The 270,879-nt window shown below is 40.9% G+C and overlaps 1 protein-coding gene across 1 annotated transcript; it reads left to right on the top strand.

Annotated features, from left to right (window-relative positions):
* Positions 1–89,307: 89,307 nt before the first annotated feature.
* On the top strand, positions 89,308–188,153 carry ALDH1A2 (aldehyde dehydrogenase 1 family member A2). Its single transcript, XM_082618376.1, has 13 exons — positions 89,308–89,490; positions 125,900–126,004; positions 126,187–126,327; positions 129,179–129,308; positions 145,297–145,358; positions 147,353–147,481; positions 147,608–147,721; positions 173,903–174,005; positions 175,666–175,850; positions 178,023–178,187; positions 178,869–179,026; positions 179,339–179,413; positions 186,258–188,153. Exons 1-13 carry the CDS (start codon positions 89,374–89,376, stop codon positions 186,328–186,330), a joined length of 1,557 nt encoding a protein of 518 aa, XP_082474502.1. The 5' UTR covers positions 89,308–89,373; the 3' UTR covers positions 186,331–188,153.
* The last annotated feature ends 82,726 nt before the right edge of the window (positions 188,154–270,879 follow it).

Below are 270,879 nucleotides of genomic sequence, written 5' to 3'. Positions count from 1 at the left end.
TACGTGGACCTCTCACTGTTGTGGCCTCTCCCGTTGCGGAGCACAGGCTCCGGACGCGCAGGCTCAGTGGCCATGGCTCACGGGCCCAGCCACTCCACAGCATGTGGGATCCTCCCAGACCAGGGCACGAACCCGTGTCCCCTGCATTAGCAGGTGGACTCTCAACCACTGCGCCACCGGGGAAGCCCAAGAAAAAAAATTTTTTAAGTAAAAAAAAAAAAAAAAAAAGAACTCTGGGACAAATGGTAAAAGCAAAGCTGTACTGACAAAATCACACACAGAAGCATGCAGGTACACACTCACACAAAGAGAAAAAGGGAAAAATATATATATATCTTTGCTCCCAAAGTCCACCGCCTCAATTTGGGATGATTCATTGTCTATTCTGGTGTTCCACAGATGCAGGGTACATCTAGTTGATTGTGGAGATTTAAACCACTGCTCCTGAGGTTGCTGGGAGAAATTTCCCTTCTCTTCTTTGTTCACATATCTCCTGGGGTTCCGCTTTGGATTTGTTGCTGCGCCTCTGCATGTAGGTCACCTGAGGGCATCTGTTCTTTGCTCAGACAGGACGGGGTGAAAGGAGCAGCTGATTCGGGGGCTCTGGCTCATTCAGGCCGGGGGCAGAGAGGGATACGGAGTGTGGGGCGAGCCTGCAGCGGCAGAGGCCGGCATGACGTTGCAATAGCCTGAGGCACGCCGTGCGTTCTCCCCGGAAAGTTGTCGCTGGATCATGGGACCCTGGCAGTGGCAGGCTGCACAGGCTCCTGGGAGGGTAGGTGTGGATAGTGACCTGTGCTTGCAGACAGGCTTTTTGGCGGCTGCAGCAGCAGCCTTAGCGTCCCATGCCTGTCTCTGGAGCTCCTTTAAGCAGCGCTATTAATCTCTCCTCGCGCACCAGGAAACAAAGAGGGAAGAAAAAGTCTCTTGCCTCTTCGGCAGCTCCAGACTTTTTTCCGGACTTCCTCCTGGCTGGCTGTGGTGCACTAGCCCCTTCAGGCTGTGTTCACGCCGCCAGTCCTCTCCCTGGGATCAGACCAAAGCCCGAGCCTCAGCTCCCAGCCCAGCCCACCCTGGCGGGTGAGCAGACAAACCTCTCGGGCTGGTGAGTGCTGGTCGGCACTGATCCTCTGTGCGGGAGTCTCTCCACTTTGCCCCCCGCACCCCTGTTGCTGCGCTCTCCTCTGTGGCTCCGAAGCTTTCCCCCCTCCGCCACCCACAGTCTCTGCCTGTGAAGGGGCTTCCTAGTGTGTGGAAACCTTTCCTCCTTCACGGCTCCCTCCCACTGCTGCAGGTCCCATCCCTATTCTTTTGTCTCTGTTTTTTCTTTTTTCTTTTGCCCTACCCCGGTACGTGGGGAGTTTCTTGCCTTTTGGGAAGTCTGACGTCTTCTGCCAGCGTTCAGTAGGTGTTCTGTAGGAACTGTTCCACATGTAGATGTATTTCTGATGTATTTGGGGAGAGGAAGGTGATCTCCGCGTCTTACTCTTCCACCATCTTGAAGCTCCTCCTCTGTAATTTTAATTACTCTAGTCTTGCTATACTTTTTGATGTGTTTTTGGTAGTGTAGGGCCCTCCTAATTACTGTTTTCAAATGTTTATTATGTAGATGAACTTTAAAATCATTTTTAAACTTTCATATTCTCCCAATTCTAATTAATGAAAAAGCATTAACTTCATGGATAAAGTTATAATATTGAATTTTCCCTTCAAAAATATAATTCTTATCTCTCCATTTATTCAAGCCTTTTTTATGTTCTCAAGTAAGGTTACATTGTTTTCTCCACTGGGTCTTGCAAATTCTTAAATTTATTTCTAGGCATTTGATATTTAGTTGTCTTTATTTTTGGAGTTAGGATGGGATCCCTGTTTAATTCTGTTTTCTGACTGACCATTAATTATAAGCAAATTTCTGCATGTATATCTTTTATCTGCCCATCCTAATGAACTTTCTTATAGTTTTAAATAGGTTTCTAGTTGACATTGTAGTGAACAGCATTCGTTGCCTGCTTGGAATCTCTTAAGCCCCCTTTCTAATAGGACCAGATTTTTATTTGGATATCCACCTTTTTTTCTAGGCTACTATAGACTTTGGGTGGAACACTGAGTAAGGGTAAATACAGGTTTAAGGTTTAAGGGTAAAAACAGATTAGTCTAACCTATGAGAACCATTTTTCACCCTTGAAACAATGCCTGGTTCAGAAATAACAATGTGGTTTAATTTGGGCCAATGAAATTTGAGAAGAAACTTTCTGAGGCTTTAGAAAGGAATTCCTCAACTCTCTGAAAGCTATAAGATCCCAATTCTCTGTTATCCCCTGGACATGAACAAGGAAGCTTATAGCCCCAACTACTATAGACACCCATCCTATAGTTTTAAGGGAAACTAGCCTTTCAGTTAAGTTGACACAGGGACCAGGACATGAAGGCAGAATGCAGCTGAGTCCTTGATGATATCACTGAAGTACTGGATCAATCAACCCTGAGGCCCATGCCATTTCTGAGCTTTCAGTTATGTAAACCAATAACGTTTAATATTTTCAAAACCAGTTTGAACAGGATTTCTGTTAACTTCAATGTTAAAGAGCCCTAACTTGTTTGGTATCTTAAATTTTTAAGATAGAATATAATATGAACTATAAATAATCATCATTTACTCTCTTTTTTTTCTTCTTAATCCTTATATTTATTTCTTTTTCTTCCCTTATTTTATGGGCAGAAGTCGTTACAAAATACTAAATCATAATAATAAAAACAGGCATCCTTCTATTGTTCCTTAATTTACTGACAATGTCTTTAGTGGGCCATTCATTAAGTTTCATGTTTCCTGTTTCTCATGATAAGACTTTTTAAAAAAAATTTAAGCAATGTGATTTTAAAAACAAGAATGAGTTTGGATTTTATCAAATGTCTTGAATATTTAATGAGGATATTGCATTTCAAAAAATTCTTCTGTTTCTTGTTATGTTATTACTTAATTATACTATATTTTAAATGTTCTACTCTTGAGCTAGCATTGTATTCCTGAAAAGACCCCTATTTAGTCGTGATACACATATTCATATACTGCTAGATTTAATTTTCCAGTATTTAGTTTTTGATTTCTTTTTGGCTTGGAAATTATAAGTAGGTGATTTGTGTTTTATTTGTCAGACTTTGATATCAAACTAATACTATTCATGAACAAAAGAACTGGAAAGATTTCCATATTTCTCTAGCCTATGGAACAATTTAAATAACCCAAGAATGATCTGTTCCTTAAAAATAATGTGTTCCATTTATATACAAATATGAGCCAACCTCCTCTTTGGTTAGCAGATCTTGGAGAAGATTTTAATATCTACTATAGTTATTGTTGTTTATATGTCTTAAGTGATTTTTGATCAGTTATGCTTTTCTTGAAACTCTTTTATTTGATGTAGATTTTTAAAACTAGTAATACTGATGTAGCATACAATTTTAAAGCATCCTTCTTCATTTCAAAAATTATTTACTTATATTTTCCTCTCTTTTTTCCTTGGTCTCAGTTGCTAGAGGTGTATCTGTTTTCATAGTTATTTTTGAAGAACGATACCTTGATTTTTGTCAGTTAGTTTTGTTTTATTTAAAATCAACTAGTTTCTTATTTTTCTTAATACATTTCCCCTGATTTAGTTTAATTTCTTTCATTGTTCTTATTTATTTCTTTAAGTTTACTGATTTTAATTTATATTCTTCATTGTAGAAGTAATTCAGGTTTTGAGTTTTCCTCTGAGAACTGCTTTGGTTGTATAAATATATTTTGGTATATTGTGTTTAATTGTTGTTAATTCTTAGAAAAATCTGTCATTTCTGTTTGATTTCCCTTAGACCAAATAGTTATTTGTCAGTGTGATTTTTTAATATAGTATCCAAGAAAGTTTTATTAGTAGTATCTAACTTTATTGTAGAATATTCAGAGAATGTGTGCTAAGATTTCAAATTTGTTGGATATATTGTAAATGTCTTTGTGGCCTAATATACAATCAAAGTTTTTAACAGTCTGCAAGCTTTTGAAGAATATCTTTGCATTGCACAAAGCTATATATTTATATAATCAAGATGAATGCTTATTTAAATTTGTTACTTTATTATACTTATTATATTAGTTTTCTATTATTGCATAACAAATTACCACAAACCTAGCATCTTAATACAACACAAATTTATTATCTTACAGATTGTATGGGCCAAGATGGCATTGACGGTTCCTCTGCTCAAACCTCACAAGGCTAAAATCAAGCTGTTGGCCAGCCATCAGCCAGTGTCCTTATCTGGAAGCTCGACTAGAGAAAGCCATTGTAAGTACCTCAGGTTTTTGGTAGAATTCTTTTCCTTTTGCTTGAAAGAATGTTTCCATTGTGTTGCTAGTTGTTGGTTGGGAGCTGCTTTCAGACCCTAGGGTTGCTTTCAGGTCCTTGCCATATAACCCCCTCCATAAGCCCTCTCTGACTTCCAAATTTCTTAGTTTGGGAACAGCCTTGTCCATTTTAAGGGTTCCTCTAATTAGATCTAGCTCACCCAGGATAACCTCCCTTTTGTTTAACTCAAAGTCAACTGATTAGGGATATAAATTATAGTTGCAAAATCCCTTCAGCCATTAACATAATATAATCACAGGAGTGATATCCCATTGTATTCAAGCCTGGCCCATGCTCAAGGAGAGTGGACTATAGAGAGTGTATATACCAGTGGTGGGAAACTTGGGAACCACCTAAGAATTCTGTCTGCCACACTTATCCTGTCAAATCCTGAGGAAACTATGTTCAAATCTTCCGCCATGATGATGGTTTTAATAAATTCCTGTGTTATTGGAAGGTTTTACTTAATATATGTCTATATTATGCTTTGTTGTTTGTTGGGTAGCTTTGCACTGTGTCAGCATGGCTGGGCTCAATGCATCTCCCCAAATTCCCTTTTCTGTGTATTTCTGGTTGGGGTGGAGCCACCAGAGAGATTCTCACACAGGTTGTGGAGGACGGAATTAAAAGGGTAGGCATTTTGTAGCTCACACGTGTTGCTGCTTGTCTGCTGGTTCACCTTGTGGGTGGGATGCAGCAGCCAGATTGCACCCACTTCACCTCCCCTGGCTCCTTCTTCAGCTTCTCTGATTCCTGCACTAGGGGTGTGTGTATGTGTGTGTGATTCCACCATGTAGTGTCTCAGCTTCTGTAGGACATCCAAACCACCAAGGTCAGGAACAATAAGGGCTAAGAGTTTTCAGCAGTTGTCAGTCTATCCTTGTGGACTCCTGATTGTGCTGGTAGTTTCTGGCTTGTTCTTGTTCTCCCTCACTTTTCATCCATCTTCCCTTTCTGACTGCCTGCCCTACGGACCTCAAATATGCTCCCCTGTGCTAGTAACTGAACAAATGCAAATTAAAACCCCAATAAGATAACAATTTATGCCAATCAGATTGGCAAAAACAAAAAATGTTATAGTATCCAGGGTAAGCCAGGATTTAGATCCACTGCAACACAACACCAGTACATTGCTGGTAGCAGTATAAATTGATATAAAACATTATGAGACAATACCTAGTTTGGCATTTTCTAATAAATTTGAAGGTGTGGGTACCCAATGACCCAGCAATTCCACACCAAGAAATACACCCTGGGAAAATGATTGCATAAATGTACCTAGAGAAATGTACAAGATGGTTCCTAGCAGCACTATTTCTAATAGTAAAATAATTAGAAACAACCAGATGCTAAACAATAAATAGATAAATAAACTGAGTAAATTTTTATAATGGGATACCATAAAGCAGTTGAAATTAATGAATTACAGTTACAAAAAACAACATAAGTGAATCTCAGAAATAGAATGTTGACCCAAAAAAAGCATGTTGCAGAAGAATTCATAAAGAACAACTCTTTTTACATTAAGGAAAAAACATAGAAAATTGTCCAACAATTTTTAGGAACAAAGTCTACGTGGTAAATCTATGAAGAAATGCAAAGTGATGCTAAAAATAAAGCTCAGGATTATCAGGGATTATGTCTCAGGAGAGGGGGAGAAGAAGGGGATTTGAGGGTCCAGGCAGGGGACAGTAAGGTAATAGTCCTATTGCTCATCATAAGCTGGGAGATGGGCTCAGACGTGTTCATTGTATCATGAATTTTTATACCTTGCATTTGTTTTATTAATAAAGAGAAAAAGTAAAACATTGAAAAAATAACAGAAGAAATGAGCTCTCTGCTTCCCTCTGCTCACTGATTCACCCTGTATGTCTTTGAGAGAGAAGTCTTTTTTTTTTTTGGCTGCACTTCATGGCTTTCAGCATCTCAGTTTCTCCACCAGAGATTGAACCCAGGCCACGGCAGTGACAGCACTGAATCCTAACCACTAGGCCATCAGGGAACTCCAAGAGAAATCTTTTAAAAATATGATTTAGTTACAATTTTCCCTTTCCTATAGATCAGTGATTCCCCATTCTTTAAAGAGTGAAGTCCAAACTACCTAGACAGATATTCAAGGTCTTTCACAAATCTGGCTCCTCCAGACCTGCCCAAATATGTATGTCAGTATCCCCCCAAATTAAACACTCTGTTTCTTCTGGAAGGGCCCATAAGGGTCCCACAAAGTTCCTTGCTCATTTCTGCCCACAGGTTCTTCCTTGTGCTCTATCCATTCACCTCAAATGCCCTTCCTCTGCCTCTCTGCCTGTTCAAACCCTACTCACCTTATCTCCGTAAGGCCATGACTACTTGCTAACTCATTTATGAACCCTTTCCTCTCAATTCCACTGAATAGTGAAATCTCTCACAGTCAAATGCCTATCCCATTCATGGCATGAATCACTTATCCCTTAATTATATACAGCTTCTTACCTCTTCTTGTCTGTGTGTGTGTGTATGTATGTACACATGTGTTTTTTTATCCCCAAATAGATGACAAACTCTTCAAAAATAAGAATTATGCTTTATATTTCTTGGTATGACCTAAAGGGCTTAGCACAGTAAACATTTGTCTAGAAACATTGAAAGAAGCTTTCTCGGAGACCTTCAAGATGGCAGAGGAGTAAGACGTGGAGATCACCTTTCTCCCCACAAATACATCAGAAATACATCTACACGTGGAACAACTCCTACAGAACACCTACTGAACACTGGCAGAAGACCTCAGACTTCCCAAAAGGCAAGAAACTCCCTCCCTAACCCACCTGGGTAGGGCAAAAGAAAAAAGAAAAAACAGAAACAAAAGAATAGGGATGCGACTTGCACCTCTGGGAGTGAGCTGTGAAGGAGGAAAAGTTTCCACACACTAGGAAGGCCCTTCACTGGCGGAGACGGGGTTTGGCCAGTGTCGGGGGGGTAAGCTTCGGAGCCACGGAGGAGAGCACAACAACAGCGGTGCAGAGGGCAAAGCAGAGAGATTCCCACACAGGGGATCCGTGCCGACCAGCACTCACCAGCCCCAGAGGCTTATCTGCTCACCCGCCGGGGCGGGTGGGGGCTGGGAGGTGAGGCTCAGGCTTTGGTCGGATCCCAGGGAGAGGACTGGGGTTGGCTGCATGAACACAGCCAGAAGGGGGCTAGCTCGCCACAGCTAGCTGGGGGGGAGTCCAGAAAAAACTCTGGACCTGCCAAAGAGGCAAGAGACCATTGTTTCAGTGTGCGCGAGGAGAGGGGATTCAGAGCACCACCTAAACGAGCCGCAGAGACGGGCGCAAGCTGTGGCTATGAGCGCGGACCCAGAGACGGGCATGAAACGCTAAGGCTGCTGCTGCAGCCACCAAGAAGCCTGTGTGCAAGCACAGGTCACTATCCACACCTCCCCTCCCAGGAGCCCGTGCAGCCCGCCACTGCCAGGGTCCCGTGATGCAGGGACAACCTCCCTGGGAGAACATGGTGCACCTCATGCTGTAGCAATGTCTCATTGGCCTCTGCAGCCACAGGCTTGCCCCGCATTCCATACCCCTCCCTTTCCCCAGCCGAGTGAGCCAGAGCCCCCTAATCACCTGCTACTTCAACCATGTGCTGTCTGAGCAGGAACAGACGCCCTCAGGCGACCTACATGCAGAGGCGGGACCAAATCCAAAGCTGAAACCCAGGAGCTGTGCGAACAAAGAAGAGAAATGGAAATTTCTCCCAGCAGCCTCAGGAGCAGTGGATTAAATCCCCACAATCAACCTGATGTACCCTGCATCTCTGGAATATGTGAATAGACAACAAATCATCCCAAAATTGAGGCGGTGGACTTCGGGAGCAACTGTAGAGTTGGGGTTTGCTTTCTGCATCTAATTTGTTTCTGGTTTCATGTTTATCTTAATTTAGTATTTAGTTTATTATCATTGGTAGATTTGTTTATTGATTTGGTTGCCCTCTTCCTCCATTTCTTTTTTTTTATATATAGATAAATTTTCTTTTCCTTTTTCTCTTTTTGTGAGTGTGTATGTATGTGCTTCTTTGTGTATTTTGTCTGTATAGCTTTAGTTTTACCATTTATCCTAGGGTTCTGTCTGTCCGTTTTTTTTGTTTGTTTTTAAGTAGAGTTCTTAGCACTTGTTATCATTGGGGGATTTGTTTTTTGGTTTGGTTGCTATCTACTTTCCTTCTTTATTTTTTAATTACTTTTTAATTTTTTTATACTTAATAATTTATTTTTATTTTAATAACCTTATTTTACTTTATTTTTTTCTTTCTTTTTTTCTCCCTTTTCTTCTGAGCTGTGTGGCTGACAGGGTCTTGTTGCTCCAGCTAGGTGTCAGGCCTGAGCCTCTGAGGTGGGAGAGCCGAGTTCAGGACACTGGTCCACCAGAGACCTCCTGGCTCCACATAATATCAAATGGTGAAAGCTCTCCCAGAGGTCTCCCCTCAATGTTAAGACCTAGCTCCACTCAACAACCAGCAAGCTACAGCGCTGGACACCCTATGCCAAACAACTAACAAGACAAGAACACAACCCCATCGACTAGCAGAGAGGCTGCCTAAAATCATAAGGTCACAGGCACCCCAAAACACACCACCGGACGCGGTTCGGCCCAACAGAAAGACAAGATCCAGCCTCATTCACCAGAAAACAGGCACCAGTCCCATCCACCAGGAAGACTGCACAATTCACTGAAACAACCTTAGCCACTGGGGGCGGACACCAAAAACAACAAGAACTATGAACCTGCAGTCTGCGAAAAGGAGACCTTCCAAACACAGTAAGTTAAGGAAAATCAGAAGAGAGAGAAATACACAGCAAATGAAGGGAGCAAGGTAAAAACCCACCAGACCAAACAAATGAACAGGAAATAGGCAGTCTACCTTAAAAAGAATTCAGAGTAATGATAGTAAAGATGATCCAAAATCTTGGAAATAGAATGGAAAAAATACAAGAAACCTTTAACAAGGACCTACAAGAACTAAAGAGCAAACAATGATGAACAACACAGTAAAGGAAATTAAAAATTCTATAAAAGGGGGCTTCCCTGGTGGCGCAGTGGTTGAGAGTCCACCTGCCGATGCAGGGGACATGGGTTCATGCCCCGGTCTGGGAGGATCCCACATGCCGCGGAGCAGCTGGGCCCGTGAGCCATGGGCCTTGAGCCTGCACATCCGGAGCCTGTGCTTTGCAACAGGAGAGGCCACAACAGTGAGAGGCCCGCGTAACACACACACACACACACAAATTCTCTAAAAGGAATCAATAGCAGATTAACTGAGGCAGAAGAACAGATAAGTGACCTGGAAGATAAAATAGTGGAAATAACTACCACAGAGCAGAATAAAGAAAAAAGAATGAAAAGAATTGAGGACAGTCTCAGAGACCTCTGGGACATTAAGTGCACCAACATTTGAATTATAGGGGTCCCAGAAGAAGAAGAGAAGAAAGGGACTGAGAAAATAAGTGAAGCCATTATAGTTGAAAGCTTCCCTAATATGGGAAAGGAAATAGTCAATCAAGTCCAGGAAGCACAGAGAGTCCCATACAGGATAAATCCAAGGAGAAACATGCCAAGACACATGTTAATCAAACTATCAAAAATTAAATAAAAAGAAAAATATTAAAAGCAGCAAGGGAAAAACAACAAATAACATACAAGGGAATCCCATAAAGTTCACAGCTGATCTTTCAGCAGAAACCCTGCAAGCCAGAAGGGAGTGGCAGGACATATTTAAAGTGATGAAAAGGAAAAACCTCCAACCAGGATTACCCAGCAAGCATCTCATTCAGATTCGATGGATAAATTTTGCATTACAGACAAGCAAAAGCTAAGAAGATTCAGCACCACTAAACCAGCTTTACAACACATGCTAAAGGAACTTCTCTAGGCAGGAAGCACAAGAGAAGGAAAAGACCTACAATAACAAACCCAAAACAATTAAGAAAATGGTAATAGGAACATACATATCAATAATTACCTTAAATGTAAATGGATTAAATGCTCCAACCAAAAGACATAGACTGGCTGAATGGATACAAAAATAAGACCCATATACATATTGTCTACAAGAGACCCACTTCAGACCTAGGGACATATACAGGCTGAAAGTGAGGGGATGGAAAAAGATATTCCATGCAAATGGAAATCAAAAGAAAGCTGGAGTAGCAATACTCATATTAAACAAAACAGACTTTAAAATAAAGACTGTTACAAGAGACAGAGAAGGATACTACATGATGATCAAGGGGTCAATCCAAGAAGAAGATATAACAATTGTAAATGTTTATGCACCCAAATAGGAGCACCTCAATACATAAGGCAAATGCTAACAACCATAAAAGGGGAAGTCAACAATAACACAATCATAGTAGGGGACTTTAACACCTCACTTTCACCAATAGACAGATCATCCAAAATGAAAATAAATAGCACAAGCTTTAAACGATACATTAAACAAGATGGATTTAATTGATATTTATAGGACAGTCCATCCAAAAACAACAGAATGTCCTTTCTTCTCCAGTGCTCATAGAACATTCTCCAGGATAGATCATGTCTTGGGTCACAAATCAAGCCTTGGTAAATTTAAGAAAATTGAAATCATATTAAGTATCTTTTCATACCACAATGCTTTTAGACTAGATATCAATTGCAGGAAATAAATCTGTAAATATTACAAATACATGGAGGCTAAACAACACACAAGTAAATGACCAAGAGATCACTGAAGAAATCAAAGAGGAAATCAAAAAATACTTAGAAACAAATGACAATGAAAACATGATGACCCAAAACCTATGGGATGCAGTAAAAGCAGTTCTGCAAGGGAAGTTTATAGCAATACAGTCCTACTTCAAGAAACAAGAAACATCTCAAGTAAACAACCTAACCATACACCTAAAGCAATTAGAGAAAAATAACAAAAAAACCTCCAAGTTAGCAGAAGAAAAGAAATCATAGAGATCAGATCAGAAATAAATGAAAAAGAAATGAAGGAAACAGTAGCAAAGATCAGTAAAACTAAAAGCTGGTTCTTTGAGAAGATAAATTGATAAACCATTCGCCAGATTCATCAAGAAAAAAACAGAGAAGACTCAAATCAATAGAATTAGAAATACAAAAGGAGAAGTTACAACACACACCACAGAAATACAAAGCATCCTAAGAGACTACTACAAGCAACTCTATGCCAATAAAATGGACAACCTGGAAGAAGTGCACAAATTCTTAGAAAAGCACAACCTTCTGAGACTGAACCAGGAAGAAGTAGAAAATATAAACAGACCAATCACAAGCACTGAAATTGAGACTGTGATTAAAAATCTTCCAACAAACAAAAGCCCAGGACCAGATGGCTTCACAGGCGAATTCTATCAAACATTTAGAGAAGAGCTAACACCTATCCTTCTCAAACTCTTCCAAAATATAGCAGAGGGAGGAACACTCCCAAACTCATTCTATGAGGCCACCATCACCCTGATACCAAAACCAGACAAAGATGTCACAAAGAAAGAAAACTACAGGCCAATATCACTGATGAACACAGATGCACAACTCAACAAAATACTAGCAAAAAGAATCCAGCAGCACATGAAAAGGATCATACACCATAATCAAGTGGGGTTTATCCCAGGAATGCAAAGATTCTTCAGTATACGCAAATCAATCAATGTGATACACCATATTAACAAATTGAAGAATAAAAACCATATGATCATCTCAATAGATGCAGAAAAAGCTTTCGACAACATTCAGCATCCATTTATGATAAAAGCCCTCCAGAAAGTAGGCATAGAGGGAACTTTCCTCAACATAATAAAGGCCATATATGACAAACCCACAACCAACATCATTCTCAGTGATGAAAAACCAAAACCATTTCCTCTAAGAACAGGAACAAGACAAGGTTGTCCACTCTCACCACTATTATTCAACATAGTTTTGGAAATATTAGCCACAGCATTCAGAGAAGAAAAAGAAATAAAAGGAATCCAAATTGGAAAAGAAGAAGTAAAACTGTCACTGTTTGCAGGTGACATGATACTATACATAGAGAATCCTAAAGATGCTACCAGAAAACAACTAGATCTAATCAATGAATTTGGTAAAGTAGCAGAATACAAAATTAATGCACAGAAATCTCTTGCATTCCTATACACTAACAATGAAAGATCAGAAAGAGAATTAAGGAAACACTCCCATTTACCATTGCAACAAAAAGAGTAAAATACCTAGGAATAAACCTACCTAAGGTGACAAAAGACCAGAGTGCAGAAAACTATAAGACACTGATGAAAGAAATTAAAGATGATACAAACAGATGGAGAGATATACCATGTTCTTGGATTGAAAGAATCAACATTGTGAAAATGACTCTACTACCCAAAGCAATCTACACATTCAATGCAATCCCCATCAAACTACCAATGGCATTTTTCACAGAACTAGAAGAAAATATTTCACAATCCATATGGAAACACAAAAGACACCAAATAGCCAAAGCAATCTTGAGAAAGAAAAACAGAGCTGGAGGAATCAGGCTCCCTGACTTCAGACTATAATATAAAGCTACAATAATCAAGACAGTATGGTACTGGCACAAAAACAGAAATATAGATCAATGGAACAGAATAGAAAGCCCAGAGGTAAAGCCACACACATATTGTCACCTTATTTTTGATTAAGGAGGCAAGAATATACAGTGGAGAAAAGGCAGCCTCTTCAATAAGTGGTGCTGGGAAAACTGGACAGCTACATGTAAAAGAATGACATTAGAACATTCCCTAACACCATACACAAAAAGAAACTCAAAATGGATTAAAGACCTAAATGTAAGTCCAGACACTATCAAACTCTTAGAGGAAAACATAGGCAGAACAGTCTATGACATAAATCACAGCAAGATCCTTATTGACCCACCTCCTAGAGAAAGGGAAATAAAAACAAAAATAAACATATGGTACCCAATTAAACTGAAAAGCTTTTGTACAGCAAAGGAAACTATCAACAAGATGAAAACTGAAGCCCAAGACAAAGTAGCGACCTGTCCAAAACCATGCAGTTAGTGGGAGGGTGAGGATTCAAATTTGAACCTTTGGACTCTGGTTCCAGTTCACCTTCTACAATTGCTCAGAGACAGTGGAGAAATCCCATTTTGTCATAAAGTGAAAGGAGATTTTGGCTTATGGTAGATTTTTATTCAGCCTTTCCCAATTTCTTTATGAGTATGCTATTTCATAGAGTGAATACACTGTAATTGGGAAAAGATTCCTTTGGTAGAATTGCGGTTCTCTGTGAGTGAGGCCGAGGCCAAGGGATTGGTCCTGCTAGTGTCATTTGACCTGGACGACTCCACAGCCCCAGTCATGTGCATCTCCAAATTACGCACAGCTGATCACTCAGGCCAGGGGTTATCTTGTGCAAATCTATCTCCAGAACTGCAAAAAAAAAAAAAAAAAAAAAAAAGCATGTGCCCTGTAGATAGTACATTAGCAACAACATCTCTGTGTAGGGCAGCTAGTATTACAACTGTAACTTTAGTATTTCAAGAGCCTGAATAATTCATCAGGCCTGGGATCAGGGTGAGGGATCACAAGTTCCACAAAGAAGCCCACTGCCCTGGAAGTTCATGCATTCCCCCCACCAGGAAGATGCTGGACACAATATCTTGAGAAAGGCATTGAAGTTCCCCCCATATCTCTCAGCAATTAGGTTAGGGGTCCATTGCCTGCTTTTTGAGCTCTGCCAGTGGAGCTCCCCAAATGCCTACTAGTTCTATATAGTAGCCCAGCCTGCTCTCCATACAGTCCTGAGAATCTGGGAATTCCTTCTTATTCTAGCAAGTAACTATTGCTCTTTTGGTTGGTTATATTGTCAGCCATGTCTATAAAAGTGCTAGATCAGAAGGCCTTCCTTCCAGAAGTTCCTCCATGAATTACAATTCTAACTGCTCCATTAAGCACAGAGGGCACAAAAATCTGTTTTTAAAGTTCTTTCCAAGGTAGCTCTCTTCTCCTAATTTTGTATTTGTTGTAGCGCAATGGGAAGAATCAGCAATGGTTACTGATCCATTTCTCAGTAAAAGGCAAAGTAAAGGGTGAACTTTACCTTGTCCTTAGATAAGACATGGCATCCTAACCTAAAGAACATCCTGGAACTCTCCATATACTTCTAGGAGACTCCCATGAGAAACTGAGGCACACATGCAATGTAAGTTTCCTTCATTTCCCAAATCCACCAAGGTTGCTTTTTTATTTTTTTATTTTTATTTATTTATTTATTTATTTATTTTTGTGGTATGTGGGCCTCTCACTGTTGTGGCCTCTCCCGTTGCGAAGCACAGGCTCCAGACGCGCAGGCTCAGCGGCCATGGCTCACGGGCCCAGCCGCTCCACAGCATGTGGGATCCTCCCGGACCCGGGCACGAACCCGTGTCCCCCGCATCAGGAGACGGACTCTCAACCACTGCGCCACCAGGGAAGCACCCCAAGGTTGCTTTTTAAAAAATTATTATTATTACAGTGTTTGAAAATTTAATTTGTTAGCTGGTGAAAAATATATTACAGTGACCTCCAGAAATTTTAAAACAAAACCATATAGTTTCAAGTAGACCATTATCTAGGAATTCACTGCAGAATATACCACTGGCAGCAAAACATTTGTTATTGGTGGTGAGTTAGTGTGTTTTGAAATGCCATATTTCTCAATGGAAGTGTGCTCTCAAAACACCTCTAAACATCTGATTTAATACAAAGTATTTGGAGACTACAATAGTGGTTACTCATATGGACCTTTTGCAGATTAATCTCTGAATAATTGATCAAATCTCCACCTAGCTGAGGTGCTTTAATGGTTGAATTGATAAAAAGTAACCAGTCAATTAATGATCACCATAAGCAGTAGAGAAAAAATTTAAAGTCAACTCCATTTGATCTGAATTGAATGTAGTTGTAGCTAATGTGTGCTTGCCCAGGGAAATCTTTGATTCCATGACTGTCATGTCCTCTATGATCTAAGTTCATTGATCTTCTGGGTACAAAGATAAAGAACATCTGTTTACCCAAATATTTGCTCAGAGAGAATTTAAGGGGAAGTATGTTGACTAAATGAAGGAAGGTCACTTCTGTTTTTGTTGTTTCTGTGATATCAAAGGGTTTGACTGATGAAACTTGGTATGCTACTAAAGGATATGAAGGAGAACATTACAGTCGATTTGAAAATGGCAGTCAGTTATATTTATCAAATGAGCATTAAAATATTATATTTGGTACATGGAGAGAGGCAAAGCGATATTTGAAAGCAGCTTAATATACTGTCTGAAAACATGTTGGGCATGTTGTTTGTATTGTCTATAGTGTAGTATATTGTTCTTATCCACATTGATACAATTCAGTTCAACAAACATTTTTTGAATATATAAGTGCTTGAGACTGTGCTAGGTCCTGGGTACATGAAGATGAATGAAAAAGAACCTGGGCCTTCAAGATGATCTCAATCCAATTAAGAAACCACATAGATAGTTGGTAAATTTTGTAAATGTATAAATGGTTGAACTGAGTAAACTCCATGAAATTCCCAGAACTTTTTGCCCTTAAAAGGATGTCAAAGAGAGAGGCTGATTAACTCTTATGAAAGGAGATTGTCCTTGAATGGAATGAACTGAGACCCAGGATGTTGTCTTCAGCTTCACAGATCTAAAACTTAATTTCACAGTGTCACTCAAATATGACTAAGCCCTGGAGGACTGACTCAAGTCACCAAATTCACTAGAGGCTGACTAATGAATGAGATGTCTGTTTATTAATTTACAATGTGAAAAACAACCATGTTACTCCTTTTGGCTGATCAACACACGTCTTTTAGTAATAGTCTTCGCAGAAGCCAAATTGCTCTTGAAAGCTTGGAAAACATGGATCAGAACAGAGGGAATTGGCTGCCTCAACAACTGCTCCTTCCACCCACAGGCTGTTGCCCTTCAGGAAGGATTTGCTTCTCATTCCACACTCAGGGATTCTCTCTCTAGGCTGCAGATCCTCCTGATCCTCATCTTCTTGGCTCCTTTTCATATTCCCTTTTCATCAACCTTTTCAATTTTCACCTTTCAGTCCCTCTGCTCTGGGATTGATGTTTCCTTAGATGGTCCCAGGATCTCAACCTGACTTTCACTGCTCGCTTCTGTCCTTCAGATAACTCTTGGCACTGTCGCTGCTCACTCCCACGTCTAGCCCAGCAACCAGAATCCTTCTCCATCCAAAAGCCTAGCATCCCCATCCCCATCACTTTGTCCTGGAGGGGATTCAGAAAGTAACCTGATTGATGATGTACCTATTTCTACTACAGAAATCTATCCATGGAAGGAATGAGACCATTGTATCCATTGGTCATGACTCCATCAGCAATCCCGGAGACCATTTCTTCTCTTGAGAGAGAGCTCAGTGTGGGGTTGAACTCACAGGCCCCAGAGTCAGAGCTTTGGTTTCTATTTTTTCTTTACCACTTAATAGCTGTGGTGCCTTTGGCAAGTTATTAACTGCTTGGCACCTCAGTTTCCTCTTTTATAGAAAGGGGATTATAACAGTTCATATCTCAGAGGTTCTGAGGTGTAAATGAATTATTTTATATAACAATTCATATGGCACATAGTAAGCACAAAATACTGTTACTGCTCTTGGTCTATACTTTTTCTGGATTCTAAGTAGCCCCTTTATGAGAGCACAATGACCTCAGATGTTTGACAATGCAGTTGAGTGGGCTATAGTTTCAGAGTAACACCCTCTTGATGTGATGCAGGAGAGGATCAGATTAGATTAGATAGCATATTCATACTTGCTTACCATCTCCAGCGTACACAACTTAGCATCTGCCTCATCACAGTGACAACAGCCACCACTTATTTAGCACTTTTTAATGTGTCAGGCACCATGTGAATAGCTTTATGAATATTACCACATGTAATATTGGCAACACCCTTATAAAGGAAGGTATTGTTTTTGCAGTTCTAAAGATGAGGAAACTGGGCTTTCTGGCATTAGGACATTGTCTGGAATGTCTGGACAGCAACTGGAGGAGCTCTTACTTGAACCGAGGTCTTCCCAGGTCTAGAACCCAGGCTTTTCTCCTTCTCCATAATGCTCTATGGTCTCCCTCATAAAATTCAGAACAACCCTTTCTTTAAGTTGTCTGCATATTCTAGGGGCACCTTCTTATAGACTCCCAAAATAAGGACATGGACCTATTGTCCATAATCAGTTCAAGCCAGACGCCTGGAATTTCTTGGGACAGCCCTGATTGTACGTTTTGGCACAGCTGTCCTGCATTTTGTTTATTTGTTTTGCTCCAATTGTTGCTATTGTTGTTTTTATTTTGGTGCCAATTCAGGATTCCTTATTCCTAACAGGAACCAATTAACTGAACCTTTATGTCTGAATACCCTCTGACTGAAGACCAATTTACTAATCTTAGAGTTAATAAATTCTTGACCTAGAGTTCCTAAATTCCCCTCCTTTTAGGGACAGGATTGATCCTTGGCTAGACCCCAGGGTTGGAGTCAATCCATCATATTGATTAGAGGACTTGGTGGCTACAGGTCAAGGATACCATCCTCATACCCACCTCTATGGCTTCCATGTCCCTTCTCTGGCTCCCTTCAATTCCTGGCTGGGGAATCATTCCCCAAAGACTCTGTCCTTGGACGCTTGCTCAAGCCTGGCTTTGGAGTCTGGCTTCTGGGTTTTCAGCACAAAACCCACAAGTGCTACCCTTGGAGATCCAAAGTCCTGAGGTGAACTGGGAACTTTGATTTTGCCCCACAGGGCAGGCTCTTAACCCCCATCTTTTCCAGGCAAACGTTCTTGTCTTTCCACCTTCTCCATTTCTTGTTAACATACCTCTATCCTCTAGGTCTCCCAGGTTTGTAATCTTGGAGTCACCTTCGATGTGTCTCATATTTAGCCTTCTACCATAGTTATTTCTTACATTTGCCTTATCTTTTCCTATCTCACTGACAGCCCTAAACCTTTTTATTACGTATATGGATTACTAAAATAATCTGTGAACTCCAGAGTTTTTAACCTGGGGAACAAACACCCCCTGGAAGGTCCATAGATGAGCTTTAATAGGTCTGTAAAATGCCTGAAATTATTTTTTGAAATACTGGTGTGCTGGTATGCATACATGCATTTTTCTGTGTAAAATAATAGTTTTCATCAGTCTCTCAAGAGAGTTGTATCGATTTCCAATTACCATTGGAAATTACCAAAAATTTAGTGGCTTACACAAATTTATTCTCTTACAAGTCTGGAAGTCAGACTTCTGTAATCGAAGTGTTGCCAGGGCTGCATTCCTTCTGGAGGCTTCTATGTCCTTGCCTTTTTTAGTTTCTAGGGGCCACCTGCATTCTGTAGTTTGTGGTCCCTTCCCTGCATCACTCCAACATCTTGCCTCTGTTGTCGTATCTCCTACTATTCACTCTGATCTTCTGCGTCCCTCTTATAAGGACTCTGGTCATTACATTGGGCCCATTCTGGTAATCCAGGGTACTCTCCCCCTCTCAAGATTCTTAATTTAATCACATTTGAAAAGTCCCTTTTGCCATATAAGGTTACATTCACAGGTTCCAGGGATTAGAATATGGACATCTTTAAGGTATCGTTATTCAACCTACCATGGAGTTATTACCTCAAATATGCTGTCTTCACTGGCTTCTTTAGCAACCTAGACAATTATTTCTCAAACATCACTCTCACTTGCTATCTCCTGTATAAGTTTGTAATTACTTCCTCTTACCTATAGATCAATGTACACTCTGAATCCAGCATTCAAGGCCATTAGCCAGCAGGCCCCAATTCATCTTTCTAATCTCATTCCCAATGTTCCCCAGCTGGGACACTCTAAGTCATTCCCCTGAGAAAGCATTATTATTCCCAGCTCCACCCTGTTCACTGCCAAGAATAACCTCCTGACTCACTGCTTTCCACCACTGTAATTTCTTCCCTTTTTAGGAAAGACTTTCTTCCATGTCATTTATCATTCATGATGTTTTCCTTTATGAAGCCTTAGATTCATTGTTGACCAATACTATACTCTTGTTTTACTTTGACTCATCCTCTGGCTGAGGATGAGTAAATATTCTAAGAACAAGTTTCTTTCATGTTCCTCAAAATGCCTAGAGGAGCTTATGAATGAATAGTTCCTTTTCTCTCTTCCATCTTTTCCCAGAAAACAACTCTATACTCCACAGATACACTGTGTCTTTCATTTTGGTCCTTTCTCTACCATCCAATATTAGCTATTCTGAAATATTATCATCAAGTGACTTGCACAAAGAAAATGAAGTTTCATGGACAAGAATTTTAAAAAGTATTCAATTTTAAAAAAACTATCTTTATTTCAACCTCTGGTATTTAAAAGTCTAAGAGGTATTTTTCAGATTTTCCCCCATCAGGGATGGAGAAAAGGCACAATTTAGAAAAGCTTAGGGGCTTCCCTGGTGGCGCAGTGGTTAAGAATCTGTCTGCCAGTGCAGGGGACACGGGTTCAAGCCCTGGTCCAGGAAGATCCCAAATGCTGTGGAGCAACCAAGCCCATGTGCCACAACTACTGAGCCTGCGTGCCACAACTACTGAAGCCTGCATGTCTAGACCCCGTGCCCAGCAACAAGAGAAGCCACTGCAATGAGAAGCCCGCACACTGCAACAAAGAGTAGCCCCCCCACTCGCCACAACTAGAGAAAGCCCATGCACAGCAACGAAGAGCCAATGCATCCAAAAATAAATAAATAAAAAAAATTTTAATAGAAAAGCTTAAAGAGGGGGATTATTTTACCTATAGTACAATAGAATGTGTTGTTTATCTATAGTGAGTTGGAAATATCACAGTCTTTTTTTTTCCTCTTCCCATCCACTGGTGGCATGGGCTTGGCCAAAGCTCAAGGACAACTTCTTATAAAATTCTCTTTAGAACTCTGGGCAAAGCCCCTGATTGACAGTAGGACTCCTCCACTCCCACCTTCTCCATTTGCTTCTTCTCTTGGCTCTAACTACAAATTGTCTTTCCTCTAAGAACCCAGTTGCCTTTTTGACTCTATTTCCAATGGCTCATTCTTCTACATCCCCTTTCCTGCCTACATCTCTGAGACAAGGGAAAAAGACCAGCTTTCCTGACTCCTCACTATTTCCCCTACCTTATTCCTTTGACCTCCAAATTCTTGGGCCAAACTGTCTTCCACTGTCATCCTGGTTGGTTTGTTTTTTTTTAAGTGTGGTAAATATTTAAAATGTTTATTATGTAAAATTACTTTTATAGTTAGAAAACATGAAGAAATAATGACTTCATAGGCTTTCCTCTCTGTGTCTGGAAACTGCTGGCAGAGGTACTTGGGGAATGCCCATTGTCAGACTGAAATGTAAAGTGACATTACTAAAAACTTTTTTCTTTATAGTCCCCTCATGTCAAGAGAGTTGAACTCAGAAGGCCCCTCTCTTTCTTTCTTCCTTCTTTCCTTCCTTCTTTTCTTTAACTAAGAAGTGTTTTTACTCAAAGTTTCTATAGGTGTTGGGTGTGGTTATTTCTGCTAAGTTACATTCCAAATGGTTGAGATGGGGTCTAGACTATAAATAGGATCCTTAAATGATGTTCAAAAAAGAAAACATATGTATATGTAATCACATATTCTAAACCATATGTAGCCAACATTGGTTTGCTAACACAACAGCCATCTCCCTTTCCTTTTCTTTATCATAGTAGGGCCCCTATTTCACTCCAGAGGTGATTCCTTTCCCATGTGACTCAAGGATAAATCTTGACTGGTGTAAGCCAATCGTCAGACACAATTTCTCTTGCCAGTGATTGTTTTAAACATGGACATGTGATCTAGTCCTGGACAACATATAATAATGAGCAAACATCTACTGGGGAATGTTGGGAAGCATTCACTTCACTTTTTAATTTTACTTTATTTTTTTATACAGTAGGTTCTTATTAGTTATCTATTTTATACGTATTAGTGTATACATGTCAATCCCAATCTCCCAATTCATCACACCACCACCATCAGTACCACCCCCGCCACCTTCCCCCCTTGGTGTCCATACGTTTGTTCTCTACATCTGTACCTCTAGTTCTGCCTTGCAAACCAGTTCATCTATACCATTTTTCTATTTATTTGTTAATTTATTTTTGGCTGTGTTGGGTCTTCATGGCTGTGCACGGGCTTTCTCTAGTTGTGGCTAGTGGGGGCTACTCTTTGATGTGGTGCGCGGGCTTCTCATTGCAGTGGCTTCTCATTGTGGAGCACAGGCTCTAGGTGCACGGGCTTCAGTAGTTGTGGCATGCAGGCTTCAGTAGTTGTGGCACAAGGGCTCTAGAGAGCAGGTTCAGTGGTTGTGGCGCATGGGCTTAGTTGCTCTGAGGCATGTGGGATCTTCCTGGACCAGGGCTCGAACCTGTGTCCTGTGCATTGGCAGGTGGATTCTTAACTACTGCGCCACCGGGGAAGTCCTGTACCATTTTTCTAGATTCCACATATATGCGTTAATATATGATATTTGTTTTCCTCTTTCTGACTTACTTCACTCTGTATGACAGTCTCTAGATCCATCCACGTCTCTACAAATGACCCAATTTCCTTCCTTTTTATGGCTGAGTAATATTCCATTGTATACATATACCACATCTTCTTTATCCATTCATCTGTCAATAGGCATTTGGTTGCTTCCATGACCTGGGTATTGTAAGTAGTGCTGCAATGAACATTGGGGTGCATGATTCTTTTTGAATTATGGTTTTCTCTGGGTATATGCCCAGGAGTGGGATTGTGGGATCATATGGTAATTCTATTTTCAGTTTTTTAAGGAACCTCCATACTGTTCTCCATAGTGGCTGTATCAGTTTACATTCCCACCAACAGTGCAAGAGGGTTCTCTTTTCTCCACACCCTCTCCAGCATTTACTGTTTGTAGATTTTCTGATGATGCCCATTCTAAACAGTGTGAGGTGATACCTCATTGAGTTGTGATTTGCATTTCTCTAATAATTAGTGATGTTGAGCAGCTCTTCATGTGCCTCTTGGCCATCTGTATGTCTTCTTTGGAGAAATGTCTATTTAGGTCTTCTGCCCATTTTTTGATTGGGTTGTTTGTTTTTTTAATATTGAGCTGCATGAGCTATTTATATATTTTGGAGATTAATACTTTGTCCATTGATTTTTTTGCAAATATTTTCTCCCATTCTGAGGGTAGTCTTTTTGTCTTTATAGTTTCCTTGGCTGTACAAAAGCTTTTAAGTTTCATTAGGTCCCATTTTTTTATTTTTGTTTTTATTTCCATTACGCTAGGAGGTGGGTCAAGAAAGATCTTGATGTGATTTATGTCAAAGAGTGTTTTTCCTGTGTTTTCCTCTAAGAGTTCTATAGTGTCTGGTCTTATGTCCAGGTCTTTAATCCATTTTGAGTGTATTTTTGTGTATGGTGTTAGGGAGTGTTCTAATTTCATTCTTTTACATGTAGCTGTCCAGTTTTTCCATCACCACTTATTAAAGAGACTATCTTTTCTCCATTGTATATCCTTGCCTCCTTTGTCATAAATTAGTTGACCATAAGTGCGTGGGTTTATCTCTGGGCTTTCTATCCTGTTCCATTGACCTGTATTTCTGCTTTTGTGCCAGTACCATATTGTCTTGATTACTGTATGTTTGTAGTATAGTCTGAAGCCAGGGAGTCTGATTCTTCCAGCTCTGTTATTTTTCCCTCACTGTTGCTTTGGCTATTCGGAGTCTTTTGTGTCTCCATACAAATTTTAAGATTTTTTTGTTCTAGTTCTCCAAAAGATGTCATTGGTAATTTGATAGGGATTGCATTGAATCTGTAGATTGCTTCAGGTAGTATATTCATTTTCACAATATTGATTCTTCCAATCGAAGAACGTGGTATATCTCTCCATCTCTTTGTGTCATCTTTGATTTCTTTCATCAGTGTCTTGTAGTTTTCTGAGTACAGGCCTTTTACCTCCTTAAATAGGTTTGTTCCTAGGAATTTTAATCTTTTTGTTGCAGTGGTGTATGGGATTGTTTCCTTAATTTCTCTTTCTGATTTTTGTTGTTAGTGTATAGGAATGCAAGAGATTTCTGTGCATTAATTTTGTATCCTCCAACTTTACCAGATTCATTGATTAGATCTAGTAGTTTTCTGGTGGCATCTTTAGGATTCCCTATGTATAGTATCATATCATCTGCAAACAGTGACAGTATTACTTCTTTTCCAACTTGTATTCCTTTTATTTCTTTTTCTTCTCTGATTGCTGTGGTTAGGACTTACTTCCAAAACTATGCTGAATATTAGTGGCGAGAGTGGACATCCTTGTCTTGTTCCTGATCTTAGAGGAAATGCTTTCAGTTTTTCACCATTGAGAATGATGTTTGCTGTGGGTTTGTCAAATATGACCTTTATTATATTGAGGTAAATTACCTCTATGCCCACTTTTTGGAGAGTTTTTATCATAAATGGGTGTTGAATTTTCTCAAGAGCTTTTTCTGCATCTGTGATGATCATATGGTTTTTATTCTTCCATTTGTTAATACGGTGCATCACATTGATTGATTTCCATATATTGAAGAATCCTTGCACCCCTGGGGTAAATACCACTTGATATGTCATGGTGTATGATCCTTTTAATGTGTTGTTGGATTCTGTTTGCTAGTGTTTTGTGGAGGATTTTTGCATCTGTATTCATCAGTGATATTGGTATGTAATTTTCTTTTTTTGCAGTGTCTGTCTGGTTTTGGTATCAGGGTGATGATGGCCTCATAGAATGAGTTTGGGACTGTTCCTTCCTCTGCAATTTTTAGGAAGAGTTTGAGAAGGATGGGTATTAGCACTTCTCTAAATGTTTGATAGAATTCACCTGTGAAGCCATCTGGTACTGGACTTTTGTTTGTTGGGAGATTTTTAATCACAGTTTCAATTTCATTACTTGTGATTGGTTTGTTCATATTTTCTATTTTTTCCTGGTTCAGTCTTGGAAGGTTATACCTTTCTAAGAATTTGTCCATTTCTTCCAGGTTGTCCATTTTATTGGCATAGAGTTGCTTGTAGTAGTCTCTTATGATGCTCTGTATTTCTGTGGTTTCCATTTTAACTTCTCCTTTTTCATTTGTAATTTTATTGATTTGAGTCCTCTCCCTCCTTTTCATGATGAGTCTGGCTATAAGTTTATCAATTTTGTTTATCTTCTCAAAGAAGAAGCTTTTAGTCTTATTGATCTTTGTTACTGTTTTCTTTGTTTCTATTTCATTTATTTCTGCTCTGATCTTTATGATTTCTTTCCTTCTACTAACCTTGGGTTTTATTTGTTCTTCTTTCTCTAGTTCCTGTAGGTGTAAGGTTAGATTGTTTAGTTGAGATTTTTCTTGTTTCTTGAGGTAAGATTGTATGGCTATAAACTTCCCTCTTAGAACTGCTTTTGCTGCATCCCGTAGGTCTTGGATCATCTTGTTTTCATTGTCATTTGTCTCTAGGTATTTTTTTTATTTCCTTTTTGATTTCTTCAGTGATCTCTTGGTTATTTAGTAATGTATTGTTTCGCCTCCATATGTTTGTGTTTTTTACGTTTCTTTCCCTGTAATTTATTTCTAATCTCATAGTGTTGTGGTCAGAAAAGATGCTTGATATGATTTCAATTTTGTTGAATTTACCAAGGCTTGATTTGTGACCCAATATGTGAACTATCCTGGAGAATATTCAGTTTGCAATTGAAAAGAAAGTGTAATCTGCTGTTTTTGGGTGGAATACCCTATAAATATCAGTTAAATCTATCTGGTCTATTGTGTCATTTAAAGCTTGTGTTCCTTATTAATTTTCTGTCTGGATGATCTGTCCATTGGTGTAAGTGAGGTGTTAAAGTCCCCCACTATTATTGTGTTACTGTCGACTTCCTCTTTTATAGCTATTAGCATTTGCCTTATGTATTGAGGTGCCCCTATGTTGGGTGCATATATATTTATAATTATTATATCTTCTTCTTGGTTTGATCCCATGATCATTATGTAGTGTCCTTCCTTGTCTCTTGTAAGAGTCTTTATTTTAAAGTCTATTTTATCTGATATGAGTATTGCTACTCCAGCTTTCTTTTGATTTCCATTTGCGTGGAATATCTTTTTCCATCCCCTCACTTTCAGTTTGTATGTGTCCCTAGGTCTGAAGTGGGTCTCTTGTAGACAGCATATAGATGGGTCTTGTTTTTGTATCCATTCAGTGAGCCTGTGTCTTTTGGTTGGAGCATTTAATCCATTCACATTTAGGGTAATTATCAATATGTATGTTCCTATTACCATTTTCTTAATTGTTTTGGGTTTGTTTTTGTAGGTCCTTTTCTTCTCTTGTGTTTCCCACTTAGAGAAGTTCCTTTAGTATTTGTTGTAGAGCTGCTTTTGTGGTGCTGAATTCTCTTAGCCTTTGTCTGTAAAGCTTTTGATTTCTCTATTGAATCTCAATGAGATTCTTGCCGGGTAGAGTAATCTTGGTTGTAGGTTCTTCCCTTTCATCACTTTAAATATATCATGCCACTCCTTTCTGGCTTGTAGAGATTCTGCTGAGAAATTAGTTTTTAACCTTATGGGAGTTCTGTTGTATGTTATTTGTCATTTTTTCCTTGTTGCTTTTAATAATCTTCTTTGTCTTTAATTTTTGTCAATTTGATTACTGTGTGTCTCAGTGTTTTTCCTTGGGTTTATCCTGCCTGGGACTCTCTGTGCTTCCTGATCTTGGGTGGCTATTTCCTTTCCCATGTAAGGGGAGTTTTCGAAAATAATCTCTTCAAATATTTTCTCAGGTCCTTTCTCTCTCTCTTCTCCTTCTGGGACCCCTATAATGCGAATGTTGGTGCATTTAATGTTAGAGACCTCTGGGAGGTCTCTAAGGCTGTCTTCATTTCTTTTAATTCTTTTTTCTTTATTCTTTTCCATGGCAGTGATTTTCACCATTCTGTCTTTCGGGTCACATCTCTGTTCTTCTATCTCAGTTATTCTGCTATTGATTCCCTCTAGTGTGTTTTTCATTTCAGTTATTGTATTGTTCATCTCTGTTTGTTTGTTCTTTAATTCTTCTAGGTCTTTGTTAAACATATCTTGCATCTTCTTGATCTTTGCCTCCATTCTTTTTCCAAGGTCCTGGATCATTGTTACAATCATCATTCTGAATTCTTTTTTCTGGAAGGTTGCCTAGCTCCACTTTATTTAGTTGTTTTTCTGGGGTTTTATCTTGTTTTTTCATCTGGTACATAGTCCTCTGCCTTTTCATTTTGTCTATCTTTCCGTGAATGTGGTTTTCATTCCACAGGCTGCAGGATTGTAGTTCTTCTAGCTTCTGCTGTCTGCTCTCCGTTGGATGAGGCTATGTAGGAGGCTTGTGCAAGCTTCCTGATGGGAGGGACTGGTGTTGGGTAGAGCTGGGTGTTGCTCTGGTGGGCAGAGCTCAGTAAAACTTTAATCCGCTTGTCTGCTGATCGGTGGGCCTGGGTTCCTTCCCTGTTGTTTGTTTGGCCTGAGGCAACCCAGCACTGGAGCCTACAGGCTCTTTGGTGGGGCTAATGGTGGATTCCAGGAAGGCTCAAGCCAAGGAGTACTTCCCAGAACTTCTGCTGCCAGTGTTCTTGTACCTGTAGTGAGCCACAGCCACCCCGCCTCTGCAGGAGACCCTCCAACACTAGCAGGTAAGTCTGGTCTAGTCTCCTATGGGGTCACTGCTCCTTCCCCTGGGTCCTGATGTTCACACTACTTTGTGTGTGCCCTCCAAGACTGGAGTCTCTGTTTCCCCCAGTCCTGTCAAAGTCCTGCAGTTAAATCCTGCTAGCCTTCAATGTCTGATTCTCTGGTAATTCCTCCTCCTGTTGCAGGATCCCCAGGTTGGTAAGACTGATGATATGGGGCTCAGAACCTTCACTCCAGTGGGTGGACTTCTGTGGTATAACTGTTCTCCCGTTTGTGAATCACACACCCAGTGGTTATGGGATTTGATTTTATTGTGATTGCGCCCCTCGTACTGTCTCATTGTGGCTTCTCCTTCATCTTTGGATGTGGGGTATCTTTTTGGGTGAGTTCCAGTGTCATCCAGTTGATGATCATTCAGCAGTTAGTTGCGATTCCAGTGCTCTCGCAAGAGGGAGTGAGCACACGTCCTTCTACTCTGCCATCTTGAACGAATCTCCCCTTGTTTTTCTTTTCTTTTGTTTTGTTTAACACCTTTATTGGAGAATAATTGGTTTACAATGGTGTGTTAGTTTCTGCTTTATAACAAAGTGAATCAGCTCTACATATACATATATCCCCATATCTCTTCCCTCTTGAGTCTCCCTCCCTGCCACCCTCCCTATCTCACCCCTCTAGTTGTTCTCCCTATGCTATGTGGCTGCTTCCCACTAGCTATCTGTTTTACATTTGGTAGTGTATATATGTCCATGCCACTCTCTCACTTTGTCCCAGCTTACCCTTCCCCCACACTGTGTCTTCAAGATTCTCTAGTAGGTCTGCGTCTTTTTTTTTTTTTTTTTTTTTTTACCATTTATATTATTTTTTTTTTGCCTTATAACAAATTTAATCAGTTATACATATACATATGTTTCCATATCCCCTCCCTTTTGCATCTCCCTCCCACCCTCCCTATCCCACCCCTCCAGGCGGTCACAAAGCACCAAGCTGATCTCCCTGTGCTATGCGGCTGCTTCCCACTAGCTATCTACCTTACGTTTGGTAGTGTATATATGTCCATGCCGCTCTTTCACTTTGTCACAGCTTACCCTTCCCCCTCCCCATATCCTCAAGTCCATTCTCTAGTAGGTCTGTGTCTTTATTCCTGTCTTACCCCTATGTTCTTCATTACATTTTTTTTTCTTAAATTCCATATATATGTGTTAGCATACAGTATTTGTCTTTCTCTTTCTGACTTACTTCACTCTGTATGACAGACTCTAGGTCTATCCACCTCATTACAAATAGCTCAATTTCATTTCTTTTTATGGCTGAGTAATATTCCATTGTATATATGTGCCACATCTTCTTTATCCATTCATCTGATGATGGACACTTAGGTTGTTTCCATCTCCGGGCTATTGTAAATAGGGCTGCTATGAACATTTTGGTACATGTCTCTTTTTGAATTATGGTTTTCTCGGGGTATATGCCCAGTAGTGGGATTGCTGGGTCATATGGTAGTTCTATTTGTAGTTTTTTAAGGAACCTCCATACCGTTCTCCATAGCGGCTGTACCAATTCACATTCCCACCAGCAGTGCAAGAGTGTTCCCTTTTTTCCACACCCTCTCCAGCATTTATTGTTTCTAGATTTTTTGATGATGGCCATTCTGACTGGTGTGAGATGATATCTCATTGTAGTTTTGATTTGCATTTCTCTAATGAGTAAAGATGTTGAGCATCCTTTCATGTGTTTGTTGGCAGTCTGTATATCTTCTGTGGAGAAATGTCTGTTTAGGTCTTCTGCCCATTTTTGGATTGGGTTGTTTGTTTTTTTGTTATTGAGCTGCATGAGCTGCTTATAAATTTTGGAGATTAATCCTTTGTCAGTTGCTTCATTTGCAAATATTTTCTCCCATTCTGAGGGTTGTCTTTTGGTCTTGTTTATGGTTTCCTTTGCTGTGCAAAAGCTTTTAAGTTTCATTAGGTCCCATTTGTTTATTTTTGTCTTTATTTCCATTTCTCTAGGAGGTGGGTCAAAAAGGATCTTGCTGTGATTTATGTCATAGAGTGTTCTGCCTATGTTTTCCTCTAAGAGTTTGATAGTTTCTGGCCTTAAATTTAGGTCTTTAATCCATTTTGAGCTTATTTTTGTGTATGGTGTTAGGGAGTGATCTAATCTCATACTTTTACATGTCCCTATCCAGTTTTCCCAGCACCACTTATTGAAGAGACTGTCCTTTCTCCACTGTACATTCCTGCCTCCTTTATCAAAGATAAGGTGACCATATGTCCGTGGGTTTAACTCTGGGCTTTCTATCCTGTTCCATTGATCTATCTTTCTGTTTTTGTGCCAGTACCATACTGTCTTGATTACTGTAGCTTTGTAGTATAGTCTGAAGTCAGGGAGCCTAATTCCTCCAGCTCCATTTTTCGTTCTCAAGATTGCTTTGGCTATTCGGGGTCTTTTGTGTTTCCATACAAATTGTGAAATTTTTTGTTCTAGTTCTGTGAAAAATGCCAGTGGTAGTTTGATAGGGATTGCATTGAATCTGTAGATTGCTTTGGGTAGTAGAGTCATTTTCACAATGTTGATTCTTCCAATCCAAGAACATGGTACATCTCTCCATCTATTTGTATCATCTTTAATTTCTTTCATCAGTGTCTTATAATTTTCTGCATACAGGTCTTCTGTCTCCTTAGGTAGGTTTATTCCTAGATATTTTATTCTTTTTGTTGCAATGGTAAATGGGAGTGTTTCCTTGATTTCACTTTCAGATTTTTCATCATTAGTATATAGGAATGCCAGAGATTTCTGTGCATTAATTTTGTATCCTGCAACTTGACCAAATTCATTGATTAACTCTAGTAGTTTTCTGGTAGCATCTTTAGGATTCTCTATGTATAGTATCATGTCATCTGCAAACAGTGACAGCTTTACTTCTTCTTTTCCGATTTGGATTCCTTTTATTTCCTTTTCTTCTCTGATTGCTGTGGCTAAAACTTCCAAAACTAGGTTGAATAAGAGTGGTGAGAGTGGGCAACCTTGTCTAGTTCCTGATCTTAGTGGGAATGGTTTCAGTTTTTCACCATTGAGGACGATGCTGGCTGTGGGTTTGTCATATATGGCCTTTATGATGTTGAGGAAAGTTCCCTCTATGCCTACTTTCTGCAGGGTTTTTATCATAAATGGGTGTTGAATTTTGTCAAAAGCTTTCTCTGCATCTATTGAGATGATCATATGGTTTTTCTCCTTCAACTTGTTAATATGGTGTATCACATTGATTGATTTGCGTATATTGAAGAATCCTTGCATTCCTGGAATAAACCCCACTTGATCATGGTGTATGATCCTTTTAATGTGCTGTTGGATTCTGTTTGCTAGTATTTTGTTGAGGATTTTTGCATCTATGTTCATCAGTGATATTGGCCTGTAGTTTTCTTTCTTTGTGACATCCTTGCCTGGTTTTGGTATCAAGGTGATGGTGGCCTCGTAGAATGAGTTTGGGAGTGTTCCTCCCTCTGCTATATTTTGGAAGAGTTTCAGAAGGATAGGTGTTAGCTCTTCTCTAAATGCTTGATAGAATTCGCCTGTGAAGCCATCTGGTCCTGGGCTTTTGTTTGTTGGAAGATTTTTTATCACAGTTTCAATTTCAGTGCTTGTGATTGGTCTGTTCATATTTTCTATTTCTTCCTGATTCAGTCTTGGCAGGTTGTGCATTTCTAAGAATTTGTCCATTTCTTCCAGGTTGTCCATTTTATTGGCATAGAGTTGCTTATAGTAATCTCTCATGATCTTTTGTATTTCTGCAGTGTCAGTTGTTACTTCTCCTTTTTCATTTCTAATTCTATTGATTTCAGTCTTCTCCCTTTTTTTCTTGATGAGTCTGGCTAATGGTTTATCAATTTTGTTTATCTTCTCAAAGAACCAGCTTTTAGTTTTATTGATCTTTGCTATCGTTTCCTTCATTTCTTTTTCATTTATTTCTGATCTGATTTTTATGATTTCTTTCCTTCTGCTAACTTTGGGATGTTTTTGTTCTTCTTTCTCTAATTGCTTTAGGTGCAAGGTTAGGTTGTTTATTCGAGATGTTTCCTGTTTCTTAAGGTGGGATTGTATTGCTATAAACTTCCCTCTTAGAACTGCTTTTGCTGCATCCCATAGGTTTTGGGTCGTCGTGTCTCCATTGTCATTTGTTTCTAGGTAGTTTTTAATTTCCTCTTTGATTTCTTCAGTGATCACTTCGTTATTAAGTAGTGTATTGTTTAGCCTCCATGTGTTTGTATTTTTTACAGATCTTTTCCTGTAATTGATATCTAGTCTCATAGCATTGTGGTCGGAAAAGATACTTGATACAATTTCAATTTTCTTAAATTTACCAAGGCTTGATTTGTGACCCAAGATATGATCTATCCTGGAGAATGTTCCATGAGCACTTGAGAAAAATGTGTATTCTGTTGTTTTTGGATGGAATGTCCTATAAATATCAATTAAGTCCATCTTGTTTAATGTATCATTTAAAGCTTGTGTTTCCTTATTTATTTTCATTTTGGATGATCTGTCCATTGGTGAAAGTGGGGTGTTAAAGTCCCCTACTATGAGTGTGTTACTGTCGATTTCTCCTTTTATGGCTGTTAGTATTTGCCTTATGTATTGAGGTGCTCCTATGTTGGGTGCATAAATATTTACAATTGTTATATCTTCTTCTTGGATCGATCCCTTGATCATTATGTAGTGTCCTTCTTTGTCTCTTCTAGTAGTCTTTACTTTAAAGTCTATTTTGTCTGATATGAGAATTGCTACTCCAGCTTTCTTTTGGTTTCCATTTGCATGGAATATCTTTTTCCATCCCCTTACTTTCAGTCTGTATGTGTCTCTAGGTCTGAAGTGGGTCTCTTGTAGACAGCATATATATGGGTCTTGTTTTTGTATCCATTCAGCCACTCTGTGTCTTTTGGTGGGAGCATTTAGTCCATTTACATTTAAGGTAATTATTGATATGTATGTTCCTGTTCCCATTTTCTTAATTGTTTTGGGTTCGTTATTGTAGGTCTTTTACTTCTGTTGTGTTTCTTGCCTAGAGAAGATCCTTTAGCATTTGTTGTAAAGCTGGTTTGGTGGTGCTGAACTCTCTCAGCTTTTGCTTGTCTGTAAACGTTTTAATTTCTCCATCAAATCTGAATGAGATCCTTGCTGGGTAGAGTAATCTTGGTTGCAGGTTTTTCTCCTTCATCACTTTAATTATGTCCTGCCACTCCCTTCTGGCTTGTAGAGTTTCTGCTGAGAGATCAGCTGTTATCCTGATGGGGATTCCCTTGTGTGTTATTTGTTGTTTTTCCCTTGCTGCTTTTAATATGATTTCTTTGTGTTTAATTTTTGACAGTTTGATTAATATGTGTCTTGGCGTATTTCTCCTTGGATTTATTCTGTATGGGACTCTCTGTGCCTGCTGGACTTGATTAACTATTTCCTTTCCCATATTAGGGAAGTTTTCAACTATAATCTCTTCAAATATTTTCTCAGTCCCTTTCTTTTTCTCTTCTTCTTCTGGAACCCCTATAATTCGAATGTTGGTGCGTTTAATGTTGTCCCAGAGGTCTCTGAGACTGTCCTCTGTTCTTTTCATTCTTTTTTCTTTATTTTGCTCTGCAGCAGTGATTTCCACTATTTTATCTTCCACCTCACTTATCCGTTCTTCTGCCTCAGTTATTCTGCTATTGATCCCATCTAGAGTATTTTTTATTTCATGTATTGTGTTTTTAATCGATGCTTGATTCATCTTTAGTTCTTCTAGGTCCTTGTTAACTGTTTCTTGCATTTTGTCTATTCTATTTCCAAGATTTTGGATCTGGGAAATAGAATCTTGGATCATCTTTACCATCATTATTCTGAATTCTTTTTCAGGTAGAGTGCCTATTACCTCTTCATTTGTTAGATCTGGTGGGTTTTTATCTTGCTCCTTCTCCTGCTGTGTGTTTTTCTGTCTTCTCATTTTGCTTATGTTACTGTGTTTGGGGTCTCCTTTTTGCAGGCTGCAGGTTCGTAGTTCCTGTTGTTTTTGGTGTCTGTCCCCAGTGGCTAAGGTTGGTTTAGTGGGTTGTGTAGGCTTCCTGGTGGAGGGGACTAGTGCCTGTGTTCTGGTGGATGAGGCTGGATCTTGTCTTTCTGGTGGGCAGGTCCACGTCTGGTGGTGTGTTTTGGGGTGTCTGCAGACTTTTTATGAGTTTAGGCCACCTCTCTGCTAATGGGTGGCGTTGTGTTCCTGTCTTGCTAGTTGTTTGGCTTAGGGTGTCCAGCACTGTAGCTTGTTGGTCGTTGAGTGAAGCTGGGTGCTGGTGTTGAGATGGAGATCTCTGGAAGATTTTTGCCGTTTGATATTATGTGGAGCTGGGAGGTCTCTTGTGGACCAGTGTCCTGAAGTTGGCTCTCCCACCTCAGAGGCACAGCACTGACTCCGGGCTCCTCAATTTGGGATGATGTGTTGTCTATTCATGTATTCCACAGATGCAGGGTACATCAAGTTGATTGTGGAGCTTTAATCCGCTGCTTCTGAGGCTGCTGGGAGAGGTTTCCCTTTCTCTTCTTTGTTCTCACAGCTCCTGGGTCTCAGCTTTGGATTTGGCCCCGCCTCTGCGTGTAGGTCGCCGGAGGGCGTCTGTTCTTCGCTCAGGCAGGACAGGGTTAAAGGAGCAGCCTCTTTGGGGACTCTGGCTCACTCAGGCCGGGAGGGAGGGAGGGGCACGGAGTGCGGGGCGAGCCTGCAGCGGCAGAGGTCGGCGTGACGTTGCACCAGCCCGAGGCGCGCCGTGCGTTCTCCCAGGGAAGCCGCCCCTGGATCCCGGGACCCCGGCGGTGGCGGGCTGCACAGGCTCCCGGAAGGGCGGTGTGGGCAGTGACCTGCGCTCGCACACAGGCTTCTTGGCGGCGGCAGCAGCAGCCCCAGCGTCCCACACCCGTCTCTGGGCTCCGCGCTTTCAGTCGCGACTCGCGCCCGTCTCTGGAGCCCCTTTAAGCAGCGCTCTTAATCCCCTCTCCTCGCGCACCAGGAAACCAAGAGGGAAGAAAAAGTCTCTTGCCTCTTCGGCAGCTCCAGAGTTTTCCCGGACTCCCTCCCGGCTAGCTGTGGCACATTAGCCCCCTTCAGGCTGAGTTCTCGCCGCCAGCCCCAGTCCTCTCCCTGCGCTCTGACCGAAGCCCGAGCCTCAGCTTCCAGCGCTGCGCGCCCCGGCGGGCGAGCAGACAAGCCTCTCGGGCTGGTGAGTGCCGCTCGGCACTGATCCTCTGTGTGGGGATCTCTCCGCTTTGCCCTACCCAGGTATGTGGGGAGTTTCTTGCCTTTGGGGAGGTCTGGGGTCTTCTGCCAGCGTTCAGTAGGTGTTCTGTAGGAGTTGTTCCACGTGTAGCTGTATTTCTGGTGTATCCGTGGGGAGGAAGGTGATCTCCGCGTCTTCAGGTCTGCGTCTTTATTCCTGTCCTGTCCCTAGGTTCTTCATGACCTTTTTTTTTTTTTTAGATTCCATATATATGTGTTAGAATACGGTATTTGTTTTTCTCCTTCTGACTTACTTCACTCTGTATGACAGACTCTAGGTCCATCCACCTCACTACAAATAACGCAACTTCGTTTCTTTTTATGGCTGAATAATATTGCATTGTATATATGTGCCACATATTCTTTATCCATTCATCTGTCGGTGGACACATAGGTTTCATCCATGTTCTGGCTAGTGTAAATAGACTTGCAATGAACATTGTGGTACATGACTCTTTTTGAATTATGGTTTTCTCAGGGTATATGCCCAGTAGTGAGAATGCTGGGTCGTATGGTAGTTTTATTTTTAGTTTTTTAAGGAACCTCCATACTGTTCTCCATAGTGGCTGTATCAATTTCCATTCCCACCAACAGTGCACGAGGGTTCCCTTTTCTCCAAACCCTCTCCAGCATTTATTGTTTGTAGAATTTTTGATGATGGCCATTCTGACCGGTGTGAGATGATATCTCATTGTACTTTTAATTTGCATTTCCCTAATGATTAATGATGTTGAGCATTCTTTACTGTGTTTGTTGGCAACCTGCATATCTTCTTTGGAGAAATATCTATTTAGGTCTTCTGCCCATTTTTGGACTGGGTTTGTTTTTGGGTTTTTTTGATTTTGAGCTGCATGAGCTGCTTGTAAATTTTGGAGATTAATCCTTTGTCAGTTGCTTCATTTGCAAATATTTTCTCCCATTCTGAGGGTTGTCTTCTTGTCTTGTTTATGGTTTCCTTTGCTGTGCAGAAGCTTTTAACTTTCATTAGGTCCCATTTGCTTATTTTTGTTATTATTTCCCTTTCTCTAGGAAGTGGGTCAAAAAGGATCTTGCTGGTTTATGTCATAGAGTGTTCTGCCTGTGTTTTCCTCTAAGAGTTTTATACTGTCCGGTCTTACATTTAGGTCTGTAATCCGTTTTGAGTTTATTTTTGTGTATGGTGTTAGGGAGTGTTCTAATTTCATTCTTTTACCTGTAGCTGTCCAGTTTTCCCAGCACCACTTATTGAAGAGGCTGTCTTTTCTCCATTGTATATTATTGCCTTCTTTTTCAATGATAAGGTGACCATAAGTGCGTGGGTTTATCTTTGGGCTTTCTATCCTGTTCCATTGATCTATATTTCTTTTTTTGTGCCAGTACCATACTGTCTTGATTACTGTAGCTTTGTAGTATAGTCTGAAGACAGGGAGCCTGATTCCTCCAGTTCTGGCTTTCTTTCTCAAGATTGCTTTGGCTATTGGGGTCTTTTGTGTTTCCGTACAGATTGTGAAATATTTTGTTCTAGTTCTGTGAAAAATGCCAGTGGTAGTTTGATAGGGATTGCACTGAATCTGTAGATTGCTTTGGGTGGTGGAGTCGTTTTCACAATGTTGATTTTTTCAATCCAAGAACATGGTATATCTCTCCATCTTTTTGTATCATCTTTGATTTGTTTCATCAGTGTCTTATAGTTTTCTGCATACAGGTCTTTTCTCTCCTTAGGTGGTTTATTCCTAGGTATTTTATTCTTTTTGTTGCAATGGTTAATGGGAGTGTTTCCTTAATTTCACTTTAAGATTTTTCATCATTAGTGTATATGAATGCTAGAGATTTCTGTGCATTAATTTTGTATCCCGCTACTTTACAAAATTCATTGATTAGCTCTAGTAGTTTTCTGGTAGCATCTTTAGGATTCTCTACATATAGTATCATGTCATCTGCAAATAGTGACAGCTTTACTTCTTCTTTTCCAATTTGTATTCCTTTTATTTCTTTTTCTTCTCTGATTGCTGTGGCTAAAACTTCCAAAACAATGTTGAATAATAGTGGTGAGAGTGGGCAACCTTGTCTTGTTCCTGATCTTAGTGGAAATGGTTTCAGTTTTTCACCATTGAGGATGATGTTGGCTGTGGGTTTGTCATATATGGCCTTTATTATGTTGAGGTAAGTTCCCACTATGCCTACTTTCTGGAGGCTTTTTACCATAAATGGGTGTTGAATTCTGTTGAATGCTTTTTCTGCATCTATTGAGATGATCTATGGTTTTTATTCTTCAATTTGTTAATACGGTGTATCACGTTGATTGATTTGTGTATATTGAAGAATCGTTGCATTCCTGGGATAAACCCCACTTGATCATGGTGTATGATCCTTTTCATATGCTGCTGGATTCTGTTTGTCAGTATTTTGTTAAGGAGTTTTGCATCTATGTTCAAAAGTGATATTGACCTGTAGTTTTCTTTTTTTTTTCTTTTTTTTTTAAGCTGAAAAAATATTTTTTATTGAGGAGAAGTGGGAATACTGACACTAGCATGGGTTGCAGGTGGGAGTATAGGCTGGTCATCTGGAGAGCCATCTAGTACCATTTTTTAAAAATTTTTTTTATTAGTTTCTGCTTTATAACAAAGTGAATCAGTCATACATATACATCCGTTCCCACATCCCTTCCCTCATGCATCTCCCTCCCTCCCGCCCTCCCCATCCCACCCCTCCAGGCAGTCACAAAGCACTGAGCTGATCTCCCCGTGCTCTGCGGCAGCTTCCCACTATCTATCTACCTCACGTTTGGTAGTGTATACATGTCCATGCCTCTCTTTCGCTTTGTCACAGCTTACCCTTCCCCCTCCCCATATCCTCAAGTCCATTCTCAAGTAGGTCTGTGTCTTTATTCCCGTTTTACCCTTAGGTTCTTCATGACATTTTTTTTTAATTCCATATATATGTGTTAGCATACGGTATTTGTCTTTCTCTTTCTGACTTACTTCACTCTGTATGACAGACTCTAGGTCTATCCACCTCATTACAAATAGCTCAGTTTCGTTTCTTTTTATGGCTGAGTAATATTCCGTTGTATATATGTGCCACATCTTCTTTATCCATTCATCCGATGATGGACACTTAGGTTGTTTCCAGCTCCGGGCTATTGTGAATAGAGCTGCAATGAACATTTTGGTACATGTCTCTTTTTGAATTATGGTTTTCTCAGGGTATATGCCCAGTAGTGGGATTGCTGGGTCATATGGTAATTCTATTTGTAGTTTTTTAAGGAACCTCCATACTGTTCTCCATAGTGGCTGTACCAATTCACATTCCCACCAGCAGTGCAAGAGTGTTCCCTTTTCTCCACACCCTCTCCAGCATTTATTGTTTCTAGATTTCTTGATGATGGCCATTCTGACTGGTGTGAGATGATATCTCATTGTAGTTTTGATTTGCATTTCTCTAATGATTAATGATGTTGAGCATTCTTTCATGTGTTTGTTGGCAGTCTGTATATCTTCTTTGGAGAAATGCCTATTTAAGTCTTCTGCCCATTTTTGGATTGGGTTGTTTGTTTTTTTGTTATTGAGCTGCATGAGCTGCTTATAAATTTTGGAGATTAATCCTTTGTCAGTTGCTTCATTTGCAAATATTTTCTCCCATTCTGAGGGTTCTCTTTTGGTCTTGTTTATGGTTTCCTTTGCTGTGCAAAAGCTTTGAAGTTTCATTAGGTCCCATTTGTTTATCTTTGTTTTTATTTCCATTTCTCTAGGAGGTGGGTCCAAAAGGATCTTGCTGTGATTTATGTCATAGAGTGTTCTGCCTATGCTTTCCTCTAAGAGTTTGATAGTGTCTGGCCTTACATTTAGGTCTTTAATCCATTTTGAGCTTATTTTTGTGTATGGTGTTAGGGAGTGATCTAATCTCATACTTTTACATGGCCCTGTCCAGTTTTCCCAGCACCACTTATTGAAGAGGCTGTCCTTTCTCCACTGTACATTCCTGCCTCCTTTATCAAAGATAAGGTGACCATATTTGCGTGGGTTTATCTCTGGGCTTTCTATCCTGTTCCATTGATCTATCTTTCTGTTTTTATGCCAGTACCACGCTGTCTTGATTACTGTAGCTTTGTAGTATAGTCTGAAGTCAGGGAGCCTGATTCCTCCAGCTCCGTTTTTCGTTCTCAAGATTGCTTTGGCTATTTGGGGTCTTTTGTTTTTCCAAACAAATTTTGAAATTTTTTGTTCTAGTTCTGTGAAAAATGCCAGTGGTAGTTTGATAGGGATTGCATTGAATCTGTAGATTGCTTTGGGTAGTAGAGTCATTTTCACAATATTGATTCTTCCAATCCAGGAGCATGGTATATCTCTCCATCTATTTGTATCATCTTTAATTTCTTTCATCAGTGTCTTATAATTTTCTGCATACAGGTCTTTTGTCTCCTTAGGTAGGTTTATTCCTAGATATTTTATTCTTTTTGTTGCAATGGTAAATGGGAGTGTTTTCTTGATTTCATTTTCAGATTTTTTTTTTTTAAATATTAAGCCATGATTTTATTTTTTTTTTATTTTTTATTTTTTTTAAGTTTTATTTTATTTTATTTTTTTGCTTTATAACAAATTTAATCAGTTATACATATACATATGTTTCCATATCCCCTCCCTTTTGCGTCTCCCTCCCACCCTCCCTATCCCACCCCTCCAGGCGGTCACAAAGTACCGAGCTGATCTCCCTGTGCTATGCGGCTCCTTCCCACTAGCTATCTACCTCACGTTTGGTAGTGTATATATGTCCATGCCGCTCTTTCACTTTGTCACAGCTTACCCTTCCCCCTCCCCATATCCTCAAGTCCATTCTCTAGTAGGTCTGTGTCTTTATTCCTGTCTTACCCCTATGTTCTTCATGACTTTTTTTTTTTCTTCTTAAATTCCATATATATGTGTTAGCATACAGTATTTGTCTTTCTCTTTCTGACTTACTTCACTCTGTATGACAGACTCTAGGTCTATCCACCTCATTACAAATAGCTCAATTTCATTTCTTTTTATGGCTGAGTAATATTCCATTGTATATATGTGCCACATCTTCTTTATCCATTCATCCGATGATGGACACTTAGGTTGTTTCCATCTCCGGGCTATTGTAAATAAGGCTGCTATGAACATTTTGGTACATGTCTCTTTTTGAATTATGGTTTTCTCAGGGTATATGCCCAGTAGTGGGATTGCTGGGTCATATGGTAGGTCTATTTGTAGTTTTTTAAGGAACCTCCATACCGTTCTCCATAGCGGCTGTACCAATTCACATTCCCACCAGCAGTGCAAGAGTGTTCCCTTTTTTCCACACCCTCTCCAGCATTTATTGTTTCTAGATTTTTTGATGATGGCCATTCTGACTGGTGTGAGATGATATCTCATTGTAGTTTTGATTTGCATTTCTCTAATGAGTAAAGATGTTGAGCATCCTTTCATGTGTTTGTTGGCAGTCTGTATATCTTCTGTGGAGAAATGTCTATTTAGGTCTTCTGCCCATTTTTGGATTGGGTTGTTTGTTTTTTTGTTATTGAGCTGCATGAGCTGCTTATAAATTTTGGAGATTAATCCTTTGTCAGTTGCTTCATTTGCAAATATTTTCTCCCATTCTGAGGGTTGTCTTTTGGTCTTGTTTATGGTTTCCTTTGCTGTGCAAAAGCTTTTAAGTTTCATTAGGTCCCATTTGTTTATTTTTGTCTTTATTTCCATTTCTCTAGGAGGTGGGTCAAAAAGGATCTTGCTGTGATTTATGTCATAGAGTGTTCTGCCTATGTTTTCCTCTAAGAGTTTGATAGTGTCTGGCCTTACATTTAGGTCTTTAATCCATTTTGAGCTTATTTTTGTGTATGGTGTTAGGGAATGATCTAATCTCATACTTTTACATGTCCCTATCCAGTTTTCCCAGCACCACTTATTGAAGAGACTGTCCTTTCTCCACTGTACATTCCTGCCTCCTTTATCAAAGATAAGGTGACCATATGTCCGTGGGTTTAACTCTGGGCTTTCTATCCTGTTCCATTGATCTATCTTTCTGTTTTTGTGCCAGTACCATACTGTCTTGATTACTGTAGCTTTGTAGTATAGTCTGAAGTCAGGGAGCCTGATTCCTCCAGCTCCATTTTTCTTTCTCAAGATTGCTTTGGCTATTCGGGGTCTTTTGTGTTTCCATACAAATTGTGAAATTTTTTGTTCTAGTTCTGTGAAAAATGCCAGTGGTAGTTTGATAGGGATTGCATTGAACCTGTAGATTGCTTTGGGTAGTAGAGTCATTTTCACAATGTTGATTCTTCCAATCCAAGAACATGGTACATCTCTCCATCTATTTGTATCATCTTTAATTTCTTTCATCAGTGTCTTATAATTTTCTGCATACAGGTCTTTTGTCTCCTTAGGTAGGTTTATTCCTAGATATTTTATTCTTTTTGTTGCAATGGTAAATGGGAGTGTTTCCTTGATTTCACTTTCAGATTTTTCATCATCAGTATATAGGAATGCCAGAGATTTCTGTGCATTAATTTTGTATCCTGCAACTTTACCAAATTCATTGATTAACTCTAGTAGTTTTCTGGTAGCATCTTTAGGATTCTCTATGTATAGTATCATGTCATCTGCAAACAGTGACAGCTTTACTTCTTCTTTTCCAATTTGGATTCCTTTTATTTCCTTTTCTTCTCTGATTGCTGTGGCTAAAACTTCCAAAACTAGGTTGAATAAGAGTGGTGAAAGTGGGCAACCTTGTCTAGTTCCTGATCTTAGTGGGAATGGTTTCAGTTTTTCACCATTGAGGACGATGCTGGCTGTGGGTTTGTCATATATGGCCTTTATGATGTTGAGGAAAGTTCCCTCTATGCCTACTTTCTGCAGGGTTTTTATCATAAATGGGTGTTGAATTTTGTCGAAAGCTTTCTCTGCATCTATTGAGATGATCATATGGTTTTTCTCCTTCAGTTTGTTAATATGGTGTATCACGTTGATTGATTTGCGTATGTTGAAGAATCCTTGCATTCCTGGAATAAACCCCACTTGATCATGGTGTATGATCCTTTTAATGTGCTGTTGGATTCTGTTTGCTAGTATTTTGTTGAGGATTTTTGCATCTATGTTCATCAGTGATATTGGCCTGTAGTTTTCTTTCTTTGTGACATCCTTGCCTGGTTTTGGTATCAAGGTGATGGTGGCCTCGTAGAATGAGTTTGGGAGTGTTCCTCCCTCTGCTATATTTTGGAAGAGTTTCAGAAGGATAGGTGTTAGCTCTTCTCTAAATGCTTGATAGAATTCGCCTGTGAAGCCATCTGGTCCTGGGCTTTTGTTTGTTGGAAGATTTTTTATCACAGTTTCAATTTCAGTGCTTGTGATTGGTCTGTTCATATTTTCTATTTCTTCCTGATTCAGTCTTGGCAGGTTGTGCATTTCTAAGAATTTGTCCATTTCTTCCAGGTTGTCCATTTTATTGGCATAGAGTTGCTTATAGTAATCTCTCATGATCTTTTGTATTTCTGTAGTGTCAGTTGTTACTTCTCCTTTTTCATTTCTAATTCTATTGATTTCAGTCTTCTCCCTTTTTTTCTTGATGAGTCTGGCTAATGGTTTATCAATTTTGTTTATCTTCTCAAAGAACCAGCTTTTAGTTTTATTGATCTTTGCTATCGTTTCCTTCATTTCTTTTTCATTTATTTCTGATCTGATTTTTATGATTTCTTTCCTTCTGCTAACTTTGGGATGTTTTTGTTCTTCTTTCTCTAATTGCTTTAGGTGCAAGGTTAGGTTGTTTATTCGAGATGTTTCCTGTTTCTTAAGGTGGGATTGTATTGCTATAAACTTCCCTCTTAGAACTGCTTTTGCTGCATCCCATAGGTTTTGGGTCGTCGTGTCTCCATTGTCATTTGTTTCTAGGTAGTTTTTAATTTCCTCTTTGATTTCTTCAGTGATCACTTCGTTATTAAGTAGTGTATTGTTTAGCCTCCATGTGTTTGTATTTTTTACAGATCTTTTCCTGTAATTGATATCTAGTCTCATAGCATTGTGGTCGGAAAAGATACTTGATACAATTTCAATTTTCTTAAATTTACCAAGGCTTGATTTGTGACCCAAGATATGATCTATCCTGGAGAATGTTCCATGAGCACTTGAGAAAAATGTGTATTCTGTTGTTTTTGGATGGAATGTCCTATAAATATCAATTAAGTCCATCTTGTTTAATGTATCATTTAAAGCTTGTGTTTCCTTATTTATTTTCATTTTGGATGATCTGTCCATTGGTGAAAGTGGGGTGTTAAAGTCCCCTACTATGAGTGTGTTACTGTCGATTTCTCCTTTTATGGCTGTTAGTATTTGCCTTATGTATTGAGGTGCTCCTATGTTGGGTGCATAAATATTTACAATTGTTATATCTTCTTCTTGGATCGATCCCTTGATCATTATGTAGTGTCCTTATTTGTCTCTTCTAATAGTCTTTATTTTAAAGTCTATTTTGTCTGATATGAGAATTGCTACTCCAGCTTTCTTTTGGTTTCCATTTGCATGGAATATCTTTTTCCATCCCCTTACTTTCAGTCTGTATGTGTCTCTAGGTCTGAAGTGGGTCTCTTGTAGACAGCATATAGATGGGTCTTGTTTTTGTATCCATTCAGCCACTCTGTGTCTTTTGGTGGGAGCATTTAGTCCATTTACATTTAAGGTAATTATCGATATGTATGTTCCTATTCCCATTTTCTTAATTGTTTTGGGTTCATTATTGTAGGTCTTTTACTTCTGTTGTGTTTCTTGCCTAGAGAAGTTCCTTTATCATTTGTTGTAAAGCTGGTTTGGTGGTGCTGAACTCTCTCAGCTTTTGCTTGTCTGTAAACGTTTTAATTTCTCCATCAAATCTGAATGAGATCCTTGCTGGGTAGAGTAATCTTGGTTGCAGGTTTTTCTCCTTCATCACTTTAAGTATGTCCTGCCACTCCCTTCTGGCTTGTAGTGTTTCTGCTGAGAGATCAGCTGTTATCCTGATGGGGATTCCCTTGTGTGTTATTTGTTGTTTTTCCCTTGCTGCTTTTAATATGATTTCTTTGTGTTTAATTTTTGACAGTTTGATTAATATGTGTCTTGGTGTATTTCTCCTTGGATTTATTCTGTATGGGACTCTCTGTGCCTGCTGGACTTGATTAACTATTTCCTTTCCCATATTAGGGAAGTTTTCAACTATAATCTCTTCAAATATTTTCTCAGTCCCTTTCTTTTTCTCTTCTTCTTCTGGAACCCCTATAATTCGAATGTTGGTGCGTTTAATGTTGTCCCAGAGGTCTCTGAGACTGTCCTCTGTTCTTTTCATTCTTTTTTCTTTATTTTGCTCTGCAGCAGTGATTTCCACTATTTTATCTTCCACCTCACTTATCCGTTCTTCTGCCTCAGTTATTCTGCTATTGATCCCATCTAGAGTATTTTTTATTTCATGTATTGTGTTTTTAATCGATGCTTGATTCATCTTTAGTTCTTCTAGGTCCTTGTTAACTGTTTCTTGCATTTTGTCCATTCTATTTCCAAGATTTTGGATCTGGGAAATAGAATCTTGGATCATCTTTACCATCATTATTCTGAATTCTTTTTCAGGTAGAGTGCCTATTACCTCTTCATTTGTTAGGTCTGGTGGGTTTTTATCTTGCTCCTTCTCCTGCTGTGTGTTTTTCTGTCTTCTCATTTTGCTTATGTTACTGTGTTTGGGGTCTCCTTTTTGCAGGCTGCAGGTTCGTAGTTCCTGTTGTTTTTGGTGTCTGTCCCCAGTGGCTAAGGTTGGTTTAGTGGGTTGTGTAGGCTTCCTGGTGGAGGGGACTAGTGCCTGTGTTCTGGTGGATGAGGCTGGATCTTGTCTTTCTGGTGGGCAGGTCCACGTCTGGTGGTGTATTTTGGGGTGTCTGTGGACTTTTTATGATTTTAGGCCACCTCTCTGCTAATGGGTGGCGTTGTGTTCCTGTCTTGATAGTTGTTTGGCTTAGGGTGTCCAGCACTGTAGCCTGCTGGTCGTTGAGTGAAGCTGGGTGCTGGTGTTGAGATGGAGATCTCTGGAAGATTTTCGCCGTTTGATATTATGTGGAGCTGGGAGGTCTCTTGTGGACCAGTGTCCTGAAGTTGGCTCTCCCACCTCAGAGGCACAGCACTGACTCTGGGCTCCTCAATTTGGGATGATGTGTTGTCTATTCATGTATTCCACAGATGCAGGGTACATCAAGTTGATTGTGGAGCTTTAATCCGCTGCTTCTGAGGCTGCTGGGAGAGGTTTCCCTTTCTCTTCTTTGTTCTCACAGCTCCTAGGTCTCAGCTTTGGATTTGGCCCCGCCTCTGCGTGTAGGTCGCCGGAGGGCGTCTGTTCTTCGCTCAGATAGGACAGGGTTAAAGGAGCAGCCTCTTCGGGGACTCTGGCTCACTCAGGCCGGGAGGGAGGGAGGGGCACGGAGTGCGGGGCGAGCCTGCAGCGGCAGAGGTCGGCGTGACGTTGCACCAGCCCGAGGCGCGCCGTGCGTTCTCCCAGGGAAGCCGCCCCTGGATCCCGGGACCCCGGCAGTGGCGGGCTGCACAGGCTCCCGGAAGGGCGGTGTGGGCAGTGACCTGCGCTCGCACACAGGCTTTTTGGCGGCGGCAGCAGCAGCCCCAGCGTCCCACGCCTGTCACTGGGCTCCGCGCTTTCAGTCGCGACTCGCGCCCGTCAGTGGAGCCCCTTTAAGCAGCGCTCTTAATCCCCTCTCCTCGCGCACCAGGAAACCAAGAGGGAAGAAAAAGTCTCTTGCCTCTTCGGCAGCTCCAGAGTTTTCCCGGACTCCCTCCCGGCTAGCTGTGGCACATTAGCCCCCTTCAGGCTGAGTTCTCGCCACCAGCCCCAGTCCTCTCCGTGCACTCTGACCGAAGCCCGAGCCTCAGCTTCCAGCGCTGCGTGCCCCGGCGGGCGAGCAGACAAGCCTCTCGGGCTGGTGAGTGCCACTCGGCACCGATCCTCTGTGTGCGGATCTCTCCGCTTTGCCCTACCCAGGTATGTGGGGAGTTTCTTGCCTTTTGGGAGGTCTGGGGTCTTCTGCCAGCGTTCAGTAGGTGTTCTGTAGGAGTTGTTCCACGTGTAGCTGTATTTCTGGTGTATCCGTGGGGAGGAAGGTGATCTCCGCGTCTTACTCTTCCGCCATCTTACCCGCAAGCCCTCATTTTCAGATTTTTCATCATTAGTGTACAGGAATGCCAGAGATTTCTGTGCATTAATTTTGTATCCTGCTACTTTACCAAATTCATTGATTAGCTCTAGTAGTTTTCTGGTAGCATCTTTAGGATTCTCTATGTATAGTATCATGTCATCTGCAAACAGTGACAGCTTTACTTCTTCTTTTCCAATTTGGATTCCTTTTATTTCCTTTTCTTCTCTGATTGCTGTGGCTAGAACTTCCAAAAGTATGTTGAATAATAGTGGTGAGAGTGGGCAGCCTTGTCTTGTTCCTGATCTTAGTGGAAATGGTTTCAGTTTTTCACCATTGAGAACAATGTTGGCTGTGGGTTTGTCATATATGGCCTTTATTATGTTGAGGAAAGTTCCCTCTATGCCTACTTTCTGCAGGGTTTTTATCATAAATGGGTGTTGAATTTTGTCAAAAGCTTTCTCTGCATCTATTGAGATGATCATATGGTTTTTCTCCTTCAACTTGTTAATATGGTGTATCACATTGATTGATTTGCGTATATTGAAGAATCCTTGCATTCCTGGAATAAACCCCACTTGATCATGGTGTATGATCCTTTTAATGTGCTGTTGGATTCTGTTTGCTAGTATTTTGTTGAGAATTTTTGCATCTATGTTCATCAGTGATATTGGCCTGTAGTTTTCTTTCTTTGTGATATCCTTGCCTGGTTTTGGTATCAAGGTGATGGTGGCCTCGTAGAATGAGTTTGGGAGTGTTCCTCCCTCTGAAATTGTTTGGAAGAGTTTGAGAAGGATGGGTGTTAGCTTGTCTCTAAATGTTTGATAGAATTCGCCTGTGAAGCCATCTGGTCCTGGGCTTTTGTTTGTTGGAAGATTTTTAATCATAGTTTCAATTTCAGTGCTTGTGATTGGTCTATTCATATTTTCTATTTCTTCCTGATTCAGTCTTGGCAGGTTGTGCATTTCTAAGAATTTGTCCATTTCTTCCAGGTTGTCCATTTTATTGGCATAGAGTTGCTTGTAGTAATCTCTCAGGATCTTTTGTATTTCTGCAGTGTCAGTTGTTACTTCTCCTTTTTCATTTCTAATTCTATTGATTTGAGTATTCTCCCTTCTTTTCTTGATGAGTCTGGCTAATGGTTTGTCAATTTTGTTTATCTTCTCAAAGAACCAGCTTTTAGTTTGGTTGATCTTTGCTATCATTTCCTTCATTTCTTTTTCATTTATTTCTGATCTGATCTTTATGATTTCTTTCCTTCTGCTAACTTTGGGTTTTTTTTGTTCTTCTTTCTCTAATTGCTTTAGGTGCAGGGTCAGGTTGTTTACTCGAGATGTTTCCTGTTTCTTAAGGTGGGATTGTATTGCTATAAACTTCCCCCTTAGAACTGCTTTTGCTGCGTCCCATAGGTTTTGGATCATCGTGTCTCCATTGTCATTTGTTTCTAGGTATTTTAAAATTTCCTCTTTGATTTCTTCAGTGATCACTTCGTTATTGAGTAGTGTATTGTTTAGCCTCCATGTGTTTGTATTTTTTACAGATCTTTTCCTGTAATTGATGTCTAGTCTCATAGCATTGTGGTCAGAAAAGATACTTGATACAATTTCAATTTTCTTAAATTTACCAAGGCTTGATTTGTGACCCAAGATATGATCTATCCTGGAGAATGTTCCATGAGCACTTGAGAAAAATGTGTATTCTTTTGTTTTTGGATGGAATGTCCTATAAATATCAATTAAGTCCATCTTGTTTAATGTATCATTTAAAGCTTGTGTTTCCTTATTTATTTTCATTTTGGATGATCTGTCCATTGGTGAAAGTGGGCTGTTAAAGTCTCCTACTATGAGTGTGTTACTGTCGATTTCCCCTCTTATGGCTGTTAGTATTTGCCTTATGTATTGAGGTGCTCCTATGTTGGGTGCATAAATATTTACAATTGTTATATCTTCTTCTTGGATCGATCCCTTTATCGTTATGTAGTGTCCTTATTTGTCTCTTCTAATAGTCTTTATTTTAAAGTCTATTTTGTCTGATATAAGAATTGCTACTCCAGCTTTCTTTTGATTTCCATTTGCATGGAATATCTTTTTCCATCCCCTTACTTTCAATCTGTATGTGTCTCTAGGTCTGAAGTGTGTCTCTTGTAGACAGCATATATATGGCTCTTGTTTTTGTATCCATTCAGCCACTCTGTGTCTTTTGGTGGGAGCATTTAGTCCATTTACATTTAAGGTAATTATTGATATGTATGTTCCTATTCCCATTTCCTTAATTGCTTTGGGTTCGTTATTGTAGGTATATTCCTTCTGCTGTGTTTCTTGCCTAGAGAAGTTCCTTTATCATTTGTTGTAAAGCTGGTTTGGTGGTGCTGAACTCTCTCAGCTTTTGCTTGTCTGTAAAGGTTTTAATTTCTCCATCAAATCTGAATGAGATCCTTGCTGGGTAGAGTAATCTTGGTTGCAGGTTTTTCTCCTTCATCACTTTAATTATGTCCTGCCACTCCCTTCTGGCTTGTAGAGTTTCTGCTGAGGGATCAGCTGTTAACCTGATGGGGATTCCCTTGTGTGTTATTTGTTTTTTTTTCCCTTGCTGCTTTTAATATGATTTCTTTGTGTTTAATTTTTGACAGTTTGATTAATATGTGTCTTGGCGTATTTCTCCTTGGATTTATTCTGTATGGGACTCTCTGTGCCTCCTGGACTTGATTAACTATTTCCTTCCCCATATTAGGGAAGTTTTCAACTATAATCTCTTCAAATATTTTCTCAGTCCCTTTCTTTTTCTCTTCTTCTTCTGGAACCCCTATAATTCGAATGTTGGTGCGTTTAATGTTGTCCCAGAGGTCTCTGAGACTGTCCTCTGTTCTTTTCATTCTTTTTTCTTTATTTTGCTCTGCATCAGTTATTTCCACTATTTTATCTTCCACCTCACTTATCCGTTCTTCTGCCTCAGTTATTCTGCTATTGATCCCATCTAGAGTATTTTTCATTTCATTTATTGTGTTTTTAATCGATGCTTGATTCATCTTTAGTTCTTCTAGGTCCTTGTTAACTGTTTCTTGCATTTTGTCTATTCTATTTCCAAGATTATGAATCTTGGAAATAGAATCTTGGATCAGCTTTACTATCATTATTCTGAATTCTTTTTCAGGTAGAGTGCCTATTACCTCTTCATTTGTTAGGTCTGGTAGGTTTTTATCTTGCTCCTTCACCTGCTGTGTGTTTTTCTGCCTTCTCATTTTGCTTATGTTACCGTGTTTGGGGTCTCCTTTTTGCAGGCTGCAGATTCGTAGTTCCCGTTGTTTTTGGTGTCTGTCCCCAGTGGCTAAGGTTGTTTCAGTAGGTTGTGTAGGCTTCCTGGTGGGGGGGACTAATGCCTGTGTTCTGGTGGTTGAGGCTCGATCTTGTCTTTCTGGTGGACAGGTCCACGTCTGGTGGTGTGTTTTGGGGTGCCTGTGGCCTTATTATGTTTTTAGGTAGCCTCTCTGCTAATGGGTGGGGTTGTGTTCCTGCCTTGCTAGTTGCTTGGCATAGGGTGACCAGCACTGTAGCTTGCTGGTCGTTGACTGAAGCTGGGTGCTGGTGTTGAGATGGAGATCTCTGGGAGATTTTCGCTGCTTGATATTATGTGGAGCTGGGAGGTCTCTTGTGGACCCGTGTCCTGAAGTTGGCTCTCCCACTTCAGAGGCACAGCACTGGCTCCTGGCTGCAGCACCAAGAGCCTTTCATCCACCCGGCTCAGAATAACAGGAAGAAAAAGTAGAAAGAAAGAATTAGTAGAAGAAAGAAAGAGAGAGGGAAAGAAAGGAAGAAGGGAAGAAAGGAAGGAAGGAAGAAAGAAAGGAGGGAGGGAGGGAGGAAGGATGGAAAGAAAGAGAAAGGAGGGAGGGAGGGAGGAATGAAAGCAAAAGGAAGAGTGAATGGAAGAAGGGAGGGAGGGAGGAAGGAAAGAAAGAAAGAAAGACAGGAGGGAGGGAGGAAGGAAAGAAAAAGTGGAAAGAAGAAGGGTGGGAGGGAGGGAGGGAGGAAAGAAAAAGAAGGAAAGGAGGAGCGGAGGGAGGGAGGGAGGAAGGGAAGGTAGGAAAAAAAGAAAGAGCAGGTAAAGTAAAATAGAATAAAGTATGAAATATAGTAGCGTTATTAAAATTAAAAAGTAATTATTGAAAAAAAAAAACGAACAGATAGAACCCTGGGACATATATGGTGGAAGCAAAGCTATACAGAGAGAATCTTACACAGAAGATTACACATACACATTCACAAAAAGAGAGCAGAGGGAAAAATCAAAAATCTTGCTCTCCAAGTCCACCTCCTCAATTTGGGATAATTCGTTGTAAAAAGAGGAAAAGGGCGAGAAGTCTGAAATCTTACTCTCTAAGTCCACCTCCTTAATTTGGGATAATTCGTTGTAAAAAGAGGAAAAGGGGGGAAAGTCTTAAATCTCGTCCTCAAAGTCCACTTCCTCAATTTGGGATGATTCGCTGTCCATTTATGCACTCCACAGACGCAGGGCACATCAAATGGGCCGTGGAGCTTTTATCCGCTGCCTCCGAGGCTGCACAGAGAGATTTCCCTGTCTCTGCTCTCACAGCTCCCGGGTCTCAGCATTGGACCTGGCCCCGCCTCTGCGTGTAGGTCGCTGGAGGGCGTCAGTTCTTCGCTCAGACAGGACGGGTTTAAAGGAGCCGCTGATTCGGGGGCTCTGGCTCACTCAGGCAGAGGGGAGGGAGGGGCGCGCAGTGTGGGGCGGGCCTGCGGCGGCAGAGGCCGGCGTGACGTTGCAGCAGCCCGAGGCGCTCCGTGCGCTTTCCCGGGAAAGCCGTCCCCGGGTCCCGGGACCCCGGCAGTGGCGGGGTGCACAGGCCCCCCGGAAGGCGGGGCGGACAGTGACCCGCGCTCGCACACAGGCCCCGCGGCGGCGGCGGCAGCAGCAGCCCCAGCGTCCCACTCCCGTCTCCGAGGTCCGCGCCTGTCTCCGGCGCTTCCCCAAGCAGCCCTCTTAATGCCCTCTCCTTGCGCACCAGGAAACAAAAGGGAAAAAAGTCTCTTGCCTCTTCGGCAGCTCCAGACCCTTTCCCCGGACTCCCTCCTGGCTAGCCGTGGTGCACTAACCCCTTCAGGCTCTCTTCCTGCCGCCCGCCCCAGTCCTCTCCCTGCGCTCCGACTGAAAGCCGATACCCAAGCCTCAGCTCCCAGCCCCGCCCGCCCCGGCGGCCAAGCAGACAAGCCTCTCGGGCTGGTGTGTGCCTGAGGGCACCGATCCTCTGTGCTGGAATCTCTCCGCTTTGCCCTCCACACCCCTGTTGCTGTGTTCTCCTCCGCTACTCCGAAGCTTTCCCCCTCCGCCACCTGCAGTCTCCGCCCACGAAGGGGCTTCTAGTGTGTGGAAACCTTTCCTCCTTCACGGCTCCCTCCCACTGGTGCAGGTCCCGTCCCTATCCTATTGTCTCTGTTTCTTCTTTTTTTCTTTTGCCCTACCCAGGTATGTGGGGAGTTTCTTGCCTTTTGGGGGGTCTGAGGTCTTCTGTCAGCGTTCAGTAGGTGTTCTGTAGGAGTTGTTCCATGTGTAGATGAATTTCTGATGTATCTGTGGGGAGGAAGGTGATCTCCGCGTCTTACTCTTCCGCCATCTTCCTCCGGGGTCCTAACCTGTAGTTTTCTTTCTTTGTGACATCTTTGTCTGGTTTTGGTATCAGGGTGATGGTGGCCTCGTAGAATGAGTTTGGGAGTGTTCCTCCCTCTGCTATATTTTGGAAGAGTTTGAGAAGGATAGGTGTTAGCTCTTCTCTAAATGTTTGATAGAATTCACCTGTGAAGCCATGCGGTCCTGGGCTTTTGTTTGTTGGAAGATTTTTAACCACAGTCTCAATGTTAGTGCTTGTGATTTGTCTGTTTATATTTTCTATTTCTTCCTGTTTCAGTCTCAGAAGGTTGTGCTTTCTTAAGAATTTGTCTATTTCTTCCAGGTTGTCCATTTTATTGGCATAGAGTTGCTTGTAGTAATCTCTTATGATCCTTTGTATTTTTGCAGTGTCAGTTGTTACATCTCCATTTTCATTTCTAATTCTATTGATTTGAGTCTTCTCCCTTTTTTTCTTGATGAGTCTGGCTAATGATTTATCAATTTTGTTTATCTTCTCAAAGAACCAGCTTTTTGTTTTATTGATCTTTGCTATTTTTTCCTTCATTTCTTCTTCATTTATTTCTGATCTGATCTTTATGATTTCTCTCCTTCTGCTAACTTTGGGGTTTTTTTGTTCTCCTTTCTCTAAATGCTTTAGATGTAAGGTTAGGTTATTTACTTGAGATGTTTCTTGTTTCTTGAGGGAGGATTGTTTTGCTACAAAGTTCCCTCTTAGAACTGCTTTTGCTGCATCCCATATGTTTTGGGTCATCGTGTTTTCATTGTCATTTGTTTCTAGGTATTTTTTGATTTCCTCTTTGATTTCTTCAGTGATCTCTTGGTTATTTAGTAGTGTATTGTTTAGCCTCCATTTGTTTGTGTTTTTACAGATTTTTTCCTGTAATTGATATCTAGTCTCATTGCGTTGTGGTCGGAAAAGATACTTGATACGATTTCAATTTTCTTAAATTTACCAAGGCTTGATTTATTACTCAAGATATGATCTATCCTGGAGAATGTTCCATGAGCACTTGAGAAGAAAGTGTAATCTGTTTTTTTGGATGGAATGTCCTATAAATATCAATGAAGTCCTTCTTGTTTAATGTATCATTTAAAGCTTCTGTTATTTATTTTCATTTTGTATGATCTGTCCATTGGTGAAAGTGGGGTGTTAAATTCCCCTACTATGATTGTGTTACTGTTGTTTTCCCCTTTTATGGCTGTTAGTATTTGCCTTATGTATTGAGGTGTTCCTATGTTGGGTGCATAAATATTTACAATTGTTATATCTTGTTCTTGGATTGATCCCTTGATCATTATGAAGTGTCCTTCTTTGTCTCCTGTAATTGTCTTTGTTTTAACATCTATTTTGTCTGACATGAGAGTTGCTACTCCAGCTTTTTTTTGATTTGCATTTGCATGGAATATCTTTTTCCATTCCCTCACTTTCAGTCTGTATGTGACCCTAGATCTTAAGTGGGTGTCTGTAGACAGCATATATATGGGTCTTGTTTTTGTATCCATTCAGCCAGTCTATGTCTTTTGGTTGGAGCATTTAATCCATTTACATTTAAGGTAATTATCAATATGTATGTTCCTATTACCATTTTCTTAATTGTTTGGGGTTAGTTATTGTAGGTCTTTTCCTTCTCTTGTGTTTCCTGCCTAGAGAAGTTCCTTTAGCATGTGTTGTAAAGCTGGTTTGGTGGTGCTGAATTCTCTTAGCCTTTGCTTGTCTGTAAAGGTTTTGATTTCTCCATTGAATCTGAAAGAGATCCTTGCTGGGTAGATTAATCTTGGTTGTAGTTTTTTCTCTTTCATCACTTTAAATATGTCCTGCCACTCCCTTCTGGCTTACAGAGTTTCTGCTGAAAGATCAGAGCTGTTAACCTTATGGGGATTCATTTGTATGTTATTTGTTGTTTTTCCCTTGCTGCTTTTAATATTTTTTCTTTGTATTTAATTTTTGATAGTTTCATTAATATGTGTCTTGGTGTGTTTTTCCTTGAATTTATCCTGGAAGGGGCTCTCTCTGCTTTCTGAACTTGATTAACTATTTCCTTTCCCATATTAGGGAAATTTTCAACTATAATGTCTTCAAATATTTTCTCAGTCCGTTTCTTTTTCTCTTCTTCTTCTGGGACACTATAATTCGAATGTTGGTGCATTTAGTGTTGTCCCAGAAGTCTCTGAGACTGTCCTCAATTCTTTTCATTCTTTTTCTTTATTCTGCTCTGCAGTAGTTACTTTCACTGTTTTATCTTCTAGGTCACTTATCCATTCTTCTGCATCAGTTATTCTGCTATTGATTCCTTCTAGAGAATTTTTAATTTCCTTTATTATGTTGTTCATCATTGTTTGTTTGCTCTTTAGTTCTTCTAGGTCCTTTTTAAACATTTCTTGTATTTTCTCCTTTCTATTTCCAAGATTTTGGATCATCTTTACTATCATTATTCTGAATTCTTCTTCAGGTAGACTGCCTATTTCTTCCTCATTTTTTGGTCTTGTGGATTTTTACCTTGCTCCTTCATCTGCTCTGTGTTTCTCTGTGTTCTCCTTTTGCTTAACTTACTGTGTTTGGAGTCTCCTTTTTGCAGGCTGCAGGTTCATAGTTCCTGTTGTTTGTTTTTGTCTGCCCCCAGTGGCTAAGGGTGGTTCAGTGGGTTGTGTAGACTTTCTGGTGGAGGGGACTGGCACCTGTGTTCTGGTGGATGAGGCTGGATCTTGTCTTTCTGGTGGGCAGGTCTGCGTCTGGTGGTATGTTTTGGGGTGTCTTTGACCTTACTGTGATTTTAGGCAGCCTCTCTGCTAATGGGTGGGGTTGTGTTTCTCTCTTGCTAGTTGTTTGGCATAAGGTGTTCAGCACTGTAGCTTGCTGGTCGTTGAGTGGAGCTGGGTCTTGGCGTTGAGATGGAGATCTCTCGGAGATTTTTGCCATTTGATATTACGTGGAGCTGGGAGGTCTCTAGTGGACCAATGTCCTGAACTAGGCTCTGCCACCTCAGAGGCACAGCCCTGACGCCTGGCTGGAGCACAAAGAGCCTGTCATCCACACGGCTCAGAATAAAAGGGAGAAAAAAAGAAAGAAAGAAAGAAAGAGAAAAATAAAATAAAGTTATTAAAATAAAAATTAATTATTAAAAATAAAAAAAAATTTTAAGTAATAAAAAAAAAGAAAGAATAGAGCAACCAAACAAAAAAAACACAAATCCACCAATGATAACAAGTGCTAAAAACTATACTAAAGGGCTTCCCTGGTGGAGCAGTGGTTGAGAGTCCGCTTGCCGATGCAGGGGACAGGGGTTCATGACCTGGTCTGGGAAGATCCCACATGCCGCGGAGCAGCTGGGCCCGTGAGCCATGGCCGCTGAGCCTGTGCGTCTGGAGCCTGTGCTCCGCAACGGGAGAGGCCACAACAGTGAGAGGCCCGCGTACAGCAAAAAAAAAAAAAAACTATACTAAAAAAACAAAAAACAAAAAACGGACAGACAGAACCTTAGGACAAATGGTAAAAGCAAAGCTATACAGACGAAATCACACACAGAAGCATATACATACACACTGAAAAAGAGAAAAAGGGGACAAAATGTATATATATCGTCGCTCCCGAAGTCCACTGCCTCAATTTGGGATGATTCGTTGTCTATTCAGGTATTCCACAGATGCAGGGTACATCAAGTTGATTGTGGAGATTTAATCCACTGCTCCTGAGGCTGCTGGGAGAGATTTCCCTTTCTCTTCTTTGTTCGCACAGCTCCCGGGGTTCAGCTTTGGATTTGGCCCCTCCTCTGCATGAGGGTCACCTGAGGGCACCTCTGTTCCCGCTCAGACAGGACAGGGTTAAAGGAGCAGCTGATTCGGGGGCTCTGTCTCACTCAGGCCAGCGGGAGGGAGGGGTACGGATGCGGGGCGAGCCTGCGATGGCAGAAGCCTGTGACACCATGTGTTCTCCTGGGGAGTTTATTCCTGGATCACGGGACCTTGGCAGTGGCGGGTTGCACAGGCTCCCGGGAGGGGCGGTGTGGAGATTGACCTGTGCTTGCACACAGGCTTCTTGCTGGCTACAGAAGCAGGCTTAGTGTTTCATGCCATCTCTGGGGTCCACGCTGATAGCCGCGGCTTGCACCTATCTCTGGAGCTCGTTTAGGCGGCGCTCTTAATCCACTCTCCTCGTGCACCATGAAACAATGGTCTCTTGCCTCTTAATCAGGTCCAGACCTTTTCTCAGGCACACGCGCGGCTAGCTCCGACCCACTAGCCCCCTTCAGGCTGTGTTCACGCAGCCAACCCCAGTCCTCTCCCTGGGATCCAACCTCCTCTGAAGCCGGAGCCTCAACTCCCAGCCCCTGCCCGCCCCAGGGGCTGAGCAGACAAGCCTCTCGGGCTGGTCGGCACCGATCCTCTGTGTGGGAATCTCTCCACTTTGCCCTCCGCACCCTTGTGGCTGTGCTCTCCTCTGTGGCTCCGAAGCTCCCCCCTCTGCCACCCGCAATCTCCACCCAAGAAGGGGCTTCCTAGTGTGTGGAAACCTTTCCTCCTTGACAGCTCCCTCCTACTGGTGCAGGTCCTGTCCCTATTCTTTTGTCTCTGTTCTTCTTTTGCCCTACCCAGTTATGTGGGGAGTTTCTTGCCTTTTGGGAAGTCTGAGGTCTTCTGCCAGCATTCAGTGGGTGTTCTGTCGGGGTTGTTCCACATGTAGATGTATTTCTGATGTATTTGTGGGGAGGAAGGTGATCTCCGCGTCTTACTCTTCCACCGTCTTGAACCTTACCCCCCCTTGTTTTTTTATTTGTTTGTTTTTGTCATCCTTTGGTCATATCTGTACTTGCATGCCCCAAGAATGTGTGAGACTCTCCATGCCCCAAACTGAGTTCAGTCTCTTCCCTGTAAAGTCTTTTCTCCCTCCTGTGTCCCTATGTCTATGAATGGTATTACCATCTACCCAGTCACTTCATCCAGAAACATCCTTAAACTCTCTCTCTCCTGAAAATCCTATTTGTAATCCATCACCATATTCTCTGAATCCTATCTCTTTCATTCTTCTAGAATTTGTTCTCTTCTCTCCAGCCTCACTAACACAGATTTAATCCAGGCTGTCATACTTTCTTGTCTGGGTTACCCAAGAGTTTTCTAATGGATCCTGCTTTTCCTCTTGTCTTATTCTGCTCCAGCCCATCCTCCACATTGCTGGAAGAATGGCTTTCGAAAATGCAGACTGGGTCATATAATTCTCCTATTGTCAGCCTTCCACTGGTTGAATCAGGCTGTGTCTCAGTTGAGGGATTAGGCCAAGTAGGTTGGAATGGAATCTCTGGGTGACTTTTCTAGGAAATGTTTTCCAGCCCTTTCCAGGTGGAATGTATCACTTCCTCCACTATATGTCTTCTCACATATACCCTGTGTATTTTTGTGCCATAGCACCCATAGTCCTTGGCACATACAGTTTGTTCACATGCCTGTCTCTTCCTATGCAAAGAAACCCTCTTGAAAGCCAGGACTACAGAGCAGATGATGTTAATGCCTTGCTGCATGTCCCCTTTGCTGACTTTGAGCTCCCCTGCAGCTGCAGCTGACAGCTCTTGTGCATACTGTTACCTTCTTAGCTCACATGTTACGTCGATCTACTTTGCTACCTGAGAGCTTTCTTGTATGCCACAGGAATTTGCTCTGCATGGCTGCAAAGCAGCTCAAAAATGCCAAAGATGTAATGCTTCTGGGGCAAACTTCAACCAGTGAGGGACAGAAATCTGTGGATGAATGACCAAGCTTTGTGGCCCTTGATAGAACAGTTCTGACACATGTTCTACAGGGTTCCAAAGAGAATCCCCAGAAGGATTGGGCCCCAATTGTCCAGAGTTATGACTCACTCATTAATGCACACTTTACTGGCTTTTATCCCTTCCCTGTCATGCTTTCCCCATTCCTCCCCTTTAACTTCCTGGGATCACCCCCCAAGTTAACCAACTGCACCCTAGTCCTTGTCTCAGCATCTACATTAGGAGAGGATTTCAAACTAAGATAATTTCTTATTCATCTTTTGGGCACATTTTAAGTGCTTAACAATTTTAATATATGAACAAAGGAATAAATTAATAAGGGCTGTAATGATTCCAGTGGCCAGGTGGGAAGTTGTCCTAGAGTCAGGGCTGATGAGCAGGGATGGGGCAGTGGGAAGTGAGCAGAGTTATCCCAAATGGAATCAGTGATCAATAAAAAGGCTGGGGTCAGAGGGTGTGCAGAAGTCAGGGCAAAATCTGAAAAATGAACCCATAAACAAACTAGTTTGCTAGCCCGTGACTAAGAGGGACCACAGGGGCTTATTTATTTAGACCTGGAAGTGGTGGGTAAGAGTCAGGGGTGGGGATCAGAGTTGGAGTGATTTCTCTGAGCAACAAGGCAGAGCTGGGCATGCTGTGAGACAATTACACACAGCTTAATCCTCTCCCACAGCTTACAACTTCAGCCTTCATAAACAGCCATTTACTGTTCTAGGCTCAGATCTCATTATTTCCCCTGAGAACCATGCTCTCTATTTCTACACATCTGTAATTTAATATGTGGTACCCAACTACACCGTGTCACCACCAGCTTCCACACCTTTGCATGTACAATTTCCTTGATGTAGAACAGGTTCTCTGACTCCATCATCCTAGTTAACTTCCATTTGTCCTTCAAAGCTCAGTTCTAATGTTACCTCTTCAGAAGATTGTCCTTGATCTACTTCCCACTACTCCACAAAGCTAGGTGATTCTTCTTGCACACATGATGCGTGTGCACAGAGCCATCGGCACCACACATACTGGTTGTGTTGGCTCCTTTGTCTACTTCATTGAACTGTGAGCTCTTTGATAGTAGAAGCTGCAACTTACTCCTCTCGATTCCCACCCCTCTCTTGGGACCCTGGCACAAAATCTAGCATATTTAAAGTAGCTCTGGCAGCATAGCTTTTATCTCCCCAATTCACCCCATAAAAACAGAGTGACTAGATAGCAAAACCAAAAATCCATGATCAACGGTTATAACAGAAGTAAGTGACACAGTCTCACCATGACTTCCAAAATACAAACAGCTGAGAACAAACCACTGACAGCTGTAAAACCTGAGTTTTATAGGCTTCTGCAAAGGGAGAAGCAGAAAGAAGCAAGAAGATGCCTAACAGATCTGAGAACAGGAAAACCCTGAAACAGCCAATAAGTATTCAATCACTGGAAAGCACGGGGCAGGGGGAGGGGTGGGCAATGTGAAAACAGCTGCTAACACTGGGAGAGCTCTGGCTATCTCTAATAGCAAGTGAGTGCAAGGGGGGAGTGGTCCAGCCCAAAGGGACTAGAGGAGCGTAGCCCCTCATAAACTCTCCAAACCGACCCACCAGAGCTCCCTTTCTGTTCAAGGTCAGACTCCCAGGAGTGAAATCAAAATGGAGATGAAGGGAAGAGAAGGTACAGCTAAAAATGGGGGAGGGGGAAAGCAAATCTCCTTATCTTTTAACACCAACTGAAAACAACAGAAGAGGGAGCTCTGTGGAGTTTGAAGAGCTACTTGAACATCTGAATCAAGCTTCCTTCTAAAAATTCAGGAAAACAAGATTGGAAAACTGTATTCTCATATGAGAATTAGTAACAGAAAACTATCAAGGTCAAATTTTACACAAAATTACTATAAGAAAAAGAGATGCCTGTTTATTACAAAAGAGAAGACAGTAGCTCTGCAGTGGAGAAATCTACTTTGAATCAAGTGATTAAAGTTAACATAACCAGTAATAAGACATATCAACAGCACATATTCCCTGATATGATGCACTAAGAAGGACACAACATCACTTCTCTGATATTCTTACCAAAAATGCATAATCTTAGTTTAAGTTGAGAGAACATCAGGCTAACCCAAATTGAGGGAAAATACAAAATAGCTATCTCTTCAAAAGTGTCAAGGTCATGAAAAACATGAAAGAGTGAAAGAGGAGACAAAGGAGAGAAGAGAACTAAATGCAATGTGGGATCATGAACTGGATCTTGGACCGGAAAAAGGCATTAGAGAGAAAGCTAGCAGAATTTGAATAAGGTCTGAATTACTGGTTAATAATATTGCACTAGTGTCAATTTCCTGGTTTCTATAGTAATACTATGGTTTGTAAGATGTTAGCATCAGAGAAAGCTGAGTGAAGTGTATACAGGAACTCTGTACTACTCTTGTAACTTTTCTGCAAGTCTAAAATTGTTTCCCCAAAAAAGTTTTTAAAAATTGTATGTTATACCAGTGGAGAGAGGGAAAGGGGAAGGGGCAACACAGGTAGGGGATTAAAAGGTACGAACTATTATGTGTAAAATAAGCTACAAGGATATATTGTACAACAGAGGGAATATAACCAATATTTTATAATAACTATAAATGGCATATAACCTTTAAAATTGTGAATCACTATATTGTATACCTGTAACTTATATAATATTGTACATCAGCTATCCTTCAATTAAAAAATTGCATGTTACTTATGAGGGAAATAAAATGCAATTATCTCAGACTTTTTCAACGATGCTTAATGCCAGGAAGAAATGGAGTAACATTTAAGATACTGAAGGAAAGCAAATATGAACCAAGGATTTTATATCCTTAGTAAAACTCACCTTAAAATATAAAGAACACATGATAATATGCAAGAACTCAGGAAATATTGTTCCCATGAGCCCTTCTTAAGGAATGTACTCAAGAACAAACTTCAGACAACCAGAGTAATTATGGAGACATCAGCATAAGGACTGGTGGTAAGCATTAAATATATAGTTCTTATAGAACTAAGATTAAGAGGAAGAGATAATGGTATATAACAGATATATATTTCAGTGTACAATATATGTGTGTATATATATATATATATAAAACCATAAACATGGGGAAAGAATGGTGATAGCATATGCCCACCATGTTTTTGGTAACTATTTTCAGTAATCATAATTAGTAGTGGTAGTATCAGACTATAGCGTTGTAAATCAGGATAAAGCAAATAAGTGGTTATAGGATATTGTAATTTTAATTCTATCATCGCCTGTGTCCTTGAAAACCAAAATTCTCAGTGTGAAAGAAAGGGGATACAGATTAAATAGAAAGGAGTTAAGTAAAAATTCTGTAGTCCTGAATCTGAATTGGAAACACCAGTATGAATGTGTGTATGTGCATGTGTATATATATGTATACTCTCTACTCACTGAAAAGGCCTAGAAATAATGACCACTTCTTGGAGAAGTTCCAGATCTGGAACAGGAACTGTACCAGAGAAGCATAGAACATCTTGACACACCAAATAGCAAGGATGCTATCAAAGAGTTCTAGAATTTATCAGAAGGACTTAGGCCTAAACTTGAAAAGGTTCCCACCAGCAAAGATCGGAAAAGTTGAGCCTCAGCGAATATAAGAATTGTCATGGATTGAACTCTATCAAATATGTTTAAATCCATGCATGCAAAACAACTTAAAAAAAACTAATTTGCCATCTTCTGAATTTGTTCATTATCTTTAAACCTGGTTAAATAAAAGAAAAAAAATTCAAGAATTTATCCTTCTCACCAATGTGAACTACACCACAGGGTAGATAATATATGAGGTGAGTGTCTCCCTATAAGTTTAATCCAATTAGTACATGAAAACAAAGTGATAGAATTAGACTATTGCCACTCTGCAACCCCCAGTGAATTAATGGATCTAGGCATAGAGGAACAATGGCTGCTAACATGAAAAAAAAAAAGAGTAAAAACTAGACATTATGTGCCTCTTTATGAAGGAACACAATGTCACATGTAACTTTGCCAAAGAGATTCAACTTGGATCTGGTCCAGTTTCTGGATCCAGCAATTTGCAGAAAACACAGAGTACAGAAACAAGCTGAACTGCACTGTGAGGATGAGGTTAGCAAAACCCAGACTTTGCGAAACTGCAGGTTGAATGACCCAGGTTCTTTAAAAGATAAATTATAAGGAAAAGAAAGGCGTTAAGGGAGAAGTTGTAGATTAAAAGAGACCTAAAGTACATATCAAGTTTTAAAAATGAGCAAGATTACATGGTACTATCTAGGAACACACACTCAAGTCACAAAATCAAAAGCAACCACAAGGAAGAGATTACTTGTAAAAGTCAAGATAGAGAGAGGGACAGGTTGTCATCAGGATGGGCACCTGGAGGGTCTTCTAGGGTAGCTACAAAGGTTCTCTTTCTTGATCTGGGTAATGGTTTAAGAAGTGTTCCGCACTTTGTATGGTTTTGTGTTCTGTATCTGTGTGGGTTTTTTTAAATTGTTAAAAAAATAAATGTTTAACGTGTTCATTTCAGTGAGTAAGTGTAAGAATGCCTGCATGAATGAACAGATGAGAAGTCTAACAAGCTATGAGGCCTTAAGAATAGCTTTCATTTCTTTGAGCTTTGGTTCCCAGATTTGTGAAATGAACTGCTTAGACAATAAACTTGAGGCCCTTCCAGTTCTGTCACTCTAATAACTAATGCTTCTAATAGCAGACATCTGTTGATTACTTGCCAAGTGCTAACTGCCTTATATATGTTGTCACTGAATCTTCATTAAGAGCCAAGGCTTAGAGAGTATGTAACTTGCCCGAAGACGCACTGCTGGTAATTGGCTTGAATTCAGGGCCAGCAGATCCCCAAACTTACCTTGCCATGCTGAGATGCTGTGATAGTGGTAGTTGTTTCTGTAATAAGGTATTCTTCCTAGCTATCAAAGTGAAATGCTTAAGAGATCAGATTCTAGAGATTGATCTTGTGAGTTCAAATCCCATCTTCACCACTTAGCAATTGCACGACTTTGGGCAAATAATTTATACTTGCTATGCCTCAGTTTCTTTGTCTGTAAAATGGAGGTAATTATGGTATCTACCTCAGAGGGATGTTGTGATGATTAAGTAAAGTGCTTAGCATAATTCCTGGCACATAGTAAGCATTAACTGTTTACTATTTTCATTAAATAATCCATTCTTATTAACTGGGCTCATATGTAATTGCTGTTAAGTATGTCAAATTAGACCAGGGCTAAACTTTTCACTTTTAAAAATATCTAATAATTTTATTCTTTACCCAAGCTCACAGATACAAAGTTTTGAAGTAAGTTTTGTATTAGACAGGGTGACTTTAATAGCAACAAGATACTACTTTTGGTTCCACTAGCTGTTTCTCTATGGAAAAAATATTCAGCTGGACAGGTAAAGGCATAAATTGTCCTTTTGCCCCTCTGTTTAATTTTGAACCTTGTATTTTGTAATGCTACTTGGATAGTAAATATTAGCATGATTTACTTAGGCTTTGATCCATTTTGCCCAGCACCTAGATAAGACTTCTGATTGCTTTAGGAGTTTTTCAAAATTTTTTTAATTTTTAAATTTTAAATTTAAATTTTTAAACATTTTATTGAAGTATTGTTGATTTACAGTGTTGTGTTAATTTCTTCTATACAGCAAAGTGATTCAGTTATACATATATATATATTCTTTTTCATATTCTTTTCCATTATGGTTTGTCACAGGATATTGAATATAGTCCCCTGTGCTATACAGTAGGACCTTGTTGTTTATCCATCCTGTATATACTAGTCTGCTTCTGCTAATCCCAAACTCCCAATCCTTCCCTCCCCTGCCCCCCTCCCCCTTTGGCAACCACAAGTCTGTTCTCTATATCTGTGAGTCTGTTTTTGTTCTGTACATACGTTGATTTGTATCATATTTTAGATTCCACATATAAGTGGTATCATATGGTATTTGTCTTTCTCTTTCTGACTTACTTAGTATGATAATATCTAGGTCCATCCATGTTGCTGCAAATGACATTATTTCATTCTTTTTGATGGCTGAGTAATATGCCATTGTATATACATACCACATCAAGATTTTTTTTAAATGGAATCTACCGACTTATTAACTGTGGACCACTAATCAGTAAAAAGCAAATGAAACCAGTTTTCTAATTCAAAGAAGGAAATACAAAGCATTTAATTAGCAACACACAAAAAATTGTTCAACTACTAATCAAGAACCTAGTTTTATTAGCTTCTGCTTTATACTGAATATAAAAGACCTGTCTCCTTGTTGCTGCCACTGCTGTCAGTATAGACACTTCATGGGGACTCTGCTTCTCTGAGCTAGAGTAGGACTGTCCCCACCAAGCGATTACAACTCTTTTGACCAATTTTAGACAGTCAAACCTTTGAATGACCAGAGAGTTCACTGCTGTTTTACATGAGGAAAGCCAGAGTTTGGCCCCTGCTTTAATCCAGTACTATATAAACTATGATCAGGAGAAATTCTTCTTCAATAGCTAATATCTGAACATCACCCTTTACAAGTTTCTAGTGCTGAATCCGATTTATTTATTTATTTATTTATTTATTTATTTTATTATTATTTTTTTTTGCGGTACGCGGGCCTCTCACTGCCGTGGCCTCTCCCATTGCGGAGCACAGGCTCTGGACGTGCAGGCCCAGCAGCCATGGCTCACAGGCCCAGCCGCTACGTGGCATGCAGGATCTTCCTGGACCGGGTCATGAACCCGTGTCCCCTGCATCGGCAGGTGGACCCTCAACCACTGCGTCACCAGGGAAGCCCCAGATTTATTTTTTAATGTTTATATCCCGTTGATGATCCAGTCAGCATCTTACCAGGAGTTCATTTTTCTTATCTTCATATTACTTTTGCCCAGCATAAAGCCAGGCTCTTAGGCCTATAAATGTTGAATGAATAAATGAATGAGTGAATAAATGAATGAATGATGTCTATAAGTAAATTTGAGGTGCTAATAGGAAAAGAAGAAATGAAAATTATTGTGGGTACTCACTTTTCATTGTTTCTCATTGCTTCATGCCTGTTTTTGTGGAAATTCCACTCAATCTTAAAGGTGCAGGGAACTTCTAAGTTTCTCAAAAGGATAAATTACTAGATTGAAAATGGCACTTTGATGGAAATCCATAAAATACTCATTCAGCAGTGAGAGCTGTAGGTGAGGGTATATTAGGGATCAGCTTGAGAAACATAAGATAGTCTACCTTCTGCTACAAGGAAACATTGGGGGGGGGTAGGTGTCGGCACTTTTTCTTAACTTACCCTCCAAACAGAGGCCCTGGCCTGGTTAACTCCTGGCTGCCCTAGCAAAGCTTTCTTCTGCAGTGCATCAGGCACCAGGTCTCTTCCTCTCTTCCTCAGGCTGCTGTATATTTAGAGTAATAAAGAGAAACTATGAACATTTAAAATTCTTTATTCTTCCTTTATCTGGGCCTTGAACATTTGCTTGGAGGTCCTATACCAATCTCTGCCCAGCATATATCATCTTAATTGTTTGGACCAATATAGGCATCTTTAAAAATAAGTAAATAGAAAGCAATCAAAATAAAATCATCAGGCATATGAAAAGATTTTGCTTTTAAAAAATTAAAGGGCTTCCCTGGTGGCGCAGTGGTTGAGAGTCCGCCTGCCGATGCAGGGGACACGGGTTCATGCCCTGGTCCGGGAGGATCCCACATGCCGCGGAGCGGCTGGGCCTGTGAGCCATGGCCACTGAACCTGCGCGTCCGGAGCCTGTGCTCCGCAACGGGAGAGGCCACAACAGTGAGAGGCCCGCGTACCGCAAAAAAAAATAATAATAAATTAAAAACCTTTTTGTATAATAGGAACACATTTTTCTTATGAAAAAAATTTCCTTCTTCTTAAAAAGATAATTTTGGATAATTTCTTTTTTTTTAAAGCATCATGCTTTATTACCAATTCAGTTCTGCTTAAGACAGAATTTTTTTTCTCAATCAATATTTTAGAGCATATTTTTCACTGTAATGGAACATTTCCCCCACCTTATGCCACCATAATAATGGGGATTCTAGTCTTTTTAGAAATTCAGATAAATTGTCTCACCAAAGCTCAAGCACTTTGCACAGACTCATTTACTTATGCTTGGCTTTCATAGATAATGTTTTCTCTTATGTCTGACCTCTCCTTTCTGATGGTGACTGAAAAGCCCTTCTTGTGAGTAGGCAGGTCCTTATTACAGGATTTCAGGGGTATCTAAAAGTCTTTCTATCTCAAATATATAGTTTGCCTGCTCAGTGATGCCAAAATTCTTTTAAACAAAAAGGGGAAAACATCTTCCCACAGTTGTAATTAACATTGTGGGAGAATATAACACTGACAAGTCACAGTCACTACAGATTTGTTGGAGGAGGAGGTTTAAACAAAAGCCTGAGGAGTGGGGGTGAAGAAGAAGGATTATCAGGGGAAAGGAAAGGTACAGACATCCACTCAATACTGCCCTGGTCCTTAGGAGAAGGAGAAGTGAATCACCAGGTGTGACTGAGAAGGCGAAATGGCTACCTGACTGGACCATCTGTGTTTCCATTTCCTATTTTTCCTTCATTTGCAGCTTTCTACCAAAAAAAAAAAAAAAATCAGGTTTGGGCCTGGAAACCATGTTGTGGAAATTGACCATATTTTGGGATTTGCGCAAAAAAAAGAAATTCTAGGAAAAAAATGTTCTGAACCTGAGACTTTTGTAATTCAACATGGTATATACATTGGGTTGGCCAAAAAGTTTGTTCGTTTTTTTTTTTTTACATTAACTTTTTTTTTTTTTTTTTTTTTTTTTTTGCGGTACACGGGCCTCTCACTATTGTGGCCTCTCCCGTTGCGGAGCACAGGCTCTGGACGCGCAGGCTCAGCAGCCATGGCTCACGAGCCCAGCCGCTCCGCGGTATGTGGGATCTTCCCAGACCAGGGCACGAACCCGCGTCCCCTGCAGTGGCAGGTGGACTCTCAACCACTGCGCCACCAGGGAAGCCCTACATTAACTTTTATTGGAGTATGGTTGCTTTACAATGTTGTGTTAGTCTACACTGCACAACAAAGTGAATCAGCCATACACATACAGATATCCCCTCCATTTTGGACTTCCCTCCCATTTAGGTTACCACAGTGCATTAGGTAGAGTTCCCAATGCTATACAGTATGTTCCCATCAGTTGTGTATTTTATACATAGTATCAGTAATGTATATGTGTCAATCCCCATCTCCCAATTCCTCCCACCCCACCCCTTTCCCCTTGGTATCCATACATTTGTTCTCTACATCTGTGTCTATTTCTGCTTTGCAAATAAGATCATCTATACCATTTTTCTAGTTTCCACATATATGCATTATCATAAGATATTTGCTTTTCTCCTTCTGACTTATTTCACTCCGTATGACACTCTCTAGGTCTGTCCATGTCTCTACAAATGACCCAATTTCATTCCCTTTTATGGCTGAGTAATATTCTAGTGTATATATGTACCACATCTTCTTTATCCATTCCTCTGCTGACAGACATTTAGGTTGCTTCCATGTCCTGGCTATTGTAAATAGTGAGGCTATGAACATTGGGGTGCCTGTGTTGTTTTTGAATTATGATTCTCTCTGGGTTTATGCCCAGTAGTGGGATTTTTGGGTCATATGGTAGTTCTATTTTCAGTTTTTTTAAGGAACGTCCATACTGTTTTCCATAGTGGCAGTATCAATTTACATTCCCACCAACAGTGCAAAAGGGTTCCTTTTTCTCCACGCCCTCTCCAGCATGTATTATTTGTAGATTTTTTTGATGATGGCCATTCTGACTGGTGTGAGGTGATACTTCATTGTAGTTTTGATTTGCATTTCTCTAATAATTAGTGATGTTGAGCAGCTTTTCATGTGCCTCTTGGCCATCTGTTATGTCTTCTTTGGAGAAATGTCTATTTAGGTCTTCTGCCCATTTTTTTTTGCATTGTTTATTTTTTGATATTGAGCCACATGAGCTCTTTGTCAATTTTGGAGACTAATCCCTTGTCGATTGCATCATTTGTAAATATTTTCTCCCATTCTGTGGGTTATCTTTTTGTTTTCTTTATTGTTTCCTTTGCTGTGCAAAAGCTTTTGAGTTTAATTAGGTCTCATTTGTTTATTTTTGTTTTTATTTCCATTGCTCTAGGAGGTGGGTCACAAAAGATATTGCTGCAATTTATGTCAATAAGTGTTCTGCCTACATTTTCCTCTAAGAGTTTTATAGTGTCTGGCCTTACATTCAGGTCTTTAATCCATTTTGAGTTTATTTTTGTGCATGGTGTTAGGGAGTGTTCTAATTTCATTCTTTTACATGTAGCTGTCTAGTTTTCCCAGCACCATTTATTGAAGAGACTGTCTTTTCTCCACTGTATATTTTTGTCTCCTTTGTCATAGATTAGGTGACCATAGGTACATGGGTTTATCTCTGGACTTTCTATCCTGTTCCATTGATCTGTATTTCTGTTTTTGTGCCAGTACCATATTGTCTTGATTACTGTAGCTTTGTAGTATAGTCTGAAGCCAGGGAGCCTGATTCCTCCAGCTCCATTTTTCTTTCTCAAGATTGCTTTGACTGTTCGGGGTCTTTTGTGTTTCCATACAAATTTTAAGATTTTTTGCTCTAGTTCTGTAAAAAATGTCAATGGTAATTTGATAGGGATTGCATTGAATCTGTAGATTGCTTTGGGCAGTATAGTCATTTTCATAGTATTGATTCTTCCAATCCAAGAACATGGTATGTCTCTCCATCTGTTTGTGGCATCTTTGATTTCTTTCATCAGTGTCTTGTACTTTTCTGAGTACAGATCTTTTAACTCCTTAGATAGGTTTATTCCTAGGTATTTTATTCTTTTTGTTGCAATGGTGAATGGGATTGTTTCCTTAATTTCTCTTTCTGATCTTTTGTTATTAGTGTATAGGAATGCAAGAGATTTTGGTGCATTAATTTTGTATCCTGCAAATTTACCAGATTCATTGATTAGCTCTACTAGTTTCCTGGTGGCATCTTTAGGATTCTCTATGTACAGTGTCATGTCATCTGCAAACAGTGACAGTTTTACTTCTTCTTTTCCAATTTGTATTCCTTTTAGTTCTTTTTCTTTTCTGATTGCCGTGGCTAGGACTTCCAAAACTATGTTGAATAATAGTGGCGAGAATGGACATCCTTGTCTTGTTCCTGATCTTAGAGGAAATACTTTCAGTTTTTCACCAATGAGAATGATGTTTGCTGTAGGTCTGTCATATATGGCCCTTATTATTTTGAGGTAGGTTCCCTCTGTGCCCACGTATGATAATTTTTATCATAAATGGATGTTGAATTTTGTCAAAAGTGTTTTCTGCATCTATTGAGATGATCATATAGTTTTAATTCTTCAGCTTGTTAATATGGTGTATTACATTGATTGATTTGCATATATTGAAGAATCCTTGCATTCCCAGGATAAATCCCACTTGATCATGGTGTATGATCTTTTTAATGTGTTGTTGGATTCAGTTTGCTAGTGTTTGGTTGAGGATTTTTGCATCTATAGTTCATATTGCTATATTGGCCTGTAATTCTTTTTGTGTGTGGTATCCTTGTCTGGTTTTGGTATGAGGGTGATGGTGGCCTCATAGAATGTGTTTGGGAGTGTTCCTTCCTCTGTAGTTTTTGGAATAGTTTCAGAAGGATAGGTGTTAACTGTTCTCTAAATGTTTGATAGAATTCACCTCTGACGCCATCTGGTCTTGCACTTTTGTTTGTTGGAAGATTTAAAATTGCAGTTTCAATTTTATTACTTGTGATTGATCTGTTTATATTGTTTAATACTTCCTGGTTCAGTCTTGGAAAGTTGTACCTTTCTAAGAATTTGTCCATTTCTTCCACGTTGTCCATCTTATTGGCATATAGCTGCTTGTAGTAGTCTCTTATGATCTTTTGTATTTCTGTGGTGTCCATTGTAACTTCTCCTTTATCATTTCTAATTTTATTGATTTGAGCCCTCTCCCTCTTTTTCTTGATGAGTCAGGCTAAAGGTTTATCAATTTTGTTTATCTTCTCGAAGAACCTGCTTTTAGTTTTATTGATCTTTGCTATTGTTTTCTTTGTTTCTATTTCATTTATTTCTGTCCTGATCTTTATGATTTCTTTCCTTCTATTAACTTTAGGGTTTTTTTTGTTGTTGTTCTTCTTCTTCTTTCACTAATTCCTTTAGGTGTAAGGTTAGATTGTTTATTGGGGATTTTTCTTGTTTCTTGAGGTAGGATTGCATTGCTATAAACTTCCCTTTTAGAACTGCTTTTGCTGCATCCCATAGATTTTGGGTCGTCCTGTTTTCATTGTCATTTGTTTCCATGTATTTTTTTATTTCCTGTTTGATTTCTCTGGGTTACTTAGTAGCATATTGTTTAGCCTGCATGTGTTTGTGTTTTTTACATTTTTTTATACTGTAATTGATTCCTAATCTCATAGTGTCAGAAAAGTTGCTTGATATGATTTCAATTTTCTTGAATTTATTGAGGCTTGATTTGTGACCCAAGATATTATCTATCCTGGAGAATGTTCCGTGTGCACTTGAGAAGAAAGTGTATTCTGCTGCTTTAGGGTGGAATGTCCTATAAATACCAATTAAGTCTATCTGGTCTAATGTGTCATTTAAGGCTTGTGTTTCCTTACTAATTTTCTGTCTGGATGATCTATCCATTGGTTTAAGTGGAGTGTTAAAGTCCCCCACTATTATAGTGTTACTGTCGATTTCCTCTTTTATAGCTGTTAGCATTTGCTTTATGTATTGAGGTACTCCTATGCTGTGTTCATGAATATTTACAATTGTTATATCTTCTTCCTGGATTGATCCTTTGGTCATTATGTAGTGTCCTTCCTTGTCTCTTGTAACAGTCTTTATTTTAAAGTCTATTTTATCTGATATGAGTATTGCTACTCCAGCTTTCTTTTGATTTCCATTTGCATGGAATATCTTTTTCCATCCCCTCACTTTCAGTCTGTATGTGTCCCTAGGTCTGAAGTGGATCTCTTGTAGACAGCATATATATGGATCTTGTTTTTGTATCCATTCTGCCAGCTTGTGTCTTTTGGTTGGAGCATTTAATCCATATTACCATTTCCTTAGTTGTTTTGGGTTTGTTGTTGTAGGTCTTCTCCTTCTCTTGTGTTTCCTGCCTAGAGAAGTTCCTTTAGCATTTGTCGTAAAGCTGGTTTGGTGGTGCTGAATTCTGTTAACTTTTGCTTGTCTGTAAAGCTTTTGATTTCACTATCGAATCTGAATGAGATCCTTGCTGGGTAAGAGTAATCTTGGTTGTAGGTTTTTCCCTTCCATCATTTTAAAGGTATTCTGCCACTCCCTTCTGGCATGCAGAGCTTCTGTTGAAAAATCAAGTGACAACGTTATGGAGATTCCCTTGTATGTTATGTGTTGCTTTTCTCTTGCTGCTTTTAATATTTTTTCTTTGTATTTAATTTTAGTTAGTGTGATTAATATGTGTCTCTGTGTGTTTCTACCTCGGTTTATCCGGTATGGGATTCTCTGTGCTTCCTGGACTTGATTGACTATTTCCTTTCCCATGTTAGGGAAGTTTTTGACTATAATCTCTTCAAATATTTTCTCAGACCCTTTCTCTTTCTCTTCTTCTGGGACCCCTACAAACCAGATGTTGGTGCATTTAATGTTGTCCCAGGGGTCTCTGAAACTGTCCTCAATTCTTTTCATTCTTTTTTCTTTATTCTGCTCCATGGCAGTTATTTCCACCATTCTATCTTCTAGCTCAATTATCCATTCTTTTGCCTCAGTTATTCTGCTGTTGATTTCTTCTAGTATATTTTTAATTTCAGTTATTGTGTTGTTCATCATTGTTTGTTTGTTCTTTAGTTCTTCTAGGTCCTTGTTAAATGTTTCTTTTTTTTTTTTTTCTTTTTTTTTTTTTTTTTTCCTTTTCGGTACGCGGGCCTCTCACTGTTGTGGCCTCTCCCGTTGCGGAGCACAGGCTGCGGACGCGCAGGCCCAGCGGCCATGGCTCACGGGCCCAGCCGCTCCGCGGCATATGGGATCCTCCCAGACCGGGGCACGAACCCATATCCCCTGCATCGGCAGGCGGACTCTCAACCACTGCGCCACCAGGGAGGCCCGTTAAATGTTTCTTGTATAGTCTCCATTCTATTTCCAATATTTTGGATCATCTTTATTATCATTACTCTGAATTCTTTTTCAGGTAGATTGCCTATTTCCTCTTCATTTATTTGGTCTTGTGGGTTTTTACCTTGCTCCTACATCTGCAACATAGTTCTCTGTCTTCTCATTTTGTTTAACTTACTGTGTTTGGGGGTCTCCTTTCTGCAGGCTGCCGTGTCATAGTTCGTCTTGCTTCTGGTGTCTGCCCCCAGTGGGTGAGGTTGGTCCAATGGCTGTGTAACCTTCCTGGTGCGGGGGGACTAGTGCCTGCATTCTGGTGGGTAGAGCTGGATCTTGTCCCTCTGATGGGCAGGGCCACATCAGTTGGTGTGTTTTGGGATGTCTGTGAGCTTAGTATGACTTTAGGCAGCCTGTCTGCTAATGGGTGGGGTTGTGTTACTCTTGCTAGTTGTTTGGCATGAGGTGTCCAGCACTGGAGCTTGCTGGCCGTTGGGTGGAGCTGGGTCTTGGTGTTGAGAGGGAGACCTCTGGGAGAGCACTTGCTGATTAATATTCCCTGGGGCCAGGAGTTCTCTGCTGGTCCAGCATCCTGGACTTTGCTCTCCCACCTCAGAGTCTCAGGCCTGACCCCTGGTTAGAGAACCAAGACCATGCAAGCTGCATGGCATGGAATTTTTAAAAAAAAAAAAAAAAAAAAGGAAAACGAGCAGACAAACAAAACTCCCAAGACAAATGGTAACAGTAAAATCAAACAGAAAAACCCACAAAGAAACAAACACACACACAAACACAAAGAGAGAAAACGAAAGAGAAGAGAGCAACCAAACAAATAAATGAATCCAAAAACAAAAACAAACAATAAAAACGAAACTAACAAAAACAAAAAACAAATCGAAAGTGGAAAGCAAACTACAAAAAAAGGCAAAGAAAGCATAAAACACACACACAAAAGTGATCCAAAAAAAGATAAAAACAAAAGAAAGAAGAAAAAAGGAAAAAACACGAAACAGCAAAAAAGTAATGTAAAAATAGAAAAATAGAAAATTTAGTTTAAAAAACGATAAAAACAAAGCAAAACAAAAGAAAAAATAAGGAAGAAACACAATATAACAAATCAGTAAAGTAAAAATAGAAAAAAAATAAAATAAAAAATGTATTAAAAATAATAGCATAAAAAAATAACAGAAGAATAATAAAAAAAGAACAACAATGGAACAAAATGAAACAAAAAATTATAGTAGTAATAATATTTTCCTGGGGCCTCAAGTGTCAGTGTCCTTGCCCCCACAGTGAGCCACAGCCAATCCCCGCCTCCCCAGGGAGTCCTCCAGTACCTCTAGGTAGGTCTCTGGACTTGATGTTGGCACTGTGGGGCCAGCTCAGACTCTGACCTGGCCCAGTTGCCTCATGTACTTGCCCCCAATGTCTGCAGTTGTTAAGGCTAGACCAGCCTCAATTGTGGGAACACTCGTTGACTCTTCAGATATTCCACAGATGCAGGGTTTACCAAGCCAACTGCCGGGATTTAATTCTCTGCTCCTGCAGCTGCACAGAGAGATTTCCGTTCCTCTTCTTTTGTCACACCACCCCTGGGGCTCAGCTTTGGTTTTGACCCCACCTCTGCATGTGGGCCACCCTCAGGCATCTGTTCCCCACCCAGGAGAGAGGGGGCAAAAGCAGTGGCTGATTAGGGCTCACTTGCTCTCTCAGGCTGGGGAGAGGGATGGATATGGCAGCCACAAATGTGATGTGCAGGGAGTGCCTGCGGTGGCAGAGCTCAGCAGGAAGTTGCAACAGCCTGAGGTGCGCCATGCACTCTCCCGGGGTAGTTGGGCCCAGATCGTGGGACCCTCGGCAGTGGCGGGTTGCTCAGACTCCCAGGAATGTGTGGGCAGTTACCTGCACTTGCTCACAGGACCCTTGGTGGTAGTGGCGGCAGTGGTAGCGGTCTGCGCCCGCCTCTGGAGCTCGTGTAAACAGTGCCTGGTTGCCTGTGAACACACAGAGAAAGAAGCTCTTATAGTGGGCCCGCCCCTCACCTTGTGCACTCCCCAACAACTCTGTGGTATAAATATTTTCCATTTTGTGGGTTGCCCACCTGGTGTGTATGGGATTTGATTTTATCACAGTTGTGCCCCTCCTACCATCTTGTTGTGGCTTCTTCTTTGTCTTTGGGTGTAGGGTATCTTTTTGGTAGCTTCCAGCATTTTTTTTTGGTCGATGGTTGTTCAGCAATTAGTTATGATTTTAGTGTTTTTGTAAGAAGAAAGGAGTGAGTTCACATCCTTCTACTCTGCCATCCTGCTGACCAATCTCCTCCCTTCTTTTCTTTCTGTTCAGGTCCTCTATTGACTTCCTGGAAAAGGCCAAGTATAGCTATTTTCAAGTTTTAACTTTATTTTCAAGTTTATCAAAAACTTTTGAAGTTAACCCACAGAAAATGTTCTGATCAACATTAGCATTTTTCAGCAGATCCACTTTCTGGGTCCCACAGGGTTCTGTGTTGCAAATATGCATAGCAGCCCCTGGCAGGTTGATGACTGGTTGCACATGGGGCCCTCAGAGGTGGCTTTCGTCTCATGTATTTTTGTTTCGAACTCAGCAATCCAGCTGAAAGCCCAAGAGGATTTTACAGGCTACCATATTTCAACCACATGTCTATATATGTCTCCTATTACCTGGGACAATATCCTTGGGAAATTGTTGGGATTTACATAACTCTAGTGGGGGACCACAGCTCCTACCCAGTAGACATGTAAATATAATCTAAATAATCACATTAAGGGCTGAATGGTGTCCCCCACATATTAAAGTTTTAAACCTAACCCACTTCCCTCAGACTGTTGCCAATATTTGGAGATAAGGCCTTTAAAGGAGGTTATTAAGTCAAAACTGACACCTTGATCTTGAACTTCTAGCATCCAAAAGTGAGAAAAATAAATTTCTGTGTGTAAGCTCCTCAGTCTGTGATATTTTGCTATAGCAGCTCTAGCAAACTAATACAAGACAGCACTTATTTTGTTAAGTTATCATTATGATCAAAGAGAGAAAGAGATTTTTCAAGTACCAGACAATGGGAACCCTTAAATCTTGGTTGGAAAATTAGAAAAAAAAAAGCAGCTATACACATATCCCCACATACATATACACATAAATGTGTGTTGTTAAGCTGCCATACTGATTTCATAATTATTTATCGATTGCCTTTAGGTTCCTGGAATTGTGGTAATAATAATAACGATAGTGATAAAAATAATGGCTAATGCTTACATAGCATTTAGCATGTTTCAGGTAATGTTTTAAGTACTCTGTCTATATTCACTCATTTAATCCTAACAACAAACTCACAAGATAGACACTGTTATTATCTGTATTTCAAAGGTGAAGGAACTAATGCCCAGGGAGGAAGAATAATTGATCAAGATCACAGCACTCACAAGAGACCGAGTTAGGATCTGAATCCAAATAGTTTGCTCCAGAATCTGAGATTTTTAAGCACCATGACTGCCTGCCAGATTCTGACAATGTGATAGAGAATGATGGAGATGCCAGGGAAGATGTTCATACAAGGCTAGTGAAAACTTCTACGTATGAAAAGGCTTATTAGCAGCTAAGATTGGAGCATCCACCTACCCTTGTGAGTATCATCTGTCAGTTTGTCACTGTGTGGATAAAAAAAAGTTAATGGCTATAACCAACAAATGCAGTTTGCCTTCAGTTACTGCTGTTGTAAAGATATGGCCTGAGTCCTCCATACTTTCTGGCCCACAGTGAAAAGAATTCTGAATTTGAGCATTAGAATACTTAGCTTCAAGGTCCCACTTTATCACTGTGAGCTATTTAACCTTCAGCATGTCAAATCAGAAAAGTTTTCCTAACTGTAAAATAGAGGTAAAATACTACTTTGTGGATTTATATGAGGATTGAGTAAGACAATGAATATAAAAGATCCTGATAGAAACAAATGGCTCAATAAAGTAATTCTGAAAAAGCTGAGTCAAAAATCTTACCAAGGTGAATAAAAGTCCATGACAGTACATGTAAAGTATTATTGCCAACTCCTCCTAGATAATCTAGAGATGAACCTAATATTTAGCAGGAAGAATGAAGCAGAGATGACGTGAAGGAAGAATTTTAATTCACTTTATTTTTAGCTTACATTGCTTTCCTAAATATCTCTTAGACTTTTACATTCTACTATATATGCTAGACAATGGGTAACAGTTAATGAGTCTTGCTCTAAGTGGTGAATGATATTATGCACTTAACACTATACAATCAAACCATCTGTATTAATAAACATGTTGTTACTCCTTCAGTATTTACAATCATCTTTGGTGTCAAAATAGCATGAAGTCATATAAATCTCATGATTATTGTTATTTCACTTACCTATGTTAAAAAGGCCAGGATCTTCCTCCCCAACAGTTGAGATCATCTTTCCCTCAAACATCTCCTCCCACGCCCCCTGTAAGACCCTAAATACTGATGAGCTAGAGGCATAAGAAACTCTAGGTTATGAGACTGGCACCATGACCTTCATACTTTGAGAGAAGGCAAGGAGAAGACTCCAACTAGGAATGTACTGTTAGCCAGTGGACATCAATAGGGAAGGATGAGGGCACCATGAAAACTGACTCTAAAAGTCCAGGGTCTGGAGATAAGGGAGCAGAGGAAAAGGTTGTGGTAAGGGAGGGTGGGAAAGAATCAGCTCAAGAATTTTGCTGTTATTACTGCCTCTCTGGTTGAATTTTTATCCTCAACAGACTATGAGCAACTCAAAGAAAAGGACCAAGACTTGTTCTTTTCCTTTTGTTGTTCTTTTTTTTTTTTTTTCACATTTCCCTTGTTCTCTCCTGAATGCCAAATATTTAACACAGTGCTTAACACAAGGTCCTCGCTCATTAAATGTGACTTGAATGGCAGTACAAAACTTTAAGGCAAACTTTAGAAAATTGCCATTTCAAGGGCAAGGTGGCTCCCTTGAACTTCTATTGCAAATATTTTTTTCCATTTCTACTATTGCCTGAAATAGTTTACTTTTTTTTTCTCAATAACAAAATAGTTTATTCATGGGATCTTAAGAATTCCAATTGGGAAGACACAGATTTGGGAAACCCCAAAGGAGTGTTTGGGGGAAGAGAAAGAATTAGGGGCTTATAAGAGAAAAAGTCACAAGGTTGTTAAAAGTTGCCTAGTGATGAAATAGTTTACTTTTTTGAGCTTTACATTTATGAATGAGAGAGAGAGAGAGAGGAGGGGGAGGGAGAAAGCTGAGTAGAAAGTAGAGAATGCTGTTCAAGGCAATACACTGTCTCAGTCAAAGTGTGAATGAAGACAACAAAGCCATTTCTATGCATCTAGGGAAGAAAGAGTTTAGAACAAGAACACACTGGCAGGATGAAGGAGTGAGGACACCAACAAGGAGGGCAAGAAAGCAAAAAAGAAAGGCTGTGAACACAACAGCAAATTCTGCTTCACTCACAATTTTGCCCTCAAGCAAATCTTGCTCTTCTTCAGCTGTTTCTGGAGAACTAGAAGCTTGGGGCAAAAGTACCCCGTGTTCTGCCTGGTTCCTCAGCAGGAACATAGCCCAGGACTTCTCACCCTCTCTTGCCCTTCCACTGCCCCCTCCAGCCCTGCTGTTGTGCCCACAGGGCTGACGAGGGTGGGAGGGAGGCCCTTCCTGCATGATCACTTACTCCCAGGAGCCCCCAGGTGGCCCTTATATCTGGCTCTAGCATGAGATTGCCATGAGGTCTGCAGTCCCATTCACAGCTACCTTCCTTTCTGGTCCCTCCATTCTGGTCCTGGCCCTCATTTTCTGGGCTTCTGCAACCAATGTGTCTCTTTGGACTTAAGTTTCTTCATCAGGTCCCCAAACCACCTGAACACGATAATGCTCTGGGGAAGCCCAAGTTTTTAATCACACAGACTCTGGACCCTTCCTTGGGAGACAATCCAGCAAGCCTGGGAGGAAACTAGGAATCTCTTATATTTACAACTGATGAGAAGAGTTTAGGAAAGCCTGGACTAGATGACCGCCAATTCCCTTGTTGGGCTTGAATAAATGGTCTTCATCTAAATTATCTCTTCTGTAACACATGGTTATACGATTAACCCTCCGAAGTCACAGCTCTGATCAAGGAGTTTGGGCTTCATCCTGTAGGCATTGGGAAGTCATTATGAGAAGAGTAGCATGATCAGACTTAAGATGTTGAAAGGCCACTCTATGTAATGTAAAGGGTGTTACAAAAGGAGAAGCAGTAAGGACAAAATTATTACAATAGTCCAGAAATCCTCTTTTCCAATTAGTGGCTTGGAGCAATCCTGCTTCCCTTATACCACAGGAACTCATCTGGTATCACTTAATTTTAACTGAAATTCTTTGTTATCATGCACAGCTACATATGCTGTTCAAGAGATGGGGAGGACCAGGACCAAAGCAGCAGCACTAGAGGTGGAGAGAAGGGGCAGGACAGGGGAATGATAGTGAGATAGAAGATATAGAACTTGGTGAAGAAAGGATTAACACAGAGACCAGTCTGTGCCTTGTAAGGTATTGTAGCCAGTGGAGTGAGAGTGAGAGCTTACCTCTTTTTTAGTAGCACCTTCAGGCATCTCACCACTCTTTCTTTTTCATCATCTTGTTTCCTCCTGCAATGGCCCTAGGAATTTCTCCCATTCCTGGGAATCCTTTGATTCATGCATAGACCTTTTGGACCTTTTTCTGCTTTTTCCTGGCTATTTACAATGTTGAATAGCAATAACTTACATATCACGTTTCTCTAGGGCTTGCTACCACCTAACCCGTATAATATCCCACAGTAAAAAGGTGAGATAGAAAGCTGGTTTAGTCTAGCTCCCCATTCTACTAAATCAATTTCTTAGCTTATCATCTAGGCTATGTCCTAAGCCTTCCTTTACAGGCATGTTACACTTTTCTTTTCCATGATTTATTTCATTCTTCCTGCCACCATGCTAGTCTAGGTACAGCTCAAATGCCGTCCTTCTGATTCCCATGGAGACATAACCACTGTCTCTTCTGATATCTATAGCTCTGTACACCTGTTAGAGCATAATGCCTCAACTATGCTCCCTGCTGGCCTGAACACAGAGCTCCTTGTTGTGAGACACTGGTTTATGGACTTTTATAGTCCTCAGTTCCTAGGAGTTCTATGCTTGTTTTTGTTGGATTATGAAGATGTAATGACCACCTTTTACTGAAACCACAACTTGTTTAGCTCAACTGTGCCCTAGTTCTTTATTCCACAGTTGTGAGAATAGCTTTGTAACATAGATTAAAAATTGGAATTGTTTTCCTTTTGTAGTTAAAAAAATAACAATGCAGATCTCCTAATTCAAAGTTTGGCACTTTCCATGAGGATACAGTCACATTAGCATGGACATTTTCTATTGGAGGAAGTAGGGGACATTTCAGTGGCTCAACACAGTGAATAAGGGAACAATCAGGACTAGAATTTGGGTTTCCTGAATCCAGATTCAGTGCCTTTTCCATATTGAAATAAGGTAGCCAAACAAACTTATTACAGGATAGAGAAAACTCCAACAACCTCGACTCAACCTGTTAACAGTACATGAAAACCACTTTACAATGAACAGCCAATTAATGTATTGAGTTCAAATTAGAACAGTGTTTCTGGAAATAATTTGCATGCCTTTTTCAGAGAAAACTTTAAAAATATGCAGGAGGATTATCATAGCACAATGAACAACAAGAGAGTAGTGCAAACCAATCAAGTGTCTCTGGAAAGTCCCATTGAATCAGAACCAAAAGAAACAGTGATCTCATAAGCCCATAGAGAAAAGCAGCTTCCTGTATCTGGACCCACCCCTAACATTTGTGGGGTCCAGATAAAGAAGAGAAATGAAGACCCAACCACCGTACATTTAAATATTTTACAATTTTTAACTAGACTTATAAATCCTTAAATATAAGGTTTTCTTCTGCTTTAACCAATAGACCTTCATGATGGCAAAATGTTTAAATATGTAAAGTTATACTTTTTATTTGACTGAAAGTCAGCAAAATATCAAGACTACTGAATTTCATTATTATTGGGTATGTCTTAGTGTTCTGTTGATGTGCCAGCAGTGTTTGGGTAAGTAATACAATAAAGACATACATGACTCATAATTATATATTTATTCCACAAAAATGCACCTTTTGCCTTTATTTCATCAAAATCACTATATTGTTATAACCAAGATTTTCACGTAATTTGGTGATGTTGGCAGAAATAATTTAAAAGTTTCTTTTAAAAAATAATTTGAAGTCTACACATTTGAATATATTTCATCAAAAATGTTAATTAAATGAAAGTAGAATCATTAAAGTATTTCTTACATTTTCAAAAAAGTTATTTTTCTAAAATATTTAAAATTTTTAATTAAAATTAAAAGGCAAAATAGAAATTAAAATTAATGAGTATCAAACAGTAAAATTATTGTTTTAAAATATATAATTGGGCCTCCCTGGTGGCGCAGTGGTTGAGAGTCCGCCTGCCGATGCAGGGGATACGGGTTCGTGCCCCGGTCTGGGAGGATCCCATATGCCGCGGAGCGGCTGGGCCCGTGAGCCATGGCCGCTGGGCCTGCGCGTCCGGAGCCTGTGCTCCGCAACGGGGGAGGCCACAACAGTGAGAGGCCCGCATACCGCAAAAAAAAAAAAAATAAATAAATAAAATATATAATTATATCTCATAAAATATTTTTATAAAAATAAAACTATTAGAAATTCTAGAGTCTAATGTCCATCTAGTTGCCAAGTTAAAGCAGCACTATCATACTTAATGCATGTTATGTCTAGACCTACATATTATACAAATTTTAGAGTATTATAAATTATTTAACGTTGCAAAATATTCCTCAGTTCATAGAACTGTTAAGAATACCTACCGTGTTCATTTGTGACAACCTTAAAAACCATCAATTGGAACACAAAGAGAAGCAAGAAAACGGACACTTGGCACTCTTGGGAAACAATACTTCCACTTTCGAAGAATCTACTGCATTCATGCTCTCTGAGAGAAAGGATCTGGTAAGTGAATTCATTTGTCTCTGTGCTTGCATTGATCAAATCTGCCTGCACTCTAATGATGACAGCCACTTAACACACTAATCTTCCAGCATGCGAATGCTGTCTTTTGTAAGAGATGAGGAAGAACATTTCCTCGGGACCTGAATGGTGTTAGTTGTGATTGTGGGTGTTGAGGTTTATGAACACTGAGAGTCAGATCCTGAATGACAGAGGTGCTTGTGTATTCTTTATTGAATTTGTTTTTTGTGTATTTGTAACTGCGGCCCCTCTACAGCATGAGTACCAGGGCAGACATTCCTCTTACTCAGGTATTGCTTATATGGTCTCCTCTCAGTCCCCCTGAGCACACGAGGTGAACTTTTCCACCCTTCTGTCTTTTTTTTGTGCTCCTTACGTCTACTGAGAACAGTGTAGGGAAGAGTTACTCACATTGGCACTGTTTTTCAGATACTGAAAAGTGTTAACTGCCCTTGAAACACATTAAATCTTGTGGACCTAAGTACATTTGTTGTCAGTTATGAAGATTTTCCTTACAAGGATCAAGTTGTGAATTTCTTGAGGTGTGACCTTATAGTTTTCTTTTTCATACTGCCAGGGAGTCTTGCCAGTGCTAGGTACATAAGAGGCCATCAATATTAGACATGCGAATATTGCAGTGACTCATTTTTAGAATATTTGATTAGTGTGCACTTGATACTCTAACAAGGATATCGGGACTTTGCATTTGTATAATTGAAGGTAAGAAATATGGTCTTTTAATAGTCCAGGTGTCAGTTTGAATATAAGGAATAAAATGGAAGGAAAAAAAAAAGACTTTTAAGGCTCCAGTAGAGTAGCACACACATGTCTTGAAATACTCTTACCTGCAGACATAGGTCCAGAGTCACTTGTTTAATTCTTGCTTTGACATAGAAGATGTCACATGCTTTAGAAGTGATTTCTGATTATTTTCCTCACATTCTTGCCACCTCTAATTCAAGTGAATTCTAGCTCTCACCCACCTTTCCTGAAACTCACGGTTTTTTTTCATAATTACTAAAAATGCCTATTCCTGCATAGCCAGAGAAATAAAAACCCAGAATTTTAATAACTGGAAATATTGTGGAAATTCATTTTAGATTTCTGAATTATCTAGAATCCAAATATAACTGACAGGGACTTCCCTTGCGGTCCAGTGGTTAAGACTTCGCTTTCCAATGCGGGGGATGTGAGTCCAATCCCTGGTCAGGGAGCTAAGATCCCACATGCCTTGCAGCAAAAAAACCAAAACATAAAAAAAAAAAAAGAAGCAATATCGTAACAAATTCAATAAAGACTTAAAAAAAAAAGGTCCACATCAAAAGCAACAATTACAACAACAAATATAACTGACTATTGGAACATCTAGTTCCCAAAATAATGTCTGGCCATATCTTTAAATATATAAAATCACATGAATTTGGGATGATCCTAAAGTATAGTAAATTAAAGGCTTTGTTTAATTTGCAATATTAATTTTCTCATTGAGTTCATTATCTTAGGCATTTTTAATGAAAAACTCAGGTTAGAAAAATTTAATAATTTGAGATTACAATCTAGACATGTAATTTTCGTATTGAAAAGTATCTTTGGATATGTATTTCTTTTGCAATTCTGATTTCCATATTTCTCTGGAAAGGCGGCCATCTCTGGACAACATATTGCTTTTGCTATGTTAGCAGGCCCATAAAACTCCTTAAGAGCATTATAGTATGCAGAAATGTTAAAACTGAAAGCTCAAGCTGTTTTAGTTATATAACAGACACTTTTCTTTTTTCATAGTAGAAAAGTTTGCGTCTTTTCAACTGGCAAGCAGATGTTACCCTGGTGCTGCCTCCAGATTCATTAGCCTGTAATGAATCTATTAATTGAATATGTAAGTTTGGCTAATTAGATGTAAGACATTTCTTCAGATTTAAAGGGTAGTAATAAAAAATTTAAACTGCAACACCAGATCAAGCATTTAAGGGTTGATAAATGTGAACTGGAAAGTGCACCGTTCCAATATAAATTAGTTAATTGCCTCTGTTAATTTAGGTGAATTACATTAGCAGAAAGGTCAATCCATTTGAGGCTTGATGTGTTTTTCAAATAGTAAATTAAAAATAGCAAATCAAAGAGCACTACGAAGTGAGAAGCATGGAGTCCACTTTTCCAATCCAGGGGCTGCAGAGTGGACTCAAGTAACCCCACAGAGTTAACATTCTGTGGGTTAACCAGTGGTTCTCTAGCTGGGCTGTGTCTTATAGACACCAGAAAGCTTTGTTAAAGATATCAATGCCTTGGGCCCCACCTTAGACTAATTGAAATCTCTGGAGGTTGGACTGGGCATTCATATTTTTAAAAGCTCCCTAAATTTTTATAATTGGAAACTGGGCTGAAAACCATTGGACTATTCCATGAATGTAATAGCGGGAGTAAAGTGGCAGGTCGATGGCAGGTACGTAAGCATTAGTAGTGTCAAACTTAATGCTGTCTTTTGTTCTTAAGTGGGGAAAAAAATAAACTGCCCTTAGTCCCTACTGTGTTTTCTCTTCTGGCTAGGCCTGTGCCAGTCTATTACTTGAGAACATTTAACTAGGATTTGGGAAGTGGGAGGCAATCCAGGTATTTGCTTTTGGGAGTTCCAGTTCTACAAGTAGTTAACTTACTGGATAACATTAGTTATCTTTACACTAAAAAATGTCAAAGGAGTTCTTTGTTGGGCCATGTTTTGGAAAATGTTACCTTTATGACTTGTGTCTTATGTCCCTCATAGCACCTGGAAGAGTATTAGGCCTATGGAAAGCCCCAACAAAAGTATTTGTAATAGGTTGTCTCCTTTCTGATACCACTTTCTTTCACTCTCATTCTGCACTGCATATTCTCACTTCTTTCCTGTCTCATATGGCCCTTGAATTATTTCACATATGCAGTTACTGTCATTCCACACACTTCTTTTTTGTTCTTCACAGACTCTATGTCAGTGCTTGGCTCATAATGTATCATCAATGAATATTTGTTCAATTGAAGCTATTTGATTGATAGGGGGAGAAAAAAAGTCCCGGTTTAGCAATGTAGTCAAGGAGTCACAGATGCTCTGAAAGGGGGAGTATATATATCTGAAGCAAGAGACCCTTCCTTTGTAGTCTGGGGCTTGATGTCCAAATTGGATGTCTATATCCTGGCTCTGAATGCCTCCCATTCTTGCCCTGTGCCTTTCACAGATTGAACTGTGGGGTTGAGAAGAAAGATGCTGGCATTCCCCCTCTATTGTCAAGACATCTAAAGTGTTCCTCATTATCTTTTCAATGGCTCATTCCAGCAAGTAAAGTAGAACAATGACTGTTCATTTAGCCTCATTTTCTAATGAACATGAACATGGATCCCTGTCCCAAATATCACCAAAGTTCATATGAGGATTACTTATGCCCAAAGACTCTCTGGGTAAATGACTGTGTAAGGGCAGAAGGAGTTGGGGAAGAAGTTTATATTTAAGAACGGGAGAGTCTTAAATTGAGTAGTAGTAATGGTTAAGAGTTAGTTATGTGTAGACATGAAGAATTTTTAAAGTAAAAAGAAAAATGCAAACTAAGGAACACAAAAGAAAAACAGAAGAACAAACTTAGTTCCATGCCAACCACTTATCTGGGTGAGGAAAAAAATAAATTCTGGGGCTTGCCTATTAGTAACTCTTCCTCACTCATGATGATAAAAATAGTTGTTTCCAATCTGAGACACACCCATGTGACTTGCTCTGGGATATTACCTTCTCTTAACTATAATGTAAACGGGACTGTAGGGTTCTAAGTACTGAAACTTTTATGGTAAATTTGGCTAATGAGCCCTATCATTCTTTTCTTAAAAGTCACAAAGTCTTTTTTTTTTTTTTTTTTTTTGGTACGCGGGCCTCTCACTGCTGTGGCCTCTCCCATTGCGGAGCACAGGCTCCGGACGCACAGGCTCAGCGGCCATGGCCCACGGGCCCAGCCGCTCCGCGGCATGCGGGATCCCCCCGGACCGGGGCACGAACCCGTATTCCCTGCATCGGCAGGCGGACTCTCAACCACTGCGCCACCAGGGAAGCCCCCCCACAAAGTCTTTTAATGAAAGTCCCTCTCCTAAACTAACTGAAGTGTAAAATTTGTCTGGATCTTGAAGATTTTTTTCCCCTAAAGTAATTCAGACTAAAACTGTAACATCTAACAAAGATTTATCAGTATTAGACATGTACATTGAATCCAAGCTTGTTGCTTTTTAAATGACAGTATTCACTTGCACATACATACCATCAACTGCAGAGGGAGCTAATGCCTTTTTCCTCAGGCTCATAAGAAAAGGCTGCAGAGCTGGGATTTTAATTTCTCCCTATTCCTGTTAAGCGTGATTATTGATAATGTACTGAGCTCATCTCTGCACCCAAAATTAAGCCTCTAAAACATATATGAGGTGGAACTGGGCTTTACAACAAAGAGGAATCTAGCTTCCACTTTTAAAATAGTCTCCTGAGGCTCTCAAAAGGTGGAGGATATATTTTAAAAGGAAAGAATCGTGTTTTGTAATAAAACATGATTTTTGGAGTCATGACCAATTAGGAATCTACTCCCTGCAACCATAAATACTCTTTTTCATAGAATATAGTGACCAGAGGCCACATTGGGCATGGGGACTTAATATGTAGAGAATTTTTATGGTTAATAAATGCCACAATCTCAGCCTCTTTTCTTCTAGATATTGGAAGGAAAAGAATAATTAAGTGAGCATTTAGATCCCAATAAAAAGTTAACATTCACATTAAATTAAAAATATGAGTGAATTTATTTTATAGACGTTTTCATAATAGGTCGAAAATACTTCGTTAAGCATTTCTGGATAAAAATATGTAAAGCTCTTATAAGCTTTTGTTAATATATTAAATACCATTTCTCTATAAATACACCTTACATTAAGCTTTCCTGTTAGAGTTTTCAGGAAACATTTCAAATAAAGTAGCCAGGCGTATCCCATTTGAGATGAATGAGATCATTAGGAAACACTTATATCTGAAATAAGCACTGAGATCATTCTGCATACAACCCAAGGGCCCTAATTTTTAAAATATTTCAAACACCATGCCTCTTTCAAATCATTAGACTTAGAGACATTTAAGGAACTGGTTCAATTAACTCAGAAGAAGGAAATGCTATAATGTGTGATTTATTTTTGCAGATAAATTAAAATGCAAGTGTATCTGTTAGAAAAGGTAGGCTGTCATCGTGGTTAGTGATGGGAACAGGAAGGCAATTAAGCAGGGCCACCTGAGGCTGAAATAGCCCCTAAACACAAAAGATTGAAGTCCAAGCTGGACATTCAGTTATTGTCAAAACCAAAAGTGTTCCTTCGTTGGAAGGAATCTTTGTGCTCTACTTAGTTTCCCTCATTGACTTCTAAAACATGTTTCTCAGTTTAACAAATACTTTTCCCCTTTAACTGTAATCTGAAGAGAAGCTTAAATTGCTATGGTTTCATACCTAAAGTCAAGCTTCACATAAAGTTGATGTCTGAAAATTACAACTTTGCAATTCAACTATTTAGGTGAGGAAATATGAAGCAAGAATTTATTTTTCTCCTTACAACCCCAAGATATTGGCTCCACCAGGCCTAATAAAATGTTTTCACAAGGAAATAAATAGAGCATGCTATAGCTTATGTTCCCTTGTGCAGGGGGTTTTAAACAAATGTATCCTAAAAAATAGATAATTACAAGTGGGGGAGGGTGGGAGAAGGAAACATTATAAGGGTGGGCAAAAAATATGTTTCTTAGCCAAATCAGGGAAAAGACTGAAATTCAAAATGTTAGAAACCTGAAGATAAAGACTGCTACTTCAACCATTGTTGAAATATATGGAGGAAATGAGAGGACAACAAAACAAGATGATAAAAGAGAGAGAAGAGGAAAGAAGAAGAATGTGAGAAGAGATTTTAAGGCAGCTTTGAAAGTAACAGCAGAATAAATTCTACTAATAGAAACCAAGAAGACTGAAGTAGTTATAATTCACTATTCTTTTCTGCTAAATCTTGTCCTGCATCTTGAATTAGAGTTTGGACAAAAAAATGGCCACAATCATGAGCTGAAGATAGGGGGAAAAGAGAATGATCATGCAAAGAAAAAAATCTTAGAAATCTATGAACAGAAATGTTTATAGTAAAAGATGGGGAAAAGTGAAACAAAACTTAAGATCAGGAAGAGAAAATGTCCCTCAATCAGAGAGCTTAGGAAAGTTACCTTCATTTACGGTTGAAGTAGTCAGCGGAAATGGAAATGTTCAGAAGAAATGTTTTGGAAATGTTTAGGAGAAGCCAAGAGATCCTCACTTTCTTGCCTGAACAAGAAGGGAATCTCTTATTACTCTTCCTCACTGTGTAAAAAACGCTAATAACTCTATCATCCTATTCCTTCCAGCCATGGTGATGGAACTGGAGTTAGCACACCAGAGGTGGTCAAGGGTGAACACCCCTGTCTTATACTTTGTGGAGAATATAAATCAATGGTTTCTGGTTTGTGATAGTCTTTCTTTATTTTTTTAATTTTTAAAAAAACTTCATAAATTTATTTATTTATTTATGGCTGCGTTGGGTCTTCGTTGCTGTGCACAAGCTTTCTCTAGTTGTGGTGAATGGGGGCTACTCTTCGCTGCAGTGCGTGGGCTTCTCATTGCGGTGGCTTCTCTTGCTGTGGAGCACGGGCTCTAGGCACGTGGGCTTCAGTAGTTGTGGCACACAGGCTCAGTAGTTGTGGCACACGGGCTTAGTTGCTCCGCGGCATGTGGGATCTTCCCAGACCAGGGCTCGAACCCGTGTCCCCTGCATTGGCAGGTGGATTCTGAACCACTGAGCCACCAGAGAAGTCCCTGTGATAGTCTTTCTTGACAATATTCATTTATCAGTTTAATTTATACAGGTTTCCCTTTTCTCTTCCTCAGAATCTTTTGATGACTTGTCCTTCTCAGTGCCTCAAGAATAAATGCCCTTACAACCTTGAGTCAACTGCCTTGCCAGCCTCATCTGCTGCTCCCCCAGCATCACTGATGTCCCATAAAAAGCATTCTCACGTCTCTGCACCTTTGCTCTTGTGGACTCTTCTTCCTGTACTGTCCTTCTCTCCCTTGTTGAAGCCTGACCTTTCTTTTAAGGCCTAGCTCAAAGGTCAGCGTCCCCAGAGAGCTGGCCTCTTCCTTGATGGGGCACCCAGATCATGTTGTTGATGCTCTTTTGTAACTTTTCCCCACAGCCTCTCATAGTCAGTGATCTCCCTCTCCATGGGGAAGGGCTTAAGCTCACTAACGTCCAGGGCTGTCCATGTTGTTTGTAAACAAGTCTCTAGCACCTTGCCTTGCATTAGAAGGTGCAAACATGTTTGTAGAATTGTTCCACAAGCATCACTGATTTCCCTTGCTATAGACTTCTCCCTCTCCTCAACTAACCTTACTTTTTACCTCTCAGTTGTATCTCTAACCCTATAAGGTTTTCATCTATTTCATGAACATATACTGTTATTATTAAGGCATAATTTTTGGCCATAGAGATCCCCTGTGAATTGGAATCTTGTAACTGCCTAAGCTAAGGTTCCTAGTTTCTCAAGAAAAACAAAAACAAAAACCCAATTCACTCTGGTAACCTTGTGTAGATACTCTGGGTTCTGAGAGGCTGGAAGTTATTTCTTTAGACTTAATACTAAAATGAAATATTTAGGTCTATTTCTACTGTTGTTTAGTATCCAAGCACTGAGCATAGGGCAGTATTAGTTACTGAAAGTATCTAAGGCAGGATCTTTTCTGGCTGACACTTAACATCCAAAGAATCAATAGGCCTCTGCCAGGCTTACATGGAGAGTGAGGAAGGGAAGCGACCTATAAAGGTCTTTTTATCTGGATTCCAGATTTAGCCCATGGAGCCCAAAGCCCATTCTGACATGGGGTGTCTGTGTTCTTGACGTAGACCTATATGCTGACCTCTAGCGTCCCACAAACTAGAAGATCTATTGGAGCTACAGAAACGCTTAAATTGGGCGGGGGGGGGGGTATAGGTATGGGAGCTCAACCCCAAAGGAGCAATTAAGTGAGAAGCCCAGTGTCTGGCGGGATGATAGCTGTTAGCGTGAAGAACAACAGAAAAGCAAAACTGGTGTATCCTTGTGTGTTTGGGGGCGAGGAGAGTACAGGCTGGAAAGAGGCATGCGAGAAAGATCAGAGGGGTCAGTGCAACTTGCAACTCCCCGGAGCATACCAGGACCAAGGCTCCATCCTCCCAGCGCAGCCCAGACCGCCCGGGGTGGTCTCGGCCAGCAGAGGGCAGCAGCTGGGCGGGAGAGTCCTGGCGAGGGCCGCGCGACGTCGACAGGCTCGCGGGGATACTCATTTTGAGTGTGGGGCGAGAGACTCGCGCCCATCACTACTCGTCCCCTACCCTGTGGCCACGGCGTGCTTCGGGCCGCGTTTCGGGAAGTGCGTGTGCGCGGGGACTGGGGTCGCTGCGGAGGGCCGGGCGCACATGCCCGGGGAAGGAGAGCGGAGGGTGTCCCGCGCGTCCCCGGGAGAGAAGGGGAGACGGGCTCCCGCAGGCGCCGGGCAGTAGGGGATCTCCGCGTCCGCTGCAGCGTCGCTCGCCCCATCCTCTGCCGCGCACCCTCAGCGCCCCAGTCTTCTCCCGCCGACACCGCGCCCCGCTCTCGGGGCCGCGTCAGCATCGGGCCGCTCGGGTCCGCCGCCAGCCCCCGCTCCGCTTCCGGGTCCACGACCCGCGCCCCATATCCGCCAAGGTGTGCCTTCCGCTGACACTGTCCCGGCCGGAGCGAGGCCAGTCCAGCCAGCTGAGCCCCGCGCGGCCGCGGCGCAGGTTTGCGCTCCCGCCGTCGAGGACTGCGGCGGCCGCGTGGGCGTGGGCCGGCCCCCGCGGCCAGGGGGGACAGGGGTACGGCAGGCGCACTTGACCGTGGGCCCGGAGCGTCCGAGCCGCGCTGCGCCGGCGGCGGGCTTTATGTAAATCGGGGCTGAGCCGGGGCGTCCTAGGTAGGATGGACCAGCCCCCCGCGCCTCGGCCCTCACGTCCAATAAGAAGAGCCCCAGCTTGACACCTGCCTATATACAGGCGAGCACGCCCCTGGCTCGCGGACCGAGCGCACAGCCCGCACAGCCCACGCCGCGGGCGAGCGAGACCTCGGCCCGCCTTCATGACTTCCAGTAAGATCGAGATGCCCGGTGAGGTGAAGGCCGACCCCGCCGCCCTCATGGCGTCCCTGCACCTCCTGCCGTCGCCCACGCCCAACCTCGAGATCAAGTATACCAAGGTAAGGCGCCGAGAGGGCCGGCCGTCCACGGAGACTTTCTAGAACCTTCCTTCCTCTCCATGGTCTGTTAGGGGGAGAGGGTGGCGTGACGGGGTCTGGGGCCCGGGTCTCACGGGCCAGCCTGCCGTCCCCGCGCAGCAGAGGGACAACACCCCATCCTCGGTGTTGGGGCTTCTGAAGTCCTGCCGGGATCTTGGGACGCGTCGGGGACTCGCCCCAGCCTGCTGCGCGGCGCTGAGGGTCGCCGTCAACGGCTCCTTCCCAAACCGCATTTGCCGCTGCCTTCTGGTCGGATTCTCAGCGTCCGGACTGCTGCGGGGAAGGCGTCGGCACCGCTTCCACTCCTCAAAGGGGTAAGAAGGGTTCCCCGCCAGGTCGGCCACGCAGCCTGGCCGTCTCTTCTCGGCCGTCCACCTTCAGGGGCCGCAGGGCTGCTGGCCGCGCTCGGGTCCTCGGCAGTCCGCACGGTGCGCTGCGAGCGGCTTTCGCGTAGGAGCGTCCGGCACGCCACGCTCTGGCCGCCTTTGCAGATTTCATGGAAACCTGGCTGCTGAGTACAGTAGATCCGATGTCAGCATTTCATTCGAATTCTGTAGGCAGTGGCAGTTTTCCTGGAAAACTTGAGAAGTCTTTAAATTCGTGCAAATTAACGGGTTCGCTTTTGAACTGAAAAAAAAATTACTTTTTATAATGAACTCTGACATCTCGGGTTCGCCAAGCAGGAATTTTTTTGTTGCACCACAACATAAAAAGGAAATGAGTTCGCTACCTTAATATAAATAGAATTTACTTCCCACAAATTCGACATGGAAAAAAATGCATTGATTATACACACGGTGGGGGGGGCGGTTATGTTATGGCATTGGGGTGGGAGAGAGAGAGAAATAGATGCGATTTAAAATAATGTTTCTTGGAGTTCCTTTTACAGTTGTCCTGTTTGATTTTCTATTCCTTTTAGTTGATTTCTACTACATACATCGCCCAATCAACTTAAACACATACTGCACACACACAATACGGTTAAAGTTGTTTTCCATCATGCTTATTACGAGATAAACTTAATTTTGTCCAGAAGTAAATAGTTTGGTTTTGGCTTAAGGGTTGAAAGTGAAATTTATAAAAAATCCATCAGAATATTGAAATTTTACCTGCTAAGTTTTAGGATAAAAATCAGGGTGACTTGTGTTTTGAATGCCAACTTAGATGGATTTAATGTACCTGTTAGCTTTTTAGATGGTGTGACAAATTTTTGAAAGCCATTTTAAGGAGAGGTCGTTAATGGTTACAGCCATTTAGGCGTTGTTTGCATAACAATGGTGCCAATGTGTGGCAATTCTCCGGGTTTAGGAACAAGCAGGGAAAGCATGCAGCAAAACAGTTTTGTTTTATGAGGGTCCCTAACCTCTTCACGCTCTCTTTAAAGGTCTTAGGATGCAAGAGCTATGCTGGAGAGAGGACTTCAGATTTGGGAGGGTTTGATTTTAGTCTTACTTTGGATTGGATTTTCCTCACAGCCCCTGAAAGGAGTTTTAGGTATCTAGGAATTTAATTTTGAAACTCTTCCAGTTCTCTTTTTCTCTGACAACCCTCGCTCTCTTTTTTTCTCTTGTTCTCCCCCAGTAGGAAAGACAACTGATTTATAGCTAATTGAAGCCTTTAATGTGGAGTCTTTTAGCTCAGGGGAGACTTTTATCCAGTATCCACTTTCCCACTTATTACAAAGAAAAACAATCAAAAATGAAATAATGGATTGTAACTTGATTCTTTAATTTGTGGGGAGGAGGCACCTTATTTTAGGCTTGGCAAACAACCCTCATAAACACTGAGTATTACTAATCTAAAGGCAAGCTCTTTTCACAAAACCTTGTAAAATCAGGTATCTGCGAACATTCCCAGCAGCTTTCCTCCTCAGCTCTTTAGTGAGACTTCTGAATTTTCTGAGACAAGCAGCATGGGCAAGCAGCATCTTTAACATGAAGAGCAGAAGCTGCTCTTTTGGTAGCCGAGGGTAATGGGTAATGATTTTTTTTTACTTAAAAGGAAAGTAAGATTAATGGAGAGTTTTTAAAAATTCACTTATGATCAGGAAATTATGTTAGTGAGTTTAAGCAGAAGAATGAACAAGGTACAGTACACAGTCCTTTAGAGCAGTGATACCACATTCATTAGGAATTTTTAAAAGGGTAATAGCTAAAATATTATTATGCTAGTGTGATTGTTGAATAACATGTAGGAACGAAATACAATATTTGTGTCAGAAAATGGTACAAGGCAAATATAGATGGATCCTTAATAATTTTTGTCTTGTTAAACAAAAACTCTTTAGTGAAGGCTATATAATGACAGGACTTTAAAATATGACTTGAGGACCAGTATAAAGTCACTACTTTTATGTAAGTGGTGATATTTTGAGTATTTCAAGTAGCATGCATTCAGAAAACTTTGCACTTGTGATGTTGTATTTTTCTGTATTTTTCACCATTTTCTTTCTTATAAAAGTATTTTACATTTTTTATAAAAGGGGAATAGGGGAGATCATAAGAAATAAAAATTACTGCTATTGTCCGTCCAGTGAAAATGCTCCAAAATTAAAGTTCAATCCCCAAGAGCGCTGTAAGGGCTGAACTCGTGATTTTGTATTGACTCTCGGGCAATTACATTTAGCTTTTCAAATAAGCCTTCCTCTCTGAAGTTCCAGCACCCATTTTGAACTGATCATCAATAGCAATACCACTTTTTGGAATATATCTATTTTTATTTTCCTAATACAGCAAGCTAGACCCCAAGTTTTAAAAGTGATAAGGAATATGTTTAAACAAAACAAAACAAAAACTGCAGACTGCGTTAGTCAAGAAAGACTGATAACTCCACCAACATCAAGTAGCGAGGGGACCACTTTGGGGCCGGGAGAATGTGCACTCTCTTCCTTGTATCCTAAGGAGACTGCTTAACAGCTAGCATAGGAGTGTTATTGTTTTTAGCTGTGCTTTTATGAATTAAAGATTTTCTGAGTTGTTCCTGTTTTATCAGTCTGGTTTTTAAATTTTTGTATATCTGAATATATTATAGGAGTACACACATTATAAAATCAAGGCTTGCTCTTTGCTGACTGCCCCTAACTGCAGGGGAGATCTCTTCCAGATTCCCAGAAGATCTTTGAAAATTTTCCGACTTTATCCCACCCCTACCTTCTCTATTGTCTCTATCATCTTTTCTGACTCTACTAGTCCCTCCTCCTTCCCCCCCCCCACTATACAGACATGCATTGTGCTGTCTCTCTGTTGATCACTTTTCAGTGAGAGTTTATGCCCATAACTAACACTAACATAAAGGGTTTTGTTTTCCTCTAGCATTTGATACTGTGAGGAGCTAAGACATAGGGAAGAAGGGGGTTATGGAGGGCTGACCCACTAAACTAGAAGAGAAAAAAATAAAAGGCAATTAACTGAAAATTAGAGCTAATGTGCATTGGGTAACTACTATTTATTATTTTATTTATTCATTTAACAACCTTTTATTGAACACCTACTGTTTCCCGGGATCAATTTCAATTCAGTTCAAAGGATTTTTAAGTGGCATCTTCCTAACAACAGTGCTTTTCGTTAAGCTGGTTGGGCTGAGGAAGCATGAGCCTCCTAGAAGCTTAAGGTCTTTTTAGAAAGATGGAATGCCAAATTTTGGTTACCAGTATGGCAATAATTCAGTTGATCAATGTAATAATAAGAATAATGATAATACTTATAATGCCACTTACATTGTGTATGGGACCTAATGGCTTACCTAGCACTTTCATATGTATCTTATTTGATCCTTGCAAAACCTTTTGAAGGAGACAAGAGTAGGAAGAAGTAGGAATAATTGATAAGGAAGACCTTGGCCTTGACTTATAAAAAATTGATAAGAGCTTTCCTCACCATACACTTTGCTTTTCCTAACAGTCACATACTTTTTTTTTGAGAGAAAGAGTTTTAAATCTTTATTTTTGTATATTGCTTCTGTTGCAAACATGGAGAGAATATGAACTGGTCTACTTATTTTAAGAAGGAGCTACGTTTTGTGACTTCTGATTCCCTGACTTTACATTACTATATTTGTTATTTCTATGAGTTAGTGGGGGGGGCGTTTATAGGTCTGAGGCAAGATTCTTGCCTATACCAGGGATTATTTCTTAAAAGATGGTACAGGTTTGGTTACTTCCAAAGCTCTAATCAAGATTGTCTGCTTGATCATTAGCTGTTAATCAAATTTCGCGTTTAATGGGGACCTCAGGTTTTCAAAACTATACTTTTTCATAATTAGACAGCTTTTTGATGTTTTTTTTTTTTTTTTTGCGGTACGTGGGCCTCTCACCGTTGTGGCCTCTCCCACTGCAGAGCACAGGCCCCGGACGCGCAGGCTCAGCGGCCATGGCTCACGGGCCCAGCCGCTCCGCGGCATGTGGGATCCTCCCGGACCGGGGCACGAACACGTGTCCCCCGCATCGGCAGGCGGACTCTCAAACACTGTGCCACCACGGAAGCCTGCTTTTTGATGTTTGTATCATCTCCATTTAACCCGGGAAAGCTAAACAACTTCATTGTAGGACTTGAATTAGATAACTTTTCGGGGGTCCTGCCTGATGCCTTCTACTATACAGGCAGGAATCATATGGAATCATCATTTGCTGAGGTGCTTTTGTCCTTTATTTCTATAAAATGAGGAATTATAGTTTCTCTATGTAAGGGTAGAAGATTCTCTGAGGAGCGTGTTCTGTGAGGTCTGATTTCCTTGCAGCTTGGCTTAAGAGAAGCCAGGCATGCATAAGTTCTCTGTTGCATTAGACGATGATTAGCGTGATGATCAAACCATGACCAAAATAAAAACATCTCAAATATCAACATAGTTCTGTCTCAAGTCTTTCTCAGTTGGATAATAAAATACAAATACTAATGTCTATTTTTATCTTTTCAGTTATCTTAATGACAGCTTGTAGGGGTCAGCAAACTACAGACTGTTTGATTTTGTAAATAAAGCTTTATTGTAACACAGCCACACCAATTCACTTACATATTGTTTGTAGCTGTTACTACAATGGCAGAGTCAGGTAGTTAAAACAGGACTGTATGACCCACATTTCAGAAAAAGTTTATAAGCCCTTGACTTACTTAGAAAAAAGAACGGCTCTGAATAAAAATAGGCCTTTGTTCAAATCTAGGTCAGATTTGTACTTATTAGCTATGTGCGCAGATAACATTTATTCACCACACAATGCCAAGTATGGTGCCAGATTCTGGAGATGCAATAGTAAGCAAGGTATGGACAGTGTCTCCTCTCAGGGAGTTTCTTCACTGAGTATCAATTTCTACATCTGTCAAAATTAAGGTAATAGTAGTACCTACCTTACATGATGATTATTGTCAGGACTAGGCGAGCAGGTGTGTGAAAGTAAGTGGCATATAATGATAATCAGCTAACGGCTAGATCCATTTCATTTTTGAGAAGTGATGAATACATTTGTTGTTTCAAATTAATGGATGCCCATTTTAAGAAAGATCAGAAATGTATGACCAATAAAGTTTTCTGAAACAGGCCATTGTTTACAATTTTAATTAAGTATAAGAGTTTAATATTCTGGGTAGCTGTGGAATCCTTATATGTTTACACTGGATTTTCATCAAATGGGATCCCTTGGAGATTTCCCTACCAAGGACTCTCTTTACTAAAAAGTTACTAAAATAATTTCCCAGCCAGTATTTTAATAATCAAATTAGATGTCTGACACTTGTGCCAAAATTCTGCATCCATATGCCTCAGTATACCCAGTTGGCTGGGCCTAAATGTCAGATGGCAGAGAGTCATTTCTGGTGTTTTAAGTAGTTTGAAGAAAGATCTTGCTAAGTCATTGGTGCAAAAATCTGGGAAGTATGGCAGCACAGGAGGACATTCTCAGAAGATACCTTTTGGAAATGGGAAGGTATCTTAGTTTATGAAATTTAAAATTGAAGAGTCTTTCAGTGGTTCTGATTGCCCCATCTGGGGGCACTTCACCCTCCAAAAAGTAAAAGCACCCATGTAGTGACTATTTTGAAAGTCCTCCTAGCATTTCTTTAATTTCTTTGTTTGCTGTGACAGGTAATTTCAAAGCCAGTCATTTCCCCTCAAACACCAAACCAATGCAGAGAAATGATTGCCATAGTGTCACCTTGGTTAATTTTTAATTGCCTTTTCAGACATGTCTTTGAGCTTTATTCCATTTTACCTTTCAGATATATGAGATAACCCAAATTGGGAATTTCTTATCTCAGGCATTTCTCTATTGCTAGTCTGTCTACTTGTAAGATGATGGAGTTATGTGTATATTGTTTCCCTTCAAATCTTAATGAGTTTATTTACAGTAAATCTCTGTTTTGTCACATGATTTGAAAACACTTCCAGCCTTTGAAAATTCCAACTGGAATAATAATTGAGCGCTTTCACCATCTAGACTTTTGCCGGGCTCTTAACAAAACTTCCCTGGGGCTAAACCTGGGGGTTTATTGACTTCTGTAGAATGTGGTTAAAAATTAGAATGTCTGTGAGTGAACATTCTAATTTGTATTATAGAAGGAATCTTTCCTTTTACTGCAGTTCAGCTCTGTTACCTCCAGAAGTAGATACCTGCTCTATTTCCTTTCCTTACTGCAATCTGACCTTTGGAGAGCCAAAGTAGCAGTTTCTTTATCCCTAGATCTCTGGAAAGAAAACCTATTGTCCAGTTGAAACTGGAAACACCTTATTTAGACAGAATTTAGGATATCATGGGTACCAAAACACTTTCCAATATTGATTATAAACTATAGGGGAAAAGTTCAAAATAATTAAAGATTATATTTTTATACGTGTTCTTATACATAATTTTAATTTGTCTAGCCTGTTTTCAGATTTCAAGTCCAGTGACTCTTAGGATATTTTGCCCTAGGTCATTTCTAGGGATTTCTAAGAGATAAAGCTGAGTCAGAAAATGGTATAAGATGTATAGCTCTTCCCTCAGTAAGGATGGAGCCTACCTCCAGATAAGTGGATCTACCAAAGTAGTGTGAATTTAGTAAACCCACTAACAGGCAGAAATCACCTATTTCCCTCCTCCTCCAACCCCCACCATTGACACACACCAAATATATGGATTGAGGTGTGTGTAATGATGGAGGGTTTAGGGTGAAGGAAGAGGGGAAATAAGAAGACCTTGCCTGGGAAGACAAAATGATGAAATGTCTCTACAGGTCTGCAGAGGATAGCTTCAAGTCTTATTTCCCCAGGTGTGAAAATTGGACTCTCTCACTGAATCCTTTTTGGGAGGAAATCAGGAAATAGTATGAGACTGATTGGTTGAACATGAAACCAGTGAATTCTGCCTTATCTATATTTTAGAGTCTGATAACCAGCATACCAATATAACTTGATTTTCACAGGGAAGGTTATCTAATTGTATTATCTCGGGGTTATTTTTATCTTTAACTGCAGTCAGAGCTACCCTTTTGCTCCCCTGAATTTATTTGCTTGTTTCTTCATCTGATGTTTATTAGAGCCTCTTGTGTACAAACCATTGTTAATCACTGTCTGGCACAAAAAGATACATAGATGTGTACCCTGTCCTGAAGAGGCTGGAGAGGATTCCTGTTTGGGTGTGGGATGAGAACATGCACACAGATAACTATGGTGCATGATAGAAGATGCTAAATTCTTGACATGAATGCAGTTAAAGCACCACGATGATTCAGAAGGTAGAGAGATGTTTCAGCTTCAGCACAGCAACAGCACATTGTATTGTTAGACATACTTGAGAGGAAATCAAATATTTCAGTCATGCAGCAGAGTATAGACAATATAACAAGCATGCATACATATACCCAGATTTGTTTGTTCTTAACTGTTTGCCCTATTTGCTTCTAATCTTTTTAAAGAAATACACTGACACTTCCCCTATGAACTTCTCCCATTCCCCTCTCTCCTCTCCTTCCTTTCTCAGAGGTATTTGGCATTTATCTTTCCCATTGGTATACATATTCATACATGTATATGCATTCATGGATGATATATGTTATTTATTTATTTTTTTTACTTAGTAAATATTTATTGAATTAATTCATGCTTTCTTATATTGTCCATGGAGGTTATTCTGCTGGATCCCATTAATAAATAAAATAACCATTTAAACAATTTGTACTTAATAATCACATATTTCCTGGCAAAATAATGAGTCCAGCAGCCAGGCAGTCTGGACTTCAAAACTGACTCTGTCACTTGCCTAACTGTGTAACTGTGGGCAAGCAAAAGTGTGCCTCACTTTTACTCTCTGTAAGATAAGGAAGGTGTTGTGAAGATTAAATGATTTAATACATGTAAAGCACTTGGAAAACTACCAGACGGTAATGCCTCAATAAGTTATTGTTATTATTACTACTAGTAGAACTATCAATATTATTATTCCAGAAATAAAACACTCTTTTAAAACAATACTAAATATGCTATATTACTCAGTTTTTTGTTTTTTTGTTTTTTTTAGAGTTTCTCTGTGGTTTTTTTTAACATCTTTATTGGAGTATAATTGCTTCACAATAGTGTGTTAGTTTCTGCTTTATAACAAAGTGAATCAGTTATACATACACATATACATATATCCCCATATCTCTTCCCTCTTGCGTCTCCCACCCTCCCTATCCCACCCCTCTAGGTGGTCACAAAGCACCGAGCTGATCTCCCTGTGCTATGCGGCTGCTTCCCACTAGCTATCTGTTTTACATTTGGTAGTGTATATATGTCCATGCCAGTCTCTCACTTTGTCACAGCTTACCCTTCCCCCTCCCCATATCCTCAGGTCCATTCTCTAGTAGGTCTGTGTCTTTATTCCCGTCTTAACCCTGGGTTCTTCATGACCTTTTTTTTTTTTCTTAGATTCCATGTATATGTATTAGCAATGATACATGTTATTGTCTCGCATGCTAAACCTTTTAATATAAATGGTACCATTTATATCTTGGCTAACTAATTCAGTACTATGCTTCATCCTGTTAGTTTAGAGAATTTAAATTATTCCTTAGCACCAGGCTGGAAAGTAGCATTACTTTGTTTTTTGTTAATATTTGAGCTCATTGTGTTTCAAACTCAAAGCTGGTGTTATACATTCACCTTTGTATTTGGATTTCGTAAGTTATTTGATATGTGCATGTGTGCCTCTAATTCTAAAGAACCTACCGAAGAATGAAATTCTCCAACCTTAAAACTGAATCTAGCCCTTCTGTGGATGTTACTTATGTAATACCTAACAGATGAACATATTCTCTGAAAGCCCTTGTTACTTGTTTGCACTACTACTAAAATGTGCAATTTTTGCCTTGTGTTATATTTTTCTGCATAATCTTCTACTCCTAAACTAGACTACTTTATAAACTTTCATTCATGTTGGTATTTTGGAAGCATCTAGTTCAGTGTCTTACAGTGTAAATGCTTAGGGCATATTTGTTGAATGAATACTTGTTATATTTTATCATTAATAGCTACTAATAGCAATGAATTATCTTTTTATTAATACTTAATTAATATATTATCCTTTCATTATATAATGCTACGGTTTCCAAAGTACTTTTCACATATGATTGCTTTTAATAATTGTGGCAGTCCTATTATGTGAATATTATATCAATATCCCCATTTTACAAGTGATACAATCAAGCATATTAAAGTTAATTAATTTTTCCAGGATCAATAGCTATAAGTGACAATTCCAAGACTCAAATAATCCTTTTCCTTCCCTCCTCATAACAATAAGAACAAGCACAAAAACCACAACAAAGACAAAAAAATTTGGATTATTAGCCTAAAGCTCTGCTAAATGTTTTACAGGATAATCCCAAACCCAGTTCTCTGACTACAAATCCCAACCTTAAGTCCAGTTGGTATTGTTATAGCTATCATTAGCAACAATTTCAACCTGACATAAAGATGAGAGTGTGTGTTCAAACAAAAAAAAAAGTTGATATAATCAACACTTTAGGTATGAATCACCTGGGTAGGTGTGATTCTTTAGGCTATGGGAAAGAACTGTATTTTTGGATTCTCACTGGTTGGGTAGTCACACATGGCCCTTAATAACACCTGCTTGTTTGTTTTTTCCGTCAAAAAGTGCTTTTCTTTGGTATGGTTATTCAGATTCACTTGGGAGTGAGGATTAATGAGACTGTTGAAAGCGAATATATTTCATAGGCTTTCAAATCTTCTTCTCTCCCCATAGGCCATCATTTTGTGTTATTTGACTATAAATTGTGTGGAAGAGGCACTTGCCAGAAAGAGTTGGGTGGATATGTTCTATCTTGCCTTTATGAGCAACCGTTTCTCACTGAGGCTTAACTACTGTTAGATCCATCTATTACATGTAACCTCAGCAGGGATGCAGAATAGAGAAACAGTGGTCTGCAGGAATTCATGCAATAACCAAACTTTAACAGAGTTTCAGTGACAGAGGGTGGTGGTGATTGGGATGCACAATTAATGTTTCATTGTAAATGGCTCAAAAATCCTGTCTAAAGAAACTACTGTCAAGTTATTGCCTTTAAGCCAGATTTTATAATCTCCAGATTTCTGTCTTCACTTTTAGAGAGACCACATTTCTCTTTCTCCTCTACTTCCCAGTCAAACATCCCTTCTTCTCACCTTTTCCATCTCCTTTTAAATTTTTACGCACTTGTGCTTCTCTTCTGCTTCCCTAAGTATTTCTCTCAGACAGGCCCTTGATGACCCTCATTCCTTGGTTAGACTCATTTACCTGTTTTCATAAAGTGGTTAGCTGTGCCTGGGAACCTTTGTAGTCAGCTCTTCCAGCTGTTGGCCGGAATGGTCCCTAGGGAGACCAGAAGCAATGAACCTGGAATAACCACATTTGACTTCTGTGAGCCCTCTTGAGAATGTAGTCATTACTTAATGGATTGAATTGGTGACATATACTATTCCAGATAACAGCCTAGGTTGCATTAAATTAACCTTCACAAATGGGTATTTATTGGGTACTCTTAAAAGACTACATGTGTTGGCTGTAATTGCTCTTCCATGTTTCTCCATGCTGATAGGTATTTGTACCGAGTGAAAAATTTCTCAGATTAAAGCCTGGGTGGTAGTTGTAGCCATTTAGTGATGTGTGTCATTGTGTTCAGCACACTGAGCATAAATCCTGTCTTGTAAACAGCAGGGAGACTAATGAGGTTTGCCCACATTCTGGTGTCATTACCAGGAATTCCAACAGGGAAAAAGAGAAGAAAGAAAGAAAAGAAGTTCTTTTCGGAGTGATTTTGGGAACTCCTGATGATCCCAATTAAGGAGAGAGATGATTGCTCAACATTAAGTATAGTCACGTATGTATAAATATGAGTACGTAAACTACATTTAGCTAAAACAGAAACCAAACATTCTGCTTTTATGAACACTGGCAAAGTCAGTGACTTAGTTCTACAGAGAGCTAATGAAGGGCTTATTTATGAGTGTCTTTAATTGTGAGGGTGTAGTGGGACGGCTATTGAAATAACGCAGCTGTTAACATGATAGCACACTTTTTGCTTTCTCAGAACTCCTTATCATTACAGCCAACTAAAATTTCACATTATTTTTTGTCTTACAATTTTTGGAGTGACTCTGCTGTTATTTTTAGAGTTACAAATGACTTCTGAACAAACCAACTGTCTTGTGAGAAATCTTTCAAATGTGTTTTTTTTAGGTTTATCTAATATCTTTATTATTACTGCTAAATAACTTGTGTGTTTGATAATGTCACATCAAGGGATTCAATTATTGCTTAATGCCTGGGCTACTTATCTTCCTGGATTCAAATTTTCATGAAAGCTGGTATCATCGCACCTTTGGCACAAAGTGTGGTCCGCACATTTTTGTGTTTGAATAAATGAGTAAGTGGATGAATACTAGAAAATAATATTGTCTGATCCATTTGCAGAGTTACTAATAGACAGAATGCTGGGACTAGAAAGTGAATTCCAGGGTAAAGTGTTTTGAAATAAATAGCTTTCTCTCTTTAAAGAAAGCGCATGCATATTCTCTCTCTGTCTCTCTCAAGGAAAACTCCCTTCCTCCACTCCCACTTACCCCTTCCTTTGAAATAGAAGCCCTCAAGGTACATTGTAGAGTAGTGAGCAAGGCAGTGGACTGTGCATTAGAAGACCTGTGTTCTGGTCCCAGCTCTGCCAGGGATGTATGCTCATTTAGCAGTTCCTTGTACATGTAGGCACACGATAAATAGTCACTGAATTAATGAATGAACAAATTGCTCGATCGCTTATTTAGTACTTCCTCATATGCTAGGCTCTCAGGATATGAAAATGCTTTGTGATATTGGGTGACTTACTTAAATTCCTTAGACATCACTTTTATTACTTATAAAGTGATAGGACAGAACGAGTTGCTTATTTACTAACCCACCTAGTACTTATAAAAAGGACTGGATTAGAAGAGTCATAAGATTTCTTTATCCCACCCTGACTCTGCAGAACTCTTTAACTTCCTGGGTCCCAACCTGGGATTATGAGATCAGAAGGACAATACCAAACTTGTTTGTATATCTAGTTACAGTCTTTCTGGGACCCAAAATTTTCACTCAGAACAGTGTTTTTTTGTTGTTGTTGTTGTTTTTTGTTTTTTTGTGGTATGTGGGCCTCTCACTGTTGTGGCCTCTCCCATTACGGAGCACAGGCTCCGGACGCACAGGCGCAGCGGCCATGGCTCACGGGCCCAGCCGCTCTGCGGCACGTGGGATCCTCCCAGACCGGGGCGTGAACCCACGTCCCCTGCATTGGCAGGCGGACTCTCAACCACTGCGCCACCAGGGAAGCCCCAGAACAGTGTTTTTTAAAAATATTTTCCCAAGGATGTCCTTATAATTACCAAAAAGTAGTCCACAGAAATCTCTGTTAATGATTCTCCTTATGTAAATGAGTGATTAGCAGTGTCATAAAGATCTACTGGAAATAAAAATTTTTGTGTTCACTGAACACTTAGAGTACTAGAAATTAGAGCAGTGACTCCCAAGAGAATTCCTCCTTTAAGTCTTAGGGAACATTGATTTTGATACTTGGTGATAGTGGTAGAAAGAAAAGGTTTGTTGGCACTTTTCCTCCAAACCATTTTGGCAGCTTCTTTGTCAACCTAAGCTCACGAAAACCACGGTGGGTCGGGTAAACTCTGTGGAGAGGGAACTTGTCAGAAGCTATGGCTTTTCACTTGAGTCTAATAGAGACTTAGCACTTTGCAGGTCAGTGCCACTGCTATTTGTCTCTGACCCAAGAGATCTGGAGTTCTTCACATCAAAACCACATCTTGCTGAGCAGAGATCAAACGTAGGAAGGTAAGGATTCTGCCAGTGATTTATCATGCCAAGGAGAGTGATCAGACCATATGGGGCTGCTGCAAATGAAGTTGACATTCCGGCAGTTTCTCTTATAAGTCTCACATGTAGTTATGGCTAGTTTTTCTTGTAGAGGAATTCCGGGTCAAGTGGCAGCTTTCAGTGGCATTTCTTAGCAAGCCTTACCCCCAACATGAGGTTTACTTCAAAATCATGTCCTAGCAAGATTTTTTCTTATGGTTTATGTAAATAGCAAAAAAGGATTTCTTAGCCAAATATTTGAAGGTTAATTTGAGCTTTTCATTTGATGTCTCCTTTTTCCCCTTTTCTGGGAAGGTAACTATTAAAAAACAAAAGAAAAAAGAAAAAGAAGAAAGAAAGAAAGAAAGGAAAAGAATAATTAAGGTGATTTGAGGTCTACAAAAAAACACTTTCTTCCTAAACATTAGATGTGACTTTAAGGTATTGAAATTGACTCTATAAGCTATGCTTAATTAGGCTCATTAGTTCATCACATTTTATTAACTTAGGGCTTTAGGAATAAATGACTACGAATATTACAATCCAATTCCTGGGGTAAGGAAGGTATCACATAGACCTTTCTGTATATTTGTAATGGCCAAGAGCAAAGAGGAAGGATTTAATTATTTAAGTACAAAATAGGTATAATTATGTTTGAAAGTATTTGCTAACATTTAAGTCAAGGACAAAAATTTTAATTTTAATTGAAAGAAAAAATTCAATAATCCCTCTGTTCTTTTAACTATTTATATCAACAGATACATGAAAATAGTTGTGCAACATAAAATTCAGCTTGTTGTTTGTTTACTGTCACAAGGAAATGTTTAGTCTCCTGTGGAGAAATCACTCATTTATTGGTTCAAAGGCCTCTTCAACCTTAGGATATGCACTAAGGAGTGTTTCAGCCCCTCTTTGCACAGGATATTTGCTTTGTAACATCAATGAAAGATGATATTGGCCTTTAAATGTAGTAGTTCATGACATTAACTTCTAATTCAACTGAAGATATCAGTTGTCCCTTTTGTGTTTTACTTTTTCTTAATGAGAAAAATTACTATAAATGGAATGCGCTTCGGTAGTTAGAACTGGGTCTCATCCAGTAGTCAAAATTCACTTGATTTCCTGAGGTGTCAGTATATCTGTTTATTAACTGGGAATTATTATTCTGACTGATGAAGTACTTCAAATCCGCAGGAAGTGAGTTTAAATATAGTAATAAAATGGACTTTCTCCCAGTTTTCATCCTTGGCATCCTTGGAGCGTGTACAACATCCACAAAAACCTGGTAGGGTTGCCAGGTAAAATATACGGTGCCTAGTTAAATTTGAATTTTAGGTAAATAATGAATACTTTTTAAATATAAGTATGCCCCATAATTTGCCAGTGATTTAGGACATACTTATTCTGAAATTCAATTAGTTGTTTTTCTGAAATTCATATTTAATTGGGCATCCTATATTCTTACTTGCTAAAACTGGCAACCCTAAACTGTTACACACATGGTTTGTGATTTTTATCTGTGACCAGCAAACAAACATCATTTTAATGGAAAATTAATTGGCAATAAAATCAAAGACCAAAGGAATCCTTTAAAATTATTGCACTTGAATAATGAAAAGGCGTGTCGTAGAAAGATTTTTTTTTAACCCTATCAGTACTAGTAAATAAATAGGGCAACTAGGCCCATTGTAAGACAGCTTAATCTCCTAAATGAATTGCCCCAACCTTTTAATTCAAAATCATACAAACAAAAACATTGAGATAAGCTGGGTGCTTTTTCAAATGGGGACCCCTGTGGCTTTGAAAATAAACACTTCAGTCTCCTCCCCCCCCACCAACACCCACACCCACACTCACTAGCCTTTCTGATGTCTTCCATTTGCAAATGAACAGGCTGAATTCTGAGAAAGAAGGCTAATTAAACCTAGGAAAGATAGGCAAAGGAACATTTGTTTCCAAGCAGAAGTCAAAAAGAAATCAAGTCACATTCTGCTTTCTCAGGACTGACAGGAGGGCCTTAAAGTCCTTCCTGAAGTTCTTTCTTCTCCAAGCATATTTCCCACACCACTGCTCAGGCCCTCTCAGGGCCAGGCTACAGTAGAGTGTTTGAACTGACCCGCATTAGTCTGTCTTCATGGCTGAATCAGGCAAGGGTTACAATCAGAAATTCTGAGAGACTAGTCAGAGTGTGGGATGACCTTCACCATCTTTACCTTCTTCTCCCATCCTTTTGCCCTGTGTCTCTCGTGGTTTGGCAAAGGGGTCTTACTGGCAATAGAGAGAGTAATAAATGGAACAAATAAACACAGAACAAGGAGTGTCTAGCTTTTTAAGAGCACTAATAAATTGCCTTGAATTGATGGTTTACATTCAGAATCAGAATCAATTAAGAGTTTGAGTGCACACTATACCAGACTTTTCAGTAATCCAATACTTTAATCCTTACAACCACCGGATGAGGTGATTTTCTTATTTTAGAGTTGAGAAAATTGAGCCACAGAAAGATTAAATGACACACCTAAGTCACACCATTTAGTAATCTTTATACATGTAGAAATTTGATCCGTAAAGAAATAGTTTGAGAGCAATGGGGAGGCAGAATTTGATCTTAGGACACCTAAGAAGACCAAAAAGACCTCCATGATATTCAACATAGGTGCTAGTCAAACCTGGTGATATGACTGAGGCTGGGAAAGTCAGACAGTTTAGGTCTGTGGTAGAGATACCTGCCATAACCCTTGGGATCCTGAATCACTAGGTCTGCTCTAATCTGTGTCACAGGTTCTTGGAATTACCCCCAGAGCCCTTTAATCTGAGTAATCCTAGCTGCCTCATTCTGGGAAAGAAGGCAGCCCCCTACCCCCCATACTTTGCCTCCTAGTTCATTTGGATGGAGCCTCGTCGTCCCCTGAAGGCTGGCCAAACTGAACTGTCCTCTGGGGGACGTGACTAATGATCTTTTGTCTCTGTACTCTCATCAGTGTCCTTTCACTTTCAGAAACAGACCTTGAGGTTAGATGGATATGTGAGAAGCTGGGTGGATCTTGGCTACCTAACTGCTAATATCCTAACTTATTTCTGTTTACAGCGTTAACACAATTTGTGTAATCATGGCATGTTAGTGTAATATGATGGGCATACAGCATTTATTTTAAAATAGTCTGGCACAATCAATTTAGATTAATATTTTAAAGCTATTTTAAAATGTCGCCTCCAGTTTCTCATTTCTTTGACTTTGTGCTATTTACATACTTTCAAAGTCTAGTTTGCAGTCTTTTCTGTTGAAGACTTTTCCTTTCTCCTGCCTTTCAGCCTGAGACTCAGGATTAGTGGGATTCAAGGCATACAATATTGAGTCTATTATTTAAAACTGTTAATTGATTAAAATTAAGATTGATAAACTAGTCCTTGTCAAAGCAGGCTTTGTAAAACCATGCTTTTTGCCAGGAAACAATTACACCTATTGAACAAAGGCCATGTCTCGATAATATCAAAACATTGACTTTAAAGTGAAAAATGCAATCAATCATCTAGGTGTTTTCCTATACAATGCCATTTGGGTGTTTTTTCACTTTTTAGCCAGATGTTTTGGCGTGAAGCAAAGCGAAGAATGGAAGGCAACAGAACCACTTTTGCTCTCACTACCTAGATATTTCAGTAGGAAGCTTCTCTCACCCCATAAGTGATCTGGACATTTGCTTCTTTGTTTTATTTTATATAGGTGGCCTCTTAATTAGAAGTAAAATAAGGCGGGGATTTTTGTTCATTAAAGTTAAAAATGCCTTTATTGCCTTTGATTATAATATTTAAAGCCTACCAGCTTTGCACCATAGCATACTGAGGTGATCATCAATATAATTTTTATAACAGTAGAAATTTAATTTTATATATTTAAATGATAGTGCTGTCTGTACTTTGTTGTCTGTAAATCTCTTTAAAGTACATCAGCAGAAACAATGGAACGGTCATGTAAAAGGAGATAACTAACATATGACAAGTCCTCAAACTACTTCTTTCCACTCTTAATTAAAAGTAATTGAACTTTTTCCTATAAATAGATCAGTCTGGTTATTGATTTGCTGTCTGGTACTCCCCTTTGATGAACCAAAAGCAGTTTAGCGGCAAGCAGAGTAAAATTCAACTCTCCAAGGCATAATCTACTGCAGGATTTAATACAAATCATTTGAAGCATTTACTATTAAAAAAACAAAACATTTTATTACAGAAATAAAACATGGCAGCTTTATGTCAAAGATTCATTGAGGATAGGAAGTTATTTACACCTAACTCCTATTAATGCCTGCTGCTTTGAGAACTCCTCGGGGGTTTAGATTCTCCAATTAGAAAATTCATGGCAGCCTCTCTGTATTGTCATAGCCACTTTGCTGTGGGCTGGAAGTGTGGTAAGCCTGATTTGTCCTTGACTGTCTTCCTGCTGCAGAAGTGGCCAAGTGATGTGGCTTGGCTTGCATGGGTAAGCTTCACTGTTTTGAATCTTTATCCAAGTAACTGCTGAGATTTATAAAACAAATTAAAGCAATTTTTAGAAGAATCAAATTCCTGTTGACAGCCAGTCTGAATTCCTTATCCCACCTTTGCTTCTTTCCCCAGTAACATGATTTATTAAATCTTTTGAAAACTGTCTGCACGTTAAGTGCTGTGTTAGAATGTGGGGGGAATCCAAATGATGCCGGGAGACCTTTCTTCAAGGAACTTAGAAAAGGCAGGAACTTCCATTTTAGCCAGCTAAGCCTTACGCACATTCACATTTTATCTCACCTAATTGTACAGTAGCCCCTCAAGGAACAGGCCTTATTTCTGCTTTTATGGAAAAGGAAACAAAGCTCAAAGAGTTTCAAAATCTATTTTAGATGGCTCAGGATTATTACACAAGTGGTAAAAGGCAGACTGATTTTAAATGGAGATCTTTCAACTCTAGTACTTCCATTCTAGTTTGTTCTATAAGGAAGATAAAGAAGTACATGCAAGATTAATCACCTCGGTGCTCAATGAATTCCCTACTTTGTTTTACATACATAGACATGACCCTCATGACATCTTACCATTACTGTTGAATAATTAAGCAACTTCAGTCTCTCTAGTTGTCTTGGGGAGAACAGACTTGCATGTTACTTTGTTATCCTGGTGGTGTGTTTTGAAAAAAATTGTATAAACCAACCTAGTCATCTTGAATTGGCTTTCAAAAAGCCTGCCTTTATCATCTTTACTGTTTAATGCCAGGGACACAACCATATATTTCATTCATACTTCAGGCCACCTCTCTTGGATGCTATGAGATGTCCGTTCCTTTCAGGTCCGGGAAGGGACACTTCTGTTTGGCAGAAGGCATGTGGAGTATTGTCCTTGTTAGAGGTCTTAAAAGCATTCCACCAGGAAGGGAATAAAATTTGTGAGATGGGGAAATAGATGACATTTCCTGACCAGGTTCTCCGAATTCTAGGATGCTATGAAGTAATTACAGAAGGAAATTGTACTTACAGGTTTTTTATAAATGCCTGTGTGGTATGTCCCTAATTAAACTGTCATTATGAATTTTAATTTTAATTCCCTTAGCTGGGTGAGGTAACTGAGAGCCAGGTAGCTGTGATCGTTTCATAAAGACTGCATTTGATGCCTGTTTTGATAACTAGGTTCTTCAGAGAAAGGAACATATGAAAAAGGAAGCACTTTGATGCAGTGAATTTGTAACCAGCTCCTAAATCAGGCAAGGTTGGCCATTCCCTTTTTCTTCTGCGCATCCAAAACCAACCCTTCAGTGGAAGGTCGTTAGGATAGGGATTGGTTTTGAAGTCCCCTTCCTGGACCCTCAAATATAGCCCTGTGGTTGTAAGAGCACAAAACTTCTTTTTAATAAGCCTAGGAAAATAATTTTCTCCCTGAGGATCACAATATTGTGGCTGCTGTCCTCTGGCAGAAGTTCCTTTGCTTCTGCATGTGAGGAGAATGCAGAAAATGTCCCAGGACCTCACCTCTGAGTGGAATCCACTAGGAATGTAAATCACCACTGTTTCCATAACACATTTTGCCTTCAAGAAAGAAAATGAAAAAGTATTTTGCTGTCACCCATGTTGATTGTGCTGAAGGAAAAAAGGACTCAAACAGAATTCCTTGTGCTGAATAATTTTAAAGAGACATTGTGAAAGAGGTGCTCATATTTCCTGGTCGACCATCAAATCTTCTTTCTAAAGAAACATCAACAAAATTTAAATTTAGAAAAAGCCCTGGGATGGGAATCAGGATATTGGGTTGCAGTCCCTATTCAGCCACTAATGGGCTGTATGACCATGGGCAAGTCATTGGACTTCTTTTGACAAGTTTATTTATATAACACTTTCCTTCTGCATAGGTTGTATCTAAAGCCCTTTCCAGCTCTTTGAATCTATCTCTTCTTGATTAAAGCAGCCTTTACTATATTTAGACCAAGAAAAAAGATATTCATTCATTAGTGCATTTAAAAATAGGACTTTAATAAGGCTTAGCTGTTAAAGTATGAGCTTGGCATGCTGCATAGTTTCACAATAAGAAACTAAAACCAATTTTGGGGGAGGTGAGCTGTTTCCAGTTGTTCTTGGTGATCACTTTGCCTAAGTTTAAACATGTTTGTTCTAGGACTTTTTTCCACCTAAATTTCACTTTTTTCAAATGGTATATTTCTAGCACATTAGTTGCATGTTCAAGTAGAAGACATCATTGGAAAAGGAGGTGGTAACTCTTGAACCTGGAGGATGGAGTAGGCTATGGGCATGAAGATATATGATTCAAGTAGTTATGAAACATCAACCTGCACTTAGAAAAGGAACAATACAAATCTACAGTGTCACAGAACCTCTGATAAACTCTCTTATTGAGCGCCCACTGGTGGTCACATGTGTTCTATACCCAGTACCTCAGACAGGCAGAGTATTAGAACTAGGAAGTCCTTAGAGATGGCGTCTTCCATTCAATTGGTAGTAGCTTTCTAATGTGTCATGTTGAAAAGTATTCAAGAGTTTAACTGGAAAGTGTCATGATCAATTATCAATGTCTGTCAAGGGACTGGACGGAAGATTTGTATCACAGGTGCCATCGATGAGCCTGTCTTCAGTTGCCAAGTCTGGTATTGTCATAGATGAAAGAGGGACGGTGGGAGACTTGCCGAACATTTAGTGTGAAACCAAGACGGGAACACAAGCACTTCACCTCCTCCTCCTCCTTTCGCTGTGGAAGAAAATAGAACTGTTAAAGTGGTATCCTCTTATAAATGAACCCCCAAGCATAATCAGCCTAAATAATGAACTATAAAATGGCCAAACTACATAATTGGTAGTGGTCAAAGGAGGACCACTGCCATGCCCCAGTTCCTTTACATAGCTGAGCTTCCACTTCCTCGCCTATGACATGGAAATGATGACAGTGCCTACCTCATGTGGTAATTTTGAGGATTAAATGAGTTAATACATGTAAAGTATCTGGAACAGTGCCTGGAACGTAGTAAGCACTCACATGTTAACTTTCATCATTATTCTCTTGATCTATTTGGTTTTCAATTCTGACTTTATAGTAAATTTCTTAATTATGTTCTTTCTACTGCCTTTGGCCTAACTGAACACAGATCTTTAACTTACTGTTATAGTTCAGCAGAGAAGAGGGTGGGGGGAACCAGTAATGTTAAGAGGAATGAAAAAGCTCTATACTTAACTTCGGGAGACCTAGGTTCAAATTTTTGCCCTGTAAGTTATTTGCAGTATAAATTTGGACTTGTAACATAAATCTTAGTTTACTCATCTGGAAGGAAAATACCTACATCACAGATTTGTTATATAGATTAAGTGAAATAGTGAAAATGCTCAGTAAATGGTGGGTACCTAATAATGTTAATAATCAGAATTATTTTTTGAGTGTGTATTATCCATATACTTGGGGTTAAAACAAATTTGGTCTTCATGGTATAGTTGGGCCTGTGTAGGTGTGCTCTGTTAGCACAGCTCTTGGAGAAGGACTTATCAAACAATTGTGTTTTTTCAACTGTGGGTTCAGAGATCTGGTGCTTTCTTTGATGAAGCCCAAGTCCTCTCCTCAGAAGGATGTTCTCTTGGCTTCTATCAGGCAGGTGTGGTTCTTTGGTTGGATTTCTCCGAGGCACACAAATTACTTGTCTAGTGTTTTATAAAATTAGAATATAAAATCTATTATCCTTAAAACATATTCATAGTAGGTATTCAGTAATTCTGTTGAATGTTGTCACCACATCATACCATTGGAGCTGTTCCTGTGTTGGTCTTCCCCCACTGCAGTGCTGAACAGTTATTTCAAGGGCAGGGGCTGACTCTATTTATTTCTGTATCCCCAGTGCCTAGCATAGTGCCTACCATAGAGTGATTGTGAATAACAGAAAAATTAATAACTTTAAGGGAGACAGGACAAAGACACTCCCCTTCACACATGACTGTCCTTTTTCTTCTTTTCCCTCTCTTTTCAGCTCCTCCCTTCCTCCCAATAACTAGTGTCATGAGTCATTTACTAGCCTTAATTCACCTTTTTAGAAGATAATATTTCTTTCACTTCCCCTTTTCACAAAAATGAAAGGTGACATGTCTTCATATAAAGAAATGGCCTCGGCCAATTCTGGAAAAACTATTGTGGTTAATCAGTTACTTTTAATTTAAATATATATGTTTAATGCTGTATTACATTGTAAACTCCCAGGCTGATTTATGGTCTCAGTCTGCCTTAATTAACATCGATTCTAGGGGAATAGTAAATGGGAATGGCCTTCACAATTGAGACTGAACAATGAACTCTCTGGGTGTTGTCCAATTTGTAACATGATTTACATGGAAGCCAGCCCTTCCTTTCCTGGGGTTATCCCTTTTTCATCTAGTGTTTAGGACGGGTTATATATAATCCATAGATAGGAACATTTGCTGTCAAATACTTTTGCTGATTTAGAGCTAGGCCACAAAATGGTCACTATTAATAAAGAAGGAGAAAAAAACCTAATCTGAGGCTTTGCAGGGATTCCAGGTTCTTGCTATGTGTCATCGCTTGTCCAGTCTGTGGCATTTTTATGAAGTGGCCATAATGAAAGTCAGATTAAACGCACAGGATATATACATTTAATCAACAGCCATTGGAGTCTGTGGTGCTGGAACAGTTATAAGAGCCCCATGAATGCAAATTTATTGCAAAAGAATCCAAGGGGTGGGGAATGAATGTCTGCTGAATGGTACTACCTGACACGGGACACCAAAAAACTTTCCAGAGTGAGTGATTTAAGTGTAAGGTTTGGCTTGTAAAGCTGCCAGCTGCTTGGTTTCAAAACTTGAAACATTTCCAAAACATTGGATGAGGCACTTTATATGTGCACTAGAGTAAATACTCTGGTTTTACTGCCAATTTAAATGTGCTCAGTTTACAGTAATGAGCTTGTATAGGCATTACCTTGTTTATAGAAAGTGGAACAGGAAGAAATGAACATTAACCATTACCAGTAGCAATTCCCGTTGCCTCTGCCATATCACTGATGGCAAGCAAAGTTTCTTCCAATTTGAGAATATGTCACAACTGACATTAGTGTGTACTTGGCTTTAATGCCATGTTGCTTCAACATGTAACAGAGTAACAAATGCTGTAATTCACTGTGGCTCTGATAAGGCTGCTCAGACCAGTTGACTGTTGTCTTACTATTTTTCCTAAAACAGATACGAAAAGCATTCCCAGATATGGGAATCATGGGACAGTAGAGTAGGTAGGTACCCTGATTATACACAATTGAGTTTATTTTAGCCAGGTCTGTTTTCTACAAGCAAATCAGTAATGTGAATCATTTATTTTCTTCTAAAAAATTATTTGGATGTGTTTTGGTGCTCTACATGGAAACATTGGCCTTTGTCTTTTGGGATGACTGGCACAGGAACCCCTTTAGCCCTCTCGTACTCTTGAGGTCATATACTGGAGACAGACAGATATATTTAGCCTGAAAGACATAATTTGCCCAGCCTGGAAAAGAAAGAAAATATAGAAATCTAAGGAGATATTAGTGAGCACAATGCCTAGAAGGGAGTAGGCACTCAATACAAATTGTTGAAGGAGATAAGAAAAGAGGGAAGAAGGGAAGAGAGGGTGTTTAATAGGAAGAGACCATGGAAACCCATATTTTAAGAGACATATCCTCATGAGTTCAGCTGTGTTTAGAATCGACTTTTTTTTTTTTTTTCTTTTTTTTTTTTTTTGTGGTATGCGGGCCTCTCACTGTTGTGGCCTCTCCCATTGCGGAGCACAGGCTCCGGATGTGCAGGCTCACCGGCCATGGCTCACGGGCCCAGCTGCTCCGCGGCATGTGGGATCCTCCCGGACTGGGGCACGAACCCGTGTCCCCTGCATTGGCAGGCGGACTCTCAACCACTGCGCCACCAGGGAAGCCCCTAGAATCGACTTTTTAAAACAAAAAAGTCCCTGCTGATTGCCAGGGACTCCTTGTCTTTATTTCTGCGTTTCTTTGCGTGGCTTCTGAGAACCTTTTGGCCCAAGTACACATACTTATGAATATCTGGATTATGCTGCTGAAGGAATACCACACTTCCCCTACAGTATAACTCCTTTTCCATGGCGTGGGATACTGGCAAAGTGCAGACACTGACCAGAACCGCTAGCACAGTATATGTCTGCAAACAGTAGGATCCTGATGATGCAAGTATATGGCGATAAAATTGATCTTATGACACAGACTATGCATGTTTTCTAGCTGGTCTTGCTTTAAATGCTTTTTCTAACAGTATTTTCACGGTACAAAAAGAAAAGAAAGCTGGTCATTCAGCACTGAATAGTTAAAAATATTGAATACCTGAACTTTCATGACAGATGAGCTCCACCTCTATCTGTTTTCCCTGTCATACCCTCTCCCTTTCCCTCCATCCCCACCTCCCTTCATCCTTGGTTCCCTTCTCAGTTCATTGTTTCTCAGTATGAAATCAATAAGGCTTATTTTTCTTAGTCTCTTCTATTGAAACAGAACTGTATTTTTAAAAATAAATATGTTTTCTAACACTATTTTTCAATATTCATTTCCTTATCTTTTAAAAGTCTCCTTGTCTCCTCTACAGTATTTTTCACTCCTTTAATTGCTGCTATTAAATGTGATTAGTTTATATTTTAAAAATTCTTCTCTCTTTTCTCGTGTCTTCCTTCTTTACATGACTCTGTTTGACTGGGTTTATGTTTTTCTGACCTATTTACTCTGACTGTGAGTTTTCATGGCTTTTTTGGCCCTGCTTTCCTGAAGGTACCCTGCTCACTCTGAAGACAGTGCTGTGGTAGAGGCCAGTACTGAGAGTGCTGGGACCCTCAGCCACTGGAGTTACTTGTAGCGTCCGGGGACTTTTAGGTGGGAAGGAGAGTAGCTACACTTGTATTTCTTTCTTCTCTGTCACACATCTTCAACCCGGGTATCAGATAATCTTTGAGAGGAGCTGAAGTCAAGGAGGAGGGACTGATGAGGCCAGCTGAATAATTTTATTAGGGATAGAGTTTCTTTCTTCTACCTTATCCGTTCCCTACCCCAGGTCATACTCCCTCATTATTTCTTGTTTCCCTGAAGTGTTCTTCTAACATGTCAGCCCACACCAATATCTCCCTTCTCTGAAGCAAACTCCTGCAGTGCTTATCTCTACCATTCATCTTGGCACTAAATCATAGAGTGTCTTAACATTATTTAACTTTACTGAAAGTAATCTTGTCTTTGAAGCATGATTATAAGCTCCAGGACAGCAGAGTACACATCTTCTATAGATTTTCAGTGGTACCTATAAACAGCTCCCTGTTTAGAATAGGCCTTTAATGAACATTTTGCAGTTTTTTTCTGTGAAATCAAATTTCTGCTCAGCTATTCCTTTCCCACTTAATTTGAACTCAGGCTGTTTTTGTTCTATCAAACCTGTTTCACAGAGGAGGATTGAGAGGGTTTAGCAGCTCCCTCAATTTTATGAAGTGGTTGCATTGTAACTTAGAGCCATTAACTCTTTTTTAGACTCTTTTTTAGATTATTATTCTTTAATTTACATCATTTAAAAGATTAATAGTTGCTGCCCAGGATTTCTACTTTGGGCATTAAAGTAAACTATCATACTGTAAAGGATCCTTCAATCACAATGCAACTAGCTCTTGTATGAATTAATGTGTGTGAGTAAATACATGTACTTGAATTTCAGTTTCCAATGACTTGTTGATAGTATATTGATCTTGTATCCTGGGACTTTGCTAAGTTATACTTCTAGTACTTTTTTGGTAGATTTCTTAGGAATTTTTACACAATCATGTCGTCTGAAAATAAAGAAAATAAAAACTTATTTTATTTTCAACTTTTTGGCCTCATAATATCAGATATTATTACAATATTAAATAGAAATAGTGGGAGCAGCTATCCTTGCGTATATTATTTTTAATGTATTGCTTACTTAAAAGAGCAGTGATCTGAAAACAAATCAAGGGTCTGAAGGAAAATGCAAAGGCTGAGTTTTCTCTAGAAGCAAAATGCCAATACTAGTTCTAGGAATAGTAAACTAAACCTCCATCCAGCAACAGCAGAATACACGTTCTCCTCAAGTTCACATGAAGCATTCAACCAAGTTAGATCACATTCTGGGCCATAAAACACACTTTGGCAAAATCGAAAGCATAGAAATCATATAAAAATATACTCTCAGATTACAGTGAAATTAAGCCATAAATTAATAACAGAAAGATAACCTGGAAAAATACCAAAATATTTGGAGATTAAACAACACATTTCTAAATAACACATGGATCAAGGAATAAGTCTCAAATTAAAAATATTTTGAGCTAAATGAAAATACAACTTATCAAAATTGGTGAGATGCAATGAAAGAATTATTTAGAGGGGAATTTATAGCACTGAGTACATATATTAGAAAATAAATAGTCTAAGCTTCTACCTTAACAAACGAGAAAAAGAAGAGCAATATAAACCTAAGTCAAGCAGAAGAAAAATAATAATAAATTATACCAGAAATCAGTGAAATTGAAAACAGGAAAACAATAGAGAAAATAAATGAAACCACAGGCTGGTTCTTTGAAGAGATCAATAAAATTGATAAACATCTAGCCTGGCTAACAAAGAGAAAAAGAGAGAAGACACAAATCACTAATATCAGAAATGAGAGAGAAGTCATCATGGATGTTAAAAGGATAACAGAGGAATATTATGAGCAACTCCATGCTCACAAATTTGATAACTAATGGGCAAATTTTTTAAAAGACATTCTACTAAAACTCACACAAGGAGAAATAGATAATTTGAATAGCTCCATATTTATTAAAGAAATTGAGTTTGTTGCTAAAAAACTTTCTCACAAAGAAAACTCCAGGCCCAGATGCCTTTGCTGGTGAATTCTACCAAATATTTAAGGAAAAAATAATGCCACTACTACATAAACTCTTCCAGAAAATTAAAGAGGAGAGAATACTTCCCAGCTTATTCTTTGAGACCAGCATTACCCTGACACCAAAACCAAAGACATTACCAATATATATTTAAAATCCCAACATCTACCAAATTGGCACCCAGTCCTGAAATAGTCATCACTTCTTGCCTGCCCCTCCATGGTTCTTTTGATCGTAAGTTATCCTGACCCAGGAATTAGAGTTTAAATGGCCTCAAACCGTACTGTATGACTTTCTGCTTTCTGGTTCCAGATGTTTGGACCCAAGGGCAGTCATTTAATTTACACCTGAAGACTGGCTTGAAAAGATGTACTGGAACCCAATCAACTGCTGTTCTCCTGAGATTGGCCTAAGAGACACAAAAGGAAGGAATAGTTGATGGTGAGAGCTGAGGATGGAGACTCATACTGGCTAAGCCTGGATAGACCTATATCTGTTTAAGAAATTGAATCAGTAATTAATAACCTCCCCCATTAAAAATCCATCAGTCCACATGGTTTCAGTGGTGACTTCTACCAAGCATACCAATCCCTATAATCTCTTCCAGAAAATAGAAGCAGAAGGAACACTTCCTAATTCATTTTATAAGGCCGCATTACTCTAATACTAAAACCAGAAAGACATTACAGGAAAGGAAAACGACAAACTGATATCTCTCATTAACATAAATACAAAATCCTCAAAAATATTAGCAAATAAAATCTAACAATGTTTAAAAAGTATTATATACCACAGCCAACTGGAATTTATTCCATGTGTACAAGACTGGTTCAGTAGTGAAAAATCAATTACTGTAATCTGTCACATCAACAGGCTAATGAAGAAAAATCATGTGATAATATCTATACATACAAAAATAGCATTTGACAAAATCCAACAACCATTCATGGTAAAAACTCTCAGTAAACCAGGAATAGAAGGGGACTTCCTTAACTCGATGAAGAACATCTATATGAAACCTATAGCTAATATCATACTTAATGGCGAGGAACTAGGTGCTTTCCCTCTATGACTGGGAACAAGGCAAAATATTCTCTCTTCAATGTTGAGTTCCTATTCAACATTGTACTGGAAGTCCTAGCTAATACAGTTAAGAAAAAGAAATAAAAGGTATACAGATTGGGAAGGAAGAAATAAAACTGTCTTTGCTTATGACATGGTTTCTATGTTGAAAATCCCTAGAATTGACCAAAAAAAAAAAACCCAGAAAAACAAAAAAAGCCTCTGGAATTAATAAGTGATTATAACAAGGTTGCATGACACAAAGTTAATACACAAAAGTCATTTGCTTTCCTATACACCAACAATGAATACTTGGAATTTGAAATAAGAAACACAGTGCCATTTGTATTGCCACAGAAATGAGAAATACTTAGGTACAAACCTAACAAAATATGTACAAGGTCTTTATGAGGAAAAATCTAGAACTCTGATGGAATTAATTAAAGGAAATCTAGATAAATGGGGAGATATCCCATGGATAGGAAAACTCAGTATTGTCAAGATGTCAATTCTTTCCGACTTGATCTGTAGATTCAATGCAATCCCAATCACAATCCTGATAAGTTATTTTGTAGATATCAATAAACAGATTCTAAGGTTTATATGGAAAGGCAGAAGAGCCAATAATATTGAAGGAGAAGAAAAAAGTAGAATCGACAGTACCCAACTTCAAGACTTACTGTGAAGCTACAGTAATCAAGACAATGTACTATTGGTAAAAGAATAGACAAATAAGTCAATGGAATAGAATAGAGAGCCCAGAAATAAAGCCACACAAATATAGTCAATGATCTTTAACAAAAGAGTAAAGGCAGTAATTGAGAAAAGATAGTCTTTTTGACATGGTGCTGGAACTAGACGTCCACATGCAAAAATGAATCGAGACACTGACCTTGCACCTTTCACAAAAATTAAAATGGATCATAGACCTAATGTAAAACGCAAAACTATAAATATCTTAGAAGATAGTATAGGAGAAAATATAGATGACCTTGGGTTTGGCAATGAGTTTTTAGATACAACACTAAAAGCATGATCCATGAAAGGAAAAAATGATATGTTGGACTTCTTTAAAATGAAAAACTTCTGACCTGCAAAACGTACTGCAAAAGAGAAAGAAAAGACAAGCCACAAGCTGACAGAAAATATTTGCAAATCACATGTTAGATGAAGGACTTGTGTCCGAATTATATCAAGAACTCTAAAATTCAGCACTAAGAAAACAACTCAATTATATAATGGGCAAATCTAAGATTCCTCACCCAAGAAGATACACAGACAGCAAATAAGCATATGAAAAAATTCTTAACACCATATGTCATTGGGGAATTTCAAACTAAAATGAGGTGCCATTGAACATCTATTAAAATGGCTAAGATCCAAACAAAATGAGACAAAACAAACCTGACAACACCAAATGCTGACAAGGATGTGAAGCAACAAGAGCTCTCATTCATTGCTGTTAGGAATGCAAAATGGTACAGTCACTTGGGAAGACAGTTTGGCACTTCTAACAAAGCTAAGAATAGTCTTGCTATGTGATCCAGCACTCTCCTAGGCATTTACCCAAATGGGTTGATAATTTATGTTCACACAAAAACCTGCATATGGCTTTTGACTGGTGCTGGAACTAGACATCCAGTTAAACAACTTTAACATCCAGTTAAAGTTGTTAATAGCAACTTTATTCTTAATTCCTCCAAAGTGGAAGCAACCAAGATGTCCTTTAAAAAGTGAATGGATAAACAGACTGTGGCACATCCATAAATGGAATATTATTCAGCATTAAGAAATAATGAGCTAGTAAGCTGTGAAAAAACATGAGGGATGCAATATTTTTTATGCGTTGCATCCTTAATGCAAATTGCTAAGTCAAAGAAACCAGTCTGAAAAGGCTACCTCCTATATGATTATAGCTATATGATGTTCTGGAAAAGGCAAAATGAAGGAGATAGTAAAAAGATCAGTGTTTGTCAGGGGTTTAGGGGGAACAGGGAGGGATAAATTGGTGGAGCACAGGATATTTAGGGCAGTGAAGAAACTATTCTGTGCTAAGTGATGGTGGATACATGACATTATGCATTTTTCAAAACCCATAGAACTGTATAACACAAAGAGTGAAGCCTGGTATAATCTATGGACTTTTATCAATACTGGTCCATCAGTTGTAACAAATGTACAACACTAAAGCAAGATATTAAAAACAGAAGAAACTGAGGAGAGGAATAGCAGGTATATGGGACCTCTCTGTACTGTCTGCTCAGTTTTCTGTAAACCTAAAACTGTTTTAAAAATTAAAGTATTAATTGTTAATACAAAAACAAAAAGACCATGCAGATTTGAAAAAGAACAAAGCAGAACTTTTAGAAATAAAAATATAAACATTGAAATTAGCAGATTAGAACCTAGTAAAGAGAACTGAATGATAGATCTGAAGAAATTGTTCAACTGCAGCACAGAGGAAAAAGGAGAAGAACAGAAACAACTTAAATGTCTTTCAGTAGAGGTCTAATTGAATACATTAAGCTACACCCATACACACACATGCATGCGTGCACACATGCACCTATATACATACACACAGAAATACACATTGGAGTCCAAAGAAACCATTAAAAATGTCTATAGCATATTGTTAACTTTTTAAAAAAGCAAATTCTAAAGCTCATGTAAAATTGATCTTGTTTCGTAAAATTATGTGTGTGTGTATATCTGCCTAGAGACATGTCTAGAAGGATGGTCATGAATATGTGAACTTTAGTTATTTCTGGATGATGAAATTTGAGGTGATTTTTTTACCTTTTCTTTGCTTTCCTGTATAGGTTGAATTGTTTAGAAGAGCATTTTTTCACACATTTACAAACATAACAAAGCTATGTGTACATAAAATATTTTTAAAAAGAGATGGAAAATATGAATGGTTAAAGACATTGAGGATGGACCAAAAAGGTATAACACTTGGAGTTCCAGAGCAGAGAATAGAAAGAGTGATATTCAAGGAAATGATGATAGTGATTAAGAATATCCAGAAATTATAAGAGACAAAAACTCAGAGATGCTGCAAGCACAATGCTTAACTATCAAAATAAAAAAGAGATTGATACATAGACATATTGTGATGAATCTTAAAACACTGAGACAAAGACAAGATCTGAAAAGCAACCAGACAGAAGAGGCAAATCATCAACAAAGAAATGATAACCAGAGACTTACAGCAGAGGTTTCTTGTAAACACCATTGCAAGATAGAAAATACTGGAATAATATTCTCAAAGTATTGTGAGAAAATGATTGTCTTCCTAGAATTGAGTAACCTTCTGGGAGTATCTTTTGAGTATGAGGGTGCAATAAATATATGTTCAGAATTGAGACTTTACCCCCAACAAATATTTACTAAATGAAACTCTAAGAAATCATGAGAATAAAAATTTTTAAATCTTGTTAAATATAAGAAATCCTTCTCTATATAAAATAATAATTTTATAACATGCCCCTGGAGAAGAGTGATTAGATTTTGTGTTCTAAGGCCCTTGTAATTCTTTGGGAGGAATGTTAAGATATATATTAACTTTATACTTAATTTTCTTAGATATGCATGATAAAATATCATGGATAATCAGTGAAAGAACATGAAAGATGTTCATGTTCTTGAAAGATGTACATGTTCATGTACATGAAGGATCATGTACAACTTCCAAACCAATAAAAGAGGGAAATTATAAAACAAACAACAAACATTAATCAAGTTGAAAAAAGAGGCAAGATGGGAGAAGACAGGAAGTAAAGTAAAGCAAGACAAATAAAAAGCATTAAGTCCAAATATCACACGGTACATTATTTAACACAAAATATGATCACAATAAATACAAATGTATTAAACTTGCCAGTTAAAAGAGATTTTCATATTGAATAAAATAAAACATAGCCATATATCATTTAAAGGGACACATGAAAATAATAAAGATGTAATTGAGAGTAATATGATGGGAAAAGATCTATCGGGAAAATACTAAAGAAAAGCTTACATGGCTTTACTAATATTAAACAAAATAGTCTTTAAGACACAAAGCTTCATTAGTAATAAAGAGGGTCACTTCATATTGATAAATGGTTTTGTTTTATCAGAGAATCTAATAGTTCCACTTAAATTCACTAATAAAATAACCTAAAATTTATAAGTATAAAAATGATAGAGTTAAGGGATATATTGACAAATCTACCACCAAAGTGGGAGATTTCAACACAGCTTTCTAATTATGAGTAGGCCAAGCAGATGAAATGTTAAGAAAGATCAATTTGTCACATTACTGGTGATGTTAACTTTGATCACTTGATTAAGATGCTATCTGCCAAGTTTCTCCAATGATAAGTTACTATTTTCTACTTTGTCATTAATAAGAATCTTGAGGGGAGATACTTTGAGACTACATAAACATCCAATTTTTCATTATACTTTTACCCACTAATTTTACCATCCATTGATGATATTTGCCTGAAGCAATTACTATTGTGGGGTTTGACACATGGTGATAATCTAATTCCATCATTCTTTGACAGCTATTAGTTTGAATTCTACTGTTAAGAACAGCTTTTCCTTATCCCCCATTTATTTATTCATAAAAAATTTATATCATTTTGGACTCTTGGATGCCTTTTTTATTCTTTGGGTAATAATCCTTTACTATCACTATTTGTTTTGTTGCTTAAATTGTCCCAGTATTGGCCATTGGGAGCCCCTTCATGTTGGCTCCTGTGTCCTTTTGATATGTCTCCATCAGTTTCTGAGCATGTACTTGATTTCTGGCACCAGAGTATTCCAGGATCATCTTGTCCTTTCTCTCTAGAGCCCTGAGATATATTGTTTCTTTAAGGAGCCCTGGTCAGAGAAGGACACTTTAGACAGCATTCAAAACTTTTGAAATTGCTCAGAGAAGATGAAAACCTTCAAGTATTTTGGAGGAATTTGCTTTCCTTTGTTTTTTGTCATAAGGCTAGGTCTATAAGAAATAATAGCATAGTAAAACTATCAAATATTTTAATGTTTGGCATACCAGGAAAAATAGTCATCACATTTACCATCTGGGTCCAATGGAGGCTATAAAGTTTTAAAATTAAGTTATTTTATGAAAAATTTAGAAAAGTGAAAGAGACAGTGAAAACAACAGAACAAGAATTTAAACATAACAAACCCAATTTTTCTTCCATATTTTCCTGGTATTGGAGGTATATGTACATGAAGTGAGCAATGGCCTTTGAATGCAACCAACTACTCATCAGCCATCATGTTTGAAACTGGAAATATTTATGCCATAAATACTGATTGCAGATTTTAAACACATCTCTTATAGGTTATATCTTACTGTTACCTCTGGTTCTTCTTGCATTTGCATTATCATAATGTAATACTGTTGAAAAGTTTGAAGGCTCATAATCTTGTAGAAAAGAGCATGGCCATTTTTGTTCCATAATTACAAAAGCATTTTCATTTTTAGTTTTATAAATGTAAATTAGATTGATCAATCCCATGAACGTTTTTATTTCTACGTAATATCTGTACTCCAGTCACCTTTGTGTATACACCTACCTTCAGCATTTGTCCATTTTTGAATCATATCAAGTAAATTTTTACCCACAAATATCATGAAAGATAAAAGAATTCTTACATGTTCTCTTATCAAAAATGGATGGTTTTAAATTATTAAGTCCTTCCTATTAATGACTAGTTGGGTTAGACTATCATATTTCCTTTTTGTGTTGATAAGTATCTTGTTTGCTCTCTGATTATTAATTTGGAGAAAATGCATTTATTTATCCTAAAGACTCATAGTCCAAGATTTTGCTTATACAGTCAATTTCACCCTCATCAGCAGTCTCTAGTGTTTCTGTCTCTTTGCCTTCAGCTTCTGACTCATCTAACAGTTATGAAATGTCTTTTTCTATTAGTTTTCTTCTCTTTCTCATTATGGACAGGAATGAAAAATTGTGAATTCTTAACTGTTCAATGAAAGGTAAAAAGAATATGACAAAGATGGTGTCTCCACACTTCTTTATTTATACCCTTTTGAGACATAATGCATTACTTTGGATAATACAATAATAAAACCAAAAGATGATGAAATAGTAGGGATGTGTTTATTTATTCATTTCTAGACAGTTCCATAATGTTTTTGTTTCCTTATTATTTTAGGGTTTTTTTAAGCATAGTTGGAAATAATTGAGTGATGAAATAATTCCAAGAATGATGAAATTAGCAATATGTTTCAAGATAAGGAAAAGCTCACTAAGATCCCATAATGTATTTTAGATCGATAAAACGATCAATGTACTTAAATGATAACAGTAAGAGAATTAATTTTATTCTGTTAAAAAATAAGTAATTTTTCTCTTTGATCTTTGGAAGACCTCTAAGAAACAATAAAAGTCATGAAATATCAATCCTTACATTTAGAACTGTTCAACAAAGAAGCTTAAAACTATAATTGGATCTGATGATATTCCAAGGGTTAAGAAGTTTCAGTCAAATAGTGAATAAAAGGAATGAGGAATATTGGCAAGGCCCGTTCTCCTTTAAACCTGATAATCTCTAGAAGTGAATCTTTAATGAAACTAACCTCTTAATTTTTTTCTTTTGCTACCTTTGAGATCATATTGTATTTCAAAGGAGTGTGCAGATTTGATGAGCTGTGAAATGTTAGGAAATTTGTTAAATGGAGTGAAAAGAGAACTAGATCAGGAGTCCTCAAGAACTATAGATCTAATTTAGGCTTGGACATAACTAGTTGTGTTTCTTTGGGCTGAGCAGTCCTGGAAACCATGGTGTAGTGGAAAGAGCAGCAGACTTTGAATCAGAGCCACAGTGAGAACCTGCTTCTTCGGACTTTTAACCTCTCAATTTTCATCTTCAGTTGAGATAATAAAATCCTGCCATTAGGGTTGTTGTGGGTATTTAATGAACTACTAGAGACTGTTGACCCTGGAAGGCTGGAACTCTTAATCATCTTTGCCTCTCCTGTGTCTAGAAATATCTATGCATTTATTGAATACATTATATAAATGAATACAGTATGTTAAGCATGTTTAGACATTCATAGTAAAAACTTTAAAAAATTGTTACTCAATTACAAGGTCACTGTGTTTGTGCTCAATACATTTGTATTAAGTGCTTTTACAGGTTTAAGGTCTTCCTCCCCCTCCCCCCTTTATCTTAAAAAGCTTTCAGGAAAAGAAGACTCCTTCAACACAGACTCATTGTTTTATCAAATCAAGGAAAAAGCAAAGCTTTGGCATAATCTAGAACTTAATTTTTTAAATTGTAGATCTACACTCAGCCTCGTCTGTGATTATTAAAATGCCAGGCAGTAGCAAATCAGTTTATCATTGTGTTTGTTCTAAACTGACTGACTACTGAATGGTTCATAGGTTCAGAAATTTTCACTGTTGTGCCATAATTTTTTTTTTTTTTTTGAGGTACGCAGGCCTCTCACTGTTGTGGCCTCTCCCGTTGCGGAGCACAGGCTCTGGATGTGCAGGCTCAGTGGCCATGGCTCACGGGCCTAGCCGCTTTTCGGCATGTGGGATCTTCCCGGACCGGGGCATGAACCCGTGTCCCCTGCATCGGCAGGCGGACTCTCAACCACTGCCCCACCAGGGAAGCCCCATAAATTTTATAGAGTAAAGTATCTTTGTGTATTCTTTGGACTTTCATAGTCCAAAAATATTAGTTTGGATTTCTCTCTTAATATCAATAAAAATTTTTTAATGTTTTTCCCTATATTTTCCGTCCTTTGTTAATGCATATCTTACAAATCTTCTGAGAAATTGACTTGAATAATTTCTTAAACCATTTCTTTGCCATTTTACTATAATCTTTATTTCCTATATAAAGAAACCAAGGCTCTTAAGAAATCCTAGAGAGACCCATTTGAAAGTTATAGGCCTTTTCCCTTTGCTGAGCCACATAGCCTACCCAGCAAAAGGAAAGAAATCTAACTTGGATTTATACATGTAAGTTGTTTAACTCACCAGTTGGTTTGGTCAGAGTCATTGCTCAGTTCAGGATCTGACTATAAATTAGGCAAACGCTTATTCCAGCACCCTTCAGATTTCCCTGTGAAGTCACTTATTCCTCTGACAGAGAAACTAGTAGCTAAGGCCGGATGACTGTCAGTTTGATCCACGATCTACCCTTTTGGGATATTGGCCAGAGCTTGGACTATAATGAATACTTTCTCAATCTCAGTGTATGGTTTGTGTGTATGTGAGACTGTCTATCCTTCCTTCCTTGTTTGACTCTCTGAGTAGTTGACAGGTTCACTAAAGGTAAGAATTATATTTAATCTTTGGCTGATGTTGAGTTAAAAATACCACAAAGGAAATTTCTGAATTGGGGGTGAGGCTGGACTGCATAATGATCAAGGGTTTCTTGTAACACTTCAAATTCTATACTTTAATTATATACCAGCAATCATACAGAGCAAGTATTACAACTATGGTACTTCCATATAATACGGCACCATTGACTGACTTCCTGTCACCTGTCTCATGGATCCCATTCTGTTGTCTACTCCCTTAGATTTTTATTAACAACGAGTGGCAGGACTCGGAGAGTGGGAGAGTGTTCCCTGTCTATAATCCAGCCACAGGAGAACAGGTGTGTGAAGTTCAAGAAGCAGACAAGGTACGTTTGTCGTAGAAAAAAATTTCATATGAAATAACTACCTTCAGACAACAAAGCAATAAACTTATGCTCTCCAGACATCACCACTGATGTTCATTCATCACCTTTTTTGTGAAAGCAGATGGTTCTTCCTTTATTTGTAGCAATCCCTCTCTTCACTTGTGCCTCTTCCTCTCTAACAGGCAGATATAGACAAAGCAGTGCAGGCAGCACGCCTGGCTTTCTCTCTTGGCTCAGTGTGGAGAAGGATGGATGCTTCAGAAAGAGGACGTCTGTTGGATAAGCTTGCAGACTTGGTGGAACGAGACAGGGCAGTTCTTGCAGTAAGTAACCTAAGAAAGCATCACGTCTTTACCCCAAATTTACCATTCCATTGAAATTTAGATACCTCAGTCTTTCTGAAAGTATGATGTGAAGCAGACCTGGGGAACAAGCTTTTTAATACACATGAAAAATGGGAGAGGTTTGGCTTTGGGATCAGGTGGGGAAGTGGAGGACCAGCTGAGTGTCTCTTCTTATTGCATTGTGAAGAACAAAACCATAGCTTCCCATGACTGATAAGGACCTTCCTGCTTTCCTCATCCCCCTTCCTCCCACAGTCAACAAAAAGGACAAAAACCAGTCAAGCAACAGGAGAGTCACCATGCTCCTTGCAGGAAACCAATACCAAATTACTGTTGGCAATCAAAAGAGTTTTACCTCTCCAGAGTTAGCCCCTCTTGACTAAAGAGAATCCTTCAGAAGCAGAGAGCATGATATGGACCTCTCATATACTTCTGCTCTCTTTGTTCTTTTAGAACTAATAGGAGAGACAGAAGGAGACAGCAACTTTCTTTCACTAAAACAATCATTTTCTCACATAAGGAATGTCCCCTCTCCTAGTGGTTTATTGTTGTTATTGTCGTTGCTATTTTAAAAATAAAAGTCAGTGTCTTAGAGAATACCAACTTTTTTGGAAACTGGAACCATTTAGGAATGCCTGTGCAGTATACCTGTCTTGCAGGGATCTCCACCTGCATGACCCATAGTTGATCATTTAATATCTAGGGCATCCTCGTTGAGTCAGGGCATTAAAGCCATGCATACTGTATTCTACCCTCTGCTTGGGAAATCAGATCACTATTGAGTTCGCTTTGGGAGAGGGAAGCATTAGTACCCTTCCTCAGTGTCGTTTCTACCATGGCTCTCCCTCCTACCATCCCTTTCATGGGTCTGTTCATAGTGTGGAAACAAAAATGAATCCTTTATGGAGATGGTTTAGAACTCTTGCTACATATAACATTTATCTATAAAAATATTTTCTAGTTGGGTACTTCAAGGAATACTGTTTCCAATGAGGTGCTTATATATATTGGGAAAAGGTGTTCCATGGAGATTCATAAGACACTTAGCATATTAAAGACTCTGACAAGCCCTACTCAGTGTTTCTCAAACCTGTTGGAGCCTCAACACTATTTTTCTGGCCAACCTGTCAGTATCGTACAAAACAGAATTCTTTGGAGTACCTTGGGGGAATGCTGGTCTATATGCTGTCTCTTTACTGGATTATGATTTCTTTGAGAGTGAAAATTATATTTTACTCCATTTTTCGTAATCCTAGCATAGTTTGTGACACATAAACGGTGAATGGGGGCACATTGATGGTCTGTGTCTGTTTAATTGAGTTAAATCCATACAATATTTATAACATTAGATTAGCAGTACTTACTAGATGATGATATAGTTCATTTCTGCTGTTATATTTTCATGTCATAAAATTCATATGCCATCCTGTTTCTGACATATTTCTCACTGTGGTCAAGTCCTTTTCCCCATCACACTTAAATGTGATTTCTACTTTTAAACACTGCCAAGCCATGAGAGGAGTGAGTTTTGTTAAGAGGTAGCCTCTCGAATGTAGGGGGAGCTCCTGACCAGAATACTGAAGTTAATACTGCACCCAGGTAAACACAATTGAAAATAAACCTAGGGCTGGCAACTCTCAGGTAAGTTTAGCTGGTGTCAACAGCTCATAGGGATGGACCATTTAGGTGGCCCAATTCTGGTTATTGACTCTACTTCAGTCTATGCTGTCAAGACCTTGGCTCTATGCCTGCTCCATGGAGAATGTAATGCTCATCTCACAGACATATAAATATTCTAAAAAGAACTGGGAAATAACTTGATTTCCTTTAATAAAGGTGAGCCAATATACAGTGAATAGGTCACATGATATTTTAAAATGAGTTCCATCTTATACACATGGTAAGTGGAAAAATTGCACTGTAAATAATATTTTCATGTCATTGAATGGAGAATATTTCAATTTTAGTTTTGTCAGCACTCAAATAATTTTTGTACCAGTATGTGTTGTAAAATGTCCTTGAAGAGAAGGACATGAGATTACAAACATTTTTTAAAATTTTATTTGTTAAATATGTAACACCTTTACTATTTCTCAAGTCGAAATACTCTTCTCATTTCATTGTGTTCATTTGTAATTCTTTATGTTACAGATTTACCCTATTTAGGAATATGTCATTAAAATAATATTTATCATCTAAAACTGCTTAATAACTCTAACTCTATTTTTATTAAATGGACCAGATACTTCACTCTTAACAGATAATGGTTATTAACATAAATATTTATGAAAAAACAGCCCTCAAGTTGTTATAGTATGAGCTTCCCTAGAGGAGATCTTGTTTATTTGGTGGTAATAAATAAACTCGCTGTGCACCGTGCCTATTCCATTTCTCAGCAGGGGTCTTGGCAGTGTGGGGAACGTTTTATAGTCTCATCAACTGCATAAAAGCCCATGTCCCTGCCCCTCTTTTTGGATTCAGAATACTGTTGTAGACTCCGAAAAATCCCCACTCAGCTCTGATCATTAATACAACAGAAGCTGGTTTGACAAGCAGAACACTTCTTTATCACCAGTTGTGTTTATATATTGGGATAGTGGTTACTGGAAACACACAGGCACAAGAACACACACATATAAGTTCATTGTGGTTTTTACTGGAAACTAAACTAAACAGACGGTACTAAAAATCTTTTCATTTGGGAAATCAGAGTTGACCAGGTATGCATCATTGTTCAGATTCATTTGTATTCTCTCTATTCCTTTTTTCTTCTGCTGTAGAAGTTACTGAGTGTATCATTGGAAAGTTCTCTCCATTTCTTTTCCTACAGACCATGGAATCCCTAAATGGTGGCAAACCGTTCCTGCAAGCTTTTTACATCGATTTGCAAGGAGTCATCAAAACCCTTCGGTATTACGCAGGCTGGGCTGATAAAATTCACGGGATGACCATTCCTGTAGGTATGTGTAATCTGAGTACGTTGAAAAGGGAAACATGAGGCTTCACCAGAAACACACTTTCACCACCAAACACAAACAGCAGTCACATGGAGTACAGATCTGAGCACACTTTTACAGCAGCTTGAACGGAACAAAGAACTAAACAGATTATGTCACTAATTCTGACAGTATCCTTATTTCAATATGCAGACAGTCCACACACAGGTGTAGAGGCAAGCCACATCAGTACGTCTCTCAGCTAAGGAACAGGTGTGTGTTTGTCAGCAGCAAAGTGCTTAGCACTGTGGTAGGTTAGGTGCTGGGAGTGTGGAGAGGCGCTAGGTGTGGGGAAGCCAGGGAAAATTCTGAGAAGATTAAGACTTGGCCCTTGCTCTCCTGAAACATAAGATCTTGTTTGGAAGGAAATCCTCTAAAATGTTAACAGTTGTTTTTTCTTAGTGGTGAGATTATTTATTGTTTCTTTTTCATATTTTTCTATATTTTCTGTATTTCCTATAAATTACTTTCACAGTCTGTAAAAACAACCACCATCCTGACACTTTTTTTTTAAGATCCAGGTTTGGAGGCAAAACCAGTAACACAAAACAAAGATCTCTACAGGAGAGTTACAGTTAGGTGCTAAGTCGTGTGGCTTGGCCTGCCAGTGCTGTAGCCCTTTAAAGGAAAGGGAAAGTATCCAAACTAAGTTGGGGGAAAGGTCTCGGTCTGAGCATGAATACTAGCTGTAGCTAATATCAAATGAAATGCTTTCACAGCAGCCCCAAGGGGAAGGCACTGTTATTAACATCTTTATTGACAGAGGAGACAACTGAGGCCTAGAAAGGTTAGTTTTCCTGATTCACCCAGCAAATAAATTGTAGAGCTGAAACTTTGACACTAGAGCCTGGTGAATCACTTCACTAGAGGATCCATTTTAGATACTGGGTAGAAGAGATATCACGACAGGAAAGGGACCAACTGGAAGAGATATGACGATATTGGCAGTGGTGAATACACATAAAGAAAGAAAATACATGTTTTTGAGTGGCTTCTGGATGCTGCTAAGTAACATGCCAGATACTCTACCTGTGTTCTCTGGAAAACAGCCTGCTTTCCATGTACATACTAGGAAGAGTGGAAAGTGATGCTGGGAACTTTGGAGTGCTCAGTTTGGGCCTTCCTAGGCTGAGGATTGGTTTACCAGAAAAGGAGATGATTGGCTGATACTGTAGCTGGCTTAGAGCAGTGCTTCTCAAACTTGAATGTGCATATGTATCACCTGGAATCTTCTTCAAGTGCAGGTCTATGATGGGGCCTGAGATTCTGTATTCGTAACAAGCTGCCAGATGATGCCTATGCTGCCGGGTTCTCTGCCTTGCGTAGTGAGGAGACGATACAGAGACCAGCACCAACCACGTGGCCATTGCGATGCCTCATTTAGCAAGAAGAGAAGTCACAGTGAGAAGGGAGAAGGGACAGAGATGAGGCTTCAAAGGACTATTTTAAAATTACCTCCGTGAATGATGGTGACATGTGGAATGTTAGTCTTTAGGAAATGCATTTCTGGTTATAGGGACTCTTCCCCACCATCCAGAAGTTTCCCACGTTCAGCAGACTCAGAAGGATGGAGAAGACTGTTCTTAAGGAATGTCAGAATCTTACTTCACTCCTGGCTCTGGGATATTGCAGACCACTGTTCTCTGGCCTCATTTGTAGGATCGAGGAATGGCCTAAGTGAGCCAGAGTCATTGGCATAAGCATACCTGTGGGAGGGCCTGGGAATGAAAACCTTTGTCAAGAGCAGGACATGCGCCAGCCTTTTCAGGTTGACCTCTTCTGTTTCAGTGCAGAAAGGAAATTATCAGGATCAAAGGCCCTGGTGGTTTTGCATCTCACCCCACCTGCCATTTCACTAAGACAACAAATATGTTTCAGGTATTTAAACATCTTTTCAAATGATTTAGAGATATCTTAGAAATAAGGTGAAACAGAAGGCTGTACACATTTGACCTGGTATTTGACCTAACGATATCTTGGTTTTTTGCCTCCTTAGGAGAGAAGACCTTGATTGATTAGATAAAGATTTATTGGAGTTCCTGATAATGTTTGATACTTTACTGTAACTTTATCGGGCAGTAGAGGTGGTTGGTCTATAAGTCTCACTGTTTTCATCTGATGCTCTTTGGGGATTCTGAGTTAGAAATACAGGGCTTAGAAAAGTCTTTCACAGTAGTCTCTCCCACCTTTACTCATAAACTGGTGTCCAGCCTGTGAAGGACAAAAAGTGAGGAATTCCCTTAAATGCCAAGTAATTTTTGTTTCCCCAGTTTTTCCTAAAGTGCGTTTAGAGGGATACCAGGATGAGAGACTCTCCAGGGATTCAAGTCATTAAGCAGAGCTCCTAGGAAGCTGGGGGTCTGGGATGTAAGACCTTTTTGCTGTGGTGCCTCAAGCAGTTGGAAGGATGACGGCAAACGTGAACTTGGCCGTTTTCCCTTCTGTTCCAGTTTTAGATACATTTGGACATGCCTGTAGGCTCCTGAGAATTCATCTCACAACCCCTTTGGCTAGTTCAGTGCTTAGGGAATCTAGTTGGCTAAGCCAGAGGGGTGATAGTGGACGATCAGGGAAAGGGAGCGTCATTATTATTTACTTATTTATTCTCAAATTTGTTCAGTCAATCCATTTGTGCTTTATTTGTCATTTGTAACTTTATAATTTAACATCAGCTTGATTTTTGTCTCTGTGTTCTTGGCTTTTTTCAATGAAATCTGGAATATAGGAAAGCCGTTAGCCTTTAACCATGAGGTCTTTATTGTGTTACATACATTTCCCTGTGAAACACCCTAATTTTGTTTGAAATTATAATATAAAGGGATAATATACTTTATGTTTGCAAAGCACTTGAGCATGTAAAAGTTTCTTTCACATACAGGATCTATGTGATTCTGTGTATGATCCTGTGAAACAGGTCAGATTTTAAAAGGTATTGTACCCATTTTGCAGGTGAGAAAATGAGACAGTGAGGGTTTAGTGTCTTGAACAAGGTCACATGTGAGTAAGTGGCAGGCCTGAGACTTAAACCCAAGTCTCTTTCTGCCTAAGCCATTGTAGACCCTCTTGTGGAGACCTGTACAGCAGGGCGGGAAAAGGAAGAGGCCAGTCACCCTCTTCCGATTTTTAGATTAACATCCAGTTGATTCTCATTATTCAAGGTAGTTATTTTCTATAAAGTTGGTGTGGACACTGAGTTAGTAAATACTGAACCATTGCTCCTAGGAGAAATACAAGGATGGAAAGCACAGTTCTGCCTGGTCACCCATAAAAATAAACCCGAAAGGTTTTTTTTTAACATAAAGCTGCTTTGTTACATTGAATCGTACTCCATGGTTCATCCAGCTTAGTATCCCTGACACTAAAGGATAAGAACCAGAAAGAGTGGGAAGAATTACGCTATTGTCTCTTGGACTCCTTCCCATTTAGGAAGGCTGGGCGTTCTGTCTCGTAATGGGAAGAGCTCTTCCTTCACCTGCTCTACCAGGCTTCAGCCTCGGTCTCTCAGGCATCCTCTCATTCCTTCATACATTCATTCATTCAGCAGATTTTTTTTCTGAGCACCGGTGTTTAAGCAGTGGAGTTGCAAAGGTGAACAAGTAAGATGTCCATAGTATAGTAAAGAAAACAAACAGGTAGACAGCCAGGTGCAATACAGAGTGGCTTATTCACATATGGAAGTACAAAGTACAGTGGCACTCCATAGAAAAGGCATCTCACCCAGTATTAAGGCTTCCTGGAGAAGGAAGTGGGATGTACAAGGTGATGCCCGAACAAGGGCAGGTCAGTGAAGATGGAGATAGGGCCGTCACCAGCAGTGACAATAACCTGTGTGACGTATGGAGGGAGGAGAGTACAGTGTGCTAGTGCATCTGAACGTACAGCCAGACGTAGAAGGCAGAGGGGCCCTGGGCCTGGGGAAACCGTGCCGCAAGTGTTATTCCACAGTAATGGCGAGTCACTGAATGATTGTAAGTAAATGAATGCTTTGATCAGAATTGTGTTTTAGAAAGAGATTTTGATTACATAATGGATAATCAGTTGGAGAGAGCAAGTATGTACTTTTTCCCCTCCCCCTGAAGGGTAGCCTCCCTCTAAAATATTTGGGAGGAGAAAAGGGTTATGGCATGACCACTTTTGAGCCATCCACTGGACAGCTGTTTCTCCCTCTGAATTGAAAGATTCTCCCATCCCTTTCTGTCACATCCCCCTCAAGGCCCACAGTGGGATGTTATCACAGAATCATGCAGTATTCGTTTGATTCACAAGGGTCTTGATGTTCTTCCCTTTACAACATTGTCTATTATTTCCTGCCATGGTACTCAATGGAGCCATTCTTTCTGACCATAAATCCTATGCTTTGACCCTTCTGCAATAACATCTGCTAATTATGATGATAAATAATAATCATTATTATGATTTATTGTACACCTTCTTTGTGCCCGTTACAATATCTCTAATTTCATAGAAGCCCTCCAGGGGAAGTAGTTTTATCCCCATTTTGATTATTTTTAACCTGTATTATTTTTAACCTCTCATAGCCACAAACTCCTTGTGATGGGGGAAGGAACAAAGATTGTTTTTAGTTCACTGAAGGAAAAATAGAGGATAATTGATTTACATTACTTACGATTTTTCTCTTTAACAATATTGATTTTATTTATTTTGTGGTACGTAAGCAGAGAAAATGTGGTTCAGCTTTAAGCTGAATTCTGACATAAAAATGACCTTATGATACATTAGCATATAGAAAAGTTTAAAAAACTACTCAGGCCATCTGTTATTATTTATCTACTTTACCTCCTTTCAGTTTTACCTGTTGAACTAAGTAGGCTAAAAATGTGCAGAAATTGACTCATATCCTAAGGTTTTGCCTTTAACAGCTCGATCTAATTTAGCATTGTCAGCAGAGAACCCATATGGTGAGATCTTACTGTTCACTCAGGATGAGAATGAGGAGCTATTTGCTGTGCCCACCTAAGAACCCAGGGTAGGTAGTTACCTGAATTGGTGGTGACAGGAGATCACAAAGTCTGCTTCACATGTAACCTCTTTGAGAGGTTAAGGCTGAAGAAGAACTCAGGGATCACTAAGGCCAGTCTCCTCATTTTTCAGGCAGAGAAACTGAGGTCTGGAGAAGTAAAGTAACTTTCCAAGATGATGTAATGGAGTAGTAGTAGAGCTACTATATCTTCGTAACCGACTCAGGAGCATGTAGTTTAACTTTTGAGATGCTACCAGCAGCCTCTTGGGAGAAATAGTGTTAGCACCACTGTATGCTAATGTCGTCTCCAGTGTCTGTATAAGCATTTATAGAGTTTATCCTTAGAGCTGTAAAATGTTCAGTGAGGTCTGTTCAGTCTCAGAATACATAGGAATCTGCTAGAGGACAAAATGAACTAGTTCAATGTAGTTGGTCTAATTGTTTAATACTGGGGTCACCAAAAGGGTTACTAGCTCCTTGAAAGGTAATTCTGTATACAAATTAGAGATTAGAAGATGGCCATCCGTTCATTGAATTCTGTTACAGATTTTGATGCTGCTAAGTAAACTCATTTTTAGTGTTACCAGATATGTAAGATTTGTAGCAATTCTTGAAATACTCTTCATATTGTAGTTGGGAGCCATTTCTTCTTTTTTTTTTTAACATCTTTATTGGAGTATAATTGCTTTACAATGGTGTGTTAGTTTCTGCCGTATAACAAAGTGAATCAGCTGTACATATACATATATCCCCATATCCCCTCCCTCTTGCGTCTCCCTCCTACCCTCCCTATCCCACCCCCTAGGTGGACACAAAGCACTGAGCTGATTTCCCTGTGCCATGCGGCTGCTTCCCACTAGCTATCTGTTTTACATTTGGTAGTGTGTATATGTCCATGCCACTTCCTCACTTCGTCCCAGCTTACTTTTCCCCCTCCCCATGTCCTCAAGTCCATTCTCTACATCTGTGTCTTTATTCCTGTCCTGCCCCCAGGTTCTTAAGAACCATTTTTTTTTAGATTCCATATATATGTGTTAGCATACGGTTGCTTCACTCTGCATGACAGACTCTAGGTCCATCCACCTCACTACAAATAACTCAATTTCGTTTCTTTTTATGGCTGAGCAATATTCCATTGTATATATGTGCCACATCTTCTTTATCCATTTATCTCTCAGTGGACACTTAGGTTGCTTCCATGTCCTAGCTATTGTAAATAGAGCTGCAATGAACATTGTGGTACATGACTCTTTTTGAATTACGGTTTTCTCAGGGTATATGCCCAGTAGTGGGATAACTAACTGGGTCATATAGTAGTTCTATTTTTAGTTTTTTAAGGAACTTCCATACTGTTCTCCATAGTGACTGTATCAGTTTACATTCCCACCAACAGTGCAAGAAGGTTCCCTTTTCTCCACACCCTGTCCAGCATTTATTGTTTGTAGACTTGTTTGTTTGTTTGTTTTTGCAGTACGCGGGCCTCTCACTGTTGTGGCCTCTCCCGTTGTGGAGCACAGGCTCCGGACATGCAGGCTCAGTGGCCACGGCTCACGGGCCCAGCCACTCCGCGGCATGTGGGATCTTCCCGGACTGGGGCACAAACCCGTGTCCCCTGCATCGGGAGGCGGACTCTCAACCACTGCGCCACCAGGGAAGCCCCTATTGGGTTTTTTTTTTTTTTTTTCCGTACGCGGGCCTCTCACTGCTGTGGCCTCTCCTGCCGCGGAGCACAGGCTCTGGACGCGCAGGCTCAGCGGCCATGGCCCACGGGCCCAGCCGCTCCGCGGCACATGGGATCCTCCCAGACCGGGGCACGAACCCGCATCCCCTGCATCGGCAGGCGGACTCTCAACCACTGCGCCACCAGGGAGGCCCTATTGGGTTTTTTTTGTTTTTTTTTTTTTGTTTTTGTTTTGTGTAGACTTTTTGATGATGGCCATTCTGACCGGTGTGAGGTGATACCTCATTGTAGTTTTGATTTGCGTTTCTCTAATGATTAGTGATGTTGAGCATCCTTTCATGTGTTTGTTGGCAATCTGTATATCTTCTTTGGAGAAATGTCTATTTAGGTCTTCTGCCCATTTTTGGATTGGGCTGTTTGTTTTTTTCATACTGAGCTGCATGAGCCGCTTGTATATTTTGGAGGTTAATCCTTTGTCAGTTGCTTCGTTTGCAAATATTTTCTCCCATTCTGAGGCCTGTCTTGTCGTCTTGATTATGGTTTCCTTTGCTGTGCAAAAGCTTTGAAGTTTCATTAGGTCCCATTTCTTTATTTTTGTCTTTATTTCCATTTCTCTAGGAGGTGGGTCCAAAAGGATCCTGCTGTGATTGATGTCATAGAGTGTTCTGCCTATGTTTTCCTTTAAGAGTTTTATAGTGTCTGGCCTTACATTTAGATCGTTAATCCATTTTGAGTTTATTTTTGTGTATGGTGTTAGGAAGTGTTCTAACTTCATTCTTTAACATATAGCTGTCCAGTTTTCCCAGCACCACTTATTGAAAAGGCTGTCTTTTCTCCATTGTATATTATTGCCTCCTTAATCAAAGATAAGGTGACTATAAGTGCGTGGACTTATCTCTGCACTTTCTATCCTGTTCCATTCATCTAGATTTCTGTTTTTGTGCCAGTACCATACTGTCTTGATTACTGTAGCTTTGTAGTATAGTCTGAAGTCTGGGAGCCTGATTCCTCCAACTTCGTTTTTCTTTCTCAAGATTGCTTTGCCAATTTGGGGTCTTGTGTGTTTCCATACAAATTGTGAAATTTTTTGTTCTAGTTCTGTGAAAAATGCCATTGGTAGTTTGATAGGGATTGCATTGAATCTGTAGATTGCTTTGGGTAGTTATAGTTATTTTCACAATGTTGATTCTTCCAATCCAAGAACATGGTATATCTCTCCATCTGTTTGTATCATCTTTAATTTCTTTCATCAGTGTCTTATAGTTTTCTGCATACAGGTCTTTTGTCTCCTTAGGTAGGTTTATTCCTAGGTATTTTATTCTTTTTGTTGCAGTGGTAAATGGGAGTGTTTCCTTAATTTCTCTTTCAGATTTTCCATCATTAGGCCCACAAATGGCCCTAAGTGTGTTCACTTTAGATGGCCAAAGTTTTACTATATAGATCACAATACATTATCCTTAATGGAAGAACTATTTGGTAGCATTTAATAATTAATATTTACCTTTATCTTGGAGCCGTTCATTTAAAAAATGAAAGATTTCACATTTAGATGGCCCAAACAAAGTCATGAGAGCTTGCATCAGAAATCAAATGACAATTCAGTGTAAGTGAACCCTAAACTTTGATGAGAACTTTGGCAAAATTTCATCAGTTCTATGAAAATACTTCTGCATTGCTGAGTAAATGATATGAGGAAGTAAAATAGGAAGAGGACTAAGTAAGCAGCTCCAAAAGGGGAAAACTTTTTTAAATGGAAAAAAAAAGTCCCTTTCTTTAATTTTTTTCCCCATTACAACCACCCCCTTTCCTTGGCCTAGCTGAAATGCACAGTAACATTGTGTATAGGAATGCAAGAGATTTCTGTGCATTAATTTTGTATCCTGCTACTTTACCCAATTCATTGATTAGCTCTAGTAGTTTTCTGGTAGCATCTTTAGGATTCTCTATGTATAGTATCATGTCATCTGCAAACAGTGACAGCTTTACTTCTTCTTTTCCGAGTTGGATTCCTTTTATTTCTTTTTCTTCTCTGATTGCTGTGGCTAAAACATCCAAAACTATGTTGAATAATAATGGTGAGAGTGGACAACCTTGTCTTGTTCCTGATCTTAGTGGAAATGGTTTCAGTGTTTCACCACTGCAAATGATGCTGGCTGCGGGTTTGTCATATATGGCCATTATTATGTTGAGGTAAGTTCCCTCTATGCCTACTTTCTGGAGGGTTTCTATCATAAATGGGTGTTGAATTTTGTTGAAAGCTTTTTCTGCATCTACTGAGATGATCATACGGTATCCTTCAATTTGTTAATATGATGTATCACATTGATTGATTTGCATATATTGAAGAATCCTTGCATTCCTGGGAGCCATTTCTTGGGGTCCATATTTGATAAATTTCTTCTCAATTTCTGGCACATTTCAGATTCTTCTGATTTCATTGACCCATAGGTATTACCTAATCATACTCTGTCTAGTTTATATGTAGATTATGTCAATGCCAAATATTCTTATGAGAATAATAATTCTGTCAAAAATTTTTTTCAAACAACTATAAAATCTGCTTTAAGAAGTAATGTTTACCCTGAAGGAATAATCCAAATATTTAAATTGTTCTAAATAACTAAGTAATTGCTATATTGCTTGTGTAATTTGATGAGCCCCCATCAAAGAACATAGAAGAGTGCCTCAACATTCACAAATGTGGAAGAGGTTTTTCTATTACTCATCTCTAGAGACAAAGACTCGTCTTAGTTTAATTCTAGAAATGGCTCAATCTATACATACTCAGTAAAATTTGATCCATAGTTCAACCAAATTCATGGTAAAATAGAGTTTTTAATTGTAAGATTTTTATATTCTTCATAAAGGTGTATAACATTCAGGTATGAAACACGTAAGAGAAATTGCCTCTGGGTGTGTCTTAAAATAAACTCCTTTTAAGAACAGTATTTTTTACTTGAGTGAAATGGAAAAGAGGCTGAGAGATAAAAAGTTCTAAACGTGAATTAGTATCTCTGTTTTGGTGTGTCATCACTTCTTTAGTTTTCTCCACCATAGTTATATGCTAACTTGTTGTCTCAGAATGTGATATTCAGAACATTTATTTAGTATTTACATCACATGCAGTCCTTTCTTGCTGAGTCTGAACTCTCTCTGTAATGCCTCATATTTGGTAAGAAGACCTAAGATCATCATAGCCTAAAATGGAGTATCGGAGTTTAGATGGAGATTTTTTCTGTCAGGCTGATGTGCTTTATAGCATAATGGTAGAGAAATGATGGGAACAATCTTTTTAATCATCTTGCCATATTTAGAGAGCATTATTATTGTAAAAGATGGGAAAATGGGCTGCAATTTTTCTTCTAGGCAGAGAGCTGTACTCATTATACATCATCTTAGGTGTAGAAGAGAGAGAGGGAGAAGTAATACTCCGCACCCTCTTGGAGTCGACCCACCCCAGATGCAGAGAGGTGCTCAGCCTTGGGCTCCCCCACCTGAGGAGAGGGCTGTTGCTCTGTAGTGTTCCCTTTATAACTTTAGATACAGGAGTCTATGTGAGTTCTCTGTCCACACACCACATCCTCAAAGAATCATCTTCACCCTTTGTAAAAGGGTTGTCTTTTTCCCCCCATTTGCACTCCTTGACGTTACACTCTGATTCTATGGTTTGTGATAGCCACCTAAATCCAACACCTTTTTCACAAAAGAGCCTTTAATATGTTTCTAAGGGAAGTGAATTTGAAGTCTGATGATGCAGATTCAAGTGCAGGAGCCACAACTTAACCAGTGATATCACTTTAGACTTAACTTCTCTGTGCCATATTTTCTCTAATTGTAAATTTTTAATAATAATACTTGCCCTAATTTTTCCATAGTGTTGTTTTGAGCATGAAATGAGGCAAGAATGTAAAAATGTTTTGTAAGGTTCTGTAGAAGTATATATGTTTTTGTTCTTATCTTCCTATTTTAAAAGTGTTAAAAACATTGTTTAGATTCTCCTACACTTCAAACTCCTTTCAGGCAAATTAGTTATCAGAGAGGCAAAAAGTAAATAGAAATGAAGTCAGCAGCTGTAGGTCATCACAATACACATGGACTACCCTTTACCTGCTTGGTTCCTCTGAACCTCACTACTTGGAGTGTGGTCTGTAGATCAGAAGCATTGGCATAATCTGGGAGTTTATAGAAATGCCGACTCTTAGGTCCCACCCTAGATTTACAGATTCATAATCTGCATTTTCACAAAAACTCTAGGTGCTTTGTGTACACATTTAAATTTGAGAAGCACAATATGGCATACCATGTGGCACTGGTAGCCTGCAAGATGATTCTATAGAAATGCAAATCAGAACCACAATGAGGTATCACTTCACCCTGGTCAGAATGGCCATCATCAAAAAGTCTACAAATAATAAATGCTGGAGAGGGTGTAGAGAAAAGGGAATCCTCCTACACTGTTGGTGGGAATGTAAATTGGTACAGCCACTATGGAGAACAGTATGGAGGTTCCTCAAAAAACTAAAAATAGAGCTATCATATGATCCAGCAATCTTACTCCTGGGCATAGGTCCGGAGGAAACTCTAATTCAAAAAGAATCATGCATCCAGTGTTCATAGCAGCACTGTTCACAATAGCCAAGACGTGGAAGCAATCTAAATGTCTATCGACAGATGAATGGATAAAGAAGATGTGATATTGAGATATATATATATATATATATACACACACACACACACACACACATACATACACACACACACGTGTGTGTGTATATACACGATGGAATATTACTCAGCCATATAGAGAAAGAATGCCATTTGCACCAACATGGATGGGCCTAGAGATTATCATACTGAGTGAAGTAAATCAGAGAAAGGCATATATCATATGGTATCACTTATATGTAGAATCTTAAAAAAATGATACAAATGAACTTATTTACAAAACAGAAATAGACTCACAGACATAGAAAACATACCAAAGGGGAAAGGTGGGGGAGGGATAAATTTGGAATTTGGGATTAACAGATACAGACTACTATATATAAAATATACAAACAACAAGGATCTACTGTATAGCACAGGGAACTATATTCAGTATCTTGTAATAACCTATAATGGGAAAGAATCTCAAAAAGAGTATATATGTATATTTATAACTGAATCACTTTGCTGTATACCTGAAACATAATCAACTATACTTCAATAAAAAATAAAAATTAAAGATGATTCTTGGGGCTTCCCTGGTGGCGCAGTGGTTGAGAGTCCACCTGCCGAAGCGGGGGACATGGGTTCATGCCCCAGTCTGGGAGGATCCCACATGCCGCGGAGCGGCTGGGCCCATGAGCCGTGGACGCTGAGCCTGCACGTCCGGAGCCTGTGCTCCGCGACGGGAAAGGTCACAGCAGTGAGAGGCCCGCGTACCGCAAAAAAAAAAAAAAAAAAAGATGATTCTTTAATGCAGTAAGCATGTTTTATTTTAATTAGTAGGTTTGAAGAATATTAGAAGAAAATATAGCTAGCTCATGAAATCTGTTATTTCATAGATTTTCCTTAAGGTGAGGCTAACAAATAGCTGACAAATAGCTTTTAAAAGATGAGTTAATTTAAGAAATTATAAGTAATAGGGTAAGTGATACTTGAACATGGCAAAAATTAAGAAGGTGGCTCTTGAGTGATTGGCCTTTGGGTAACCTTAGCCTAGAAGCTTGGTGAGATCCAGAGCAGGGTCATAGTAGCTGTGTGGGACCTCTGAGGTGCCTCCAGCCCTGGCCAAGGGTACACATAAGAGGTATAGTTCTCGTGTGTTCTGGGCACCCTGTTCAGACTAGGGGTGTTCAGAATCCTCTTCCACTAACCAGATGAGAATACGGACTGAGCACAAGGTCTGGGACCCTTTCTTTATCTCTTTCACTCAGCAGTGTTTTGGGAAGAGCACCAAAATACCCTTTATTTATCTACTGCTTAGAGGAACTTAGATGGAAGATTCTTTGATTTCTTTCACTGCACCAGCCATTGTCAAATCTGAACAGTTTATCCAAGAAAGTTTTCTTTCCCCATAACTTGTTTCTCTTGGGATCAATTGAGTCGAGTTCAATTCCTTATGAGGTCAGCTTTTTAAGATTTTCATACTTTTTTTTTTTTTTTTTTTTTTTTGCCGTACACGGGCCTCTCACTGTTGTGGCCTCTCCCTTTGCGGAGCACAGGCTCCAGACGCGCAGGCTCAGCGTCCATGGCTCACGGGCCCAGCCGCTCCGCGGCATGTGGGATCTTCCCGTACTGGGGCACGAACCCGTGTCCCCTGCATCGACAGGCGGACTCTCAACCACTGCGCCACCAGGGAAGCCCAAGATTTTCCTACACTTTTTCCTCTCTTTCATTTCTTCAGTAACTTTCAAAATTATATAAGTAATACAACTAAATTTTTCAGCATTTAGAATGTAGAGGGGAGAAACGCTTTATGAATTACAATGCTGTGCTTGTGCAAGTGCCCTGTGAATTCTCTCTGAACCATTCTAGTGCTGCTAAAATAAACACCTGTGTGGTTCTTCAGTTCATATTCCCATTTTTTTCTCAGGCCATTTGTACTCCATCTTGACATTACACTTTCTTTCTATGGTCTTTGATTAACACCCGAATCCATCACCTTAGCCAGATTAGAGTTTACTTGAGAAGGACTTCCTTGCAAATGAAACTCTCTAGCCTATTGATCAGTGTTTTTGCTCCCTGTGAAAAACCTTCCCAGGAAGAGGAGCCTAATATTGCATTTATATCTTCTGGGAAAAAAATGTGAAACATTAAAATGTATTAATAGAAAAAAACTTTTTCAGAGATTTATAAATTGAAGAAGGGTGGTAACTTGCACTATTGTAAAAAAAAGATATCTATGAAAGTTTTTGAGTTGTCTGCATACAAAGCTGAGATACTTAAACTTGATTTTTTTTTTTTTTAAATTGGGTGCTGTCTCAATTATCCTTTATTTGTAGTTTACCTTGAATTACTCTGGTAACCTATTGAGGTTTTTTTTTTTTTTTCCCCTCCAATTCGCGCTGTCTCGGCGCACGTACGTGTCACCAGCTCTTTTTTTTTTTTTTTTTTTTTTTAATTTATGCCTGTGTTGGGTCTTCGTTTCTGTGCGAGGGCTTTCTCTAGTTGTGGCAAGTGGGGGCCACTCCTCATCGCGGTGCGTGGGCCTCTCACTATCGCGGCCTCTCTTGTTGCGGAGCACAGGCTCCAGACGCGCAGGCTCAGTAATTGTGGCTCACGGGGCCAGCTGCTCTGTGGCATGTGGGATCTTCCCAGACCAGGGCTCGAACCCGTGTGTCCGGCATTGGCAGGCGGACGCTCAACCACTGCGCCACCAGGGAAGCCCCTAAACTTGATTTTTAAAATATTACTCAGACTTCTTATTGTCATCCTGTGGACAGTTTCCACATTTTGGCTATTTTTTTTCTTGTAGTGGAGATACATTCTAAAGTAATTTCCTTCCTACAGTTGCTGAGCTTAACTACTTCCTAAATTCTTCCATTTAAAGTAATATACATGAAACAAAATTATGAGACAAGTAGCAGACTAGGGTAAAACTTTGCATATACACATGACAAAGGCCTAATTTTCTTAATATACACAGAGTTCTCTAAATGATTAAAAAAGAATAACCTAGTAGAAAAATGAGAAAGGATATAAACCTGAAGAAAAAAAATTTAAATGACCATTAAACATGAAAAAATATTCAATCCATATATCATCAAACACAAATCAAAACAGGTTGTCATTTTCTTACCTATCAGGTTGACCAAAATTAAAATGTTTGAAAAACCCCAGTGTTAAAGGGTAGGGAAAAAAACATGTTGTTTTGGAATTATAAATTGTGTAATTTTTCTGAAGAGTGATTTGGCAATTTGATCAAAATGTGAAATGCATGTACACTCTGACCATGAAATTTCACAGATACACAGAGATATATAAAATGATAGTGTTACAGCATTATTTATAATAGCTTGAACTGAAAGCAATCTCTGTTGTCCTTCAGGACAGTTTACAGTGGTACCATTATTTATTGAGCCAGTGGAATAACATTCAGCAGCTTAAAAAATGTGTTAGATTTATATGAAAAAAGTGGGAAAAACCAAAGTATAGAAGACTGTGAATAATATGACCCCATTTGTATTTTTTTTAAAAAAAGAGAGGGGATAAAAGGATGCTAATGTATGTGGGAAGAAAAAGTTCTTTGAAAAGATGTACCAGCAACAGATAGCTGTTAATTCTAGGAAGAATTAGCATCTCCTCCTGTCCCCACTTTCATTCCCATCCCTAATAGTAATGCTCTTCCTGAGTATTAATTGAGGGTCTTCACTTTCCCTAGTGAATGGCTTTTGAGAGAGAAAACAAGTATCAGTGAAGCAGCCAAAGGGTTGGCAGCTGAGGGAAAAACAAAGACCCAATACCAGAAATGAAAAGCTTTATGCTAAGAAAAACAAGCCATTCTTTGGTTATCTCAATTAGCCACTTAAAATAATTCAGATAAACATAATGGTACTTTCCTAAAGAAGAATTTGGTTTGGACTTCCTGGGTATTTATTCCAACTTCCCATTGCTCCTATAGGGAAAACAAGGTTATTAAATTGTCGTCATTTCCATGGCTGGTTTGAGGGTGGAGGCTTTGGGTTATTGATGTAATCTTCTTTGAAGTGAACTTTTGCCTTCTTGAAATAGGCCTAGACATGCCTGGGTTCCCCCAGTGCCTGGAAGTGCATTTGGACACCAGGATTGAGTTATGAAATAGATCTTACTTTTACACCTCACCTTTTCCAGTTGCCTAGCATTTTAAATTTACCCAGTAGCATTTTACTTAGTTTCTTTTTTTTAGTACTTTCAGAAAACTTTTTAAAATTTTGAGGTACCTCAGTTTTTAACTCAACTGTTCTATATATAAATATCATTTTAATATTTAATATAATATTTAATATTTTCCAATTCCCTGGCCCACCTGCCCCCGTCCCTGCCCCACCCTTCACCCCCAGCACTGCATCTAGTGTCATAAACTTGTCTTTTATTTTGCCTTTGAGGGCCTCTTACCAGTACTCTGTTTGGGTTCTGGGGACCATATCTGGAGAAACCCTTTGCCAAGTGACAGCTCTTCTACCAGCTTTCATACACAGTTGAGTAGGAACCATGGAAAAAAAGTTTTCTCAACTTTATTTCTGCTTTTTGCTGCCACCCAAGTTCTCCCTCTGCAGTTTTTCTTCTAGTCTGAACTCTGTGGTAGTGACGGTGCTCGTTTCTTTCAGATGGAGACTATTTTACCTTTACAAGACACGAACCTATTGGAGTGTGTGGACAGATCATCCCAGTGAGTGTATCTCCTCACGCCTCGTATTTATTTTCATTTGAACCAGTTCTCTTAAAGATACATAAAACATGGACCTCAGCAATGTGTGTTTTCCATTACTGGGGAAAAAAAAACTGAGTTCATGTTGTTGACATATCTTTAACAGCCTCCCTGCAAATGCTTATTTGAACAGGTTAATAGGGTTTCAGCTTTGTTACCAGGAGTTGAGTTCTCAAGTCATGGAATTCTCATGATTAAAATAAGCAAAGCAAAGTCTAGTGTATTAATAACCTGCCCTTGGTTATGGATGTCCATTCTGCTTATGGAAAATTAATACTTTGTTATATTTGCTTGTTTATTTTTTAGAACTGTGACTCACCATTTTTCCAGGCATATTGTTTTATATGATCTTTTAATCCCATTCTTTCCCACTATTTCTTTTCACAAGAATCTAGATAGAAGACTCTACAGAAGACACAGCAGTACAATTAACGTCACAGTCATAATTGAAACCATGCCGGGCTGTTGTGTGTCTTGTACAGGGAAATATATGTAGTGCTTAGTGTTTGGACTGAAACATTAAACATTTTTTTTCTCTCTGTCTCATACACAGCCTTGGCACTATACAAAACATCATCGAATCTGCCAACAGAAGATTCTAGCTAATCGTTCTGGCAAGGATTTCAGGGAAGGCTCAATTTAAATTCTTACAGTATAGACAAGAAGTTTTCTCTTCTCAAAATATAGGAGAACAATTCAAGATAATCTTTGGCTTTGGAAACCAAAGATTTTTGAGAAGTATTAATATGTTATTTTAGTGGTCCATAAGCTCTAGGTTACTGTGAGGTTTATTAGAGAATGAAAAGGGAAGATGAGAGATTTGGTTTAAGTTCTTCTGCTCCTAAACCACCCAGGGAAATCCTACTCAGCTCAGAGCAGGGTTGAGGTCTGTCACCTTAATTGCAGGAACTCAAACCTGCTTTTCCTGCCCTTCCCCAGACTCTTGGAGCTGCAGCTTTCACTGACAGGACAAGAGCCGCTTGTCAGCCAGCTCGGCTCAATTACTGCACTCCAAGATTTATATACTGTAGATGGAATTAAAACATCACTGTGTACTCCCAAGTTTATAAACAACTAAGGGGAAAAGAAATTGGGTGTTTGGTGAAGGCAAGACACTTGTATATTTTTGCAAGCTTGCCAGGGCCAGCGAGAATCTTTCAAGGATGGCAGCTGAGATGCTTCAGGCAGAAACACATTGTGGTCAGGGGCTGAAGCCAGGGGACCAGGATTTTTGTTTTCTTTCTTAATGAAATTATCAACGACACCTGATAGTACTGAGGCTCATGCCTGCACTTATAACAATACAAGCTTAATATCCTTTTAAAATCAGTTTAAACTATTTTAGGCTGCAGACTCAGATACTCCCCTATATTTTTTAGTCTCCATTAGCTTTTTTTACAGTGTCAAGGAGACAAACTAAAACTTTTGCATACTCATCAGTAGATGCACTTTATTTTTTGTAATCATTTGTTTTGTGACAATACATGTAGGTAAAGAAAAAGGTGCTGCCTGGAAATACACACTGACTTCTAGTTCTTCCACACTGAAGAGCTTTCATACCAGTCTGAAATCCTGGTGTAAAAATCACAAATGCAAGAAAAAGTTTTCATACATAAGAACTTACTGGAACCAAAGGCTAATCTTAAAAACATACAAAGTAACACCAATGAAAAACCAAAACAAAACAAAGAAAAAACAAAGACTCCCTTTTTACCATGAGATTTCTTTTTGTGGGTAGCTGGAAATAGTAATTTGCTGACCAGAGAAAAGGAGAGATTTTCACAGTCAATCCTATTCTGTTCTTAATGAAGTAATTTAAAAATCCAAACATCTATACTCTGGTGGGACAAGATTTATGTTGAGGACTAATGTGAGACATCTGAGAAGTCACAGCTTGAAAACAAAGTAATGGAGGAATATTTTTCATCTATCAACCTTGAGTTTTTGCCTTTCAGTGGAACTTCCCCCTGCTGATGTTTGCCTGGAAAATTGCTCCAGCTCTGTGCTGTGGCAATACAGTAGTTATTAAACCAGCAGAACAAACACCACTCAGTGCGCTCTACATGGGAGCCCTCATCAAGGAGGTAAGAGAAACTGACTTCAGGAGTGGCTCCCACTCTCCTTACAGTTGGGGCCTACTGGAGTATATCCGATTTAACATGCTTCATCAGCTTTCACAAGCCACGTTTCCTCTAATTCTGTTTTGTTAGGCTGGCTTTCCACCGGGAGTCATCAATATTTTGCCAGGATACGGGCCAACGGCTGGGGCAGCAATAGCTTCTCACGTTGGCATAGACAAGATTGCGTTCACAGGGTCTACTGAGGTAGGTGCCTGAGAAACCATAGCTTGAAGAACAGTTCTGCAAATGAGTAGAGGGTTTCAGAGAAAATTGAAACTGTTACCCATAGGCTGAACACCTAAAGAGCAGTGAATACCCAAGGTCTCAACGAGCAGCACTGGTATCATAGCTAGAAGACTGATGAATGTCAAAGTAAAGGTGTACATTGACTATTTGATGCCACAGATCTCTGAGGTTTTTTTGTATGCCATTTGTGTGAGACCAGTCCCAGAAAAACAAACAAAACCCGATTATATTTTGAAATAAAAGGAACACATATCAGAGGCAAAACCAAACTAACAAACTGTCCCACAGAAGTGTCCCAGAAGCTGGGATTCTGAACACTTTCTTAAATCAAGATCATAAGGTAAGAACTGGAGATCTAGGGACTTTCCTGGCGGTCCAGTGGTTAAGACTTCGCCTTCCAATGCAGGGGGTGCGGGTTTGATCCCTGGTTGGGGAGCTGAGATCCCACATGCCTCGCGGACATAAAATAGAAGCAGAATTGTAACAAATTCAATAAAGACTTTAAAAATGCTCCACATCAAAAAAATCTTAAAAAAAATAAAAAGAACTGGAGATCTAAATTAATCTCTGGTCTTATTATATCACCAAATCCTGTAGATGCGGTTTGCAGCTTACTATGGCCATGAGCCATAAGGGGTGATATAGAGTAGAGGTCAGCAAACTTTTTCTGTAAAAGGCCAGATGGCAAATATTGTAGACTTTGCCGGCAATATGGTCTCTGCTGCAGCTATTTAACTCTGCCCCTGTAGCACGAAGTAGCCATAGGTAATGTATAAGCTGAACAAGGCTACAGGCCAGCACTCCATGTCCTGTACTGGCTTTGCTCTGGGGGCAGTCAGCTCTGCTTGCCTGCCTCTTGGCTCAAGCACTACCGAGCCATACAACTTTTAGGAGTTATCAGCCCTTCTAGTCACATGGGGCCAGAAGACACTCTACAGTGGGTGGTGCAGTGATTCAGCTCCTTGTCTGGGCAGGGCAAACTGGGCTCTAGGGCTAGCAAAAGTCCTTATTTGAGTAGCTGAATCAGGCAGATCTACAACCCTCTGTGTTCCCTGATCAGAGTGTGCCCCCAATTTGGTTCTGCAGATGAGCAAAGCCACTGGTTGGGATTACTGCTTGGTCACCGCAGGTAGGAATTCAGTCTGCCAAGATTTGTGTGCTGCAAGCCCCTACCCCCTTCACTGTCACAGTCATGTTCCCAGTGCTTGAGCTCCGCAGAGTCCCCTGCAATCCCTGTGGTACGAGATCAGAGTAGTGGCTCCCACAAATTAACTCACAATTCTGGCTTCTCTTTTACCACTGGAGGAACCAGAGGGTCAGAAGAGATCTCTCCACATGGTGCTGCAATGGCCTGGGGGAGGGGCAATGCGGTCACAGTGTAGGCCGCTTTTCATAACCCTTCTAATGGAGTCTGTCTGGGTCTCTATGGTGCAGGGGAGTGCTTCAGGCTTAACCTTGTGTTCTAGGATTCTCTCAGTGATGTCTTGGTTTTTTTTTTAATAGTTGTTTGTTATGCTTCTCGTGAAGGGAAGCAAAGTCTGGAACAACCTATGTTGCCATCTCTGTAACATCAGTCCTCAGTATTTTCACTAGTACCAGGTTGCTTTAATTATTAGGTTTTAAAAGATGTGTTGTAATATGGTAGGCAAGATGCCCTCTTATTTGGTTTTTCAGAACCTTTTGGCTATTCTTTCCCATTCTTTCAGACAAAATATCAAATTAGTTTTCCAAGTATCTTACCTTCCTCTACAAAACTCATTGGAATTTTGATTGGTGTCATATTCTCTGTCTATATTAAATTGAGGGATAAGTGCTCTCTCCAGAAGATTGACTTCTCATCTAGGAACATAATATAAATCTCTTCATTTATTTGTCCTATAATGTTCATCACTGATATCATCATTTACGTGTTAGGCTTTTCTTGATAAAGTAATTTCTGGGGATTTAACTTTTTGTTCCAAGGATATTTCAGTTTAAAAACTGAGCACTTTTTTTTTTAAGTCACAGTACCGTGTATTGGAAGGTTATATTGAAATGATGACTTAATCTTTCAGGCCAGACAAGAAGTGACATAGTGAATCAATAAGAACATAAGTGCTTGTTTCCAGGTTGCCTGGGTTTAATCTCTGTTTTACCATTTAAAACGTTTTTTAAACTTTTAAAAAGACTTTATTGAAGTATAATTTACACACAGTAAAATGCACCCATTTAAGTACCAAATGTACACAGTCTTGTAACCATCACCCAAATTTAGATATAGAATATTTCCATACCCTAAAATGATTTGTCATACCCTTGGCCCCAGGCAACCACTGACCCTTTTTATTAATTTTTCTTATTCTATTAGTTCATATAAATGGACTGATATAATATGTACTCTCCTGTGCCTGATTTTTTTTTTGGTGAGGGGGTTGTTGTTCAGTATTTAACGAATTATTGATATGATTGGGTTTGAATCTCCCATTTTGATTTTATTTTCTACTTGTCCCATTTGCTTTTTGTTCTTTTTCTCCTCTTTTTCTGCCTTATTTGGATGAATTTAGTACTCCATTTTATCTTTTATTTTGGATTATTAGCTAAGCCTCTTTTTTTATATAAATTTATTTATTTTTATTTTTGTGTGTGTTGTGTCTTCATTGCTGTGTGCAGGCTTTTCTCTAGTTGCGGTGAGCGGGTGCCACTCTTTGTTGCGGTGCGCAGGCTTCTCATTGCAGTGGCTTCTCTTGTTGTGGAGCACGGGCTCTAGGCGTGTGGGCCTCAGTAGTTGTGGCATGCGGGCTCAGTAGTTGTGGCTCACGGGCTCCAGAGCACAGGCTCAGTAGTTGTGGTGCATGGGCTCAGTAGTTATGGCTCATGGGCTCTAGAGCGCAGGCTCAGTAGTTGTGGCTCACAGGCTTAGTTGTTCCGCGGCATGTGGGATCTCCCCGGACCAGGGCTCGAACCCATGTCCCCTGCATTGGCAGGCAGATTCCCAACTGCTGCGCCACCAGGGGTGCCCCAGCTAAGCCTCTTTTTATTTTTATTTTTATTTTATTTATTTTTTTTTTTCTTTTTGCGGTATGCGGGCCTCTCACTGTTGTGGCCTCTCCCGTTGCGGAGCACAGGCTCCGGATGCGCAGGCCCAGCGGCCATGGCTCACGGGCCCAGCCGCTCCGCGGCATATGGGATCCTCCCAGACCAGGGCACGAACCCATATCCCCTGCATCGGCAGGCGGACTCTCAACCACTGCGCCACCAGGGAGGCCCAAGCCTCTTTTTAAAGTGCTTGCTTTAGTAATTACAACATGCATCTTAATCACAGTCTATTATTTTAAAGTATTACGTTACTTCATATATAATGTAATAACAGTACAACAGAATTCTTCTATTTCTCATCCCATCCTTCATGCTACTGTTGTTCTATAATTCACTATTGATGTATGTTATATAGCCCATAGTACATTGCTACACTTTTTGTTTTAAAAATTCAACTATCTTTTCAAAAATTTTTTTAAATGAGAAAACAAAATTATTTTACATTTAGTCACATACTTGCCTTTTCTGACCCTCTTCTTCTTTTTCTGTTTTTTGTTTTTTTTGGTCCATGTTTCTTTCTGATATCATTTTCCTTCTATATAAAGATCTTTCTTTAACATTTCTTACAGTGCCAGTCTGTTAGTGAAAAATTCTCTCAGCTTCTGTTTGTCTGAAAATGTCTTTATTTTGTTTTCATTTTTTAGGACTTTTTCCTGAATATAAAATTCTGATTCAACAGTTTTTATTTTATTTTATTTTACTTTCAACCCTTGAAAGATGTCATTCTGGTTTTTTATGACTTGCTCTGTTTCTGATAAGAAGTTAGCAGTCATTCTTATCTTTGTTTTACTGTATATAATTTTTTTTCTCTTGGGGCTTTAGAAATGTTTTCTTTTTACTGATTTTCAACAATTTGATTATGATGTGCTTCTGTGTAGTTTTCTTTGTTTTTCTTCCCATTTGAGGTTCATTTGAAATTCTTGGATCTGTGAGTTTATATTTTCATCAAATTTGGAAAACTTTGGCAGTTATTTTTCAAATATATATGCTTTTTTCATGTCTGTTAATTTTTGAAAGGATGCTGAACATTGTGACCATTACCTTATTGAACATGTGGATTTTGTTTTCTTTCTTTAAAGAGTGCTGGACTTTCTTCTGTAAAGTGGTTAAGTCACTTGAAGTACAGCTTGACCCTTTTGACACTTAATTTTAAGCTTTGTTAAGTACTAGCTTATCTTTTACTAAGATACTAAACTTTATTAAGATTACTAAGTTGGGATCCTTCTGGAGTTTCTACTGAATGTTCTCAGTGTTCAACTAGGTCTTTCCACTCTGGCTAGTCAAAACTCAAATGTCCCCAACTCTCTATGAGCTCTGGGGATTATTCAGCATACAAATTACCTGGTCTTTGTTCTTTATCCAGTCTTGTGGAGTTTCACCTTATGCATACCCAGTTTAGCCTTCAGCCAAAGACTTGATGGGACCCCCATAAGGTTTCTTGACTGTATTGTCTCCCTCTGGTACCAAGCCCCTCACATTTTAACCACCTTATTCTCTCTAAACTCTGATCTGTTTCATCAATTCAGTGAGACCACCGTGTTCTACTTTGGTCTCCCCATCCCATGCTGCAATCTAGAAAGTCTTTTGGCAGAAAGGTCTTCCCTTGTTTGTTTCTTTTATCTCTAGAATCACAGTCCCATACTGCCTGATATCTCATTTAAAGAAAGCAATTTCATGTACCTTTCTAGTTTACCATGAGAGGGCAAGTCCAGTGACAGTTTTTGACAAATAGACTGCCAGTTATTCCTACAGCCAAAATGGGTTTATTCAGAATCAGCAAAGAATTGCAGTTTGGGGTCTGCAACCATGGCAAACTACATGCAAGTCCTTCCACAGCAAGGAGAGGACTCTTAAAGAAGGGAAAAGGAAATTTGAGGGCTATAGTAAACAGAGTCCATTGGAGAATTTGACAGTTTGAAGTATAGTGGCTTTTCATTGGTTGAGATTGTGACAGTCTCCTCTAATTGGATGAGCTCTTGCCAGGCAAGAAGAGGAAGTCTTTCTTTTTCCTGTTAGGCTCTCTCTTGTCATAGGTGTTAGAGCTCCCCTTTCTTGTCTCCCAACTCTATCTTAATTGAGGTTTCTGTTATTCATTTTTACAGTTCCCCCTTTTGATCAAGAGCTTTCTCTGAAAGCATTGCTGATCAAGAGTCCAGTTTTCTGGTTTCAGCAGCTTTTTGTCTCTCAATGCCCGGAAGGACCTTGGGTGTAGTTTCCCATGTCAGAGGAAAGTACACAGATTGAAAACCTATTGAGGTCACATTCTAGTAACAAGGAGGGATAGGAGGGAGAACTCTCAGGCACTTTCTGTGTAAAATCCATGTGTTGTCAAGATCGTAGACATAGGAGATCTTCTGAAGTGTTATGTCATCATTAAAGGTCTGGCAGGCAAGCTTCCAACAGGACTGGTCCAGATTATCTTGAGAAAGCTATCTCATCAGGTGTTGTCTGCTTCAATTCTAGAAAATTTTTACTTTCAGGTCCCCAGATGATGTGCAGGTCCAGTCAGGGTTTGGTGCTTTCTTTTAGTGTATCACGTGAATCCAAAAGTCTATTCCCTGGAGTTCAGTGGCACAAGGGTTGGTTAGCAGTACCAGATAGGGGATCTTTCCAGCAAGGTTGGAGAAAGTCTTTCTGGAGGTCTTTTCCAATAGATAAAATCTCCAGGGTGTAAGGTGTGATGCTGAAAGTCTTTGTCTCCCAAGAGCACACTGTAAAAAAGATTGCTCTAACAAAACATGGTTATTTTTAATAGAAGCAATTAGGCCTTTGTAATATTGCATTATCTCTCTTATCAGTGAGTCAAAAGGGGCAGGAGCCAAGTTCGTTGGGTATTCTATGACTGTTTCAAAGTATGAGAGTTTATGAGTTCCAAAAGGGATGGATCTAAGATTTAGAAGGACCTATGACAATGCTTTTGGCCAAGGTGTTTTTAGGGACTCTACAAATTTTCCATTTGAGTCTTAATAATATCATTAGTGCATTTGACTAAACTAGAGGGTTAACAGTGGTACACATGGTGAAAGCATTGTAAAACTGGCCAAACAGTGCACAGTTGTCAAAGTACTGACTAGTAAGATGAGTTCCTTGATCACTATGAAGTTCAAGAGGAGTTACCCAGGTAGGGATAATCTTTTTCAAAGGGACTTTAGCCACAGAAGAGGCAGTAGCCTGTCTGCAAGAGATGCCTTCAGCCCAGTGTGAAAACAGACAGACCAGGACTAAAACATATTTATATTCATGAGACAGAGGAAGTTGTATGAAATGCTTTTTCCAGACCTCAAATGGTTATTAGGCAGTTTGAAATGTCCAGGAGCAGTGCAAACAGGCTTCTCTGGGTTATATTTCAGACGAGTGGGATAAGTGAGGTAGGAACTTCTTGCAGTCTTAATGTTTCTTCACCAATATTGATTCATGAATGCTATCATTATGTCAGCAGACCAATGGTTTAATGTATGTACAGTGGTTAGGATTGGGAATTCTAGAATCACTGCTAGGACTGAGTTGTTATTTGGTCCAAACCAGAGCTTTCTCTTTTTGTCAAACCAAGAATTGTTGAACTTCCAGTCTTGTTTTTCCTTCTCTGAGGCCAATTGTGTTCGGCTTCTCTAACCAGTTTTTCTAAGTTATAATTTGGGGAAATATCTCTTTGGACCATGCCAGAGGTTTGGCTGTTGTTGGTTCCTTTAAGGACAGCATTCCTTGTGGAAATGTCAACAAGGTGATTTCTTTTAGCTTCCAGAAAGTCAACTTTAGAATCTTAATAATAGCTAAAGCAGCAGATAAAAGTATTGCATCTAACAATTACTGAATATAAGGGCCATTTTATTTTATTTTATTATTTTTTGAGTTTTTATAACAGCTTTATTCCTTTTTTTTTTACGACTTTATTGGAGTGTAATTGCTTCACAATGGTGTGTTAGTTTCTGCTTTATAACAAAGTGAATCAGTTATACGTATACATCTGTTCTAAGGGCCATTTTAAATGTTATTTCCACTACAAGTAAGGAAGCCATATTGCTTCCACAACATTCCAAAAGTATGAGCTACTCTGAAAGCACATCTACTATCAGTGGCACTTTTGTCCTTGGCTGAAGTACAAGCCTGTGTAAGAGCACATAATTCAGCCTGTTACGCCAAAGTAGCTATAAGTAAAGATGCTGCTTCAACAACATTAAAAGGAGTTGTAACAGCATGTCCAGCACAATATTTGTCATTGTCACTTTTTAAATAGAAACCATCAGTGAACCATGAGAAATCAGTGTTACCCAAAGCGTTTTCCTGCAGATCATCTCAAGGAGTCGCGAGGTGATCTATCAGCGTTAAGCAGTCATGAGGGACTTCATCAGTGACAGAGGGGAGAAGTAGCAGGGTTACCGTCACTCTGTAAAAGAGTGATGTGAGAAGCAGTTAACAAAAAGACTTCGGAGGAGGTGAGGCAGCTGACTGAGAATTGTTGAATATGATGAGAATTCAGGTGAGCTTTTACTGCATGAGGTACAAAAATGGTTAAAGGGAATCCCATAATAGTTTTCTTGGTGGCCTTCACCGAAAGGGCAGTGGCAGTAATGAATTTTTCTCCTGTTTTGGGAGAAAGAAATTCTGGCATGATACTTCCCTAAGAAGTCTTAGCTAAGATGGATAGGGGTGGAGGAGCTAAGGAGAAAAGAGTATGTATTTCTCAAAGGGTCTAAACAAAAGGGTACAGGTTCAAAGACAGGAACCTCTTGTGGTTCACTAGAGATCCCTGATGCTTGAACTGTTTAGTACTCCGAGGCAGGGGCTGCTTTATAGTAGCAGAGTTGAGCACCGGGTGTGTTGGCTTTGGTGTCAGTTAGGACTGGAGGAGATTCAGCCCCAATCTGGAGAAACATTTCCCTAAGATGATTAAGAGGGAGGATTGGAAAGATCCCCTGTAGTTCCTCAGAGCCACTTCCTTGAGGACTGGGAGAGCAATGGAAAAACTGGTTAGAGGCCTGAAGGTGCTGCCGGAAGTGCTTGAGTTTATAACAATCTCTTTTCCAGTGTCCTGGCTGTTTTGTTTTTGTTTTTGTTTTGTTTTGTTTGAGGTACGCGGGCCTCTCACTGTTGTGGCCTCTCCCGCCGCGGAGCACAGGCTCCGGACGCGCAGGCTCAGTGGCCATGGCTCACGGGCCCAGCCACTCCCGTCCCCTGCATTGGCAGGTGGACTCTCAACCACTGTGCCACCAGGGAAGCCCTGTCCTGGCTGTTTTGCAAAGATAGCAGAAACTAGGAGGGTTTTGGTCTCATTTAGGGACCTTCATTTGCTGGAGTTGAAGATTAAGAATTTTGTTGGTCTTCCTTTTAGGTGACTGCTCTAGAGTGTGAGAGAGCTGGTTTACCAGATTACCTAAATCTGAAGTGGACATAGTTTCCCATTCCATCCTGGTCCTTTTTACCAGAAGGGAAAGGTCCCAGTTCAGCCTATTGATAAACATAAAATTAAAGGCTCCCCAGGTGGGATCAACATTTGAAGGAAGACCAGAATTTTCCTTAACAGTCTGAAGTTAATTATAATAGTCATGAACAGATTCATCAGATTTGCATGCAAGCTTGAATTTTGTCCCAGTCAACAGGCTTTGGAAAAGTCCTAGGAATTGCTTGATGAAGTTGTCTAGCAGTTGCCTGAACCTGATCATATAACTTAGCGGGCTGGTCTCCAGCTTTAATTCTAGAGACCTTTCAGGATTTTCCCAATTAGCAGCTTTCATCCAATGCTGGGCCTAGCCTTCACCAGCAAGCATATGAACTAGCAGATATGAATCAGAGAAACGAGGTTGATAAGTTTTGTTTTGTGTATCCCTTAACTACTTACTGTGGATGTAGATGATTTTACTACTTTTGTCTTTTAATTTTCCTACTAGCTTTATAAGTGGTTGATCTGCTCTCTTTATCGTATATTTGCCTTTACCAATGAGGTTTTTCCCTCTCATAATTTTCATATTTCTAATTGTGGCCTTTTCTTTTCTGCTTAGCGAAGTCCCTTTAACATTTCTTATAAAGCCTGTTTTGTGCCACTGAACACTTTTAGCTTTTACTTGTCGGTAAGACTCTTGATCTCCCCTTCAACTATGAATGATAGTCTTGCTGGGTATTCTTGGTTTTTTCCTTTCATCATTTTAAACATATCATGCCACTCCCTTCTGGCCTGCAGAGTTTGTGCTGAAAAGTCAGCTCATAGTCTTATGGGAATTCCCTTGTATATAACTAGTTGTTTTTCCTTTGCTGTTTTTAATATTCTCTCTTTATCTTCAATTTTTGTCATTTTAATTACAATGTGCCTTGGTATGTTCCTCTTTGCATTAATCCTGTATGGGACTCTCTGTGCTTCCTTTCCCAGGTTAGGGAAGTTTTCAGCTATTATGTCTTCAAATATGTTCTCTGCCCCTTTCTCTCTTTATTTTTCTGGGACCACCAGCACATTTGATGTTGTCCCAGAGGTCTCTTAAACTGTCCTTATTTTTAAAAAGTCTTTTTTCTTTTTTCTTTTTTGCTTGGGTGATATCCCCTTCTCTGTCTTCTAGTTCACTGATCTGTTCCTCTGTATCATACAATCTACTGTTGATGGCTTCCAGTGTATTTTTTATTTCAGTTATTGTATTCTTCAGCTCTGTTTGGTTCTTCTTTATATTTTCCAACTCTTTGTCAAAATTCTCATTGTGTTCATCTATTCTTCTTCTAAGTTCTTTGAGCACCTTTATGATTATTACCTTGAACTCTTTAATGGGTAGATTGCTTACCTCCAGTTCACTTAGTTCTTCTGGTGTTTTATCTTGTTCTTTCATTTGGAACATATTCCTTTGTCACCTCATTTTGCCTAATTTCCTATTTTTATTTCTGTGTATTTGGTATGTTGGTTATGTTTCCTGATCTTGGCAAAGTGGCCTTATGTAGGAGACATCCTATGGGACCCAGCAGCACATTCCCCTCTGTTCAGCAGAGCTACCTGCTCTAGGGGGCCCTCTGTGTGGGCTTTGTGGGCCCTTCTGTTGTGGCGAGCTGACTACTGCTAGCCTACTTGTAGGCATGGCTGGCCCCTGGCCTGGTTGGTTGATAGACTCTGCCTAATGTGGAGGCTGCTGGCTGCTGGTGGGCAGGGTCAGGTCCTGGCACAACTGGCTACATGGGGCCTGGGAGTTCTGGTCCTGGTGCTGGCCCATTGGTGGGCAGGACTGAGTCACAGGGCACCTTGCTGCAGAGCTTCAGAGGTTCTGGGGCTAATGCTGGACCACTGGTGGGCAGAGCTGGGTCCCAGGGGAGGGGGTGGCAGGTTGCAGGGGCAGGAGTCTCAGAGCTAGTGTCAGCCTGCTGGTGAGTGGTCTGGGTCCTGACCAGTGCTGGGTATAGCTGGGCCCAAGGGATCCCAGGGCTGGTACCCACCCACTGGTGAGTGAGGCTGGGTCCTGGGGCTAGTGCCAGCCCACTGGTGGATTGGGCCAGTCCCGACAGCTGGCTGCAAGGTCCTGGGGGCCTGGGGCTAGTGCTGGCCCACTGGTGGGTATAGCAGGGTCCTGGGCCCTCTGGTGGCTGGGGCCAGTTCCAGGGCATCTTGGGGCTCAGGGTGTCCTATGGCAGCAGCCCTGCTAGTAGGTGGGACTGTGTCCCTGCACCACTATGTGCTAGGACTGGGGTGTCCCAGGACTGGTGGTTACTGGTTGGTGGGCAGGGCCAGGTCTTGGTGCTAATAAGCTAGAGGGTGAATTCCAAAATGGCACTTGTCAATAGCAGTGCCCTCGTGGTAGAATGAGCTCCCCAAAATGGTTGCTGCCAGCCTTGGCGTCCCCAGGGTGAGCCCCAGTTGCCCCCTTCCTCTCTGGTAGGCTCTCTAAGATCAGCAGGTGGGTATGACCGAGGCTGCTTTCAAATTACTGCTGCTGCCTTTGGTCTCAGAACATATGTTGTGTGTGCCCTTTAAGAGTGGAGTCTCTATTTCCCACAGCTCTTTGGGTCTCCTGAAAGTAAGCTCTGTTAATGTTTGGAAGCATCAAATTACCAATTGAAATAGGTGTTCCATTCAGTTTGGGAAATTTTAGAGCTGTGTAAGTTTGAGGATTTCAAAAGTTTCCTATAATCACGATTGATATTCTAAATTGCCTTTGGTTAGGTAGGTTTCAGGCAGGTCACCAATTCTCATAGTTTATCATTGTCTCAAATTGAATATATTATACTCAATGAGGTTACAAATTTATATACTTCTGTTGATACAACTAAAGTCTTAAGAATACAACCCTAACGATGTTTGAATTTAAAAGTCCTTGGTTTCTTCGGTGTAGAATATTTTTAAAGTATTTTAATCCCATAAATGACTAATTTCTAATCTTTTTTTTAAATTATTTTAATTTTATTTATTATACAAATGATAACATTTCTATGCAAGATTTGCCTATAAAACACTAATTTCTAATCTTTTGGGGTGAGATAATTTGCTTATCAGGTTAGTGGTGATTTTTTAGCTTTAATTTTTGAAGATTACAGTTTCTGGTCAAACATACCGATTTTGGGGTGTTGGTGGTTTGCATTCTCTTTGGAGTCTATCCTTTAGTCATTCTTCTCACTACCCCGTGTAGCATCTGATGTGTAGTTAGCATGAATTATAAGTATTTGTTAGGTACACGAAGGAGGAAAGACTGAATTTGAGAAATAAAAGCTTAATCTCAGAGCTAGAAGGTGATATATCAGTGGAACACTTTCTTCAAAATGTCACTAATAGCTTAGGGTTTAATATTTTTTACTTTGTAGCTATATAATTATGGACCACTTAATTCTGTACAAAATTTGCTTAATAGTAAGCACACATTTCTCAGGGTTGTGAGAATTAAATGCACAATGAGTTTTATAAGTTGTAAGCAACAAGCAAATGTTAGTTTGTAATATGTCATTAGCATTCTAAAAAATGAGAGAGCTCTGTGAGTTGGATGATCTGTCAAGGCTTCAAGAGAAAGAGGGATTTGATACAGGTTTTGTAAGATATGGGTAAGTAGAATGAACGGAGAAGAAGTAGAATTAGTCAACAACTAGAGGCTGGAGTGTACAGAAAGTCTTAGTGGAGTAGAATAGGGATAGGGAAAGGGTTGGGCAGAAAGGTTGGGAGGCAGATGAATGAGAAAGTAATATTCTGCAAATCAAGCCATTGAAAATAATTCTCAGTTTAAAAATTGAGGCCAGAGAGTAGAAGACCTTTCAGACAAAGACATCACATGGAAACTGTACACCAGTATCCTTTATGAATATAGATGCAAGAATCCTCAACAAAATACTAGCAAACAGAAATCAGCAACTTAAAGGATTATATACCATGACCAAGTGGGATTTATCCCAGGAATGGAAGGTTAGTTTAATATCCAAAAAATGCGTCAATGTAATATTCCATATGGATAGAATAAAGGACAAAACCACACCATCATCTCCATAGACATGGAAAAAAGCATTTGACAAAATCAAACACCACACAGAAACATACAGAAATATTATTCCTAATTCCCAAAAAGTGGAAACAATCAAAATAGCCATCAAATGATGAGTTGATAAGCAAAATGTGGGTATATCCATATCCATACAGTGGAATATTACAGTCACAGAAAAGAAGGAAGTACCAATATAGGCTGACATGGGTGAACCTTAAAAACATGCTAAATGAAAGAAGCCAGTCACAAAAGGCCACGTGTCATGTGATCCTATTTCTATGAAGTCTCAATAATAGGCAGATCTATAGACAGAAAGTAGATTAGTAGTTTCCAGGGGCAGCAAAAAGGGGAGAATGGGGAATGACTACTAATAGATATGAAATGTTCTGGAATTAGATACTAGTAATCATGGAGATGATTGTACAATTGTCTGAATATATTAAAATTGAATTTTAAAGTTCAAAAGGTAGATTTTATGGTATATGAATTATATCTCAATAAAGCTGTTAAAAATGGATGATTTTTAAGAAGTATTTAAGGCTTAAAATTGTGGATATTAATAGCCAACATCGATTGAGCACTTACTGTATGCCAGGTACCTGCTAAGTGCTTTGCATATATCATCTCACTACATCTTTACAGTAGCTCTAGGAGATACACAGATGAGCAAGTGTGGCTAGGAGAGGTTAAGTTACCTGCCCGTAGTCACGTGCTAGTAAGTTGCGGGTCTGAGAATCATACCCAGAGCTTATACTTCAAATGACAGTGCTATGCTGCTAAGGGGCTATACTCGGTACCATAGAAGGGGGGAGCCACTAAAATCAGGAATGACATATCAAAAGGGATACTTAGGAAGGATAATATCAGTGGAACATATTCTGTTCAAAGCATGGTCAAACGTATGTAATTCTGAAAGGTCATAGACACTATTCTAACTCAACTTTTTTCCTTTTTTCTAAAATTTACTTTAAAATCGCATCTTTAGCCTCTTTAAATCTTATTCGATACATTATAGGGCTTCCAGTGGACGATCTCTGGCATAGAACTTACAGTTTTAAACCTAAGCTGTCTTGTCCGCTCCGCAAATATTTATTGAGCACTTACTAAATATCAGGTACAATGTTAGACCTTAGAGAAATTGTGCAATTCAGTCTAACCCAGTGATAGTCTGTGAATATGTAACTAGTATAGTGTGGTGTGTATGGGAGCATGGAGAAAGAGAAGAATAATTCTGCACCATTTCTCTTAATACTTCCTTATTGAAGATGCCTTCTAAGACCAAGGCTAGAATTAAAATTCTTTTGCTCAACATGGTTTTCAAATGTATCTATATCTGTGCATTAAGGAGAAATATAATTTGTTCAGGATGCTTAAATTCCAACGAAAAGCTATTTCATTCAAAGGTAACACCATTTAAGAAAAAGATAATTCTACATCTTAATTCCACAGTTGTTAATACTCACAACTGTGGAAAATATAGGTCTATCTTCCTTTTCTCTTTGGAGAAAATGAAATTATGGTGGTATGGTATGGGAGCCAAAGTACGAAAAGGACTTGTGGGAAAGGAACCCCAGCTGTGGGGACCCTTGTGAGTAATGTGTTGCTTGATATTGGCGAATAACCATCAAACACTGGTATCATTCAATTCTCAGAATCATTTCCCATGCCTGATAGTCCAGTACTTTCAAAAGGCTTGATACATGTTTTGCTGGAATGTAAAATGGGACGTTAGGTTTCACTGTTGCCTCTCAATAGCAAATGCAGTTTTTGTTTTTTGAATTTTAGTCAGCTCTGCTTTTAACAGGCATTTTAATTCCAGAGCTGTAGATTTTATACTAATTCAGTATATCCTTAAAACCTCTTCTAAAGTGAAAAGCCTAATAGAGATGGGGGGGGGGAAATAGCCCTATGAATCTAAATCACAGCAGATGGGACTTGTTGAGGAGTTAGTGGGTGTCTGATTTCCTCGTGCCCCGAACACTTGGTAGAGTGATCTAGTGCTGGACACCAGATGTTCAGTCAGTGACTGCTAAACACATAATTCCAGTGTTCTAGTTGAAGTATTTTTATATTTAAGGGACACAAAAGTGTGCAAAAGCTAGGAAAAATATTAGGTTTTCCTGTATACCCATTTTCCATAAATCATTTTTCTAATGCTCAGATTATATTACTCTCACCTACATTCAGGCCAAGTTAATTTCCATCTACAAAACTATCCAGTGGTTTATGATAAGCAAAGGTAATAACTGAGCTGAAGGGTTAATAATCAATCTGATAAATCTCACGATCGACAAAGACCTCCTCACAGAATTTTATATTAGGGAGTTTAGAGCTTTAATGTAGTTCACCTTGAGTTTATTTCTTTCAGTCCTTTATTTAGAGTCTCTTAAAGAAAAATAAAGTACTTCTTATGGCTTTGCTAAAATGAAAGCTTGAAAGAATGCTGCATCACACTACCTCTAAAAAAACTAGAGGAAAGTATTTTTTCAGTAAGAAATGCCAAACATAGTCTTCAAATCATACTAAAAGCAATCAAGATTAAATATCAGATCTATATGAGAAAACTAGACGTAATTTAAACCTCTCTCATGGTAGTGTGCATTTGTTCACAGTACATGTTTATATGTAATCTTTCCCACCCTCAGATTCCATCTGTAGATAAGGGATGACTGTACCTGACTCATCCAGTGTGAGGAGGAAGTAAGCTAGTGTATCTGAAGTATTCAGCACAGGGCCTGGCCCTTAGCAAAGTGTCAATAAATAGTAGCTGTTACTGCTTTCTATTTATTGTTAAATGAATTCGTATAACAATGTAGTCTTGGGAAAATGTGGTATAATATAGAAGGGGGCTGGGTTCAACCAAGCTTGGATCAAATCCCAGCTCTCTTTGGCATATTATTTAGTCTTTCTGATCTCTCATTTCTTCATCTATTAAGAGGGATTATGAAGAACTGTGTACATGTTTACTTGTGGATTTATGTAGATAGTGTATTTGAAAGTTCCAGTCCTATTGCTGTCACATTGTAAGAACTCAGTGAATATTAGTTGAATCTGATTGATTCTAGTTGAATCTATTTGCAAAGGATATGTCTGTCGGAAACTAATTCCTGCTTTCCTCTAGAAATTTTACTTTCCTTTTGTTTGTTTTATGACTTTTATAAATATTTTACAAATATTTTTGTCTTCTAATAAATGTTTATTTTTGTTTCGTTTTGCTGTTGTATTTCACTTTTTTGGAAGATTGCCTGGGTGCTTGCTTGAATAAACTGATTTTTAATTTTTTTTTTTGGCTGCATTGGGTCTTCATTGCTGTGCATGGGCTTTCTCTAGTTGTGGCGAGTGGGGCTACTCTTCCTTGCGGTGCATGGGCTTCTCATTGTGGTGGCCTCTCGTTGCGGAGCATGGGCTCTAGACACATGGGCTTCAGTAGTTGCGGCACGTGGGCTCAGTATTTGCGGCATGTGGGCCCCAGGGCACATGGGCTTCAGTAGTTGCGGCACACAAGCTCAGTAGTTGTGGCTTGTGGGCTCTAGAGCACAGGCTTAGTAGTTGTGGCTCATGGGCTGAGTTGCTCCGTGGCATGTGGGATCTTCCCAGACCAGGGATCGAACCCGTGTCCCCTGCATTGGCAGGTGGATTCTTAACCACTGCAATGCCAGGGATGTCCCCACAGTTCTGTGACTTTGCACATGTCATTTCTTCTGACATAAATGACCACCCTTCCCTTGTCTACCCAATGAAATCTTAGCTCAACGATTTTGTTCTACTATCTGTGCAGATAAATGAGAACTGGTCAATTTCTATAATGAGTATGATGCTTTATTCTTACCCAGATTCATAATCTCAAAATTTACCACCCTTTTACTTCCAGTAATTTCTTTTATCGGCTTATAATCTGTTCTTTGTTTTCACCACCTTTTGCTTTCCCTTAAGTTTAGTTTTTTTCCTCTTCACTTGTTCTCTTTCCCTTTCAGGCTTTAATTATTTTAAAATTTAATTAACTTATTCTAATGCATTTAACTTTAATTAAAACCGTTAAGTCATATTTTAAATAGTCATGTGGATTCAATATCATTTCCCCAGCAATATTCACAAAGGACTACAAAAAGAAGTGTGGCATAATTACTCTAATAAAGTACCATTTTTATTGCTTAGTATATCTTTATTAACAGCTTTATTGAGGTATAATTGATATACAATAAACTTCACATAGAGTGTACAGTTTGGTAGGTTTTGACCTATGTCTCCACCTGTGAAACCATCACCACAGTTCACATAGTACACACGTCCAGCAGCCTCAAACGTTTCCTCCTGCCCCTTTGTAATCTCTCCTGCATCTTTTGCTCTGCTCCTCCCCCCATTCCCATTCCCAGGCACTGAACTGCTTTATGCCACTGTAGGTCATTTGCATTTTCTAGAATTTTATGTAAATAGAAACATACAGTATGTACTCTTTTTTTTTAAACCTAATATTACCTTATTTAACCCTCTGCGATTAGTATCTACTCTTATTAGCACCTACTCTTTTTTTTTTTTTTTTTGCGGTACGTGGGCCTCTCACTGCTGCGGCCTCTCCCGCTGCGGAGCACAGGCTCCGGACGCGCAGGCCCAGCGGCCATGGCCCACGGGCCCAGCCGCCCCGCGGCACGCGGGACCCTCCCAGACCGGGGCACAAACCCGCGACCCCTGCATCGGCAGGCGGACTCCCAACCACTGCGCCACCAGGGAAGCCCCAGTATGTACTCTTTTGTCTGACTATTTTTACTCAGCACAGTTATTTTCAGATCCATGCACATTTTTGCATATATATCAAAAATTAATTCCTTTTTATTGCTGAGTAGTGTTCGATTTTATGGATACATCACAATTTGTTCATTTGCCTGTTGATGGACATTTAGGACATTTAGGTTGTTTCCAGTTTGGAACTACTATACATAAAAGCTCCTGTGAACATTTTATGTGCCAGTCCTTGTGTGTGTGTGTGTGTGTGTGTGTGCATGTAGGTGGATAGTTAGATAGATTGATTGATTCTTTTTTTCTCTTGGGTAAATGCCTAGCAATGGAATGGCTGGATCTTATTAGGTTCAGAAACTACTAAATTGTTTTCCAAGGTGGGTGTATCATCTTACCAGCAATGTATTAGGCTTCTAGCTCCTTCACATCCTCAGCAGCATTTGGTATGGTCAGTCTTTATAATTTTAGCCATTCTAATAGGGGTATAGTGCTGTCCCACTGTTGCTTTATATAACACAGGAAATTCTTTATCTTCACAGGAAGAATATTAACAACTAAATATGTTATCTTCAACAATGCGGATATCCAATGGGGGAGCTGAGAGAGAAGGGAGAGTTGGGGAAAGAGAATAAGACGGAAGGTGGCCTCATGAAGTATTTTGCTGTTAGGAACATTCACACAGTGAGATAGCTTATAGCAGTGTGCATAGAGCAAGTTTCGCCTAAAGTTTTCTGGTGGAGTCTATTGATATTTCTCTCTCTAGAGGGGTTTACATTCACTAGGAGGGAAACAAATCCTGTGGCATCTGGAGTATCTCCAAGTTTCTTCTCTAGGATGATATCATTGACAGATAATAGAGGACCAGAGGGAGAAGTATTTGACTAGACTACAAAAGCCACCTTATAATTATATTAATGGTGGCAGGTGGAGAACTTTCACAGGCAAATCTAATGATCATGTAATCACCAAACCACTTTACAGCTTGTAGTTTTTTTACTTCTTTATTTATCTACCCTCTCAATTTTGTAAGCTACTTGGGAAACCGTATAGATTCTTTCAGAGGGTACATGTCACTTAAATATGGATTTGAATGTGGCTCCAGTAATGATTATCCTAGTAGAGGGGACCTGTTTATACATCACAAAATGTCTGGAACAGTCAGCAACAAGAAGCTTATTTGAGGTGGCTGCTTTCCATTTTACTTTAGCAAAAGGCCTTTAAAAAGAAAACAAAGTTCCTCGAAGATAGGATTAATTTCTCCTTATGCAGCTAAATATATAAGCAATGAATGTAAATATTTGATAAGTGAATATAAAAGGGCTCTTATAAGCACAGAGTAAATAAACAACCTCAGTAAAGTACAGGAAAACAGTTTGCATTTTGCTTGGTATGATGTTTTCTTTATTCAGTTAAATTAACAAACCATGATTTCATCATTAGTCAACAAGATAGTAGAGAGACCATCAAAGCAAACTACAGGAGAGTCCAGATTGATCTGTGCCAAACAAATGTTTGTAGCTAACAGCTGTATTATCACTGATTCTAATTTACGCAGCCAGGGTTCTCCTTTCATTTCCTAAGTGAGATGAATGTCATCTTACATGATACAGACACCCTCTCTGCTGCTTGAGTAACGAATCAGGTCGGCTCTCCCCTCTGGGTAGCCTCACCCCTCTTTGTAGGTGGGGAGGAGTGGCCTGCTAGAGTTTTTTTGTTATTTTTTTTAAAACAACTTATAAGCCTCTTTCTAAGGTTGTATGAGTCCATTAGTAAACTATCCAGCATTTGAATGAAAAATACCAGTTTGTTGTGTCAAAACCTTGGATGTACAGGTTTTAAATTATGAGCTTTCTTCCTTTTCTTGTTTAATACTTAAATAAAACCTTGAGTACTGAAGAATAGGAAACAGTATGCTGTAGTCTTTGCCTGCTAGCTGAGATTCTTTGACTCATTCTGCAGTAGATTTATCTCCTCAGAGCTCAGGCTGAGAATGAACCGATCCTAAGAAGCCCATCTGTTTAGTCCACCTGGCTAGTGGGACATGTAGTACCTTTGACTTGAGGATTCCAGGCTTCTTCCTATCAAAGCAGAGCCCTCCCCCAAAATCAAAATCTTGATTTTTTACATTTATTTGAGATTAAAAGGGAGAGTCTATGTAACAGAAGGAGGGCTAAGTGTACAGGGCAGTTGCTCTGGAATATCTGTTAGCTGTGGATGGTGTGTTTAGCCATCAGAATTCTGCTCATAGCAGAGGGTATATAACCCCAGGAGAACATCTGGAGAAGAGAAGCAGTCCTGGCCCTGCCACTCAGTGGATGCCTGTCAGCAAGTCATTTCTTGACCTGAGTCATGCTTTTTTTTCAACTCTAAAATGGGGTAATAATTCTTACCTCACAGGATCACCATGAGGATTAAATAATGTTTGTGAGAACAAGCAGCACAAAATAGGTGCTCAATAAATGATAATGTTCAACAATTGGAAAACAGAACCAACAATGAAAGGTTAGAGACAGTATGAGAGAAACGCCCTTAAGGATTCTTTAATTCCATGGTTCTTAACCCTAGCAGCACATTAAACTACCCATGCCCATGGGCTCCACTGCAGACAAAGATGATCAGAATCTCTGGGGGCAGAGCCCAGACAAAGAAAACGATTTTAAGTGCTCCGGGAGCTCCAACGTGCAGTCATGTCAGAATCATGAAGCCATCCCCTTCATTAAAGATGTGGAAATTTCAGCCAAAGATAAGTAAGAAGAGGAAAGCTCAAGATCATTCTGCCAGTGGTGTCAAGGCAAAAGCCTTGGACATAGGCATTCCGTGTTCTAATCACTCACCTCTGTTTCCTTGAAGACTTCATAGTCTCTGATTTCCAGAGACTTCAAGAGCAGCTGTCATGTTCTGGCCCATTGGCCAGATGTTGCTGACAATCTGTGTGTGTGTGCGCGCGTGCATGTGCGTGCACAGGAGTCCCTCTGCTGACGGTCAGTCTGGTAAGGAAGACAGCTATTAAGCAGTATGAGAGTTATGTGGGATCAGAAAAGTGGGAAAACCAAACCCTATAGCAAGGGTGGATCTAGAAAGCTAGCTTCTCAGAGGAAGTGGCAAAGGTAGGGCTGGAAAAATGAGTAAGCGAGGAGAGGAAAGACGTTTCAGGCAGAGGAAACAGCTGATACAGAGACACGGTCATATTCCAGGAAGGGCAAGTGGTTTCATGTGCTGTAGTGATGAGTGTGTGGTGGTGAGAATGGTGGTGGAGGAGAGGGGCTGGAAGCACAGTCAGAGGCTGCATTGGTTTTCACAATCTGAATTTCACAAAGTTTTGAAATTGCTATTATCCCTTAAATTAAAGGAACTGCTTAGATGCCTTGGTCCTGTGACTTTCTGGTGCAGATCTGAACAGACTGATTTGGTCTGTTATTTCTGGATATTTCAGAAAGACAAGAAATGTCCAATTATACATATTTTGGGCATTTCTATTTCTATCATAGAACCAGTAGCACAATGAAAATCAAGAAAGGAGAGGAGGAAAGAAGCACAGAGTCAATCTGTTTGGGGTTTAAGAAAGGAAACTATATTGGAAAAAGCAGTCATCTTCAACCTGTTTACTGAGATCTCTACTAGAGAGTTTTCCATCTTTTAAAAAAGGTGGCATATCTCTGAGAAGGAATCCACCCCAATATGTATACTTAACTCATCAAGAGAAAGAAACATCTTTGAGAAGAAACCCATCCTAGAAATATGGGTAATTAACTAATGAATAAAAAGAAAAATTTTACCATACTTTAGAAACTCTGTTCAGGGAGCAACAGCCTTGAATAAAGAGGGCACAGAAAGCCTTCCATGGCCTTTTTGTCCTGTATAACAAATTATTTTCCATGCAAAGCTCCAAATTGCATTTCCTACCCTGCTGCATTGCTGTGAGCATGATTCTGGTACATTGTGGCTCTTCCAGGGATACTCCTGATATCAATCGTGAAGACTATTCAGAATGAGGATGGGAGTCAGAGTTGATTTGTGCCAACATTCCTGCTGAGAATTAGCCCAGTTCCATTATGTGTGGGCGAGCCCCTGGTTCCTCGCCCTTGCCTGTTTGAGGTACACAGATACAGCTGAGAGACTCTGCAGGGAGTGCCAAGTTAAGACACCCCATGATAGGAACATTATCACTTACTCTTTCATAATGAGCTCTTTGTGGGAAACCGAAAAAGATCAGGTTTATCTACCATTCAGTGCAGCTGTGGTGCCTCTATGAAAAGCGAGGTCTGCTTAGTAAGACAAGAAGAATCCAGAAGAATTGGATTCTTCTGGACAGACTCTCAGAATGAGCAGGGGCCCTGAGTCTTTTTTAACTCTTCCAACTAACTGGGGTACTAAGGGCCAGAGTAACTGCTTGGTTTGTGTCTTCATTCATCAGTTGAAGAAACTGAGGCCCAAGGAGGTGAAGTGCCTTCCCCAAATTAAAGGTTAGTTAGAGGCCAAGCCAGAGCTTATAGTAACTAGGTCTTCTCACTCCTGTGGGCCAAACTGTCGTCCATAAACCTGGTTATGATTATAATTAGCTAGGTGGTCAGAGATAGGACAGGATGTATAATAAGAGTATATTGTGAAATCTTTTCTGATTTGAAAAAAAAGATAACGATGAACTTGGTCAAAATTTGTTCTCTGTGCCTTTATTCTATTTAATCTGTGTTCACATACAAGATTTAATTTCTCAAACTGTGTATTTCTCTGTTTTATCTCACAGGTTGCCTATTTATCAGAATAGGGCTTGGTGTTATGAAGTCCACCCCTGTTGACTTGACTTGAACCACTCAGAAGACCTGTGCATCCTGGCAGCCTCATTTATCTCACCTCATGCTCCCACCTTGTAGTCGTGTATAAATATGACTGGCATAGCACATACATATCCCTGTGGAACTTACTACTTTTCTATCTAAGATGGGTCACTTAATCCCAGGCCTTTGTTTGATGTCTGTACTTCATTCTTTCCTGGACTTTCCTACCCCATAGATTTTAACTTTGGAAACCTTTGCATGGGATTTGTACAAGTAATATTTTAGGTTGGTTTGCACAGGACCTGTCATATTTTGTAAGAGTTGGCTCTCACGTGAACTCTTTATTTTTAAACATTACTCTTTCCTGTTAAGAATTCCCTGCTTTGGAGTTGCATCTATTCTTCCTATTGTCTCTTTCCCCCTTATGGTAATGACAGTGAGGAGTGCCTCCCTTCAGGGTCACATAACCTCATTCCACTCACAGGGAAAATTCATGAGTAGTAATATGTTCTCCAAAGAGAGTCTGACCTGCAAACTGAGAGTATTATGGGAAGGCAGATGTACCCAATCACGCAATTAATGAAGATTTTTACACCTAGCCCACTTCTGTGGGTGCGGCCCAGAGGAGCCTGACTCTGGGTTATAACAAAATGCTGCACAACCATAATTTCACTGTTCAGATCTAATATTAAGTCAGGCCCAGATTTTTCTGTACTTATTGAACACCTATTAGGTTTACATGGGAATCCCCTTAGCTGTGAGCCCCTTGTGGATAAGGAACTGTGCCTAGCATTGCACTTGGCACATAGTAGGAGAACCAGGAGTAAGTGTTGAATGAAGGGGATTGGTGAACAACTGGGGTTTTTCAGAGTATCCTGTCCTGAGGCCACTCCAGATGGAAGTGGTTCTCCTGTAGCGTAACACATCCAGTTCTTTCTGGAGGTTGGGCTGCAACTTGACCTTCTTCCAAAGATGAAAAGGAAAATCATTATTCATCTGAGATTTGCCTTTCGGTGTTTAGCACGAATTTGGTTTCTAAGGAAAAAATGGCAAAGCATTGACGCAGGAAAAAATTATTCTTTAGGTATTCTTCTCTGATGACCATAGACTGAGCAAGATTTTTGTATAGTTACTGTAGCCATGAAAATACTAATCATTGGACAACATTCCTAGTGCAACAAATATCAACCCATAGAGCACGTTGATGAACGTCAGAGAGCAGACCTAACAGAAATGTAACGCTAGTGAGTCGGCAGTCTCTTCACCAACTGCACACATTTGTTCAGCATTTTCCTATGTGTAAAATCTGTGATTTCTCCTTTTGTTTGTTTTTCAAATGTCAGGCTGAAGGCAGAATATACCTTTTGTAACTGATGAACTGTGATCATTATTTGTGTCTATAAAAAGTGATATTCCTCCTCACTTTTAAATTAATTTGGAGTTCAGGGATAAGGTTTTGGTGGTATGTGGCATGCATTAGGTGCTCAGTAAATATAGAAGGGAAGGCAGAGTGCTGGGAGGAGGTTACGGGAAGGAGAGGAAGTGATCCACACTTGGGCCCTGGAGTCAACCTGCACAGAGTCCAACAGACTCTGCGAGTAACTGCCGGGTAACCTGGTAACACCCATTGACTTCTAACCTGAGTTTAATATTCTTTAAAATGAGATAATACCTACTTGGTAGGGTTTTTGAGAGGCTTAAATGCATGAATACATGTAAATGTCTGATATAACCCAACTCAATAAATGCTAGTTTTTAAAATATAATTAATAATAATGTTCATGACGTCCAGTGATTATCTTCTTTGAGAAAGCACTTGTCTCTTTATCTTCCTGGACTTTGAAATGAGTCCCCTTCCGTTGATATGGATTCCTCAGGGCAGAGAGAGACAAGCACAGTAGAACTGCTCAGAACAGGCAGCTGCAGGCGACAGCCTCCTCAGGGACGCCCCATGGTGCTACTGCCCTGCTGCCCTCGTGTGGGTTCCCCTCTGCTAGGGTCTCAGGCTTCAGTCCTAATCTCACCTGACTGCTGTTCTCTTGCCAGGATGGAGGGCCAGATTCTCCCTTCCTTTGTGTATCCATACTTTCCTCTTGCAGGAGAGCATGTTTGCCTGAGAACGGGGCCTTTATTAGCCCATCTTCCTAGGGGGTTTACCTTGAGGTTGAAGAGAGACAAGCCGGCCCGGTGGGGAAGGGCCGTCTGGCTGTGGACTGATGTCTGCCCATTAATCCTTGGGGCCAGATGTTGGTGTTTCTTAAAGCTTTGATGAGTAACAGTGTTCTGCATCTAAGAGACTCTAATTTTACCTCTTTCAGAGATATCACTATTTTTTCACCAAAGTTAGATTTCCTCAGAATGAGAGTATATTTTCTAAAAATGTTTTGGCACAAGGTAGAGTAACAATAAAAACATGTAAAGCATTTAGCCCAGCTAATGAGCAATACTGGAGACTGGTGGCAAGTCAGAGGGCTTCCTCGGGGTTTTCCTGAGGTAATTGACATGCACAGAGAGTGGAGGGGCCCTGGGAGGAGACCTGCTTTGGAAGGTTCTGCCCCCTACAAGCACCTCCATTTCTCTGCGCCCAGCGTGGAAGAAGGGGCCCTGGCCTCTCATACCTGCACGCGGCTAACTTGTGCAGGCGCTTACTGCATGCCAGTCTGGGTTCTGAGGGCCATCGACCCTAAATCACTTCATCCTCAGGACACCTAAGTTCTGAGGTGGATACTGTTTTTAGCTCCATTTACAGAGGAGGGGATGGAGGCTCAGAGAAGATAAAAAATTTCCCAAGGTCAAACAGTCGTTAAGTGATATAATCAGTAAAAAAAAAAAATCCAGGCTCCAGAGCCTTTTCTCTTAACCACTGCTCTACTACACTGCTTGAGGAGTTACCCATCCTTCCTGAGGATCGCAGGCAGGGACCAGAGGGGTCCAGCATATATTAGCATTTTTCTTCCCCAGCCTTTTAAAATACTTTATTTTTAGTAGGATTCCAGGCACAAGTAGCAGTCTTCATCTCAACAAGGGCAAACTGCCTATAAGAGCTATACGGTGGCCCAGCACTTTCCGTAGAGTGACCTCTGCCCTCCAATAGGGCAGCACCCTGTCACAGGCCAGGTGCCCTGGAAGGGGTTTCTGAGATGGAGTTTGCCATGCAGGTTATTTATTAGGGATCCCAGCCGAAGGGCAGTTGACACAACGGGAAGTCGAGCTGCAGTGCAGGCCTGATGGCCTCAGCCAAGCACCTGGCTGTGGTGGAGCAGACGTGGTCTCTCAGAGCTGCCTGGTGGTACCACGGCCACCATCAGGTGGTGGATGTGGGACACCTGAAGGAGGGCATCCCCTTGGGCAAGGAAGCTCTTTTCAGCTGAGGTGACTCTGAAGGAGCTGACAGCATTCCTTGTCACTGAGGCAGTGCGTTCTACCTTGAAAGGGGGCTCTAGGTGCTGCATCCGTGTTTCCATCTTGACGCTTTCAATTTTATTAGCATTGTGAGTCTACACAATGGGAAATGCTTTCTTCAAACTCAGCCTCTACTTGCTTGGATTCTAGATAAATAGGCATTGCACAAATAAAGACAGATCCTCAGCTTTCTGGAATCCTTTTACTATAGCCCTAGGCAGAAGCAAAGGTATCACATCAGTATATATATTTGGACCATGTGATTAAAGTCATACCTGGCATTTTTGGAGGCACTTAAAGAGTTTGTTTTACACTCATCATGTCTTTCAAGTGGAGCCAGTTGGCTTTTTTCTGGAGGCCAGAGTCCAAAGCTAAAAGCCACAATGCAGTGATGGAAAATCTCTAGTTACATTTTGCTTGCCAGTTGTCTTTTAGAGAAATCTTTCAGTGATTAAGATTCCAGGTTTAACTCCCTTTTCCTTGCTCCTTCCATCATGATACTAAAGCAGTCTTCCAACTCACTTCAGAACAGACATTAAACTGCATCCCAACTGACTTATATCTTGTGCACACAAGTTGACCACAGATTCGTTCCTGTGTATCCGGTGGGTGCTTTGCCCTGCAGGATCCATTACTGCTTTGTCCCACTGTTGCCCACAGCTGACTCTGGCCACTGATGGTCTCAACTGCAAGGTGCACAAAACCTTTCTCCATTTCCCTTCTTTCAGGTTGGAAAGCTTATCCAAGAAGCAGCTGGAAGAAGTAATTTGAAACGAGTAACTCTGGAACTTGGAGGGAAAAGTCCCAATATTATTTTTGCAGATGCTGATTGTAAGTCAACCACAGATCTCTTACATGCCCTGGCACACTGGCCTGCAGTGCTCACTTTTATTATCTCCACTTTCAACAAGACACTAAGAAAAAGGTCTCTGAAGCTAAGTGGCATTCAAGGAGAAAAATCTAGACCCTTCCTTTTAAGGAGAAAATAATATTGGTAAAGACCACTTATCAGTTGACAATCAGATAGAGTTTGTTTTCTAGACATAATAAGCCATTTTGACTCTGTGTTGTTGTAAAATAGGGTAGAAGAGGTGAAGGCCTGGTCGGTATTGTATAGTGGAAAGGGCAGTGGTCTAAGCCTCTGAACACTGGAAATGTAACCTCTGCCTAGATTCAAGAAACCTGAAACGTCTCATATATGCCTGGTGGCTTTGTAGATCATTAAAAATTTTTAGTTCACTAGCTCTGCCAACGTTGTCCCAAACCCACACCCCCTTCTCTGTAGCCATCCCCACCCCTTTCTGTCACCCCCATGGCTTTTAGTCAGGATGACAACACACTATGGTCAGTTCGGTATGAATAGACCTAAATTGGAGGTGATTACACCCTGGCAGTAGGACTATACAGAGGCCTAGAGTTATAACCTAGAAACCTCATGTCTCCAGGCAAGATGCTCTCTAGTCCACTCTGCACGGGTGTGCTCCTCATGTTTGGAAGAACTTTCCAGGGAATGAAATTACAAAACCTCTTTCAGGCATCCTTTTTCTTCTTTACATCCTGCCAGACAGCACTGCTTCCTCAATTTCACTACTAGAGAGATCAGAGAACAGAAAGCAGATTGCCTGAATTTCAGCCGCAGCTTGGAATTTGCAAGGAGTTCAGCTTCAGCTTTATACTAGTTGTCAAGAGGATCAGAATTCTGTACCTAAATTCCTATTAAGGTGTAGGCACTCCACTGACAGTACATTGATTCTTTCAGTCAGTGAGTCATTTAGCAACTAGCAGACACCAGATTTATTAATACTATATTGAGTATTATTTAGTGTCTCTTATTTTCACATGAGATGAAAACGAGTTACCATATGCTACTATACAATTCCATGTAAATATAGAGGAAATTTAGCGTCTTCAAAGACGATCATTGCTGTTACAGTTTAATTTGCCAAAATACTAATTAAAAGTATAGCTGCAAGGTCCTATAGATTAGGGATTGCAAATTGGCAGTCTATAGGCCAAGTGCAAGGTATGGCTATGTTTACTTCTAAGTATTACACAAAATATTGATTTCCGTTTTTTCTTAAAACTGGAAATCTGGCAACCCTGGGCTATGTTTATGCATAGCAACAGCCAAATTTAGTACTTTCCTTCTGAGTCTCTGTCACATTGCTTTACTGTTATCTGCCCAGCCCCTTTGGTTATTGGCGTTTGAGACTCCTGTTATAGATAACGTGGTCTAATCCCTCTTTTTACAGAAGAAAGGGATTCCAAGAAGTGATGACGTCCAAGTTAACACAGCCAATAACGTCAGGGTCTGGTTAGAACTAGAACCAAGTTGTGTTCTCAATCCAGTGCTTTTCACTGGGCTGCTCACGGTTCTGCTCTGTGGTGAGCATGACATTACACCTGGGACTTTGGGGAGGGAAGAGGGTCGGTCCCTTAGGCCCCTCCACAGGCAAAGCAGTGTTGAGAGCATGGCTGTTTCCTCTTGTAGTGGACTATGCCGTGGAGCAGGCTCACCAGGGTGTGTTCTTCAACCAAGGCCAGTGCTGCACTGCAGGATCTCGCATCTTTGTGGAGGAGTCCATCTATGAAGAGTTTGTGAGAAGAAGCGTGGAGCGGGCTAAGAGGCGCATAGTGGGCAGCCCCTTTGACCCCACCACCGAGCAGGGACCCCAGGTAGAGAAATCATAGACATGCCCATTCTTTTCTTTTTTTTTAACATCTTTATTGGAGTATAATTGCTTTACAATGGTGTGTTAGTTTCTGCTGTATAACAAAGTGAATCAGCTATACATATACATATATCCCCATATCCCCTCCCTCTTGTGTCTCCCTCCCACCCTCCCTATCCCACCCCTCTAGGTGGTCACAAAGCACCGAGCTGATCTCCCTGTGCTATGCGGCTGCTTCCCACTAGCTATCTGTTTTACATTTGGTAGTGTATATAAGTCCATGCCACTCTCTCACTTCGTCCCAGCTTACCCTTCCCCCTCCCCGTGTCCTCAAGTCCATTCTCTATGTCTGCGTCTTTATTCCTGTCCTTCCCCTGGGTTCTTCAGAACCTTTTTTTTTTTTTTAGATCCCATATATATGTGTTAGCATACCATATTTGTTTTTCTCTTTCTGACTTACTTCACTCTGTATTACGGACTCTAGGTCCATCCACCTCACTACAAATAACTCAATTTCATATCCTTTTATGGCTGAGTAATATTCCGTTGTATATATGTGCCACATCTTCTTTATCCATTCATCTGTCGATGGACACTTAGGTTGCTTCCATGTCCTGGACATGCCCTTTCTTTACTTAATCTCTGATGAACACAGAAACCAGACACTCTGGGGCTTCCCTGGTGGCGCAGTGATTGAGAGTCCGCCTGCCGATGCAGGGGACACGGGTTCATGCCCTGGTCCAGGAGGATCCCGCATGCCGCAGAGCGGCTGGGCCCGTGAGCCATGGCCGCTGAGCCTGCGCGTCCGGAGCCTGTGCTCCATAGCGGGAGAGGCCACAGCAGTGAGAGGCCCGCGTACCGCAACAACAACAACAACAACAAAAAAAAAGAAACCAGACACTCTGGTGGAACCCAACAAAGCATCATCATCCTTTTTCTGCTGACTCCTTACTCTTCTTCCTCATCTGTCTTCATGGCTGGAAATGTAGCCAGTGAGGCATTGCTTGCTTACGTCTTGTGCTTCTCTTTCTGTTTCTAAATTTTATCCTTGAAAAACCAAGAGATTAGGATTGCCTTAAGGATATCTTGAACTTTGGGGGTAGGTTGGAGTCTCTCAGCTCCAAAAAAGGACCCAGGCATGGCAAGATGGATCTTGACTAGAACCCAGTCCCAGTCCTTAACTGCTGGACTCAAGACATCCCCACAGGTGCCACAGTCAAGGAGGGCAGTTATCTCTCATTCCCAGAAACCCATTTATACTTTCACCAGCTGCCAAGGATTCTCTCCACCAACCTGACCTACTCTGGGATGACCACTTGCAGTTTGTAATTGTGTAGGGAATGGAGAGCTGTCTGCTCTCTTCTGCCATATGGTTCTCTCTTACTCTGAATGCTTCATGCACTGTGGTGGATGAGGAAGGCCACAAAGGTCCCTGCCGGCTGCACTCTTGAGCTCTGCAGGTTCTCCATGGTCATCAAGGTATATTTCCCGTTGGAACTCTGGTTTTGAACTGATAATTTTTAAAGGAATATGTAGACCAGATCTCATCTGGATCACTAGAGCATGGGTTTTCCTGATAAGAAGCAACATCTCCGTAGTTTTGGGGCCATTTGAGAGAAGATTGAAGTTGTAACAGCAATTCAAACTCAGGTGAATGTAGGTTTTTTTTTTATTTACCATAATAATTGAGGGATAAGTCTATAACTTGGGGGCTTGCGGGGGGCGAGAATGACCTTATTTTATGGACTAGGACGCTAGCTCTCACTCTTTAAACTTAATCCTTTCCTCTGATGGTGTAACAGTAGTTCCATAAAAATATACCCCAATATTCATTTGTTTATTAGGTTAATTTTTACTTATGTAAACAGTGAATAATCAATTAGCCAGTATCTCCATCATTTAGAAATATTGCTTAAATCTTGAACTGGTACTTATGATTTGGCAGTATCATCAGAGCAGTGCATTCACTGGAATTCTTGTTGTATTAGGTTGAACCATACAAAATTACCCTTTTTCATAGGTCAAAAATGGTTAATTAACAGCAGTTCCATATGATTTGACTAGGTATAATGAAGCTTTGGCCAAAAATCACAAATCAGAGAGATTCTTGAGCACATGCTTATTTCCATTTTCATAGAAGATTTTACTTGGAGTCATCAGGCACTTTCTTCTGTAGATTGATAAGAAACAGTACAACAGGATCCTGGAACTCATCCAGAGTGGTGTGGCCGAAGGTGCCAAGCTGGAGTGTGGAGGCAAAGGGCTGGGCCGAAAGGGGTTTTTCATCGAGCCCACGGTGTTTTCCAACGTCACTGACGACATGCGGATTGCCAAGGAGGAGGTATCACATAGATTTTAACAGCAGCCACATCTTCCTTGGGATGGTTTCCAGGGCATTTCTAGTAGACAATATTAGAGGTTTAGTTCTTTGTATTTTATATACATTGTACAATAGCAATAAACATGGCTATGAAAATCCCCAGTTTCAAGAAAGAAGTTAGACAAAGAGGCAAGCAAGCTAGATGGAGGCCAGGTGATGTGCTTTATGATCTCAATTGTTACTAGCCAACAGAACCATCGTAAAAGCCAATCACTGGTCTCAGTGATACATTGTCAACAGTTCAGTTCCCCCAAATATGGGTCATTAGGCTGTTAATCAGGAAATAGAAAGCACCCAAGCATCCTTACGCTTCTGCAGGAGAGGACCAGTTGCAGATCAGCCAACTCTTCAGAGCGGTAGTTCTCAGTTCTGGAGCAGTGCCTGGGGGATCATGGAGAACACAGCTTTAGAACACACTGTGGAATCAAGTGTTGCCAGGCAGGGTTGGGGGCAGAGGAGTTAACTCTAAGGGTAGACTTATGTAATCGTATTCTGGGAAAGCTTGGGATATTTTTACAGGTATGTTCTGCTAAACTTAAACATCATTTAAATGATGAAGGCAGAATAAACTTGCCTTGAAACATAGAAAACAGGTGAAAGGATGGCGAAGCAACCATATTGGGTCAACCTATTTTATTGCAGATCTTTGGCCCCGTTCAGGAAATTTTGAGGTTTAAGACCATGGATGAAGTTATTGAAAGAGCCAATAACTCAGACTTTGGACTTGTAGCAGCTGTCTTTACTAATGACATCAACAAGGCCCTCACGGTGTCTTCTGCAATGCAAGCTGGGACTGTTTGGTAAGACCAGAGTCAGTCTCGTTCTGGCCATAACACATTCCATGAGGGTGGGAGGGGGCTTGTAATTCTCCAGAGCCTGCGTGAAATAAAAGCATATGCTCTGGAAGGATGGGGGAGACCGAAGACTTCACCCTGAGAAGGAACACTTCCTATTGGCTAGGTCAGGAAATCAAAGTAAATCTTAAATTATAAAATTTTCATGTGGGGAAAAAGGAATTAAAAAATAGAACTTATAAAAGAAATATCATGCCAGTGGGATTGTTTCTGTGTAAGCAGAATACACACTAACAGTACCATGTTTTCTTCTTTCAGGATCAATTGTTACAATGCCTTAAATGCCCAGAGTCCCTTTGGGGGATTCAAGATGTCTGGAAATGGGAGAGAAATGTAAGTGTCCAAAGTTGCTGGTGCCTGAAGAGAAACAGGGTTGCGAATAGCAGCATAGAGGGGCACTCACAGCATCAGTGAATTCTCTTACTCTCATCCATTCACTAAACAAACACTTGGTTGAAAACATAAATGTATAAGCAAAGCACACATTACAAAGATGAATAAAACACAATAAAACCCTTACCTTAAGTGGGAATGGAGAAAAACTCATGTACCGATAATTCCATGTAATAGGTGCTATTATGCAAGTATGTCAAATATCTTGTTAAGTACAGAGGAAAAATCCATTAATTTTGCCTGATGAGGTCACAGAAGACTTCACAGAGGAAATAACATTTCAGTTTCTTAGGAGCAGGCATTCTAGGTAGAGGGAATAGCAAGAACAAAGGCATGAAGGCATAGCAAATACAGAATAGTCCGGACACAAAACAGAGTTCGGCATGTTTAAAACAGAGGTCACCAACTGCCCACCCAGGGACAAATCTGGCTTAGAGAAATGTTTTGGGTTTTTTTCCCTTATAACATTTAAAAACCTTTTTACCTGACATTCAAAATGAGGAGACTTTCCATAAAAATCTAGATTTCTTGCTTATTTTCATTCCCCCAAAGCAAAATTGCTGCAGCTGTGAGCTCTGCAGTTTTCCCTATTCCCCATCATGCCTGCTTCTGGGAACTGAATATTGGTTGTGTTAGTTTTACACATACCCGATTCACTCACTGTCACCTGCTCAGTGCCTATAGGATCTTTGAGTCTGGGGCTGCAGAGCCTAGGGCACAGGATGCATGGAGGAGACTTGCTGAAGATACAAGTGGAGAGGTTGCTTTAAACCCAATCTCAAAGGGTTTTTAAAGGGCATACTGTGAGAGCTGAGGGGATACCAGAGTTCTTACGGCCAACATCCTTGGTGTATAGAGGATGTTTTGGCAGAGATTACAGGAAGATGACCCATTACAAGGATTTTGCAATAACAATAATAGGTATTAATTAAATGCCTGCTCTGCATATGGCTTTATTCTGCCTTCTTACCTAACATTGTCTCATTTGCTTTTCACAGTGATTCTATGGGATAGATATATTTATCTTTATCTTACAGATGGTTCAGATGAAGAACTAAGTGTTGGAGTGGTTAAGTAGCTTGCCCAAGTCTCACAGCCAGTAAGTGGCAGATCTGAGCTTTGAACCTAAATTTTAGTGGCTTAGTTTCCGTGACCTCTGGCCAAGGAAGCATGGGAACCAGGTATAAGGACTCTTCCGGGTCAGAATCAGAGCTGGGCTGCCCTCTTGTGATGCTGAGGACCTGAAAAATGGGACTGTGGCAGAGAAAAACTAGAGGGATTGCATTTGCAACTTCATATATGAATGGATTTTTAGAATTGCTTTCAGAGAATGAATGGTAGCTAGGGTCTTTCTAAGCTGACATCTCCCCTCATCCCCCAAAACTTTCATTTTCCCTCATTTCGAAAGGAGCTAGATCCATGTTTTCTAAATCCTGTGACTCATAAGAGGAAACATCTTCCATGCCTGTTCCCTCTGGCATTACTGAATGCATACTTTTTTGAACAAATGCTTAGTTCACAATCAATCTGCTAAAAAGTATTGAGCACATACATACTTTGTGCAAAGCATGATGCTTGGTCTGTAGGGGAAGGTGCAGCTCATTAAATTACTTAAAATTGTGTTGGATAAATGAAATATGCAACACTGAAAGAATCAAAAGAATTCCAGAAAAGCCTGTGGAGTGGTAGAGGAATTCAGGGGTGATAGAGATCGTTGTGAGGTGGAGAAGTCCAGGGAACCTTTATATGTGATCTTTTATAGGGATTTGAATTGGCCTTTAAAGGAGAGGAACATTTGAGTAGATGAAGAGAGAGGAATAGTTTTTCATGGTTGGTGGGCAAAACAGGATAGCAGTGGGGGAAGAGTTAGCAAAGGCATTGTGGGAGAAATAAGTATGGTGTTTGGGGGGGAAGTGCAGTGAACCCATGACTAGCACAGGGGATTTACATCTTCAGATACTGTAGCTGGTAATCTCTAGTCCCGAGCCATTAAACCATGAAGTAGATATAGCTTTGAGGCTAAGAGCAGGGTTTCTAGCATCACACTGCACAGATATGTACACTGGCTCTACTGCTTAATACCTGTGCAGCCTTGGACAAACTATTTAATCTCACTGAGCCTCAGTTTCCTCATCTATAAAATGGGAATAATTATAGATAGTACTTACCCTACAGAGTTGCTGTTAGGATTAAATGTTAGAATCATGTATGCCAAACATCCATCAAGGTATCTGGCAAACCTTCAGAAAATGTGAGCTACTATCATCATTATAGATCAAGTAGATGACTGTTATGTAGGCAGTCCTTCTTTTTCTTAATAAATGTATTAAGAAAGGGAGAAACTGTTCTTGCTTGAACCTTTGCTTCTGGCCTTCAGTACCTCCCACTTGCTTTATAGCCAGAACCCATACCCAGTCTGGATCCTATTTGCTAAGTTATTAGTATTCCTTCAGCTTTTATAAAGTCTTCATGTACTCTAAGTATCTCTTCTTAACTTGCACATGGCCTTAACTTTCTGCTTCCACTTTTGAAGATGCATTCAACTTCTTTCATTTCCTGCCCCTGTGTTTGTGCTCTCCCGGTCAATGAAATGTTGGGGCCATCGCCGGCTCTGGGAATGCTGCTCACATTGACTATTACAGATCATTAACAGGGTGTATCATGGGCATAAAATACACTTGAAATAAATAATTGCTGGTTGATGGTTTCTTATCTCAGGCTAGCCCTGGACTCTCATCACAGGCAAGCCTCCTACCAGGATAGGGGCTTGGGACATTGTTCAGGCGCAGTCTCTTCCTGTCAGAAACATCGCCCTCGCCTAGAAAGAAGGTCCAAGAGACAGTTTGGCTGTGTCAGAACCACACAGAACAGTGGCCTTTCTCGACTCATCTCATGGGCACAGTAGTGATTTGGCCTTCCCAGTGCAGTTAAAAAATAATTAGGGGGCCTCCCTGGTGGCGCAGTGGTTGAGAGTCCGCCTGCCGATGCAGGGGATACGGGTTCGTGCCCCGGTCTGGGAGGATCCCATATGCCGCGGAGCGGCTGGGCCCGTGAGCCGTGGCCGCTGGGCCTGCGCGTCCGGAGCCTGTGCTCCGCAACGGGAGAGGCCACAGCAGTGAGAGGCCCACATACCGCAAAAAAAAAAGAAAAAAAAAAAAATAATTAGGAAACAGTGCTCTTTGATGAGACTCACTTCGTCTTATCTAAATTATATGAGTCTTTGTTCCTGTTTGCCCCCAAAACGTGTTTTCTCTTCCTTAAATGACCTGGAGTGGTAGGAAATGCTTCAGATAAAAAAACCTGCCCTGTCCTGGTTCCCCATTCTTCTTCTCATTTAATACAGTCCTGGAAACTCTGCTTAGCCTTCCACCTGGACAGAACTGTTTATCTCATGGCCTGCAGGCTCCATGCAGCTTTGGTCCCTGACATCTCCTTGCCCACCTCTAAGAGGAACAGAGAAGGGAAGTAGCACTTTCTGGAAACGAGCTCCAAAGAAGGCTGTTGGAGCCCCTGAGTGCTACCCCACAGAGAGCTATGGAGAGGGCTGCCCTCTACAGGTTATCTGATGGGCTGGCCTCTAATTCTCAGAGTCAGAGACTTGGGCTGAGTTTCTCTCAGTTCTGGCTTGTCCAGCTAATTCCATCTATTTCAGCCTTCCCATCCTTTTCCGTCTCATTTAAGCTCTCCTGAGACAAGGGGTCATAGAGCCCAAGCTATAAAATATGTATCACAAACCTAGGGGATGGAAAGAAAGCTGTGAACCTCAGCATTTAAAAAACTAAGGACACACGCTTTGAAGATGAGAAGTATAGTTCGGATGCTCTGAGTCAGTGTGTGTGTGTGCACAGCATGCGTATGCACAGAAAGTCACCTGCAGGCTGGGAGAGGGGCTTTCTAACCCTGCCTATCTGGCGATCCACTCTCAGAGATTCTGATTTAGTAGATCTGGGCTAGGGCCCAGGACCTGCATTTTTAACAAGCTTCTGGAATGATTCTCGTGCAGGTGGTCTGGGGATGCTGCTCTGAGAAATACTGCTGTAAGTCAAAGAAAAGGGCAGGGAAATATACACCCTAAGCAGAAATCTCTATTTGTTTTATGCATGAGTCTGAGTGACTTCCTAAAATGGCTGGCTGAGAGACACCAAAATCTAACATCTTACCTTATCTTTACGTATGCCGAGTTTGGTTCATCTTTGGGAATATAACCTAGTCTGGCCAAGAAGCAGGAATACAGGCTTCTAAACGTGCTGTGCCCTGACACATGGCCCACCTGGAAAGGTGACTATACAAAGAGATTGGGGCATGTCAATAACAATACGTCTGCCTTTTGTGCAGTAGTGGACTTCTTCCTTAACTATGGAACTATGTGCCACAGACTTTAACTGGACTGAGAAAAATTTAAGTAGATTTGAGAGAAAAACCCTGGAATGAGATGGCGAAATAGTTGAAGAATCTAAATGTCAGGGATTGGATTCAGAGACCTTACAGCAGTGTTGCTCAAAGAGTGGGTCCAATAGCCACCCATCTCACGGTCTCCTGGGCTCCTCCCCAGACCTACTGGAGCAGAATCTTCGGTGGGGGATGGTCAGGAACCTACAGATTAAGCAAGCTTCATGGGTCATATGTGTATATTAAGGTTCAGGAACTGACGTCAGAGAGACGACTGGGTGCCAAGAGGAGGGAGAGAGTCAGCTGGAGTCACACAGCCAGTTACTGCAGAGCCGAGTTGGCACTCCTGTCTGCCGACCCCCACCCTCAGTGTTCCCCTCCATGCGCTGCCCTGAGACCTCTCATTGGCTTTCCTTGAGGCCTGGGCCCATGGGCAGTATTTCCTTTCATGGCAGATGTGAGTCCACTCCTCCATCTCGGAGCAGGCTGTGTGCCGGCCATGCAGCACATGGCCGCCTGGGACCCGAGAGAGGAGCACCTCCAGTCCAGCAGAATTTTCCGTTGCTTTGAGCACCCAGAGATTTGGGATCCGGCAGTCACACTTGAAAGCAAGGTTTCTAGCTCTGTAGACTTTCTTACATCTCTCACAACCTAGTTAGAGATCTGAGTGGGAGGAAAGTGGTTCAGGGTCTGCCCCAAGTGCGTGCACAAGCGAGGGAACAAGAAGGGAGTAGCCACACTTCAGACAGGAGGCAGATGATGTCCATGATGAAGAGACACATGCACAGTTGCCCAAGGGCAGGAGAAAGTCCAGCGAGAGCCAGAGCTGAGCTGGTAATAAAGAGACAGCCTGGACAGAGCCGGTGAGGGAGCCACGTACTGAGTGGGGCAATCCCAAGTTTATCCTTCCCATTCCTGCAAGCAGAATGGCCAGTGCAGACGAGAGAGCAGCATGCTGCCTGAGTCGCTGATGTTCTGGGGGCTGTGGGGGAGGAGGGGGGCGCGACCACTCAGGTGCCCTGGCGCTCAGAGGAACTGCTGGCACAGCAAGGGCAGCTCTGTGTCGGGCCAGGGAAGCAGAATGAACCCTTTACAGCGGGTCTTCACTGTAAAGCCCAGTTGCAGTAACTTTGTACCTCTTATATAAGACTTTTTAAAAACGGCCTGTCTTAATCCTTTCTTATTCAAATATATCTCTAAGCATTCTTTCATGTTTTCTTCTGGCAGAGATGGTCAGTCAGCAGGGTGGAACTGGGGAATAGGGGCTAGGAAGAAGCCTGCCCCCCCTTCCTCCCTCCCCCAGTTATCAGGTGCCTTCTTTCAGCCTGATGCTGTGGGCCGCACGCTAGGTTTGGGGGAGGACAGAAAGCAAGATCAGGAAGATGCAGGTTGGTGGGGGAGACAGAGACGCTGGAGCAGCCCCCGCCCTCCCTCCTGGTATGACAGGACTGTGGTAGAGGTGGGTACAAGGTGCTCTGAACACAGAGGAGGAGGGGCACTCCTTCTGCTGAGAACTTGAGGAGAAGCTTCACAGAAGAGTGACTTTGAAAAGAAAAGAAGAAGAAAATGTCAAGTATTTTGCAGAAAAAAATTAAGAGAACATGCTTGATGTGACAATGAAATCGAGAAAAGAAAGAAAGGCAATTAAAGAGAGGTAGGAATAAGAAGGAACTAGAGAAGAGAAGTGAAGGAAAGGAGCACCGTAGCAGTGAGGCTTTTCCACGCACCAGTGCCCTTCGAGCAGTGGTCAGAGGGGCTGTTTCTCCTGGGGCCGCCGAGGCAGGTGACCTGGCTCCCGCTCCCCCCTCTCAGGCCCGGCCACCTACAGGCCCTTCAGAGGCCGGGGCCGATTATCTGGTTTCTCCTGCACCCGGCCCAGCACGGTGCTGCCCCGTAGTAACAGTGCAATAAACGTTCGTTTGCCAGATGACAGAAATCCTTGGTCCCTGATCAAGGCCCCAGAGGGTGCCACAAGCCAGGAGGAGAAGTGGCCGAGGGCAAGTCTCGGGAGACAGCTGACTCACACTTCCCAATTCCTTTCCCGTCAGTTGTTTTGATTTCCTCTTTCCCCTGACTCTGTGGAGGCCGCAGATGGTATTTGTTCAGGGTTCTGTCTTTAAGGCATTGCGTGTGATCTGTACTCTTCCGTGGTGGGCCTTTGGGTATTGTTGCTGCTTATTAAACCAAAGGACCAGTGAGAAGGAATGTAGAACATCAAGCCGAGAGGACCCTCGTGGTTTTCTTTCAGGTAAAGTGGACTGGGTCTCTAGGAGAGGCATTAGAGCACGGGCACATCCTGGGTGGCCAGTGGTTGGAACAGGGTTTTTGAAGAGGAAAGCCCATGTTGGGCTGCCTGGGCCTCTGGTACCTGATACAGCCCGTTTCTGTTTTTCAGGGGAGAACTTGGTTTGCGAGAGTACTCCGAAGTTAAGACTGTGACAGTAAAGATCCCCCAGAAGAACTCTTAAGATGGCCAAGAAGGAAGGTGAAGGCCAGCCTGCACGACTCCCCCTCTGCTTTCCCTGTGGGGCCCAGCTCTCAGGAATCCAAACTTGATACTCAGTCCTTACTTAACGATTTGAATGACAGCAGGTAGGCCAGGCCATTCGCTGTGTAAAGAAAGCAAACCACTTGGGCGTGGTTTCTTGGCACCCTGTGAGGGATCACCTTAACAGTACCAAATATTGGGGAAAGTGGGATAAAGGCACGAGGAGTAGCTGTGGGGCATACCCAGTATTTCTTTCTGGGGTGAGGGGCTGAATGAGGGAGCTGTATTATTTGATGCCTTCTGTCACAAAGGACTTTGCTTCTGAGCAAAGGTAGCCTTTCCATTGTCTTCATTTCCCCCTTCCAGGCTCTCCCTGCTCAGGCACCCCTCCCGCTCCTCCAAGGAGATCTCAGCTGAGCTCATCTGGGGCAGATGTTTGGGCCGGGAACAATTTTCCAAGGTTTTGCAGCCAAATTACCGTTTCATGTCATCCATTTCTTCAAAGCAAAACATGAAATGGTTTTAGTTAGAGCCAGACCAGACTGAAAATGCCAGGAGCTGGTACTCTGCAGATGTACTAAGGAGAAAGAACTTGGGATATTCCTGACCCAGTCTGGCTTTCTTACATCCATATATAACATGGGTGAAAGATCAGGAGATGGAGCTCCAGAGATCATTATGTGTAGTTCACAGCCTCGGAGCTCATCACTGCATGGTTTGAGGGGGTAAGAGAGAGGGACATGTGTGTGTGTGCGCGTGCGCGCACGCATCTGTGCATTTATTCCTTCTTGAGTATTCTGGAATAAGTCGGGGTGGATTGTTTTTCATGGATTGATCTTTTCCAAAGCTTGTCTTTAAAATCAACCAAAAATTGATCTGAGCAGGCTTCAGAGTTTGTAAAAAGGTAATGCTGGGTGCCTTGTAGAAACAATTCCATTTCCAATACTGCTGACAATTCATACTAAATGAATTATCTCTGCAGTTGGAATCTATAGCTTCTTCCACCCTGCCCCCCCCCACCGCCCCTGTCCCCGTCCCCAGTGCACGCCACCTCCCAGTCCCAGTGCTGTGGGTGTTACTTCAGCTTCCCATGCCCTAGATCAACTGGCAGTAACCTTGGAAAATCTGGCCAGGCTCAGAGGTTTCCTTCTCCATTTGTAGAGTTTCAGTGTGCCACGATTGCCACACTGCACCAGATCTCCACTTGTCACGCCCGTGGCTCGTCCACATACCACTCTTGCTCTTGGCCTCCCAAGGGGGAAGCACAAAGCAGGCTGGCTCCCTTTCCTCCAGCCACGCGTTCCTCTTCTGCTTTCCACTGAAGGCTTCATCTCTGACATGGGCAGTGTCAGCTTCCTTTCCTTTTTCCCTCTTTCTAGCTGCCAAATCCAATTCATTCTCTAACCTAGATGAAGATCATTTATTTAAAAGTACCAAACATAACCTAGAATATATGAAATATGGGTAACACATATATAGCCTTCTGTATTTAATGGTTTTCTGCTTTCTAACCATACCGGTTTTCTATTTATAACCCTTGACTATTCATGATGTTTTAAAGAAACCTCTCCTTGCTGTTATTGACAAAGGACAGCGGCCAGATGCCTTGAGAGATGCCACATTTCTGAGTTCTTTCGTGTGAATGTCGTGCTCTCCTCTTATAGCCTGTGTCCCAGTGAACATATCCATTAACCAGCTAGTTACCTTTGAACTGCAATATAGAATGTGAAAATGAAGATTTATTTCTTTTAATTTACTTAAAAAGAAACCTCTGTGCTAGCAATAAAGCATTTATATTGTGTACTCCTCGGGATCATTTGGCTGTGTTTATCAGTGTCTTTGTGTCATACTGAGTCCATCTAGGTCCTTCTCTCAGCTGCTGGGCTTTTCAGGTATGTTGCTGCCTCTGGCTACTGAGCAGAATTTGGAGGGTATTCTTGCCATAAGGTAAACAAGACCCTTATTTCTGACACTGTTTAAAATCCAGGCATACATACAGTTCTGTATGGCAAACAAATATAACCATGTATGAAACATATGAAATGACAATTTTCATCCAAAGGAGCCTCTGTGAAAGCTAACATGTAGAGGAGTCTTCAGGCCTGTTCTCACAAACATGGACCACGTGATGAGAGCTCACATTTGCTAATGGCATTTATCGGTAGCTTTATTTTTATTTACCGAAGTGGAACAAAGTCAAAAACTGACAACCTGATGTAATATTTTTGCAGCTGTAGAAAGGAAGCTGTAAATGGTGACTATAGGACCAGCCAGAGCTTGTTTGCTTTCTGTGTGTTCTCAGGGTTGTGCTTTTGGAGAGCGGTTTCCACCCTTTAGACCTGCACATCCCCTCCTTCCAACTGTGCTTCCCCACCCAAGTCCTGGTCAAGTGAAGCAAAAACAAAAACTGATGACTTAGACACAAAGGAAGTGAGACCCGGGGAGAGACATGTTGCTCTGGACTGGGATTCCTTGCTCTGACTGCTGGTATCTTGTTCCTCAGAGGAATAAACTGGGCGTCGGAGAATGCCGTCCCTGGGGCATGGGGTGAGCTCTGAAACAAAGGCTGTAGGCTTTCTGCAAATTTACCTCGTGTTCAATATTTCGGGCATCGGAGAGAAAATGAGAACAAGGTGGACACAGAGTAATCATGTAAAAGTCCTTTGTTAGGTGCCAAGTAGATGTTATAGATAGCAGGAATCCGGAATAAGGTAAGGCATAATTTGATAGTTCTTCAAAGCATAAAGTCCCTCAGACCTCATCCATTTATGATGCTGACATAAAGGAAAATGAAGAGAGATGGCATTTTAGGTGTCATTAATGAAACCAACACAGAGACACCAATTGGTGATTTGTCATCAGCACTACATAATTACAGTCTTTTTGTTAACCCCTGAGATTTTCATTGTACCTTTTTCTCCGAAACACCCTCAGTGCATTCATATTGACAGTGTCGTTCTTTTTAATGACATTTTAGATAATAAAAGACAAAAATATTGCAATGTAGGGAGTAAAGAACAGAAAGGAACAGTGACTCTACTGGAGTGTGTCGTTAAAACAGGAAGGCACCCAAGAAAAGAGGACAGTCAGAGACAAGTTAATGGAAGAGGTGGGTTTTGAACAAGGCTTGAGGAAGGAATGTAATTTCAATAGGCAAGGGAGCAAGAAGAAGGCATTCCTGCTCAAAGGAGTAACCTGCAGAGGCACAGAGGTGAGGGAGGCCAAGGCATGCTTTTGTGATAGGGGATGGACCAGCAGGAGCAGGTACCACATGCTGTTAACTTGGTCAGATGGGGGTTGGCCAGAGAGTTCCATGGCACTGCCCTGCCCCATGCTCCTGCCAGCCTCAGAGCTCCTCAGAGCTCACAAGTAGCACATGCTACATTCAGTTAGAAGAAACTAGAGCTGTATTTAGCTGAGGTCAGGGAGGAGGAAACTGTCCATGTAATAGATGTTAAAGAGTGAGGAGAATTTGGAAAGGTGTGAAGAGGAGGGATAGCAAGACTGCTGGGAAAAAAAATCTCCCCACAGAATTTGTTAATGTCACATGGGCTGCATTCTTGGCAGGGGGAGGGGCACAAATAGAACAGAAATGCCCATTGTTACTTACATGTGTTTATATAGCTATTCACTTTTCTAGGGTTTTTTTGTTTGTTTTGTTTTTGTTTTTGGTTGACGAATGTCCCAGAAATATTTAGTCAGCAACAACAATGCTTAAAGTATAACAGAAAAAATGAAAACAACAAAATGACATGAATTAAAAGCAAGAGTAAAGGAAAAAACAAAACAACGGTGAGAAACGAATGCAGCCAAAATGAGACCAGAAAATACACATTCTACAAAGTCCTATCATCACTCATCTTAGGGGAATCTGATAATCTAGTGAGAGAAGAGCCAACACCGCAGGCCAGTGATCCTGAGAAATTAACCTCGCTTCCTCCCTCCCATCCTCTCCCCTTCCCCACCTCCACAAATGTTTACTATGCCAGATGCTGGCACAGGTGCTGGGATACAGAGCGGGCCAGGTATGGCCACTGCCCTCGTGAAGCTCATGGTCTCATATGGCAACTCAGAGCTAAGAGTTGGTAGTTTTCTTTGCTATCTCGCTGTAACTCCTTGCCAGGCACATACATTCAATTTATGGAAGGATAATGTAGGACCTTTTCCAGGTCCTCTTGGTAATCCAGAGTGACAACTTTGCACACAGAAATAGCCGATTAGCAACATCGCAGAGTGAAAAGCATCAGAGGGTCAGGGAAGTGATCAGAAGTCCTCACCTGAAGTCCCTTATTGGCCATTTGCAAGTTGTGTGTCTTTGCGTAAGTCACTTAACTTCCATGGGCTTCCAATTCCTCCTCTGTAGGATCCAGATGATCATTCCTGCCCTGCCTACCTCACAACGTTGTGTGAAGATTAAACAACATCATGGATGATGTATCTCTTCCGTTGGTCTGAGACGTCATGCTGCACACATACAACTCTAAACAACTACAAAAAGTACGAACAAAATGTTGCTTTGCTGCTCAGTCCATAGGACATCAGAATCCGTCATTTCTCATCCAATGTTGAGGCCATCATGTAGAACCTGACTCTTTAGGATGGGTTTCCTGTGGTTTCCAGGAGGCCTCCTTTCCCAAAGGTGGACCTCATCTGAACTCCTCAAGCCAGCTGGGAGTAAGGCAGTGAACGCAGCTCCAGCTGTTCCCCAGGTTTTGGTTGTGTATATTCAGTACATTGTTCCAACATTCTATAGGGTGATTACAAGACCTCCAAGCTCTGGCCTGACTGTCTGTGCCACCCTGAATGTTTTACACAACAACCACTCCTCAGTGGGGACCAGCTGGGAATGAGAATGCAGGGAAGTCCAGTCTGGAAAGGCATGAAGTCCTCTTCCTAAACATGTACATTGTCTAATCCTCATTTGGTTATTGGACAGATTAAAGGGAAAATCAGCCTGCCATTTAGCCTTTGATGTGGAACTCTTGGATAATATTTCCTTTGGCCATTTATGTAGCAAGGAGGAACTTGAAACCAGCATGGCCCAGGCGCCATTACTGCTGGAGCAGGAACGCCTCCGAATGGTTTCAAGGTCTTTTAGCCCTGCTTTTTTGGTTTGTTTCTCAAGAGCAGGTCCCTGTCCTCCTTCTCGTGAAATGAAATATATGTTATTTACCAAGTTGGCTCGAGTTGACTAATTTCGTTTACTACATGGTTTTGTTACCGACCCTCCCAAGTCAGCCCCCAACAAGGATCTTACTGCCCCGTGTCCTCTGAACCAACAGAATGAGGCTGAGGTCGATTTAGAAGCAAAGGGAACTCTGTTCTTTGAACAGAGAAGGGAAAGGTGCGGACTCCGGCTCGAGAGTCCAAGCGCTCCCCCGACGCGCCGTGGGCGGGCTGGGGCTGCTTTATAGGGATCCTATCAGCTGGGAGGGGGTGGGGTTCTAGGGTGGGGTGGGGCACAGGCGCAGGCGCAGGCGCAGTTCAGGGCTCCAGATCTCAGCGCCTGGGGCAGCGTCTCTGCGCACAGCCGGCTGCCGCCGCCGCCATCTTGAATAGCAGTGCTGCGCGTCACGCCCCGGAGCTGAGGTGCTGGGCGCACCCGTTTTGCACCAGGAGCTCTGGTGTGAAGCGCCGGGTGAGAGGCCTCTGCACGCGGCCCCCTATAAGCAACAGCAACCAGACTAAGCACCAAGAAAAAGAAAAAAGGTTAGGCTTTATTTTATTACCCAAACTCTATTTTTATTTCCTGGTAATGGTTAATGGGCTTTAGCCGGTGACAGGTCCCTCCTCTGTCTTTTGTCCTACTCCTTATTCTTTTTTTTTTTGCGGTACGCGGGCCTCTCACTGTTGTGGCCTCTCCCGTTGCGGAGCACAGGCTCCGGACGCGCAGGCTCAGCGGCCATGGCTCACGGGCCCATCCACTCCACGGCATGTGGGATCTTCCCGGACCGGGGCACGAACCCGTGTCACGTGCATCGGCAGGCGGACTCTCAACCACTGCGCCACCAGGGAAGCCCTGCTTCTCATTCTTGAGGGCACAGGTCCATTGTCTGTAACTGCTTTCTGCTGATTTGGGGCGGCATCCTAACCCCGGGCGGAAGAGCAGGACTTCTCCCCAGCTGCTTTTAGGCGTGCTTGATTGTCCCAGGCGTCCACCCTGACTTTTCGCATCCCTGAGTGAACAGTCTAACCTCTTGGAAACAGAGGACACCAGACAATTTCAGATAGCAAGAGACTAATGGTAGACTTTATCTTATCACCCTAGATTCCATCTTATTTATCCCGGGGACCCCAGTGGGCTTTGCCAGTGACCATTTCCCCAGCCTGTTTTGCAGAAATGTGCAGCTGGTTTCATAGTTTATATTCTGAGCAGGTTAAAAAGTATACCAACCCAGGCACCCCTGAGCTGCAAAGAATAGAGACCCCTCCAATCCCTACCCCTTCTGGAGCCAAACACGGGGATTCCAGGACCCTGGGAAGACCTCTCTCTTTCCGACTCCAGGCAGATGCATCCAGTTTAATGGAAGGATAATGTAGGACCTCTACCCAAGTCCTCCTGGATGATAACCTAGAATAAGAACTCTCAAGACTCCCATGGGGTAGCTGATGGATAGCAGTGAACATGAACCCAAGTGCCTTGTTAGTTTGCCAGAGCTTGGCAAACCCAAGGGAAGGGTCTGTTTGTTAAACAGTTGGGATCCTAGTCTCCATTTCCCCAGTTAGGTTCATTCATAAACAACACAGCGTTCATGTAAAATTGAATAAATTTCAGATGCCACTTGTTCATACAATTAGTTCATGCTCCCTTGTGGCCCTGAGGGAGGTGTAATGCCCCAAACACTCTCAGAGCCTGGAGCCATGTCCACTCCCAGCCCCTGATTGTGTGTGCTAAAAGAAATGCCAGCGACAGGTGGGGACAGGAGCTCGGCAGGCAAAGGCTGGGGACCGGGGGCGTGTGTGTGTGTGTGTGTGTGTAAAGTTGTCCATCCATCATGTGTCTAGTCTTTTTTTGTGTGTGTGGTACGCGGGCCTCTCACTGCTGTGGCCTCTCCCGTTGCAGAGTACAGGCTCTGGACGCGCAGGCTCAGCGGCCATGGCTCACGGGCCCAGCCGCGCCGCGGCACGTGGGATCCTCCCGGACCGGGGCACGAACCCGCGTCCCCCGCATCGGCAGGCGGACTCTCAACCACTGCGCCACCAGGAAAGCCCTTGTATCTAGTCTTTTAAATTCAGATCTGACATACTAATTACGGAAAGGGAAGCCTGTTAGTAACATAAAGAGTTTCTCCAATGGCCAAAGGAACAGAATCCTAAAGTGTTCCACGGCTCACCAGCTGTGTGCCCTTGGAAAATCAGTTAGCCATCCCAACCCTCAGTTTCCTGACATGGAAAATGGGGTGATAAAATTAATCTACCTCACACAGTTGTTGTAAGAGTGGAACAAGAAAGTACATGTAAAGTGCTGAATAGTTCCCATTGTAAGAGCGCAAAAAAAAAAATTACAACTATTAAAAATGAATAAATATGTAAGTATTCACTAGCGCTATAGTCCCAAAGAAGGTGTAAATCTCACTTTCCCTTGGCCTTGGTCTAGCACATTGGGGCTTTGGGTTCTTGTGCAGAAGCCAGGCAGGAGGACACCTGTGTTAGATGGTGGGATTGGAACTAGGAATCTTGGTGAATGCTGGGAGGCTGGAAGGATAATCACCATTTAAAATCACATCGGGGCTTCCCTGGTGGCGCAATGGTTGAGAGTTCGCCTGCCGATGCGGGGGACGCGGGTTCGTGCCCCGGTCCGGGAGGATCCCACGTGCCGCGGTGCGGCTGGGCCCGTGAGCCATGGCCGCTGAGCCTGCGCGTCCGGAGCCTGTGCTCCGCAACGGGAGAGGCCCCAGCAGTGAGAGGCCCGCGTACCGCAAAAAAAAAAAACCAAAAAACAAAAAACACATCGGTGCCCAGTCAGTTTTGCTGAGTCACCGAGATCTAAGGATTTCTTAACACAGAGGATATCATGGCTCCCATTTGTTTAAAAGCACAGGTAGCACGAAGAGGCACAGGGTTGAGAGAGGCCGGTGTTAACCTAGAAAAGGGTTTTACCACCTTGTGCTGAATAAATGTCAGCTGTACTGACGTTATTGTTTTATTATATATAGTAACAGAAAATAATAGAATATTACTAAATTATTACTGTTGTTGTCATTGTTCTCTAATTCAAGGAACATGCTGGCTTTTCTGCCTGGGAGGGGAATCACTTGTCTGGTTTGAATATTTAAATTGAAGCCCAGCAGTGATTCTCAGGAAGGGGATGGTAAGCCCTATGGAAGAGTGACAATCTGAAAGATCTCCTCTTCCCTGAAGCTACAAAGTATGACTCTCTGCAAGTTCTTGGCCCTTTCAGAGGAGCTCAGGCCCAGATGTTGGAAACAGGAACCCTGTCCCAAGCAGGGACCTAGATCAAATCAGCTAAGCCTAAAGGGCCACAGAGAGCAAACCTGAAAAATGCCCAGAACACATTTTTCTGCTGCCTGTTTGTCTGTTTCATTCCCACAAGAAACTGTTATTCTTACAAACTGGTTACAAGGCTTACCCACAAGAAGAATCGATAACCTTAAAAAACCTAGGGAAAATAAAACTACCCTGGAAACTCAATCCCGAGGGCTCGGCTTGGGGCATGATGACCCAGGATTCTGATTTGGCTTTTTTTTTTCTTTTCCTTCTCAAAGATAACAAATTAATGCACAAAGCCACATCCATATTGGAAACACTTGTCTTTTTTTTTTTTTTTTTCCACTTACGCTCAGAGACATCAAGGGCTTTGTAATAAATAAGCTTGTCAGGAATTCTTTTCAGGAAACTCACCCACAATTTTAGTCTTGTCTATTCAACACATTGTTCAGAAATGTTTTGGTAACCTTTAAAGTCCTACTCTAGGAGAGAGGTTCCCATACCCTTCAATTAAATTTTTTCCTATTTTGAAGGTCATTAAGACTTTGGAAGATATTCTTATACGTGAGTTTGAGTCACGAATCCGTGTCCTCAGCTGAAGAGGCAGGAAGGTCCACGCTTGTGAGGAAAACGTTTCACAGAGCCACCAAGTTGTGCTGTTCCAGGCCCTTCCGGGTTGGGAAGGAGAGCCAGGGGGTGTTGGACACAGCTGCCAACTAGCGAGGGCTCACTGGTGTGTGGGGCTCCATCTGCTGTGATAGATGCTGGGGTGTGAACAGACCTAAAGCAATGAGGGTGGGGGACCTGTGCCATGGGAAGGCTATGAGAAACTGAGAAACCCTGAAGTAGGGAGTTGGTTCTCCCACTCCGCCAAAACCTGGTCGTAACAGGGACTCAAACAGATATTTGGATACCCACGTTCACAGTAGTGTTATTTACAGTAAAGACAGAAGCAGTCCAAGTGTCCTTGAATGGGTAAACAAAACGTGCTACATACATACAATGGAATATTATTCAGCCTTAAAAAGGAAGGACATTCTGACACGTTACAATATGGATGAACCTTAAAGACATTGTACTAAGTGAAATCAGCCAGCCACAAAAGGACAAAGATTGCGTGATTCCACTTATACGAGGTACCAGAATAGTCAAATCCATAGAGATGGAAAGTAGAATAACAGTTGCTGGCAGTGGGGGAGGAGGAAATGTAGAGTTATTATTTAATGGGTTCAGAGTTTCAGCTGGAAAGGATGAAAAAGTTCTGGAGATGGATGGTGGTATTGATTGCACAATTATGAATGTATTTATTGCCACTAAACTATACACTTTAAGACGGTTAAAATGGTACATTTTATGTTATGTATATTTTACCACAATTTAAAAAACCCTACTCATAAAAAGATTTGATAAATTCATACGCACTTGGGGTGAGTATATGGCTGATAAGACTTAGAGTATTGGCTCTCAGAATACTTGCATTTTAGCAGGAGAGAAGCCTTAGATCAAGGCTCCTTATCCCAGCTGGTACAGGGAGACCTAAGGTAATGAAAAATAGAGCATCTCTTTTTGAGCATTCTTTTTTTTTTTTTTTTTTTTTTTTTTTCTTTTTGCGGTATGCGGGCCTCTCACTGTTGTGGCCTCTCCCGTTGCGGAGCACAGGCTCCGGATGCGCAGGCCCAGCGGCCATGGCTCACGGGCCCAGCCGCTCCGCGGCATATGGGATCCTCCCAGACCGGGGCACGAACCCGTATCCCCTGCATCGGCAGGCGGACTCTCAACCACTGCGCCACCAGGGAGGCCCGAGCATTCTTTCTCAGACGTATACCTGGCTTTCCTCCCTCAGCAGGAGCGGAAATCACTAGAGATCAGGCGTGTCCATACTGACCTGCAGCTTCCCGTGCTGGGTCTTCTCCTATTCTAATAGGCTATTTTCCACGTTTAACTTTTGTTTGGTTTCAGTTTCTTTTAGCGAATCCCAAGCTATTCCTCTTTCTTGTGATCAAGACTGAATTTGCACTGAATGGTCCCCTTTGCCACCCGCCTAATCCTGAAATGGCTAAAACCATGCTACTCGTGCTCAGAGCTACAAAGTATTTAGTTACTGAGAACTCTTTTCCAAAAGGACAATTATATCTTCTCGTGCCTATGGTTGAAAATATAGATTTAAACAGAAAAGACAGATTTAGGCAGGGATTATATAATAGAATTTTAAGCATTAAAGGGGACCTTTGAATTATTCAGTCTAATGCCCTCATTTTACAGATGTAGAAAATGAGCCAAAAAGAGAGATGACTTCCACACGGTAAACCTTTCAACCCAGGTCTTGGAACTTAAGTCTGTTGCTTTTTCTCGCCTGCCTCCTGGGATAGAATTTTAGAAAAATTGTTATACTGAATCCCCCATATTACTTTACAGAAGTGAAACGCAGTCATTGATTGCAAATGTTTCCAGAAGGGTTCATGAGTGTCTTTTAATAGAGCGCCTTTGCCCATTATTACCCACTAAACACATCACCACTCAGTTTACCAGATTAGCTTGAAGGAAGGGTTTGAAGGGCAAGGGGTCTGAGACAAGAAAAGTCTTTCTTGTGTAGAGAAGTAGAATTGAGAGAAGATGCTGGGGGCCCTAGTGGGATTGAGGGTTAAGGGATAGCATGTTTGAAGATCTGGGCACTGGAAACCTAGATTTTACTTACTGTTCTGTTTCTAAGCAACAGTGTGACTTGGCCTCATCCTTACCCTTCCCAGAACTCAGTTTTATCTGTAAAACAGGGTCCTTCGTCAGGATGGAAGAGTCATCCTCGAGGATAGGAGTCCTTGAATCTGGCATCAGAGTCATTTTGGAGAATTGGTTAAAAACACTGCCCCATTTCCTCTGGACTCAGGTAGGACCTGGAAATCTATATTTGTGGTTCATCTTATTTTAAATGTGAGTTATTTTAATTATTTTTGAATAATTACATGCGGTACATTCAAAACTCAAAAGACAAAAAAAAACCCAAAAGTATTTGTATACTGGAAAGCTTCCTTCCCGTGCCCTGCTCTCATCCCCCATCCCTCTTTCCAGAAGTAGACCTGATATCAGTTTCTTGGTATCTTTCCAAATATGTCATCAGTGCTTTTAACATGTAGCCCAAGTGATTGTGGTACAGCTGGCTTGAAGATAGGCATTTGGGGTGTCTCCTCTAGAGCTTCCCTACTGCAGATGGGGGCACTGAAGCTCACAGACATTAAAACATCTCTCCTCATGGAGTGTTTGGGAACTGACAGCAGTGCTGATGTATGGTGCCCTTGAATCTGTGCTTGGCGTGTCTTAAGGCCTGTGCTTGCTGTTGTCATTGCCTTGCTGAAGGCCACTGCTGTATGGGACTGAAGGGCTATGGTGTGTCCAGCCCCAGATTCTCTCTCCTCTCCTGAAGCCGGGAGAGCTGACTTGTGCCCCTAGCATGGAACGTTGCCAGGAAGGGTCTCCCGCGCTCAGAGCTAGACACCTGGCTGGGCTTCTGAATTGCTAGATGAATGACCAGGACCCCCAGGTGCTGCCTCAGAAGGAAGCCTGGCAAGGTGAAAAAAATGCATCTCCCCAGGCCCCTGGGAAGATAAGAGCTCGACCATGGGCACTGCCTCCTTCCCTCCTCTCTCTGTCTTTGGTGGCATCAAAAACTTAAATGCAGGAATTTTTTTCCCAAAGTTGACTGATTTCATATCTGAAAAATCTTCCCAGAAAAGGAGGTGGAAATCCTGGAGAGTAAAGAGCCTTCGTTCCTGATATTTGAGTTAGTAATGGCCTTAAGGTTCTTCTAGCAGTGGTCCCAGCAACCCTCCATTTCCACATACTCCTGCCCTTAGCTAATAAATAACACAGTGAAGCTTCACCAGGGGTCTGTTTTTGGACAAATTATCTTTTCAACACTTGGATCAGTTTACTTCATAGCTTGGTTGTTTCCTGTTTCTCAGCATCCAATTGGCTCTCCTTGGAGCTGGCCATGAGTATGGGCTTTGTGTGTGAGCATATGAAGAATTCCTTCGCATTACTTAAAATCCAACGTTCCTCATTCTAGAGCTCCCTTGGGGGCAGCCCTCTGCAGTGGGAGGGACCCCTGACTAACAGTCCAGGCACCTGGGTTCTGGTCCCGGCTGTGTACTGACGCCACACCCTTGGAGCCAGCTTCTTCCTCTGCACGTGCTGGCGCCTCTCCTCTGCGCAGTTTCTTCACATTGCGTTGTTCCACTTCAGTCTCACCACTGCCCTGAGAGGGAGGTACATGAGTCCCGTTTCGTTGATGGCAATGAGATTTGAGAGGAACTCAGGAGCAGCAGTATATGAACTAGAGTTCCAGGCATTGGGGTGGAGTATCAGAAGTGATGGGACCCTAACCCCCAGCCTCTGCCCAGCCACACATCTCCATCACCACGTCCCCCGACTCATCTCCTCCTCCAACCCCATCTCACCCGTTTGTTGTTGTTCCCATTCTGCTCGCTGACACTTACTCCCCGCCGCCACCCACCCAGAACCCATCCCCACTTCCCTTGACTTCCCCTTTCTTTCTGTCATTTATTTATACTTTCAGTAGGATGATTGCCCTGTGCTCGGTTTCAGGCGTATACTAGGTGCTGGGAATACCTAGCCAGTGAGAAGTGTTGGTCATCTGGAGCTCACAGTCTAATGTGCGAGACAGAGAAATAAATAAATCACTGTAATATCATAAGTGCTGTACTAGGAAGAAGAAAATTTGAAATGGGAAGGCAGAGAAAGAAAGTGATAAACTTTGATTTGAGCAGGAGCTAGGGTGGGTTTGGGGGGACGTTTTACGCAGAAGGTGACATTTGAGTTTTTTTAATACCTCCCTGCTTCCAAAAGTATTTTAGAAGGATGAATACTGGGTAGGGATGAGAGAGTGAGAACATTATGATTTACCATGTAGCCTATTACATAGCAGGCATTTTTTACTTGCCCAGTGGCACATAGCTAGGAGATTCAGAGGCATATCTAAAGCCCAGAATCTTACTTAACCTCATACTGACTCTGGGACAGTAACTTCTAGGGGAAAAAAAAGTGTGGATATAAGCCACAAAAGAAAACCCAAAGTACATGGAATCAACCTCAAGGGGAAAATATCTGTCTGCCAAGCAGGGATAGATTCTAAGTGTGCATAAGCAGAACAGTGAGGTGCTGGCAGAGCCTTGAAGGCTGATTCAGAAAGGGAGGGGAAAGCGACCAAGAACTGAAGGCAACAAATGGAAGGGATGACTGCACACTCTTCTCTGAAATTCTAAATGGACCTTGCAGGAGGTGGATGGGGCACGTTCTGGAAGAGGGGCTCTTGAAGATAAATGCAGTTTCAAGGTCCACTTCTCCTTTGCTCTGTGATCTTTAGCCCCTGGTTTCTAGTGTACCAGGCTGGCAAGTGGACTGAAAGCTGCTCTGCTGGAATCCAGGAGGAGCAGTGAATGGTCAGGAAGAGGGAACCTCCTACAGGGCAAGATCTAGTCACACAGCTCTTAACCCAGGCTTCAGGATAGGGATGCATTGGTGGAAAGACATCCCCATGGACACCGAAGAAAACAAATCCTTCCTTGGGTGGCAACACCAGGCAAGTAGAACTCTGCCTGCTAGAGATAGAAACTTTCACCTCATGGATTCCCAGCACCTCCACATACCAGGCACTGCAGTGGGCTCTGGTGTAGCACCGTGAGCAAGATTTGGCTCTGGCCTTAAGAGGCTTGTGGTTTGATTTTTACTTCTTGGACCTGCTTGCACATTGTCACACCAAATGACATTAATGGAAAATGGATGAGAACTTACTAGTTGAATTAAAGAGTTTATATTCATTGTCTATTATAAGAATCCTTGCATTTGGCCAAGTGGAACTGTTAGAATAGACAAGTCAAGAGTGATAGTAAGACTGAGTCTGGAATAAGACAGGTAGGCTTCAAATTCTGACTTTGTTGTCTGTGTGTGACTTGAGGCAAGATGCTTATCCTCTGCATCTCATGTTCCTTTCCTATAAAACTGAAGAGAGAGTAATATATAGTTTGCAGTGCTATGAGGATTTAAAGCATGCACCCAACAAACTAGGAGAAAATATTTGCAATGTATGTAACAGACAAATTATCAGTATTTAGAATATATAAAGAGCTCCTAGAAATCAATAAGAAAAAGAAAAGCTAATAGAAAACTATTGAAGAATAAGTATATTCTTCAAGAGAAAAATAATGGAAGAATAAACATAAAGTCCTGTTCAGTTAGCATATGAAAAGATCCTCATTCTTACTAGTAATCCTGGCAGTGCAGATTCACAGTGAGATGCCATCAATATTGGTTAAGTATACTTTACGTAGCTCTACCATGAAATAAATTACACTTACTGACTCCTTTGCACATACTGGGAAGAGGGAAAACAATGTGTTTTTAAATATAATTTTAAGTGAAGAAAGCTTATTGCAGAATAATACATAAAGCATGATACCATGTAGGTTGAAACACACACACAAACATACTATATATGTCCATAGTGCACTTGTATTTTTGTAAATGTCTAGAAAAAGACTGAAAAAGATTCACACCAAATGTTTATCAGTGGCTACCTCAAGGGAGGGGCCTGCCATGGGTTGGTAGGGGAGAGTTGTCAAAGGGCACTTTAGCTCTATCAGGAAAGTTTCAATTTCTTATAAGAATGTGTTTGTAGATTAGTTTAAATGAGTATGTTAAGTGAATAAAAAAAAATATATATATATGTATAAAAGAATTTATCTCAACATGGTGTATGGTTAACATTTCCAGCTCTGAACCTAGACTGTCTTGTGCATACCTTGGCTCCACCACTTATTCTGTCTGAGCTTAGCCAAGTCATCTAACTTCTCCTGCCTTAGTTTCCTCATTCTTGATATAAGCGTAATAGTAGTACTTGCCAAGGGCAGTTGTTGTGCAGATAGATGAAACAATACATGTGGCTGGCATGTAGAAAGGGCTCAGTAATGTAGCTTTTACTGTCATTACCTTCCTTCCTGCAATGGGTCAGCAAAAATCATTCCATATGGGAGATGGGAAGGCCCACATTTAGCCTAATGCCATTCTACAGTTAAGGAAACTAAGACCAGAGAGATTCAGTTACGCTCCTGGTTCAGATTCTGGTTCCAAGGCTTAGTGCTCTAATAATACAAAGTTAAATTCTCCAAGGCTTAAAAACACTCAGACTCGGCTTCATTTCTGTGCCTGTAAAATGTTAATGTCTTTTTCTTTACACACATCTCACCAGACTTCCTTAGGAAAAGTGCAGCCCCAGTAAAAGGTTAACTCATGGCATGAATATTTTGCTTGAGGGCAAAGACAAAACACATCCTAGTTATGATGGTTCTCTTGTTCCCAATCAATGCTCCAAGGAAATCACTAACAATTAATATTTGTATTCCAAAGCACTTTCACATATTATCTGATTTGGTCCCCAAGACTCAGGGAGGCAAGTAGCATTATTATCCCCAAATTACAGAGGAGGAAACTGAGACTCAGAGAGTTTAAGTAGTTTGCCCAAGAGTTTTAGAGAGGATTTAACTTTCTTCTAAATTAAATGGCAACTTTAAAATTAATTTTTAAAAACCAGGCAATGAAAAAGGTTTGAAATACAGTTTTTGTTGTTTTTACAGAGGTGGGATAGAAACATGTTAAAACATCCTCTATGAGAACATATATTTGTGTAGATAGTCTCTAACGGAGCCATTTTTTTTTTTTTTTTTTTTTCTTTTTGCGGTATGCGGGCCTCTCACTGTTGTGGCCTCTCCCGTTGCGGAGCACAGGCTCCGGACGCGCAGGCCCAGCGGCCATGGCTCACGGGCCCAGCCGCTCCGCGGCATATGGGATCCTCCCAGACCGGGGCACGAACCCGTATCCCCTGCATCGGCAGGCGGACTCTCAACCACTGCGCCACCAGGGAGGCCCATAACGGAGCCATTTTTAAACACGTTGCCTTATGGGCAGAATTTGCATACTGATATCTATTTAAGAAAAAGTAGTTACCTTTCCTACGAAGAAATATTTTAATCCAAGATTCATTAAAGGTCAAAAATATCATTATGAAACAGTGATCATAATTTCCAACTGTTTCACTTTTATCTAAGTGTAAGTAGATAAATAGAGCCAAGTAACCTTTAAAGAAAAGTTTCAAAAACTCATCCAAACATGCCGTGAACCATGTGAGGGGGCGCCCCTTCACAGGGTGCCAACTGTCAATAGGTCCAGAAGTAGCTGGAGATGACAGAAATATTAAGAAAAATACTCTGTGGGAGTCAGTGCTCATCACCTCCAGAAGATGCCTCTGGGAATAACGATGCTCAGCTCTCAAACGCAGGGTGTGTATCTGCAGAGAAGTGTTGGTTGATCCCACTCCATCTGGTCAGACCCACTGTCCATACAAAAGTTTATGTGAATAGAGTCAAGTGCTTAACTCTCTCTAACCCACAAAGTTAATCTAAGGAGGCTTATTAGAGTGGGGTAGATATGTCCAAGGAGACATGAAATTTAGATATAAGTGAGAAGAGGAAGGGGCTCGGAAAACAAAGGAGAAGCTTCTGAGCACCAAGTTCCTTTGTCTTGAAGAAAAAAGGCCACCTTGGACTTCCCTGAAGTCTTTTCCTATGGGAAAAGGGAAACCCTATCTCCTGAGCGAGGAGGATATTTTAATGAACTTCTACCTTTGGGTACTGACAAGTGGTGAAGTGCAAAATGCAAACAGTGCAACAAAGAAATGCAAATGGGACACTTGTTTGCCCAGCGGAGCCCACCCTGGTAAGCATTCCCACCCAGGCTGCTGCTTTGAAGGTGATGGATGGAGCGTGGGCTCCTCAGCCTAGCCATCTTTCAGGCTCCCACTGCCTCCTGGACCACTCTGGGTGATGGGGTTCTCACAATAGCATCTGAGAATTTTTGTTTTTCTAGTACGGACCTGCCATATTTTACATGCATTCAGGAGATTGTTAGTGGCATATCTTCCTTTTCCAGTGTCTGAGTGTCTGTAGCAGTTGTTGAGCATACTCCTCAATGCACAGGATTTACCTCCAGCATCTCTCCTCTAACTCCAGTTCTTGTTGATGAAGCCAGGGGATGTCAGTGAATGTCTCTCTGTATATGCCAAAAGATTTTTTTAAATCTCCACCCTAAGAAATAACTCGGACAGATTTGTAATAATGACCAGTGAGTGCCACCAACGAGAATTAATATTTTAAAAGCTTGTTCATAAAGTGAATTCTCTTTGGGGTTGGTGGAGAACCTACACATTGTTGAGGCTTAGACCCTAATACCAAGATAATGTCTGTCCATCAGAGCAGCCATGACAAATAAATTGCTAAGAAGGGAAAGGAAAGGATATAGTACCAATAGCTTTGAGGGAAAGTTATGCTTACAAATCTCAATTCCTTAAAGAAATAGGAAATACACTGTTAGTAGAATGCTTTCCAAATTATCAGTGAAAGTTACTGAAACTGAAAAGAAACTCACATGGCAAGGCCTGCTGTTGGCAGTAGGTAGACTGTACTATCAATTTACCCGATATGGGGTGAAGTGAAGAAGAATGTGAGGGAAACCTCCAACTACTAACATGTGGTGTGAGACTCATTCAGTACACCCTAGGTTTCAAATATCTGGGACTGGGGTGAATTACATGAAAGAAAGAGGGGAAAAGAAAGAAGGGAGGGAGGGAGGAAGGAAGAAATGAGAGACTTTGCCTACATACACTTTGTTGCAGCCCCTCTGTGCAGCAGTCCACTGGGGTCTCCTCAGAGGGAAGCAGTAGGACCATGAGCTGTCCTCTGCTGCAGAGGAACTGGTCTGATCTGAAGGAAAAGTCGAGCACAAGGTGGTGACTAGATGGAGGGAATGAATCCTCATAGACACTGTTTTTGACATCTACCAAAGAGAAAGATGGAACATGTGCTGGTTATTCAGACACTTGAACATAGTACAGGGCCTTGAACATAGTACAGGGAAAGGGCTTCTTTTAACATTGCTGATTTTTTGAGATTGGGGAGGAACTGGAGATCCTGAAAACAGGACTGTGCAATGACAGAGTCAGTTGTCAGCATTAAGGAAACACATACTAGCCACACAATTGTTTCCTTTGGTCAAGGGTCTCAATCCCTCATCCCAGGGTTAACCGTTCGCGGTTGGAAAAGGAAGGGCTGTGGCCTGGGTGTGTATCACAATCCCAGGTTTCAGAGTCAGCATGGCCACTAACCCCTCTACAGCCTGAGATGACACAATTGATCTGGGCTTTGGTGCCTCATCTGTAAAGGCAGGACTGGATGAGGGCCTCACTATGTTCATTTCACCTTGAAGAACCAGTGATTCTAGGATTCATCTCTACACAATTCTAGAGATAAGAAGTGTCTGGGTTTAGGGTGAAATATGTAAAATGTGTTGAGGTTTTGAAATGATCTCTGCTACTAGTGCTAACCTCCTGAACACTTGGGTTCATGCTACTTAACTTAAAATTCTCTCTCAAAAGAGCAGCAGTTTTGTCTGCTGTTGCCTAGTTAATTGTCTTCCCTTTGGGGAAATTCCTTTTATAACGAGAAATCAAGGAACTAAGGAAAAGCAAACTAAGAAATACAAATCTATATCTATTCATTACAACTTATAACAAAGAAAAACAAGGATTCAGCTACTTTCTCCAAACTTAAATTACTTTCTTTGCCTAGATAGGAACAGTACAATCAGCTGGAGTGATTTTTTTAAAATTGTTTTTCCCATATTTGTGAACAAGATAATTTAAATATTAAAATATTCTTTAGGGACCTCCCTCACAGTCCAGTAGTTAAGACTCCACACTTCCAGTGCAGGGGGCATGGGTTCGATCCCTGGTCGGGGAGCTAAGATCCCGCAAGCTGCGTGGTGTGGCCAAAAATAAATAAATTAATTAATTAAAAAATATATTCTTTAAAATCTGTTATACATATCTAATGACAGATAAGGAAGTGTAGAGTGCTTAATGGTTTGTATTGAAAGAAACAGTTTGATGTCCAGTGGGCACCTGCTGCCTTGGACATGAGCCATCTTCCAATAACTCACTATATTTTTGCTTGACCCAGCTTTCAAAATAAAAGAGTCCAGCCATTACTGGGTGTTCTAAGGTAGCTACATCCCCATTCATCCTTGAAGAGCTTTCCCAGAACATTTATCCCTCAGGCCTCTGATACACAGCTGGGAGAACAGGCTGAGGTATCTGATTTCTGCTGACCTCGGGGGAAAAGGCCCTTGCATTTAGATGCATGGGCCAGATCTGTACCAGATGAAGAGGACAATCTAGCTTGAAAGACTTGGTCTTTCCCACCCTGATCTGAGAAAAACTTCAGAATTCGTGAGAGCAGAGGCTGCTGAAGAGTGGCTTTTCGTAGGCCATTCCACTTCTCTTACGTAATAGAATTACTCCAGAATAATCTGTGACAAATCACTTACATATGAAGAGGCTGTTGACTGCCCAGGAATACCAAAATCTGGCTCTCTGAGTGGCAAACACATTTTCATTTAGCCTGTGGCTCTCACTGTAGAAAACCAGCATGCAGGGCACTGCCACATATTTTAGGTCCTGGACAGAGATGCCACTTAAAAGAAGTACCAAGATGCTATCTTAAATTACACCCATACAAGGTGAAGGATGAGATGGGAGTGGACCTCAAACCCAACTTTGCATCAAAATTAGTTGGGGCTTTGCAAAAGTACAGGTTTCCAGGCTCCCCGAAACTCAAGACACACCAAATCAGTATCTACTGGGCTGGCCAAAAAGTTCGTTTGGGTTTTTCCAAGCATCTTATGGAAAAACCCAAACAAACTTTTTGGCCAACCCGATATCTAGGGGGATCTGGAAATAACACTTTTGAAATCTCCTTTCAAGCTCCATATGCCACCTGCCTTTCACTATTCCTTGGGTTAGTACTTGTGAACCACTGAACCAGATTACTGTTCCCAGTATAGCAACTTCCTAGAAAATAAGTTGGTTTCATCTAGAACTCTGGCTAAGCCCAAGAAATATTTCTAAAGAGAGGCTTTCAATGGACATTATTCATTTTAATTTAGCTGAAGTTGTTGCTGTTGCTTTTAGCCACACAGGATTTCTCATTTGTAATCAGATTAGCGAAAATTAAAAGTTAAATCTATATCTATTTTTAGGTTATTATATATGCTGGTTGATGGGGAAAATTCAGAACAGAATATATATATATATATATATATATATATATGAATTAATATTTAGTCAGCTAGACTAATTAAAATGTCTATGACATTTTGGCTTTGACACTATACACCTAATACAGTGTATCTCCAAAACAGCTGTGGTTAACCCACTGAATCGGAATAGGTTTTCATGAAAAAATAACAGAAACATGCCTCGGCTTGCAGAATTTATATAGTTTCCTTTTGATGGAAAGAACAGCTCTGAATCTTGCTCCTTTGGATAACATGGTGGCGTCAATGACATTCCAGTTGTTTCTGTTAAACCACTGAGAAGAGCAGATAAGGGAGGTGTGGGGAGTTCATTTTCCTGGATTAATTGGCTGGCAGAGATTTTGTTCAAACCTTGTGCTGAACCAAAATCTTTTCTTCTTCCAATTAAAAAAAAAAGCTTCCTTTTTGGCTTACTTGCTTTAAGATAATTTACCTACCACCCACTCCCCCAACTCAGGAATAATCAGAAGTAGCCATATCACATCATAAGATCTGAATACTATCTCTACAGTTGTTGAAAAACTCATGAAAATTTGTAGAACACAGACAGTGAACTGAACAAAGAGAAGAGGAAGGCCAATCTTGCATTCAAGCCCAATTCCAAATTTAGAGGCTCATTCATCCTTTCAGACAATCTCTCTCAAGTGCCTTCTATGTGCCAGACACCAATACTGGGGATTATAGTTCTAGAGATTAACACACAGTTCCCACAGCTTAGAAATCCTGAGTGAGAATGACAGGTATTAAATTATTACAGTACTGTTGGATAATTCAAGTACAGTCCAATCAGAATATACAAAAGGACAAATCATGAGTTGGACTTCGCATAGGAGTTCTCTAGGTAAGGAAGGGAAGGACATCTTTTCCACCTCCCAAAGGTTGAGAGAGGAAATGTCAGGCATGGGCAATGGCCAGTGCTTCCATGTGGCTGGAATATAAGGCTGTGAGATGTGGCTGAGGCTGCAGGTCCTAGCAGTGTCTGGGTCCTCAAGGGCAGTAACTCATGCTCGGAATTTAGACATGATTCTTCAAAGAACTGTGTGGCTGTTGAAGGGTAAGGTTTCTGATGGCAGGGTGGAGGAAAGGGATGAGACTAGAGGCATAGAGAACAGGTAGAGGCAGTGACAAGGTGAATGGCGATGGGAGTGAGATGTGAGAGCCCTTTGGGGGGTGCATCTGACAGAATTTGATTGGGCGAGGACTGCAGGCTAGGAGGCAAGAGGGAAAGTAACTAACCTGAGGGTTGACACGGCAACATCTTGTCTTCTCTTCTCTCTCCACAGCACTGAGTTGCCCTTGTTGTCTTAGATCTCTTTCCTGTTTTCTTGCTAATACTTGATTTTACACTTCATCCTTTAAGAATTGAAATATCACCACTACCGTCCACATAGACCCCCATCCCCACAGACTATCCTACAAATTACAAGAGCTCAGGCTACAAACAGAGGCTCAGGAGGCAGCGGGTCCCTGGTGCTCCTCACTTCTCCACCATAAAATGACAAACATTTGCGTACTGTTTCACAGGCCCACATTTTTTTTCACATCTGTACCTCCTTCGAGTCTTATAACCACCCTCTCTGTAGGAAAGACAAGTCTTATTGTTCCCATTTCAGGGAGGAAGATGCTGAGGCCGCATCCACAGCCCACTCCCAGGGAAGCAATAGGGAGCAGCCTGGGAAACCTGTCCCGACACCCCCAGACTGAGCTCTTACCTCCTGCCTCTGTGATGTTAGGCCTGTTACCCAAACTCTCAAAATCTCAATTTCCTTCTTGGAAAATGGGGACAACAAAAGTACCTGCCTCCTGGGATCACCGCATAGGCCAAAGGAAATCATACACGTAAAGTGCTTGGCACAGACCTGGTGAAGTCTCTATGAATGTCAGCTGTTGCTTTTCCAGCTCTTCTAGCTCCAAAGTCCCAGATTATTCTCCTCTACCAAAGTGTCCCCCACTCCTGGGAGGGGGGACATTTTTTTCAGAAGACTGTAGTTTACCACTGGATAAATCGGCTTGCTGACAAAAGAAAAACACCTAAAGGAAACATGACTATTTCACTGGGCCTGTTATATCATTTAATAGCCACAACTCATGCCCTGAAGTTTCTTCAAATACAAAACAGATAGTGCCAATGGAGAGATGTTAATTTTTCAAGACCTGCTCTCGGGCTCCAAGAGAGCTTCCTGTACTTACAGGAAGTATAAGTTTGATGGAGTGAAAGTCAACATGTCTATGGGTCTCATAAGAGGACCATCTAATGGCTCATGTGGTGTTTTTGGCTTGTCCTGCTTGGCTTCAGAAGAAGCTGCAATCAGAGCCATCAGGGTGTTCCCGAGATGCTGGCAACACTGTGCATCTGCATTGGTGACAAGACCAAGGAGCCAAGCAGTGTGTTCTCTTTGCAGCCACTTAGCAGCTTGAAATCTTTCTTAAGAAAAACATGCCTCCAGTTCCCTCATCGGGATCTTTGTTCATCTCGTATGACTTTTTCCTACACACTTCTACTCTGTACAATGATCCATAATGAACAATGTAAAGATGGTGGGGGCCCAGGAGGGGGACCTGAGTATTGGCATATTACTTGGGGACATGATGGGGAAGGATATTGTAAGGAAAATAATTCAAGAAGAAAGGAAGAGGACTTCCATTCTGCTGGGTGGAATAAATGTTTGACTGAGCAGCATTCTGTCCAGCTGGGGAAAGGCCAAGACTAATTTAACCTTTGGTCAAATGGTTGGGAGTTAGCTGGTTTCCTTTTTCCTCTTACATCACTCCCAGAGATTCAGACAAAAATAACATGGTCCCGATTACATGACATTATGGGCTCTGAAAATACACTAGGGAGGATAGTGTTGAAACCCCTCGGAGACAAATTAATCCTAGCAAGGCAACAGCTGTAAGATTGATACAAACAGAAGAAACAACAGCATATTGGTTCCAGGCTTGCTTAAGAGTTGATTTTAATCCAAGCAATTAAAAAAAAGGGTTAAAAGCACTAATTTGGGAACGTTTCTGTTACTTTAAAATGGTGCTTTATGAAATACTCATCAATCCTCCATGTGTTATAGTCTGCTGTTTGGCACACTTTTGGATTTAATTCCTAAATTTGATTTTTAAAATCCTTATTGTTTAAAATTGAAATAAATGCAGTGAGAAAGAGATGCAGCAGAGCTTCAGCATCCTTCTATTGGGAAGCCAAGGTGTGAGAATCACCACTGTCCTGGGCCCACACTTGGCATTCAGAGGTTGGGCACCTGCCCCTCCTCCCTGGGCTGATCGCATCCAGAGTGGATACTTGAGCATTTCCTGAAAGCACAGCCTGCACCCCCAGGAGGACAATCTGCAGAACTTGTATGCACCATTGACACTCAAAAATCAAAATATTTCCTCTCCCCAGGACACAGCAGCCCTCTCCACACCCACCCGCTTTGCAGTTGGGCATTACTTGGAGACCCAATATGAACCCTAGAATAGAAATCTCACAGCTGGAGCTGGAACTCAACGGAAAGGAACACACTTTTAGGACAAGAGGAAATTATCATATGGCTACAGGCATGGTCTCTGTACTCAGACTGCCTGAATCCAAATTCATCTCAGCCCATTGCTACTTGCATGACTATGGACAGGCCCCCTCTGTACCTCAGTGCCCTCATCTGGGAAGTGGAGGCAAGAATAGCATCTATGTCACAGGATGGCTGGGAGAATGAATGATGATGTGGAAGTGCTCAGCACAGCCTGACAAGTAATAAGAACATAATAATGGAGCTGCTGTCATTGTCAGGACCACAGTCATCTTGGAGGTATTGGCAAACTCTTGGCAAACCAGAAATTGGATGGCAGCTAGTCCCTATGAAGTAATCTTCAGAATTGGGCTAATTTCTAACCCTTCTAATCACAGAAGCAAAGACTACCAGGACAGCAGCCACAGAAGTAGTAAAAAGAGTCCCACTGCTGAGCCTGGCACGTGAGCTGAAGAGATCTGGATCTTCTCCTGGGGCCAAGGAAAGTGGCGTGGACTCTGCTAGGGTGGGGGATGGTAGCAGTCATTGGGGAAGAGGGAGTGAACTTATCAAAAATAGAAGACAGACGTCCCAGTACAACAGGGAATGTTGAAGCATAGGAATGGCTGTTTCCATATTCGCTCACTCACACACTCCTCCATCCATCCATCCATCCATCCATTCATCTATTTAACCATCCATCCATCTATTCATTCAGCAGATCTCCATTTACTCTGTGTCTGGCAGGCACTATGCTAAGTTCTATTCATACAGAATGGTCATTTAATAGAACTTATAGCCTGGTGGCAGAGACATGTTTGAAACATAATCACACAAATATTTAGTTTAAAGTTGTGCAATTTGTATAGTTTATTTCAAAAATAGGGCACTATGATAGGAAATAATGGGGGGCCAACTTTAGGTTGGGGTTCAGGGGGTGCCTTATTGTTGAGCCGACAGAATGACCCCAGGTGGCTGGAGATTTAAACTTGTGCCTCTTGGTATCAGGTCAGCAGCCTCATCCCACCAACTCTGGCCTCCTTGATTTTAGCCTTGTAAGCTACTACCTCTCCTGCCTCTGCAGCAGCACCCCCAATACCTAGTGCCACCCTGGGAATCGGCATTAAATTAGTACAAGGCCTTCATTCTCTACATGCAGAAACTCAGGCTCTGGCTGGGGTGGGGCTAGCTTCTCCATCACCACATGGCAGGTTGGGTCTGGAACCAGGACTCCTGAGGCTGGGCTCCCACCTTCCCCCACGTGACTCAGAGCTCACACCCTAACCCCTCTGACCCCTGACTTCTTCCCAAGGAAAGAATGATGGAAGGCAAATGTCTCCTAGAGAAATTCCTTTTGGGGAAGCTCCACTGTTGGGGGGAAACTCAGTCCCTTCTTGGAGACCCTTGGTCTACTCTGAGGCCCCTCTAGGACCCCACCATTTAAAAATAATAAAAATGAAATGAAGTGAAATGATAAAATAAAATAAGCTATTACAGGTATATTAAAGCTAGCACCTTCAGAATGATAAACACCACTTCTTGGTTTGCTGTGTTTATATTCTGACCGGCCTGGCTTCCAGGTTGCTCTGCCCAAGAGGGAACATATTTCTGAATATTTCTGACTCATCTGTAGACCTTTGGCTAGCATAGCGCATAACTAGTAGGTTTTCAACCCAGATCTTTTGATTCCAAGCCCAGCTCTTTTCAACTCCAACATGCAAGGTTAGTTACAAATTCAGTTTCGGATACATGGAGGCTACAGAAATGGCAAATGTTTCAAATGGCACACGGACCGAGGCAGATGGTCACTAATCTATTCAACAAACATTTGCTGAATGCCAGCAAGTCAGGCCCTGCGGATTTCCTGGTGAATAAGACCAACTCTAGTCCCACCCTCGTGGAATGAATAATTATCCAGAAAATTCATACAGTAAACACATAACTACCCAGATAGTGATTAATGACAACACTGCTGAGCGCTGGGTGGGTTTGTACAGGGAGGGCATAATAGAACTCATGATCTGCCCTCCTAAACCAGGTCTTATTTTAGTCCTATCCATCTGGGAACACAGAACTCCCACCCCCAACGCCTGTGTGGAAGCCAGTAACAAGGACTCATCCTCACCCTCTCACTCCCCATTACCAATCCCACACCGTAGCCCCTGGATTGTGCTCTTAAGTATCTTCCAGAATTTTGCACCCCTCTCCATCTTCACTGCCATTGTCTCCACTAGCACTGTTGTCTCTTGCCTTTACCACTGTAGTACCCCTACTGGGTCTACCCCCAACCCCAGGGCCCCTGCAGTCCATTCTACACAATGCAGCCACAGTGGTCTTCTGAAAGGAAAACCTGATCATGGCACCCTTACCCTCACCTCTATTCCTCTACCCTTCCACACTGCCACCCGCTTCCCAACACTGAAAATCTCAATGTCTCTTTGCTCTTAAGAGTCAAGACAAACTCCAGAGCATATCCTACAAAGTCCTGATATTCTGTCCTTTTCCCTTTCCCCAAACTCATACTAAAACAGCCTACACTCTCTGCCTCAGCCACCCCAGCCCTCTTTCAATCCCTAATACGTGCTTTGCTCCCTCCTGACGAATGACCTTTCCATGGGTTGTTCCCCTGCTTGGAATGCTCATACATCTCCCTTGTTGCCCTCCCTAAGTGGGTCCAATTTGTCCAGTGATGCATTCCTGGAGCTTATCACAGTGGCACTCTATGCCTTCCAACTTGATTGCTCCCACAAGACTGTGAGCTCCATAAGGGACATGCTTGTCTTGGCTCATCATTGTATCTCCAACATCTGGCCCAGGGCCTGGTACAGAGCTAGCAAGTAAGGAATGAATGAATGAATGAATGAACAAATGAACAAACGAGCAAACGAACTCCCTGAGGAACTTTGAGCTGAGAAGCGAAAGACAAGCAGAAGCCATTTAGATAATGGAACTGGGGAGGAAGGAACAATGCAGTCTGAAGGAAAAGCATGCCTGTGGAGAGGAACTGAAATGGACCCTCCCTCACTTTCCAGGGAGAAGCTGTGTGGAGATAGTGCCCTCCATCCTGAAATGCAATCTCAGATAATGTGGGGGTGAAGTTTGAGGTGAGGGGCTTTTTGTAATGAACATAGTTCAGAAAGGAGACAAATATACATATGGCATAAAAAGGCAAGTGTTATTTCACAAGGTCAGAGTCAGGTAAATAGAAAAAAATAGGTTTTCTTCATAGACTAGACTATGTCATCCTCAGAAAAAAATTGGTTTCCATAGTGGCATATGCTTGTAGGTGATTCAGGAAGAAACCAGTGATGGGCCTCCCCTGGGGAGAAAGACCAAAGTGGTCTTCTTCATCTGCACAGATGAAGCAATCGCTGGGACTCTGCCTCTCCAGGCAAGGAGAAGCCTGGGAGGAGGAATGGCCCATTAGCATCTCCCAACGCCTGAGCCAGAGGCACAGTGGTTTCCTCTTGAGAGGGGTAAGTGTTCTGAGGAATGTCTTAGTCAGCTCAGGTTGCTATAACAAAATACCATAGACTGGCTTACACAACAGATATTTATCTCTCACAGTTCTGGAGGCTAGAAGTCTAAGATCAAGGGGCTGGCAGATTCAGTGTCAGGTGAGGGCCCCCTTCCTGGGTTACAGACAGCTACCCTCTCACTGTGTCTTCATATGGCCTTTTCTTGGTGTGTGTGCACATGGAGAAGAAGTTCTGGTGTCTTTTCCTCTTCTTCTAAGGGCACTAATCCCATTATGGGGACCCTACCCTCATGACCTCATCTATATCTAATTACCTCCCAAAGACCCCCACCTCCTAATACTATCCCCATAGGAGGTTAGGGCTTCAACATAAGAATTTTGGGGAGCCACAGATATTCATCCACAACAGCTTTGGATTTGGATAGTTCAAAGAGGAGCTCAAAAGTGGGTACAGAGATGCATAGCAAGGGTGGAGAAATAGGGCCATTGTCTATTCAAAGACTAATGTGAGGCTTTACACCCTCACTTTAGCCCAAAGGACAAGTTAGCCTGATAAGTCAGAACTCCCTGTTCTTCCACCGGGTACATTTAGGGATGCTCTTTTAAACCTTCAGGAAAACAACTACTAATGACTAATTTGGAGTTACTATGTAGTCTGTCAGTGGGAACAGACATGGTGGTGTTGGAGGTAAGGAGACGGAGGAACTGGGGGTTTTCCAAGGACTTTGTGTTACATCCTGCAATTACTAAAGGGGCAGAGAGTACAGACCAGCAGAGGACCCTGGAATCCAGGGAAACTATACAGCCCCTTCTGTTGATATTTCCCTTCCCTCAGCAGGTTCTAAGGGATAATGCCTGTACCACAGAAAGAAGAGACCCTGACATATAGATTACAGATGCTAAAGCCATGTGACAGAAAAGAAATTTGTGCATTCACAGGGCAGGAAGAAGGCCAGGGAGTCCAGCAGTGGAGAGGGGGAGAATTGCAGCATGGAGCTAGAGAGATAGCAGAGACCAATCCTAGCAGAGGTTGTAGCCCGGGCTCAATCTCTTGGACTTGATTCGAGGGCATTGAGAAGCTATAAGCAAGCTACCATGAGAGTAGCATTTTTTTTAGATCATCCGGCTACAGGGTGAGCAGTGGATTAGAGGGAGCAAGCACAGCTGCAGGGAGTCCATTGGGAAGCTACCCCAGGTGAGATGGGATGGTGGCCTGAGCCATGGTTACAATTTCCAGGATGTGGGGATGGATAATAATGGAGGGGGAGGGGGAGGAGTCCAGGTAGACTAGGACAGGGTTTTTGATATGTGCCAACTGGATTGTGGGTAGCACCGTTGCCTGGACTGGGGGACACTGGAGGGGGATCCACACTCTTCAGAAAACCATAGTGAGGGTATTTCCTCAAGAGGATTCTCGAGCATTCCTGGGGTTGGCGGTTCCCGTAGATCTAGTGACTCCCCTCTGCACAGGAGGATTGTGTGGACTGGGTGCCTGTGGGGCTTTTACTTTGCTTTTTTGCTTTTGAAACGACCGGTTCTCATTTCCTCCTCCGCACACTCTCTGAAGTGGTGTGTTTGGGAATGTTACATAACGGCCTTTCCCCATCTCTCTCATATTTATCTTTGTCTGTGGCCCTCCCTCCCCAACAGAATGTGGGACCACATCGGTTTCAACAACATGAGTTTGCCAAGTACCTGCCTTGGATGTCGGGCAGGGCTGAGTTCTTTGTAACTTCTCAAAAGACAGCCAAAGACTTGGGGATGTCCTTGGGTCCTTGTTCCTGAAAAGGTTTGGAACTCTGTAGCTCCCTTCCCTGTGGCCTCAGGCACATTTTTGGGATGGGCCCTCTGGTTAGCATAATATAGAACATGGTAAAAAAAATAATATCAAAGGAAGAATACATAAGAACATTACATAAAACTTGGCTAACGAATGCCAACAAAGTGCCAGCTACCTTGGTTGCAGTTTTTAGACTTGTAGCCAAAGCACTTTATCTTTTGCTGGTTGCAGTTTTTCCACATGCAGGTTCTGCTTCTTTCTTAGGCCTCCCGCTCTACTTCGGCAGCTTGATCTGGGCCCTTCTTCGTCTTCTTTCCTGCCTCCGTTTTTCTGGTCTAGTCCTCCTTGGCTCCCTCGCTGACTCCTGGCCCCTCACATATTTGTTCCCTTCCCCCACCCACTGGCCCCTCACTGTCCCTCTCTCTCTTTCTCTCCTTGTCACCATTTGTTCTCTATCACCCTCCTTTCTGGCTGGCTGATGTTGGAAACATTTCAGGAATTTTTAATTGAAAATACCATGAGAACTGTTATCACCGCCGTTTCACTACAGAGCGGACCCGTGGCTCAGGGATGATGATGGGTGACTCCCGGAGTGGGTGGGGTTTAATATCTCACCTAGGTTAACTGGGGCAGCCGGGCTGTGCTAACCTAGGCCCCGGGGTGGAATGTGAGAAATGAAATATCGTCTGCCAGGAAAGAGGGTGTGTTGAATAACCAAAAATTCCTATAAAATCTGAAGAGGTGGGAGAGAAGTAAAGGATAGTAGAGGAATTAGTTAAAAGAAACAAAACAACCAGAAATTCTCCTGACCACCCCGCCCCGACACACACTCTCCAACTGTCTGCCACAAAATGGCCGTGAGGGTATAGCCGATTAATAATGTTGTGACAGTTTCAGGTGCACAGCAAAGCAACTCAGCCATACATATCTCCGATACAAAATAAAAAGTTAAAAAAAAAAGAAATGGCTGTGAGGGAAAACAGGTACCACCTGGACATCGGAGAAGGATCAGGATCAAGGATCCTGCCTGCCTAGAGGGCTCCCGTGTCCTCCCTCTGTTCTCACAGCTATCCCTAGCCCTGACTCTGGGGCCTGGGTCAGATGAGCTCAGCCTCCTTTGATCTCCTCCTCTGTGAAGTCACCAGCTCCCCCCCAAGGCCTTGTCCCAGGTCCCAGGTCAGCTTTCACATCTGCCAGAGCCTCAGCAACTGGGAGGCTGAGGAAGAAGGCAGCAGTGGGCCGTGGCGGGTGGGAGAGGGGGTGGGGAGGGGCCTGGACGTTTTTCCCTAATGTCAGGCCACAACCAAAGGATCCTGTTTTCACCCAGTCATTGTGGAATAGGGAAGGAAGGCAGGGATGCTGGGACACCAGGGAGAGAAGGTGATACTATGGTTCCTTCTCTCCTGCATCCTCAGTTGGAGTCAGTGGCAATGGCCCAAGAATCAACAAGTACTGGGACTGGAAGGATCCATAGTGGGCATCTCCTCTGCTGGCCCCCAGCCTGGACCCTGAATTCAGTGCCCAAGCCCTCCCATCCACGTTCAATCAGGGTAGCCCCACTTTTACCTGTTTCCTATAATGAGGTCCTATGCAAGATTTTGAGAAAAGGATTACACTGATGAAAAACAAAAGAGGTAAAATTTTGAAATCCACTGATTTAGTACAAGCCTCTCCTGTTTATTTATAAATAAAGCAAGACCCAGAGAAATTGTGTGATGAGCCAGAATAATACAGTGGTAACTGTATAGCCAGCCCAGCCTTGGGTCTTCTACCCTCAGCTAATTTCCCTGGGGACTGAACAGCCTCAAAGGAGGAGGAGCTGGACCGCAGTATGAGTGAGGCTGTAGGAGTAGATTTGCTTCTCTCCATCCTCCCAGACTCATAGCTGCTGCTACTCCATGTGGGAACTGAGGCCCAGAAGGCCCCTTAGGTTTCCCAAAGGAATAAAGGTATGATATTTCAGTTCTAGAGCAGAGCAGTCTGTGTGACTTTTGAGATAAAGCATCATGAGTATTTCCCTCTGAACTGCTGGGCCTGATAAGGCCACTCGTGCCACCTCACAGACATCGACAGCTACATGCTGAACTAAGAATCCTGGAACTCATTTTAAAAAAAAAAAAAAAAAGGAAAGAGAGAAGAAAAGAGGCAAAGGAAGGAAAAGAGAAAAAAAGATAAAAATACATAAACATGAAAAAAAGAAAGAGAAGAAAGAAAAAATACATTTGCCAAATAGGATATATGACCCTCTTATTCCTGAAGAATAATCTGGAAAATGGGAGGTAAAGAAGACAGATGCTTTTAACCAGTTCCTACCATATGTCACAGCTAAATATTGAGCTTTGGGGGGGCATTTTCATCTGATTATTTTCTAAAACAAGACAAAAGCTGAGAAAATGAAAACCCAGGAAGAAGACATAAAGCTGAAAGCCTGCCATGGAAGGGGATGTCAGGGAAAGCCAGACATCCTGGCAGGTGGATGGCAGCACCCAGGCGATGGAGAAGACTCCACTAGTGTGTGACTGGAAACGGTGAATATTCCTCCCAGGCCCCCGAACCAGGCAACCCCCTTCCCTCCTCCCAGTTGGCCTTCACTCAGCCCAAGCCTGGGCATCTCTGCTAGCACATAAGGTTTTCTTTTTTCTCAAATAAAATATCATCACCTGATCTTAGCTAAGTAACTGTGAACTTGTAAAATCTGTTTGTTGTTCCCCAGAGACCCATTCAAGTGGTTTTTCATATGAATTTGTTCATTCACACACATTGCAGTGTTTCTTTAATTGTTTCTCACAGCCCCATTGTGAGGGGTAATTGCTCCTGCAGCCTCTCTCAATCCTGTTGCAGGTGAGTAAACTGAGTTGTGTGAAAGGGGTGACACGAGGGGCAGAAACCACCACGGATCCATCCTCCCCACCCTCAGACACTGTGGGCATTTTCCAAATCTAGAATCTTGCAGGACTCACAGACTGCATGTTTCCAGCTAACCCCAGACCAGCAAACAGGCATCTATTTGGTTTGGCCAGAACACAGCATCCTGTTGATAACCATTTAGTAATTTTAGAGCATGTCAGAAGCATCAGTGAAGCTAGTACAATTCAGTCTTAGAAAACTAGGAGTTCAGGAGATGGAAACGAATGAGAACGGGGGTCCTAAGGAGTCTTTAAAGGTAATGGAAAGGTGTATGAAAAGCATCTGGGGAAATACATTTGGGATTTAGTTCTCACTCTTGTAACTGATGAAATATATTGCTCAGGATCCTTCTTTGTCTCTTTTAGGGTTTAGTCCTGCATGAGCATACAGGGATGTATTAATTATTAATGAATCAGTTAGCAGTAAATAACATTTTATGTTATATATGTTAATACCATGTATTATATATAACATAATATATAATATGACAGTATATTATATATTATATATAATATTCATATAATACTGTGTTAATAAATATATATTTATAATACATAAATATTCTATAATATAAATATAACAAATGTTGTATCAATAAATATGATAATGTATTAATAAATATGATAATATATTAGAATAATATATGATAAATATTAAATAGCTGGTGCGGCATTGTTCCTGGTGCTGTGTGTATGTGTTAGGAATGCAAAGCTGCATGAGTGCCTCAGAGACAGGGTGGGCTGGAGACCGGAGTCAGATGTGTCTAAGGCAGGAGGAGAGTATGAACCCACCACCACTCTCCCTTAATGGTGATCTGAAGCTCCCCCACGGAGGCTGCTTTGAAGTCCTGTGCCAGCAGTATGGTGACATTAAGGGCTGTCAAGGGAGAAGGCGTGAAAAGTTTTACAGAATTAGGGAACTGGACAGAAGGACACCTCCCTCCTTCACCTCCACCATTTCTACTCTGCAGCAGGTTGTGCCTCGTTCCCTCTTGGTCACAGATGGTCTTAAATATGTTGTCTTGCACCCAGTGCTAGGGCAGGGATGGAGAGGAAAAATCACTGCTATCAAGAGTGGAGTGGGTTGGAAAGAGCCCTCACCTGGTTCTGAGGAGCTAGGAGGTAATTGGATATCAGTGAGGAAAGAGTCAGGAATTTCTCGAGGTAGGAAGTCAGGGCAACCTGGGGAGATAGTGGAAGAACACGGCCCTGGAGACCCAGGGGCTCTGGGTTCTTCCCGTTTCTGCCTCTAACTTACTGTATGATGTGGGAAAAGTCACCTCTGCCTGGCCTTGGTGTCCTTGTTGGTGAAGTGTAACACCCCTTTCCTCAGATAGGGACTAAGGCTCCTTTCTTCCTTTAATTCTGATTGTCTGGATCCTGGCAAGAAAACTTTAGGAGAGAGTAAAGACACACTGCATAATTCTGGCCCAGAACCATAATATGGGTTTAACAAAAAAAAGGGAACTGACCTGGAAGCAGGAGAAATGGGTTCTGGCCTCACCTTGGATCCTTACTTAGCATGTACGTGGGAAAATCATTTTACCTCTTTGGGTCTCTGTTTCCTCATTGGAAAAAACAGAGTATTGATCTTCAAATTTTTATAGCTATTTATTTTACTTTTTTTTTTAGCAAGAGAAATCTTTTACCAATGTCTTATATATGACAGAAAAAAAAAACCCCAAACTTTCCTGGTTTAAGCCATAGGAAAGGCTCTTGAGTCTATCCCTGTGACTGGTGAGTTATTTAATTTTTCCTGGGTCTCTGTTCCCTCATCAGTAACATGGGAATAAGAATTCCTGCTCTAATGATCTCACAGTTAATCAGGGGGAAAATGAGACAAGATATGTGAAAGGGCTTTGCAAACTCTAAATTGCTATGTAAATGTACAAATTCATATTCAGGCTTGTTGTCCACTCTTTATTATCTGGTCTAGAAGTCAAGTCCTCTCAAAAGCATTCCCAAAGCCCATGGCTATGGAAGGAAAAAAGAAGTCCATTTCTCTCCATCCAAAGCATGGTATGGGGCTGGTAGCCCTGGAAGCCAGAGGCAGCCCCTGCCAGGTCTGTAGATGGGGCCAGAGCAGCTATGGTTAGGGATACACAGGGATAGAAGCCGGAGCCCCTGCTGCTCACACACTTACCCGTGCAGGGGTCCATGAACAGCAGAAAAGGAGACCCTCCATAGGAGGAAGAGGTTTCTCTGGGCTGGGGCAGGTGAGCACACCTTCCAGAAGAAGGTATGGTGGCAGAATCTGGCTTTAAAATGTTTCCCTGAAACTTTGATGAGCACTTTTGTTTGGGATTCCTGTGTCCTCCGACCCCCATACCCCAGCTGGTTACTCTGGTGATCACCAGCAGCTCAGCCCTGGGAACCAGTTTCCATAAAAAGAGCTGTGATCTCCCCCCAGCCTCCTCAGGTCAGCCACCTTGCCTTCCTGCTCCAGCCCTCTCCCCTGCCCCCTGGTGCTCACAACACTCCTTGTGCTGCCCGTCTCTCGTCCTGTGCCTTGGTATTAACCTGGGCTCCAGCCTGTGGGACTCCCAGGTTGGTTTCTAGCAGGACGAGGTGGGTTTGGCTTAGCTTGCTCTTTGCTGCCCTCACTCTTCTGCTCTTCTTGCTTCAAGCAGGCTCCTGCTGGCTTTAATTAAGTCTGTGGAGCCTCCCCCAGGGCTGGCCCTCACAAAATGAGGTGACCCAGCTCACTAGGGCTGCTCTCCAGAGTCCCCTCAGCTCCGGGCTTATCACAACAATTTCTGCTTCACATTTTCCACAGAACATTGCAACCTGAACAGGAAAACATTGCCTGTAAGTGCAGGAGCCAGCCAGGGCACTAGATCCCAAACAGGAAGGCTCTGGATGCTCTTGGTGCCCAAGGGGTTCAGCCTTTGGAGAGATTGCCAGTGAGAGACATACCTTTTTAATACCAAGGAAAATGGCTCCTGGGCAGAGCCATAGAGGGCCGAGTCACAGAGTCAGCAGAGCTCTGCAGCCAGGCCACTGCTCTTTCATAGTTCTCTAAGACTGAATCCAGGATGTCCAGCTATGTGGGAGACCCAGTCACCTACTCAATAGAGTCTGTACTTCTACATTTTGGATTCAAGATCCTCAACAACTTTCTCCTCTCTGTTGATCCAGGGTTATAACCTAACATTCTTACACAGACCCTCAGGTATTGCAAAAGAAAGCTACTGGGGAGTGCAACATAGTGGTTGTATCAGTTAGAGCAGGATACTTTATGCTGTAGTAACAAACAGCCCCACCATCTATGGGTTAACATGCAAAAGTTTATATTTCAGATAGTCATAGAAGTTCCATTGTTTTGTGGTGGATCATGTGGAATACACATAGTCTCCTTAGCTATCATTACAGAAGAAAGATTGAGAAATTGGGTACGTGACTGCCACTGTCTCTGCCATGGTTGATATGAACACAAGCTTTGGAGTCAGAACTGGATTCAGATCCCAATTTCACCACTCACTAATTATGGATCTTGGTCAACTTGACCTCTGAATCTTGTTCGTTTTTTCTTTTTTTCTTTTTATTTTAAAAATAAGGTATAATATACATACACATATAATAAGTTAACCCTCTTTGGTATACAGTTCTATATGTTTTGATAAGTAAATACAGTTGGATAACTACCACCACAATTTAAATATAGAACAGTTCCATCAACCAGTCCCCACAAAACCCTCCATTTCCTGTTGTAGTCAACATCTCCCACTCCAGTTCCTGGCAACCACTGGTCTGTTCCCCATCCTTATAGTTTGCCTTTGTAAGAATGCCTTATAAATGGAATAATACAATATGTAGCATTTGAGTCTGGCTTAGCTTGATGCATCTGAGATCCATGTTTGTGTGCATTAGTAGCTTATTGCTTTTTATTGTTGAGTAGTGTTCCTATGTATGGGTGTACCACAGTTTGTTTACCCATTCACCAATTGAAGGACATTTGGTTCCAGTTTTTGCCAATTATATATACAGTGGCTGTAAACATTTGTGTACAGGTTATTGTATGCACATTAGCTATCACTTCACTTGGGTAAATATCTAGGATATTTAAATACCCAGATTACTGGGTAGCATAAGTGTATGTTTAACATTAAAAGAAATAGCTGAACTGTTTTTCAAAGTGGCAGTACCATTTTGCATTCCTATGAGAAATGTATGAGAATTTCAGGCTTGGTACTTAAGGGGTTTTTTGTTGTTTGTCTTTTTAACATGTGAGTAATTGTATCACGTTGTTTTAATTAATATTTCCCAAAGTGATTTATATGATGTTGAGCATCTTTTTTAATGTGCTTATTGTCACCTGTATTTATTTGTTAGTGAAGTGTCTGATTAAACCTTTACTTTGTTTCTTTTCTTACTAACTTTTGAGAATTCTTTATATATGTGGATTCAAGTGCTTTATCAGATATGCAATTTGCAAATATTTTCTCCCAATTCATGACTTGTATTTTCATTCTCCTGACACTGTCTTTCAATGTATCAGTTTTTTTCTTAGGTAAATCATGCTATTGCTTATGTTTTGAGGAAATTAAAGTTAGCAAAGATTTTCTTCTAAGTTTTTTTCTAAAAGTTTTATAGTTTTTTTTTTTTTGTTGTTGTTGTTGGTTTTTTTTTTTTTTTTTTTTTTTTGCGTTACACGGGCCTCTCACTGTTGTGGTCTCTCCCGTTGCGGAGCACAGGCTCCAGACGCGCAGGCTCAGCGGCCATGGCTCACGGGCCCAGCCGCTCCACGGCATGTGGGATCCTCCCAGACCGGGGCACGAACCCGCGTCCCCTGCATCGGCAGGCGGACCCCCAACCACTGCGCCACCAGGGAGGCCCTAAAAGTTTTATAGTTTTAAGTGTTAAATTTATGTCTTATCAATTTTGAGTTAATTTTTTTATCTTTTAAAAGGTATGAGTTTTTAGCTTAGTTTTTTTCCATATGGCTATCTTTTTGGTCCAGTACTATTTGTTGAAAACATTGAATTGCCTTATTTTTTCATGAAATTGCCTTTGTTGAAAACATTAAATTGCCTTTGCACTTTTTTTTAAAAAGACATTTATTTATTTTTGGCTGCTTTGGGTCTTCATTGTTGCACGTGGGCTTTCTCTAGTTGTGGCGAGTGGGGGCTCCTCTTCGGTACAGTGCGTGGGCTTCTCATTGTGGTGGCTTATCTTGTTGCAGAGCATGGGCTCTAGGTGCACGGGCTTCAGTAGTTGTGGCTCATGGGCTCTAGAGCACAGTCTCAGTAGTTGTGGCTCACGGGCTCAGTTGTTCCACGGCATGTGGGATCTTACCAGACCAGGGATCAAACCTGTGTCCCCTGCACTGGCAGGCAGATTCTTAACCACTGCATCACCAGGGAAGTCCCACCTTTGCACTTTTGACAAAAATCAGTTGCTGTAATGTGTGGGTCTATTTATGGTTTCTCTATTCTGTTCCGTTGGTCTATGTCTATTCTTGCATCAGTATCATACTATATGGATTATTGTATCTTTATGGAAACCCTTGAAATCAGGTAGTATGAGTATCCAACTTTGTTCTTCTTTTTAGAAATTGTTCCTTGGACTTTCCATAAAAATTTTTAATGAACTTTTTTTGTGAACTAGATTTTCACAAAAGTTTTTTTACTGAGATAGATTTTGAGTAGAATTGTAATGAACCTATAGATTTCTCTGTAGTGAATTAACATCTAACCCATGAACATGGTATTTCCATCTCTCCGTTTATTTAGATCTTCTTTGATTTCTTTCATCAGTACTTTGTAGTTCTTTTTTTTTTTGGTATGTTTTATAGCTTTTTTTTGCATGTTTGTAATACAGACTTTTACAAATATTTTGAAAGATTTATACCTAAATATTTCATTTTTTAATACTATTGTAAAACTCATTTATTAGCTCTTCTGGCTTTTAAAAAGTTTCTCACTTTAAAAAGTGAGCTTTAGTTGTTTGTGTTCTTCAAGGAATTTGTCCATTTCATCAAAGTTGTCAAATGTATTGGTGTGAGTTTGTTCAGTTTATCTTCTTATCCTTTTAATGTCTTTTATACCTGTAGTGATGAGGCCTCCTTCATTCCTATTATTCTTAATTTCTTCATTCCTTATATTGTTATAATTTTTTAATTTTAATCAATCTGGGTAAATGTTTATTAATTTTATTGATCTTCTTAAGGAACCAGTTTTTGTTTTATTGATTTTCTCTACATTTTTTCTCTTTTCTATTTAATTGATTTCTGTTCTTTATTATTATTTGTTTCTTCTTTTGATAGTTTAGGTCACTTGTTTGAGATCGTATTTTCTAATAGTATATGCGTTCAGCTTATAATACTAGCATACAAATTGTCCTGTAAGCATTGATTTAGCTATATCCCATGAAGTTTGATATGTTATACTTTCATTGTTATTTGGTTCAAAATGCTTTCTAATTTCTCTTTTAATTTCTTCTTTGATCTGTGGACCTATGTATTATTCAGAAGTTTGTTATTTAGCTTCTAAATATTTGGGGATTTTCCAAATATCTATTTGCTATTTCTCATTAATTTCATTGTGGTCGGTGGATAAACTTTGTATGACTTTAATCCTTTTAAATGTAGTGAAACTTGATTCATGGCCCAGAATATAGTCTATCTTGGTAAATGTTCCACGTGCACTTAGAAAGAATGTATATTCTGCTGTTGTGGGGCTGTTTCAATGACATGTGAGCAAACACCAACTTAAGTTCGGCAAAGTATTAAGTAGTGCAATAACAGAAGAATTTTCCAAACTCTAATTATAAATTATAAATGTCAAGGTCTCTGTTTTGATTCAGGAAAAGGACCAGGAATTTTATTCTCAAGAACAACATAAAACATTTGGAATTGTAGTTATGATAGACTGAGCACTCATAGATATTTCTCATTTATTCCACTTAACAGCCTTTCAGGGTAAGGACATCTATCCTGCTTTTAATTATGAAGATATTCAGACTTGTAGAAATTACATAATTTGTCCAAGTTCATAGAAAGTGACAGGTGAATATTTCAACCTAGAACCTGAAAAGTCATGCTCCTTAGTGCTTCTGGTATGGAAAAAGCCCAGAATATGGAGTCATAAGTCAAGTGTGTCCTTGGGCAAGTCAACCCCTCTCTGATCTGTGTGATGGGAAGGATGTTCTTCCTTACTCTTAGGATAACAGTGGGGCTCAAATAAGATGAGTTATGAGACAGTGCTTTGAAAGCTGTAAAGCTAATCAGATAGTCATCACTATCCTGACAAACAAGACTCTCAGAGAAGGACATATGAAGGGAGTGGGACTGGATATGAACAGACAAATAGATTAGAACTCAGTCCTACAAAGGGTGAAGGCTGGGGAAAAACAGTCTCCAGAATCATAAAGTAGGTGAATCCACACACTTTATCTTTTGATGCTTGAGAAGGACAAATTCAGGGCAAGTAAGCAACTATTACTTTATGAATGGATGATAAATTTATGTAACACACTATCCCAGGGTGTGGTACATGCCGAAAACATAATTGGGTTCCAAAAATTTGACATTTAATTTATAGGTAATAGACATTAGGAGATGCTGTGACTCTTTAGTTCACATCTCTAAGCTTTCAACATTGAAATCGAGAAGATTCCTCAAAACCCCTTAGTGCTGTCAAAGAAAAAACAGAGCTGGACAGTAGTTAAAGTGGTAAAAACAGATTTTATTCAGGACTATTGCAATAGGGTATGAGAGACCTCAGACTAGAACCGGGCTCAATTCTGAATATTGCATAGGCAAGTGGGAATTTATAGCCAAGGAACAGGGTGGGAGTCTCTGGATGGAAAATTACTAAGAGGAAATATCAGGGGTAAGGGGGATTCTTACTAAACTGACCTAACAGGATTCTTGCTGAAGACAGGCCAGGGCAGTCAGACACCTGGGGGAGGGTGGAGGATTTGGAACCTGATCAGATATAGAGTGTGAGAGGTTCTGGTTATTGACTTACCACAGTTCTTACTGGATTTTACAAGAAAGTGCACAGATGGACCTGGGAGAAGGTTCAGTAGCTTGATTAAAGTTTGGCAAAGCAAAGAAACTTTGTCAGTGCCTCTGTCAGAAAATAGAGTTGGATGGAAAATGCTCTATCTAGTATGGCTGGATGGGACCTGGGCCAATGCCCCAGGCAGAGCTAATCCAGGAATATAGTACTTGCAGTGGCTGTGTTAGCTGTCAGCTTATTTCATAGGACCTTCAGAGTAACATTCATGATAGAAATTTTGAGCTTGAATTATGGTCAGAAAAGACGAATAAGGGGTCAGGACATTATGTGCTCCACCACCACCAAGTGGGGATCTGAGCAGGGGCCCCAGTTTCCCTACCCAAAGAATAGGCTGTGATTCTTTGGTCTCATACTATTCTCCTCTCTAGCTACCCACTTTTAAGGCCATCCTGAAGACTTGGTCATCTCCTAGAACTGCTCCACCTCTAACGTCTCGAACCTGTGTCTCAGTGTCGGACCCCAGCATCCTCACTTCCAGGCCTTCAACTCTTCAACTTGTTCTTGGCATCCTGCTTCCTGATTTCTGCATTTCTCCCCATCATTCGGTCTCTTCCTGGCTCTATTTCTTTCTCCCCCCCAGTCAAGATCCTTATTACCAGCAACTTCAACTTCTGTACCTCATCCTTCTACACACCTTCCTGCAAAGCTCCAACTCTGGGTTTTCCCAGTCGGCCTGGATTCCCGTTCCTGAACCTGAGCTTCTGAGAGATGCTAGAAAAAAAGTCCCATGGCCTTGGCTGGAAGTCACTTCTCATTTGTTGCCTTCCCCTCTGCTCTGCAAAACTTCTCATCCCCTGGTAATGCTCTTTCCCACTCCCCCAGTGGCCACTAAAAATTCCTGCTGCCTCCCTCAAACTTCATACTAAGCCCTGTCTCTCTCGCTCAGCAGGTGACTTTGACCCCTGCTGTCAGGTAGTCTGTCTGTACTTCCACCTAGGATCGCTCTGCATCCACCACCACCTTCACCTCTTTCCGTGTGTCTCAGAGGAGGCAGTATTCTTCTGACATTCCAGGTTAATTCCTCCACCTGAGTTGTGTACCACACATCCTCCTATCTTCTCCAGGTTCTTACTTTATTATTTCCTCTTTTTAAAATTTCCTCCTGTTGATTCAGCCTCACCCTCTTCACTGTCACCACCTTCTTACCCCATCAACACAGACAGGTATCTTCTATCTTAAAATTAAATAAAGATCCTCTCTTGGTTCTTGGACATCTTTTCACCACAGTGGGAATTTGCATCCCTTCACAACTAATATTTTGGAACTTGTTCCCTATACTCACTGTTTCTGCAGTTTAACCTTCCATCCGCTTTTCAATACTTTGATGACATAGAAAGAGAATTGTTCTGAGAGCCACATGACCTGGTTTCTCGTTTCAATCATGCTGGTCCAAAATAGTGGGACCTCAAGAAGTCATTTCAAGACCTGGTATTCAGCTTCTTCATCCATGAAATAAATCATTTACTTTGTACTAGGCACTGATCTAAGGGCTTCACGCGTATTAATTAACTTAATCCTCTCAACAACTCTATGTGGAAGGCACTATTGTTATTCTCATCTTACTCTGAAGCATAGAGAGGTTGAATAGCTTGCCCAAGTTCACATGGCTGGTAGGTACAGAAACATTTCAAATCCATGAACCTGGCCTCAGTATCCATGCTCCTAACCTCTCTCCTGGATGGCCACGCTAAGGTTCTTTTTAATTACACCACTAAGAATTGGAATAATGACTCTGAGAAAAGAGCTCTGGGAACAAGTCCTTCAAGGTGACAAAATGTTTCCCTCCACAAGTGACAAACACCTCTTTTCTTCACAATTCTAGACTGAGTCCCAGGAAGCCACCACCTTCTGGAAAGCAGCCAATTGTCCTTCTCTTGTTCTTCTCCTGAAGTTCACCCCTCCAGGTATATAGCTCCAGAGAAGGCAGTGTTGTTCTTGAAGTTCTGCTCTCTCTCAGCAAGTCTCTCTTCTCAGCTAAACAGAGACTCTTACTCTCTCCTAAGAAGTTCCTAGAGGTCAGTGGATGTAATGAAGTAAAGAGAACTTGGGCTAAGTCATCAGTGATCTGTGAGTCCTAACCAGAGAGGTTCAGTGATACAGACCAACCATGTTAATCCCCCAATCTCAGTGCAATAAAAGTAATGTACTTGCCCTGCCTGTCACATAGGGCAAAAGAGAATAGGCAGAAGAGCATGAAGGAAGGATATAAGTCAGGGTTTGTTCTTCATAAAGCTCTCCCTTCTCTCTTACTTCTAAGTAGAAAACGTTTTGGAAATAGAATGGTTCAACCTTGAAACAGACGACCAGCAGGGATTGCGGAATATTTCAAAACAAAGTATGCAGTCTTTAACCGTGAGGCAGTGTTGTCTGAAGGCAGCAGGATTAACTGGATGACCTTTAGAGGTCCCTTCCAGCATGCAGCCCCTCTGAACTCCCAGGAACAGGGACTGGGGAATGGGGACACAGCGTGAGGGAAACGTTGTTCGCACCTGTCCCGTCTGGGGCCCAACTGGTAAAAGGTGAGAACACACTGGAGAAGTCAGGAAATGACTTGAAGTTTTCTCATTTTCCATCCATTCTGTATCCTGGCTCCATGTGCCAGGAGTGCAGCAGCTCAGATTTCATAAACAGGGTCTGAGGGGGCAGGAAGCTCATGCCGCGTGAGCTGTTTTCTTCCCCGGCTTGCCCACATTTTATGAATCTCTTTCCTCCTTTCCCTTTCTGGTTTCTCGCCCCCTTGCCTCTGGCACTGTAAATCTTGGCAAGCCCTGGAGTTAGGTTTGCTTTGGTTGAATGAGGTTTTATTTTCTTGTTTCTGCCCTGAATTGGAGGAAGGGGCGTTACAATGCTCAGCTGGGCCTCTTGGGAAGCCATTACATAATCCTGCCATTCCTCCAGGAAGATTTCGTATAAATAACCCTTATTTACAATAAATCATCAAGATGTTGAGGAAAATCAGATCATTTCGTACAAGAAAGGTGAGCAAATTGAAGGGAATGAGCCAGAGCCAAATTTGGAGGAGGACACCTCTCTGCATTTGCCCAGCCAGTTCTCTGGAACAGCCACCCTAGACTGGCTCCTTTGTCCCTTTTTCTGAACAGAAAAGCTGCCTTTAAAAAGGGTCCCTTTGGGCTTCCCTGGTGGCGCAGTGGTTGAGAGTCCGCCTGCCGATGCAGGGGACGCGGGTTCGTGCCCCGGTCCGGGAAGATCCCACATGCCGCGGAGCGGCTGGGCCCGTGAGCCATGGCCGCTGAGCCTGCACATCCAGAGCCTGTGCTCCGGGAGAGACCACAACAGTGAGAGGCCCGTGCACCCCCCACACACACACACATACTCTCTTTGACATGATTGGTGATTGCTGTGAAGATATGTCCCATAATTTATTTCTTTTAAAATGCTGAAGTGACTTAGGAGGTACCTGTGGGTGAATACCTATTTATTAATTATATTTTGTTTTTTAAATCATAATTAAAATAATTTCAGGGTCAACAGTATTTATTAATCAGAGACTGCAAGGCCTAGGGATACATTCAGGGATGATCCCGTGCAGTGGTTCCCACCCATGCACTGAGACTGCTATGAGTATACAGATCCTGGGTGGGTTTTTTTCTCTTTGCACATTTTTGATGATAGAGTAAAATGTAATGAAGATGCAGATAAAGGAGGTAGTGTGTGTGTGTGTGTGTGTGTGTGTGTGTACACACACACATATGCACATTTGTGAGTGAGAATGTACCCGATAGTTTCATTGCCTAGGTGACTTACTCACTGTTCAAATGAATAATTCCAGAAACACAGCAGGAACATAGGTGTGATATACAAAATAATGGAGAACACAAAATAATCTGCTTATCTCTCTCCACCACCATCCTTACTCCCTTGGACTTCATCTGTTGATAAGGAAACCACTCCCAAAAAAGAATAAACTATATATAAATCTCCAATACAGAGATTTTTTTAAAAAGAAAAAAATCTCTCCACAATTCTTGCCAATGTCTAACAACCCACACCACCCAGAGGGTTTACAGCAGAACTAATCTGCTGTAAAGTTCACTCCTCCCAATTTTGTCTTCAGGGGAGAGGCCAAGTAGCTATTTTCCAAATATTTATATTACATTAGATAATGGACTATAGAAGGCCTAAGGGCCAAAGTGAAGAATCTTGAGCCATTAGAAAGTCTAATTCCTGGTTAGGAAATTGCACTTTGAGAGCGTAGGTGCCCTGGTTAAACTCTCCTTAAGGAAATAGACAGGCCAGGGCTAGGGTTCCAGTTTGAGTTCCACAAACTGATGTGCTGACAAGTTTGTTAGCCTCCATTTCCTTGATAGCAAATATAGGATGAATTAAAGAGAGGAAGAGAGAGAGGCTAGACTTGCCTATCTTTAAAGACCTCTCCTCCTCTAATGTTCTAGGGTTTCAGAAAATGTTCAAGGCCTAGGGATCTTGTCATTTTGTATGCAAGAAACAGTGGAAGCAATCGATTACTATTGGTCAAATCTTCATGTCTTTTGAGAACATTTAAAGAATTGTCTCATCTCTTTGGCTAAGGAAAGAGACAAATGGCACCCCCTTCACTCTCTATTCCAGTGTTAGTCCCATCTATCCCAAAGGGATCCTGCAGAAACCTCTATTAATGTCTCCTCAATTGTGTCCAATAATAATGATGGTAATGATAATGATAATGTAATTATCCTAGTTTATTGATGTCAAGTACATGTTGATTACAAATGGAACAGGAAGTATTTACTTGCCTCCTGCTTCTCCAAGCTGGTTGTGAAATCAGAGCTGGGCTTTAGAGCAAGCATGAAGCCTGCACCTTTCATAATTGTAATGGGATCCAGATGTGGCTCCGTCCACAAAGGCAAGTGATGAAAGCAGTAAATGGGTCCCATGCACATATGCTCTGCCCAGGTGGGATCCACTTCCAGCTCCCTCTCTGTGAGCCAATATTCTGCATTTCTTCCAATTAAGTCTGATGATGTAAAAAAATTAAAAGGCATTCCCACGGTGATTTGCACATAGTAGGTGCTTGTTTGTTAATATTTCAGGGATGGCAGGGTGTCTCAAGGAAAGGAATCTGAAAGCCACTGAACATGTGGCACTCTTAGGGTGTTGTTGGATGAGATGGAAATTTCTTGATATAGTGGGAGGCCAACATCACGGTGAGGGAGGAGCCTTTGAAGGGAACCACAGCAGAGTACTAAGGACTGAGCCCCAGGGTCGGTGAAAGGGACAGAAGCCAAGTGTGAAGAGCTGGAGAGTCAAAGAATACAGTACCCTGGAAGCCAAGAGGTGAGAGTGTCAGGAAGGAAAGAGTGCTGTGGGCATCAGTGCTCAAAGGTGTCTTTCTTGCTATGGGAAGACCTGCAGCTCCCACTCTCCCATTACATTTAGTTTCTCTGTTTGAAAGGGGTGGGGTGGGCTCTTCTTTTCCTCTTTTATTTTCTTCAGCATTCACCATCCCTTTTTTCTCTTCTACTCTCCACCCAAATTTTAAAGTGTATTTCTGCAATAAAGTTTATTGTTTAAAAAAAATCTTTATTTCCTCAGTTGAATAGAATAAGAAAAAGTTAACATGGTTTTCTTAAAACCATTCAGTACATTTTTATATTGGGTTTGTTTGGTTTTTTCCATAAGATGGTTCTGATAGCGTTTAGTTGTCTTTAACTTCATTCGAAACAATTTTGTTAGATTGTATTGTGACAGCTGTCATATCAGCGTGCATTTTTTAAAAAACGTACCAAAATTGGTGAATTTTTTTGTAGCCATTTTAATATTGAAGATGGAAGAAAAAAGCAGCACTTTCCGCATATTATACTTTATTATTTCAAGAAAGGTTAAAACGCAAAAAAAGAGATTTGTGCAGCATATGGAGAAGGTGCTGTGACTGACTGAACCTGTCAAAAGTGGTTTGCGAAGTTTCGTGCTGGAGATTTCTTGCTGGACGATGCTCCACAGTTGGGTAGATCAGTTGAAGTTGATAGCGATCAAATTGAGACATTAATTGAGAACAATCAATGTTATACCACGCTGGAGATAGCCAACATACTCAAAATATGCAAATCAAGCATTGAAAATCATTTGCACCAGCTTGGTTATGTGAATCGCTTTGATGTTTGGGTTCCACATAAATTAAGCGAAAAAAACCTTCTTGACTGTATTTCCACATGTGATTCTCTACTGAAACATAACAAAAACGTTCCATTTTTAAAACAAATTGTGATGGGCGATGAAAAGCAGATACTGTACAATAATGTGAAATGGAAGAGACCGTGGGGCAAGCGAAATGAACCACCACCACCCACCACACCAAAGGCCGGTCTTCATCCAAAGAAGGTGATGTTGTGTATATGGTGGGACTGGAAGGGAGTCCTCTATTATGAGCTCCTTCTGGAAAACGAAACAATTAATTCCAACAAGTACTGTTCCCAATTAGACCAACTGAAAGCAGCACTCGATGAAAAGCATCCGGAATTAGTCAACAGAAAATGCATAATCTTCCATCAGGATAACACAAGACCGCATGTTTCTTTGATGACCAGGCAAAAACTGTTACAGCTTGGCTGGGAAGTTCTCATTCATCTGCCTTATTCACCAGACATTGCACCTTCGGATTTCCATTTATTTCAGTCCTTACAAAATTCTATTAGTGGAAAAAATTTCAATTTCCTGGAAGACTGTAAAAGGCACCTGGAACAGTTCTTTGCTCAAAAAGACAAAAAGTGTTGGGAAGATGGAATTATGAAGTTGCCTGAAAAATGACAGAAGGTAGTGGAACAAAATGGTGAATACACGGTTCAATAAAGTTCTTGGTGAAAATGAAAAACGTGTCTTTTATTTTTGCTTAAAAACCAAAGGAACCTTTTGGCCAACCCTGTAAATGCCCACCTTTTCATACAAGTGGAGATAAGTGGGCATTCTTAATACAGTATAGAGACAAAACACCCCTGGAGAAAAATTAACAAAAAATTATCTTTCAGAACCTAAACAAATTAACACATTTAAAGAACCTCTTTACTTATCAGTTACAGAGGCCCAGTTCCCAAATAGTTTAAAATAGAAATGGCTTAATTTGAAAACCATACTCTGCTGTGATCTGAATTTTAAAAATTGTAGTTTTCAGTTTTGCTCTAGTGTTCTTGAATATTTTAACATTGTATATGTACATCATATGTGTGTGTTTTTATTCTGTTCTGGAGGCTTATTACAATATTTACACTGTTATCAGGAAATGAAATGATTCATATAATTGAATATTTGAACAAGTGCAGCTGATTTGATGGAGCCAAGTTTTTTTTAATTTAAAAAAGTATTTTTTCCTATTACACAAATATACATGTTCACTATACAAAATTTAGAAAATATAGATAAACCAAAAGAAGAAAATGAAAACAAATCCATAATCCCATTCTTCATAAATTACTTATTCTAACATATATTTATATATTTAGTAATATTTAGGGTGACACTTTGGAAAGGAGCACTAAAAACTCAGCCCCCAAGACAGTAGGCATAAATGGGGCTATCCTAGGCTAACCAGCAGAGATGGCCACCCTAGTTGTCAAACATCTACTATGCCCCAAATTGTTGTGGGTGCCATGGAGACAGCAGAGAGGAAAAAGACAAAACTCTCTGCTCTGGTGGAGCTTATACTCTAGTGTTAATATTGACCACAGTTAGCATCAGGGTATATATTCTTCTAGTCATATATATGGACATATTTTTCTTTCTTTAAGTAAAAACATAGTGTATTTCATCATTTTAATGAAAATCTTTTAAAGTGTACAATACACCCTCCTGACTTCTTGTATAGAGGACCCTCACTGTCATCATGCACTTTCTAAGGAGGCAATGCTGGAAATAATACTAAACCAGGAGACCTTGCCCCGGGCTCCTGCTCATTCTTCTACCCACCAGCCATGAGACTGTCCTGATCATTTCCCCTCTTTGGTCTCAGTTTCTTCATGTGCAAAATGCAGACAAAATTTAGACATATGTTCTGCCCAGGTGCAACCCGCTTCCAGCTCCCTCTCTGTGAGCCAGTATTGTTCTGCATTTCCTCCAAATTAACTCTGATGATGTAAAAAGATTAAAATGCATCCCCCATGGCACCAAGGTACCTTGAAATTTTAAAATCTGTGACTGCATAGTTCTGTGATTTCCTTCTAATTATGTGGGCCAAATTTGGTTAAGTGGGGAAAATTCTCTTGATTCTTCTGACAAAAATAAGAAAGAAAAATTTTTCTGCATTAAGATGTACTTTATAATGTGATGAATGTAATAATTACTTGACGGACATGTTAATATTTTGCATATCTTTCTGTGATAAATATATTAGGGAGCCTTATTTCCCAAAGTGGTTGTCAAATGTGTGAAAGAAAATTTATTTCTTAAATTATTCAATAGGATAACTTTTTACGTAAAATGATCAACAGTATCAGATTTTGATTCAGCTCTTGAACTCTGAGGATAAGCAATACTTTTCTCAAAAGTCAGCACAAGATGTTTTTCTGCTTCTGGGAGTATTGAAGAGATCCAATATCAGCTTTACTTGTGGTGTTTTAATGTAGATGCTAGTAAACACGTTCCTTTCTTCTGAGTCTTAGCAGACCGAGAGTAAAGTTCCACATTCTGTTAGTTTGTCCATGTTTTTTGCCTGTTACTCTTATACTGGCAAAAGTGAAGAGACACTGGATTCTGTAGCATTCGGTAGATTGTAGGTCCATTTGCAACCACATTAAAAGTACTTTGAGGTAAATTCAATGCGCAGATTTACAGTTATTTAACAATAAGCTTTTCCTTTAAATTTAATGAGACACAATTTTACAATGTCTATATAGTTTATAGTACTAAATTAAATCAGTTCTAAACCTGTAAGAACCATCAACATAACCATATGCATATATTTCAATATTCCTCAAATTAGCATATACAGTCATAAGCAAAAATAAATGACTTCCTGTAGAACTGTTTTAACTACTCATTTAAAAAAATACTATAATCTGCCTGGTTCTCAACCTCTTATATAATATGTTTAACAGGAGTCCATTCATAGTCTGCCTTTCGTGTAGGAAGGCTTGTAATTCTCCACTGAGGGACGGGCTGTCAATCCTGACAGGGCCCTGGCAGGAAACTAGAAGAGGGAGGTGGGGAACTAGGCTGTGCAGTCACTATGGAATGTACAGGAATGAGAGCCTGGTGGCACTGGGTCTTTTGATTTTTAAAGAGAAACCCGAAGCATGAGAATGAGAAAAATTTAATGTCAGCTAATTTTTTAATACATTGTACAATCCTCCCCCGACACCTCACCCCCAAATCTGTGGTCCAGAATCAGCCAGTGGGCAGCCCAGTGATGACAGCTGGGCAGCAATGTGAGGAGCCTGAGCAGTAGAAATCAACAGAAGTGGAACAGTTGTAACACTGGCTGTGCGGGGAGTCTCAGACTCATGTGATAGTGCATAGAGAATGAGGGGTTTAAAGGCAGAAGATATTTGCAGTTGCCCCGGATTTAAAGAGAAGGACTCAGCAAGGTAGAGAGAGAGAGAAGTTTGTTTCCTGAGACAGCTGATGCTCAGGCATGAAGGCAAGTCAGTGCAATAGGTGCCTCTGTCCTCTGGCTACAGTTTCATTCAATGCAGTGATGTGGGACAAAGGAGCAATTTGGCACTTTTTAGGTTAAGCAGTAGAGGAGGGAGACGATTGATGAATGAGCCTCATGCTTCAAATGAAAGGACACAGCCTGGAGGCTGTGGGGCTGAGGGACTTCCAGCACCACTCTGAGGAGACTCCTAGAACCAGGTAAGAAAGAAGGGTGGAGTTGGTGAGGGTTGCTGCCAAGAAAGGAGGGAATAAACACCAAGAGATCTTTGTAATCTTTTTGGGAGCTTTGCGATTTCTCCATGCTTATTACTCCTGTTACCACCGCTCTCCATGTTCTTGTAGTGATTAGATGAAACTCCCATAAAAAGAAAGGCGAGAGCATGCATGTTTTTGGGGGTTTTTTTTTGCGGTACGCGGACCTCTCACTGTTGTGGCCTTTCCCGTTGCGGAGCACAGGCTCCGGACGCGCAGGCTCAGCGGCCATGGCTCACGGGCCCAGCTGCTCCGCGGCATGTGGGATCTTCCCGGACCGGGGCACGAACCCGTGTCTCCTGCATCGGCAGGCGGACTCTTAACCCCTGCGCCACCAGGGAAGTCCCATGCATGTTTATTTTGAGGACCAGCAAAAGGAAGCTGGGAACCATGAGGACTCTAGGTAACTTTTCCTTTGGGATTGGGCAGGGACACCAGTAAAAAGAGAGGAAAGCGGGCTGTGTCTCTGGAGATTTGGGAAGTTTGGGAAAGGCAAGTTTGCCTGAAGAACCAACCTGGGAAGGAGAGCAGAGCCCAGCACTGGGCTGGTTGAAGGCTGGAATGGCCCCCTCCCATCTGGCACTTCCAGATGCAATAGAGGACACCCAGTTAAACTTGAATTTCAAATGAATCACACAAGAATTTTAGTATAGGTATGTCCCATGCAATATTTGAGACATACTTACAGAAAGAAATTATTTGTTGCTTACCTGAAATTCAAACCTAATTGAGCGTCTTATATTTTTATTAGCTGAATCTGGCAAGCCTGCCTCCATATTTTCTAGTCCTCCAACCTCACTGCACCGCCGTGTGATCAGGGGCTGTGTAAGCCCCATCCAGGAGGGAAGGGTGACCCAGAAAGCAGCCAGGTAGATTTGAAATAAACTCCCTACCTAAGGGCTGCGGGCCTAGGGACAAAGTCCCTGCCTGGGTGTAGGAGGTGTCATACTTTGGGTATTGGAGTCAGACACTCGTTCCCCCACCTCCTACTGGCTTTGTGATCCTTAGCAAGTTATACGATATCTCTGAGACTCAGTTTTTTCATCTGTAAAATGGAGGAAATGATGCCTCCTACTAGTGTAATGCAAATGTTAAATGAGATAGTGTAGTAACATTCTGAGCAGGGTGCTCAGATAAATTGCTTGATATAATGGTAGGGGCAGTTCTTATTACTCTGCTCATGAGGTACATTTCTTTTAAAATCACACTCCCATGGGTAATGCCTGGTCAAGAAAACCCAGCCCACTGGACATTCCAAGGCTAATCTTGTTCCCTTGATGTTCCTGGAGATTTGTTAGCAGATGTTGGGAGGATGGAATAAGCTTATACTATTCTTCTCAAAAAGCACTGTAACTCAAGATCTGTTTCTCCACTGCCTGGTTCTTGCTCTAAAACAGAGCCAAGCAAACACCCTACTCCTCCCTCCAGGTAGACAGGGGAGAGATTCAAACCATCACTGTGTCTCATAGTTATAGCACCTCAAGCAAATCACTGCAGGCACACGCATGGCTAAATCTAACACTGGGCTGGGAGGAGGGTACGTGGCCTGCTTCCTCCTAACATTCCTCTAATAAACTCAGATTCCCCAGAATTAAGTGTGTTGCCAAAGAATTTCAAGGCACACAAAGATGAAGCTTGGCATTGGCAAAGAAGAAATTACTTTTAGCTTGTTTTGCTTAAATCTGTTCATCTTTGTCTAAACTACTGTGTTACAAAAAATATAAAAATTATCAGAGTTTCAGCTACATTTCTTTGGCTCAGAATTTAGTGGGGAAAAAAAGAGATGTGTTTGGAGATGGAAGGCAGTCAGCCACAGGCAGGGTGATGGGAGTCATCTAAGATGCTTAGACTCTAGTCCTGTGTTCCATCTGCACAGCATATAAAGGAAATCCAATTGTTGCAACCTTTCTTCCTTTCCCATATATATGGAGGGAATGGCCGGAGTGATCATCAAAAATGCAGAAACAACAGAAATTTGAATAATACTAATACATTATTTCTCTCTGGAAGGCCATGTCACAGAGTAGTGGTGTTGCAGAAGGTGCCCCACAAGGCCTATTCTTGACTTTGCTCCATGAGATCTTGAGCAAAACCCAGTCTCTCAGAGCTTCTTACCATCTATAAAATAAGAGAAAAAAAATCTCCATTCTATCTACCACAGTGGTTATGAGGGTCAAATGAGATCATGTATGTGAAATGTTGATGTGTCTTAGAACTCCACCCTCAGCCCCCTTTATCTTGTTCTGTAGTCTGGGCACGTCAATTGTTACCAACACAACAATGGACTGCTGAATGACTGATTGATTGGCCATATTTCTCACTACCTAACAGGCCTGTAATCTTGGATTTTACAAAGTTATCTTACGGCCAATAAATTGAAAACTAAACCCATTGCATTACCCATACCCCTACCCAGACCTGCTTCACATGCCTGTGATTCTTACAAGGTTCAGTCCAACTGATGGGTCTTGACCAGACCTAGTGCCCACTATGCTTCTGGGTACCTTTCCCACACCAGACTTCTCTAGTCTCCCCAGGAGGAACCTGGACAGTCATTACCTTAAAAATACCCAGAATCGTGTGAAAGTGATACTTGGACCTAGAAGATGGAACTCAAATTCTGCCTGTTGTTTCATGAAAGAAAAAAGGTTCTGTATCTGAGGACAACTAATTAAAAATGCACAGGCTGAGTAAAAACTTCATGGGTCCTCTCACACTAATGTCTTGCATCCCATGTGATAAGGAACAAAGAACTGATGCTCAACATAGAAATCTCTTAGACAGTTGAGTTCTGACTGTCTAACTGGGGTGAGCAGAGCCAGCCAGAAGATTATGCTACTTGAGGAAGAGAAAGTAAAGTGTTTGAGGCAGGGACTCTGTCTGTTTAATCCCCTTTACCTAAAGCAACATCAAGAACACAGTAAGAGGTTGGAAAATATTTTTGAATGAATAAAGGAGAGTAATGTTTGCAAAGAGGATCACTAGGTCCATGAGCAATGTTGCAGATTTGGTTTTCATGAAGGTTGCATTCCGTCCTCCGATTCGTAACAGAGCTGGTGGTATTCTCATGCACTGCATAAATATTTTACCCGTTTTGAAAATTACTCTCAAACTCCTACATAAACTCTGAATTCCATTGTTGGACAGTTTTCAAGTTTAAAATTCCCCCACAGTAGGTCATATAGTTTTCATTTCTTAATGTTTATATTCTATGTTTTATATAGAGTTTGTTAAAAGATAATGGTAACAGGTTATTCTTTGCCTCCCCAGAAAATAATCAGGAGCCAGCAGGCAAACTGAATCTTGGCATTTGTATTGAGACTTAGGAGAGAAATATTTTCCCTAATGTTATGAATGTTAAATTGTAGAGCAATTTGCTTTATCTGAAGCCCTTGACAAAACATAAACTTTGTTATCATTGGTACAGGCTAACTGGGTATGAACTGTGCCTGAAAAAAAAGATGCGGGGATAGAGCAGGGAAGGCAAATACATCGCAAACATGATGCTACTACTACTATTCACACCTACAGTAGGCATCACTAATTGATTGCAACCTTCTTCCTACTAAGCTCAGACAATCCTTTTATTAACACAGTGCTTCAGGTAGCCATAACTAATTGATCACAGAGTGGCATGTGAGATTTATCCTTTTCACACATATTTATTGAGTTCTGGCTGTATGCCTGGTACTGGAGATTTGCAGTGAATAAAACAGGCAAAAATGTCTATCCTCTTAGAGCTTAACATTACAGTGAGGGGTAGGAGGGGAGTCAGTAATTAAGATAAGTAAGTAAAATACGTGGTTTATTAGATGGTAATAAGTACAGTGGAGAAAATACAGCAGGTAAGGGGGATAGAGAACATTGGGAAGAGAGAGGTTACATTGTTAAATAGGGTAGCCAGAGCTGTTCTAGTTATCTTTTTCTGAGTAACAATTTATCCCAGAATTTAGTGGCTTAAAACAACCAACATTTGTTATTTCACCGTTTTTGTGAGTCATGAATTCCCTAGCAGCTTAGCTGGGAGGTTCTGGGTTGGAATCTTTAATGAGGTTGCAGTCAAGATGTCAGCTGTGCTGCGCTCACCTGAAGGCTTGAATGGACTGAAGGATCCGCTTCCCAGATATCTGACAGTCATGGCTATTGGCAGGAGGGTCAGTTATTTGCTAGCTTTGGCAAGAGACCTCAGTTCCTTACCATGTGGGCCTCTCCATAGAACTGCTTGTGTCTCCTCTCAATGGGGCAACTGGCTTGCCTCAGAGTGAGTGACCCAGGAGGGCAAGATGTAAGTCACAGTGTCTTTTGTAACCTAGCCTTGGAAGCCACTTTCTGTCATTTCTGCTGTAACCTAGTGGTTACATGACCCAGTCTTACTCATTGCGGGAGGGGACTAGCCACAGCATGATGCAAGGAGGCAGCCATCACTGGCACCATCCTGGAGCCTGGATGTCACACCAGGGAAGACTAAAAGGGAAACTTGAAGGAGGTGAGAGATTAAATCTGAAGATAACAGGGGGGAGGGGCAGAAACCTCTAGGCAGTGAGAATAACAAATATAAAGACTCTTGATGCAGGGACCTGCTTGGTGTAATTAAAAAATAGCAAGCAGGCCAGGATGCCTGGAGTGGAAGTGGAAGGGTGTAGGAGATGAGGTCAGAGCCATAACAAAGCTGGATCATAGGAGACCTTGTAGCTATTACAAGAACTTTGGTTTTACCCAATGTTCTAGTTATCTTTGCTGTGTAACAAGCCACCCGAAAACTTAGCATCATAAAACAGTCATTTTATGATGCATGTGTGGGTCAGGAATTTGGACAGGGCATCGTGAGGATGGCTTGTCTGTGTTCTGTGATGTTTCCGCTGTGTTTATCGCACTTTTGAATCTGGGAAGACTCAAAGGCTCATCTGGCCTTGAAAGTTACTTTTATCACTTTTGCCATAGTCATAAGCCTGTCCAGATTCACGGGAGAGAAAACAAATCCCATTTCTCTAAAGTCATATTATAAGAAGAGCATGTGAGATAGGAAATACAATTGTAGAATTAATTCTCTTTGGAGAATATAATCTGCCACATTCTGTGCAATGAGAGACTTGCATTATTTTGAGCAGAAGAGTAACATGATCTGACTCACATTTAAACAGGAACTTTTTGGTTGCTATGTTGAGAACAGACTGAAGAGGGTATGAGACTAATTAATAAGCTATTACAATAATACAGCCAGGAGATGGTGAGGGCTTGGATGAGGGGGTAGGCAGTGGATGTGGTGATGAGTGAGATGGAGAAGGCAGCAGGTGAAATAAGTTTCATTGGGGTTTTTGTTAAGCTTCATACAGGAGCTCACTTTCAGTCATATGAAGTTTGGATTACAGTTAATAGTAGAGCCTTGAGTTCAACGGAGAAAAAATATGTTGGAGATATAAATGCTGTAGTATAGATATTGAAACATGTAAAATTGAATGAGATCATCAAGAAGAGTGTAGATAGACAGGAGAGGAATTCCAGGAACTGAGCCCAGAGACACACCAATATTGGGATGTCAGGGAGATCAGGAGGTGCTAGCATTAGAGACTGAAGAGGAGAGGCCAGTGAGGTAAGGAAATGTGGTACCCTGGCAGCTGATGAAGAGAGGTTTTGGGAGCTGGGAGTAAACAACTTGTTAGCTACTGACTCATCAAGGAAGATGAAAACCGAGAATTCCCATTGGATCAATCAACCTAGAGATCATTGTTTACTTTAACGGAACAATTTTAGTGGAGTGGTGGGGTGAGTGCCTGATGGGAGGGGATTCAAGAAGGAATGGCAGGAGAGAAATCGGAGATAGCAACTATAGTCAAATAGTTCGAGGAATTTGAGGAATTTTGCTTTAAAGGGAAGGAGAGAAGTAGCTAGAGAGGGAAACAGTGTCAGGAGAAGTAGCTATTTGCCATCCAGATTGTCATTCATATTAGAGTGGGAGTAGAGAAAGAGATTCTGTGGGGGTAGGAACACAGGCTCTGGAATCAAATTTCCTCATTTTGAATCCTGGCTCTGCATCTTGCTACTTGTGTAAACTTGGGCAAGGCACTTAACCTATCTGCCTCAGTTTCTTTATCTGCCACATGGAGATTACAATAGTATCTCCTCATAAGGTTGTAAAAAGTTGCTTCCCTTAGAGTGTTTGAAACAGTTCTTGTCATATGGCGGACACTCAAATAAGTGGAAGCTATATTGATGATGAAGATGATAATGATGTGATGGACCAGCCACATTTCCACACCTCTCAGTGGCACCTAGAGCACCAGAGGAGAGAATTTTAAAGCACCACTGATGTGGAAGATTGCTGACACAGTCATCATTCCCTATGTTGGTTGTGGTTGACCTAGAAATGAGCTGGAAACTGAGCCCACTGATGAGCTAGAGAGCTGAGGCTGGGTGGCGGGCACTGGCAACTCTGCTGGTTGATCCACTTAATGCTGAAGACATACATACATACATACATTTATTTATTTATTTTTATTTGGATCAGGCACTGCTCAAGGGACGATAGTTTCATGGCAGAACATTTTGTTTATATCTCATTTCCTGAGGATCCTCCCTGGAACAAGGGATTTGAGTCTCTTCTCTTTTGTCTTAGCTAGCGTAGTGGATGCTCATTGTAAGATTCAAAAACAACTCTGGTTTTTTTAAAAAAAAGAAAATCCAGTTACAATTTTATCTGATGGCCCTTAGCAAGTGTGGATTCCGCAAGTGAAAGGGCACTGAGGCAGAGAAGAGTCAATAGTTTCCATTGAAAAGTCTTAGCTTCCTGAGAGACTTTTTAAATTATTGTTGGATTCCTGCTGAATTCATCTTAGAAAACTTTTCAAATGTTGTAATAGTTATTTTTAAACAAATACCTCTCCCACTTCCATTTCTTAACATGGATTCCTCACTTCATTGATTACAAACTTTAAAAAAAAAAAGACAAAACATACATTCATTGATTTACTAATAAAAAAAATCACCATATAACTTGTCACCCAAATGGGGACCCTTTTGATAGAAAGAGAACACCTTTAATAATTATACAAGGACAATAGAAGTTAAGTGGGTTTGTCCTGGGTAATCAGAACATATCCATGGGATATCAGAATCATTAGAACTTCCAAATTATACACAGCCAGCTTTCAGGAGGAAGAAGAGCTCTGCATAGAAAGAAATTATATATTGAATTTAACTCAACTAAGTTTTAGTTGATTTAGGACCTCAAGACCATTAAAAAAAATCATTTCAGAAATTGCTGAAAAGACCTTTTGTTAATATTCACAATTCTTCCTTTTCTGAGAATCCTGAACAAGTATTCAGACTTCAGGTGTTTTAGAGGAGTGGGCTAATGTTTACAGGACTGGTCCCCTGGGCCCATGTCCCTCTAAACATGAACAGTATCCTCATTCTGGGCCTGAATTTGCAGCCACCCACAACCACATAGGTACTAACCCAAGGAGGTGAATTACTAGGACCCAGGTGCTCTCCATCAATAGGAAGAATGTAGGTGCTTCCTCTTTCAAGACCATCTTGACCTCAGTGTGTTCACCACTGAGATTGATTCTCTCTCTGACTTTCAACCTCCTAGACCAACTGAGCAAAGCCTGGCTCAAGATGGGAACCTTTGCAGGGATATACAACCTCATCCTGATCAAAGATGTCTTCCGCCTGTTGTCATTATAATGTCATTCAACTAGTAAAATAGCTCTGCTTATGTACAAAGTCTAATTGGGAATGCCTACTCCATCATGATGCCATTGTGATTGGACCTGGCCGCTTCTAAGCCTGGCCTAGGCTGTCTTGGACCTGTAGTTATGGCATTTCCTTTTAGGCTAAAGCAGAGAAAGATGGTTTGAGAGCTCAGAGGCAGAGACATCCACATGAAATTGGGCAGAGTATTCATAATATTACATTGACAAGTTGCAAGACAGTTAAGGTTATCCACTGATTCCTGGATTTCACTGGACACTATTAATTACTCATTTCCCCACATCTTTGCTGTGACATTTCCACATAGTTGAGATCCTCTGAAAGGAAAGGAAACAGATTCACCTGGTATGGCTTCAACATTTCAACCATTGAAATTCTCTTCAAATCTTTGCATATTCCAGCCTACCTGGATCTAACTTATCCAGAAAATCATCTAAAGCAGTGCTCTTCAAAGTGTTGTGGTCCATCTACACCAAAATTTCTTGGTCTACTTGTTTTAAAAAAGCAATTTCCAAGATCCTACTGAATCAGAATCTTTGGCACTGGTGCTCAGCAGTACATTTCACACAAGCTCTTTAAATGATTCGTACACACATTAATGTTGAGCAACCACTAACCTAGAGCTAGAGCCGTGGTCCTCAACCTTGGCTGCACGTTAGAGTCACCAGGAGAACTTCGAAACTCCCAAATGCCCGAAGCTGCTCCCCTGCCCAATCAAATCAAAATGTCTGGGGGTGAAATCCACCTTTTGCAAGTTTCTCAGATGATTCCAGTGTACAACCAAGACTGAGGACCACTCCAGTAGATCCATCATTCTCAGAAGATGGCAAGGCTCCCCTGTCAAAGGGGATCATACCTAGGAACTTAACTGCATTTGAGACCAACCATCCTGTATGACTGTGGCAACTGAGAGTTGTCTAGGCCAGTGTTACTCAACACTGCAGACCACTGTCAGTTCATGAACTGTTTCATTACTGGCCCTCAAGGAGCTTGTACAGTCATGTGAAACAATTATATTATTAAAATTTTTGTAGGAAGAATTTCCTTATGGAGTAAACAATGCATTGATAAGTATTGTAATGCAAGCTTCTTACCTCATCGTGGACAAGTAACCAATAGTTTGTGGACAGACCCTTTGAACAGTGTTGGTTCAGGCCAGGTACCCAGGCATGAAGGTACCATCTCAAGGGTCCCCATGACAATGCAGTCCAGCTGCTGACTCCTGGAGCAGCTGAGGCCAGCCTGGTAACTCAACCCTGCCAGGGAAAGCGGGCTGCATTCTCAGAATGCTGATGCACTGTCCAGAAGGACAGTGTGCTGAGCACAAAGAAAGGCTCAGCTGAGATCTTTCAGGAAGCCCAAACACAAGGTGATAGCCTTGCTGAAAATGTTCTAACCCAAACTTGTGAACTAGGTACCTCCTCATCACCCAGAATAGACAGCAGAGAGTGGACAAAATGCCTGACCAAGGGCCAGAAGACCCCATGGGTGGTTTCAAGGCCTCAGAGCACAGAAAGAAAGCTCGAATCATGGCTCTTTCGGTGCAAGAGACAGAATATCACCCTAATCCTACTTAATACAGAAAGAAAATTTATTAGCTCATGTCAGGCTCTTCCCACTTAGTGGCAAATCTGGTCACCAGCAGCATCAGGCTGACACTCTCCCAACCTAGCAATGGCAACAGGGTAACAGCCATGTCTCCTATAGTTCCAGCAAAAGTACTAGAACTAACCCTTATTGAGCCCAACTGGGTCATGTCTGCATCTCTAAATCAATCATTGTGACTTCAGTTGAACATATCTAAGTCATGTGGCCATCACTGGATATGGGAGTTGTGGTAAGTCTCACCTGAACCATATGGATTGGGAGTGAATGAGAGGTGAATCCATCAAAGAAAAATTGATGAGCTCCTAGCAATAGAAGGGGGAATGGATGCTGGGCAGGTAAAGAAAACAGGTTTCCCCTATAAAAGCTCAGGATCACCAGCTGTGTATGCTACAAAGAGGCCTGAGGCCACATTCTAGCACCAACATGTCTCCGCCCCTGCCAACCTCACCAGTTTGTAGAGATGTGGAGACACTCAGGTCAGTGACCTACCCAAGGAATTACGGCACACACTTCTGTCCCCCATTTGCTTTGGGGATGTCATCAAAATAGACTTTTTTAGAGATTTATGCTTCTTGTTGCTTCTCTTATACCAAGCACAATAATCTATTTTCATTTATTCACTCATCCATTCATGAATTCATCAGACAAACATTAAACTGAGTGCTGATGGTGCTGATGGTTGAAGATACACAGATAGATAAGGCATATACTACCCTCTTCCAATACTTGCTGCCGTAGTAATTCCCCATGGATGCAATTTCCTTTTCTGAGTTCCTTTCTCCTCCCAGTCCTGGAGCAGAAACCCAGGGGGAGAACAGAAAGCTGCATAGGGTGTCTCTATAATAAGAATGTGAAAAATTCTGTCACTAGATTCTCTTCAGCCAAAAATAAGACAATCTGCCTCTATTTTCTTAAAGAAAATCCCTCCCCACAGGCTTTCCAGGGAAATCTAACCTGGATCTGGATAGGATGATTCCTTCTCAGGACTACTTAGCCAAGCATGATTTTATAACTGCTTCCTAAAAGAAATTTCAAAAATTGCATGAAAAAGGTCCACATTCTTAGACAAAACATGGCATTTTACATTGTAGACCCCTGGAAGATCTGAGGACAAAGATTCTATTTACAACCTCCTCCAAATTTCTGTATTTGACTTGAGATGCCATAAATCTAGCAGTGGAATCCCTTAAGGAGCAGAGATTGGAGACTGTAACGTGGGGGGTGGCCCCACCTCTACCTCTGTCATGGAGGGAAGCAGGAGCGGAGGGATGGAAAGTGAGGCTGCGCTGGCTGCTGCAGAAGCTGGGGGAGGCACTGCTAGGACCAGAAACCCCCGCTCCTTTCCGTTTATGAATTTGGCTGCAGGTAGGGAACTACACTGGAAAAGGGGTCCCTGGGAATTCTGGGGGAGTGAGTGCCTCCAGTCCCACGGTGATCTCGCTGAAATCACTTTGATCAAAGCCAGTGCCCCAAGTGCTTTTCACTTTCAGAGAGTCCCATTGTGTGTTAAGTCCTAAAATGCCCTTATTACCAGCCTCCAGCATAAACTTCCTCAGTGCGAGCCATGTGGCAGGTACATGTCTGCATCCACCCCAGCATCTCACACCAAGGTTGCCCTAAGTTAGGTACCCAGGAATTGCGGGTGGGATAAATGAGTGAATGCATGAATTTAGTTTAGCATATGGTAATTCACAAAGCAATGTGAGTTACTTCAGAGCTTGCCTGCTCACTTTGGCTGTATATTTGGGGGTTCTTGTCACATCTGCCTACCCTCCAAACTTCTCAAAAAGCAAGAATGTGATGCCAGAAGGCTAGGACGCAACCTGGGGTGAGATGTGCTGTAACTCACAGATGGCAGCAGTGATTCAGTCAGAATGTGCACAAGGCAAGAAGTGGAAACCCCAGCGTGGGGCACTTGGCACTACTAAGGAGGAGCCCCCTCAGTTAGGTGGATACCAGTTACAGGCAGCTGAGGAAGAAACATTCCCTGCACTCTAGGGAGGGTGGTTTTGTAAAGGCTGTATATGGGGGGTGGTGTGGAGGGTGGAGAAGGGTGTGCAGATGTGAGGGGAAACCAGAGAGAGAATTACTGTAAAAAAAAAAAAATCTTTAAGTAACAAAATCAGCAGCTGGACCAGATTAGCTGTTCCCTTCTCTTTCCTATTTTTGGACTTGGGAAGAAAATGTGCAAAATAATTCCTGTTTTGGAGAAAAGTAGAGAAGGAGGCCAGTTTGGGGGTTGGGGAGGGAGCACAGGCTATGGGGCTGTGGACCAGGTCAGAGAAGCAGAGGGAACTGAGGGGCTGCACAGATTGGTGACTCTACTGCTTTTGGGGGCATGGGGACACCAACGCTGCCCTCTCTTCCTCCCCAGGGAACGTGGGAGACTAGGTCTCTGCTCAGTGATGGTGCAAAACCTTTGGGACAAATGCCAAAAGTGTGGTTTTCACAGGATGACTGCTGAGGCCAGGCATAGACCTGATGGCCAGAAAGACACCTCAGGGCCACAGCAGAGGTGCAGGGACAGGAGGCAGACTCATGGATCTTTCTGCTGTCCCTAGTCTCCTTTCCCTGCCCTTAAGTGCACAATGTTTTCCTGCATTGATCTTGACTCTTGTTAAAATCTCTCAGTTTCCTGAGTGAGAGACTCAGTATAAGTGACTTGTGAGAAGAGCATGGGCTCTCCCTGCCAGGGATACACCTCTAATGGCAATGTTTCAGACGTCTATGATGGGACAAATGGGAGAAGCATTTCGGGAGTGACAGAACCTTGAAATTCTCCTGCACTTCTGGTGGGAGTTTAGATTGGTACGAACACTTTGGCATCTGTTGATAGTATCGACTAAAACACATACCCTACAACCTAGCAAGTCCACTCCTGCCAAAGAGGAGTAAGTATGTATATGCTCACCAAAAGACACATACCAAAATATTCAGAGCAGCATTCTTTAACAATAGTCCCAAATTGGAAACTACCCAAATGCCCATTAAACAAGAAGACTTGTTATATAAATAATTCTAGATTCACATACTAAGGGTAAATCATCTACAACCACCAGCAACAATATGGCTGACTCTCACAAACGCAGTAATGGGCCAAAGAAGCCAGGCCCAAAAAAGCATCCAGATTTCTCAGTCCGATTATATAAAGTCCAAAACAGGTAAAACCTGTAGATGCTGTTAGAAGTTGGGATAATGGCGACCCTGGGAAGAGAGTATTGACTGAAAGGGCTTGCTGGGGAACTGGTAGTGATCTCAGTGCTAGTTACATAGGTGTGGGGAGAACGTAAAATTTCAAAGAGCTGTTCGCTTACATGTGCACTTTTCTGAATATTTGTTGTATTTCAATTTTTAAAAATGTTAAGGCCTCCAACTCCTTTGCTGTACTATGTGAGTAGCTGGGCTTAAGGCAGGCTCCAGGTAGAAAGTTGTTTCCTATATTGAGCTGAAGCCGACTCGCTACCACTGCACCCCCTTAGCCTGGTTCTGCCCTTGGCAGGTCACAGATTTGTGTAGTCCCCTCGTAACTTCATGTCCCCCTGAGTATTTGTTTCTGGACAAGCATATCCTCTTCCTCAATCTCCCTCAATGGGACAACGTTTGTATTCTAGAACTGCCAGATGTAGAAATAACTACCCTCTTTGGGTGAGACCTTAAATTGATCTTATAGGTGGGTCAGAGTTTTTTGTTTGATTTTTATTTTCCCTCATTTCTTACTGGAGACAGTGCTCCAGCTTCCAGCCCTCCACCAAAGGTGAGAATACTCTGATCAATCAAGAACGCGTGAACCCCCCAGCTGTCTCAGCTCCTTAAACAAAGTCAGGACCCAGAGGGGCTGGTCCAGGACCTACAGCCAAGCTCCAAGGCTGGGCCTGGGAACTAATTCGTGGGCGGGAGGGAGAGGGGTAATTCTGACCCCTTTCAATCCTTTCTGTGGGGCTCACATTGTCATACCTCATTGAATTAGGGGCTGGTGCCTCTCCACATTCTTTCACTGAAGTGAGCATAATTCCTGCGCCAGGAGTAGTTTTCACAGGAATATTATGAACATGGCACAGGAAAAGGCACACAGAGCCCAGTGTGATGGCCCTAAGGATGGGTTAGGCCCATCTGCTTCCCAGAGAAAGGAAAAATGATTAATCCCTTAGTGAATGTCAGCGAGGTCTTCAGGCTCAAGAAGGGAATCTGACCAATAGTTTCTTGTAATGATTTCCATGTTCACCATCTCGGTTGTCCTCTTCTGATAATCCAAATTGGAATGACTTGATTTCTGACATAATAAGAACAACTGATTTCTCATGGCCCTACTCTGGTTTAGGCTCAGCCACAAAGTCACTTAAAATTTACTTAAGCTGACTTTTTTTTTTTTTTGAAGACAAAACAACTTATTTATACAGAACTCCACCTAGCAAGAATGAAAGTATAGCTCAGGCATGCCAACAATAGGACACTTTTCTAGCCAGATAAGACAATACCCATGAAGAGAAATTGTATTTTGCAGACTCTTTACTGTTGTAGAGTTTGTTACATAACCATCACCAGGACCAGCTAGGTAATTTGCAGTGCCCAATGCAACATGAAAATGTGGACGCCCTCGTTAAAAAATTTTCATGATTTCAAGATGGTGACAGCAAAGCATTAAACCAAGCCTGGGGCCCTTTGTGACTGCAGAGGTCATGTACAGTCTGTGAAGGGGGCCCTGGGTACAGAAAGACTGCAAGGAGGATGTTCCTTTAAGGTTGGGAACCTGTCAAGAATGTTGATAGTTTACACAGTATTGGAGAACCTGGTCAATGTGTAAGAAATGAACAAACAACAAAAAAATAAGAGGATTGAAAGTGAAGAGATAACAGTATCATTATTTGCAGATAATATGAAATTCCTGGGGAAACTAATATAATCAAGAGGAGAATAAAGCTACTTGTGCTAATAAGATAGTTCAGCAAGTTGACCAGATAAAAGATCAAAATAAGAAGAGTATAAACAAGTTGCAGGAATAGGGATGGAGCATGGACTTGTAAGGGGATCTAATCTCTTACAGCTGTTGCCATCTTGTAGTAGGAGTTGGAATGGAGGGAGGGGTCTCGCCCCTTTGCATCCTCCTGCTGAGAGAGGACTTCAGTGTGATCCTTGGAAAAGGGCTTTGTATCCCCTGGAGTTTAGGGCACTTTTACACTGGGTCTGCACAGGGCTGATGGATCCCCAGATAAGAAGCTGAGTGTCTTCGGATGCAGGGCCAAGCCGGAGCAGAAGGCTGAGAGGGGAGGACACTGCCCTCCTTTTGGTGCCACAGAAGGCACAGAATGGTGGGGGAAAGGATGCAAAGTGGGATAGGAATGTTTTGCTTGGGGTCATTTAAATAGAGATTCAATAGAGGACCACCAGGAGGTATTTTACAAAGAAGTTCTATGTGGAGCAGATCCTGATATGGAGCGGGAGAAATTTGATGCTACTTCAAGTCTGGGGTTTTAAATGTCCTGTTCACAAGTAAGACTGTTGAGTCAGAAATCCAAGACTTAATCCGCAGCTCTGACACTTGTCTGCTCTGTGAATTTGTACAAATCCTTTAACTTCTACAAACTAGGGTTTCCCCCTCTGTGGGTTTAATATTCTCACAACAACATCTACCTCCCAGGATTATGGTGACAAATAATCTAATGATTACCTCCAGTAATCATGGCATGGGGGTGATGTATGTATGTAATGTATGTAATCGTAAAGCATCTTTATTTTTGGTTCCCTTTACTTCTTTAAGTGTATTCTCTGGGACTAGTTCTTCTCTGCTCCTGGATCACATCTAGGACAAGTCTCTTGAGTTTTGTGGTCCCTCTCAGGTAATAAAAGCAGTCTCAGCTCAATAATTCATATTTTTAATCCGGTGAAAAATTAAACTTTACACTTCATCCACAGTTTTGGCTTCTGCACATTCACAGCTTGGGCCTGGAGCCGCGGCTGCTGAATTGGTCCAACGTGTTGAGTTTGAGTTCCTGAGCTGTGATCCTGCCTCCTCAGCCTTGTTAATCAGGGTTTCTGACCCCTCTAGGATCAAAGTGTGGGAGAGAGTGGAAAAAAGTGACAGGAAAGTTCTTACTTGTCTGACACTGGGGGGACCTAGAAGTAGGGCTCTCTGGTCTCAGTGGTTCCTGTGGGGACAACTTTGGGGGTTCTTCAGAGACAACCCCTCTCTCCTGCCCCCATAACTGGGAAAAGCATCTCAAATTTGTCCATTAAGTATAACATGTGCTGTAAATTTTTGTATATCACCTTTATTAAATTAAGGCAGCTCTCTCTCTACTCCAGGTTCTAAGCAAGTTTTTAAAAAATCATAAATAGATCAATGCATTTTCTGGTAGCTTGAGATATCATTAACTTATTGCTTATTGTTGCTTATTCTACTAAGAAGGAAAATTACATTCATAAAATTTCTGATGTTAAACCATCCTCACAGGTTTTGGATGAACTTACTTAATCATGATGCATTTTTTTATAATTCAGTATCTGATTTGGTAAGCTAAAATTTTGTTTTGATTTTCACATTAATGTTCAGAAGTGAAATGAGCCTATAATTTCCTTCTCTTCTATTATTTTTATCTGGTTTAGTAATCAATACTGTACTGATCTCATAAAATTAGTGGGACAGATTTTTCTCTGTTTTTGTTTTCTGGTATAATCTGTTTAAGATTAGAATTAACTGTTTCTTAAGAGTTTGATAGAACTCACCTGTAAAACCATCTTGGCCTGGATTTCTGGGGAAGAAGAGATAATTAACTCCTGTTTTAATCTCTCTGATTACTAGTCAACTCAAATTCCCTATTTTTCTTGTGCTGATACTGGCATTTTGTGTTTTCTTGGGTACCTACATATTTTAGTAAATTTTAAAATATATGAGCACACAGCTTTTCATAATACCTTTTAAAATAAGTTTTATTGAGCTATAATTTACATACCACAATATTCACCCTTTTTTAAAGTGTATGATTCAGTGGTTATTTACAGAGTTGTGCCACCATCAACACTATCTAATTTCAGAACGTTTTCATCATCCCAGAAAGAAATCCCATGACGTTAAGAATTATCCCCCATTCTCTTCCACCCACCTAGCCCCTGGCAACCATTAATTTACTTTCTGTCTCTATGGATTTTCCTGTTCTAGACATTTCATATAAATGGAATCATACAATATCTGGCCTTTTATGTCTGGCTTCTTTTATTTACCATAATGTTTTCAAGGTTCATCATGCCATAGCATTTATCACTACTTCATTCCCTTATATGGCTGCATAAGATTCCATCATATAAATACACCAGATTTTCTTTATCCATTCAGCATTTGATCGGTACTTGGTTTGTTTCCAGCTTTGGCTATTGTGACTAATAGTGCTATGAACATAACTGTTGGTAAACAGTTGGTGTCCTGAGATCCCTGAGTGCACCCTGCTGCCTGATCCATGTGCCCTGTTCCCTGAGATGCACCCCTATAATCACAGAACTAAAGGGTTAATGTCAGGCAAGGCAGGGGTCTCTCAGTTCTCCACTACAGAGCTGTGGTTGGTATGTGTTCTCAATGGAGGAGTCCACACGCTACTGGTTGGTAAGTATTTTAAATATCAGCCTTGGGTCTTTCCTTGTAAGATTTCCTTTGAACAAAGGGTTCACCAGTGTCAAAAATTCAGCAAACCATCAATAATTTTCTTTCATGTTAGATTTGAGGAAACTGAGATCCAGAAGGGTTAAATCATTTATTTAAAATCACATGCATAATTTGTTCAAAATCAGTCACCTAACGTGTGACAGACTCAAGGCTGGAAGTGATTTCTTTACCCTCAGGCTAACATTCTGCCCACTCCACTAAGAAAGACTGTCAGCAAAATCCAACAGTTTCTTTTTTCTGATTTATGCCAAAATTTGGGCACATTAGGTTCCAAGGGGATTTATTTCCCAGAAAGAACATTAAAAAAGACTAGAAATATTAATAAGTTGTGTTAGTGCCAGAAATAGGTAAAGTTTTAAAAAATAAACCAAACATCTCAGCTCCTCTATCACATAGTGCTGGCCATCCTTATCCTAAAGAAAGCCCCACAGCTGCATTCTGGGCTGGCCTGTCACATCCTGTGAGAGCCCAGAAAGTCCATCTGAAACAAATGATTTCTACAGTGTTTTTTATGAGTTGGGCTATGGTCTCTCTCCACATCTGTGCACCTCGCTACTGCATCTGTTGAGTTGGAGCCACGGTCTGTGGTCTTGAATATAAGATTCTCTTTGGGCTGCTGCATCTGCTGAAGATTTTGTTTTTATTGTGCTTTTTCATGTGGATGGCCCAGCGCCAGCCATACCCAAGGAAATGCTGAGGAGCAGAAAGTAGGCAGGGATGCTCTGGGAAAACTGGAGGTGAAAACTGAGAGTCCTGACGGGACGTTGCCGGTGCAGAGCATTTCCTCTGCTCTCTCTGCCATTCGCCTTCCTCCCCCTTTCCGTGGACATTCTCTTTCCTGGGGTCTCTCCCTTCTCCCAGCTGCTGTATTGCCCTGAAAAACGTGAATTCATTCAACCCAAGTGTGAAACTCCCCCCTCCCCCAGCAGGTGGGGCCTCGGAGCTCTAAGCAGGCAGCTGGAGCCACAGCCCCAAAGCGCCAAAGCAGGAGGGTTGCTTCTCTAGCATCACACCTCAATCGCAAGTTTCTGTGAAGGAAGGCGTTTGGGCAGGCGTTGGGTAAAGCCTGAAATTGTGTTTGAGGCAAATAACACAAATCTGCATCAATTCCTTTCTGAACACAGAGAGGCAGCCTTGAAGGAACTAAGAATTTAGTTAAATAAAATACAGATCTTGCAAGAGGGAAGAGATATGGGGACATATGTATATGTACAACTGATTCACTTTGTTATAAAGCAGAAAGTTAACACACCATTGTAAAGCAATTATACTCTAATAAAGATGTTAAAAAATAAAATACAGATCCTCCATTCAATGGAATATTATATAATCAATAGGGATTGCATATTTGAAGAATTTTAATGATGTAGGAAAATACATACAATATAATATCAGGTGAAAAAAGCCAGAATTGTGTAGATACTATGAGCTCTAATGTGTAAAAATAATATGTGTATAATGAAAATTATATATATGTGTATTATATATATATATCACTCATTACATATGTAATATATGTGACATGTATAAGATGAGTGTTTTATATATATACACACATACATACATACATACATACATTGTTGGGGGAAAAAAAACAAGAAGGAAAAATACCAAAATGTTAATGCTGAGGTTCTTACTGAATTATAAGATTATGGCTAATTTTTTGTCCTCATGCCTTTATATTTCCAACTATTCTATAATGAACATTAATTTCTTTAATTAGAAAGTTATTTTAAAACAATGAAGTTAGAACCAACAGAATATTAGACCAGAGTCACAGTGGAAACATGAATCTAATCTCTTCGTATTCCAAAAAGAGAAAACAGGAACCATGCTAAAGGACTTGGCCTGAGCTTGTTTTGTAACTTAAGCTGCGTCCTGGCTTTTGAGTCAGTGTTTGTCCACCAAGTTGCTGCTTGAAGGCCATTTTTTTATAATGTTCTTAATGATTTTTAAAATCTTAGGTTTACATAGAACCTCTTATAAGGGCTTTCTCATAGTTATTTCATCTGATTATCATAGCACATCTATGATGTTAAGTATTCTGGGTTGAATTGTGTCCCCCATCCTCAAAAATCAAATGTTGAAGTCCTAGCCCCCATTTATCTCATAATGTGACTTAATTTGGGGATAAGGTCTTTACAGAGGTAGTCAAGTTGAAGCAAAGTCATCAAGGTGGGCCCTAATCCAATATGACTGGTGTCTTTATAAAAACAGGAAATGTAAACACAGAGACACATATAGAGGGGAGACAGTGTAAAGAGACACAGAGAGAAGACTGCCATCTACAAGCCAAGGAGAGGGGACTGAAACAGATCCTTCCCACACAGCCCTCAGAAATAAACCAACCCTGCCAACACACTGATTTTGGACTTCTGGCCTCCAGAACTATGAGACAATAAATTACTGTCACTTAAGCCACCTGGTTTGTGCTATTTTATTACAGCAGCCCTAGCAAACTACTACATTGAATAAGGCCAACTTCAGTCTCCTCATTTTTACTGTGGGGGACTTTGAGACTCACAGATGCTACATGACTCAAAGCCACAAAGTGAGTTTGCAACAGAGCTGGGACCAGACCCAGATTTCTACCTCCTCATCTGGGGCTTTTTCTACCTTGCCAAGATGCCCTTTTCTGGTTCTTAATTTTTTTTTAATTAAAATTTTTATTTTGAGATAATTATAGATGCATATACAGTTGTAAGAAACAATACAGACAGATCCCGTCTACCCTTTACCTAATTTCCCCCAATGGTAATGCCTTACAAAACTATAGTACAGTATTTCAACAAGGATACAGTCAAGATACAGGCATTTCCATCATCACAAGAATCCTTAATGTATCCTTTTATAGCCGTAGTCACTTTGCTTCCATCCCCACCTTCTCCTTAACTCCTGACAACCACTAATCTGTTTTCCATTTCTATAATTTGGTTATTTCAAGTATGTTATATGAACAGAATCATACAGTATGTAACCTTTGAGGACTGGCTCTCTTCACTCATCATAATTCTTTGGTGATTTATCCAAGTCTTTGTGTGTATCAATAGTTCATTCCTTTTTATTGCCAAGTAGTATTCTTGGTGTAGATATACCACTTTGTTTAACCATTCACCTATTGAAGGACATCTGTGTTGTTTCCATTTCCTGGCTATTAGAAATAAAGCTGTTATGAACATTTGTGTACATGTTTTTGTGTGAACATATGTTTTCATTTCTATGGGGTAAATGCCAAACAGTGCAATAGTCAGATTGTATGACAGTTGCAAGGTTAGTTTGTTTTTCTTTAAGACACTGCCGAACTCTTTTACAGACTGGGTATACCATTCTCCATTTCTACCGTTAATATACGAGTGATCCAGTTTCTCCATATCCTCTCCAGCATTTTGGTGCTGTCACTATTTTTTTAATATAAATTTTCTTTATTCTAATACAGATTATTTCAGTACAGATACTTAGAGTCCTCTTTAACTTGCCTTTACGGAGCAAAATGCTGAATTGATGATCTTGTGCTGTTTTAAATCTTTTTTTTAATTGAAGTATATAGTTGATTCACAGTATCGTGTTAGTTTCAGGTGTATAGCACAGTGTTTCATATATATATATATATAATATTATATATTTTATTTTTAAAATATTTTATTTATTTATTTATTTATTTATTTGGCTGCCCCGGGTCTTAGTTGCGGCACGTGGGATCTTCGTTGCGCATGTGGGATCTTTCAGTTGCAGCATGTGGGCTCTTAGTTGCAGCATGTGAACTCTTAGGTTTTTTTTTTAGTTGCAGCATGCGGGATCTAGTTCCCTGACCAGGGATCGAACCCGGGCCCCCTGCATTGGGAGCACGGATCCTTAACCACTGGACCATCAGGGAAGTCCCCATATTATATATTTTATATATATTCTTTTTCAGATTCTTTTCCCATATAGGTTATTACAAAATATTGAGTATACTTCTCTGTGCTATACAGTAGGTCCTTGTTGGCTATCTTATATATAGTAGTGTGTATATGTTAATCCCAACCTCCTAATTTATCCCTGTCCCTACCTCCCTTTCCCCTTTGGTAACCATAAATTTGTTTTCCATGTGAGTTCCCTTTCTGTTTTGGAAATAAGTTCATTTGTATCTTTTTTTGTTTTTAGATTCCACATATAAGCAATATCATATGATATTTATTTTTGCTATTCTGATGGGTGTGTAGTGATATCTAATATCACGATTTGCACTTCCCACTTCAGTGATGTTGAAAATCTTTTTATGTGCTTATTTGCCATCGGTATATCCTCTGTGAAATGTCTTTTGCCCATTTTCTAAATGGATTATTTGTTTTTTACTGTTGATTTTTGAGAGTTCCTTACATATTCTAGATTCTGTTCTTTTATGAGACATGTGGTTTGCAAATATTTCTCTCACTCTGTAGATTGTCTGTTCATCCTCTTTTGGTCTGTCAGAGAGCAAAAGTTTTAAATTTTGATGAAGTTCAGTTTATCAATTTTTCCTGTTATAGATTGTGCTTTTTGTGTCAAGTCTAAGAATTCCTTGCCTAACTCTAGATACCAAAGATGGTTTCCTATGTTCTTTTCTAAAAGTTTTATAGTTTTACATTTTATATCTAAGTCCAAGTTCATGATCCATTTTGAGTTTGTATAAGTTATGAAGTTTAGGTTGAGGGTTTTCCCCCTCATGGATGTCCAAATGCTCTAACACTTTTTGTTGAAAAGACTATCCTTATTCCATTGAATTGCCTTTGTACCATAGTTGGCATATTTGTTTGTATCTCTTTCTGGGCCATATGTTTGTTTCATTGATCTTTGTGTCTATCCCTCTACCAATACCACATCTTAATTATTATAACTATATAAGTCTTAATATTGGGTAGGTTGATTCCACTTTATTTTTCTTTTTCAGAATTGTTGTAGCAATTCTATATTCCTTGAAATTTCATATAAATTTTATTTTATTTTTTATTGAAATATAGTTGATTTACAATGTTGTGTTAGTTTCAGGTGTAAAGCAAAATGATTCAGCCATACATACATATATATCTATTTTTTTCAAATTCTTTTCTCTTATAAGTCATTACAAAATATCGAGTATAGTTCCCTGTGCTATACAGTAGGTCCTTGTTGGTTATCTGTTTTATATGTAGTAGTGTGTATATGTTAATCCCAAACTCCTAATTTATCCCTCCCTCCCTTTCCCCTTTGGTAATCATAAGTTTGTTTTCTATGTCTATGGGTCTATATCTGTTTTGTATATAAGTTCATTTGTACCTTTTTTTTTTTAGATTCCACATATAAGCAATATCACATGATATTTGTCTTTCTTTGTCTGGTGTACTTCACTTAGTATGATAATGTCTGGGTCCATCCATGTTGCTGCAAATGGCATTATTTCATTCTTTTTTATGGCTGAGTTAATATTCCATTGTATAAATATACCACATCTTCTTCTTTTTTTTTTTTTTTTTTGTGGTACGGGGGCCTCTCACTGTTGTGGCCTCTCCCATTGCGGAGCACAGGCTCCGGACGTGAAGGCTCAGTGGCCCTGGCTCATGGACCCAGCCGCTCCGCAGCATATGGGATCTTCCCGTACCGGGGCACGAACCCGTGTCCCCTGCATCGGCAGGCGGACTCTCAACCACTGCACCACCAGGGAAGCCCCCACATCTTCTTTATCCATTCATCTGTTGATGAACATTTGAATTTTAGAATAATATCATCAGGACTTCCCAAGTGGCACAGTGGTTAAGACTCTGTGCTCCCAATGCAGGGGGCCTGGGTTTGATCCCTGGCCAGGGAACTAGATCCCACATGCATGCTGCAACCAAGAGTTTGCATGGCACAACTAAGGAACCTGCATGCCACAACTAAGGAGCCAGCTAGCCACAACTAAGGAGCTCACCCGCCACAACTAAGACCCAGCACAACCAAATGAATAAGTAAGTAAATATTTTTTAAAAGAGTATAATATCATCTATATCTACAAAAAAATCTTCCTGACATTTTGATAGGAATTACATTAAACCTGAATATCAATTTAGGGAGAATTGACATCTTTACTACATTTAGCCTTCTAATCCAGGAACATGGTGTTGTCCCTCCATTTATGTAGATATTCTTTGATATATTTCATTTTTCACTTTTCCAGTGAGTTTTTAGTTATTAGTTCAGTCATGATTCAGAATCCCAGGGTAGAGATCACAGTGTAGCCCGGTCTCACTTCACTACCCTGGGAGAAGGACAGAGAACAGGGGAGAGGGAAGTGGAGACAGTTCCAATCATTGCAGGAAATGTGCCCTGTGGTCATCTTCTGCCCTGTGGTCATCCCAGGCTGACACCCAGGATATGAGATAGAGGGACTTACATACATGGCAGTGCCATTTACATGTAGCAGGCTTCACCTGTTTTAGCGGTCACTGCCTTCTCGTAGTGGTGGAAGTGCAGTGGTTCTGCCAGCAGTTCCTGGTCTGGTTCTGGTTGTCTGACAGTGTGAGATTTGACTCTCATTTTTCTCAACGTATTGACTTTTGTGCTCAGTGTAGCCAATCTCCCAACCATTGTAGCAGCCTCCTTTGCCTGCTGCCTCCGTGTACCCTGCTGCATCTTTAGCCACTGAGCGTGACACTACCTTCATGCTGCACACCCTCCTCTTGCTTCTCAGATGCTGGCCTTGACAGTGTTTCTATGAAGGGAAGGACAGAGGATGGGGAAAGGAAGGAAAGGATGGAAAGGTCCTATTATGCTCTTAGACATCAGAGATCTATTAACAGAAAAAAGCAAACAACAAAATTACAAAGTCAGCTTACTGACCTTCTTAGTACCTTTCTCTGTAAACTTAGAGGAATGATTTGTCCAGAAGATGTAGCTTCCCTCCCAATTCACACCCTTCTTTTCCAAAATAAAAGTGCTGTCTCTGTGACAGCTGAGTAAGGACTGGTGGCTGAATTTTTTATGTAATTTTTGAGGGAGGAGCCCTTTCCAGGTGGAGTTGACAGCAGACTAAGGCAGAGTGTCGTGTCAGACATAGGAGCAGAAACACTGGGGCTGCAAAACTTAGCCCTGAAAAACACCCTGGAAATACCCAGCCTAGCCATTGCCAACTTCCTGCCCTTGGCAACACACAACAAGGATGGATGACATTTACTTGCTTGACACATAGGGTGTTCCCAAATGTTTTACAGGCTGCTACATGGAGAAGATAGGCTATGAGTTATATGCAAATCCCAGCATGCAATTCTGCCTTTTCTCTTCCAGAGGAAGACACTTGTAAGGGTATCATGTAATGAAGCTAATACTAGTGACCTGGACTAATCCTACATTGTGTACATAAGAAACTGAGTCCTAGAGAGCTTAAACAGTTTGCCTAAGAGCTCACAGACAGAACTCCAGATTGTTCTCTTTTTGTTCCTCTTTCTAACATTGGTCCAGAAAGCTCTGAATCAGAAATTCTAAAGATGCCAGCTGGATCTTAAGTTCACAGCACAATTGGGCTTTCATATAGGTCTATACTGCTTCTGAAACTGTCAGGGAGAGCATCTGCATGTCTATCCTTTAGAGCTTTGTATAGTCACTTTTATTCCAGGATTCAAATTTTTGGTTTTATATGGATTTAATCAGAAACACCTTATGAAAAGTTTGGATTCCAAATTAGACCTTAACATGTAAAACAGTCATGAAAAAAAATATGGAGCATTCTCTGAAAATGATTTTCTCTTTGGAATTTCCAGATTCCTCTTAGATGTTCCTTGGGACATCCATCAAATCCTGAGTTTATACATGCAAAGCACTTCAAAGAGGATCTTTTTTTTTTCTTTTTGCCATACCACGTGGCATGTGGGATTTAGTTCCCTGACCAGGGATCAAACCCACACCCCCTGTATTGGAAGCATGGAGTCTTAACCACTGGACCGCCAGGGAAGTCCCCAAAGAGGATCTTATACACAGCATACATGCACATATTAATTGCCCATGAAGTTAGCAGTTATTAGGGGGGCAGTATGGTATACTGGTTATGAATATGAGTTCTTCAGCCAGACTTTTGGGTTTTTACTTCTTGCTTATTGGTCCCACTTAAATTCTGATCTCACTATTGAGTTGTGGGAACTTGGATAATTACCTAACCTCTCTGTGCCTTGGTTTCCTCCTTTGTAAAATGTCATACAGTAAGGATATAATAAGTATTAGGTTTCACTATTACACTAGGTATTCATGTTTTCCCTCCCCACCCAGATTAAAGGCTCTCCGGGCAGGTGCCACAGATGAGGGAAGGCTCTTGTAGCCTACAGTGGGTACATTTCACACAGCACCTACTCAATCAATATTTCTGGAATGACAGAGTGTGCCAGAAGCCAACCTGAACTGAGGGGCAGGGCTGCCTCCAAAAAAAAACTGGTCTGCAAACCCAACCTTCTACCCTGAGAACTATGATGCTCAAAGCCACATCTGAAATCTGGGGGCGGGGGGTCTGTGTGAGTGTTTCCCAAACACTGTGAACTCATTTCAAAAAGAAGTAACCAAATACATCATTGTCTGAGGGAGGCCCCCATTCCATCCAGGGGAGAAAAGGAGGATGAGTTCTCCTAGAATGGCTTGTAGTGGGGATTCATCTGCCACAGCCTAGTTTCTTACAGAGTCTGTGGAGGCCACTGCCACCTGCAGCTCTGTCCCACCTCCCCTTACCTGTGGGCTAATGCATGAGGAGGCTGGAGACGGAAGAAGCCAGCAACATTTCCCCAACAGATCACTCGTTCACTCCTAGCACTTGGTATGCTCACCTTGGGATCCCTATTTGGTCCCACTGTGAGGTAGCCAGAAAGCAGGGGTAATGAAGAAGAGAGCCTCCCTCATTCTCCCTACATACCCTCCCCCACTATATGCTTTCTAGTCTCTCCCTCCCTCCCTCTGGAGGTGAATATGACAAGAGTATAGAGAGTAAATAGAGAAAGAGGATGTGCCTCTGGGGGAGGCTCTTGTTTTGGTGGCTTCCAAGCAAGTGGCCTTCGGACTTTTGGTTACAGGGCCCTCAGCTGCAAACCCCGCATTTTAGTAAAAGGCTATTTACACAACAGTCCATGGGCTGGGCTGAGTCATGAGCTGCTTATTACCTATGCATAAGGAGGTAGGTTCAAAAATTGAGAGTATGTATTTAGAAACTTTCATATAGCATTTCACATTGTAATTTTATTCTTGTTGAATCTAGTAATAAGAAATTATAGCTAGACACATTGTGGAAATTGACTGGGAAGAGGCACAAGAGAAATTTCTGGGATGATGTACACGTTCTGTATCTTGATATTGTTTTGTGTTACACAGTCATATGCATGTCTTAAGACTCTTTGAATGATACATTTAAGATAAGCACATTTTACTATATGTAAATTTTACCTCAAAATAACCTCACAAATATTAAAACCTAGTTCATGATATGCATACTGAACTATCTAGGGGTAAAGGTTACTAATGTCTGCAACTTACTTTGAATGTATCAAAACATAATTTGTATTAATGAATGGACAGAGGAGTAAATAGATAAGTGAAAAAACAAATATAACAAAATGTCAGTGGTAGGATCTAGGTGGTGGGTGCATGTGGGTTCCCTGTGCAATTCTTTCAGCTTTTCTGTATGTTTTCAAATCTCCACAATGTTGGGGAAATATTAAGGCTTGCATTTTATATGCCTTTATTGGGTTTTTTCTTTTATAATCAATTTTTATTGCATGTTACAAAAGTACCAAAAGGGAAGAAATCAGAGGGGAAATTTTAAAATCTTTAAACTAATGAAAATAGAAAAACAATGTTTAAAAACTTATGGGATGCCATAAAAGCAGTTCTAAGAGGGAAGTTTATTAGGAATAAACTCGTACATTAAGAAAAAAGAAAGATTGAAATTAACTAAATTTATACCTCAAGGAACTAGAAGAAAAAGAACAAACTAAGTCCAAAGTTAGTAGAGGAAAAGAAATAACAAAGATCAGAACAGAAGTAAATGAAACAGAGACTAGAAAAACAATGGGAAACAACAAAACCAAGAGTTAGTTTTTTGAAAAGATAAACAAAATTGACAAAGCAGTCCTAAGAAGAACAAGGCTGGAAGCATCACACTTCCTGATTTCAAACTATACTACAAAGCTATAGTAATCAAAACAGTATGGTACTGGCATAAAAACAGATACGTAGGCCAATGGAATAAAATAGAAAATAGAATAAAATAGAAATAAACCCACTCATATACAGTCAACTAATTTTTGACAAGGGTGCCAAGAACATACGATGGGTAAAGGATAGTGTCTTCAATAAGTGATGTTGGGAAAACTGGATACCCATATGCAAAAAATGAAACTGGACCCCCTTTCATATACCACTCAAAAAAATTAACTCCAAATGGATTAAAGTCTTAACTATATGTCATAGAAGAAAACATAGGAAAAAAAGCTCCTTGACACTGTCATGGAAATGATTTATGACACCAAACAAAGGCAAAAAAAGCAAAACAAACAAGTGGGACTACATCAAATTAAAAAGTTTTGCACAACAAAGGAAACAGCAAAATGGAATGAGAGAAAATGTTTGCAAATCATATGTCTGACAAGGAGTTAATATCTAAAATATATAAGAATTCACAAAACTCAGTAGCAAAAAAATAAAAAAAAAACCAATCCAATTTAAAAAATGGGCAGAAGACCTGAATAGACATTTTTCTAAATTAGTCATACAGATGACCAACAGGTACATGGAAAGATGCTCAACATCACTAATAATTAGGGAAATGCAAATCAAAACCACAATGAGATATCACCTCACACTTGTTAGAGTAGCTGTTATCAAGAAGACAAGAGATGGGGGGCTTCCCTGGTGGCACAGTGGTTGAGAGTCCGCCTGCAGGGGACGCAGGTTCGTGCCCCGGTCCGGAAAGATCCCACATGCCACGGAGCGGCTGGGCCCGTGAGGCATGGCCACTGAGCCTGCACGTCTGGAGCCTGTGCTCCGCAACGGGAGAGGCCACAACAGTGAGAGGCCCACGTACCCCCCCCCCAAAAAAAAAGAAAAAGAAAACAAGAGATGAACATTAGCAAGAATGTGAAGAGAACACTTATACACTGTTGGTGGGAATGTATACTGATACAGCCATTATGGAAAACAGTATGGAGGTTTTTTCAAAAATTAAAAATAGAACAACCCTATGTTTCAGCAATGCCACTTCTGGGAATATATCCAAAGGAAGGAAAAATCAGTGTTTTGAAGAGATATCTGCACTCCCATGTTCACTGCAGCATTAGTCACAATAACCAAGATATGGAAACAACCCAAGTGTCTATCAGTGGATGAATGGATAAAGAAAATGTACACACACACACACACACACACACACACACACAGGAATATTATTCAGAAAGAAGAAAATCCTGCCATTTGTGACAACTCGTATGAACCTGGAGGGCATTATGATAAGTAAAATAAGTCAGGCATAGAAAGACAAATACTGTATGGTATGACTTACATGTGGAATCTAAAATAAAATAAAATTTAAAAAGGACTCATAGAAACAGTGAGTTGAATGGTGGTTGCCCGGGGCTAGAGGGTGGAAGAAAGCAGGAGATATTGGTCAAATGGTACAAACTTTTAGTTATAAATTGAATAAGTTCTGAGGGTCTGATATACAGCATGGTGACTATAGTTAATCATGCTGTATTGTATGCTTGCTAAGAGAGTAGATCTTAAGCATTCTTACAAAAAAAAGGTAACTGTGAGGTTATGAATGTGTTAACTTGTAATCATTTCACAATATATAAATGTATTAAATCATCACATTGTACACTTTAAATATATACAATTTTACTTATCAGTTATACCTCAATTTAAAAAAAAAAGCCAACCAATTAGAATGGTTCCAGTCCCAACGGAGGGGCTGGTTGCTCCCACCCAGTATTGTTAATAGCAGTTAATGTTGACTGAGCACTCACCGTATGCCCATGACTTTGCTAAGCCCTTGACATGAATTTTCTCATTCCTCTCTACAGGGCTGTAAGCTGAGCACTGTTATGATCCCCACTTTATGTATAACCTCACTGAGGCTCTGAGAGGTGAAGCGACTTGCTCAGTGTCACATAGCTAATAAACAGTGGCATCTGGGTCCACAGCCCCTGCTGTTAAACATGATCCTGAAACCGTGGATAAGCATTAGTTAAATCCATTTCACCTGTAACCTGCTTTCACTAATCAAGCCCATTTCAATTGTTGCTACAAAAGACTTGCATGTCCTCCAAGGGCATGTAGTCTAAGCAATGTTTGCCCAAGAGGTTTTCCAGAAACATGGAGTCAGCTGTGTCTAGTTTGAGCTGAGCCTGGTAAGACAGGATAGGGCCACCAGCCCTCCAACTGGGCATGCGCCAATGTCTGCTCAGTGAACTTTTGATGTCAGTGGGCCAAAAACTCTGCCCTCAGGTCATGCTGTGTGCCTCCACATGTGAACGAGGTCTGTAGCTTAGTTACACCTGCACAAAACTACAATTACCACCATCTTTTCCCAGTCACCTTTACCCACACTGCCCATGCCTCAGATCACCCTGCTTCTTAACCCCATAAATACCCACCAGCCCCTAGCCTTCTGGGAGGTGGTTGTGAGATGTGTTCTCCCCGTCCTCTCGCTTAGGCTGTCTTGCGAAAAATCTCTTTGCTGCAAACCTTGGTGTCTCAGCATTTTGGCTTGCTGAGCGTCGGGCAAAACTAACCTGGTAAGATTAAGTCCTATCTTGAAGGTCAGTTGAAAGATATCATTTTCAGCACCTTTTCTTTACTAACTCAAGATCAGTACTTAGGTCTCACTGGGAAGAGAAGAAAAAGGCAGGAAGGGTCTATGTCTTTACTTTCTGTTCTGAGAAAACTTTGAAATGTTCTGACATCCTTTTGTCAAGTTCACAAAAGCTTTCCTAGTTTCTTCCAAAACGTTCACTCTTTCAAGCAGCAGTAGTCTCTTGATTAACTCTAGCTGTAGGGATATGTAGGAGATTAGATGTGAAAACTCTGATAGTACTCGTACTTCTCGGCTTTCTTCTACCTAAACTAGTTGGGGTCGTTCAAAATTAACTCCAAGGCTCCACTTTTCAAGATTGGCAGCTCTTAAGTAACTTTAGAAAAGTAATTTCACCAAAAAAGCGAGAAATGCTGTGGGCTTTCCATTACAAAACTACATGCAAGGACCTCATTGGTTATAGTAATAGAACCTCGGGAAGCAGGCATTGAAGGAAGATAAATATTGTCTTTCTCACAGACACGCGAAACAATTTTCTTTTCAAAAGCTAAGTAATCTAGGTGACATGGGTACCAAATTTCTGCTCCTGAAGAAAGGGATAAATGGAACATTTTTGTCTGAGGAATGACCACAAGGATCAAATTCCCCAGATAACTCCTCCTCTTCTATCTCTTTTGCCCCGAATGCTTTGCCTTTTGAAATGGAAAGTGTGAGTTGAGAAGAGGTCCATTCGAACCAGCCACCCATTGTGATGAAAGACCTCTCTGGGCGCCTCGGGCTACCCCAAGTGAGGCTCACAGCGGCCAGAACCTTGGTTCAGTTTCCCAGTATGTAAACTGCTTTCTCGGAGTTCTGGACGTGGTGGGGCTCCAGCAGATGAACCCATTACTAACTAAACACAAGAGACTTACAGAGAAACCCAGAGGCCAATTGATTGCTTTCTACAGGAGAATGGTCTAGTGAGTTACCTGTAACTGGTCCTCTGCTCAGGGTACTCCTTCCTAGTAGGTTAGCCCACTTAGGAGCACAAGTCGTGTATTAGAGAGTTGCTTGGTAAAGAGGGGAGAGTAGCAAAGTGCAGTGTCTTCATAACTCTTTCCTTGGTTTTGGAACTGTTTGTTCTGATAACAACCTACCCTGGAACGGCCGTTATTAGACCCACGTGCCTCCACTTACCTCCCACACCTGTGTAGACTTTATTACCTGATCTCAACACTCCTTCACATTGAGCCAAGACCTGGTCTCAGAATCCTACTCTAAACAGCCAACAAAGTTGTGGTTTTATGGGGCTAACAAACAATGGGACTGCTTCATTACACAACCCCAGGAGCCCTACACACATTAGTTTTTGTGCTGTGCTACATGGCACCCTTGTAAAAACCCCTTCTTCCCCACCTGAGTTCTGAACCAATTAAGAACTAAGACACAGGAGACAGGTAAACCCCAATCAAAATGCTATCTTCTAATCAAGATTGTTTGGAAGGTGAGGCTTTTGATTTGTGGGCAAAGCCCTGCTGCCACTCCATCTCTGGATTGGATACTCACCTAGTCACAGGCAGCACTGGAAAACCACAGGCCTTCCCCACAGAAAATTCTGGCCCACTGGGCTTACAGCCTGCCAGTGGGACAGATCAGAATGCACCCTTGTTGCAGACAGTAGATTTGATGGCAGAAACTGAGAAAGGGCTGAGTCATTCTTTTCCAGATTGACCCGTCAGATAAACCTCTCTTCTCCCTGAACCAAGAACCAGGAGTACTTCTCCAGTGCAGTGGTCCTCACACTTCAGAGCGTGCATCAGAATCACCTGATGGGCTTGTTAAAACAGATTGCTACACCCATGCCCCCAATATCTGAATCAGTAGGAAAGGGGTGGGGCTGAACTTTGCATTTCTAGAAAGTTCTCAGATGCTGCTGCCTCTGGTTTGGGGGCCACACTTCGAGATCCACTTCTGTAATGGAAGCTCCTGTTTGAAATTTTCTTGTACTCGACCATCAACAGTTGAGGGTTAGCTCATAAAACAGTAGGTAATTATAAGACCTGGTTTACAACTTAGATTGCCCGACACCAGATGAAACCAACTTTTAAAAAGTTTCTAAACCGTAGGTTTTCCAAAGGCCCTTATGAAGCTCATGCACACCCAATTCTTTAGGAGGATCTCAGAGCGTGCAGCATTTCTCAACGTTATTTGATCATAGAATACCCCTTTAAATTTCTCTCTTCCAGGGAGGGGAGGGGGGGCAGAGCTCACCCAAGCGGCATGTGTCCCACTGACCACACTTGGGGAAGCGCTGGACTGGACGAGAACTTCTTCAGTTGCATTTCAGACCACAAGACTTTCTCATGCTTCCTCAATTCTTTGATGCAATCAGCACAGGTTTAATTCTGAGTCCCAAATGCTGAGATTAGCACTGGGAAACAAAGATGAATGATCTGGACTTGAGGAGCTTACACTGTGAGGGGAGAGGGAGCCAGATGGTGTTGATGAGCACTGTACCCCCATAGCAGTTGCACGAGCTCTGGGAACAGAAGGAAAACACACTTGGCTGGGCAAGGAGTGGGTGAAGAAGAGCATGAGGAATTCAGACACTTTCTGTAGGAGTAACACCTGAACAGTCTTAAGTGTTTGGGTAGCAACCTGACCCACATATTCTAGGCTGAGGGAACAGCATGCCCAAAACTTAACAGGAAGAGAGAGCTTGTGAGGCTGGAGCACTGGTGCTGTGGGATGGTGAGCAAGGTGGCTGGAGGGGTGTAAGCAAGGTCCACATGGTGATGGTCTGAACTGCTATGTGGCACCTCAGCATAGTCACCGGGTATTTTATAAGGTGGATCACTCCCATAGGGACTCCCTTCATCCCATTCACGTTGGCTTTTACATGGTTTAGCCCCAGAAGTTAAATTCTCTATGATGGGTCAGCAGGCTCCAAAGAGCTGCGTACCGAAGATACCTTCCCTCCTCCTCCTGCTTTTCCCCAGCCTCCAGGGGATGGGCAGTCAGGGATGATTGTCATGATCTCTGTGTTCCCTGCTGCATAGAACTAGCTGGAAATGAAGATTCCTCTATATGAAGTGGTGGAATGGTGGGATTGGTGCCCATGGGTGTGATAGACCAGAACACAGGGCATACCCACCCCCTTCCCAGCATGTCCTTTGGGCTATGCTATGTTGTAGCCAGACATCACGTGACAGCACCTGTGTGTGAGAGGACAGCACTGTGGCTCATGCCTAGATACTAGCCAGATGTTGACATGAGCCTGCTCTTTGTCTCCTCACTGGCTGGCTGAAGACAAGGGGTAAAGGACAATGAGAAGAAGTTTATAGAACCTGTGGGTTCCCTTTATAGCCTTGACCTCAAAGAGTATCTGATGGGTATGTTTTCACACGTTTTTTTGTTTGTTTGTTTTCCCAACTAGACTTGGGAATTCTATTTCACAGCACATTTTGCTCATTTTTATTTTTCAAGCCAGATTTAGCAATTACATTTCACAGTACATCGGAGATGTAAGCAGCTCTATTGAACTGCACGCAATTAGCCAGCTCTCTCAGGTTCAAATAATGCAGCTCTCCTTGAAATTCTTTAGTCCCAGCGGATAGGAAGGGGAGTCTTTTTCTTATTCCTGCATTGTTACTTGAATAAAGATGACACATCCCAAGGTTTGATTCTGGCATCAGTTTGAAAGCTGACCTAACAACAACTTTTGTGAAATACTTGATAGGTTTTACCTTTCTAGAATCAACTGACCAAATGGGGTTCCTGAAAGCTTGAAATCGGCATCTCTCTCTTTCATATTGTCCATTCAGCACTTTAGGAATAGAAAAAGGAGGGGAAGTACCAGGAGAGACAAGATGAAGTCCCTCACTTTAAATACCCGACACAGCTTTATTACTTCCCATGTTTGTCTCCATAATAACCCTCAGAGACCAGAAGCTTTTAGGGATTCACATTGTGTCATACATCATCCCAAAGGCCATTTTGGTCTCCCAGATGATTGCAGAAAAATGAGTGTATTGATCACTCTTCCCTATTTTCAAATCGTGTAGATGTAAATGAGAAAATGCATTTTTCTAGTTAGGAGTAGATTTATGGTGATATCTCTCTTCCACCAAAGGAAGGGTAATAGTACAAAGACCAGGGATCACGTGGTTAGAGATGGTTATATGACTCCTCAGTGGCTCTCAGAGGGTTTATGGTGGCCAGCTTCCCAGACTGTTGCATATCTCAGTCCACATCTGGTGGTAAGACGTTTATTGAGAGTCTGGATTTCGTATTTATAAAGCTTCCATTACCTGTTTTTAACTAGGTGTTAACTTGATAAAGAACTTCAGTGATAGTTAGGATTGTCTTTTTCTCACTTTTATGAACTGCTAAAAATGTTTGCAAGAGTCAAAACGTGGAAGATGTGTTCTTTCCTTCCTTTCTTTCCTCTTTAAATTATGGGGCCATATTTTTGGGATAGCATCTTTTGTATTTTTTTTCAATTGTAATGAAATATTTTAACATTTTAAAATCTGTTAGCAGAAAGAGCAAAGGGCTAGCAATGACAAAACAGACCAACACTTCCTTGCTGTACAAATTAAATCCAAGTTCCAGCTCTGTCTGAAACAA

Source organism: Mesoplodon mirus (assembly GCF_964341445.2).
Source record: "Mesoplodon mirus genome assembly, chromosome: 4".
NCBI classification, from domain to species: Eukaryota; Metazoa; Chordata; class Mammalia; order Artiodactyla; family Ziphiidae; genus Mesoplodon; species Mesoplodon mirus.
Note: the sequence above shows the minus strand (reverse complement) of the source record. Positions and strands in the feature narration are given on the sequence as shown.

Coding starts and splice junctions, on each gene's coding strand:
- ALDH1A2 (XM_082618376.1), top strand. CDS start 89,374: ATGACTTCCAGTAAGATCGAGATGCCCGGTGAGGTGAAGGCCGACCCC. Junction 147,722..173,902: donor CGTTCACAGGGTCTACTGAG/GTAGGTGCCTGA, acceptor CCCTTCTTTCAG/GTTGGAAAGCTTATCCAAGA. Junction 179,027..179,338: donor ATGCAAGCTGGGACTGTTTG/GTAAGACCAGAG, acceptor TTCTTCTTTCAG/GATCAATTGTTACAATGCCT.